This window comes from Neoarius graeffei, chromosome 26 (genome assembly GCF_027579695.1).
Source record: "Neoarius graeffei isolate fNeoGra1 chromosome 26, fNeoGra1.pri, whole genome shotgun sequence".
Classification (NCBI taxonomy): domain Eukaryota; kingdom Metazoa; phylum Chordata; class Actinopteri; order Siluriformes; family Ariidae; genus Neoarius; species Neoarius graeffei.
In genome coordinates, this window is record NC_083594.1 from 31,478,022 (window position 1) to 31,766,379 (window position 288,358).

The 288,358-nt window shown below is 44.0% G+C and overlaps 1 protein-coding gene and 1 long non-coding RNA gene across 2 annotated transcripts; both read right to left on the minus strand.

Annotated features, from left to right (window-relative positions):
• Positions 1-21,961: 21,961 nt before the first annotated feature.
• LOC132874203 (kazrin-like) lies at positions 21,962-197,239 on the minus strand. The gene is made up of 2 exons (XM_060910193.1): positions 196,648-197,239; positions 21,962-22,056 (listed from the first exon to the last, which is right to left on the minus strand). The coding sequence occupies exons 1-2, from the start codon at positions 196,805-196,807 to the stop codon at positions 21,962-21,964; spliced, it is 255 nt and encodes an 84-aa protein (XP_060766176.1). The 5' UTR covers positions 196,808-197,239.
• A 73,947-nt stretch (positions 197,240-271,186) lies between these two features.
• On the minus strand, positions 271,187-273,006 carry LOC132874465 (uncharacterized). Its single transcript, XR_009651666.1, has 3 exons — positions 272,875-273,006; positions 271,423-271,569; positions 271,187-271,310 (listed from the first exon to the last, which is right to left on the minus strand). It is a non-coding gene; the product is annotated as an uncharacterized LOC132874465 (long non-coding RNA).
• Between the last annotated feature and the right edge of the window lie 15,352 nt (positions 273,007-288,358).

Genomic DNA, 288,358 nt, shown 5'->3' on the forward strand with positions numbered 1-288,358 from the left:
CCTGATCTCTGTCCTGCCGTCCTCTGTGCTCCACCCACACCTAGGGAAAGCTACACATGTCAAAATAAAAGTACATGAAATAAAGTATAAATCAGGATAATCAAGGTAAAACACTGCTAGCGGTCATCTACACTGCTTGTACTCGGTGTAATATGTATACTGCTCCTACTTATTCAGGTGACATTGGGCATACCTAACAACCTGTGTTTTCTTTCCCTCCCCCCCACCCCAAATCTGTCCCTCTGAGTTACATGGAGTCAACAGGAAATCTTTTGGTGGAGAGGGTGGAGACCTCGACTGGCTATCGTAGCCTGCAGGGAATCGGCCGTCAGACATTCTGTCGCATGTCCCAGACCCGGTGAAATGTAACTGAATTGTCTTGGCCAGCCCTAAGGGTCCCATCTGCATCTCATCATTGCTGAGGAGTGTGCTCCCATCACCCAATCAAGCATCCAGCCAGAGCAGGTCATGATATATTTTTTACCATATTAACATGCCATTGTTGTGTGTTATGCCTGATGTAAAGACTCTCGTCTCTGCGAGCCTACCACACAGATTTAATACTTGTCATTTTTAGGGCATACCTAACAACCTGTGTTTTCTTTCTCTCTCTTCCCCCCCCCAATCTGTCCGTCTGAGTTACATGTTGATCCTGGGATTGAGATGCTGGCCTCTTCTGCCCCTCGGACCTGCTTGATCCATCCTGGTGCCCTGTGTCTGGTCGGAGTTTTATCGCACCGCTCCTGTGAAGGACGGCCCCATGAGGACAGTTGAGGGTTATACCTGTTAAACCTGTTAATATTATAGTCAGGCTGTCTGTTGTTGCCCAAATGAGGATGGGTTCCCTTTTGAGTCTGGTTCCTCTCGAGGTTTCTTCCTCATGTCGTCTGAGGGAGTTTTTCCTTGCCACCATCGCCACAGGCTTGCTCATTGGGGATAGATTAGGGATAAAATTAGCTCATGTTTTAAGTCGTTCAAATTCTGTAAAGCTGCTTTGCGACAATGTTTATTGTTAAAAGCGCTATACAAATAAACTTGATTTGATTTGATTTGTTAACCTGCTTGTGATCATTCTGTTCATAGGTTTCTGCAAGATTGTTGTTAATGCAGTGGGGTTGTAGCTTGTTGACTCAGTTGCCCTAGTCTGATTTCTTAACTCATGTCGATGAATGGCAGCATGTCTTATTTATATTCCATGGACAATTGGCTAATATTTACTTGTGCATCTCAAACAATTATTATCTCATGGAAAACATTTTCCATCAGTTATTTAAGAAACTTTATGAAATGAAAGAAAGAAAGAAAATTTAATATATTCTAGACTTGTTGCATGTAAACTAGTGTTTCAAGCTTTTTTCTATTTTAATAATTATGGCCTACAGTGAAAAAATAAAAAATAAAAACATTAGAACTTCTTTTCAAGTTTGAGGAAAACGGTATAAATACCATGCCTCTCTCAGTCTAGTTCAGTACACACAACCAATCATGGAGAAGACTGCTGACTTGACAGTTGTCCAGAAGACAATTAACACCCTTTACAAGGAGGGTAAGCCGCAGAAGGTCATTGTTGAAAAGTCTGGCTGGAAAAAAGTGCACAAGCAACAGGGAGGACTGCAGCCTTGAGAGGATTGGCAAGAAAAGCTGATTCAGGAACTTGGGAGAGCTTCACAAGGAATGGACTGAGGTTGGGGTCAGTGCATCAAGAGCCACCACACACAGATGACTTCAGGAAAGGGGCTGAAGCTGTCACATTCCTAATATCAAGCCACTACTGAACCAGAGACAACGTCAGAAGCATCTTACCTGGGCTAAGGAGAGAAAGTACTGGGCTGTTGTTTAGCGAGCCAAAGTCCTCTTTTCAGATGAAAGTACAACCCCGATTCCAAAAAAGTTGGGACAAAGTACAAATTGTAAATAAAAACGGAATGCAATGATGTGGAAGTTTCAAAATTCCATATTTTATTCAGAATAGAACATAGATGACATATCAAATGTTTAAATTGAGAAAATGTATCATTTAAAGAGAAAAATTAGGTGATTTTAAATTTCATGACAACAACACATCTCAAAAAAGTTGGGACAAGGCCATGTTTACCACTGTGAGACATCCCCTTTTCTCTTTACAACAGTTTGTAAACGTCTGGGGACTGAGGAGACAAGTTGCTCAAGTTTAGGGATAGGAATGTTAACCCATTCTTGTCTAATGTAGGATTCTAGTTGCTCAACTGTCTCAGGTCTTTTTTGTCGTATCTTCTGTTTTATGATGCGCCAAATGTTTTCTATGGGTAAAAGATCTGGACTGCAGCAGGCTGGCCAGTTCAGTACCGGGACCCTTCTTCTATGCAGCCATGATGCTGTAATTGATGCAGTATGAGATTTGGCATTGTCATGTTGGAAAATGCAAGGTCTTCCCTGAAAGAGACGTCATCTGGATGGGAGCATATGTTGCTCTAGAACCTGGATATACCTTTCAGCATTGATGGTGTCTTTCCAGATGTGTAAGCTGCCCATGCCACATGCACTAATGCAACCCCATACCATCAGAGATGCAGGCTTCTGAACTGAGCACTGATAACAACTTGGGTCGTCCTTCTCCTCTTTAGTCCGAATGACACAGCGTCCCTGATTTCCATAAAGAACTTCAAATTTTGATTCGTCTGACCACAGAACAGTTTTCCACTTTGCCACAGTCCATTTTAAATGAGCCTTGGCCCAGAGAAGACGTCTGCGCTTCTGGATCATGTTTCGATACGGCTTCTTCTTTGAACTAGAGAGTTTTAGCTGGCAACGGCGGATGGCACGGTGAATTGTGTTCACAGATAATGTTCTCTGGAAATATTCCTGAGCCCATTTTGTGATTTCCAATACAGAAGCATGCCTGTATGCGATGCAGTGCCGTCTAAGGGCCCGAAGATCATGGGCACCCAGTATGGTTTTCCGGCCTTGACCCTTACACACAGAGATTCTTCCAGATTCTCTGAATCTTTTGATGATATTATGCACTGGAGATGATGATATGTTCAAACTCTTTGCAATTTTGCACTGTCGAAGTCCTTTCTGATATTGCTCCACTATTTGTTGGCACAGAATTAGGGGGATTGGTGATCCTCTTCCCATCTTTACTTCTGAGAGCCGCTGCCACTCCAAGATGCTCTTTTTATACCCAGTCATGTTAATGACCTATTGCCAATTGACCTAATGAGTTGCAATTTGGTCCTCCAGCTGTTCCTTTTTTGTACCTTTAACTTTTCCAGCCTCTTATTGCCCCTGTCCCAACTTTTTTGAGATGTGTTGCTGTCATGAAATTTCAAATGAGCCAATATTTGGCATGAAATTTCAAAATGTCTCACTTTCGACATTTGATATGTTGTCTATGTTCTATTGTGAATACAATATCAGTTTTTGAGATTTGTAAATTATTGCATTCCGTTTTTATTTATAATTTGTACTTTGTCCCAACTTTTTTGGAATTGGGGTTGTAAATTTTGCATTTCATTTGGATGTCCTAGAGTCTGGACAAAGCGTGGAGAGGCACAGAATCCAAGGTGTTTGAAGTACAGTGTGAATTTCCGCTGTCTGTGATGATTTGGGGTGCCATGTTATCTGCTGGTGTTGGTCCACTGTGTTTTATCAAGTCCAAAGTCAACTCCAGCTACCTACCAGGAGATTTTAGAGCACTTCATGGTTTCATCTGCTGACAAGTTTTATGAAGATTTGAATTTCCTTTTCCAGCAGGTCTTGGCACCTGCCCACAGTGCCAAAACTACCACCAAATCGTTTGCTGACCATGATATTCCTGTGCTTGATTGGCCAGCCAACTCGCCTGACCTCAACCCCATACAGAGTCTATGGGGTATTGTCAAGAGGAAGATAAACACCTAACCCAAAGATACAAGGAAGCTGAAGGCCGCTATCAAAGCAGCCTGGGCTTCAATAAGACCACAGGCCAAAGTGCCACAAGCTGATCACCTCCATGCTACGCCACATTGATTCAGTAATTTGTGGTAAAGGAGCCCCAACCAAGTACTGAGTATATAAATTAACATACTTTTCAGAAGTTGGACATTTCTGTGTTGTAAATCCTTTTTTGAGTGATCTTAGAAAATATGCTAATAATTTGAGATACTGGATTTCTGATTTTCATGAGCTAAAAGCCATAATCAAAATAAAAAAAAGGCTTGAAATATTTTGCTTTACATGTAATGGATATAGAATATATGAAAGTTGTACTTTTTGAATTAAATTCTGAAGAAAAAAATGAACTTTTTTCCATGAAATTCTAATTGAGATGCACGAGTACATGTTCCGTCTAAAAAAAAAAAAAAAGCATTTCATTTTGCATCATGCAGACACATCGCAGACACAATAAATCAAAACAGTTTTTATTTCCATGTGTCCTCTCTTTCAAAGCTAGTTACAATGTATAATGCCCACAATTAGATCTGTTTGGTTGAAAATTGTGGTCATTGATGATTGATGCTGTGTCATATACTATGGAACAGAAAAGATGGTACTTATGCACCAGTTATTGCAAGTTTCAAATCAGAGCCTATAATATTCAGTGTGTGTCTTCACACAGTACAGCAGCAGTTGGCTTGCTTGTAGGAAGTGTTTATTCCTACTTCAAGATCAGAATCAGAATTACTTTATTAATCTCCGGAGGGAAATTCAAAAATTTCTCTGATATTGATTTCTCTGTGTTGCTCTAGCTGCTTTGTCACCTATTCACTGTTAAAGATACATCCATTATCCATAACTGCTTATCCTGTGCAGGGTTGCGGGCAAGCTGGAGACTATGGGAGAGAGGCACAGTACACCCTGGACAAGTTGCCAGATTATCACAGGGCTGACAGAGACAAACAACCATTCACACTCACATTCATACCTTAGGTCAATTTAGAGCCACCAATTAACCTAACCTGCATGCCTTTGGACTGTGGGGGAAATGGGAGCACCTGGAGGAAACCCACGCAGACATGGAGAGAACATGCAAACTCCACACAGAAAGGCCCCCGTCGGCCAACGGGCTCGAACCCAGAACCTTCTTGCTGTGAGGCGACAGTGCTAACCACCACACCACCGTGCCACCCCTGTTAAAGATACAGGTAAGCATAATATTTTTTTTCAATAAATCATCAAATAGTCAGCTCCAGAGGCCAGTCATAATGAAATGAAGTTTCATACAGCATGATGTATATTTCATTGCTACTGTATTGTCTTCATTTGGATGAGTAACCTCTGCACAAAAGGTCTTTTATAGACTATTCTAGTTTATAGGTTATTATTATTATTATTATTATTAACAGCAAGCTTACTAAAACAAGCAGAGTCTGACAGGCTGATAGAATTTAAGTGGGTATTATTATTTTATAGCTTATAACATAGGTCTGAAAGATTCACAAGTTGTAAATCTTTTGGAATTGCTCCAAAGTTAAGTAATGCAGTGCTGGATCTTTATTCCACTTAAAATTAGACTACAACATGGTTTAGTGTTGGTTTTCATCAAGGTCATTCCATCCCAACTCACCCAAAATTCAGAACTTTTGACCAGCTCATGTCATGGATTTTCTTGAAAAAAAATTAATGTACAAACTTTATTAAATTCATGGGACCTTGTAAGATCCTCTAGCTCAGTGGTTCTCAAATGGGGGTACTCGTACCCCTTGGGGTACTTGGAGGCACTCCAGGGGGTACGTGAGATTTAAAAACTATATATGGTTAATTTTTTTCTTTTTTTATCAGACATCTAGTTTTTAGGTTTGTTTACCTGACATGTTTCGACGTACAACTGTCGTCTTCCTCAGAGTGTCACCGGATGTTGTTAATGACGCATTTTATCAGCTGATGTTTCCGAAGGCGTGACCTTCCTGTCTGGTTTGACAGGTCGGTCACGCCTACTACTGTCTGTTCGTCCCCTGCAAGATGGCAGGGGCAGAAAAAGAAACTTAAAGCACTACTCAAACCGCTACTCGATGAAAATAAAATAGATAAACAGGCATACAATCATTTAGTACCCACAGCAAACGTCATCCCCAGGATTTACGGCACACCAAAGATACACAAACCAGGAACACCATTACGCCCCATAGTAGATAGCATTGGTTCAGTGACATACAACCTATCAAAAGCACTCACCGGAATAATCAAACCATTACTAGGACTCACAGACCAACACTGCAAAAACTCAAAACAACTGGCAGAAGAACTAAAAAAACATAAAAATGCAGCAAGACGAAGTTTTCATATCACACGACATCATATCTCTTTTCACCAGAACACCCACAGAAGCCACCATACAGGTAGTACAAGACAAATTAAAAACAGATAGGATGCTCAAGAAACGCACAAACCTCACAGTACAAGATACCACTCAGCTCCTTCAATTCATCACCACATCCACATATTTTCAGTTCAGGAATACAATATACAGACAAAAGGAAGGTTTTGCCATGGGAGACCCACTATCAGCCATCATGTGTGGCTTTTTCATGGAAGACCTGGAGCAAAAAGCACTCACTACAATACCAGCAGAATACAGGCCAACACTCTGGAAACGTCACGTGGATGACATACTGGAAAAAGTGAAGAGGGGATACACTCAACAACTTACCGACCATCTCAACACCATAGACAATATCGGTAATATAAAATTCACACATGAAGAGGAAACGGAGCAGTCAATAGCATTTTTGGATTTAAAAATACAACACACAGAAGATGGGGACATCAAAATAAAAGTACACAGAAAACCCACACACACTGACCAATATTTAAACTGGACTTCTGAACACCCCATAATGCACAAAATATCTGTAGTTAGAACATTGCATGAACACGCAGCAATAATTACAGATCCACAGGACAAAGAACAGGAGGAACAACATATACAACACGCACTGAAGGCATGTCAATATCCACAATGGGCAATATCCAAAGGGGAAGAACAGGTCAAGAACAATAAAACACAGAATAAAGAGAAAAAACAAACCAATAAACAATAACACAGGGGAGTAGTAACATTACCATACATCAGAGGAATAACGGAACGCATTCAAAGAGCAATGAGGAAATATAACATTAACACACCTGTCAAACCATACATAACACTCCGTCAGATCCTGGTTCATCCCAAAGACAGAATACATCCGGAAAACAGATGCAACACCATATATGAGATTCCATGCCAATTATGCAATAAAACTTACATCAGGGAGACAGGAAGGAGTTTCAACACAAGGAAAAATGAACATAAGAAAGAGTGCGAAAAGGAGACAGCTACAAGACAAACCCGAACAATAAAAGAAAAGGCACAACAGGAAAATTATAAGTCAGCCATAACAGATCACTGCAAAAGGGAAAATCATATTATGGACTGGGGGAATGCCAGAGTCATCCGCACAGAAGATAATAAACATCAGCGCTGGATCAGGGAGGCCATGGAGATCCGTAAGCGAAGTCCGAGGACCATCAACCGGGATGAGGGAGCATACATGCTCTCCCATACCTGGAGTGCCATCTTGCAGGGGACGAACAGACAGTAGTAGGCGTGACCGACCTATCAAACCAGACAGGAAGGTCACGCCTTCGGAAACATCAGCTGATAAAATGCGTCACCAACAACATCCGGTGACACTCTGAGGAAGACGACAGTTGTACGTCGAAACATGTCAGGTAAACAAACCTAAAAACTAGATGTCTGATAAAAAAAGAAAAAAAATTAACCATATTTAATATAAGACATAATGAACGTAATCGAAAGATTAAAAATTTTATATATATATATATATATATATATATATATATATATATATATATATATATATATATATATTTAAAAAGTAGCATCAATTCAAAAGTCATTATAAATATTTAATAAATATTTCAATAAAATATAAGTGCTATATAAGTTTATAAGCTGAATTTTATATTCAGTAGGCTATTTAGTTTCATTATTCTAAAAAATACATGAGTCTTCCCCATTCCAGGATGGTTTGACCCAACCTGGTACTACACGGCATCACCTGTCAATCACTGTCGCCTTGACAACACAAACAATGGAGTCGTGGTTAAAGCGCGGTAGCTGTGCTGCTGAGAACAGAGAGGGACAGGTGACGAAGAAGGTAAAATCACAGCCCCCAAAATTCCGACAGTACTCGGAAGATTATGTCCTAATGGGATTTATGTCCACAAGCTCCCATCCACCCATGGCATTGTGTTTTTTCTGCAGGGAGACATTAGCTAACAGTGGAATGAAGCCGGCACATCTCCAGCGCCATCTCCAGACAAAACACGCATCTCATGTTGGTAGGCCACCTGAGTTTTTTAAGAGGAAACTTTCAGAATTCAGGTTATCTCAAGACGCAATGCGGAAAGCCTCCACGACATCAGCCAAAGCCCTGGAGGCCTCTTATGCTATGTCTTTGCTCATAGCTAAAGCCAAGAAACCGTTCACTATAGGTGAAGAGCTGCTTCTTCCAGCTGCTGTTGTGCTGGCTGAGACGATGCTGGACAAAAACGCAGCGGAGAAATTCAAGACTGTGCCTTTGTCGAATGACTCCGTTTGCCGCAGAGTAGACAAAATGGGAACAGACATTGTCAAGCAAGTTGTAGCAAAACTTAGCAACTCTTTTTCCCTCCAGCTGGATGAGTCCACAGATGTCAGTGGAAATGCACAACTTGTAGCTTTTGTGAGATACGTCGATACTGACGACATTTGTGAGCACATACTATTTTGCAAAACTCTCGAAGGGGAAACAACAGGAGAGGATTTTTTAATGTTGTCAACACCTTCTTCTGTGAAAATGGCCTTAGCTGGAAATCTTGCAGCAGCATCTGCACGGATGCAGCAGCATCAATGAAGGGCAGCGCAAGAGGACTCATAGCATGCATGAAAAAGGAAAATCCCGATGTGAAGTGGACTCACTGTGTGATACACAGGGAGGCATTGGCATCCAAGAAAATGAGCCCTGAGTTACATGACATTTTAAATGACACCATCAAAGTGGTTAACTTTATCAAGTTGAGGCCACTTAATGCACGCCTTTTTCGCCGCCTTTGTGAAAATATGGGAGCTGAACACACACAGCTGCTGCTCCACACAGAAGTGCGCTTGCTTTCTTGAGGAAGAATACTCAACTGGTTGTTGGAATTATGACCCGAGGTAACCACCTTTCTGACTGACCACAAATCCCCTCATGCCACCTTATTCCAAGACACAGACTGGCTGGTAAAGCTGTGCTATCTGGCAGATATATTCAGCAAACTGAATGAACTGAATATGTCTCTACAAGGCAAAGACACCAGCATTTTAAATCTCTATGATAAGGTGGGCGGCTTCCTGAAGAAAGCAGAGCTGTGGAGAGGGGCCTGTGCGCAGGGAAATTTCACCTGCTTTCCTCAGGTGGATGATTTTCTCTCTGGTGAGGATGTGAACAGAGCTCCAGTCAAGTCCCTCATAGTGGGACATTTGGCCAACCTGATTCAAAATTTTCATTCCTACTTTTCTGACATAGAGGAGAAATCTGCACAGCTGGATTGGTTCAGAAACCCCTTTCTCTTGTCTGAAGCAAACAGAAGCAAGCTACCTATTGCTGATCAGGAAAAACTCTTGGAAGTGTCATCTGACCGTGGCCTCCAGATGAAGTTTGCCACATCCACACTCAAACAGTTTTAGGTGTATGTGAAGCAGGAGCACCCTGACCTGGGACAGAAAGCTTTGGAGCAGCTACTACCCTTTGCCTCCACATATTTATGTGAGGTCTCCTTCTCTGCAATGACTGTGATAAAAACAAAGCAGAGAAACAGACTGTGCCTGGAGAAGAGCTTGATCACAGCAGTTGCCTCCCTGCCACCAAGGCTGACCAGCTGGATAAGTCCACAGATGTCAGTGGAATTGTCACAGATTGCAGTGTTTTAGTCTCTCACTAAAACAATGCAATCATCAGTGCTGACAGTTTTTAAGTTTGACATGCCAGTCTTGTTTTGATCGTTAAAGAACATACAAGATTTCTTTTTTGTGAACATTTTCTGTGCACAAATATAGTAATGATTTTTTTGTGTTTATTTATCAACAATCGAGTTCATAAAATCAGTTTTAAACACATCTTTATTATAAACCTAAAAGAGGACACTTTAAGTTGATTATTTTGTGTGCACAAATCTTTATTTATAACAAAGTTAATTATTTCTTTTAAAAAAAATCTTAAGTTATTTTTATACATTTTCAATTCCAAAGAGTGGAGGATCATACAATATTTTGCAGTTACAAAGTTTAATAAAACAGACAGTGTTGACACAGTGTTTTACGTCTTTTTTTTTTTTTCAACTAAAAAATGCTTTACACTGGTTCGGGGGTACTTGGCTGAAAAGTATTTTACAAGGGGTACATCACTGAAAAAAGGTTGAGAACCACTGCTCTAGCTCTACTCCAAATACTTCTTAGTCATGATTTTTTGAAGGTGGGGCCTTTTCATCATTTTTGCAATTCTTTGTATGTGGATTCTAAGCTTCACCAATAACTTATTGTTCACTGGATTGGGTTTAAATTTATACTGAAAATCCAAGATACCCGACAGATAAATGTACATATGGGTCAGTGACAAAATAGGGTTTGTAATGAGCAAAATTCAAAAATGTCTTCATGAAGTATTTTAAATGCTTGCACCAGGTTTTCACAAGTGTCTAGTTTGTGTCTATGTTAGTTTAGTGGAAATTCAAATAGTATTTCTATATTTTTTCACAAAAACAAAGACAGATTCCCCTTAAAAATGTCAAGTCGCACAACGACAAGAAAAGGAGAAATATGAAATATTTATTCACAGATTTAATGTATGTAAATGTACATATCAAATCAGCTACTGAATGTGAATATGTCCCTTTGAATTAGATCAAATGAATTAATTTTGAAATGAAAATATTAAAGGTTTTTGCAATGTAAAAGCAGTAGAATTGCTGAAAACTCTTGCCATTTTCTAAATAACTTTGGACAATTGATGCATAAATTGTTAGAACAAGTGTCAGTGCATTGCAATTGGACATCACATTGCATAGGACATCTTGGTTCCCATGAATTTACATGTGAATTTTATCATTTTAATGAGAAATGTGGGTTACGCCAACTGACACATGCATGAGTCAATTGGTACAACCAGCACTTTCCATCAGACAAATGTTGTTTAACTGGCACAAACATCAAGCATAACAGTCAACAAGGCTCACTGAACTTGCTTTTTTTTAATTATTTTCAATTGATGAACAGAAACAATGACAAATATGTGTTTTCTAAACTCTCAGGTGGTGCATGTTTGAAAGTTTTTCCAGTCATCTGGGATGAGTTTTGAATGACGGGAATTCAAAGGTTCTGGCTCAGAGACTTTTTGCAGCACATCAGACTTAAAGTAGAATATTTTGTCAGGTGGATGAGGCCAGGTGAAGACATTCTTTTTACCTAGCTGTTGCATGCAGCTCACTTCCACTTCTTCACCCATCACCTGCCCTACATAAGGTTTATTGTCATATCTGACTAAGACAAACCTGCCAGTCAAACTTTGCTGACAGTTGCCAGATGTTGAAGGGAGCTCATCTACAAGGTGTCGGAAATCTGCTACATTTGGTGCATAGCACTTGCAGATCTCAGGTCTTGCACAGAAACAAGATATTTCCCTCCAGTGAATCACATATTGTTCTTCACATGTCACTTGATGGATTTTCAGTGTACCTTTAATGGCTGGAACACTTGTTGGAACTAATTCATCATAGTTTACAATTGAATCCTCTGCAATCCAAAAGTAGGTTATACTTGATGGTTGACTCTTCAGGAAGCTGTAGAGTTCCTCAGCTGTCTGCAGATCAGTGCCTCTTTGGACTGCTGTGTCTGCCATGTGCTTCACAGCTCCTCCCACCCCATCAGGAGCGCCTTTTCCGTGCGACTTCTCACTAAAGTTCCAAGTGACTTTTTTAAATCCACTCCTGAAAGGGACTGTACTGAGTAGGTAGAGGTTGGTTTTGTTCCTGTACTGAGTCACTGGGCCATCACTTATAAAGTGCAGAGTGGTGGGAGTAGTGGGGCACTTGCCTATGGCATCCTCAAGTACAGGGTCAAGGTGAGCCCACACAGCACGTTCATCATGGCGTGGGGGAAGGGCTTCAGTTACATTGCAATACTTATGCAACAATAGGCAGTAGATTAAGAAAGCAATTCCACATATCTTCTTACACCTATCACATTATTGGAGTTTCAACTCATTTCAAAGCTGTTACAGTTTGAAATGACATACATTATAAAAATAAAATACAGTAAATGATATGTATAAATATTGTTTTTTTAATGCTAGCTAGATTCTGAGCTCATACAAGCTTAGTCTGAACAAACTCATGTCAATACTATGGACAGCCTCAGACAAGCAATATAATGACTTTATCTAAACATGTATGGATGAAAAAAAGATATAAGAAGAGTAAAACAATGGTCACCCTTAACACTCAAACACTGGCCAACATAGCAGTTGGGTCACATTACATTTTTATGTCAGCAGTCAGCATCCAAACAGAGGAAGTGTAATGGTATAATGAACTGTCAGATTACACAACGTTGTAGTGATTGACAGGACAAAATTTAAATCCCACTTTACAGGCCTGCTGATGGACGCCTATGAAAGTTCATTAGCTTGATGCTGATATTTCAAACATGTTTTTAAAATGAATACCTATTTTTGACTGGAATTTTGAATTTTACATGTTTTACTAACGTTGTAGTATTTGACATGCAACTATAAACAAACCTGATCATGCTCAGAAAATGTCAAATTAAGCAGATTTCAAGAAAAGTTACAACCTTGTCATGTTTCAGATATGTTCATCAGGGATCCTTCTGTGTGATATAACTTCCTGTCACATGGTCTTATGACACAACTGAACAAAATGTCTCCTCAAATGTTTGTTGCTCAACATTGACAATTGAGGAACAAAAGTGACAGGGTAAAATACCCAAATTACTGACAAAATGTATGAAAATAATATTCAGTTTCTTTTAGTCATTGTTAAAGAAGACAAATGTAAGATTATGCCAAACTAGATTATAACATGTTTTATTTAGGATTTCACCTGTTTTGAGCAGGTTGAAATTTGTAGTTTAAAGATTTTAGCGTTGCACCACGTAGACATTTTTACCATTATACCATCATTATTTTATCAAAATTGATTAATTCCAAATAATTTATGGTAGGTTACCAAACAGATAATGTACTTAACTATATTGTGAGATGATTTTCACATTTTAACCCTTTTCTCCTAAGACAAATCATAGGAACGCAAAAAAAGTAGCGTCACGTCATTGACCCATATATACATGTAAATAGTTTTTGCTGATTGTTTACTGTAGTGAAATGAATGTCTCCATTAGTTTTCACTTTCTTGCAACCACAATTTGATTGTGTATTGGTATTACTATAGTTCCATCATGTCTAGAAGTTATTTGGTTTTGCATTAAAAAAATTGAGTCTCACAGATCTTGCTTCAGAGCTGAAAATCCTTTTTTTTTGCCAACTATTTTTATTGGTTTATCAATATTACAACTGACTGTACACAGTAATAAAATTTGTGCACATATGCTCATACAAACAGAACATTAATGCCTGGCCAAAGTTGGCAATGAAAGAACATGAACTTAAACATCAACTTAGGCCAGCTTTCAAGAAGTACACTTGTGTTAAACTTGGGTATACATACACACTGACAGATTTAGTACAGATTACAAATTAGAGACATATAACACAAACAAACAAAAATAACAATAAATAAAATAATTTAAAAGGTGGCTTTTGTGAAGGATATTATGGCCTACATATAGGAAGCTTTGCTTACAATGGAGGTACCGTAGAAAAGAGGTGGGTTTTTTACAGTGTTATCTACACTAATGTACAATACTCACATACTATGCAGGTGACACAAATATATAGATATAGATGTATGAAGTGGATTATAAAGTGGCAGAGGGGAACTGAATTGATTCCAGAAATTCAAGAAGAGGGTTCCATATCCTGTAAAATTTTGTGGTGGAGCCATGCAACATAGCCCTCATCTTCTCTAGCTTAGAATATGACAAAAGGTCTCTTACCCAGTGAAAGACTGTTGGTGGAGTGGAAGATTTCCATCTCAGTAAGATTAATCTCCTAGCTAATAGCAAATGCTATGAAGTCAGCCTTATATTTAGGCATCAGTAGGGTGGAGAGTAGCACTCCAAACAAAATAGTTACTGGAATAGGATCAAAAGGTAACTTGTTATAGTAGATAGAATATTGAAGATGTCAGTCCAATGGAGCACTTGCATGTGACGTCACAGCCGATCCAGATTGTGACAGACACCATCTTGTCGGTCAAACGCCATATTTCCGCCTTCTACTTCTACTTCTGCTTCTACTTCTGGTTCTACTTCTACCTTTTCTTCTGGAAAAACCTACTATATACAATTCTACTACAATGGCTGCGGCTACAAGCTCTCCCTACCTGTGCACGTTTTTTTATGTTTTTTGTGTGTATTTTTGCGTGTTGTTCGTCTGTACCGGACTTCAATATCCACTACAACCGTATGGACTTACTGGACATTGGTTTCCAGCAGAAAATGACGGTTTGTAGCGATTTCCATCACATGCACAACTTTCCGGACGAGAAAAAAAAAAATTCCGGACGAGATAGCGAGACCAGCGGGTTCTCCGTGGATTGTTATTGGAAGCAAAGCTAAGGAGGCGGCGCCGGGAGAGTAAGCAAAAGCGAGGCTGCAGAGCCGGCCTGTTGACTAAGCTCAGAAAACAGCCACTCAAACCTCCACTGCTAAGCCTCTACCTCTCCAACGCCAGGTAAACAAGACGGACGATTTGGAATTACAAATATTTTAAGTTCGTTTCTTAGACAAGGATATTTTTTAAGCTTGTTACCTCGTTAACAGTTTCGGCGAGAATCTCCCGCCTTCTTCAGAAACAGTTTCTTCAGGACTGTTTCTGAAGAAGGCGGGAGATTCTCGCCGAAACTGTTAACGAGGTAACAAGCTTAAAAAATATCCTTGTCTAAGAAACGAACTTAAAATATTTGTAATAGTTAGACATAATGAACATCCACTACGGATTTGGAATTACAGCTGGAATTACCTTATTCTATTCTATAATCGGCTGGTCAGTGCTATACTCAATACTTAAGTGACTTACCCGTCCAGTGAGGATCATTTTCTTGTTTACAAGATGCCACATCTGAGTCGCTGACAAATCCTGAATTTCTGTAAAGATAACTCTCCAGAGATTTATAAGCACGCAGTGCTTCACCACTGAACAGCGAGGGAAAGTTGATGAGGTAATTATACACGTCTGGGTATTCCGCTGGCAGTTCCATATCCACTGACACGGTCGTGAAAACTCCGTCAGGAAAGCCATAAGGGTCACTAATCTGTAAATCATTTATTTTAGACATATATCTAGTTATCTGTTCATTAGAAAAATGAGCCGTGTAGTCCGTCGGTTGAAATTGATCCATTCTGTACACGAGTGCAGCAATATTCAGCTGTGCTGTTGACCGACAAGATGGCGGCTGTGTACTTTCCAGTCACGTGACTGCAAGATCTCTATTGCTGTGGAGAGAGGAGCAAGACAAAAACATATGTATGTATTAAAGAGGCTGGGGCTTGCTGGCATCAGTCACAGAGTGGCCTTATGTGTGGGTATATCTTCGAGAGCTTCTCCTTACTCCAGTGCATATGGTGGAGAATCTTAAACTGTAGGAGGCTATGTTTGGCACAGAAAAAGGAAGAATGTACTCGATACAAGATTTTCTCCCAAAATGTCCTCATCAAGCGCCTCTCCAAGATCCCGGTCCCAGAGGCTCTTAATGGAAGATAAAGTATGGCAGTGCCGTAGTCAAGTCACTGAACGTCGAGTCTGAGTCCCCAGTGTTCAAGCCCGAGTCAAGTCCAAGTCATTAAAGAAAATTTCGAGTCGAGTCCACTATTGATCCAAGTCAAGTTCGAAAACAAGATTCCAACTGCACAATTTGATGGTGGCTGTTGCTGCCTTGTGAAACCATCTCTGCTACTGTGTTGGACTAATGTTACTGCTTGGCTACCCCATTTTAGTTAATAGGCTACAGATAAAAAGCTTGTTCATCGCTCAGCAAGCCCCCACTATCAGTAGGGCAAATAATATGAGTGAGGGTTAACACTAGCTAGTTCTCAACAATGCAATGAACATAGCGTGTCACTTACTTCTCTAGGTATAGTCTTGCCAAATGACAATTGAAGTTTGAGGTTGTCCCCATCGTCTCCTTGATAGTTCTTATACACATATGGAACACATAGCAGTGCTTTTTCCCCACTGCACAAGAAGTCAGTATAAGCAAAGCAGACAATCCTAGGGGCGTTCTCTCCAGGTATTTTAGCACCATTAATGTTAGTTTGTTCCTGAACATGATGTATGAACAGGTGAATGTGCATGCTCTTGCACAAAATTAGTATAAAATTTAATGTTGATGTAAATATCTTATGGCAAATAATTATGGTACATTACAAAAAATAAAGAAAAAATTCAAGTTCTCATCTCCAATTTACAAGTCTGAATGCATTTAATGCATGAGTCCAAGTCTGGGTCATCAGTGCTCAAGTCCAAGTCAAGTTACGAGTCCTTAAAATTAGGGCACGAGTCAGACTCAAGTCCAAGTCCTGGACTTGAGTACTACAAGCCTGAAGTATGGTTGTATTCAGGGCAAATTCTACTATACATACAGGACATAATGTCCTTTTCGCTATGAACTGGTTTTAGAAATATATCTACAGTGGTTGCTAGTTCAGAATGCTCGCCTGTCTGCCGCAGAACGGTAGGGGCCCTGGCGGTAAGCTGCGGTAAGGGTGCAGTTACAACTTGCAGCCATGGGGGCAGCATAACACTGAAGTAGGCTTTGTCAGTGGCTTCCTTGAGAGTGCATACTCCCAGCACACTGCAAAATTCTTCTGCCCCTTCCAACGAACGTTGTCAGTCACTACGTATACATGCAGAGCTACATAGTCGAGCTACTGGCAGTAATCGAGCTAAGCTCAGAACTGGAGTTCTCCAGATATCCAAGTATGCGCTGTAATAAATCGAATTATTGGATGGTGTAAGTCATACTCCAGGCTGCAGACCCCTTTAGTTGTAGGCTTTTTAATAAGATGTGTAGGTTACTAGCTAAGTAAAATGAATTCAAATAGGCTATATCCTGTCGACAACAGGAACACAAAGTTCGCAAGTTGCGGCGAGAATGTGTTAATCTGTAAATGCGGCGCCCATTGTACTGACATTTATCACATGACATAGACGATAGCCGATTACCTCTACTGCAAACTAATAATAAACACATTCTAAGGCAAACGAGTTGATCATTCTGCGCAAAGCCAGCCGCAAAAACGAACAGAGGTGCCAATTTCTCTCCTCTCCCTCCCTTTCCATTGGCGCAGCCGGCTTAAAAAAACATGTGTGCCCGCCATCTCTCCCTCTCCTTTCGTTGATAATCGGCGATTTGGTGATAGCAAATTACCTCTATTGCTAACTAATAACAGAGACAATTGAACGCATACGAGTTGATAATTGCACGCCACAAACTTGAGCAGATGCGCCAATTTCTCCTCTCACCTCCTTTCCTCCATGCAGCTGTTAAAAAAAATTGCAGTTGCACAGTTTGTTTGGCATGCCCCGTCACTTAATTTTTTGTACAGACACTGCCGTTGTTTTGTAGGTGAAGACAGTTCGTCTGGTTATGTTAGTTATTAATAAATATCCCAACTTAATTTATAACATTAATATTCTAGCGCACGCCGATTCAGCTGATAACGAGATCATTAAACTGCACAGTATTCTCGAGCACACTTCCAGGATTTAAGTTAGAGAGGTGAAGAAGTGGCTGCGCGTGATTTCGGTATTTAAAATAAATGTTGTTTGTATAAACGTAGTTCGGGAGGAAGCCCGCGGAGTGATTGACAGCTGTCATTACCTGCTCCCGCCTTCGCGGAGATTTAATCCCTCCTGCTCCTTTCACCTGTCATGCGCGAAGGCTTCTCGAATTGTCCCACCACCTCCATTTCACTAGAGCACCCAGCTGCAATTCCTCTATAGAGATCTTGCAGTCACGTGACCGGAAAGTACACAGACGCCATCTTGTCGGGCAACAACACCGCTGAATACTGCTGCACTCGTGTACAGAATGGATCGCTTTCAACCGACGGACTACACGGCTCATTTTTCTAATGCACAGATAATTAGATATATGTCTAAAATAAACGATCTACAGATTTGTGACCCTTATGGCTTTCCTGACGTAGTTTTCACGACGGTGTCAGTGGATCTTGAACTGCCGGAGGTGGAATACCCAGACGTGTATAATTACCTAATCAACTTTCCTTCGCTGTTCAGTGGTGAAGCACTGCGTGCTTATAAATCTCTGGAGAGTTATCTCTACAGAAATTCAGGATTTGTCAGCCCCCCTAAGATGTGGCATCTTGTAAAGAAGAAAAAAAAAACTATCGTCATTGGCCGGGTAAGTCACTTAACTGATGCTAGATATATCAGTAGTATCTAGCATAGCACTGACCAGCCGATTATGGTTGAATATTTTATATTATCAGTTAGATCAAGTATCAGTAGTCTATCACTATTACTGTATATATGGTAAACCTGCTTAATGAAATAAAAACGTATTTGTCCAGTTTAATTTCCTTAGTTTTTACCTTAATTAGCAATACTGATAAATCATAATTCTTAGAATTAAAGATGTGTGGGCATATATATTTATTTATAAGTCCTTATAAGGATTGATCCTTATATTTATAAGGATTTACTACTAAGACAGTGGTAAATTCTTATAAGTTCTTTACTGTTTTTTTTTCGTACCACACCGCTAAAGACCCAATCCACCCCCCCGCCCCAACCCTCTTTTCTCAGGCTCCCACTTCCCGGAATTTTTTTATTAGAGCAAGTCATAAACTTATGCTGCAAATAACCACATAGATATACTGAAATAAATACATGACGAACCTGAGATGAAATGGTCACTGCACAGGCGCCAGTGATCGCTCCTTCCAGTCGGTACCCATGCCTTGTTCTTGTTGTTTGGATCAGCCCGGCCGATAGCAGCAATCCATTTTGCGCGCCTGTCAGGGTCCCGTGGCAGCCTATGAAACTTTCTTCCTGTTTTCTGACCTCTCCTGTTGTGGCATTTATATGCCATGCAAGTATCCGGCATTGTGGCACGGTAATTTTTGAATATTTCGGCAAAAAAAAAATGAAAGTCAGCGTCGGAAAGGCGGCGGAAATATGGCGCTTGACCGCCAAGATGGCGTTTGTCTACAATCTGGAGCGGATGTGACGTCACATGCAAGTGCTCCATAGGGGGTGTGTGAAGCGGATCTCATCCCGTATGATCTCCGCTGAAAGCATCCAGGTACCGAGGCCAGCTGACATGCCAAACATGCTTACTGTACACCAAGCACTCAAGGGCGAACTAGTGAAACTTGATTTATAATTTACGCTATTTTACGCATCTAATGACAAAAGTTAAGATAGGCTACTAAACTGTTGGGACGAAGGCTGAGCATTTTTGCACAAGTGGAATTTAAACACATAGTCTAGTTATCATGCAGTGACGTTTCATTTAATTTCTCAGCATTCCAGCTTAATGCGCAGCAGAAATGATTCATCATAACCCCTGTCTGATTGGCCGCACTTGCCCTGACAGAACGCGCACTTGAAGGCAGTAGCCAACAGATAAGATCTGGGCAGACCAGGGGTTTGGGAGAGGGGGGGATACAAGAGTGTAGAAATGTTTCTGTGTGTGTGTGTGTGTGTGTGTGTGTGTGTGTGTGTGTGTGTGATGCCCCCTCCCCCAGCCTGGATAGCTTTGTAGACCTTGGTGAGTGATTGCTGCCTGGGTTACTGTACACTATTTCAGTTCTTAAACGTTTGAAACCTGGCTGACAGTGGCTTGCAGCGGATGGATTGATACGCAAGAATGTTTTACATTCAAAAATAGTAATGCACAGTGTATTAAATAAGTAGGGTGGATTGCCCTAATGTGGGGCATTTTTTTGTCACTTCAACTTTGGTGGACTATTACAATTTAAAGCCATAATCTCAGCGACCTTCATTCTACTCGGCTGCTGGATCACTTTTCATTCTCAGATATCTTTCTCTGCCTGCCAATGGGTTTGAGACCAGTGCAGGGCCATAGGAGCACCCTCCCCCCTCCCGACCATCCCCCCCCAGCAAATCGCACCGTGTGTGTGTGCGCGCGCGCACGCATATTGGGGGAGGGGTTGCAAAGTTCATTCACACGATTCAGCCCCCACCACACACACAAAAGAGGGTACTTCACGGCAACGACGTATCAAAAACAAACCGCTCTTTTATTTTCACACTCAACATCAAGCAAACAAAATGTGCACCAGGGCACAGGAAAACATAAAAACGAAGTCATACCAGATATGTCCAATACATACACACATTTGAAACACATTCCCCTTCCCAGAGTCAAAGTCGTAAAGTCCGCTGAAGCAGTGCGTGTCCCGAATCAGCGGCAATCAAGGGATGGATGAATGCGAGTCCACGTGCAGGCGTTCATTATTAGCGCTGCAGTCGCTGACAATTTGGCATGACAAAGATTTCCCTATGAAGGTGTTTGCGTGTGTTCATGTGTGTATGTGAGTGCGTGTCCATGTCTCCTGCGCTCCTTGTCAAAGTGCACAGAAAGCGCCAACCAACAAGTGTCCAGATTTTTTTTAAGTGTACAGAAGTTTTAAAAGCAATAATTTATTTATACATAAAGTGTTCAGTCCTTCGGAGGGTGTGTGTGTGTGTGTTTGTGTGTGTGTGTGTGTGTGTGTCCTTTCCGTCCTCAATCCCCCTCGCTGCGTCTGTTATCTCACTGAAGCCCCTGTACTGTGCGACTCGGCCCTTTGTTAGTCCCATAGGCCTATTGTGGCCCTTTTCCACTACCCTTTTTCAGCTCACTTCAGCTCGCTTCAGCTCACTTCAGCCTGACACGGCTCGCGTTTCGACTACCAAAAACCAGCACGACTCAGCTCGCTTCAGCCCTGCTTAGCCCCTAAAACTCGCACGGTTTTGGAGTGGGGCTGAAGCGAGCCAAACCGTGCCGAGTGAGGCTGGGGGCATGAGCAGACACTCCCCTGTGCACTGATTGGTGAGGAGGAGTGTCCTCACATGCCCACACACGCCCCGCGAGCGCGCTGGGATCTGTAAACACCGCAAACCCGGAAGGAGAAGAATTACGAATTACGAGAATTTCTGAAGCCTTATGCGCCTCGCCTCATCTATACGCTCTTGCCAGTATCTGTCCGCGTTGTCGGTGACAACATGCCACAGCACCAAGACCAGCAACACTAACGACTCCATGTCCTCCATGTTTATTGTTTACTATTCGGGTCGAGAGACTACCGCTTAAAAGCTCACTGATGTCACTGTTTGCGCTGCATAACGACATCACGTGACGTCCACCCACTTTCGCTAACTCCACCCAATGTGTCCACCCACTTCCAGCCAGCACGGTTCAGCGCGGTTGTAGTCGAAATGCAACTCCAACAGCCCCGCTCAGCCTGACTCAGCATGGCACGGCTCAGCCCGACTCAGCCGCGTTTGTAGTGGAAAAGCGGCATTAGTGTGCTGCCATGCAATGTTTCCTCTCACATACCAGTGGGCCCACCACGTAGAGCGATGATCTTGTCGATGACTGTGTCCAGGTGATCTATGTACAGTATGTGTATCTTGTATTAATTTCCTTCGGGATGAGTAAACATTTTAACTTTTGAAGCAGTATCTCTGTGTTGTTTTCTTGCCTTGAACTTCACAATGATGCACAAGGTAGACACAGTTTAAATAAGCTTACAGGAAAAAAACAACAACCCAACGAAGGACAAGGTTTCTTCATTCATCGTGACTTTTATTTAATTTATCTTGAGATGATTGTTTGTGGTCCGATCCACAGCCGCGTTGAACAATCGCGTGTCGGTGTCTGTGGCTGGCGTCAGAGGATGCTTTCCTGTAATCAAACAGATTGAATGCAAGTTTGGTTACTGTCAACCTCTAGCCTTTGGTATTAGTAATATCAGTATACAAGGCGACATCATTTGCCTTCATTAGTAGACAGGGAGTTTTCTGTGGGCATGAGTAGCTGTCTCGTGCGCAAGGCAGCTGACATCTCTCGACCACCTATTAAATATGAAAAAAGCCCGCCACGCAAAGAGTAGCCCAGCTGAGATGCCAGTCTACAAGTCAACCTAAAAAAAACTTCGTTTTCAAACTTCACAATGGGTATCTGAACTGTGTAACTTTGTAATAGGCTTACACATTATTTACGTCGGACATTCAGCCTAATTTAACTTTCCATAAACGTGCGTTGCGATGCACAATTGTCTCCCCCAAGCCTAAATGTTTTCACATTCCTTTGTTAACAGCCTCCTATAGATGGAAAGTGATTTACAGCTACCCTGCATCTATCTAACATGTTAAGTTTAATCGTTTCTTGTAAATTAACAAAAGTACATTTCATTATAGGGCCACCATAAACGCACCCAAATGTTTTATTCAGCACAACGTTTTGGACGTGTTGTCCTTCTCAAAGTACAGTGATCGAAACTTCGTGCTTTATAAAATGTTTGGGAGCTGTTATCAGTGTTGCGGAGTCTGTGTCTAATCATTTTAATAACTGTCAACCTAGCCTGGCAGCTGACATCTCCCGACCATCTATTAAATATGAAAAAAGCCTGCCACGCAAAAAGTATCCCAGCTGAGATGCCAGTCTACAGGTCAACCTAAAAAAAACCCCTTCGTTTTCAAACTTCACAATGCGAATGTAGGCCTATATCAAGTCGGTAACTGTGGTTTAATCAATTAATAAATCAATACTTACTGGAGAGCTCGGTTTGGTCGTGTCTGCACCAGCAAAAAACTCTGTAGCCTACGTCCGTTAATTTTTACAGCGCACTGGAAAAAATATGTTGTCAGGTATCATTCACAGTTGCCAGAAAAGAACCATAAATAACATCCCTCCGCCCCTTCCTCCACCACTGATTTCGCTACTGAGGTGGCATTCCAATGAAGTGCCAGAATATTTAAGGCATTCTTCTACTTTGTCATCCATTTGCCGACATTGTACATACCCCAGAGAAATGCCAGAAGAATCCAGAGGGGGGCCAGAGGATTTTGCTATCTGGGGCGAGTGCTCCCAAGTGCTACCTGGTGGTCGTTTGGGCACATTGCAGCTCAGTTCAAAACAGATGCGGTACGTACCGCGTCTATACCGCATGCTTGCCTCGTCAATGCGGGCATATTGAACATCTGTATTTGTGTATTTTCTGGTTTAAAAGGAAAGTTAGAAGTCTTGGCATGGACAAAGCTACGGATCTGCAGATACTGAAAAAAATTACTTTTATTCGAGGAAAATGTCTCTGTTAGTTGGTGAAATGAGGAAAAAGTTCCACCAATGTACATATTGCTGAAAAAAGTGATACCTGCTTGTGCCCATGCTGAGAAAGCCCTGTTCATTAGTGATGGAGGGAAAAAATTGAATCTGAATTGCATGCAGATTCTGAAGGTAGATTTAACGAGAATATTTTTAGGTAGTATATAGTCGGAATGTTTCCTGAAGAATATAAGAGTGCTGGGAGGAATGATGGTTTACAAGAGACTGATTCAATCTTCAGCCAGGCAGCAGTATCATTTGAATTGTCAACTTGTAACCAGTGATGTAACACACGTAGATTTGTAGCTCAGTAGTTGTCCTGAAAGTTGGGTAGTTCAAGTCCTCCTAGGGTCTTTGATTTTTCTAAGTATGTTTTACGAAGTCTTGGAGCCCATCCTTGCCAAAGAAACTCATGTATTACCCCATCTAATATACAGAAAATGATTTTGTTAAATAAACTGGTATACATTGAAAGAGATATGGAAATATGGGGAGAATGTTCATTTTAATTGAGTTAACATGTCCAGCTAGAGATAAAGGGAGTAGCGACCAGTGCTTTAAATCTTGTTTGGTTCTAATAAGGAGAGGCTCAAAGTTTGTCCTAAAGAGATTTTCAAAGGAATTTGTAACCTGGACACCTAGATATGTGAATTTATCAAGGACTATTTTAAATGGTAGTTTGTGTATTGGAGAGTTATAAGCCACTGTATTTAGAGGAAACCGCTCACTTTTGTAATAACTGAGTTTGTAGCCTGAGATTAATCCAAAGGTCTCCAGTGTGGATAACACGTGGCAGTGACGAGTTGAGGTTTGAGATAAAAAGAAGCAGCTCATCGGCATACAGTGAAACTTTTTGTTCAGCATCCCCTCTAAAGACTCCTGAGATCTGTGGATGGCAGTGTGAGGCTATGGAAAGGGTCTCAATGGCAATAACAAAGAGTAAAGGAGATAAAGGGCAGCCCTGTCTGGTACCATGCTGGAAAAGAAAGTAGGGGAGAGCGGGGTAAGATGAGCCAGGGGGTAAGATGAGCCACCCCCTGTTTCGAAGAAACAGTAAACAAATGTGACCATGTGACCACATTCAAAGGGGGCCGGGACCATTTACTTACACTTGTGGAGAGGAGCACCACATGTCAAACTAGGTGAGGGACATATTTATAAAAATGTGTTTTTGTGCTTTCTAAGTCAATTCCATGTTTGTCCACAGTGAAGATGATTTAGAGAAGACAAAAGTAGAATAATATTTAGACACATTAGGGTTAAGTTAGTGGCTTTCTAAGCTATGATATGAATGCTAATAAAAATAATTTTGATTAGCCTAATCCCCTTTATTAGCATTTTTCTACAAAATGGTGGCCATGGGGTAAGATGAGCCATTAGATGTGGGGCAAGTTGAGCCACTGGCTCAACTTACCCCATTGGTGGCTGAGCTTAGCCAATATGGATGACACTTAAGTTTTCACATTTACTGGTCATATATGACAACAACATATACATATATATATATATATATATATATATATATATATATATATATATGACATCAGATGAGGAAGACCAGTTGTTAGATGTGGGGGATTATGTTGTGGCAAAATACACGGGGAAGAAGAAAGTGCATTTCTTCATTGGCCAGATAATCAAATTGGATGTCTTTGAAATAGAGGCAAGATTTCTCAAAAGAAGCCGGTCATGCCATGGCTCTGCAAGAAAGCCAACCTTTGTCTTCAAAGAGAAAGATGAGGCTGTCCTGTCAAGACAGGATATTGTGAAAAAATTGCCCCGCCCCTTTACTGTTGGGGGGACAGCACGGAGGGAGAGGCAAATGGTGTTCCCTTGCCATTTGAACGCTTGGAACATTGAATAATGATGAAATGATTGAATGATTGATGGAATGATTGCTGCATGTTTTAGCAATGTTTTAACCTACTGAAAGAAATAAGATTCTTTTGGCACTGTTCTACTGTTTTAGTAATTTCTATAATATAGTATATCTCTCATTCCCTCTCTAACCATCCCTCTTTCTATCTATCTACGCATATCTCTCTCTCTATCCATCTATCTATCCCTCCCTATCCCATCTCGTTCTATCACCTCTCTCTTCATCTCCCCTTCTCTATGCAACGGCCCTATCCCCCACTTGATTGACTTGACTTGATTCATTGATTGCATTTCTAATAATAAAAGTTGTTTACTTTGTTAACCTAACATGTTTTGTGTTGGCTCAATTTACCCCACACAGTGGTTCATCTTACCCCGTGCATGGGGTAAGTTGAGCCACTTGACATTTTTTTTTCAAGAGGTAATATCACTCTAACCATAAGAGCTTATCAATTATGTTTTGCTCAGATAGTAACAGTACACTTTGAAATTTGGTATGGTGTGTAGACTGGAAGCAAAAATGGCTTTAACATGTAGTTATGATGAAAAATGTAAAAAGTGGCTCATCTTACCCCACTCTCCCCTACTCAGAATTTGCGTTATTGGTCCTAACAGGAGCTGAAGGAAGGGAATATAGAAGCTTCACCCATGAAATGAAGTTTTGTCCAAATCCAAACTTCTCTAAAGTATAGAAAAGGTACCCCCACTCCACCCAGTCAAAGGCTTTCTCTGCATCTAAAGAAATAACAGCTTCTGGACTGGTGGACAAAGAGGGGGCATATATAATGTTAAATAGAGGTCTGACATTGGAGAAGTGGTGCCTATTTTTAATGAATCCAGTTTGATCATTAGAAATGAATGTAGGAAGAATTGAACCTAAACACACTGCCAACACTTTAGCTAACAGTTTTGCATCTACATTGATCAATGAGATGGGTCTGTATGAACTGCAGTCAAGCGGATCTTTGTTCTTTTTTAATATCAAGGAGATTGATGTTTGTCGCAAAGATTGAGGTAAGCATTTGGATGTAAAAGACTCATTGAACATGTCAGATAAGAAAGGGGTTAGTTTATCTGAGAATTTTTTGTAAAATTTAACAGAACCATCTGGCCCAGGACATTTGCCACTCTGCATAGCACAAGCTGCTTTAGTGATCTCCTCTGTTGAGACTGGTTCTCTTAGATTGATGCTGAGGCTTTATCTACATTTGGTATAGGAAGACTATTAAAAAAGGAGTAAAAATCTGACAGCTGCCTGTGTTGCTCAGGGGTGTATAATTGACTGTAAAAGTTTTTAAACTGATCATTTATTTGCTGTGGGTCAGTTGTGGTGTCTGTGTTCGAATTTGTAAAATTTGGCGAGATGAGGATCTTTGGTGCAGCTGATGAGCTAGCAACTTGCTGGACTTATCACCTTGCTCATACTGAGCATATCTACATTTGAATAAAAGGTCTTTGGCTAGAGTGCTTGACAAGTTATTGAACTCCGCTTGCAATACAAGTCTGTTTTTGTATGTATTTGGAGAAGGAGAAGAGGCATAATTTTGATCAAGTTGTGAGATCTGAGTTGTTAAATTAGTTAATCTTTTGTCCCTCATCCTTTTTTCATAGCTTGAGTAGGAGGTTATTTATGAGGACATCATGGTGGTGTGACCGATGCTTGCGGCAGCCTCTGCTGACATTAGCAAAAGTTTTTCAGTGCTAGAAGTAGTTTCGTCCCTGCCCTGCAAAGCAGTTGGGCAAAAATATGTTTATAAGCGCATCTTTCTCCTGGACATTAGAAAGCACTGCGAGAACTGTGGACCGATAGTGCTAAACTGGCTTAGCAAGTTAGGACTGTTACGCTGAGGCTGCACAGAGGCGACCCTGGATTCGCCTGGAGCCACTGTGATAAGGAAGTACCATGACGGCACTGTGACAGATCACACAAGAGTGGGAAGTGAGGTGGCATTAATGCCAGGCTAAGGGTTAATCCCTGTAAACCAGCCGTTCCCTCAGTCCTATTGGCAAATGTTCACTCATTGGACACTAAAATGGATTACATCAGCCTGTGGAGATCGCTACGGCATGGAGTAAGAGACTGTTGTGTACTCATTTTCACAAAGACATAGTTGACAGAAACAATACTGGACTCTGGAATTGAGCTAGTGGGGCTAACAATCCACAGAGTGGACAGAGAGAGGTCAACATTGGGTAAGCTCCAAGATGGAGGTCTGGTTATTTACACAAACAATTCATGGTGCCGTGATGCCAGGGTGGTTTCCAGATCCTGTTCTCCTGATGTGGAGTTTATGGTTGTGAAATGCAGACCTTTTTACTTACCACATGAACTGACAGCAATCATGATTACTTCAGTACATGTTCCACCAAGTGCAGATGTAAAGCAGGCAATGGGAGAACTTTACAACATTCTCAGTCAGCTTCAGACAGCCCATCTGGATGCATTTCATATCGTTGTTGGGGACTTTAACAAGGCTAATCTTAAGTCTGTTCTACCTCACTTCCACCAGCATGTCACATGTGCAACAAGAGGGAAAAATACACTGGATCATTTATATGCAAACATCAAGAATGCATACACTGCAAGCCCCTTGCCTCACATTGGCAGCTCTGACCACCTGACTATCCTGTTGAAGCCTGCATACAGGCTCAGAGTGAGACAAGAGCCACCAGTAGTGAAGAACAGGGTGTGACCACAGGAGGCTATTCCATCTTTACAGGGTTGCTTTAAACGTACACAGTGGAGCATCTTTAAGGAGGCAGCAACATCCGGGGACTGTATAGACCTAGAGGAATATACAGACTGTGTTGGGATTTATGAATAAATACACTGCGTTACAAACCCTAGCTCAAAGGCAATGTAACATAAAAAAGGAATCCACATGCGGACAGAATTACGTTTGGTTCAATTTATTAAATAAGTATAATAAAGAAAAATGTAGGTGTAAGATCAGCAAATATGAGAGTGTATGCAAAGATGTCTAGGAGTGCCAAAACCAAAAACCAAAACGCCAAAGACACGAAAAGGGGAGGCCCCCGATAGACAGGAACGCTGCCATTTTATACCCCATCCAATCAGCACACCTGCAGTCCATTATCTGCAAAAAGAAACACAAGCAGACACAAGCAGCAGAGTAGGCGGGGCTATAATAAACATTAAGCAGAATGTCACACCCTCCCCCTTAAGACAGAGGCCCACTAATGGGACTCTGTAATAAATAACAAACAAAACACAAACAGAAGCGTTACAATATGGGCCTTACAAAATAACCACCATCACCAGATACTGTAGAAAAACCCCAGCCATCCCCAGGAAAAGATACAGCCACACAGCCAGACCCACTTCCTCCCTACCTACCACCCCTGAACTCCAGCAATTCCGGCGCCTGGAAAAGCAATTTAAGAAGGACAGGGAAGAAGGCAGGAAAGAGCGAGACATGGCTAACAAATGATCACACCTCCCCACCTGGGATGCGTGACAAGGCATCTGCCACTACATTAGCAACCCCACAAATGTGGTGTATAACCAAATTGTACGGCTGCAAAAACAAGGCCCACCTCACCAGGCGTTGGTTTGGGCTCTGCAAAGAATGCAAAAAAGTTAGTGGGTTGTGGTCAGAGTACACCACCACTGGATGAGACCCACCCCCCACATAGACATCAAAATACTGCAGAGCCCACACCAGTGCCAGGGCCTCCTTTTTAATGGTGGAATAACAAAGTTGGTGCTTGTTAAATTTCCGGGAAAAGTAGCTGACAGGCCTGTCAACACCCTGGTTGTCCTCCTGTAAGAGCACAGCCCCTGCCCCAACATGGCTCGCATCCACCTGCAATTTGAAAGGCTGATCAAGCCTTGGTGCAGCCAGCACAGGTGCAGTGCTCAACAGCATTTTCACCTGTTCAAATGCCTGTTGACAAAGAGGAGACCAGGTGAACATAGCTTTTTCTTTTAATAAGTCTGTAAGAGGAGCAACAACAGATGAAAAATTGGAGCAAAAACCCCTATAATACCCCACCATACCCAAGAAACGCCTCAACTCTTTCTTTGTGGTAGGATGTGGAAAAGAATCAATGGCCAACACTTTAGCCCGCACAGGCCTAACCTGCCCCTGCCCCACAACTTTCCCCAAATACACAACTACTGCCTGTGCAAACTCACACTTTGCCAGGTTTACTGTGAGCTTTGCCTCCACCAAACGGGCAAAAAGAGCACGAAGCCTGCTGACATGTTGTTCCCATGTGTCACCTGTCACGATGCAATCATCCAAATATACTGCACATCCGTCAAGACCAGAAATCACACGATTCATGAGCCTTTGAAAAGTAGCTGGTGCATTCCTAAGACCAAAGCTCATGACGTTATAAGAAAATAGGCCGGATGGGGTCACAAAAGCAGATATTTCTTGAGCATTAGATGTTAGTGGTACCTGATAATACCCCTTCAAGAGGTCTAATTTCGTGACAAAGCGAGCAGAACCAACAAGATCAACACAGTTGTCGACTCTGGGGAGTGGAAAGGAGTCAGGCTTGGTTACCAGATTTATCTTCCGATAATCGGTACAAAAACGGAAAGTACCGTCTGGTTTCCCTACCAGTAAGCACGGGGAAGCCCAGCTAGAATAAGATGGTTTTGCCAAACCATTATCCAAAAGATATTGAACCTCAGCGTCAAGAAACTTTCTTTTTTCGGGTGAAACACGATAAAAACGTTGTCTGATGGGCTTAATATCACCAACCAGTTCAATGTCATGTTGTGCCCAGTCGGTGCATGTAGGGGTGTCAGAAAACAGTGCAGGAAAAGACAAAATGACAGACTTTAATTCCTGTCGTTGTTCCAATGACATATGAGTCAACAGAGCATCTAGATCTTTCAACATTTCGGAATTTTTCAATCTGGGTAACAATACCGAGTCATCGGGAGCACCCTCGTCCTCCCCAGCTGCCACCTGAGGAGGCGTGCAATGCACCCCGTTTGTAGTCAACGCAGCAGACACTTCACCATCAGAAACCTCCAGCGTAAACCCTTGGCTGTAATAAGGTTTCAACATGTTGATGTGACAAAGTTGGGAGGATTTCTTTCGATCAGGTGTTGCAACCAAATAGTCCAGCTCTGTGACCTGTCGAACAACAGAATATGGACCAGCGAAACGAGCTTTAAAAGGCGAACCCGGTGACGGCAACTACGCCAAGACTTGGTCACCTGGGCTGAAAACTCGCTCTACTGCATCACGATCGAACAGTTTTTCATCTTGCCTTGCGCTTTAGACAAGTTTTTATTTGCCAATTCACAAGAGAGAAACAGCTTACGGCGAAACCCTTGGACATATTCGAGCAAATTCATTGGAGGCTCAGTTTCATTAACACAGTCTTTCAAAAGAGAAAGAGGACCACGAACTTTGTGTCCAAAAACTAAATCATTAGGACTAAAACCTGTGCTTTCTTGAGTGACCTCCCGAGCCGACAGCATAAGCCAGGGAAGGCCCTCCTCCCAGTCATGATTAAGCTCTAAGCAGTAAGCGCACAATAAAGACTTGAGAGTGGAGTGGAACCGCTCCAGCGCGCCTTGACTTTGTGGATGGTACGTGCTGCTCAAGCTATGTTTAACACGAAGCTGCTTTAACACCTGAGCAAACATGTTAGATGTGAAATTACTCCCTCTGTCGCTCTGAATGACTTTGGGAATACCAAATATAGAGATGAATTGTGACAGTGCTTTTACAATGGATCTGGTGGTAATTGATCTCAACGGGTAAGCTGCTGGGTATCGGGTAGACTGGCACATAACAGTCAACAAATACGCAGCACCACTTTTCAACGGAGGCAATGGGCCAACACAATCAACAATCAAACGTTCAAAAGGACGACCAACTGCAGGAATCGGATGGAGCGGTGCGGGCTTAATGCCCTGGTTTGGTTTGCCTGCTATTTGACAAACGTGACAGATCTTAATAAACGCGGCCACATCCTTCTTCATACCGTGCCAGTAAAAATGCTGCAATAAGCGGTTATAGGTCTTTCGGACACCAAAATGACCCGCTACATCCCCATGAGCAGTTTTTAGCACTACTGCCTTAAATGAATCAGGTATCACAACCTGTAAGATATCAACATCCAACTCACCACATTGAACCCATTTTCGCACCAGTACACCATCCACTACAAAGTAGCCCAGCTCTGCATTTTTCATGTTATCAGCTGGCAAAGCATTAGCAATTAATTCAGACAGATGCTCATCTTTACACTGAGCTGCAATCAATTAATCACGATTCAGACACTCTGGCAATACAGGCAACTTTTTAACCGTAGCAGTACGTGTATCGACTACTACACCCGATGACGTATCCAACAGTGCGCAACTTTTCGCCCTTGTTACGGCGCACGCACTGAAAACCTCAGGAAATTCAACAGCACAATCATTTTCCCCTGCCTCAACGGGAACAAAACAAACTACAGGAGGAGGTGGAACACTAGGCCAAACTCGTCCTCCAGCCAAGTTATTTCCTAGAATTATATCCACCCCATCTACAGGTAGCGATGGGCGGACAGCTACAATTGATTCGCCCTGCACCAAATCCGAGTGCAACACTAACCTGTGCAGAGGTACTGATAAGGTGTTCATACCAATTCCCCGAATCAAAACGAACTTTCTCGTGCTGGAACTACAAGAAAAGGGCAAAACAGATTCCTTAACAAACGTTTCAGAGGCCCCCGTATCACGTAAAATTCTCACAGATACTTTCTCTGAATCATTCGTAAGTGAAACAAACCCATTCATAAGAAACGGACCATAGCGGTCATCCACATGTTCCTTACGGCCATCTTCAACAGAAGGCAAAGCAGCAGCCAGCGCACCAGGTACCCCACAACCTGATACACCCGCAAAGCCAAGACCAGATGGAGCAACAGTTTTATCTGCAGGACAGACAGAATGAGTGACAGGTGCAGCACAACACACAATTTTAGGAGATGCGGGACGAGTTTGATTTTTCTTCTTGCCACGCAGGACAGGACATTTGTTTTTCCAATGCCCATTTTCTAAGCAATAATGGCATTGATTCTGAGAGTCCTTACTGCGAGCTAACTGATCCAACCTAAATGCAGGAGGGCCGCCAGTGCCACGCTGATAACGAGCTGGCCTATTGTCATCATAATTCTGCCCATACTCTTTTTGCCTTCTCCTATGGATCAGCATAAACTCATCCGCCAGTACAGCGGCATCTGCAGCAGTCTTTGCCTTCTGCTCAGTTATATACATAGCCACACGTTCAGGCACAATGTTTCTAAATTGCTCCAACACTACGAGCTCACACAACTGTTCAAACGTTTTTACCTCTTCGGCTGCCAACCATCTATTAAAGAAACTGGAAAGTTCTCTCACAACTTCTGTATGGGTTTGTCGATCACCTTTCTTCCAGCTCCTGAACCGTTGCCGGTACACCTCAGAATCCAAAGCAAAGGCACGCAACACCGCCTCTTTAACAGCGGCGTATTTTTTTCGATCAGCTGCAGAAAGAACTATGAAAGCTTCTTGGGCTTTCCCAGTAAACACACTCTGCAACAGCAGGGTGCGCTCCCCATCACTCCAGCCTCGCTCAACAGCAACATTCTCAAACAACGAGAAGAAAATGTCTGGGTCCTTCTCATTAAACTTTGGCAACAACTTTAACATTTTGAGACAGGTTCACCTCACCAGTTCTTCCCGTCTCACTATTTGGAGAAGTATTCATTCTCTCCACCAGCTTTTTCTCATGCTCAAACTTCTGCCATTACAACTCACTTGATCGCTCACTCTGCTGCAATCGCTCATATTCCAACTGTCTCTCTTTCTCACGTTCCAGCGCCTCTAAGCGCTTCTGCTCCATCTCTAATCGTTTCTGATCTGTCTGAATTTTTAACAATTCCTTTTGTTGCTCAAACGTCAGCGCGGCGCTACGCTGAGGAGAACCAGACTCCATTGGCGCTGACTGGCCCATTGGGCCTGCCCCATTCGCCGATTCTTCGGACAAAACGCCCATCTCTAACAATTTGTTCTTGACCAAATCCTTCAACTCAACTTTTCTGAGTGTTTTAGGCAACTCATCCAAACCATACTGGCCTGCAACATTACGTAATTCATCCTTTGTCATTTTATCCAAATCACTGCCAGACAACGCATCCATGATCAACTACAACGAATACAAACTTCACCAATACCAAGCGCAAGTGCCAACAACGACCGTATCAGTTACCAAAGCTACAATTTATACTATCCAAAAACAACAAATAACACCAACAACTTGTGGAGCCGTGCCGGTGCAGGTATCTCGCATACACAGGAGCTACAAACACACTAGAGCTGCCCCGCATCTACCTATAGGATAGAAAAGAGGCCCTACTTACTTTAAACTAGTCTTCATGTGCCCTCATACGATTGAACCGCAAGCAGTCCCCCCACGTTCAACACACCAGAACAACAAAATAACAAAGGCAAAAAAACAAACAGCGTTAGGCGCTCTTACCTACGGTGGGGGTTCACTTTAGCTCTGGCAGATCTAAACCCGCCCACTAATTCTCCCGTGCACACGGATACCGACAACCTGCCCTGACTCACACAACCAAAAGTAGCGGCCCAAAAAAGTGACCTCCCCTCTCTTTGGCAAAACAAAAATCAAACCAAAATCGTACTATTCAAATCAAAACTAAAGTCCGCGTATGGATCCCCCCCAAAAATTTTCTACAACTCCCGACACCCGTCGGCATAAATACAAATTACCAATTTCAAATTTGCAACAAAAATGTACTTAATCCAAAATAGACAAGTACATACTATGGGATTTAACTCCCGGACGAGCCCCCAATTTATGTTACAAACCTTAGCTCAAAGGCAATGTAACATAAAAAAGGAATCCACGCGCGGACAGAATTACGTTTGGTTCAATTTATTAAATAAGTATAATAAAGAAAAATGTAGGTGTAAGATCAGCAAATATGAGAGTGTATGCAAAGATGTCTAGGAGTGCCAAAACCAAAAACCAAAACGCCAAAGACACGAAAAGGGGAGGCCCCCGATAGACAGGAACGCTGCCATTTTATACCCCGTCCAATCAGCACACCTGCAGTCCATTATCTGCAAAAAGAAACACAAGCAGACACAAGCAGCAGAGTAGGCAGGGCTATAATAAACATTAAGCAGAACATCACAACTGTTGTCTGTTGTAAAATCTGTTAAGCTGCATCCAACCAATAAGCCTTGGCTAACTGGGGAGGTTCGCTCTTTGCTGAGGCTTCATGATGCTGCATTCAGGTCAGGTGACACTGAGGCATCCAAGGAGAAATCTGAAAAGAGGAATCAGAGGTGCCAAAAGAGCATATGGGATGAAACTGTCCAGTCATTTCAATGACAACAAGGACACAAGGCACTTATGTCAGGAATTTCAGACAGCTATAGGCTTTAAAACTACTGTATGGGCAATAGACAATAACCCCTCCCTGCCAGATATCCTCAATACCTTTTTCTCCTGGTTTGAGGTTACAGATAATAGAGTGGCACTAAGGCAGGCACTGCAGCTTACTGCGGACAGCGTAAAGAGGGTCTTTTCCAACATCAACCCTCGAAAGGCTGCTAGTCCAGATCACATCCCAGGTTGTGTGCTGAAGGACTGTGCAGAACAGTTGAAGGACGTCTTTACAGACACATTCAATATCTCGCTCAGCTAAACCAGGGTGCCTATCCCTTTCAAAAGTGCCACCATAATACCCCTGCCTAAGAAGACAAATCCAGCCTCCATAAATAACTACCACCCTGTGGCCTTGACCCCCATACAGTGGTGCTTGAAAGTTTGTGAGCCCTTTAGAATTTTCTATATTTCTGCATAAATATGACCTAAAACATCATCAGATTTTCACAGAAGTCTTAAAAGTATAAAAAGAGAACCCAGTTAAACAAATGAGACAAAAATATTATACTTGGTCATTTATTTAATGAGTAAAATGATACAATATTACATATCTATGAGTGGCAAAAGTATGTGAACCTCTAGGATTAGCAGTTAATTTGAAGGTGAAATTAGAGTCAGGTGTTTTCAATCAGTGGGATGACAATCAGGTGTGAGTGGGCACCCTGTTTTATTTAAAGAACAGGGATCTATCAAAGTCTGATCTTCACAGCACGTTTGTGGAAGTGTATCATGGCACGAAAAAAGGAGATTCCTGAGGACCTCAGAAAAAGTGTTGTTGATGCTCATCAGGCTGGAAAAGGTTACAAAACCATCTCTAAAGAGTTTGGACTCCACCAATCCACAGTCAGACAGATTGTGTACAAATGGAGGACATTCAAGACCATTGTTACCCTCCCCAGGAGTGGTCGACCAACAAAGATCACTCCAAGAGCAAGGTGTGTAATAGTCGACGAGGTCACAAAGGACCCCAGGGTAACTTCTAAGCAACTGAAGGCCTCTCTCACATTGGCTAATGTGAATGTTCATGAGTCCACCATCAGGAGAACACTGAACAGCAATGGTGTGCATGGGTTGCAAGGAGAAAGAGACTGCTCTCCAAAAGGAACGTTGCTGCTCATCTGCAGTTTGCTAAAGATCATGTGGACAAGCCAGAAGGCTATTGGAAAAATGTTTTTTGGATGGATGAGACCAAAATAAAACTTTTTGGTTGAAATGAGAAGCATTATGTTTGGAGAAAGGAAAACACTGCATTCTAGCATAAGAACCTTATCCCATCTGTGAAACATGGTGGTGATAGTATCATGGTTTGGGCCTGTTTTGCTGCATCTGGGCCAGGATGGCTTGCCATCATTGGTGGAACAATGAATTCTGAATTATACCAGCGAATTCTAAAGGAAAATGTCAGGACATCTGTCCGTGAACTGAATCTCAAGAGAAGGTGGGTCATGCAGCAAGACAACGATCCTGAGCACACAAGTCATTCTACCAAAGAATGGTTAAAGAAGAATAAAGTTAATGTTTTGGAATGGCCAAGTCAAAGTCCTGACCTTAATCCAATCGAAATGTTGTGGAAGGACCTGAAGCGAGCAGTTCATGTGAGGAAACCCACCAACATCCCAGAGTTGAAGCTGTTCTGTATGGAGGAATGGGCTGAAATTCCTCCAAGCCGGTGTGCAGGACTGATCAACAGTTACGGGAAACGTTTAGTTGCAGTTATTGCTGCACAAGGGGGTCACACCAGATACTGAAAGCAAAGGTTCACATACTTTCGCCACTCACAGATATGTAATATTGGATTGTTTTCCTCAATAAATAAATGACCAAGTATAATATTTTTGTCTCATTTGTTTAACTGGGTTCTCTTTATCTACTTTTAGGACTTGTGTGAAAATCTGATGATGTTTTAGGTCATATTTATGCAGAAATACAGAAAATTCTAAAGGGTTCACAAGCTTTCAAGCACCACTGTAGCTACTGTATGAAGTGCTTTGAGCAGCTTGTCATGAATCACGAAGTCATGCCTCCCAACCAACCTGGACCCATTGCAATTTGCTTACAGATCAAGCCAAGCTACGGAGGATGCCATCTCTGCCCTGCGCCACCTTACCCTGACTCATCTGGAAAATAAGAAGACTTATGCCAGGATCCTGCTGATCAACTTCAACTTGGCTTTTAACACAATATTGCTCACTGAAAATTTGCTGTTGCTGGGCGTGGATCCTGGCTTGTGCAGTTGGATCAAGGACTTTTTGACAGAGACACAGCAGACAGTCAGAGTGGGTAGCATTACATCTAAAACAACCACAGTAAGCACAGGATCACCACAAGGGTGTGTACTGAGTCTGCTACTGTTTATGCTGCTGGCGTATAACTGTTCCACTAGTTTCAACACCAACCACATCATAAAGTTCACCGATGACACTACATTTGTCAGCCTCATCACCAATGACGATATGTTGGCCTACAGAAAAGAGGGGGAGCAGCTGACAGCCTGGTGCACAAAACACAATCTTGCCCTCAACACCAATAAGATCAAGGAAATGGTAATTGACTTCAGGAGGACTGGTCACCGGCATCATCTCCCATTGACCATCAGTGGTTCTGAGGTGGAGAGAGTTCACAGCACCAAGTTCCTGGGGATCCAGCTGATGGATGAGCTGCCCTCCAAGGACAACACTACAGCTGTCATCAAGAGCGCCTTCACACCCTCTGCAAGCTGAAGCAGCCATGATCTTGTTGTTGCTACAGTTTTCCATTTCCATTTGAGAGTACACCATGCGCATTCTGGCTGCTGCTTTTCACCAGAGCTTTTTATTTTATTTTCTCTTGTTTTTCTTTTTTGTGTTTTTGTAGTTTGTTTGTTTTTGCTTGAATGTTTTGTCCGCCGGTTGTGGTGTAGCTCCGGACCCAGTTTTGGGCATTGGTTCCCTCCGGGCCTTGGTTTGCTGTGGGTGATGACTGTGCTCCTCATTATGGACTGCAGTGGGCTCATTGCTCATTTTGATATTGGAGTTGTCCAGTGCTCTGTGCGGCGATGCTTTTGTGCTTGGCGCAGTGTTCCAAGCGATGTTGCTTGGTGGCATCGCAGCAGCTGTGCAGGCAGTTTGGGACATGCTAGCACTCCTGTGTGGCAGTGCTTCTGTGCTCGCTTTGCAGGGTGTTCCAGGCAGTGTTGCCTGGTGGCAGCACGGCACCTGTGAGACTTGTTTTCATGCACCTTTTGGTGGGACTGTCGCTGCTACACCATTGGAATGACATCCTGACCTTTATTTGGTGGCCTTTTTCCCCCCTTTTTTCCTCTCCCTTTCTTTATAATTGTAAAGCAACCTTGGGTATTGAGAAAGGCGCTATATATGTTTAACTTAATAATAATAATAATTATTATTATTATTATTATTATTTTACAGAGGCACCATTGAGAGCATTCTCACCTACTGCATCTCTTCCTGGTTTGGCAATAGCACAGCAGAGGAGAGACAAACTGAACAGGATAGTGAAAACTGCTGAAAAAATCATGGGTGCCTCACTGCTGCAGCTGCAGGACATCTACATGGAGCGCTGCGTGTAGAGGGCAAACCGCATCATAAAGGATCCCACTCATCCCTTTCATGGCATATTCACACTCATGCAGTCCGGGAAAAGATACAGAAACATCAAATCAAGGACTACTCAGCTGTTAAACGTTTCTTTCCCACAGCAATCAGACTACTAAACCAGAGAACATGAACTGCATACAAGAGGCTGTTCCTCTAAAACCAAATATTTTATTAAACCACATTTTGTATTCTATTTTAGTATAGTCTAGTTTATCTATTTGTGCTTTTATTTATTAACTTTATTCTATTTTAGTATAATTTAGTTTATTTATACCTTCAGCAATGTCAGAGGAAGCTCTAGAAGTGCTTCCCCAAAGATAATTATTGGAGAAGCTAAATCTGCCACCATCACTAGACGAGGTCACCAGAGCCATCAGACAGACCTCTACAGGGAAGTCCCCTGGTGCAGACAGCATCCCTGCTGAGATAAGTATGGGGCACCTACATGACAAAGAAACTTAACCAACTGTTTGTTCTGATCTGGGACAAGGGAGCTGTACAAAAGATTTCAAATGGCCCTTTTCCACTACCCTTTTTCAGCTCGCTTCAGCTCACTTCAGCCTGACACGGCTCGCGTTTCGACTACCTCAAAGCAGCACGACTCAGCTCGCTTCAGCCCTGCTTAGCACCCAAAACTCGCACGGTTTTGGAGCAGGGCTGAAGTGAGCCAAACCGAGCCAAGTGGGGCTAGGGGCGTGAGGAAACACTCCCCTGTGCACTGATTGGTGAGGAGGAGTGTCCTCACATGCCCCGCGAGCACGCTGGGATCTGTAAACACCGTAAACCCGGAAGAAGAAGAATTACGAGAATTTCTGAAGCCTTATGCGCCTCGCCTCATCTATACGCTCTTGCCAGTATCTGTTGGCGTTGTCGGTGACAACAAGCCACAGCACCAAGACCAGCAACACTAACGACTCCATGTCCTCCATGTTTATTGTTTACTATCCGGGTCGTGAGACTACCGCTTAAAAGATCACTGATGTCACTGTTTGCGCCGCCTAACGACATCACGTGACGTCCACCCACTTTCGCTAACTCCACCCAATGTGTCCACCCACTTCCAGCCAGCACGGTTCAGCGCGGTTGTAGTCGAAATGCAACTCCAACAGCCCCACTCAGCTCGACTCAGCCCAACTCAGCACGGCACGGCTCAGCCCAACTCAGCCGCGTTTGTAGTGGAAAAGCGGCAAAAGACAACTCCATTGTATACCTTTACAAGCGTAAAGGTAATCAGACCATTTGTGACAACCACAAAGGCATATCTCTTCTTTCAATTGCAGGAAAGATACTGGCACGAGTTCTCCTAAAAAGGATGTTAGAGGAGCTCGTCAAGTCAGTATATCCAGAAACACAATGCAGTTTCAGGCTGGGATGAGGAACAGCAGACATGATTGTTATGGCAGCAGATCCTATATCTGTGTCATTCGGCTGAGCACTTGAAAAGAATGGACGCAAGCAAGCTGGGTTCTTAATAAACAAAAAATCTTTATCTAATAAAAATTGTTAACAAAAAGGTCTTCAAATACAATTTCCTTATTATAGAGTTACACAGCAAGCACGGTCAAAAAACTATATACATCCATGCTCAGCTAGAATCCTTCTGACTCTTTCCACCGTGGTTTCAGTTTGGAAGATGTGTCTTCCTTTATGCACGCAATCAAATTAAAAGTCCCAAATCTAAATGACTATTAAATTACTCTTAACTTACAGTAAACTTATCTTTCATGAAATAAATAACTAGAAATTACAAAATACTAAATATATGAATTCTAATATTCTTTTAAATTATATTCCTAAATATTCTCATGGCTCTAACACTCCGGCCCCTAATTGTATAGGCAGGATGCATAACAATTACAAACTACAAATAGAGCCATATATCTATCAATTCCACATTTCCTGTACTGTAAATGTCAATTACTCGATCAATCAAACTTCATATTATAAAGTCCATCAGCCGCCGGTCTTCCTGGACTCATTCAGCTTCCTGCAAAAGACAAAGCTTGTTAGTTGGTCTATCTAATAAGCTGGACTTGGTTTGAACTTGAACTCTTCAGACGGCTCCTCTTGAGTCTGGGTAAGTCTGCCGGATTCTTCCAGTCAGCCAGGTATTCCTTGGGGCAGAACTGTCCACGATGAGCACAAGGTCTCCTGGAGTGAAGTTTCTCTTCTTGGTATGCCACTTCTGTCGCTCCTGAAGCAACGGGAGGTATTCCTGGGTCCACCTTGACCAAAATACGTTGGCCATGTATTGTACTTGACTCCATCTTCTACGGGAGTAGACATCATCCCTGTTGAACACACCCGGCGGAAGAGCTGGTTGTTTCTCCAATAGCAGAAGATGATTTGGTGTCAAAATCTCTACGTCGCTAGGATCATCAGAGGCAGCAGTCAAGGGACGGTCATTGATAATTGCTTCAACTTCGCATAGCAGAGTGTGAAGGCCATCATCATCTAACACCTGCTGTCTCAACACAGAATTCAACACCTTTCTGACTGTGCGAATCTGTCGCTCCCATATTCCACCTTGGTGGGAGGCAGTTGGTGTGTTAAAAATCCAGGTGATACCTTTCTGCATCAGGTCATCTCTGATTTGAGAGTGAACAAGCTCTTCTAGAGCCTCTCTGAGTTCTCACTCGGCACCTATAAAATTTGTGCCATTATCAGAGTACATAGTAGTCACTTGACCCCTTCTACTGATAAATCGTCTGATGGTGTTGATACAGGATGAGGTATCTAAAGAGTGAGCCACCTCTATGTGGACTGCTCTAAGAGCGAGGCATGTGAACAGGACGCGATAGCGTTTCACCATACTGCGTGCCCTTCTGACCTCAAACGGTCCAAAATAGTCTACGCCTATATGTGGCAGATCACAGAATCCAGGGACACGTCTGCCTGGGGGCATTTTGAGTTATTGACAGATTCAGAAAGTACAGTTTCTAAGCTTTCCAATGATGCCTTCCATGTGGAGATCTGACAATATTTGAAGAATGTGTGGCCTTTTGAAAGTGTATACTTCTTAAAACAGAAAAGGGAGAAAATCGCCCTCAAAGTTTTCCATCTCAGCTACTCTGAGTGCAGGGCGGGCACATAATGGTGCTCATCTGCATGACATTAAGGAAAGCTCTACCCCCTACTAGCTAGCACGATACTACTTTCATGTAAACAAAGATCACCACGTCAATTTTCCTTCCATGCAAAGTATGCCCAACACAATTATGAAGTACAAAAATAAGTCCTAAAGTATACTTTAACGTTTTGTGGTTGAAAAATTACTCACACCGTAAGAAAGAAAGATAGCACGATGATGACACAACTAACACAACACTAGTTTCATGTAAAGCCTCGATCAGAACCGGCCGTACAGTACGTGCTCCTACGGCCGGTCTACATGCAAAAAACGCAAGAAACGCACAAGAGCACGCATGAAACGCACAAGAGCGCGCATGTGACGTGCTGATTTTCGAGCCACAGAGGTTCTTTGTCATGTCAAACAAACTCTACGGGCGCTTATGTTTTTTTTCAGGTTGCAAGACAAACTTACGGCCAACGCGCGTCTTTCTCCATGAACAAAAAAAAAAACCGCAGCGATTTGGGAAACGCCAAAAATCACACGGCCAAAAATCATACGTCCGGTTGTGACCTAGGCTTAACCAAACCACAACACTCTCCGTTACATGCAAAAATAACCACACAGCCTTAGATTAATAAACTTACCCCATCAGAAAGAGAAACGGCGCCTTGCACACATCAATGTCTCCGATGGAATGTAATCCTAGAACGGTCCGTGTATCATCCGATCATTCAAGTATTCCATTCAATCTGGAAAACGAGGTTGCGGGTTTTTTTGCTAGAAATGGTTATCTCTGATGTAAATACCGTGTGTCTGTTTGCTTTGCGGTGTTTCAGCTCCTCTGCGCTCTGTTTAGCTTGCTCATTCCATAGTGAAATCACACGCCTGTATGCAGCTAAGTAGCCATGCGCTCAGCCCATATCATACAGCTGATTCACGAAAAAAAAAAAAAGACTTAATTCATCATGTGAATGGCCCATATGGTAATTTACCCACACCCCCCAGCAGGCTACAGTCCTGAGAAAAACGAGACAATTTGTAACAAAAAATGTATGCTTTTCCAACAAAACAATCTACTATCTGAAATACTGATTGCATTCTTCAAGATCTCAACTTGCACATGATGGAAAAAAACAAAAATCACAAATTAAAAAAAAAAAATCTTCTTTTGCGATTATCTCGGATTCGTTTCGGCCCACATGTGTCCCTGGATTCGGTGAGGGGTCACATATGCGTAAAGGGAGGCTGGTCTGGGAGTACACGTTCCTCAAGTAAGTCTGCCATCTTCTGTTCTGCTGGCCTTGCATGCAGTTTCCTGCATGTAATGCATTGGGACATCACTGTCCGGGTCGCTCTGTTCAGTCCTGGAATCCAGTAACGCTGCCTGACCTTTGCATTTAGCTGACTTCTTCCACAGTGACCATTCTGATGGTGGATGTGCCGTAGAATCAGCTTTGCAATATGATGATCCTTGTGTAGCACAGCAGGGTTTCTAGATTCCTCTGGCATGGCGGACTTGTTCAACCGGCCACCCACTCTGATGACACCATCTAGCCGAACAGGATCCAATCTGTAGAGCGGACTAGACTTCGTAACTTGAGAATTCTGTTGGAGTGAGGCCAACTCCTCTGGAAACATCTCCCTTTGACTGTGGCGTATCAGCACAATTTCTGCATTCTCCAAATCCTGCACTGATAAAGCTTTCTTGTCCACTGACTGTCTCAATTTCCTCATTTCTTCTTCCACCTGTAGGTCTTGCTTTCTTTTAACTGTTTCTTTTACAGCAACAACAGTCACACATTCCTTTCTCTTCTTAGCGAAGTAGTGGAGCAAGTCTTTCAAGCGCAGCATCCATGCAACAGCCTTTTTCAGTCTATGCCAGTCCGAGTAGTATTCCACCAACATTGTCAGGCCTGTGCCTTTGGTTGTGCTGATGAGACTGACCAGGGTTGATTTGACTTCACTGTCATCTTCCACGGTGCTGAGTATGTCAGGTCTTGTAGGCCACTTACTTTCACTCTGACAAAGGAACTGTGGCCCATGAATCCAATGGTCGTTGTTGATGACTGAGGTAAACCTCATTCCTCTTGAAGCTACATCTGCGGGATTGAGTGAACTATTCACATATCTCCACTGTGATGGTGAAGTAGCTTCTCGAATGAACGTAACTCGATTGGCCACAAAGGTCTTGAAGCGTGATGCATCATTTTCTATGTACTTAAGTACAGTGAGGCTGTCTGTCCAGAAAATAGACTCTTCAAGTGTGGTCTCCATTTCCTGTCTCAACAGCTTGTCCACCTTCACTGCTATGACTGCGGCAGTCAGTTTCATTCTAGGGACTGTTACTTTCTTAAGAGGTGCCACCCTGGATTTCACCATAAGCAATGAGCAGACCTTCTGTCCATCCTCACTGGTAAGCACAATGTATGAAGCCATGCCGTAACCGCTCTCACTTGCATCTGAGAAGTTGTGTATCTGAGCCTTGAGAGTGGGACCGAAATCAGCTGGCTTGATACATCTGTCCACATGAAAGTTAGATAGCTCCTGCAGCTCAGAACGCCACTGGTGCCACCTTCACGATTGCTTCCCACCAATCTCCTCATCCCAGCTCAACTTCTGTTGGCAAAGCTCTCTCAAAATCAGCTTGGCTGGGAGGGTGAATGGAGCAACTAGACCAAGAGGGTCATAGACTGAATTGACTATTGAGAGTATCCCTCTTCTTGTGGTTGGTCTCTCTGGCATGTTAACTCTGAACGAGAAGGTGTCTGCATCCGTACACCAATGAACCCCTAAGGCTCTTTCTGTTGGCAGGGTGTCTTTGCTGAGGTCAAGGTCTTTCACCTCTGCGGCTCTCTCATTGGCTGGGATGCATGACAGAACTCGTCTGCTATTTGCTAACCCATTTTGTGAGGTTAAATCCACCACTTAAGCATAAAGCCTTCAGAGACTGTGCAAGTGCTATGGCCTGCTCTTCAGAGGCCACCGAGGTTAAACAGTCGTCCATGTAAAAATTCCTCTCAACTGTTTTCACAGCTTCAGCTGAGGTGTTGTTTCTTCCGTCTTCCACTGTCTTTCTCAACACAAAACAAGCACAGCTTGGGGAAGAAGTAGCCCCAAAAATGTGTACAGTCATTCTGTACTGCTCCAGAGGTCCACTCAAGTTTCCATCTGGCCACCAGAAGAAACGCAGGAAGTCAGAGTCCTTGGGCGGGACCCTGACCTGGTAAAACATTGCCTCTCTATCGGCCATCATCGCAACTGACTCCTCTCGAAACCTTGTCAACACGGCAATCAAGGTACTCGTGAGATCAAGCCCTTGTAGTAATTGGTTGTTCAAGGAGACTCCTTGATACGTAGCTGTGCAGTCGAAGACGACTCTAATATTCTTCTTTTTGGGGTGGTACACCCCCTGGTGTAGGATGTACCAGACCTCTCCTTCTTTGCCCTCATGATCTTCTGCAGGTACCTTTTCCGCATAGCCCTTAGCTATGATCTCATCCATGAAGCGCTTGTAGTCGGTGCAAAACTCTGGGTTCCTATTGAGCTTCCTCTTGAGGTTGATGGCTCTTTGTTTTGCATGACTGTGATTACTTGGCATCTTCACAGATCTGTCCTTAAAAGGAAGACTGATAGAGTAATGCCCATCAATGAGCTGGCAAGACTGTTCCACTTCTTTCATGAACCGTTGATCCTCCTGTGACATCTCTGTTCTGTCTTCACAGCTGCGCTCTGAGAAGTCAGCGTTGAATTGCTGGATTAACAGCTCTTCAATGTTTGCCACAGATATTCTATTTGCAGTAACGCTCTGCAATCCTTCATCTGTGTCTCGAAGGTGATCTCGTTTGATCGGACCATTGACAATCCAACCAATTGCTGTTCTTGCGGCGTATGGACCGTCATCTTGGCTATTGATGACTTGCCATGGCTGTATGGCTTTGTAAGCATTAGCGCCAATCAAGAGACCAATCTCGGCTTCAATACTTGGAAAGCATACCTCCTCCAGGTAGGACCACCTCTGGATGTCTTTCTGACGAGGTATGTCCTCTCTTTTCACAGGAATTTCAGGCTGTGTAAACACTGAAGGTAAGTCAATGTACTTGTTTTCCTCAAGTCCACAAATTTCCAAGTCTGACAGGATATGGCTATGGACAAGCTTCTCCTGTCCCATAGTTCGGAGCAAGATCTCCGTCTTCCTGCCTCTAAGGTTCAGCGTTGACATTACTGCCTCTGTGCAAAAGGTCGCCGAACTGCCTGGATCAATGAAGGCATAGGTCTCCATTGTCTTCGTACCCTTCTTGGAGTTCAATCGTACCGGAACTATGGCCAAAACGCCCTGACTGCTTCCGGCCCCAGTGTACCCACAGGTTTCCTGTTCTACAGCACTCGTGGACTGTGACTCAGATGTGCTGTTCTTGTTGTTCTTAGTCATTGCCATTTCATCCTTGTGCACAACATGTAGAACACTTGGATGTTTCTTTGAACATGTCTGGCAAGACAACTTCCTGGTGCAGTCCTTGCTCAAGTGGCCTGGCACTAGGCATCCAAAACAGAGTCCTTTAGACTTCAAGAACTCAATCTTGTCTGTGTGAGCTTGCTTCTTGAACCTTTCACAGTTTTCCATCACGTGGTTCTTTTCACAGAACACACACACGTCTCCGTCTTGAGTTTGCTCTGTTCTGGTTTTGCACTCTGGTTTGACTGTACTTTTTTCTGTTTGTGTGTCGATGCTTGTAACAAAACTGCTACTCTTTATGGTGTTTCCTTTGGCTTTCTTAACAGATGTGCCTTTTTCTTTTTGTCCGGCTGCAACACTGGTTCCTTGAAGATCGCCAAATAAAGGATGTATAACAATTTTGGCTTGTCTGTCTATGAAACTCACTAAGTCTCCAAACCTCTGTCTTTTTCCTTTGTATTCCATCATTTCATAAGCCACTTGTCTCCACTTCTCCCTCAACTTGTAAGGCAGTTTTGACAGTATAGCTCTCATGTTCATCAGGTTATCCATTTCTTCCATGTAGTCAACATCCTTCATGGTGTTTTTGCAGCCAATCAAAAAGCGAGCATATTCATTCAAGCCCTTTGCATCATCTGTCTTAATCTGTTGCCACTTCAAAGCTTTCTCAATGTATGCCATTGCTATCTTCAGCTCGTCTCCATATTGCTGATCAAGCAATAGCCTAGCTTCTTTGTAGCCCTTCTCTGGAGTCATGTGTTCACAGCTTCTCACTAGATCTTGCGGCTCTCCACTTGTATATTGTTCCAGAAAGAAGAGTTTGTCTCTAGCATTCTGTGTCTTACTGTCAAAAGCATTATCAAACACTCTGAGAAAAGATCTGTATGTAAGCGGATCACCAGAGAAGACAGGAATGTCCCTTTTGGGTAACAGAGACAGATCCTGCTCCTTAACCAACAGCTCCGTTATCATGTTTTGACATTGCATCACTTCATAAATTCTGTCACTTGAAGTCATGAGCTCCTGAGGCTTGTCAATTGAGGCTCCGGCTGTAGGTACATGGTGACAGGAAGGTGCAAGAGGTGCACGTTTCACATCTCTTGCAGTAATGTCAGGAATATTATCTTCCTCCTCTTCCTCACCAGCTATTGCCACGGCATGAGCTTCAGACACAGGTTGACTTCTAAGAACATGTGCAACGGATCCAGTCAGAGAAATATTCGACCCTTGTGCACGGCTGCATACATCTGCACTTGGCAACCTGGCTGTTACATAGTCATTCATGGCCTCACGAGGGCTTTCATGATCCACAAATACTTTCAGCTTAGCTGTAGAGGCTGCTATTGCAGTTTCCAACTCTAACTGCTCCATCTCTGCTTTTAAATGCGCCTCTTGTAGCTGTATGGCTTTCTTCTTTTTCAGTGACTCTGCTTGGGCTAAAAGCACTGCTCTTTTTGCTTCCTCTTTCATGCGCACCACAGAGCTAGTACAAGATGCAACTGAAGATGACCTATTCGAACCAGCTTTACCCTTGTTGCTTCGGTTGCACTGTGAAACCACTGAGACACTGTCATCTGGTGAAACACCATCATCCATTTCTTTGCTCCTTTGTTCCTTAATCCATCTTCCTGTGTCTAGGACAAATTCCCTAATGGCAGTTGCCCTTGGCTCATACCAGGTTAACTGATTTGAAGTTGCTTCATCAGTTGGTAACATCTGCACAACACTCTCATTGAACATGATTAACTCTTCATACAGCGTTACAAAGTGTGGCAGTATTTCTGATTCAACTCTACTAACATGCTCTTCATTATTTTTCATGTTGTCTATTTCTTTCATCTTGGCTGTAATCTGGGCCATTTTTGTTTTTCTGTGACTAATAAGCCTATGGAGCTTCTCTACCAAAGCCTTTTCTGTGTACTTGGGCTCCCTCGTCTGGCGGTGGGCAAGTAGTGCACCATCAGCTGCATTTAACAACTTTTCATCCGCCATCTTGAATCGTGTTCAGCAATGACTAAGCAACAATTCCAAACGAACCTTCAAACACTTATAAAAATCTTCTGTGATTCAATAAACTCAAAAAACGAACTTCTGTTGTCTTCTTCTATGTCTTCACACTTAAACCCAACTTGAATGAACTTCAAAACGATCCATTTAGGCATCTTAAGCATTAATTACTTTGGCAATGCTTCTCCTTTCCAGCTCCGTTTGCGTGGTTATCTTCTATCAGCAATTTCGACAGGAAAACTGTACTTACAAAGCACCAGCAATCTTGAGAATGGCTCCTTATTCTCACCATCAATCAGCTTCATCCTAATTCCAGTCCTTTTCCATAGCTGACTGTCCGTTCTTTCCACTTGAAGAAGTTTTTTGACTAATGTTATGGCAGCAGATCCAATATCTGTGTCATTCGGCTGAGCACTTGAAAAGAATGGATGCGAGCAAGCTGGGTTCTTAATAAACAAAAAATCTTTATCTAATAAAAATTGTTAACAAAAAGGTCTTCAAATACAATTTCCTTATTATAGAGTTACACAGCAAGCACGGTCAAAAAACTATATACATCCGTGCTTAGCTAGAATCCTTCTGACTCTTTCCACCGTGGTTTCAGTTTGGAAGATGCGTCTTCCTTTACGCACGCAATCAAATTAAAAGTCCCAAATCTAAATGACTATTAAATTACTCTTAACTTACAGTAAACTTATCCTTCATGAAATAAATAACTAGAAATGACAAAATATTAAATATATGAATTCTAATATTCTTTTAAATTATATTCCTAAATATTCTCATGGCTCTAACAATGATATTTGCCATAAGGCAGATTCAAGAGAAGTGCAGAGAGCAAAAAACATGGACTTCTACATGGTGTTCATTGGCCTGAATAAAGCATTCGACACAGCCAACCGTGATGGCCTTTGGACAATCCTACAAAAACTTGGTTGTCCAGAAAGGTTCGTAGCAATCATCCAGTCCTTTCACGAGGGTATGCTGGCAAGAATATAGGAGTCTGGACAGTCATCAGACCCATTCCCTGTTACCAGTGGCACAAAGCAAGGTTGTGTTCTTGCTCCAACCCTCTTCTCCATCGTGTTCTGTTTCATGCTGCTGGATGCTTTTCAGGGCTTAGACAAGGGTGTTTACATACAGTTTCAGTCAGATGTTGGCCTGTTCAACCTAAGATGCCTCCAGTCCAATACGAAGACAATGTCAATGCTGATCCGTGACCTGCTCTATGCAGATGATTGCGCCTTAGTTGCCCATACCTTGGAGGATATTCAGCTGATAACATCCAGACGTTGGAGCGGCTCTTCCTCAGCCTCCTCAGACCCCAGTTACAACATGCCCAGGACTGTCTGCAGTTTGCATACCAGGCAGGTGTTGGTGTGGAAGACACCATCCTATACCTGCTACACCGAGCCCACTCGCATCTGGATAAGGGAAATGGCACAGTGAGGATCCTCTTCTTGGACTTCTCGAGTGCCTTCAACACCATCCAGCCCCTATTGCTTCAGCACAAACTGAACAGGATGCGAGTGGACCCCTGCCTGGTCACCTGGATCTCCAGCTACCTCACTGACAGGCCGCAGTACGTCAGGCTGAAGGACATCACGTCTGACACTGTAATTAGCAGCACCGGAGCACCCCAGGGCATGGTGCTGGCTCCTCTTCTCTTCACCCTGTACACTGCGGACTTCTGCTACAACTCGGAGCTGTGTCACATTCAGAAGTTTGCCGATGACACAACCATCGTTGGGTGCATCAGTTACGACAGAGAGGAGTATAGGAGCCTGGTGAGGGACTTTGCTGTGTGGTGCAACAGGAACCATCTGCAGCTCAACACCTTGAAGACCAAGGAGCTGGTCATTGACTTTGGGAGGTCCAGACCAAGGTCACGACCAGTCCTGATCGAGGGAGTCGAGATGGAGGCTGTGGATTCCTACAAGTACCTTGGGCTGTGGCTGGACAGCAAGCTGGACTGGACTTGCAACACCAATCACTTATACAGGAAGGGACAAAGCAGGCTATACTTCCTTAGGAGGCTGCAGTCCTTTAACATCTGCAGGAAACTCCTGTGGATGTTCTATCAGTCTGTGGTCGCCAGTGTCCTGTTTTACACCGTGGTGTGCTGGGGGGGGGGCAGCACATCCAAGAAGGACACATCCAGGCTGGACAAACTGATCAGGCGGGCCGGCTCTGTGGTCAGCATGAAGCTGGACTCTCTGGTGATGGTGGCAGAGAAGAGGTCTATGGACAAACTATTGAACATCATGGACGATGCCAGTCACCCTCTGCACACCGTCATCAGCAACCAGAGGAGCCTGTTCAGTGACAGAATCCTCCTTCCCAAGTGCAGGACGAACAGACTCAAAAACTCCTTTGTCCCTCACGCCATCAGACTGTACAACTCCCCCAGAGAGGAGAGGAGGGGTAACAGGAGGACAGAGGATGGGAAGGAGCAGTAGCCCAGCCTGACAAAAAGCAATACCGGACAATGTGCAATATAATGTGCAATATAAAGTGCAATATCTTTCCTGCTTCCCCCCCCCCCCACACACACACACACACTTACCCTAACCCCACTTCTCCCCCCTTCCTCTCTTCCCCATATCTTATTCTTTTATATTTGTATATGTAAATACTTAATTTATTTTAATTTATCTAGAAGTTTTCTCTATTTCTTTTCTGTTTATCTGTAATGATGCTGCTGGAATCTTAATTTCCCTGAGGGAACCCTCCCAAAGGGATAAATAAAGTTTTATCTAATCTAATCTATCTAATCTAATCCATGTTCGCCTGTGTATCAGAGAGATTCGGCTTGACAACCAGTAATAAGAAAACTGAGGTCATGTACCAACCAGCTCCAGACAAGAGTTACACCAGTCTGGTCATCACCAACAATGCACCTCTCAAGTCTGCAGACAAGTTTTGTTATCTGGGCAGTATCCTGTCAAACTCTGCAACCATAGATGATATCACACAGTGGATTGCTAAAGCTAGCAGCTCATTTGGAATGCTAAGACGTAGACTGTGGGATGAGCATAATGTAAGGCTGTGTACAAAAATCAACACATATAAAAACAGTGGTTCTCACTTCGCTCTTGTATGGCTGCAAGAGGTGGACAACCTACCATCACCACATCAAACTTCTGGAGCAGTTTCACCAACACTGCCTGAGGTCCATCTGTGGCATTAAGTGGCAGGACAAGGTTTCTAATGTCGAGGTCCTAAAGCATTGTGGTGTCCCCAATGTGGAAAGCCAGATCATCAAGGCACAGCTTCGCTGGGTAGGACACATCTCCATAATGGCAGACACAAGAATACCTAAAGCGCCTCTCTTCAGTCAACTGAGCTGTGGAAAGAGATCAGTGGGCAGGCCAAGGTTGAGATACAAGGGCATGCTCAAACAACCTCAAGAGATGTGGAATCAACACTGATGCCTGGGAAAGCACTGCCAAAGTCCATGCGATATGGCACAGCACTTTCAGCGAGTGCATCCAGGTCTTTGAGGAGAGGTGAACTGGTCTACTTAATGAGAAGCATGCCAAGAGGAAGGCCACTAACACCACTACCAGCCCTTTGTACCAGTGCAGCATTTGTGACAGGGCTTGTGGCTCTAGGTTTGATCTCTTCATTCACAAAAAGAGTCATCATTAGTGTCGCCGGATACTCATGCATTGCCTTCGACGCGAGAATCCATCAAAAGTTTATTTATTAGTGCTCTTATTAACTTAAAAATGTTTACCCGTACCAGCTTTTTGCACTGAATTACTGACTGATGGATGTGTGAAACACTTTCATTTTTATGTGCAGCATAAAAATGACAATAAAGGAAATTTGAATTTGCCCTCTGATGTAAGCTTTGAATGTTTCCCATAGAGTAGAAGGACAAATGCCCTTGGTGTTGTTAGAGCCAGAATGAGCTATTATTATTCATGATAATGGTATGATACAATTATGAAATATTTAACTTGTGTTTTGCATTTATGATAGCTTGAAACAATAATATATTATGATTTTGATGTGTATTGTCTACTCTGAGCAATATGGAAGTGCATTTTGGACCCTCCCACTTCAGACAGGTGACTGCAGCATCTGATCTCTCAGGCCTAATTTAGTGTGGTATGCATATCCTCTCAGGGGGACTCAGGAACGCAAGGTATGCAGCCATTTTGACCATGGCAAGCGGTACTTCAAACTAATCAAGAAATCTGGGCCTACAATGCAACATCTTGCACCTCCATACTGCACGGTAGGAACAGTTCATGCTGAAATCAAGGTTCAATCCTCATTTTGAGATACAATAAACATCCTTTCATCAAACTAAACCCACGAATTCAAATCAGCTGTTCATTAAAAAAAATAAAATAAAAACCGCTTGAGCAGATCAGCCAAGGCTGTATTTTAGATCGCACTTACAATTGTCAAAAACCAGGCATGCATTGCCTGCTCATATGTTTAAGAAATGTTTCTGGAGTTGATCGCTGGAAATTACGCTGTGATCGCTTGTGTTCAAGACTGCTTACCAAGCTTTCAACTTTACTATCTTGGCCTACTTTGTGTTTGAATGAGAAATTTGCGCCGCTCATTGGAGGTGCTTTTGTGGAACACTGACATCATGTCATTGATAAGTTTAAGTTCTCTGTTGTCAGACAACAAATGAATGAAACGATGAATTTGCTTCCAATTCTCATTCATCTCTAGCTGCTTTATCCTGTTCTACAGGATCGCAGGCAAGCTGGAGCCTATCCCAGCTGACTACGGGCGAAAGGCGGGGTACACCCTGGACAAGTCGCCAGGTTATCACAGGGCTGACACATAGACACAGACAACCATTCACACTCACATTCACACCTACGGTCAATTTAGAGTCACCAGTTAACCTAACCTGCATGTCTTTGGACTGTGGGGGAAACCGGAGCACCCCGGAGGAAACCCACGCGGACACGGGGAGAACATGCAAACTCCGCACAGAAAGGCCCTCGCCGGCCACGGGGCTCGAACCCGGACCTTCTTGCTGTGAGGCGACAGTGCTAACCACTACACCACCGTGCCGCCCTGCTTCTGATTCTAATGGTATAAATTACTACGACATCTCAGTTGATGGTGTTTTGATTTAAGATAAAAGGCATGTGAAATGAGTGCATTGTTGGAGTTCTTTTTTGGAAACCAATACAAACAATAAAAATGCAGAAAGTGCAAAGTTTGGAGGGTGATATTGATGCTGCCCTCACTGAGAGGCTGAAACAATCTAGAAGTGCCAAAATGGGTGTCTTGACCACAAAGAAAAAAGAAATCACTGACTTAATGAAGGATGCATGTAATGTTGAAATGGTTAAAGCAAAAACAGAAAATGAGTTCAACAAAGCATACAAAGAACTGAATGAATTAAATAATTCTGTCAAAACTGTGTCAGAAGATGGTATTCAAAAGGATCAAAGTGAGTGGTATGTCCCCAAAATCACACCTATGGATGAGTTCAAACACAGTGTATCACAATAGATTGATTAAAATGAAAAGGTGACTGATAATGATGCCACAATGGGTACTGTGGTTACTGTGGACGATATTGCGCCCAAGGACAGCATTTCAAATGTGCAATCACGACACTCATCAAAGTCATCCAAATCATCTATAGGATCTCTTAAAATACAGCTGGAAAGTGAACAAGCTGAATTGACAGCTAAGGCTGAAAGGCTAACAAGGAAGCAAGAGCTTGAGAGGAGAGAAGCTGAGCTCAGAGCTGAGAAAGAGAAGCTTGAGCTGGAAACTCAAATGGCTGCAAAAACAGCAAAGTTAAGCATTTTAAAGGAATTTGAAATGTCTCAGATTGTGCCTGAAAAAATGGATGGAATGAATGAATACATGGGAACTGGATTGGCACAGTCATTTCAGCAGGAAAACGGTGATGAAAAGGATGGATTTGAAGACACTGAGATAACCCAGGTATTCACACAACCTGCAGTTATTTTGGACAGTACCACTGTGGAGGCTGTTCCTCATGCTATGTCAGAGACCATTCAAAAGGAACCTGAGGAAACAGTCAGTACGTTTACATGCACATCCAAATCGAGCTGCTGTCGGTAATCGAGCAAAGGGTCCCAGCAGGGGTGCCAGAGAAATCCAATCCTACATGCATACTGTGAAATCGAGCTATTGAGTGAGGTGCATTGTGCACCCGAGCCACAGGTGGCGCTACACGCCCCATCGTGTTGGTACACTTCCGGTTGTCGTCATGAAGAAGAGCTATTCAAGAGTATAAACAAAGGGACTACAGGCGGAAATTAGCATGTACTGCTATAACCTGGTACAGACATCTGTCCTTACCACAAGGATAATGTTTAATTTGTACACTGTCCCTTTTAAAAATAAACTCTAAACTCTAAGAAGAGTGTTTGTAGTTTGTATGTACGAACAGAAGTGTTCCTAATAAAGTGGGCGGCTAAGGTGAAGTGTCATGCCGACTGAGGCTGTTGTGTTTCCCGCTTGTGGACTCGTCACTTCCGGAAGGGGCAGTACTGAAGTAAGTAGCTTGACTACGTAGCTCGACAGGGTATACATGCACTAAGTAGCTCGGCAAAAATCGCATAATCTAGGTCGTGTAGCTCGATTCTGAGAAATCAAGTACGGTTCAATTTCAGCCGAGCTAAGGTGTTTACATGCCATTTAGAACTTCGATTTCAGACGAGCAACGGCAGAAATTCGATTTTCTCTATGTGCATGTAAACGCACTGAGTAACTCATCGAACTCTGACAGATGTAGTTGTGCACAGAAAGACAATACAACTTTGGGCATACCTAACAGCCTGTGTTTTCTCTCTCTTCTCTCCCCCCTTCCGCCCCAAATCTGTCCCTCTGAGTTACATGTCGGCCCTGGGATCGAGATGCTGACCTCTTCTGCTCCTCAGACCTGCCTGATCCATCCTGGTGCCCTGTGTCTGGTTGGAGTCTCATCGCATCACTCCTGTGGAGGGTGGGCCCATGTGGACAGTTGGGGGTCGCGCCTGGAGGACGCACTGGACTCTTTGCAGTGGTGCTTTTGTGGCTGGGGACTGCAGTTGACTTGCTGACTTTAGGACTGCAGTTGACTTGCTGACTTTGGGACTGCGGTTGTTGTGAATGGTTTTGCACTCGGGTTTCCATCAGTGGGGGGTTTATAGCATCAATGAAGCTGACTTTGTTAGGGCTGTTAATGTTATAGTCATGTTGTCTGTTGTTGCCCGGATGGGGATGGGTTCCCTTTTGAGTGTGGTTCCTCTAAAGGTTTCTTCCTCATGTCATCTGAGGGACTTTTTCCTTGCCACCGTCGCCACAGGCGTGCTCGTTGGGGATAGATTAGGGATAAAATTAGCTCATATTTTAAGTCGTTCAAATTCTGTAAAGCTGTACTAGTAGTAGTACACTATGTATATGTGTACACACAGATTATATATATATATATATATATATATATATATATATACACACATTTTATATATATTACCCAGATGCAGTCATTTGCACTGAAACTGGATAGCTGCTTCTGATGTAACCAGTTAACTAGTACACCATTTCTCTTTCTAACACAGAGCCATCAAATAAAAGTTTCTAATTCAAAAACAAACAAATAAATAAATAAATAAAATGAAAAAAAAATCCAAGGGTGCCACTGCTCTCTCTCTTTCTCTCTGTATATGTGTTCGCTGCTGTGGGCGGCGTGGTGGTGTAAGTGGTTAGCACGGTCACCTCACAGCAAGAAAGTTCTGGGTTTGAGCCCAGTGGGCCTTTCTGTGTGGAGTTTGCATGTTCTCCCCGTGTCTGTGTGTGTTTCCTCCAGGTGCTCCGGTTTGCCCCACAGTCCAAAGACATGCAGGTTTGGCTAACTGGTGGTTCTAAATTGACCGTAGGTGTGAATGGTTGTCTGTGCCTATGTGTCAACCCTGCGATGACCTTGCGACTTCTCCAGGGTGTACCCCGCCTCTCGCCCATAGTCAGCTGGGAAAGGCTCCAGCTTGCCTGCAACCCTACACAGGATAAGCAGCTACAGATAATGGATGGATGGATGGATGGATGGATGGATGGTTTCCTTTCCAGACACAGCCCTGAATAGACTGCCAATTGATGTAGATAAGTGAGTGAAGTTCTCTTATTATCAGTCTGTCATTTGATGGTTTTCTAAGGTTCAGAGTATCCTCTTGCTTGAGTAGTCCTCATCTCTTATTGAGCTGTGTATTTATTACTATTATATTGATTCTCTTGTGTGAATTCTCTCTCTCTCTCTCTCTCTCTCTTTTTTTTAAATTCTGTGCTTCTTGTTAACTTTACATATGTTGCATTTATAGCACTTGGCCCAGTGGGCTTATAGTGAGTAAGGCATGTTCTTAGGGAGGTTAGTGATGTACAGTATCCTTTGGGGGTAGGTGCGCACATCATGTTCATGGTGACACTTCAACAGTTTGTGTTTTGTTTGTCTGTCTGTCTGTCTGTCTAACTCTTTATTTTTATCTTCAATTTTTGTATGGGCCTTCTAATCTTTCATAAGGTATTTTCTGATTGTCTATAACGCACACACACACACACACACACACACACATATATATATATATATAATATTTTTTTTTTTTATATATATATAAAAATATCAGTGCCTTGAAAAAGTATTCATACCCCTTGAACTTTTTCACATTTTTCCACCTTACAACCACAAACTTAAAAGTTTTTTATTGAGATTTTTTGTGATAGACCAACACAAAGTAGCACATAATTGTGAAGTGAAATGAAAATGATAAATGGTCTTCAAAATTTTAAACAAATAAAAATCTGAAAAATGTGGTGTGCATTAGTATTCAGCCCCCTGTACTCTGATACCTCTAAATACAATCCAGTGCAATCAACTGCCTTCAGAAGTCATCTAATTAGTTAATAGAGTCCTACTGTGTGTAATTTACTCTCAGCATAAATACACTTGTTCTGTGAAGGCCTCAGTGGTTTGTTAGAGAACACTGAAGAACAAACAGCATCATGAAGGCCAAAGAACTCACCAGACAGGTCAGGGATAAAGTTCTGGAGAAGTTTAAAACAGGGTAAGGTTATAAAAAAATATCCCAAGCTCTGAACATCTCAAGAAGCAGTGTTCAATCCATTATTCAAAAATGGAAAAAGTATGGCACAACTGCAAACCTACAGTACCAAGACATGGCCGTTCACCTAAACTGACAGAGCGAGCAAGGAGAGCACTGGTCAGAGAAGCAGCCAAGAGGCTCATGATCACTCTGGAGAAGCTGCAGAAATCCACAGCTCAGGTGGGAGAATCTCTGCACAGAACAACTATAAGTCGTACACTCCACAAATCTGGCCTTTTTGGAAGAGTGGCAAGAAGAAAGACATCCTTGAAATACAGGCATAAGAAGTCTGTCTGTGAAGATTCTCAGTCATCCAGGTCATAGTAAACTGTGGGTGGTAAAAGAGAGCACCTGGACTTGCTTGAAGATTCTTGAAGACGTTTCACCTCTCATCCGAAAGGCTTCTTCAGTTCTGTCTGACTGGTAGGGAGTATCAGGTATTTATCCTCTCATGGATGAAAAGCTCATCTAAGGTGTCATAGGCCAAGTTTACATTAGACCGTATCGGTCTCGTTTTCTTCGCGGATGCACTGTCCGTTTACATTAAAACGCCTGGAAACGCCGGGAAACGGGAATCCGCCAGCGTCCACGTATTCAATCTAGATCGTATCTGGTCCGGTGCTGTGTAAACATTGAGATACGCGGATACGCTGTGCTGAGCTCTAGCTGGCGTCGTCATTGGACAACGTCACTGTGACATCCACCTTCCTGATTCGCTGGCGTTGGTCATGTGACGCGACTGCTGAAAAACGGCGCGGACTTCCGCCTTGTATCACCTTTCATTAAAGAGTATAAAAGTATGAAAATACTGCAAATACTGATGCAAATACTGCCCATTGTGTAGTTATGATTGTCTTTAGGCTTGCCATCCTTCCACTTGCAAGTGGTAAGTGACGCGCATACCCGATATGCACTGAGAGCACACACACAGCGGCTCAGTCCCGAATTACTGCTCGTGCACTTCACTCGCGCGCTCTGTGAGCTGCGCAGGGCCGGAGTGCGCACCCTCCAGAGGGCACTCGCTGTTCAGGGCGGAGTGATTTGGAGCGCAGGATGCCTGCGGAGCTGAGCGTATCCGTGTATTGGCGTTGCTGTGTGCAGGCGAATCGTGTATTGGTGTTGCTGTGTGCATGTTAATCGTTTTAAAAACGTTAATCTGATGATCCGCTGATACGGTCTAATGTAAACCCCACCATAGAGTCATCCTGTTGGTGTGGGTCACTGGGGGCTGGTTGTGAACGGCCTCGAGAGTCGTTAGGATGATCAATGGATTGCCCATTAGGGTGATCAATGGAATGCTGATTCTCTCTGTCCTCCTGTGAGTCACTGAAAACAGCTGGGTTTTGGTATGCATTCAGTTGTCTGGGAAGTGTGCCAAGGACTGCATTGTAGGTGGCTGATAAATGATGTCATAGCCCATGTTTACATTAGACCGTATCAGCGGATCATCAGATTAACGTTTTTAAAACGATTAGTGTGCACACAGCAACACCAATACACGATTCGCGTGCACATAGCAACGCCAATACACGGATACGCTCGGCTCCGCAGGCACCCTGCGCTCCAAATCACTCCGCCCTGAACAGCGAGTGCTCTCTGGAGGGTGTGCACTCCGGCCCTGCGCAGCTCACACAGCGCGCGAGTGAAGTGCACAAGCAGTGTTTTCAGGACTGAGCCGCTGTGTGTGTGATCCCAGCGCACATCACTTACCACTTGCAAGTGGAAGGATGGCAAGCCTAAAGACAATCATAACTACACAATGGGCAGTATTTGCATCAGTATTTGCAGTATTTTCATACTTTTATACTCTTTAATGAAAGGTGATACAAGGCGGAAGTCCGTGCCGTTTTTCAGCAGTCGCATCACATGACCAACGCCAGCGAATCAGGAAGGTGGATGTCACAGTGACGTTGTCCAATGAGACGCCAGCTAGAGCTCAGCACAGCGTATCCGCGTATCTCAATGTTTACACAGCACCGGATCAGACATGATCTAGATTGAATACGTGGACGCTGGCGGATTCCCGTTTCCCGGCGTTTCCAGGCGGTTTAATGTAAACGGACAGTGCATCTGCGAAGAAAACGAGACAGATACGGTCTAATGTAAACTTGGCCTTAGACCCCCACCTCTGTTCAGTGATGGCCGTTCCAGGTTGACAAAAATGGCTTCTTTAACTCCTCACTCATACCAACGATCCTCTCTGACTAAAATGCGTACGTTGCAATCCTGAAATGAGTGTCCTTTGTTGTTAAGATGAAGGTAGACAGCAGAGTCCTGGCCTGAGGAACTGGCTCTCCTGTGTTGAGCCATGCGCCTGTGAAGCGGTTGCTTTGTTTCACCAATATACGAGTCTGTGCATTCCTCACTGCACTGAATTGCATACACTACGTTGTCCTGTTTGTGTCTGGGTATTCAGTCCTTAGGGTGGACCAGTTTCTGCTTCAGGGTGTTACTGGGTCTGAAATGTACCGGAATGTTGTGTTTGTAGAAGATCCTCCTGAGTTTCTCAGATAGACCAGAAATGTAGGGAATGACAATGTTCTTGCGTTTGTTCCTATTATCCTCCTTGTCCATTCTGTTCCTTTTTCTGCTCTTGAGGAAAGACCAGTTGGGATACCCGCAGTTCTGAAGTGCTTTCTTGATGTGATTCTGCTCCTTCTCTTTTCCCTCTATCATTGTAGGGATGTTCTGAGCCCTGTGTTGCAAGGTCCTAATGACCCCCAATTTGTGTTCCAGTGGGTGGTGAGAGTCAAAGAGTAGGTACTGGTCTGTGTGTGTGGGTTTCCGGTAGACCTCGATGCTCAGGCTTCTGTCTTGTCTAATGTGTACATCACAATCCAAGAAAACTAGATTATTCCCACTGATGTCCTCCCGAGTGAAGTTGATGTTAATATCCACTGCATTGATGTGCTTAGAGAAGGCTTCCACCTCATGGGTTTTGATTTTAACCCAAGTGTCATCCACATATCTGAACCAGTGGCTGGGAGCAACTCCTGAAAAAGTGGTCAAAGCTTTATGTTCTACTTCCTCCATGTAAAGATTGGCCACAATAGGGGATACCAGTGAGCCCATGGCGCATCCATGTTTCTGTCTGTAGAAGCTTTCATTAAACTGGAAATTAGTGGTAGTCAGGCAGAGGTCAAGCAGGGTGCAAATCTGGTCCATGGTGAGGTTCGTTCTATCCAATAAGGTGCTGTCTCGAAGGAGTCGTTTTCTAACAGATTCAACAGCTTCTGTGGTGGGAATGCAGGTGAACAGAGAAGTGACATCGTAGGAAACCATGGTTTCATCTGAGTCTAGTTTGAGGTCTGCAACTTTAGTAGCAAAATCTTGGGAGTTTTTGATGTGATGTGGCGTATTCCCAATGAGAGGAGCCAGGATGGTGGCTAGGTGTTTGGCAATGTTGTAAGTAACAGAGTTTATACTGCTGATGATAGGTCTGAGTGGAGCTCCTTCCTTGTGAATCTTGGGGAGTCTGTATATGAGAGGAACGGCTTCCCCAGGGTACAATCTGTAGTACAGAGATCGGTTGATGGCTTGTTGCAGGCAGCTAACAACTTTCTTTTTGTAACAACTTGTGGGGTCCTGCTTCAAAGTTTCACAGGTGGTAGTGTCGCTGAGGAGACTGGTCATCCTGGAGTGGTAGTCCGCTGTGTTTAGCAACACTGTGCATCTCCCTTTGTCAGCAGGAAGGATGGTGATGTTCCGGTCTCTTTGAAGCAATGTAAGAGCCCTCCTTTCTTGGATGGTGAGGTTGGAGGGGGGTGCTTTCGCACTGGACAGAGCAGCTGATATCTTCAGCCTAAGCTGTTCTGCCTCTGTGTTGGTCAGATTGTTGTTTCTGATGGCTGACTCTGTGGCTGTGATGAGGTCTACCACTGGTATCTGCTCTGGTGAAACTGCAAAGTAACAGCACCTTATTGGTTTTAAACTTCTTGATGATTCCTCTGACTGTAAATATGGGCAGGTGTAGGCAAGTGACTATTTTCTTGTAGCCATTGCCTGACTTATGAAGGTCGACACACATTTGCCTTACTTGAATGGTGTGTTCTCGTCTTTCCCATGTTGAAGAGTGGATAAGAGAAATAGGCCTCTGTGTCACATCATATTTATACCCCAGGGAAACAGGATGAGATGAATTACTAATTAAAGGTTCCTAGATACTCTGATCAACTTTATAAACTACAGTAGAAATGACAGAAATGCTTCAATTACATTTATTTTCTCGGAATTCTTATGGGTGCCAATAATTGTGGAACAGGTGATTTTATGAAAAATAATTATTTCTTAGTCAGGGATTTTTTATTTTTTAATTCACTTGAGTTAAGGGTTAAATTTTTCTACAATTTTCAGTGTGAGATTATGCTTCTGCAATAAAAATTGAATTTAAGGCTTTTAACACATCTTAACCAGGGGTGCCAATAATTGTGGAGGGTGCTGTAAATAAGAAAAATAAAATAAAAAGAAGTTTCATGATAAATATAAATGAGGACCCACAAAGCCAAGAATATTTTCCCATCAAGTAAAAACCAGTTATGCTGAATAAGAATAAGCTTCCAACGGAGATTGCTGTGGAAAGAAATACACTAAACACAGGAATAGAAATAACAATTATTAGATGAGTGAAAATCAGCTCACATTAATCGAGCATAGCGCAAGTTCTGGCAGGCCACGAAGTCAAGCTCATCCCTCAATCCCAGCTACATCAGCTGACAGCTCAGCTGATTCCCTTCTACGCATTCTATTGGCATATCCCTCACAGAACACCTTATTTAAACTGCTTTAACCTGCCTAAAGCAAAGCAATTTCACACACCTCTCTGCATTTAACCCATCTGAAGCAGTGAACACACACATGCACACACGCGTGAGCAATGAGCACACACACACCCAGAGCAGTGGGCAGCCATGCTAACAGCGCCCAGGGAGCAGTTGGGAGTTAGGTGCCCTGCTCAAGGGCACCTCAGCCCAAGGCCGTCCCATATTAACCTAACCTGCACGTCTTTGGATTGTGGGGGAAACCGGAGCACCCGGAGGAAACCCACGCAGACATGGGGAGAACATGCAAACTCCACACAGAAAGGCCCTTGCCGGCCGCTGGGTTCGAACCCAGAACCTTATTGCTGTGAGGCGACCGTGCTAACCACTGTGCCACCCTACTTTTGTTGCTTCCTCTGCAAGCCATTTTGCAACCCACCTCCACCCAAACTCCTCCCCTTTTATGTTGTCTGACTTTAATTAATGTCATTTCTGCATCATTGATGCCCTGCTCACAACCCAGTCCAGGCCACCTTCTTCCATTGTTCCATGGTCCAGTTCTGATGCTCAAATGCCTATTGTAGGCACTTTCCTGGTAGATAGGAGTCAGCATGAGCACCCTGACCAGTCTGCAGCTACTCAGCCCATACAAAGCAAGCTGTGGCGCGATGTGCATTCTAACACCTTATCATCATAGCCAGTATTAACTTTTTCAGCAGTTATGCTGCAGGTGCTCTTCTGTGGTTCACTGATTGTCCAAGGAATTGGATCACTTTCTGATAGATGATAATCAGAGCATACCGGGAACACCCTCATGACCTACAATTTTGGAGATGTATTAACCCAGTCATCTAACCATTGCATTTGACCCTTGTCATTAGTGGGCCACGAAGCGCCATCTCGTGGGCTACAAAATTTTGCTCAAGTTTGAAGCCAAATACTAAATAGTTCAGGATGTTGTAGTGTCCCAAATCCGGTAGCGGGTTTGATGTACACCTTTCAAGTGGAATAAATACATTTGTGGGTAAATTAAGAAGAACAGGTCTTTATTATGGTCATGTTCCTGCTTTGCATTTAACACCCCCCTCTCCCACGCATGCGCACACATCCACAAACAAACAGCATGCATGCACAGTGGACAGAATAAATAAATCAATTTGTGGGTAAATTTCTGGATCTGTGATACCTGCTGGAAAAGAAGAGCAGGGAGGACTGAGAATTGAGCGGCTGTGGTTTGTTTACACTGGATACTAAAACTTCTAGCATCCTAGCAACCATTGCAAAGACGTGTACAAAGCCCAGAAATTCCTCCTTACCAGGGCAAAAATGATACAGGATTTATCTTGTAGTGTTTTGATCCCCAGATCTTTAGCCTAGCCACATATAAAAAGTTGTATGCCTCCATGCTCTTCCAGGTTCTCATTTGTTTGTCCATGTAGAATGATGTTTGCAGCACCAGGTAGTTTGAGATGTCAGGGAACTTAATGGATGGATGATTTTCCATCTCCTAATGAATTAATTAATAACTTTATTTAAACACAAGAAGTTGATCAGAAGATTTGGTGGGGTTGTGCATGTACAGATACAAATAATTACAAATACAAAAGACTAAAAATATACACAATCTATTGATTATCTGTTAATTATCTTCACGTTGTTAATTAATACTATGCATAACTATTGTCTTTGTATTTAGTTCTGGCTACAACAGGATCAAAATTTATTCTACTAATATCAAATTTAGCTAGTAAATTTTTCTTTCATAGGAAAAATCCTTCTTTGTTAACATGTAAGGATCTATCCTACTGAGTGGTTTCTATATCCACTTCTTTTGAGTGTACTTCTTGGTTTTAATAACTTGCTTGTTTGCTGTATAGAAACATGGCAATAAGTTAGTGTTAATTGATCAGATTCCACTTTTGGATCATTAATCCCTTTTGACTGAGAATGCCCTGCATGCATGTTTTTTATGTTGGGTTCTGGCACATCCATACAGTTTTAAAGGGATCAAGCTGAGGACCTCTACGTGGTGATCCTAGTAACGACTTAGGTCGGCTAATCTCAGCAACTCAATTTCCAGATCAAGGAAGCTATACATACTTGAAGTTATGACTAGCAGCAATATCAGTATCCTACGGTTGAATGCTGAAGGACTAACAAGAACCAAAAGTGACCTCATCCGCCACTTTGCAGATAAAAATAACAAAAGCATTATACTCCTGTAAGAGACCCATGCCATTGCAGAAGAGAACCTTAACATCGAAGGCTATAATACCATAGCCTTTATACCAAGCAAACATCATGGACTAGCAACATATGCACGCGAGGGTACCCATGTAACATCTATTCAAAGATCGCCAGAGGACAACCGCATACAGTGGATCTGTGTCACCATCAGAGATGTGTCTGTAGTAAATATATACAAGCCCCCGCTTGAAATATTCTGCATTTATCACCTCCCTTCGGTTACTTCTACAACTATTGCTTGCGGCGATTTCAACAGCAGAAACACCCTATGGGGCTACCTGGATACCAATACTAATGGAGACATGATTGCCCAATGGGCCGAAGCATCGGACCTCTACCTGCTCTACGACGCCAATGACGGCAAGTCATTTTTCTCTGGTCGACACAAGACCTGGACTAACCCCGATCTATGTTTTGTCTCAAACTCATTGGCGAGCTCATGTAAAAGATACTGGATAAATTTCCCGATCTGGGCACTGCCCAATTATAATCAGTACCGAAGTAGGGATGAAGGTCAATAGTCTTGGGAAAAAGAGATGGAATTTTCGTAAAGCAGATTGGAGTAAATTTACCTCGCTCGCCGACTTGCTATTCTCCGAGCTCCCAGACCCTCTCGACCAGCGTCAGAGATGTACAAGGCTTTCACATCCATGCTTAACTCAGCTGCTAAGGCCTTCATTCCCCAGGGCAGACGTAACAGCTATATCCCCTGCTGGGACAGTGAGTGTGAGGCAGCCTTCCAAGCCTATAATGCCGCTAGCATTGAGGAGAAACCATCCAAAAGCGACCACTTAATGCAGATCCTTGGAGAAAAGAGACAAGCACGCTGGGAGGAAAGGGTCATATCAATCGACTTTACCCACTCAAGCCGGAAGGCATGGAGTACGATCAACCGCCTTTCAGGACAAAGCAGCAAACCCAAGCCTTGCCTTGTTACAGCTAATTCTATCGCATCTGTGCTTGTGGAGAATGGGAAATGGAGAGACAAGAGCACCGAATCCAAGCATCACACCTACGAGGTTAACAGGGAAATAAGAGAAGCCACTGCATTGCACTGCAGAGAGGCCTGTCTCATCTGGCCTCTCTGGACCAGTGACTTTAGAACAACTCATAGATGCTATCCTGTGCCTGAAAAACGGCAAAGCTCCTGGAATAGACCTGGTCCACACAGAATTCCTCAAGCACTTGGGGTTCAACGCCCTTAACTGGCTACGCCTGTTCCTCTCAAACTGCCTGTCAACCTTGACCATCCCTGCTATCTGGCGCAAGGCCAATGTGGTTGCTATCCTCAAACCTAAGAAACCTGCTGAAGATCCCAAGAGCTACAGGCCAATCTCACTGCTTTGTATACCATACAAGCTGATGGAGAGGGTAATCCTGGCGCGCATCAACGACATTGTGGAAATAAATCTTCCACAAGCCCAGGCAGGTTTTCGTAAAGGCAGATCCACAACAGACCAAATAGTTCACCTTGTAAATGACATAGAAGGTGCCTTTCAGAAGAAAGAAAAAGTTGGAGTTGTATACATCGATCTAACAGCCGCCTACAACACCGTGTGGCATCGTGGCCTCTATCTGAAGCTCCTACAAATGATCCCTGACGTGAAGCTTGTGAAGTTCATTATGCTCATGCTCCAGAACCGATCCTTCTATGTCACCACCTCAAGCGGTGAGCGAAGCAGAAATCGCCAGCTCTGAAATGGCTTACCACAGGGATCCGTACTTGCTCCCATCCTCTTCAACATCTACACTGCGGACTACCCCGCCACCTCAGCAACTAAGTACCTATATGCGGACGACAGTGCAATTGCGGCCCAAGCAAAACATACGAGGAGATCCAGACCATCCTAGAGGCAGATTTATCTATTCTCTGCAGCTATTTTCTTCTTTGGCATCTGAAAGTAAGCGAGTCAAAGACTGTCTGTTCGATCTACCACCTGTTGACCCGACTTGCCAAAGCGGAGCTTGAAGTGAGAATGGAGGGCAAGAAGCTAAGATTAGACCCTGTACCTGTTTACCTGGGCATCACACTTGACCGCAGCTTAATATTTGGGCCTCACTTAAAGAACGTCGCCAACAAAACATCCAAGCGCGTCAACCTAATAAGGAAACTCTGTGGCCTAGAGTGGGGAGCCAGTTTTACGACATTGCGCACATCAGTCCTTGCACTTGTGTACTCTACTGCCGAATATGCTGCAGCAGCCTGGTCTCATAGTATCCACACCAAATCAGTTGATGTTGTCCTCAATGAAGCAATGCACATCATCTCTGGCACTCTGAAGACAACTCCAACAGAGATGCTACCCGTACTATCCGGAATTCATCCATCAAAAATAAGGCGCGACTTTCAGATCCTCAAACTCGCAGAGAAGGCAATTCAACCTGGCGGAAATAGCATCATCCCAGCACCACACGACACACTCCAACGGATCTCGAGGCAACATTTCGCCACTAGAGCTGCCAAGCTTATAAGATCTGGCCCTGCCTCCGACACATGGATGGAAAGGAGATGGAGCGATGAATGGAAGGACTTAAACACCAACCTGCACTCCTTCATCAGCACCCCTTCTCTAATACCACCTGGACATACCCTCCCACGGAAGGCATGGGTTCAGCTCAACCACATCCAAACAGGCTGGGGGAGGACCAAGTCCTTCCTGAAGATGACAGGAGCAAGCCCCTCAGACGCCTGCCAACATGGGGCTAGCCAGACGGTCTCACACATCATCAATGAGTGCCCGACCTTTGGCGCCCCACATGGCCATAGAGGCCTGGCATTGTTGGACTGAGACACGATCAACTGGCTGCTTAACGTAGCAATTCTTATATGATGGAAATTACACGATCGACGATGACGATAGTTTTAAATACAATACCTACAATTATAAGCAGTTTGTTTTTATTGCATTTATTTAATTCCTGGGCTCCCATCTGTGGCAGGGAGTGATGTTTCATCCCATTAATACACTTTACAATAGATTATTAGATTCTAATAGAATATATGAGCCAAAATAATTGATCTTTTTTAATGGGCCTTGACTCATTACAAGTATGAATAGGTAGGCCTCGAAGCAGAAAAGGTTGAGAACCCCTGCCCTAATCCATGCCATTTTCATTGCTGCCACCCTCCCTGCTTTAGCCATTCCATGCAGGCACGTGGAAGGGCAGGGAGGTGCTCTCCCTGCCTCAAGGTTTTCCACGTAGGCATGTGGAAGGGCAGGGAGTTCCCTTAATCCATGCCATTTCTGCTGCTGCCACCCTCCCTACTTTAGCTGTTCCATGCAGGCACATGGAAGGGCAAGGAGGTGCTCTCCCTGCTTCAAGGCTTTCCACGTAGGCACATGGAAGGGCAGGGAGGTCCCACTTTCCGACCTTAATCAATGTCATCTCTGTTGTCATTGATGCCTGCTCTGTTATGTACCCTATGGGGGGAGGGGTTGCTGCAGCTCCCCCTGCTTTAGCCTTTCCATGTAGGTACATGGTAGGGCAGGGAGGTATGCTCTCCTCCACATATGCATGTGGAAGGGCATGGAGATCCCAGAACAGAGCACCCCGCCAAATACAACTTGTTGCAAATATTGCAATGTAAATAAAGTTCCTTTGACAAAAGTAGTCCTGACAGAAATGCATTTAACAGAGCTCTAAGTTTTGTAAGAAATTTATTAAAACGGTAGATCTCTTGCTTAGTAAAGCTCCCTTCAGCCATATATAATTTTGTTTTTTCCATAGATTGTTCAACATCAGGAAAATATTCATCAACTTGAACAAGTCTGACGTTTTTAGTCTGCCTCAAAAAAGTTTTAATGTTCTCTACGCGGTACTCGTGACCTGTATAGCCGCTTTGACGAAGACTGCAGTTTAAGATACAATCAGAGAATTCACCCTCACTCTCTGCATCAGTAGAATTAACATCAATAATCAATTCGTTCTTTTTAGTCTTTTTATCAGATTCAGATTTTCCCCTTCCCCTCTTCTGACCTTTCGGAATTTTAAACGGATTTTCCTCCGTTTTATGACCTGACTGTCACCCCCACAACCTTCATCCAAGTTATCCAATACATTTCTATTCTGCGAATTATCAGTAATATCTTCCAAAGCCCCGGCCCCATTCTTCCCATCCCCTACTGTCTCCTCAGACACGGTGGCTGATCACTATCCCCCCCAGCCTCTTCACCATTTGTATGGTAGGTGCATTACCGCTGGTGGCCTGTCCCTCTCTGGCACCTTCATTTCGCTCATTTAGGCCATTAACATTGGCAGAATCACTGCGTTTTTCGGGACAGGCTCGCACTAGGTGACCCGTCAATCCACACCCAAAGCATCTCATTACGTTACTTGTAACATATATTGCATAATTAAAATCATCAACTTGAACATTCAAAATCAGATCCAGATCTTGTGCGTTATTATTCAAAACCATGTGTATATATCGCCTAAAGGACACCACATGCTTTAAAAGTGGGGACTTGGTAGAAATGGCAATCTTTTTGATTGAAGAAACTAGTTTACCATAAAGAGATAAAGACTGGACAAGAATGTCATCATTAATAAAAGGTGGAACATTTGAAAGGATTATTTTCTTAGATGGGGCAGACAATGGGAGTACCGAAGTAAAGATTCCATCAATCACTACCCCGCGCTCAACCATTAAATTAGCCAACTCAAGGAACAAAACAATTGCTTGATTCATATGAGCTGCAGACAAAATTTTGTCATGCCCAACAATTTCCCCTACGGCCAGGCTACACACTTCAATGCTGGCAGTAGAAGAGATCTTAATGGCATGCCACCGCGTGAGACAATCAAACTTCCTCATAGTGTTACCTGAGGCAGCCACACTCCCAACCCGGGAGCTGACGCTCCGATAAGAGCACAAAAAACACCCACCCCCAAAAAACTAGAACCCCTCTAAACCCAAAACACACAAACAAAAATGTTAGATTAGAAGGCAAAAAGATAGAAAGAAAGACAAATAGAGGAAAAGGCACAGCGGCCTCACTCAAACAGCGCTCACTCACAAATGCTCCAGCCTCCGCCCACTCACTCAGTCCATGCGCACACAGTGAGAGAGAGAGAGAGAGAGAGACAGAGAGAGGAAAAAAACAAATCAAGTTGACAAGGTGACACAGAAAGTAACTTTACTGACTTTACTGACTCACAGTTACAGGGTCTCTGGTTCAATCCTGAGTTTTGGTCTACGGTATGTCGGGTTTCCTGTGTTCTCCCGAAATGGGTTTTCTCTCACCTCACAAAAACATGCTAGTAAGTGGACTAGCAGCAAATCCAAATTGTCCTAGGTGTGTGTTGTCCTGCTATGGACTGGAGTCACCTACAGGGTGTATTACTGCCTTGCTCTGAATCCACCCTGACCAGAAAAAAAGAGGTTACTGAAGATAAAAGGATGAAAAAACCACAACTTGTTGCTATGACTAGCTTTGTACAGAAATTTTTCCAACTTCAAAACGATGAAAACAGAGGGTAATTCTGCCAGCATGTATTCCAGACATCTACATGTTCTCAGAACCCTGCTGCGAGAGCCATGTCTTCCTCATAATGTTCCTACTGAAACTCCTGATCTCAGCCTAGGCCATGTTTTCCAGACATGAGGCAGAACAGATGACACATCAGATGGAACTGTCCAAGGCAAGCACAGGAAATTGTTTCTCTCCTTGTATGCAAAGCTGCCCTATTTTCAGAGATTGACATATGGGCTTAATAGACACTGGGCTCCCACCAAGACACAGAAATAAGCCAAAGGATGTATAATGCCATTTCCTGTGTCAAAGCCCTGTTACTCTTGTCCTTAGAGAAAATATGGTCCATGTCACTCCTTATTGTGTTTGAGCAGGCAAGAATAGGGAGGCAAAAAAAACAGAAGCTCAGTGGGAAGTGAAGAGAGGAAAAGGACAGGAACTGTGACGTCAATGTGGAGTGGAAGCATACCTGTCAACTTTGAGATTTGAAAAAAAGGGATATTTCCCAGATTTTTAACTCAAAATAAGGGAAAATTTCGGAAAGTCATACCCTTCACCAAAAGTGGGTGTGTAGTTGAATGGGGGGCAATTTTCTATCTACAGTAGTATTTGTGATTTCCTGTACTCTGGTGCATGTTGGTGATAGCCAAGACCCAAACTCAATATGCTTATGGTTTATAGAGTGCATTTGTGAATAAACTATACATTTATTTTTATTTGCTTTCAGTGGTACCAGTTATTTCCCAAATTAAGGGCTAAAATACGTATCTTATGTTAAAATAAGAAAGGTCATTATATAACCAGTCAATAAATTCAATTCCATTGCAATTTATTATGGTTTTACCATAGTCATGGCCTCGGAACACTAGATAGATAGATAGATAGATAGATAGATAGATAGATAGATAGATAGATAGATAGATAGATAGATAGATAGAGTGATTGATAGAGTGATTGATAGAGTGATTGATAGAGTGATAAAGAGTAATATAAGATATTAAACCAAGAGTGATTTAAAATGGGTAAGTTTCAGATAGAAAATAAAATAGACAATGAGTGGATAAAACAGTTAATACACCAATTAGTTTACACTAGGCTATTTATGAGGTCTTAGCCAGGACATACTTAATGTAAACATGTGTAGCTTACCTTTGATTATTTGGGAGGCTTTCGTTTTCCCGATGGAAGAGTCTGGGAACATTCCAGCCACGCACTTGTTGAAATCATCAAAGAAAGAGAGGCTAATGTTTTTCTTAGCTATCAGCATCACCATCTTCACCTCAGACCTAATCAGTGTTGCCAGATACTGCTGACGTTTTCCAGCCCAAAATATGTTCAAAACCCACCAAAATGCACTTGAAACCGCCCAACTTGGGCGGGAAACCGCCCAATCTGGCAACACTGGACCTAATCACTTGTTCAGCCTCGCCTCCGGACGGAGTTCTGTAATTACTGATGCCTGAGAGGGCGGGGACGTGAAATCATGGCCCGACTTCCTGCTGTAAACTCCTGTCAGAGGCGCGTCATGAATTCTGGACCTACCGACTTTTTTATATTGTGAAAATACGGGACTTTTATATAATGTGAAAATACGGGATATTTTCGGGAAAATAAAAAAACGGGAAGACAGCGGGAAATAAGTCAAAATAAGGGATTTCCCAGGAAAAACGGGAGGGTTGACAGGTATGAGTGGAAGACAGAATCCAAGTGTCATGCCTAAGCAAGCATTCACTCTTTAGATAAAAGAATTATTGCTCCCAGCTGAAATCAAGTGCTCTGGAGATGACTACAGAAAAATATGTTCAAAGAAAGGGGAACTGAAGCATTTTACTCTTACAGTAACCATTTCTCCATCAGCTGAGTCCCTGTCTAGGGACTCTAATTATGTAACTTATGGTTTAGTTCTCTCTCTCTCTCTCTCTCTCTCTCTCTAATCAATCACCCTCATTGAGAGCATATTTATGGATGCTGCTCAACTGTGTGTGTTTGTGTGTTTTGTACAAATCCACAGCTAAATGTCACTGATTGCTGGTGTTGGGGAAAAGGCCATTTTCTGCTGAGTTCAGCATCATTATTGCCCCCATTACTGCTCCTGCCACCAACTGCAGGAACCACAACACCCGTGAGGAGCATGAAAGGTTGGAAGTCAAAGGTGGGGATTGATTGGGTAGCTAAAATCTGCGCATGAGCACTTCAATTCCATTCAGTGGAATGGAAAATTTTTCAAGATTTTTAGCAGAGCTCCCCACACCCGAAGCAGAGCTCCATATTTAAAAGAATATGGTAATGCATTGATCTGATTTCTGATTGCTTTCGCAACCGCACAATGTAACATATGAATGACGTATGTGTACTATCACAGTGAGTGCGTTTACATGCACATAGAGAAAATCGAATTTCTGCCGTTGCTCGACTGAAATCGAAGTTCTAAATGCCATGGATACACCTTAGCTAGGCTGAAATTGAACCGGACTTGATTTCTCAGAATCGAGCTACACGACCTAGATTATGCGATTTTTGCCGAGCTACTTAGTGCATGTATACCCTATCGAGCTACTTACTTCAGCACTGCCCCTTCCGGAAGTGACGAGTGACGAGACCACAAGCGGGAAACACGACAGCCTCAGTCGGCATGACAACAGTAGTAGCGAGCAGCAGAAGAGGTCAGGAGGAACAAACAAAGAAGAGAAAATGGCGAGCAGAAACGTGCACTTCTGGAGCAATGAGACAGAGTTCATGCTCATTCAGCTTAAGGAGCTGAATATATTAAAATTCATGGACAGGAGAAAAATGCGCAATGGAGAACACGGAACTGATAACTTTGTTTACACTCTTGAATAGCTCTTCTTCATGACGACAACTGGAAGTGTACCAACATGATGGGGCGTGTAGCGCCACCTGTGGCTCGGGTGCACAATGTACCTCACACAATAGCTCGATTTCCTTGTGTGCATGTAGGATTGGATTTCTCTGGCACCCCTGCTGGGACCCTTTGCTCAATTACCGACAGCAGCTCAATTTGGATGTGCATGTAAACGTACTGTGTGTGTACTTGATCATAAGTGCAAGGCAATGCATCTCAAATACTTGACTACCGGACAACAAAACTTGTATCTTTATTTACATAAGATCGATGGGTTTTTCATCCAGTGCTTATTCTTAATATGCTTCTCAAAACAATAACATGGGGTTATTTACGAACAGATTTCACATCACATCACATTATCTCTAGCCGCTTTATCCTTCTACAGGGTCGCAGGCAAGCTGGAGCCTATCCCAGCTGACTACGGGCGAAAGGCGGGGTACACCCTGGACAAGTCGCCAGGTCATCACAGGGCTGACACATAGACACAGACAACCATTCACACTCACATTCACACCTACGGTCAATTTAGAGTCACCAGTTAACCTAACCTGCATGTCTTTGGACTGTGGGGGGAAACCGGAGCACCCGGAGGAAACCCACGCGGACACGGGGAGAACATGCAAACTCCACACAGAAAGGCCCTCGCCGGCCCCGGGGCTCGAACCCAGGACCTTCTTGCTGTGAGGCGACAGCGCTAACCACTACACCACCGCGCCGCCCCACGAACAGATTTTACAGGAAATATTCACAAGTTTCAGATAAAATTAGTTAAAACCAGTTTTATAAGTTTATTACTTTGTTGGACAATTGACAGTTTCTGTCACATAAGGATGGTAGACAGGTGTAAGTGCAGGAAGTGTTTTGTTGAAAGCATGCTAGCAAACAGATCCAAAACATAGATAAAGGCAGAGTCGAAAACAGGTAGTGGTCAAGTGAGGCACAGACAGGATATCAGCGGTAATACAATACTCAAAGTCCAAAAACACAAACATGGTCAAAACCAGAAAAGTGATACAAAATACAAGGCTTGGTAAAGTCAGACGTGGGGTAGAGTGTATACCTCACAAAGCCTGTGTGTTACTGAGAGTTCTTATGTGTGTGCGCTGTGATTGCACTCTAGGAACAGGTGCATGGTAATTAGTCCCAATGGCACTGCACACATGCCAACACGTATGGACATGACCGATGTAACCAGACAACTGCACCATATCAAGTTTGATATGAGATCGTAACTATAAAGATGTAAAATGAAAGCACTGATTTACTGTTATCCACCAGGCACCCAACGGAGTCACACCATAATAAAAATGTCATAGTGTTTCTGGCATGCAGTGTCAAAGAAAGGAACTGCGACGTGTATCTCATTATTGAGATCACTATCACAAGATAATGCAGCAATTTATTGAGGTGAAATACACTACAAAATTTGATAGTTCATATGCTATATTTTTTATTCTATTCAGGTTGATTTTGTGTCCTTGCAAATATTTTGCTCATACACTCATCAAGAGCTCCGCTTTAAGGCAGTGCCTAAATATCTATATTTTCTTTTTTTGCAGTAATAAGGATAATCTTTTTGGGGTTGAAAAAATGGCAATAAAATTATGCATTCTACCAAAACACTTCTCAACTATCTTTTAAAAGATCTGAAACTGGTCCTATATTGTGAAAGTTTGTTTTGCATGATATAACTCATGAAGAGCTTAGGAATAAGATCATGAGTATACAGAGAAAGAAAATCCAGTGTGGAGCACATGATGCACTTCAGCAAGGGAAATGCTGCTATTAAATTAATCCTCCATAACCGCTGTCTCATTACAAACTGTGTGTATCTGGAGAGTGCTAAAAACCTTGTGAATCCACTCCAAAAAAAACTGAATTTGAGGAGAAAATTCCTTAATACTAGTGAAATTATCTTGTTGCATGGACAAATAATTTTACTTGACAAGACATCTTGGAATAAGTTGGTTACAATCTAGAACTAGGTTTAATAATAGAGTTGGTGTCTTGTTTCTTCTAATAGGAAATGCTAGATCGTTTCAATTATATTCAAGATATTCTAACTTAAGATATCATTTTTTGCAGTGTAGAAGAATACAAGACACCAACTCAGATTATTAAAACTAGTTCTAGATTGTCACCAACTTATTCCAAGATGTCTTATCAAGTAAAATTCTGTCCATGCAGCAAGATAATTTTACTAGTATTCAGGAAATTTCTCCTCAAATTCAATTTTCAGTTTTTTGCAGTGTCTGGTTATATTTGCATTTCTGTCACTAATCTTCTTCAGAACCTTTAATCTTGGCACTGGGGAGCCAGCGTGGACCTCTTAAACAATGGATTAATTATGCACAACAGTGCCAGAAGAGCTAACAGATATGGCTGAATAACATTGCTACATACACATTCCGTAACATTAGAACTCAGCTCGGCCACATACCCATATGAAAGATTTAATTTTGTTCCATTCAAGCTACCAAGATGGATGATTACAGGAGCAACATGGATAGAAAGTGCAGACTGGGGAATTATTTTGGACAGAGAGCCATCACAGGGATCAGAGGTCCCAAGTGCTTCCCATGTATTCCCAGAATACTTTCTCCAAATGTACCTCAGTCCAGTTTCTATTAGAGTCCCAAGAGAAGAGCTTGTGTATGTTTTCTGGGTAATTAGGCCACTCTTATGATGAAGTCCAGCTCAAGACTATTGCTGGGTTTCACGTGATGTCACATCTGCCTCATTGGTTATTCAAAACTTTAGCTGGTGGTCTACCAAAGTTCAGTTGACAAAGCGTTTGTACAAAGAAGGTGCATTGCTCGCATGAAAAATGCCTTATGCTTACATTGTTTGAGGTTGTTCGAATTGTTCAAGCTGTGAAACTGAAGTTTCTTCAGGGTTCCCCGTGAACTAATAAAGGGTGAACGAACGCAGGATTTCACAAAAAGGCATCGAGAAAGGTGGCTTTTGAACCTCTCACTGAAATCAAAGGGAGCCGAGTCAAAGAAGGCTCGAGTTTACAGTGATCACTTTGTGAAAGGTTTGTATATCCCTCTCAGCTATATCGTTAGTGTTTTCCAAGTACTTTTCTTGCTGTGTCGTTATTTTACAGTACTTTTTTTTAAGTCACGAAGCACTAAAGTCCCAGCTGTTTCTTTGTTTCCTCCTCACAAAGTCCATAATGAAAGTCGTAACAAAATTCTTACCCAGCCATACAGTTACAATGTGCCATGATTACTTGTCTGTTGTTTAACTAAGATCCAGGTCTTTAAAGGGGTTTCTGATGATCTTTGTGAATGATTTACCTGAGAGATAAGCATGAACACAAGTGAGAGTCACGCAAACTGTTTGTTTACACTTCGACTTGCAGCTCTCCATTGTAAAGACGTGAACAAAAAGCTTTAAAAAATTAAAAAATACTTACCCAGGCAAAAACAATACAGGATTAATTCGGCTTGTCTTGATACCGAGGTCCTTTACCCAGTCACATACAAAAAAGCTGTAAGCCTCCATAATCTTCCACGCTTTCATCTGTTTTGCGGTGTAGAAGGATGTCTGCAGCACCTGATAGTTCAAGATGTCGGGGAACTCGACTGAAGGGTAGTTTTCAAGATCGTATGACAAATCCTTCTTTCCCAGACTGCAGGGGTCTATTCCATTGCACATAGCAATCTTCTGAATATATCTAAAGCGAGCAGTGGCTTCTAGATTATGAGCATACTCTGATAAGTTACCACTAGTTGTTTGCACTACAGCAGCCATTTTAGACCATCAGCTATTTCACTTCTGGTAAAACCACTAAGGAAAGTCACGTGACTGAAACCCAGCAATTGTTTGGACACACAGGTCCATTCATGCTGCATTAACCACAAACAGGGTGTGGTTTGTGGCAGTCAGGCCATGGTGTGAGGATGGGTGGAGAGAGGATTTTTCCTGCACAGGAGGAGCCACCTGGAAGACTAGTAGTTCTCAGATAGGAAAGTATGGAATTTTTTTTAAGAGAGGATGGGGCAGGAGAGAACAAGGTCACTTTCAGTCTACTGTAATTCTGCTCATGTGGACTGCTAGAATTAATGAGGAATACTGAAGTCTATTTTTCACATCCATATTTGCATCAAATTGCTCAAAAGCCTAGAAGGGCTGTCAGAGATTATGGATCTCTGCCAAGGACAACAGTCAACTCTTCTATGATATGCAAATCTGCAACTGCAACCACTTTGTCGATCTTATTTCTGATTTCCACGATTCCTTGCACAGTCGATTGGCGAGACTTCCAGTTACGTCTTATTACAAGTGAAGTTAGTGGTTATGCTAAAGGTAGTAATGATTTGGTATGAAGGAAAATAATTTAAAAAAAAATCTAGGAGCACAATCATTTCAAAAGCTTAGATTGGATAATGATCATCTTCCTGCCTTCATTTAGTGAGGAATGAGAAGGACAATGTGAAGGCATGACCTCAGATAACCAACTGTAAGGTGTTTAGCCATTTTATTTATTCTGTTGCTTATAACATTTAAAAATGTATCAGTTTGTAGTGCGTACACACACACACAGTATGTAAATTTATTACATCAGTAGAGAAAATACAAGCACAATGCAAAAATATCTAAAATGTGGATATGCCTGGATAGATTTCCAAAATGATGAGGATTATGTGCTTACATGTGTATTCCAGGGTGGCACGGTGGTGCAGTGGTTCAGGTCAACTGGGGCCTTTCTGTGTGGAGTTTGCATGTTCTCCCTGTGCCTGCATGTTTTTTGTTTGTTTGTATTTTTCCTTTTCTTTCCGGGTGCACCCACAGGTGTGAAAATGAATAGTCGTCTGTTTCCCTGTTAACCTGTGATAGATTGGCGACCTGCTCAGGGTGTACCCAGCTTCTTGGCCAAAGTCAACTGGGATTATCTCTAGCTTTCCCCAAGGCCCTGATGGATAAGCAGTATAGATAATGGATGGAAGTGCATCCTGTGAATGTGGATTGTGATATGGAGTCATTGTATATCTACATTAGTTATGTTTTGTCCCTGTAGCTCTGATCTGCTCCAGGATTTAAGACTCTTCCTTGGCCCATGCTGTACCTTTCCAGCTTTCCACCAAATTTCATGGAACAGTCCTTAATTTTCTTTTGGGATAAAGTATCTATCCATCAGTACGTTCTATGCAATCCTGCTTAAAGCAAACAGACAAACAAAAACACTGAAAATATAACCTCCATGACAGAGATAATTATTATTATTAGGGCCCGAGCACCAAGGTGCAAAGCCCTATTGTTTTCATCCTTTCTTTTAGGGCCCAAGCACCGAGGTGCACTGTAGGTGCAAAGCCCTATTGTTTTTGCCCTGTTTTTTTTGCCCTCTGCTGTCCACCAGAGGCCACTGCACCGGAGGTGCAAGGCCCTATTGTATTCATAAGGATTCTTCTTTTTATTATTATAATTTTTCTTCTTCTTCTTCAACACTTTGCCATTTTGGAGGTGGTTCTCATGGGCAAAAACTCATGAAATTTGGTACACACATCAGTCATGCGCACCACTACTCAGCGATAGGGGCTTGACCCCAGGTGCCTCTGGGGGACATTCCTAGCGTCCCCATATGTCAATGTGAGACCTCCCCGTTATATAGTTTCACTTATCCATGTCAAATTTGGTAGGTGTGTGGAGTGCCCCAGACACAAAACTACAATATACATTGGATCAGTCATACTCAACAGGAAGTGAGATATTTTTGTTTTTGTGCATTTTGACATCTGTTACATTTTAATGTACTCCTCGTAGGAGGTTTGTTGGATTCATGCCATATTTGGTAGACCTCATGTCACAATGTTGCGGATGTAAAATTGCAAAGGGATTTGCAATATCTTGCAAGATGATGAAATGACAAACCAATAAATTTATACGTTACGCCACGCAAACAGGAAGTGTATCATAAATTCACCTTGCTTTGCCTGATACAGCTCAAACTTCATAGGTTATAGGATATCATGGTTCTGAAGATATCCATATGCCCAAAGTCACCCTCTGGTATAGCGCCACCATTTGGAACTGGACAGTAATGACTCCATTGCCAAAAAACTCAAACTCATGAAATTTGGTACACATATCAGTCCTGGCCACTGGTACTCATGGATAGAGGCTTGACCTCAGGTGTGTCTAGGGGACTCCACAACGGCCCCACATCATTGAGACTTCTGCCTGATATATAGTTTCACCTATCCGTGTCAAAATTGGTAGGTGTGTGGGGTGCCCCACAATGAACAAAGCTGAAATGTACATTGTTTTAGCCAATTGAATTGTGACAGGATTTGTGATATTTTGCATGATGTTGAAATAGCGAACCGGTCTTCCGGTTTAGCAAATGAGTGGATAGACGTTAAATCAGGAGCTCCCAGTGGATGAAGTGATAAAACATCGAAAAGCCAAAATTCAAACGCACAACCAGAGAGGGGATGAGTAATAAAAGGGAACAGTCCAAAAAAGAAACGGAGAAGAAGCAAAGAGAGCGAGAAAAAATGGGAGATAGAAAGGGAGACGATAGGTCAGATGCCGCTAACCATGACATGCTAGCTAGCATGAAGGCCGGCTTTGATAACATGTCCAAGCAGATTGGGACCAATAGTGAGGAAAACTGAAAAGAAATGAAGGACATTCGAGAGAGTATTCAAAATCTAGGAAGTATGTTGAGACAAGAACTAGCCACTTTTAAGGAGGAGATGGGCAACATGTTTGAGGCTATCGACAGGAGAATGGAAGCCCAGGGCAGAGATATTGCAGACATGCAAGAGCACGTGGTGGAGACCAAGGAGTGGAATGCAGATCTGAAGGGGATTCTCGCCACTTCCCTCAAGCAGCAAAGGCAGTTACAGGAGAAGGTAACTGACTTAGAAGGGAGATCGAGAAGGAATAATATTCGAGTTTGGGGAGTACCAGAGGGTGCAGAGAAGGATTTGGCATCCAAGTTTATAGAGCGCTTGATTCGCGAGGAGCTTAAACTCGGGGAAGATGCTAGTCTACAAATACAACGTGCTCACAGAGCATTGGCACCGAGACCCGCCCCAGACAAGAACCCCAGAGTGATCATTGTCAACTTCCTGCAGTACCAAATCAAGGAGGACATCCTCAAAAAGGCCTGGCAGACAAAAATCGAGATTGGGGGAAGGAGAGTGACGTTCGACCACGACTACTCAGCGGAGGTGGCTGCAAAGCGCCATAGCTATGCGGGACCAAAGAGAATTCTAAAGAGAGAAGGGATTAGGTTCCAGTCACCGCTAACGGCACTGAGAGTCCACTGGCAAGGAGGCGTCAAGACCTACGGCAGTCCACAAGAAGCTGCACGGGCGATGGAGGAGAAGGGAATGAAGGTAGATGGACTGATAGAGGAACAACTGACGCTGGAGCAGCAGCTTGAGTCCGCTTTCAAGTGGCGCAGAGTTGGGGACCAGGAGACCGACATCGCTGGGAGAGCAAGGAAGGAACTGAAATGGTTCACTTGGAAGAAATGAGAGGAGGCGAGAAGAAATTTTCTCTGTGGCTTATATCACGGAACAGGCACAAACTTTTTTGTATTTTCTATTTGGATTCTTATTATTTTTCCCAAAGACAATATTTGGTCCCTGGATGATTTCTGAAAGTTACGTAAGTAGCCTTTAGGCATATTTTATTTGGGCGAAGGATGAGGGGAATTATTAGATGCTAGCTGCTAAGTACTGTTACACATGCTATGAGAGACGAATCAAATGACTTAGCCCACACGTGTATATATTTGGTTTTTTTGGTTTGTTTGTTTGTTGTGGGGTTCTTTTTTGTTTGTTTGTTTTTCTTTTTGTTTTTTTAATGGGTTAGCCTACTTGTTTTACTGAATGGGGTATGCTATTCTATTTTATTTCATTCTTCATTAAGTGGGGAGGTTTGGACAGTGTGGGTAAAGATATATCCCTATGACTAACGTTTTGTTGGCTTTAAAAGAATCATAAGGACAAGGCCGGGAGTGATGGTTGGAATATGTTGGACATTTTTAGCGTGAATGGAGGACTTCAGTTTGGAGAGTTTTCCATCGCTAAGAGGGGCCCTCTTACAAGAGGATTTCCCCTCTCCTCACCAACAGGGGAAATGGGGAGAGATAAAGAACCCCAGTTTACCATGGGAGATCACTTTTTTGTTTACTGTTGTTCAGTTAGAACAGCTGTTGTTGATGTTTTTTTTTTGTGTCCATGTTTAGCTTATGGGTAATGAAAGTGCATTGGGGAACTGATGTATAATGCAGCATGAAGGTGTTAAAGTGGTATCACTGAATGTGAATGGGCTGAGTAGTTCAATTAAGAGGGCAAAGTTTATGGCCAAATTCAGAAAAGAAAAAATGCAGGTGGTGTTTCTGCAGGAGACACATTTGTCTACAGAGGAACATGAGAAACTAAAGAGATTTGGGTATAACAACACATTTTATAGCACTTACCACAAACAAAGTAATAGGAGAGGGGTAGCCATATTAATAACAAATTCAACCAAATTTGAACCTGAAAAAGAAATGTGTGATAGGGAGGGAAGGTACATAATGGTAAAGGGTAAATTAGAGGGACAGAGAGTGACACTGATCAATGTATATGCACCTCCAGATAGCAAGAAAACCTTCTTTGAATCATTATTTGACATCGTTAATGTAGAATTGGAGGGGATCTTAATATGTGGAGGGGATTTCAATATGGTGATGAATTACAATTTAGATACGACTAGTACAAAGAAGGATAGGACATGGCTTAGTAGATATATGAGTACGCAACTGGTTGATTTGGGAATAGTAGATGTTTGGAGAGACCTACATCCCTTGGAGAGAGACTACACACACTATTCAGACCCACACCAAATGTATTCAAGGTTGGACTATTTCTTCATGACAAAGGGAGATGTGCATAGGGTAGAGGACTGTAGGATAGGGGTAGCATATTTATCAGACCATAACGCAGTCTACCTGACAATAAACTTAAACAAGAGAAGGAGGACTACAGTGTGGAGGATGAATGTGGGGGTACTGAATGACAAAGACCTTGTCGAAAGGATGAAAATGAATATAAATAGGCAGGGCCGCTGACAGCTTTGGCTGGGCCCGGGACAAAATGCTCTGAAACTCGTGGATAGTCTACTATAATCACGCAATTGGGGTGCTCTTGAAGGAGCAGCGATGGACGGGGGATTTCGGGCAGGGCTGGGGGCGAACATAGTATATTGTGCGTGCATACTGTCCAGTGTGAAAAGCAGAGAAGAACACACCGCTCGAGAAACGGCGGGATATGATTGCGGGCTAATGTGAATATTCTTAGCTTCAATCAGATATATGAAACACAATGTTATTAAGCCGTTGTGGTTATGAAATGATTCAATGCCCTGTGCGTTTGATATGGTGTTCAGTGTGACTTGTTCTCCCCTCGTTTGTAACATGAATTGCGTGCTGCGCGTGCCTTGGTTGGGGTTACTTTACGGGGCTGCAAAAAAGTTGGCTGTGTCTTACCTGGCTCAGCTGCCCCGCCTTTGCTAGTACCTGCTGCATCATCCGAATCTTTTTTAAAATATTTATGCAGTGAGCCCCTGAGTCTCTTGGTTTCTTCCTCTCTTTTTCTCTTTTCTTTTCTATGCTCCTGACTTGTGCATGTTGGCAAATGGCACACACGCTGATTGTCGAAGCGCTATGATCGAACGATGTCGTTTTTTTCCCCTTAATCAAAGAGTCAGACCAAACCATTTTTGCATTAGGGGTGGTAGGGGTTCTTGACGCCTTTTTCAAAGACAATAAAGGCAAAAGATCTAGAAATCATTTATTGAATGCAAATATAGCACATTTCTCCCCCAAATCAACACATTTTGAAATGAAATAAAATAATCGCAACTTCATGAGAGCCCAGTTCTCGGCCCTCCCCATTCTTGGGCCCGGGACAACATACCCGTTTGTCCCCCCCTGTCAGCGGGCCTGTAAATAGGTATATAGCAGAAAACGATAATGGGGAAGTAGATCCAACCATTCTTTGGGATGCACTTAAGGCCGTTATTAGGGGGAATTTGATGGCACAGACAACGCTTCGCAAGAAATCCAGACTAGTGAACTACCAGACACAAATTGGTCACTTAAAGGATTTGGAGAGAAAACATAATGCCACAAGCGACCCAGAGGTACAGTACTTAGACAAGTGAAAGAAACAAAGAATAAAATTGATAATATATTACTGTCAGAAGTGGAAAAGAAGGCTAGATTTGTCAAACAAACCTATTATGAGGGAGGTCCCAAAGCAAGCAGATTACTGGCTAGACGTATAAGAAAACAACAAGCATTGAACACCATATACAAAATTAGAGACCCCCAGACTAATGACTTGCTTACTGAACCAGACGAAATAGAGTATTCAGGAAATATTATCAAAACTTATACACACAACCAGCAATGGCAGACGAACATGATATGAGAAACTTCCTGGTCAGGTTGGATCTACCATCAATAGGGGAAGAGCAGAATACATTATTGACTGCAGATATCACAGAGGAGGAAATGGAAAGGGCGTTCTCTAAGATGAAGAACAATAAATCTCCTGGCAGTGACGGATTCCCCTCAGAATTCTATAAAACCTTTAGACAAGAGTTGACCCCGGTACTGTTGGCCTCATTTAGACACACAATTAAAGAAGGGAAAATCCCTCCTTCATGGAGGGAGGCCATTATCACAATCATACCCAAAGAGGGTAAGAATAAAGAGCATTGTAGCAGCTATAGACCAATATCAGTACTAAATGTGGATTACAAGATGTACACCTCAATAATCTCCAAAAGATTTGAGACATTCATGACTGACATTATAGACGAAGACCAGACCGGCTTTATTACAGGAAGACAGACACAGGACAATATTAGGAGGATGATACACATTGTAGAAGAGACTCAACAAATGAAGAATAGTGCAATTTTAGTTAGTGTAGACGGAGAGAAAGCTTTTGACAGTGTCAATTGGACTTACTTATATAAGGTGTTAGAAAGATTTGGTTTCAATGAGGAATCTGTCCAGTGTATTAAGGCATTATATCAAGAACCGACTGCTAGGATTAAGGTGAATGGTAGTCTCACGGACCCCTTTTGTCTGGGAAGGTCTACTAGACAGGGGTGTAGTCTCTCTCCAACTCTCTTTGCAATATTTATAGAGCCATTGGCACAGGCGATTAGGCAGAACCAGGGCATCAAAGGGGTGGAGGTGAATGGTAGAGAACATAAGATAGGGTTGTTTGCAGATGATGTGGTAGCCTACTTGGAGCGACCCAGTGAGTCCTTCCCTGCACTGATGAATCTACTGGAGGAATATGGATATTACTCAGGATACAAACTTAATGTTACCAAAACACAAATCCTGGCTATAAACTATGCCCCTACACCAGAGTTAGAAGAGAAATACAAAATTAAGTGGAATTCAGAAACAATTAGATACCTGGGAGTGAACATCACAAAGGGAGTGGGGAAGTTATACGCTGCAAATTACATTCAGATTAACCAGGAACTCAGACGGGATATAGGACGATGGTCAATATTATAATTGGATCTTAGTTCAAGGATAGAAATAATTAAGATGAATGTATTACTGAGGCTACTGTACCTGTTTCAAACTCTGCCAGTAATGATACCACAGAAACAGTTTATGGAGTGGGATAGATGGATATCCAGGTTCATTTGGGGGGGTAGGAGGCCAAGGATTCAATATTGCACCATGCAGCTCCCCAAGGACAAAGGGGGCATGGCGGTACCGAATCTGCAAAACTACTTCTATGCTGCACAGCTTAGGGCTGTAACTTGTTGGTGTAATAGAGAATATGTAGCTAGATGGAAGGATATAGAAATGAAGGTACTGTAGAGGCTAGCCCAGTACAAATATTAATAACTGATAGGGAATTGTTTAAGAGCGAAGAGGGATTGTTGGACCCAATAACTAAATTCACATTGGGGATTTGGTACTTGGTAGTGAGAAAGTATGGACTACAGACTGAAGCAAAGATTCTGAGGTGGATAACCCATGACAAGAGATTCAAACCAGGAATTAGTGGTTGGGGCTTTGAGAGATGGGCACATAGAGGTATTACAGCAATATGCACACTAGTTGAGAGGGGGAAAATGCAGAGTTTTCAGGCTTTAAGGGAGAAATTTTATTTGGAAGCAAATGAACTTTTTTGATATTTTCAGGTGAGGGATTATTATTTAAAGGAAATAAAGTTAGAAGAACCCAAAGAACAGAATATGATTATTAAAATAATGATAAATGCATACGAAGGGACAAAATGTAGAGTAATCTCAGCTCTATACCAAGCTATAGGTGCCAGTGGGGGTAATTCAACTGTCTATATTAAAGAAAAATGGGAAAAAGAGCTTGGAATAGAAATAACAGAAGATGACTGGTATAAACCCCTCCTAGAACTGCCACCTTATTGTGGTGGAGGGGTTTGTGTGCTTGAATGATCCTAGGAGCTATGTTGTCGGGGGCATTATGCCCCTGTTAGGGTTTCCCAAGGCAGACAGGTCCTAGGTGACAGGCCAGACCAAGAGCAGTTCACCAAAAAACCCCTATGGAGAAAAAATCCAGGACCGTGACGTCGCCCGGTAGGACGCAGCCGGGGCCCCACCCTGGAGCCAGGCCCGGGGTTGGGGCTCGTATGCGAGTGCTTGGTGGCCGGGCCTTTGCCCATGGGGCCCGGCCGGGCTCAGCCTGAAGAGGTGACGTGGGCCCGACCTCCTGTGGGTTCACCACCCACAGAGGTAGCAGTAGGGGTTTGGTGCAGTGTGGATTGGGTGGCAGTCGAAGGCAGGGGCCTCGACGACCTGATCCCCGGACACAGCGGCTGGCTGTTGGGACATGGAATGTCACTTCGCTGGGGGGGAAGGAGCCTGAGCTTGTGCGGGAGGTTGAGAGGTACCGGCTAGAGATAGTCGGGCTCACCTCCACGCACAGCTTGGGCTCTGGAACCCAGCTCCTCGAGAGGGGCTGGACTTTCCACTTCTCTGGAGTCGCCCGTGGTGAGCGGCGGCGGGCTGGTGTGGGCTTCCTTATAGCTCCCCAGCTCAGCCGCCATGTGTTGGAGTTTACCCCAGTGAACGAGAGGGTCGCCTCTCTGCGCCTTCGGATTGGGGAGAGGGCTCTTGCTGTTGTTTGTGCCTACGGGCCAAATAGCAGTATACAGTATCCAGCCTTCTTGGAGTCCCTGGGAGAGGTACTGAGGGGTGCTCAGACTGGGGACTCCATTGTGCTACTGGGGGACTTCAATGCTCACGTGGGCGATGACAGTGACACCTGGAGGGGCGTGGTTGGGAGGAACGGCCTCCCCGATCTGAACCCAAGTGGTGTTTTGTTATTGGACTTCTGTGCTAGTCACAGTTTGTCCATAACGAACACCATGTTCGAGCATAGGGGTGTCCATAAGTGCACGTGGCACCAGGACACCTTAGGTCGGAGGTCGATGATCGACTTTGTAGTCGTGTCATCTGATCTCCGACCCTATGTCTTGGACACTCGGGTGAAGAGAGGGGCTGAGTTGTCAACTGATCACCACCTGGTGGTGAGTTGGATCCGCTGGCGGAGGAGGAAGCTGGACAGACCTGGCAGGCCCAAACGTATGGTGAGGGTCTGCTGGGAACGTCTGGCCGAGCACTCTGTTGGGGAGGTCTTTAACTCCCACCTCCGGGAGAGCTTTTCCCAGCTTCCGAGGGAGGCGGGGGACATTGAGTCTGAGTGGACCATGTTCTCTACCTCCATTGTGGATGCAGCTGTTCGGAGCTGTGGCCACAAGGTCTCCGGTGCCTGTCGTGGCGGCAATCCCCGAACCCGGTGGTGGACACCGGAAGTAAGGGATGCCGTCAAGCTGAAGAAGGAGTCCTATCGGGCCATGTTGACCTCCGGGACTCCTGAGGCAGCTGACGGGTATCGGCAGGCCAGGCGTGCTGCAGCTCGGGCAGTTGCGGAGGCAAAAACTTGGAACTGGGAGGAGTTCGGGGAGGCCATGGAGAAGGACTATCGGTCGGCCTCGAAGAAATTCTGGCAAACCGTCCGGCGCCTCAGGAGGGGGAAGCAGTACTCTGCCAACACTGTTTACAGTGCGGGTGGGGAGCTGTTGACCTCGACTGGGGACATTGTCGGGCGGTGGAAGGAATACTTTGAGGATCTCCTCAATCCCACCATCATGTCTTCCACTGAGGAGACTGAGGCTGATGACTCAGAGGTGGACTCGTCCATTACCCAAGCCGAAGTCACTGAGGTGGTTTGCAAGCTCCTCGGTGGCAAGGCACCGGGGGTGGATGAGATCCGCCCTGAGTATCTCAAGTCTCTGGATGTTGTGGGGGTGTCTTGGTTGACACGCCTCTGCAACATCGCGTGGCAGTCGGGGACAGTGCCTCTGGAGTGGCAGACTGGGGTGGTGGTCCCTCTTTTTAAGAAAGGGGACCGGAGAGTGTGCTCCAATTATAGGGGAATCACACTTCTCAGCCTCCCAGGGAAAGTTTACTCCAGGGTACTGGAGAGGAGAATTCGACCAATAGTCGAACCTCGGATCCAGGAGGAACAATGCGGTTTTCGTCCTGGTCGCGGAACACTGGACCAGCTCTATACCCTTCATAGGGTGCTCGAGGGTTCATGGGAGTTTGCCCAACCAGTCCACATGTGCTTTGTGGATCTGGAGAAGGCATTCGACCGTGTCCCCCGTGGTATTCTGTGGGGGGTGCTTCGGGAGTATGGGGTTCGGGGCTCTTTGCTAAGGGCTGTCCGGTCCCTGTACGAACGGAGCAGGAGTCTGGTTCGCATTGCCGGCAGTAAGTCAGACCTGTTCCCAGTGCATGTTGGACTCCGTCAGGGCTGCCCTTTGTCACCAGTTCTGTTCATAATTTTTATGGACAGAATTTCTAGGCGCAGCCAGGGGCCGGAAGGAATCCTGTTTGGGAACCACAGGATTTCATCTCTGCTTTTTGCGGATGATGTTGTCCTGTTGGCTTCTTCAAACCAGGACCTTCAGCATGCACTGGGGCGGTTTGCAGTCGAGTGTGAAGCGGCTGGGATGAGAATCAGCACCTCCAAGTCCGAGGCCATGGTTCTCGACTGGAAAAGGGTGGCTTGCCCTCTCCAGGTTGGTGGAGAAGTCCTGCCTCAAGTGGAGGAGTTTAAGTATCTCGGGATCTTGTTCACGAGTGAGGGAAGGATGGAGCGTGAGATCGACAGGCGGATCGGTGCAGCCTCCGCAGTGATGCGGTCGCTTTACCGGTCCGTCGTGGTGAAGAAGGAGCTGAGCCAAAAGACGAAGCTCTCAATTTACCGGTCGATCTACGTTCCGACTCTCACCTATGGTCATGAGCTTTGGGTAATGACAGAAAGAACAAGATCGCGGATACAAGCGGCTGAAATGAGTTTCCTTCGCAGGGTGGCTGGGCGCTCCCTTAGAGATAGGGTGAGAAGCACAGTCACTCGGGAGGAGCTCGGAGTAGAGCCGCTGCTCCTCCACATCGAGAGGAACCAGCTGAGGTGGCTCGGGCATCTTTTTCGGATGCCTCCTGGACGCCTCCCTGGGGAGGTGTTCCAGGCATGTCCCCCCGGGAGGAGGCCCCGGGGAAGACCCAGGACATGCTGGAGGGACTATGTCTCTCGGCTGGCCTGGGAACGCCTCGGTGTTCTTCCCGAGGAGCTGGCCGAGGTGTCTGGGGAAAGGGAAGTTTGGGCTTCCATGCTTAGACTGCTGCCTCCGCGACCCGGTCCTGGATAAGCGGAAGAAGACAAGACGAGACGAGACGAGACTGGTATAAAGTGTGCAAGGTTCAACACTCAGCCACTAGCTCCAGGGTATGGCGAGAATTTGGGTGGAAGAACATTATAAGGTTTTTCATAACACCAAAGATTAAGGGGAGATACACACCAGATCAGAAATCATGTTGGAGGTTGTGTGGTCAAGTGGAGGCAGACCATACACATGTATTTTGGAAATGTCAAAAGATGGAGGGATACTGGGAGGGAGTCTGGAGTGTGCTGAGGGAGATTCTGGGATATGAGATACCTAAGACTTGTTTGGTATTATATCTGGGGAACATCCCACAAGAGGGGGTACAAGGAGAAGATAAATACCTGGTGAAAGTATTATTGGTGGCTAGCAGGAAGGCAATTACAAGGGCCTGGTATAAGGTAGACCCCCCAACGAGAGATCAGTGGCTGAGCATTGTGGAGGAGATTTATGATATGGAGAGGTTCACACATACCATGAGAATGAGGGAGGAACAGTTTGAAAGGAAATGGGAGAAATGGAATTATTACAGAAGGGGTAAGGATGATACCACTAGAAATTATAGTCATGACAACTGAACAAGACAGAATTGTTGCATTGTGACTGAATGGGAGGACCTATAAGCTGTTAATGGAAGGGTTTTTTTTCATTCTTTGTTGTTTGTTTTTTGTGTATTATTGTATTTGAATGAAAAAATCCAATAAAACTTAAAGTTAAAAAAAAAAAGAAATAGCGAACCAATAAATTTATACATTACGCCATGCAAACAGGAAGTATGTCATAAATTCACCATGCAGTGCCTGATATGGCTAAAACTTCACAGGTTATAGGATATAATGGTTTTGATGACATCCACATTCCCAATTTGACACCCTCTGGTATTGTACCACCATATGGAACTGGACAGTAAAGAGTCCACTGCCTTAAAACTTTTTGACTCTTAAAATTTGGTACACACATCAATCCTGGCCACTGCTATACTCGGGGATAAAGGCTTGGCCCCAGGTGTGTCCGGGGGAGTCCATAACACCCCCATGTATCATTGAGACTCCTGCCCGATATATAGTTTCAGCTATTAGTGTCAAATTTGGTAGGTGCGTGGGGTGCCCAAAGATGAACAAAAAATTCAGGATTCATTCTATTAGCAATCCTCAAAAGAAAGGGAGTTATTTTTGGGTTTGTGCATTTTGACATCTGTTACATTTTGACATACTCCAAGGCAGTTTGGTGTGTTTATGCCATATTTGGTGTACATGATGTCAAGATGTTGCTGACTTTGAGTTGTAAAGGGATTTGCGATATCTTGCAAGATGTTGAAATGGGGAAACAAATTTATACGTTACACCACGCAAACAGGAAGTGTGTAATAAGTTCTCCATGCATTGCCTGATACGGCTCAAACTTCACAGGTTATAGGATTATGTTTCTGATGATATGCACATGCACAAAGTGACCCTCTGGTATAGCACCACCACTTGGACATGGACAGTAATGACTCTATTGCCGAAAAATTCATCACCAGTGGCGCATACATTAGATACCCAGGCTTTTGTTTCACATCTCAGATGCGTGTGCATTGTTTGTTGAGCAAATATGACAGGTCGCGGACCCGGAGGTGCGAGGGCCCCTCATCGCCGCTTGCAGCTATATTTAGGGCTTGAGCACCGAGGTGCAAAGCCCTATTGTTTTCATCTTGTTTTATTATTATTATTATTATTATTATTATTATTAATTTTTCTTTACTCCGCAGAAAAACTTGTTTTTGAGGCATTTGCGATGCTCCAACACTCTCAAATTTCGGCACACTGATCAAATGTGCATAAATGCATAAAGTTACATTGAGCAAGGGACTGGATGTGGTCCTGGAGCCCTATAGTGTCCCCGAGAACAAGTTATGGTTGAGATGAAGTTGCTCAGTTCGGCACGAGATTTGGTGTGATTGATAATCTTGTGATACAGGACAAAGTTCACTTAGTTATATTTGACTTTGCCCAACATGAAGTCAGCCATGTTGGATAGAATGTGGGATTTTGAAATTTTCCCGCGCTGTTTTGAGAGGCGGTTTGTTGGATTCATGCCATATTTGGTATCCATCGTGTCAAGATGTTGCTGATTTTATTTTGCTAAGGGATTTGCAATATCTTGCAAGATGTTGAAATGACAAACCAATAAATTTATGTTATGCCACATGAGCAGGAAGCATGTCAATGAATAAATATTCACCATGCATTGCCTGACATGGCTAAAAATTCACAGGTTATAGGATACGATGGTTGTGACGATATTCACATGCCCAATTTGACCCTCTGGTATAACGCCACCATTTGGACCTGGACAGTAATGATTCTATTGCCTAAAAACTTTTTTGACTCATGAAATTTGGTACTCAGATCAGTCTTAGCCACCGCTACTCAGGGATAGAGGCTTGACCCTGGGTGTGTCCACTGGACTCCATAGCGCCCCCATGTCATTGAGACTTCTGCCTGGTATATAGTTTCACCTATCAGTGTCAAAATTGGTCAGTGTGTGGGGTGCCCCAAGATGAACAAAACTGAAACGCACATTGTTTTAGTCAATTGACTTACAACAGGATTTTTGATATCTTGAATGATGTTGAAATGGTGAACCAATAAATTTATGTTTTGCCATGCAAACAGGAAGTGTCATAAATTCACCATGCATTGCCTGACAGAGCTAAAACCTGACAGGTTATAAGACATCAGGGTTCTGACGATATCCCCATGCCCCAAGTGAGCTTCTTGTGTAGCGCTACCATTTGGACCTGGACAGTAATGATTCCATTGCCAAAAAACTCTGACTCATGAAATTTGGTACACACATTTGGTAGGCAGTTTGTTGGATTCATGTCATATTTGGTATCAGTCATGTCAAGATGTTGCCGATTTTAAATTGCGAAGGGATTGGATCATATTCTTTTCGACCATATTCTTTTCAGCATATTTTTCCCTTATTATTATTTTTCTATAATTACAGATTTGACACTGTAGCTTTCCCTAGGTGTGGGTGGAGCACAGAGGACGGCAGGACAGAGATCAGGGTTGTAACTCGGCTTTATTGCCAACTTTTCAGTCTTAACCACTACGAGTTACTTTAGCAGACAGACACACACACACTCCGTGTCTGGTTCCAGGGAGAGCTTTTTTCTTCTGCTCTCGCTCTCCCTCCTCATATAGGGCGCAGCCACTGGGAAGACACACAAACAGGTTAATTGCTCTCAGGTGAAGTGATTCTGCCACTTACCTTCCCTGACTCCGCCCTCCTGTCACAGACCGGTGCTTGACCATGCCCCCGCTGCCACATACCCCCACCGCCCGACTCAGGCCGGGCAGCCGTCCGGCCCGCAGCCGACTCCCCCCCCCCCCCTTGACGGGAGAGGAAGTCCGCCACGACCATCTGCGCCCCCGGCCTGTGGACCACCTTGAAATTAAAGGGTTGGAGCGCCAGATACCAACGGGTGATCCGCGCGTTGGCATCTTTCATGCGGTGGAGCCACTGGAGGGGCGCGTGGTCCGAACAGAGGGTGAAAGAGCGCCCCAGCAGGTAGTACCGGAGGGCGAGGACCGCCCACTTGATCGCCAGGCACTCCTTTTCAATCGTGCTGTAGCGCTCCTCACGCACTGACAGCTTCCGGCTGATGTATAGGACCGGGCGATCCTCCCCCTCCACCTGCTGGGACAAAACGGCCCCCAGCCCTCTGTCCGACGCATCCGTCTGTAACATAAAAGGGAGAGAGAAGTCAGGGGAGTGTAAAAGTGGCCCCCCACACAGTGCAGCCTTTACCTCCGAGAAAGCCACTGGACCGGATCTGGCGCCCCCTTTTTAGTGAGGTCAGTCAGCGGGCTGGTGACGTCCGAATAATTAGGTATAAACCTACGATAGTAGCCAGCCAGCCCCAGGAACTGTCTCACCCCCTTTTTGGTCTTGGGCCTCGGGCAGGCCGCAATCGTTGCTGTCTTATTAATTTGGGGACGCACCTGCCCGTTGCCCAAGTGGAAGCCCAGATACCGTACTTCCACCCGCCCAATCGCACACTTCTTTGGGTTGGCCGTGAGTCCCGCCCGTCTCAGCGACCTAAGGATGGCCCTCAGGTGTTGCAGGTGCCGCTGCCAGTCGTTACTATAAACGATAATGTCGTCCAGGTAGGCGGCCGCATAGGTGGCGTGGGGCCGGAGGACCCGGTCCATCAGCCGCTGAAACGTAGCGGGCGCCCCAAACAGCCCAAACGGAAGTGTGACGAACTGGTGTAAGCCGAACGGTGTGGAAAAGGCCGTTTTCTCCCGGGATAATGGAGTCAAGGGGATCTGCCAATATCCCTTCGTTAAATCCAGTGTCGAGAAGAAGCGAGCCGTGCCTAGTCGATCGAGCAGCTCATCAATACGAGGCATTGGGTACGCGTCGAATTTAGACACCGCGTTGACTTTTCTATAGTCCACACAGAACCGGACCGAGCCGTCGGCCTTGGGAACCAAGACCACCGGGCTGCTCCAGTCACTGTGGGACTCCTCGACGATGCCCATTTCGAGCATGGCCTGAAGTTCTTCCCGAACCACCTTTTTTTTGTGTTCGGGTAGTCTATAAGGGCGGCTACGCACTACCACCCCCGGGGGTGTCTCTATGTGGTGTTCGATGAGGTTAGTGCGACCGTGCAGGGGCGAGAACACATCCGAAAACTCGGCCTGCAACTGGGCGACCTCCGTGAGTTGGGTCGGGGAGAGGTGGTCTCCACAGGGGACCGGAGAGGTACGTGATGCCAAATTCCCTTTTTGAACCTCCGGCCCCAGCTCCGCCTTCTCCGGAACTACCGACACCAACGCCACGGGGACCTCCTCGTTCCAGAGTTTGAGCAGATTGAGGTGGTAAATCTGTAGCGCCCCACTCCTGTCTGTTCGCCTCACCTCATAGTCGACGTCCCCGACTCGCCGTGTGACCTCAAAGGGTCCTTGCCACTTGGCGATTAATTTGGAGCTCGACGTGGGCAAGAGTACGAGTACTTTATCTCCTGGTGTGAACTCTCTAAGGCGCGTACCCTTGTTGTACAGGCGGGCTTGCCGTTCCTGGGCCTGCCGCAAATTCTCCTGAGTTAGGTGGGTGAGCGTGTGGAGTTTTGCGCGCAGGTCCATAATGTACTGAATTTCATTCTTACTTTGTGAAGGTCCCTCCTCCCAATTTTCCCGCAGCACGTCCAGGATGCCGCGCGGCTTACGCCCATATAATAATTCGAACGGGGAGAACCCCGTGGAGGCTTGAGGGACCTCTCGCACTGAGAACAGCAAGGGTTCGAGCCACTTATCCCAATTACGTGCGTCCTCACTTACGAATTTCTTAATGATATTTTTGAGGGTGCGGTTGAACCGTTCTACTAAACCGTCCGTTTGTGGGTGATATACACTGGTGCGGATCGGCTTAATCCCCAATAACCCATACAGTTCGCGTAGTGTTCGTGACATAAACGTAGTGCCTTGATCAGTCAGAATCTCTTTCGGGATTCCAACTCGGGAGATGACGCGGAAGAGTGCCTCTGCAATACTGCATGCTGAGATATTGCGCAGAGGCACTGTTTCCGGGTATCGCGTTGCATAGTCCACTAGAACTAATATAAAGCGGTACCCTCGTGCTGACCGATCTAATGGCCCGACGAGATCCATCCCAATTCTTTCAAACGGGGTCTCGATTAACGGTAGAGGGCGCAATGGCGCTTTTGGAATGGCCGCTGGATTTACTAACTGGCATTCGCGGCATGCCGTACACCACCTACGGACATCGCCGCGAATCCCCGGCCAATAGAATCGGGCCATTATTCGGGCTAGTGTTTTATCCTGCCCTAAGTGTCCAGCCATGGGATTAAAGTGAGCCGCCTGGAATACCAATTCCCGGCGGCTCTTTGGAATCAAAAGCTGCGTGACTCGCTCTTTAGTTTGAGTGTCCTGCGTCACTCGGTATAACCTATCCTTCATAATCGCGAAGTAGGGGAAGGACGGGGGTGGCGTTCGGCGGGAGCGTTTGACCATCGATTACTCTCACTTGGTCAAACGCATGCCGCAGAGTCTCGTCTCGCGACTGCTCTAATGGGAAATCCGCGAGGGATTCCCCAATAGAGAGAGGAGGAACCGGTGGCTCCTCACCCTGACGCGGAGATGACGTAGACGGCTCTGCGACAGCTGCTCCCGCCAAAACGACACCGGGACCTCCCCCTGTCAACTGGCAGGACCCACTCTCTACTAGGCGCGTCATTAAACCCCGAAATCCCGGCCAATCAGTCCCCAAAATTAACGAGTGGGTAAGGCGAGGATTAACCGCCGCCTTCACTATAAATTTTTCCCCTCTGAAAATAATGTGGACCGACACCAAAGGGTAGCTGTGAACATCCCCGTGCACACACAACACCTTCACCCCCTGTGCTCCCCCCAATGCCTCGTTTTGAACCAGGCTTTGGCGAATTGAGGTCTGATTACAACCAGAATCCACCAATGCCTGATATGTAGCCCCTTGGATACTCACCGGTATGCGATACGCTCCGGCCCGATCGAGGGCGGCCTCTGGCGCGTCGGGGATCCGAACCACCGCGCCCACTTCCATTGCTGTGCACTGCTGTTGAAGGTGGTCCGGTTCCCCGCAGCGCCAGCAAACCGGCCCGGGCTTCCCCTCTGCACCGGTGATCTGGGGCTCACTCACCTGAGGTGGGGGAGAGACAGACACAGAAGGGAGAAACGGGAGGGCACCGCGGGTGCGGCGGGCCAGCAGGGGTGGTGCCGGCCCCCGCCTCCGCGGTGGGGGAATGGGGCGAGGACGGGACACAGGAGGAGGGGGGAGAGAGAGAGAAAGAGAAGAGGAGTGAAGAGATGTCGACATCTGCTGTCCTGCCGCCGAGACAGCCGCCAGATGATCCTCCGCCAGCTCGACTGCCTGATCCAGCGACGCCAGGCGGTGGCACTGGACCCACTCCGCAGCTCCTGCTGGTAAGCGGGCGATGAACTGTTCCAGTACCACCTGATCGACGATTCCCTCGGCGTCGCGATCTTCGGCCCTCAGCCACCGCCAGCAGGCGTCCCGGAGCTGCTGGCCGAACGCGAACGGGCTGCCGACTTCCTCCATCCGCAGCGCGCGGAAGCGCTGGCGCTGCTGCTCCGGCGTGCGCCCCACACGCTGAAGGACAGCCCGGCGAAGGTCGGCGTAGGCCAGCCGGCGTTCGGCGGGGAGCTGTAGTGCAGCCAGCTGCGCCTCTCCCGTCAGGAGGGGGAGGAGGCGCGCCGCGCGCTGCTCCATCGGCCACCCCGAGGCTTCGGCGACCTGCTCGAATAACGTGAAGAAAGCCTCGGGGTCATCCTGTGGGCCCATCTTAGTTAAGGTGAGGGGAGACGGGCCCGCGGCCGGAGCGCTGGTGGGCCCCGCCGACGCGAGGAGACGCCGGAACGCCTTGCGATCTTCTTGCTGGGCCAGCACCAGGGCATCGAAGCACCGCTCTTGTTCCTTTCGGAGTGTGACGAGCGCCTGGTGCTGGCTTTGCTGAGCCGTGGCGAGGGCGTGGACCAGGTCGGTGAACGGGGAGGATTCCATGGGGCTGCTGGGTTGGTGCTCCATATCCCAGGTTTCGGCACCACTGTAGCTTTCCCTAGGTGTGGGTGGAGCACAGAGGACGGCAGGACAGAGATCAGGGTTGTAACTCGGCTTTATTGCCAACTTTTCAGTCTTAACCACTACGAGTTACTTTAGCAGACAGACACACACACACACACTCCGTGTCTGGTTCCAGGGAGAGCTTTTTTCTTCTGCTCTCGCTCTCCCTCCTCATATAGGGCGCAGCCACTGGGAAGACACACAAACAGGTTAATTGCTCTCAGGTGAAGTGATTCTGCCACTTACCTTCCCTGACTCCGCCCTCCTGTCACAGACCGGTGCTTGACCACGCCCCCGCTGCCACAGACACCTTGGAAATATTCGAAAACTCAGGAAATTCCATGCACTCATGAAAATCAGGCAAAAGTTTATTATTCTTAGATCATTTGCCTTGGGTGAGGCTAGAAGACATCATAGTGCTCCCTAACATTTTAGATTCAAATTTATATCTTTGGATGCTACAACATTCATCTGATGTTCATGAGTTTTGGAGGGAACACTGTCCTCACCAAGACAAACATATTTCCCAGTCTCCACCCAACAGGAAGTTGGCCATTGTCAAATTTGTAATTTCTTTTAACCTATTTTTTTACATACTCTTTCGCACTTCTCCTAGACAGTTCATCAGTTTTCCTTAAAGTTGGTAGGAATAAACTTCAGACACACACACACACACACACACTGATAAATTGCGATGGAATAGTAGATCTCTCAAATGAGGATGTAATGACGGCCAATGCTGGATGGAATATGGGATTTTGAAATTTTCCCACGTTGTTCTGAGGGGCTTATGATGGCTAAAAATGCATGGAACCTACCTCTGACATTTGTTGTGGGATATCTTTTGAGGTAATATTGTAAATTAGTGTAGGTCGGCCTCATCGGCTACATAGCGCCCTAATTTCAAAACTTTTTGCTTTGGTTGCCACACAGCTCATGCGATGTTCATGAGTTTTGGCAGGGCTGCCAACTTTTCGAAATTCCTTGGAGTGAGATTTTTTTTTGGGGGGGGGGGTCGACGGCAAAATTTTTCCGCACACCATGCAGTAAGTGGGAATTTTGTATTCAGTTTGATATTCACTTGTCCCCCTGCATTCTGGTGTTTTGTTTGTGGGTCGTCCAGCTGGAGATGGACAATGGGGGGGGGGGGTTGAGATTTTGGATTTAGTAGATGTTCCTGCATTCTGGTGGATTTTTGGAGTGGCCTGCTGTGCCATACCTACCTTCTTACACACCCTGACTTGCCAGGCCTTCAGCTTGTGGCCAACAAAAGCACCAAGTTTTGGCTTAAAAGCCCCCACACTAGAAAACTACAGATGACTGCCAATGTTCCTGTAGCCCTATAGACCTGTGTTTCAGATTTAAAAGCAAGTTCATGTTTGAAAATATTTCATCAGCTAAGCCTAAACACCTTCTGAATTGAAACTAAATGTTAAGTTTTTAATAACTGTTGCAAAAAATAAGATTGTCCCTCACTGACTATTCATTATGCATTTAAGGGCTTTCCCCACCACTGGGTTCAGCAGAAGATTGGCATGGGGAAAAATATTAACAGCAAAAGAACAAATAAAATGTTTAAACAGTAAGCAAAATGTGCATGTGCTACAAGAAACATTAAAATGATTAAGTTTGAACAGTATTGAAACACAAAAAGCTGAACCTTGGCCATAGGTGGGACTGTGCACACAAAGTTGGGCTTAAAAATTTTGGTCATACTTAAATAAGCTATATTAATATATTTCTTATTAATTTATTTCTTATCTATGTTTCTTATTAGTAATAGAGCATTCATCAGGGCCTGTTATCTGACAAATATTCTCTACTTGTCTTGCCCTCTTTGAAACCCTGTCTCCTCAGTAGGGGAGAGTGGGGTAAGATGAGCCACTTTTTACATTTTTCATCATAACTACATGTTAAAGCCATTTTTGCTTCCAGTCTACACACCATACCAAATTTCAAAGTGTACTGTTACTATCTGAGCAAAACATAATTGATAAGCTCTTATGGTTAGAGTGATATTACCTCTTGAAAAAAAAATGTCAAGTGGCTCAACTTACCCCATGCACGGGGTAAGATGAGCCACTGTGTGGGGTAAATTGAGCCAACACAAAACATGTTAGGTTAACAAAGTAAACAACTTTTATTATTAGAAATGCAATCAATGAATCAAGTCAAGTCAATCAAGTGGGGGATAGGGCCGTTGCATAGAGAAGGGGAGATGAAGATGATAGAACGAGATGGGATAGGGAGGGATAGATAGATGGATAGAGAGAGATATATGCGTAGATAGATAGAAAGAGGGATGGTTAGAGAGGGAATGAGAGATATACTATATTATAGAAATTACTAAAACAGTAGAACAGTGCCAAAAGAATCTTATTTCTTTCAGTAGGTTAAAACATTGCTAAAACATGCAGCAATCATTCCATCAATCATTCAATCATTTCATCATTATTCAATGTTCCAAGCGTTCAAATGGCAAGGGAACACCATTTGCCTCTCCCTCCGTGCTGTCCCCCCAACAGTAAAGGGGCGGGGCAATTTTTTCACAATATCCTGTCTTGACAGGACAGCCTCATCTTTCTCTTTGAAGACAAAGGTTGGCTTTCTTGCAGAGCCATGGCATGACCGGCTTCTTTTGAGAAATCTTGCCTCTATTTCGAAGACATCCAATTTGATTATCTGGCCAATGAAGAAATGCACTTTCTTCTTCCCCGTGTATTTTGCCACAACATAATCCCCCACATCTAACAACTGGTCTTCCTCATCTGATGTCATATATATATATATATATATATGTATATGTTGTTGTCATATATGACCAGTAAATGTGAAAACTTAAGTGTCATCCATATTGGGTAAGCTCAGCCACCAATGGGGTAAGTTGAGCCAGTGGCTCAACTTGCCCCACATCTAATGGCTCATCTTACCCCATGGCCACCATTTTGTAGAAAAATGCTAATAAAGGGGATTAGGCTAATCAAAATTATTTTTATTAGCATTCATATCATAGCTTAGAAAGCCACTAACTTAACCCTAATGTGTCTAAATATTATTCTACTTTTGTCTTCTCTAAATCATCTTCACTGTGGACAAACATGGAATTGACTTAGAAAGCACAAAAACACATTTTTATAAATATGTCCCTCACCTAGTTTGACATGTGGTGCTCCTCTCCACAAGTGTAAGTAAATGGTCCCGGCCCCCTTTGAATGTGGTCACATGGTCACATTTGTTTACTGTTTCTTAGAAACAGGGGGTGGCTCATCTTACCCCCTGGCTCATCTTACCCCGCTCTCCCCTATATTGTTCTCTGTCTTTTTTTAAAATTATTCACAAGTTCAAGTTCTTTGATATTACAGGTGACCATGCTTTATTTACTTTAACTGAGCAATTACATACATCATAAATAATTAAAAATAAATACCCTGTAAATAAACAATAGGTATGGTGGCTAATGGCTCTTCTTGCATTTGTAATATTATCTCTTACTTGCTTTATTTTACAACATTTCCAGTATGGCTTCAAATAAAGTCATAAAGTATGATAACATACAGTAAACAAACTAAAAATGCGCCTTAATAAACATGTGCTAAGGAGGTGCTCTCCCGTGCTGCTTGTTTGGGAAGATAGAGGCTGTGGCATGGCAGTTAGCATGCCTAATACACAGCTCTCGATATGGCATTAAATATTCTCACAACACTTATAGGCTAAAACGATTCAGAAACTTTATATAAGTTCATAATTACGCCAGTAACACCACACATTGGCGTGCATATGTACAAACCTGTCTGAGACACCCGTCTTCAACTCGGATACCTTCTTCTCCCTCCTCTTCCTCTAAATTGACGGTAGGCAATTATCCAACTTCCAGCGAGTGTAGCATCATTAGATGCGCCACCTACCATAGGGGAGTGTGTACAGAAGGGAACACCTCTCTGCCTCTTTAGCCGTGCGTAAGGCATAATTGATCAATTGCAAGTGGTTGGCGCGACGCAATGGGTAGCCTAGATCAGATGGATAAACTAGATTTTTTTCTAGCGTGAGAAATCAGAGGTATGGCGTGTGAGCGTGTGAAGACAATCAAATGCGTGTGTCTCACACTCATTGCGTGACAGTTGGCAGCCCAGGTTTTGAAGGAAACATTGTCCTCACTAAGGCAAATATATTTCCCCTTGGTTTCCATTAGCTCCACAGGAAGTTGGCCATTTTGGAATCTGTGATGTTTTAACCTACTTTTTTTACATACTTTTTCACACTTCTCCGACGCAGTTCATCAGTTTTCCTTGAATGTTGGGAGGTACAAACTTCAGATATATGGGATGATAAATTGCAAAGGAATAGTGGATAGCTCAAACAAGGACATAATGGCAGCCAATGTTGGATGGAATGTGGATATTGAAATTTTCCCACACTGTTTTGAAGGGCTTATGATGGCTTAAAAAAAGAAAGCATGGAACCTTCCTCTGACATTTGTTCTGGGATATCTTTTGAGATGATATTTTAAGTTAGCTTAATTTGGCCTCATGAGCTACATAGTGCGCCCTATTTCAAAATGGATTGCTTTGGTTGCCACACAGCTCATTCAATGTTCATGAGTTTTGGAGGGAACATTGTCCTCACTATGGCAGACGAGTTGGAGTGCGGAGAAAAAAAAAACATGCAGAAAACAATAGGCCTCGGGTCCAAGGGCCCTTCATTGTTACTAGCGGCTACATTTACTATTATTATTGTTGTTAATAATGAATTAATAATAATAAACAGAATCAAAAGCCTCATCTTCAGAGTTCAAAGAAAGAACATGTAATCTGTTCATTTTGACAGAAAATATTAAAACCACCAAACTAGCACAGCTTAAGGTGTTACACAAATTTTAAAATCTCGATGCAATCTTTTTTGTGGACATGTGTGATGGCAATATCATTTAAGAGGCCTGTGAACCTGTTAATTTCACAAATCTTTTGAGCAGAATGTACACTGTATGCCATTGTTATTGTATGTTCATATATTTTTTACAGTTTTTTGTGCATCTCACCATCTTTAGTCATTTTTATAATATATCAAATCAAGTCAAATCAAGTTTATTTGTACAGCGCTTTTAACAATAAACATTGTCGCAAAGCAGCTTTACAGAATTTGAACGACTTAAAACATGAGCTAATTTTATCCCTAATCTATCCCCAATGAGCAAGCCTGTGGCGACGGTGGCAAGGAAAAACTCCCTCAGACGACATGAGGAAGAAACCTCGAGAGGAACCAGACTCAAAAGGGAACCCATCCTCATTTGGGCAACAACAGACAGCCTGACTATAATATTAACAGTTTTAACAGGTATAACCCTCAACTGTCCTCATGGGGCCGTCCTTCACAGGAGTGGGGCGATAAAACTCCGACCAGACACAGGGCACCAGGATGGATCAAGCAGGTCCGAGGGGCAGAAGAGGCCAGCATCTCAATCCCAGGATCAATATGTAACTCAGAGGGACAGATGGGGGGCGGGGGGGAGAGAAAGAAAACACGTTGTTAGGTATGCCCTAAAAATGACAAGTATTAAATCTGTGTGGTAGGCTCACAGAGACGAGAGTCTTTACATCAGGCATGACGCACAATGGCATGTTAATATGGTAAAAAATATATCATGACCTGCTCTGGCTGGATGCTTGATTGGGTGATGGGAGCACACTCCTCAGCAATGATGAGATGCAGATGGGACCGTTAGGCCTGGCCAAGACAATTCAGTTACATTTAACTGGGTCTGGGACATGCGACAGAATGTCTGACGGCCGATTCCCTGCAGGCTACGATAGCCAGTCGAGGTCCCCACCGTCTCCACCAAAAGATTTCCTGTTGACTCCATGTAACTCAGAGGGACAGATTTGGGGTGGGGGGGGGGGGGGGAGAGAAAGAAAACACAGGTGGTTAGGTATGCCCAATGTCCCCTGAATAAGTAGGAACAGTATACATATTGCACCGAGTACAAGCAGGGACTCCGGCAACTAACTATGACAGCATAACTAAAAGGAGAGAGCCAGAAGGTAACACAGGCATGAGGGAGCCCCGGGACATAAAGCAGCCAGCCACTGCACCGTCAACAAACTCGAGTGAGCAAGCGAGTGGGGACTGACAGCATCCATACATCCCAGTTTACCAAAACACTCTATGTCTGAGGACCCTCCAGATCTACTCCTTTACCTCATAAACACCATTAACAAAAGGCTTGACTAAACAGATATGTTTTCAGCCTAGACTTAAATGCTGAGACTGTGTCTGATTCCCGAACATTACTTGGAAGGCTGTTCCATAACAGTGGGGCTTTGTAAGAAAAGGCTCTGCCCCCTGATGTAGCCTTCACTATACGAGGTACCAGCAGATAGCCTGCACCTTTTGATCTAAGTAGGCGTGGCGGGTCATAGAGGAGCAGAAGTTCACTCAGGTACTGTGGTGCGAGACCATTTAGTGCTTTAAAGGTCAATAGTAGTATTTTATAATCAATACGAAATTTGATTGGGAGCCAATGCAGTGTGGATAAGACAGGCGTGATGGGGTCATATTTTCTAGTTCTAGTAAGGACTCTTGCTGCGGCATTTTGAACTAACTGGAGCTTGTTTATGCACTTATTGGAACATCCAGACAGTAAGGCATTACAATAATCCAACCTGGAGGTAACGAAAGCATGGACTAGTTTTTCTGCATCATGCAATGACATTAAATTTCTTATCTTTGCAATATTTCTGAGATGAAAGAAAGCTATCCGGGTGATGTTATCAATGTGAGTTTCGAATGAAAGACTGGGGTCAATAATCACTCCGAGGTCTTTTACTGCTGCACGTGAAGAAACAGAAAGGCCATCCAGAGTTACTGTGTAATCAGAAAACTTACTTCTAGCTGTATGTGGTCCTAGCACAAGTACTTCAGTCTTGTCAGAGTTAAGCAGAAGGAAATTTATAAGCATCCAGTGTCTAATGTCCTTAACACATTCCTCAATTTTATTAAGCTGGTGTCTCTCATCGGGTTTTGCAGAAACATACAACTGTGTGTCATCAGCATAACAGTGGAAACTAATACAATGTTTACGAATAATATCGCCCAGAGGTAACATATATAGAGAAAAAAGCAGTGGACCCAAGACAGAACCTTGTGGAACACCAAACTTTACCTCGGTACGTCTAGAAATATCACCATTTATATCGACATACTGATAACGATCAGTTAGATAAGACCTGAGCCAGGAGAGGGCCATTCCCTTAACTCCCACAACATTTTCTAGTCTATCCAGAAGAATGGAATGATCAATGGTATCAAATGCTGCACTAAGGTCAAGCAACACAAGTAGCGAGACACAGCCCTGATCAGACGCCAACAGTAGGTCGTTTACTACTTTAACCAGTGCTGTCTCTGTGCTATGATGAGGTCTAAATCCTGACTGATACATTTCATGGATGTTATTCCTATGTAAATATGAGCATAACTGCTGTGCCACAGCTTTTTCAAGGATCTTGGAGATAAAGGGGAGGTTTGATATTGGCCGATAATTGGACAGCTGACAGGGATCAAGGTCAGGTTTTTTAATCAGGGGTTTGATAACTGCTAGTTTAAAGGATTTGGGTACATAGCCAATCGTAAGAGAAGAATTTATTATTTTTAGAAGCGGTTCAATTACTCCAGGCATTATCTGTTTGAATAGATGTGTCGGTAAGGGATCTAGTACGCAAGTTGAGGCTTTTGATGTAGAGATTAATGAGAGTAATTCAGTTTCTTTTAGGGGAGTAAAACATTCTAACTGATGATCTGATACAGTTATATTGTTAACTACAAGGTCACTTTCATTGTCTAACCTTAAATTAGTAGTTTGAATTTTTTGTCGGATATTCTCAATTTTGTCATTAAAAAAATTAATGAAGTCGTTGCTACTACATACTGCAGGTGTGCATGTGTTGATAGTGGACTTATTCCTGGTTAATTCTGCTACAGTATTAAATAGGAATCTAGGATTATTTTTGTTATCTTCTATTAGGGAGGAGAGATATGTTGATCTCGCAGCACTAAGAGCTTTTTTATACTTCAGGAAGCTCTCCTTCCACGCCAATTTGAACACTACCAATTTTGTTTGACGCCATTTACGTTCCAATTTTCGAGTGGTCTGTTTTAATGTGCGAGTGTCATCATTATACCAGGGTGCTAATTTTTTGTCTCTGACCATTTTCCTTTTTAGAGGAGCTACATTATCTAAAGTATGGCGGAATGTTGACTCTAAGCATTCAGTTGCCTGATCGAGTTCTGCAGGGGCTGACAGTGACCCAATCAAAGTTGACAGCTCTGGGAGATCATTTATAAAGCTCTGTGCAGTAGTTGACGTGAAAGTACGTTTAATACAGTAGCGTGGTGAGGTGCATATATTATTACTCAGACATATTTTGAATGAGATGAGACAATGATCTGAGATAACTTCAGACTGTGGAAGTATGACTATATTGTCTACGTTTAATCTGAATGTTAGTATTAGATCAAGGGTGTGACCACCATTATGGGTCGGTCCTATGACATTCTGCTTAATCCCGACTGAATCTAAGATGGACACAAACGCTGTTTTTAAAGGGTCTTCTGGGTTATCAAAGTGAATATTAAAATCTCCGACAACTAAAGCTTTGTCTAAGGAAATAACCAGATCTGAGATAAAATCTGCAAATTCAGAAAGAAACTCAGAATATGGCCCCGGGGGCCTGTAAATAATAAGCAATGGAATTAACTGGGTAGACTTATTTTTCGAGGCTACATACATTATATGAGTATGAAGAACTTCAAATGTATTAAATTTATAACCAGGTTTGTGTGTTACACCTAGATAATCGTTATAAATAACCGCGATATATGTATTATGTGTGGCAAGTTTCTTTGATATCCACAACTGCCACAGCTATCAAGTAGTTAAAACACAGACATATTTTATCTCCTTACTTTGCATGGGACATCATTAACACAGTTACACTTTGCAAGTCAGTCACCCTAACACACCCATTTGCCAATAAAATTCAAACCAGTAAAGCAAGGAAGCGGGCATTCAAATGCAGTAAGAATGTGTTTATGCTAGGAGCCTGTTCACTGATCTGCTCTGTTGTTTGCCCTACAGGCTCCCATAGCCAGCAGCTTCTACAGTGATGGCTGCCAGCCCACCAGTCTTTACCACCCTCTGTCCAGAGTGTCAGTTGATACAACACACACATTTTATATATATCATCACACACATACACAGACACATATGATACTACACAGTTGCTTAAAAGATATGAAGTTTATACATTCACCACTGAAAGATACATCATGAACGAGCGAAGCAAATGAGTGATAAATATTTCACTTGTTCGTTTCACTCACTCATGATAGACATTCACCACTCAAAGATAAACTTCATATGTTTGCGCAACCATGTAATGTATCCATATAAAGAATATGAACAAAAAAAAAGTTAATCAAAAGAATTTTAATTATGAACCAGTTCACCATTGACAATGCGCATCAGGTCAGTGGGAAAACACTGGGACATCATCAAAGTGAAGATATTGGGAAATCTGTCACTCAGATCCACAATGTATTTCATATGAAAAATACGAGTTTTTCCAACATGAAAAGATACACATCTTCAAGTCAATATGCAATTTTCTTTTTATTATATAGACACATGGCGGCACGGTGGTGTAGTGGTTAGCACTGTCCTCAGAGCAAGAAGGTTCTGGGTTCGAGCCTTTTCTGTGTGGAGTTTGTATGTTCTCCGTATGTCTGTGTGGGTTTCCTCCGGGTGCTCTGGTTTCCCCCACAGTCCAAAGACATGCAGGTTAGGCTAACTGGGAACTCTAAATTGACCGTAGGTGTGAATGTGAATGGTTGTTTGTGTCTGTGTGTCACCCGTGCAATGAGTTGGCAGCTTGTCCAGGGTGTACCCCGCCTCTTGCCCATAGTCAGCTGGGATAGGCTCCAGCTTGCCCATGACCCTGCACAGGATAAGCAGGATGGATATAGACACATTCGCAAACAAGAAAAAAAATGTGCAAATTTAGCAAAACAATTCATCGATTTCCTCACAAGTGACAAATATTTATGTCATGGTTTTGGTTCACCATGCCCCAGATGTAGCTCATATGACATACATGCATACAAACGCACCTCACTTTCCCCTCTGCCTACTTCACTTCCTTTCTCTCTCCTCACATTTTCCTCATCTTTTTTCCCTCTGACTCATTCTCTCTCCCCTTTTTTCTCCTGCTTTCCCTATGCGCATTATTTACATATATATATATATATATATATATATATATATATATATATATATACACACACACATTTTATATATATATATATATATATATATATATATATATATATATATATATATAATATACAACCCCGATTCCAAAAAAGTTGGGACAAAGTACAAATTGTAAATAAAAACGGAATGCAATGATGTGGAAGTTTCAAAATTCCATATTTTATTCAGAATAGAACATAGATGACATATCAAATGTTTAAACTGAGAAAATCTATCATTTAAAGAGAAAAATTAGGTGATTTTAAATTTAATGACAACACATCTCAAAAAAGTTGGAACAAGGCCATGTTTACTACTGTGAGACATCCCCTTTTCTCTTTACAACAGTCTGTAAACGTCTGGGGACTGAGGAGACAAGTTGCTCAAGTTTAGGGATAGGAATGTTAACCCATTCTTGTCTAATGTAGGATTCTAGTTGCTCAACTGTCTTAGGTCTTTTTTGTCGTATCTTCCGTTTTATGATGCGCCAAATGTTTTCTATGGGTGAAAGATCTGGACTGCAGGCTGGCTAGTTCAGTACCCGGACCCTTCTTCTATGCAGCCATGATGCTGTAATTGATGCAGTATGTGGTTTGGCATTGTCATGTTGGAAAATGCAAGGTCTTCCCTGAAAGAGACGTCGTCTGGATGGGAGCATATGTTGCTCTAGAACCTGGATATACCTTTCAGCATTGATGGTGTCTTTCCAGATGTGCAAGCTGCCCATGCCACATGCACTAATGCAACCCCATACCATCAGAGATGCAGGCTTCTGAACTGAGCACTGATAACAACTTGGGTCGTCCTTCTCCTCTTTAGTCCGAATGACACGGCGTCCCTGATTTCCATAAAGAACTTCAAATTTTGATTCGTCTGACCACAGAACAGTTTTCCACTTTGCCACAGTCCATTTTAAATAAGCCTTGGCCCCGAGAAGACGTCTGCGCTTCTGGATCATGTTTAGATACGGCTTCTTCTTTGAACTATAGAGTTTTAGCTGGCAACGGCGGATGGCACGGTGAATTGTGTTCACAGATAATGTTCTCTGGAAATATTCCTGAGCCTATTTTGTGATTTCCAATACAGAAGCATGCCTGTATGTGATGCAGTGCCATCTAAGGGCCCGAAGATCACCGGCACCCAGTATGGTTTTCCGGCCTTGACCCTTACGCACAGAGATTCTTCCAGATTCTCTGAATCTTTTGATGATATTATGCACTGTAGATGATGATATGTTCAAACACTTTGCAATTTTACACTGTCAAAGTCCTTTCTGATATTGCTCCACTATTTGTCGGTGCAGAATTAGGGGGATTGGTGATCCTCTTCCCATCTTTACTTCTGAGAGCCGCTGCCACTCCAAGATGCTCTTTTTATACCCAGTCATGTTAATGACCTATTGCCAATTGACCTAATGAGTTGCAATTTGGTCCTCCAGCTGTTCCTTTTTTGTACCTTTAACTTTTCCAGCCTCTTATTGCCCCTGTCCCAACTTTTTTGAGATGTGTTGCTGTCATGAAATTTCAAATGAGCCAGTATTTGGCATGAAATTTCAAAATGTCTCACTTTCGACATTTGATATGTTGTCTATGTTCTATTGTGAATACAATATCAGTTTTTGAGATTTGTAAATTATTGCATTCTGTTTTTATTTACAATTTGTACTTTGTCCCAACTTTTTTAGAATCAGGGTTGTATTAGGGATCAGCGAGTACATCATTACCTGTATCTGTTAACCATATGAATTATCTGTATCCGTACTCGGAGTGGGCGGTGCCTAACCCGGAAGTGGGCGGGGTTTAACCCGGGAGTGGGCGGGTTTTAACCCGGAAGTGGGTCTGGTTGTCTTGAAACAGGCGGGGCTTTAACCAGTATGTTATTTTAAGCATGCAGTTGATATGGGTTGATCAGAAATTGTTATATTTATTGCTGATTAGAAAACTATTTACAGGACAGCATCAGCATTGAGCTTCAGATCAATGGTTTTGATCACGATAGCAAACGAACTATTTACAGAACAAGTTTTGCAACAATGAATACAACACATGCGGTTGCAATTATGAAATGAAATGTAATGAACAAGAGTTTTCATACTCAACATAACTTTCTTTTTTTAACTTTTAATTTTTTATGATCAGTGTGATTTTTTTTTTTTTTTGGTTCTTTTTAATTTTTTTTATTTCTACACCAGGTGTGTGTGTGTGAGTAAGAGAGAGACAGAGAGAGAGATAGACGGGGGGGGGGGGGGGGCAGGGGCGGGGGGGACTGTGTTCTACGGATCAAATAGTCCGATGCGGTTTTTCAGATCTGCATTGACTTTCATGAAGACCAGTTGTTCCACATGGCTAGGGTCTAAGTTTGCATGCTGTGGACTGACCACATTTCCAGCTGTGCTAAAAACACGCTCAGACTGGACACTTGTAGGTGGACAACTGAGAAGCTGCAGTGCAAAGCCTGTAAGATTGGGCCAGCACTGAAGCTTGCCTGACCAGTATTTCACTGGGTCATCAGTAAGGCTGATGTCCCCATCTGCCAGGTAGGCCTCCACATCACCTGATGGTAAATGTGTCCTCATTGGAATAGCCGATTTCTTTTTCTGCAGGAAAGACAAGACTGAAGTGCTGCTGGTGGCAGGTGTCTCTTCTGTGTTTCTTGCAGGTGTAGCCACAGGGTCACAGAGCTCCATCCTGAGGAGTAATGTCCTCTTCAGTGCCTTCACATCAACATTATTTGGAAAACAGCTGACCTTCAAGGAGAGTGGCAAGCAGAAATGTGGAGTTTGCAAAAATTGGTTCAAAACGCCATTCTAGTTCTTTGCTCAGATTGGCTGCAAGTCTCCTTGCTGCTGTGCCTAACTTTTCCCTGGACTCAGCCACAACATCTTGGCCCAGCCCCACTGTGGCATCCTGATCATCACCAGCCATGAACTGATCAGATTCATCCTCAGATTCCTCACCAGCTGCAAGACCTCCCACATGCAGTGATCTGATGATGGAGCACAGGCCATGCAGGAGGGGGATGACCTCAGAGATGGAGGCGCTGTGTTTTGAGAGCGCCCGTGTGACCTCCTCAAAAGGACTAAGAACAGTGAGCATGTCTGATGCTAACCTCCACTCATTTGGATAGATGATTGTTGGAACTCTACCCATGTTAGACTCCTGTGTCATAATCTGCACAGCCCTGCGCTGCTCCACCAGCCGCTGGAGCATTTAGAACGTATAGTTCCACCTTGTTTTTATATCTGTTATGAGCGTGTGCTGGGGGAGGTTCAACTGTGTTTGCAGCTCATGTAGTCTGTTGCTAGCTTTGCTTGAGCAATGAACATGGCCAGATATGATCCTGGCTTTGGAGAGAAGGGATGCCACAACCCTGTCCTTCTCCAGTGCTTTGATCACCACCAAGTGAATAATAATAATAATAATAGTTTGGTTTTATATAGCGCCTTTCAAAATACCCAAGGTCGCTTAACAAGGTGTCAGTGTAGAAGTGTGTGTGTGGGTGCATATAAGTGTGTGCGTGTGTGCTTGTGGAAACTAGGAGCCAAAGGCCTCCATGAAGAGATGGGTTTTAAGGTGTTTTTTAAACGCTGCCAGTGAAGGAGCATTCTGGATGGTGTTGGGTAGCCTGTTCCATAGAGAAGGAGCAGCTGCATAGAATGCTCTATCGCTGGTGGCCTTAAGTCTGGTGCGGGGGATGACCAGCTGGCCCTTGGATGAGGACCGCAGGGATCTTGATGGGGAGTAGGGATGGAGGAGATCTTTGAGGTAATGGGGTCCCAGACCATGGAGAGACTTGTAAGTGAGGAGGAGGACTTTGTAGGAAATGCGAGATTTAATGGGCAGCCAGTGGAGCTGTTTGAGAATGGGGGTGATGTGCTGCCAGGGCCTGGTGCCTGTGAGAATCCTGGCAGCTGAATTCTGAACATATTGCAGTCGGTCTGTGATCTTATTCGGCAGACCAAGCAGGATGGCATTGCAATAGTCTAGGCGGGATGATATGAAAGCATGAATAAGAGTCTCTGTAACAGTGTTAGAGAGTGAGGGCCTGAGTCTGGAAATGTTGCGGAGGTGAAAGAAAGCAGATTTGGTGACATTTTTGATGTGGGACTGGAAAGACAGTGATGAATCCAAGATAACACCAAGGTTACGGACTTCATGAGATGGGATGAAGGAGCAGCCATCGATGTTCAGATGGAGATCCCCAACCTTCCTGAGCAGTGGCGCCGGTGCCACCACCATGAGCTCGGTTTTACTGCTGTTCAGTTTGAGGAGATTGTCGGTCATCCATGTTTTGATATCACGCAGACAGTGAGTGAGCGGTGTTGGGGGGAGCTGAGCAGAGGGTTTGGTGCAGATATATAGTTGTGTGTCATCAGCGTAACAGTGGAAGTTGAGACCATGGAAACGGATGATTTGTCCAAGGGGGAGCATGTAGATGGTGAAAAGAAGGGGGCCAAGCACCGAACCTTGCGGAACGCCGTGACTGATGGTTGCTGTAGTGGAGCGGGAGTCATTGAGTGTGATGAATTGTTTCCGGTTGGATAAGTATGAGTGGAACCAGAGGAGTACTGTGCCTGATAGTCCAGTGAACTCTGAGAGCCGCTTCAGGAGGATGGAGTGAGAGACTGTGTCAAAAGCTGCTGAGAGGTCCAGGAGAATGAGGATGGTGATGAGTCCATTGTCTGCAGCAGTGAGGAGGTCGTTGGTAATTTTGACAAGAGCAGTCTCTGTGCTGTGGTGGGCTCTGAAGCCGGATTGTAGTGGTTCAAAGAGCTCATGGTGGGACATATGCTGCTGAAGTTGGGCTGCCACTGCTCTTTCCAGGATTTTACAAAGGAAAGGAAGGTTGGAGATGGGACGATAGTTGTTGGGATCGTCAGGGTCCAGACCAGGCTTTTTCAAGGTGGGGATGACAGCAGCGGTTTTGAAGGTGGTGGGCACAACTCCAGACTGTAGGGATGTGTTAATGATGGTGGTCATGGTGTTGCAGAGGGTGGGAAGACATGATTTGACCAGGGTGGAGGGCATGGGGTCCAGGAGGCAGGATGATGCGTATGGGACATGCAACGGATGTGCCCATATTCAGTCAAAGCTTTCACCATGTTGGCTGCATTATCTGAAACAACAAACCGTATTGTGACAGACTGACCAACAGACTCTTCCCACTCTCTCATATTTTCCTTAAGGCAGCACAGAATGTTGTTTGATGTGTGCTCAATGTCCAGCACACCAACATTTAGCAGCTCTGCTTTCCTCTGTACTGAAGCTTCCCCTATATGTTCACACCAGTGCCCAGTAAGACAGAGATATGCATGTGCGTTGTGATTGCTGGTCCAGAGATCTGTAGTGAGGTTTATGACACTTCCTTCAGCTGCCTTAAGTGACTGGACCAACTCCCCTCTCATTGCCTCATACAGCTCAGGCACTACAGTTCGACTGAAATAGTGCCTCGATGGGATCTTATACTTGGGCTCTAAAAAGCCAACAAGTGTCTTGAAGCCTCTCCTCTCCACCACAGAGAAAGGTTCAAGATCAGTGCAGATCATTTTACCAATCAGCTCTGTAACTTGTTTTGACCGGGGATGGTTTGCTGAGAATGGCTGCTTTGCTGCAAATGCAGTGAGTACTGGCGAAGAGGAAGATGAATGTGAGCCCTTAGCATAGGGTGATCAGATTTCCCTAGTCTGAAACCGGGACACTTTTGCGCGCGACCATGCTCGTGCACGTACACCTTTTTTTTACGTAAACGTGACACTCAGAGAGGTGCTCTTATCATTTTGTTGAAGCTCACATTTATCAACATCTCACATGAAATAAAACAAACAGGCATTTTGTTATCTAGTAGCATAGTGGTATACAGATCAGTTAAATTATGGTCAGACAACAGATTTTGTAATGGCTGAGAATAGGCCAAGCTATGTCCATAGGCCAAATTTAAACTTTCACATGTTTGTGAGAACACCAAGAAGAATGCATATGCACATGTAGGCTATATCTCTAAAATTGTATGCACTATAGCATGAACTTAAAAAGTAGATATGTGACCTCAACATAGCCTAGGTCAGAATCAACCTTACTAACCATTCCCCACAACTGAATAAATAAAGCAAGATGTGTACAAAAGTGAACACTTTAATGGAAGGTGCAACAAGCTGTTCAACACAGCAATATGGCCAAACTGTCAGAATGGTATGTTGAACAGAAACAAAAAAGAGACAAGTGATTTGAGAATATATACTACGGAAGCCGCGAGAGGCCCTTCATATAATCGTGGCAGTTCTTGTGTATGGGCGGAGCACAGAAGACGGCAGGACAGAGCTCAGGTTGATGAACCGTTTTACTGTCACACTTTTCAGTCTTAACTTAGCTCGAAAACACAGACACACACACACAACAGGCGTCTGGTTCGGGGAAACTTCTCTGCTCTCTGCTCTCCCTCTTTAAATAGGGCGCGGTCACTGGGAAGACACACACAAACACAGGTTAATTGACGTCAGGTGTAGTGATTCTGCAACTTACCTTCCCTGGCTCCGCCCTCCTGTCACAGACCGGCGCTTGACCACGCCCCCGCTGCCACATACCCCCACCGCCCGACTCAGGCCGGGCAGCCGTCCGGCCTGCAGCCGACTCCCCCCCCCGACGGGAGAGGAAGTCCGCCAGGACCATCTGCGCCCCCGGCCTGTGGACCACCTTGAAATTAAAGGGTTGGAGTGCCAGATACCAACGGGTGAGCCGCGCGTTGGCATCCTTCATGCGGTGGAGCCACTGGAGGGGCGCGTGGTCCGAACAGAGGGTGAAAGGGCGCCCCAGCAGGTAGTACGGGAGGGCGAGGACCGCCCACTTGATGGCCAGACACTCTTTCTCTATGGTGCTGTAGCGCCCCTCACGCACCGACAGCTTCCTGCTGATGTACAGGATGGGGCGGTCCTCCCCCTCCACCTCCTGGGACAAAACCGCCCCCAGCCCTCTGTCCGACGCATCAGTCTGCAACATAAAGGGGAGAGAAAAGTCAGGGGAGTGTAAAAGTGGCCCCCCACACAGTGCAGCCTTTACCTCAGAAAAAGCCCGCTGGCATTGCTCCATCCACTGGACCGGATCTGGTGCCCCCTTTTAGTGAGATCAGTCAGCGGGCTGGTGACGTCCGAATAATTAGGTATAAACCTACGATAATAGCTAGCCAGCCCCAGGAACTGTCTCACCCCCTTTTTGGTCTTGGGCCTCGGACAGGCCGCAATTGCTGCGGTCTTGTTAATTTGGGGACGCACCTGCCCGTTGCCCAAGTGGAAGCCCAGATACCGTACTTCCACCCGCCCAATCGCACACTTCTTCGGGTTGGCTGTGAGGCCCGCTCGCCTCAGCGACCTAAGGACGGCCCTTAGATGTTCGAGGTGCCTCAGCCAGTCATTACTATAGACGATGATGTCGTCAAGATAGGCGGCCGCATAGGTGGCGTAGGGGCGGAGGACCCTGTCCATCAGCTGCTGAAACGTAGCAGGCGCCCCAAACAGCCCAAACGGAAGTGTGACAAATTGGTGTAAACCAAACGGTGTGGAAAAGGCCATTTTTTCTCGGGATAGTGGAGTCAAGGGGATCTGGCAATATCCCTTCGTCAAATCCAGTGTCGAATAAAAGCGAGCAGTGCCGAGTCAATCGAGCAACTCATCAATATGAGGCATTGGGTACGCGTCGAATTTAGACACCGCGTTGACTTTTCTATAGTCTACACAGAACCGGACCGACCGGTCAGCCTTGGGTACCAAGACCACCAGGCTGCTCCAGTCACTGTGGGACTCCTCGACGATGCCCATTTCGAGCATGGTCTCAAGTTCTTCCCAAACCACCTTTTTTTTGTGTTCGGGTAGCCTGTAAGGGCGGCTACGCACTACCACCCCTGGGGGCATCTCTATGTGGTGCTCTATGAGGTTAGTGCGACCGGGCAGGGGCGAGAACACATCCAAAAACTCGGTCTGCAACTGGGCGACCTCCGTGAGTTGGGTCGGGGAGAGGTGGTCTCCACAGGGGACCGGAGAGGTACATGATGCCAATACCCCTTTTTGAACCTCCGGTCCCAGCTCCGCCTTCTCCGGAACCACCGACACCAACGCCACGGGGAACTCCTCATTCCAGAGTTTAAGCAGATTGAGGTGGTAAATCTGTAGCGCCCCCCCGTCCATTCGCCTCACCTCGTAGTCGACGTCCCCGACTCGCCGTGTGACCTCAAAGGGTCCTTGGCACTTGGCGATCAATTTGGAGCTTGATGTGGGCAACAGTACGAGTACCTTATCTCCCGGTGTGAACTCCCTAAGGCGCGTACCCTTGTTGTACAGGCGGGCTTGCCGTTCTTGGGCCTGCCGCAAATTCTCTTGGGTTAGGTGAGTGAGCGTGTGAAGTTTTGCACGCAGGTCCATAACGTATTGAATTTCGTTCTTACTTTCTGAAGGTCCCTCCTCCCAATTTTCCTGCAGCACGTCTAGAATGCCGCGCGGCTTACGCCCATATAATAATTCGAATGGGGAGAACCCCATAAAGGCTTGGGGGACCTCTCGCACTGAAAACAACAAGGGCTCGAGCCACTTATCCCAATTACGTGCGTCCTCACTTACGAATTTTTTAATGATATTCTTGAGGGTGCGATTGAACCGTTCCACTAAACCGTCCGTTTGTGGGTGATACACGCTGGTGCGGATCGGCTTAATCCCCAATAACCCATACAGTTCGCGCAGTGTCCGTGACACAAATGTGGTGCCTTGATCAGTCAGAATCTCTTTTGGGATTCCAACTCGGGAGATAACGCGGAAAAGCGCCTCCGCAATACTGCGTGCTGAGATATTGCGCAGAGGCACTGCTTCCGGGTATCGCGTTGCATAGTCCACCAGAACTAATATAAAGCGGTACCCTCATGCTGACCAATCTAATGGCCCGACGAGATCCATCCCAATCCTTTCGAACGGGGTCTCGATTAATGGTAGAGGGCGCAAAGGCGCTTTTGGAATGGCCACTGGATTTACTAACTGGCATTCATGGCTGTTAGGACTGGGACTGTTTTGGCCTCTAGAGGCCGCTGTTATTTCCTTATCTTGTCATGTTTGTTTTGGCCTCTAGAGGCCGCCACTGTTCCTGTGTTTTGGTTTTGTGTTGATTGCCTGTTTGTCCTCATTAGTGTCACCTGTTTCCCATTTAGTTTTATGTATATATATACTCCCTCAGTTTGGTCCCTAGTCACGGAGTCTTTGTGCTACCTATGGTTTGTTTCCTCTTTCCCGTGTACCTTGCTTATGCGCTTGTATTTTTTGGTATTTTGTTTTCTTTGGATTTGTTCTACCCTTTTGGGTCTTCTGAGCATTTTGCCTTTTCTTTGTACTTTGTACTACCTTTTTGGATCTTCTGAGTGTTTTGCATTTGGCCTCTTCTTTTCTCATTTTTTGACTTTGAACCTTTGGATTATACTTTGTTTTTTGCCCTGGATTGTATATAGTGTATATATTTGTAAATAAACTGTTTTTTGATACTCTACTTTCGCCTCACGCCTCTGCAATTGAGTCATTCCCCTGGTGGCCTAGTGGGGGTTTGCTGGATCACTACACCAGCAATCCGGGTTCAATTCCCAGCAAAACCCTAACAGAAAGACTCTGTGCCTAGGGACCAAACTGAGTGTGTGTGTGTATATATATATATATATACACACACACACACAACTAAATGGGAAACAGGTGACACTAATGAGGACAAACAGGCAATCAAAACACAGGAACAGTGGTGGCCTCTAGAGGCCAAAACAAACATGACAAGATAAGGAAATAACAGTGGCCTCTAGAGGCCAAAACAGTCCCAGTCCTAACAGAGTTTCTGTTAGGGTTTTGCTGAGAATCGAGCCCGGATGGCTGGTGTAGTGATCCAGCAAACCCCCACTAGGCCACCAGGGGAATGACTCAAGTGCAGAGGCGTGAGGCGAAAGTAGAGTATCAAAAAACAGTTTATTTACAGTATATACACTATATATAATCCAGCACAAAAAACAAAAAGTATAATCCAAAGGTTCAAAGTCCAAAAAATGAGAAAAGAAGAGGCCAAATGCAAAACGCTCAGAAGATACAAAAAGGTAGTCCAAAGAAAAGAAAAGGCAAAATGCAAAACGCTCAGAAGATCCAAAAGGATAGAACAAATCCAAAGAAAACAAAATACCAAAAAATGCAAGCGCATAAGCAAGGTACACGGGAAAGAGGAAACAAACCATAGGTAGCACAAAGACTCCGTGACTAGGGACCAAACTGAGGGAGTATATATACACAAAACTAAATGGGAAACAGGTGACACTGAGGACAAACAGGCAATCAACACAAAACCAAAACACAGGAACAGTGGCAGCCTCTAGAGGCCAAAAGAAACATGCCAAGATAAGGAAATAACAGTGGCCTCTAGAGGCCAAAACAGTCCCAGTCCTAACAGCGGCACGCCGTACACCACATACGAACATCGCCGCGAATCCCCGGCCAATAGAATCGGGACATTATTCGGGCTAGTGTCTTATCCTGCCCTAAGTGTCCAGCCATGGGATTAAAGTGAGCCGCCTGGAATACTAATTCCCGGCGGCTCTTTGGAATTAAAAGTTGCGTGATTCGCTCTTTAGTTTGACTGTCCTGCGTCACTCGGTATAACCTATCCTTCATAATCGCGAAGTAGGGGAAGGACGGGGTGGCATTCGGCGGGAGCGTTTGACCATCGATTACTCTCACTTGGTCAAACACATGCCGCAGAGTCTCGTCTCGCGACTGCTCTAATGGGAAATCTGCGAGGGATTCCCCAACAGAGAGAGGAGGGGCCGGCGGCTCCTCACTCTGCCGCGGAGATGACGTAGACGGCTCTGCGACAGCTGCTCCTGCCAAAGAGACACCGGGACCCCCCCCTGCTAAATGGCAGGACCCACTCTTTACTAAGTGTGTCATTAAATCCCGAAATCCCGGCCAATCAGTCCCCAAAATTAAAGAGTGGGTAAGGCGAGGATTAACCGCTGCCTTCACTATAACTTTTTCCCCTCGGAAACAAATGTGGACTGACACCAAAGGGTAGCTGTGAACGTCCCCGTGCACACACAACACCTTCACCCCCTGTGCTCCCCCCAATGCCTCATTTTGAACCAGGCTTTAGTGAATTGAGGTCTGATTACAACCAGAATCCACCAACGCCTGATATGTATCCCCTTGAATACTCACCAGTATACTATACGCTCCGGCCCGATCGAGGGCGGCTTCTGGCACGTCGGGGATCCGAACCACTGCGCCCACCTCCATTGCCATGCACTGCTGTTGGAGGTGGCCCGGTTCCCCGCAGCACCAGCAAACCGGCCCGGGCTTCCTCTCTGCACTGGTGTTCGGGGGCTCACTCACCTGAGGGGGGGGAGAAACAGACACAGAAGGGAAAAACGGGAGGGCACCGCGGGTGCGGCGGGCCGGCTGGGGTGGTGCCGGCCCCCGCCTCCGCGGTGGGGGAATGGGGCGAGGACGGGACACAGGAGGAGGGGGAGAGAGAGAGAGAAGAGGAGAGAAGAGGCTGTCTGCTGTCCTGCTGCCGGAACAGCTGCCAAATGGTCCTCCGCCAGCTCGATGGCCTGATCCAGCGAAGCTGGGCGGTGGCACTGGACCCACTCTGCGGTTCCTGTGGGCAAGCGCGCGATGAACTGCTCCAGCACCACCTGATCAACGATCTCCTCGGCGTCGCGGTTGTTGGCCCTCAGCCACCGCCAGCATGCGTCCCGGAGTTGCTGACCAAACACGAACGGCCGGCCGACTTCCTCCAAGCGCAGAGCGCGGAAGCGCTGGCGATGCTGTTCGGGGGTGCACCCCACACGCTGGAGGATGGCCCGGCGAAGGTCCATGTAGGCCAGCTGGCGGTCGGCGGGGAGCTGTAGCACGGCCAGCTGCACCTCTCCTGTAAGCAGGGGGAGCAGGCGCGCCACGCGCTGATCCATTGGCCACCCCGAGGTCTCCGCGACTTGCTCAAAGAGCGTGATGAAAGCCTCGGGGTCATCCTGCGGGCCCATCTTTGTCAGGGTGAGGGGGGACGGGCCCGCGGTGGAAGCGTCGTTTGTCCCCACCGATGCGTCCAAGCACAGATATTGACTCGTATTACTCGTATAATACTCGTACACGGCAAAAGTGCTTTATCCATACCGGATACTCATTTCAGCCAAGTATCCGGCTCAACTCTAATATATATACACACACACAGCGGCATGCAAAAGTTTGGGCACCCTTGCTGAAAATGTCTGTTACTGTGAATAGTTAAGTGAGCAGAAGATGAACTGATCACCAAAAGGCAGAAAGGTAAAGATGACACATTTCAGCGTTTTATGCAAGATTTGTGTATTATTTTTGTTTTGTACAGTTGGAGAGTGAAAAAAGAAAAGGAACACCATGCGAAAGTTTGGGCACATTTGAGTTCTCAGGTAACTTTTACCAAGGTTCCAGACCTTGATTAGCTTATTGAGCTGAGGCTTGTTCAAATTCTTCATTAGGAAAGGTCAGATGATGCAGATGTCAAAGCTGTATAAATTCTCTGACTCCTCAAACTTGTCCCTAATATCAACAGCCATGGGCTCCTCTAAGCAACTCTCTTGCATTCTGAATAATAAAATAATTGGTGCTCACAAAGCAGGAGAAGGCTACAAGAACATAGCAAAGTGTTTTCAGGTAGCTGTTTCCTCAGATTGTAATGTTATTAAGAAATAGCAGTTAACAGAAACAGTGGAGATCAAGGTGAGGTCTGGAAGATGAAGAAAACTTTCTGAAAGAACTGCTCATTGGATTGCAAATAAAAACCCCTGTTTGACTGCAAAAGACCTTCAGAAAGATTTAGCAGACCCTGGAGTGGTGGTGCACTGTTCTACTATGCAGCGACACCTGAACAAATATGACCTTCATGGAAGAGTCATCAGAAAAAAAACGTTCCTGCATCCTAGCCACAAAATTCAGCATCTGAAGTTTGCAAATGAACATCTAAATAAGCCTGGTGCAATTTGGAAACAAGTCCTGTGGACTGATGAAATCAAAATATAACTTTTTGGCCACAATGTGCAAAGGTATGTTTGGAGAAAAAAGGGTGCCAAATTCCAGGAAAAGAACACCTCTCCAACTCTGAAGCATGGGTGTGGATCGATCATGCTTTGGGGTTGTGTTGCAGCCAGTGGCACAGGGCACATTTCATTGGTCGAGAGAAGCATGGATTCGAATAAATACCAGCAAATTCTGGAAGCAAACATCACACCATCTGTAAAAAAGTTGAAGTTAAAAAGAGGATAAGTCCTACAGTAAGACAATGATCCAAAACACACCTCAAAATCTACAATGGAATACCTCAAGAGGCACAAGCTGAAGGTTTTGCCATGGCCCTCGCAGTCCTCTGACCTAAACATCATTGAAAATCTGTGGATAGATCTCTTGTCGCACTCACTCCCATCCTCATGAAGTGCTTCGAACGGCTAGTCATGCGGCATATCAAGTCTGCCCTTCCCACCGCCCTGGACCCTTTCCAGTTTGCATATCAGTCCAACTGTTCGACCAATGACGCCATCTCCACTGCCCTCCACTCAGCCCTCACCCACCTGGAGACAAAAGACTCGTATGTCAGAATGCTGTTCATAGACTTTAGCTCAGCATTCAACACAATCATTCATCAGCAGCTCATTCATAAACTGGACCAGCTGGGACTCAACACCTCCCTGTGCAACTGGCTGCTGGACTTCCTGACGGGGAGACCACAGACTGTACGGGTCAGCAGCAACTCCTCCAGCACCATCACATTGAACACGGGGGCCCCCCAAGGATGTTTGCTAAGCCCCCTCCTCTTCACTCTGCTTACCCACGACTGCACACCAACATCCAACTCTAATCTCTTCATTAAGTTTGCGGATGACATGACTGTGGTGGGTCTCATCAACAATGGTGATGAGACAATCTACAGGAGTGAGGTGAGCCGCTTGGCCATGTGGTGCAAGGACAACAATCTCCGTCTGAACGTGGAAAAGACGAAGGAGATTGTTGTGGACTTCAGGAGAGAGCACACCCAGCATGCTCCACTATCTATCGACGGTGCTGCAGTGGAGAGGGTGAGCAGCACCAAGTTTCTGGGTGTACACATCTCTGAAGACCTGTCCTGGAGCAACAACACCGCATCACTGGCCAAAAAAGCCCAACAGCGTCTGTACTTCCTCCGCAAACTGAGGAGAGCAAGAGCCCCGGCCCCCATCATGCACACTTTCTACAGAGGCACCATTGAGAACATCCTGACCAGCTGCATCACCATGTGGTACGGCGCCTGCACCATGTCCTGCTGCAAGTCTCTGCAGTGCATCGTGAGAGCAGCTGAGAGGATCACTGGTGTCTCTCTCCCTTCTCTAATGGATATTTATAACTCCCGCCTCACCCGCAAAGCCATCAGGATTGCAGGTGACCCCACCCACCCATCTCACAGCCTCTTCAGTCTGCTGCCGTCGGGGAGGAGACTGCGGAGTCTCCAGGCCAAAACCAGCAGGCTCAAGAACAGTTTCTTTCACCAGGTGGTCAGGAGGCTCAACTCCCTCCCTGTTCTGCCCCTCCTCCCCCCTCTGCCCCCTGCCACAGATTCTACTCGCACACCCCCCTGCCCCCCTTCAGCATCTGACATGTCATCCTCACAGTTTCCCCCCCCCAAACACACACACACACACACACACATATACATACATCTCATCGTTCATTAACGCACTGAACTCAGGGACCGCACATCTCACTTTACCTCGCTCATTTGCACTATTCCGCACTACCTCACCTTAACAGCTGCTAGTTTGTTTATACTGCTTATTTCATGTTTACCTGCTATACCTCAAGTGCCCTTGACTGTTTGTTTATTTGCACCAATTTATGTGTGTGTGTATGTGTGTGTATATATATATATATATATATATATATATATATATATATATATATATATATATGTGTATATATGTATATATGTGTGTGTGTGTGTGTGTATGTATGTATATATGAGTGTTTAGTCTACGTCTAGTTCTTATCTAGTGTTTATACTGTTTATATTGTTTGAGTGTTTAGTCTGTCTAGTTCTTATCTAGTGTTTATACTGTTTATATTGTCTGAGTGTTTAGTCTATGTCTAGTTCTTACGGAAGCGTATTAGGGCCACTTGGAGAAAATATTTTTTTCTAAATTCCGAGATTAAAAGTTGGAAATTTCAAGAAAAAACTCGAAATTCTGAGATTAAAAGTCAGAATTTTCGAGAAAAAAAGTCGAAATTTTCGAGAAAAAAAGTCGAAATCTTCGAGAAAAAAAGTCGAAATTATGACATATAAAGAACGCATTCTCTAACTGCTGCCATGGCAACGAATGGCCACCGGAAAGGGAAGTCGTGGAAAGTAGCTGCCAACTGGCCTGGCCCTGAACATGTGAACTTAGCGACGTTGACTCTGAATGCAAGACACAAGGGATGCAGTTGAAAGGTAAGATTATCATTCTGTTCTGTTTGATGTTACATTGCATTGCGGATATGGTTAAGGGTACGTAATATTAATTAGGATCAGAAGTGACACTTACTACCATGCAGGCTGCATGCTACAACCACAAGGCGTACTGCTAGTTTAGAAACCTGGACATGACACTACCCTTAGTACTATCATGTCCGAGTGCTAAACGTTTGTGCGTACAGTGAAACGACACAATTGGTGTCCGTATAATGACTGCAGAAACCCATTTCATCTAGCTAGTATTGCTAATTTTATGCTAACGCCACTACAGTAGGCCTAAGCCTCGTCTGTAGAGCAGAAGGGTTTCCAAGTCACCTCTAATATTTCAGTCTAGAGACATCAAACATATAATTTGCCTCGGCAGGCTAGATGAATAATTCCACTTGTACCTACCTGAAGTGTCATGAGTCCAGGAGTTAAATTCCTATTAAACGTTTTCTGGTGAGATTAGCCCACTGAATTGTTTTCGTTTTGGATTAATTGGCTATGAAATTAGTTTAATCAAGGAAGATAACGTTAGCCTAAATCTGGGCTCAGCATGGGATGACTTTTGATGTTATCAGGGAAGCCTGTGGGGATAAGATGGAACAGGCATATCTGTCCATACAATGTGATAGTAAAATATTGTGATTTCTACAGAAAGTATCATATGTGAACGTTCTGTTATGACTTTTCTCAGTTTAACGCACTGATTTTCATATTTTCCTGTATGAAGTAGTGTTATCACACATGAAAATTAAATACATGATGTCAGAAGCACTTTGCAAATATTATCTGGTGCTACTCAAATTCTTCAGTGTTAGAATTTAATGCACTTGATCTGAGAATTTGTTACACATGGCATTACACAATAGTGCCTCGGCCTAAAAAAACGTCCCATCCCTAGCCCAGGGCCCCTACTACTGGGTCCTGGATAATGAATCCCACTTTGCCTCCCACTTCAACACCCCTGCTCCTGGTTTGTTTGTATTGTGCCCACCCAAATGAAACCATTTCAACCCCTCCATCTTAAATAATCAGGATACTGTTACTGAAACTGTAATACAGAATTTATATACTGAATATTATGTCTGATCTCTAGGAAGAAGTTGATGGGGTTGTATCAACTTGGAATGACCACAGAGTCCATCAAGTCCACAACTGTCGTTCACCTCATGGAGTCCCTCCATATTACATGCAGTCCCTCAGCTGTACGGAGGCAGAGACTATTTGCAGAATGTGGACCTGGAGAAAGTTGAAGTCTGCCTTGAAGAGTGTATGTTCAAAGACTTTCCATGTGATGAGGATGTGTTTCACATTTGTGTGGACCTAATGTCAGAGCATAATCTGTCATTAACAAATGTGTTTGAAACAGTTAACCTGCATCTCACACTCAGACAGCTGATAAACAATGATCTTGGTGTAAATCATTAATTTTATTGGACGCGGTCTTGTCACCTGTTGTAAGATGAGAGAGTACTGTATTCAAGCATCCCATAACATCCACAACAAGATACACATGATGTCAAGGTTGCCATGGTCGTGGACACCTCAACAGGCACAGGCCATTTCAGAGATGTCTTTTTGTTTTTTCCTTTGCCCATTTTATTCACAATTTGAAATATTGCAGTTTAACTGATTGCCAATTAAATTTTTTTTTTACTTGTAATACCTGCTTTAAAAGATGTAGCTTCTTATTTTCACATCAAATGTATTACCAGTTTTGTTCTACCATTCAACATTTGCAAGTATGAATAAAAATGCAAAATCCTAACAAGTTTTAACTGAATTATTTATTCAGATATTTAAAAGATCACAATACAAAGAATGCAAAACTATATAATTTCATTGGAACTGTAATGCCACCTTAAAATCTTTACAGAAGGAAGCCTTCAAAAGTAAGATTTTTTTTTTTGTAAACAGCAACTGTATGGAGTAAAACAGTGGTTGCCATGAGAAATGTAAACAAGTAGTCATACATTGGTAATTCCGACTAAAATCCATGACATCTCATCTGAAATTATTTATAAAGATAACTGGAATTTTCTGCTGATAATAACTCTTCCCAGGCACACAAAACAACAGTAGGCCTAATCCATTATTAGAAGGCATTTTGTTGTCCTTAAAGCACACAACAGGTATTCACAATTCCCTGCAGCATACCACTTAAAGTTTATGCCACTTAAAGTGTGTAAAGTAAACTCAAAATACAAAAAAAAAAAAAAGTGGTCAACAAGGCGGTGACACTAACATCTAGTGAATGCTGCTGAAAGTCAGTTAACTCAGTCAAAATCATCAAGCTTCCCGTCTGCATTTCTTCCACCTGGAAAAAACAACTGCACAGCTTTATCAATCAAGTCTGATTTTTTACTTTCCTTCTGAACACTCATTTTTTCTGGTTCCACCTCCTTTTTTGGTTCGTACCTGCACAAATTCCCCTTTCCTAAAATGCAACCATGCCAATTCAATTTTTCTCTCATTCTTCTGAGCATTTCTTGCTGTGGTTTGACACTCACTCTCAGACACATCTCATCTCATCTCATTATCTCTAGCCGCTTTATCCTTCTACAGGGTCGCAGGCAAGCTGGAGCCTATCCCAGCTGACTACGGGCGAAAGGCGGGGTACACCCTGGACAAGTCGCATGATCAGCTTTTTTTCCCTGCAATCTTTGCTTTAAGCCGCTCAAAGACCTTTGACTTGTGACTTCTGGGTTCTTTTTCCTTCCGTCTGCAGTATCCAAAAACAGCCAGTCGGTCACCATAGGAAGGCAGATATTCCCTTAGCTGGTCATCTGTCATTAGGTTTATGATGCTGGAATCAATCTACAATAAATATATACATTATGAATTCTCAGATCAAGTGCATTAAATTCTAACACTGAAGAATTTGAGTAGCACCAGATAATATTTGCAAAGTGCTTCTGACATCATGTATTTAATTTTCATGTGTGATAACACTACTTCATACAGGAAAATATGAAAATCAGTGCGTTAAACTGAGAAAAGTCATAACAGAACGTTCACATATGATACTTTCTGTAGAAATCACAATATTTTACTATCACATTGTATGGACAGATATGCCTGTTCCATCTTATCCCCACAGGCTTCCCTGATAACATCAAAAGTCATCCCATGCTGAGCCCAGATTTAGGCTAACGTTATCTTCCTTGATTAAACTAATTTCATAGCCAATTAATCCAAAACGAAAACAATTCAGTGGGCTAATCTCACCAGAAAACGTTTAATAGGAATTTAACTCCTGGACTCATGACACTTCAGGTAGGTACAAGTGGAATTATTCATCTAGCCTGCCGAGGCAAATTATATGTTTGATGTCTCTAGACTGAAATATTAGAGGTGACTTGGAAACCCTTCTGCTCTACAGACGAGGCTTAGGCCTACTGTAGTGGCGTTAGCATAAAATTAGCAATACTAGCTAGATGAAATGGGTTTCTGCAGTCATTATACGGACACCAATTGTGTCGTTTCACTGTACGCACAAACGTTTAGCACTCGGACATGATAGTACTAAGGGTAGTGTCATGTCCAGGTTTCTAAACTAGCAGTACGCCTTGTGGTTGTAGCATGCAGCCTGCATGGTAGTAAGTGTCACTTCTGATCCTAATTGATATTACGTACCCTTAACCATATCTGCAATGCAATGTAACATCAAACAGAACAGAATGATAATCTTACCTTTCAACTGCATCCCTTGTGTCTTGCATTCAGAGTCAACGTCGCTAAGTTCACATGTTCAGGGCCAGGCCGGTTGGCAGCCACTTTCCACGACTTCCCTTTCCGGTGGCCATTCGTTGCCATGGCAGCAGTTAGAGCATGCGTTCTTTGTATCTCGAAAATTTCGACTTTTTAATCTCGGAATTTAGAAAAAAATATTTTCTCCAAGTGGCCCTAATACGCTTCCGTAAGTTCTTATCTAGTGTTTATACTGTTTATATTTATACTGTTTATATTGTTTGTCTGAGTGTTTAGTCTATGTCTAGTTATTATCTAGAGTGTTTATACTGTTTATATCATTTGTTTGTTTTTTCAATTATTCTATTTTTATTTTTATTTATTGCATTGCCTGTTTGCATTGTGGGTCAGAGAGGACTGAAATTTCATCTGTGCTGTATGTCGAGCATGTATAGCATATTTGACAATAAAGTTGACTTGACTTGACTAAAAGAGCAGTGCGTGCAAGACAGCCCAGGAAACGTAGAAACTGGAAGCCTTTTGCAAGGACGAATGCGTGAAAATCCCCCAGGTAAGAACTGAAAGATTATTAACTGGCTACAAAAAGTGTTTACAAGCTGTGATACTTCCCAAAGGGGGTGTTACTAGGCACTAACCATGCAGGGTGCCCAAACTTTTGCTTTGGGCCCTTTTCCTTTTTTGTCATTTTGAAAATGTAAAAGATGAAAATAAAAAATTGTTTTTGCTTAAAATATAAAGGGAATGAGTCATCTTTAACTTTATGCCTTTTGGAGATAATTTCATCTTCAACTTGCTTAACTGTTCTCAGTAACAGCAATTTTGACCAGGGATGCCCAAACTTTTGCACTGTATACACACACACACACGCACACACACGGGTGCTGTGTGAGACGGTTGCCTCTCCAGTAGCTCTGTAGTTTTTAGCTCTTTAAACCTCTTTTTTTCCATCTTTTTTACTTTTCTGCTCTTCTTACAAAGACATAGTGTGTTTTACTTATCACTTGGATATTTTTAACTTTAACACACAACCAGGAGCCAGTTTTCTCACTTATTCAAGAGAGGAGCTGCTGGTCCTGAAAACAATGGGATGAGCCGGGATATGACACCCCATCCCGGCCGAGTTGAGGAGGGAACCCAGGGGCTGCAAAGCTGGAGCTAAGCTAAAGGCTAGGCTAGCGGACAACCGGCAGCACTACAAACCATCCATTCCTTCCGTTATCATGGGGAATGTGAACTCGCTGCCGAATAAAGTTGACGAGCTATCCGCACTGAACAACCAGCGGATTTATCGGGAGAGCAGCTTATTTATCTTTACAAAGACATGGCTAACACATCTTGTACCGGATGCTAACGTGGACCTGCGGGGATTCACTGCTGTGAGAGCCGACAGAGACACTAACATGTGGGAAAAGCAAAGGTGGGGGACTCATCATTTATGTTAACAACTGCTGGTGTAACCCAGGACATATCTCCATAAAGACAGTTTTATGTTGCCCGGACTTGGAGCTGCTAGCCATTAGCCTGTGGTCATATTATCTGCCAAGGGAGTTCAGTCACGTGATTACCATCTGTGTTTACATCCCTCTGAGGGCAGATGCAGCCGCTGCATGTGAGAGGATTCACTTCTGTCACAGTGTAGGTGTAATTAATGATTATGGATATGTAGATTGGTATCAAATGATCACTCTTTAATAATTACATGAAATCAGTCTCATTAAATTTGAAGGTTAATAGTTAAAATGAATCAATCCCATTGAATCGTTTAATTTGACTCATTTGAATTGAATCATACCATAGAATCAGTCTCATTTGAATCGTTTGAATGAATCATTAAATGAATCGAGTCAGTGAATCGAATCAGTGAATCATTTGGTGAATCATTTAGTGAATCGTTCAATGAATCATTTAGTGAATCATTCAAAGAATCAAGTGAAGAATCGTTTAAAATTTGATAATTCAAAGTTTATCACTTACCAAACTGCATCTAATTAATTATTCATACACCTTAAGAATTCTTTGAGGATGTGTGCGACTTCAGAGGTATTGGAAACAGGCAATGACACAATTTCAATAATGGAGTTTATTATAACAAGATAAAAAGGGAAATCAATAAAAAAAGTAAGTAAGAATTTAATAATTAAATGGCAACAGAATGAAATCTTTATAACAGAGTAGGTCTCTGTGTGTGTGTGTGTGTGTGTGTGTGTCCATTTGTGCCAGGACGGACCAGGGTGTCTTATCTGCAATCTTGGAGGAGGGGATCCTCAAAGTTTAGTGAGCACGTGTGTGTGTGTGTATAGCCCAGTGATTAACTAGGTATGCTAACTAGACAAAGAAAGGCTAGCTACACCATGTGCTTTCTTCAGGCCTAGTAAACTATGTGTGTCAAAAACCAGAAATTAATGGTTAAAATACATTCAAACAGTCATCTGTAGTTTATATGGCTTTAAATGTAAACAGGAGAATTGCTATCAAGGTTGAATTAAACTTAGAACTTAGGATATTTAATTCTAATCTGAGATCCAGAGGACCTCGTGTTGAGAACAAGGGAAAGGAGGAGGGGCTCTTCCTAAGCATGCAAAGACCCTTTCTAGAGGCAAAACATTCTGAAATCTTAATGAGGTCACAATATGAGTGAGTTAAATGAAAATCAGAATGTTAGGAGAGAGTGCAAGACTTATTGATTAACCAAATTAAAATCAATAGTACCAAATAATAGAAAATCAACAATACACAGTGTGCACACTTATTCCTGACTAACTTCACACTTAGTGAATTAATTACTAAGACTAATATTATTCTCCCAGTGCCTTTCTTACTGTAAAAAGTCTCGCCTTTGTCTGCAGAAATTCGAGGAGGAAGATTGCGCTTCGGTGAGAGAGGAGTCTCTGATGAATCAGATGTTCACTGGAGCTTGGAGAGGTTCTTTGGAGAAGCTTCGCAGTTGATAAGACGAAAAGTCTTTGTTCAACACCATGCACGGATTTAAAAGAAAGAAAAGAGAAAACTGCCTTTTGCTCGCAGCCGCGTACGCGTTAAAAGACAAGTAATACTTGCAAACCGGTTAATAACTCGCTTGAGTTGATGATCGCGTGTTTCTGAAATCTAACTTAATCAAAGTTAGATAAAGGAGGAAACGCGCGGTTCAGACGTCTGATGGTGAGTGTCTCTTCTTAGGTCCGTTCCGTTCGGGATCAGAACTTAGAGACAAAGAAAAATGAAGTTTTCCAAATCTCTTATGTGAAACCTGAGGAATGTGATGTCCATGATTCCACCCAGGCGTGACGTAGTCAACGCGGAAGTTGCCTGGGAGTTGTAGTTCTAACACAAGATGGCGGCATGATACCTACAACAGCAAGGCTGCAGACACAGCACCCTGAGGCATTTATCGTCACTTCTGGGGACTTTAATCACTTTGGACTCTACTTTGGCTGCTTTTTACCAGGCTGTGGATTGTCCAACAAGGAACAACACCACAGTTGACTTGCTGTATGCTAATGTGAGGGATGCATACAGAGTCACACCCCTCCCCCCACTAGGGAAGTCTGACCACAACCTGGTTCTTCTACAGCCGACGTACACCCCCCGGTCCAAAGGCAGCCTGCAACAATTAGCTCCATCAGGAGGTGGTCCCCTGAAATGGAAGATGCCCTCAGAGACTGCTATGACATCACGGACTGGGATGTGCTGCTTAGCCCACACTGTGAGGACAAAGAGGGGCTGACACACTGTCTGACAGATTACCTCAACTTCTGTGCAGACGTGGTCTCCCCCGCTAAGACTGTACGGTGTTACCCTAATAACAAGCCATGGGTAACACAGGCAGTCAAAGCTGTCCTCAACAGGAAGAAGGCCGCCTTCAGGAGCAGGGATAGGGAGGCAATGAAAGCAGCACAACAGGAGGTGAAACGCTGCATGAGGGAAGCTAAGGACAGCTACAGGAGAAAGGTGGAGCAGAAGCTGAACGAGAACAGCATGAGGGAGGTCTGGGAAGGTGTGAAAACCATCACAGGCCACAATACAAAGACCAGAGTCGTTGAGGGGACAGTGGAGAGGGCGAACGAGTTTAATGACTTCTTCAACCGGTTCAACCAGCCCACGTCCCCTCCACCCTCCCCCTCACTGCAGCCATCTCTCCTTCTTCCCTCAATACACCTCCCCCCAGTCATCACAGCATCCCCTTCCCCCCCTCCTCCCCCCATCTCAACACAGACTCCTCCATGCATTACTGCAGACCAGGTCAGAGGTCAACTGAGGAAGCTTCACCCCAGGAAAGCAGCAGGCCCGGATAAGGTGTGTCCCTGACTACTGAAGACCTGTGCTGCTGAACTGGGTGAACCACTCCAACACATCTTCAACCTCAGCCTGCAGCTGGGGAGAGTGCCCACCCTCTGGAAGACATCATGTATAGTTCCAGTTCCCAAAAAGAACTGGCCAAGCGAGCTGAACGACTTCCGACCGGTGGCACTAACTTCACATCTGATGAAGATGTTGGAGCTGCTCTTCCTCAGCCTCCTCAGACCCCAGGTACAACATGCCCAGGACTGTCTGCAGTTTGCGTACCGGGCAGGTGTTGGTATGGAAGACGCCATCCTATACCTGCTACACCGAGCCCACTCGCATCTGGATAAGGGAAATGGCACAGTGAGGATCCTCTTCTTGGACTTCTCGAGTGCCTTCAACACCATCCAGCCGCTTTTGCTTCAGGATAAACTGAACAGGATGCAAGTGGACCCCTGCCTGGTCACCCGGATCTCCAGCTACCTTACTGACAGGCCACAGTATGTCAGGCTGAAGGACATCACGTCTGACACTGTGATTAGCAGCACTGGAGCACCCCAGGGCATGGTGCTGGCCCCTCTTCTCTTCACCCTGTACACTGCGGACTTCTGCTACAACTCGGAGCTGTGTCACATTCAGAAGTTTGCCGATGACACAGCCATCGTTGGGTGCATCAGTGACGACAGAGAGGAGGAGTATAGGAGCCCGGTGAGGGACTTTGCTGTGTGGTGCAACAGGAACCATCTGCAGCTCTACACCTTGAAGACCAAGGAGCTGGTCATTGACTTTGGGAGGTCCAGACCAAGGTCACGACCAGTTCTGATCGAGGGAGTCGAGGTGGAGGCTGTGGATTCCTACAAGTACCTCGGGTTGTGGCTGGACAGCAAGCTGGACTGGACTTGCAACACCAATCACTTATACAGGAAGGGACAGAGCAGGCTATACTTCCTTAGGAAGCTGCAGTCCTTTAACATCTGCAGGAAACTCCTGTGGATGTTCTATCCGTCTGTGGTCGCCAGTGTCTTGTTTTGCACCGTGGTGTGCCGGGGAGGCAGCACGTCCAAGGATACATCTGGATGTGTCCTTCTTGGATGTGCTGCCCCCCCCCAGCACACCACGGTGTAAAACAGGACAAACTGGACAAACTGATCAGGCGGGCTGGCTCTGTGGTCGGCATGAAGCTGGACTCTCTGGTGACGGTGGCAGAGAAGAGGTCTATGGACAAACTACTGAACATCATGGACAATGCCAGTCACCCTCTGCACACCGTCATCAGCAACCAGAGGAGCCTGTTCAGTGACAGAATGCTCCTTCCCAAAGTGCAGGACGAACAGACTCAAAAACTCCTTTGTCCCTCATGCCATCAGACTGTACAACTCCTCTCGGGGGGGGTAACAGGAGGACAGAGGATGGGAAGGAGCAGTAGCCTAGCCTAACAATAAGCAATACCAGACAATGTGCAATATAATGTGCAATATAAAGTGCAATATTTCTTCTGCTGCCCCCTTCCCCCTCTGTTTTTCTCCTCCTCTCTCTCCCCCCTTCCTCTCTTCTCCTATATCTTATTATTTTTATATTTGTATATGTAAATACTTACAGTGGGGCAAAAAAGTATTTAGTCAGCCACCAATTGTGCAAGTTCTCCCACTTAAAAAGATGAGAGAGGCCTGTAATTTTCATCATAGGTACACTTCAACTATGAGAGACAGAATGGGGGGAAAGAATCCAGGAAATCACATTGTAGGATTTTTAATGAATTAATTGGTAAATTCCTCTGTAAAATAAGTATTAGGTCACTGTGGCAGCAGGGGCGTGGTCAAGCGCCGGTTTGTGATAGGAGGGCGGAGTCAGAGAAGGTAAGTGGCAGAATCACTACACCTGACTGCAATTGACCTGTGTTTGTCTGTGTCTTCCCAGTGACTGCGCCCTATTTAAGGAGGGAGAGCGAGAGCAGAAGGGCTCTCCCCGGAATCAGACACCGAGTGTGTGTGTCTGTAAACGCTAAAAACATAGTTGTCAACCTGAAAAGTGTGACAATAAAGCTGTGTGTCAACCCGATCTCTGTCCTGCCGTCCTCTGTGCTCCACTCATACATAGGGAACTGCCACAGTGGTGCCGAAACCCGGGAAAAGTGGAGTACCAGCCAAGCAGCCCCATGGAGTCCTCCCCGTTCGCCGACCTGGTCCACGCCCTCGCCACGGCCCAGCAAAGCCAGCACCAGGCGCTCGTCACCCTCCGGAAGGAGCAAGAGCGACGCTTCGAGGCCCTGGTGCTGGCCCAACAAGAAGATCGAGAGGCGTTCCGGCACCTCCTTGCGTCGGTGGGGTCCACCAGCGCTCCTACCGCAGGTCCATCTCCCCTCACCGTCACCAAGATGGGCCCGCAGGACGACCCCGAGGCATTCATCATGCTCTTCGAGCAGGTCGCTGAAGCCTCGGGATGGCCGATGGAGCAGCATGTGGCGCGCCTCCTCCCCCTGCTAACGGGAGAGGCAGAGCTGGCCGCGCTACAGTTCCCCGCCGACCGCCGGCTGGCCTACGCGGACCTCTGCCGGGCCGTCCTCCAGCACGTGGGGCGCACCCCAGAACAGCAGCGCCAGCGCTTCCGCGCGTTGCGCTTGGAGGAAGTCGGCCGGCCGTTCGCGTTTGGCCAGCAGCTCCGGGACGCCTGCTGGCGGTGGTTGAGGGCCGACAACCGCGACGCCGAGGGAATCATCAACCAGGTGGTGCTGGAACAGTTCATCGTTCGCTTGCCAGCAGGAACCGCGGAGTGGGTCCAGTGCCCAGTGGATCCAGTCGCTGGATCAAGCAGTCGAGCTGGCGGAGGACCATTTGGCGGCTGTCCCAGCGGCAGGACAGCAGACGGCATCTTCTCTTCTCTCCTCTTCTCTCTCTCTCCCCCTCCTCCTGTGTCCCGTCCTCGCCCCATTCCCCCACCGCGGAGGCGGGGGCCGGCACCTCCCCAGCTGGCCAGCCACACCCGCGGTGCCCTCCCGTTTCTCCCTTCTGTGTCTGTCTCTCCCCCACCTCAGGTGAGTGAGCCCCAGAACACCGGTACAGAGGGAAAGCCCGGGCCGGTCTGCTGGTGCTGCGGGGAGCCGGGCCACCTCCAACAGCCGTGCACGGCGATGGAGGTGGGCACGGTGGTTCGGATCCCCGACGCGCCAGAGGCCGCCCTCGATCGGGCCGGAGCGTATCGCATACCGGTGAGTATTCAAGGGGATACATATCAGGCGTTGGCGGATTCTGGTTGTAATCAGACCTCAATTCACTAAAGCCTGGTTCAAAATGAGGCATTGGGGGGAGCACAGGGGGTGAAGGTGTTGTGTGTGCACGGGGACGTTCACAGCTACCCTTTGGTGTCAGTCCACATTTTTTTCAGAGGGGGAAAAAGTTATAGTGAAGGCCGCGGTTAATCCTCACCTTACCCACTCTTTAATTTTGGGGACTGATTGGCCGGGATTTCGGGATTTAATGACGCACTTAGTAGAGAGTGGGTCCTGCCATTTAGCAGGGGGAGGTCCCGGTGGGAGCAGCTGTCACAGAGCCATCTACGTCATCCCCATGTCAGAGTGAGGAGCCCCCGGCTCCTCCTCTCGCTCTCGGGGAATCCCTCGCGGATTTCCCGTTACAGCAATCGCGAGACGAGACTCTGCGACATGCGTTTGACCAAGTGAGAGTAATCGATGGTCAAACACTCCCACCGAACGTCACCCCGTCCTTCCCCTATTTCTCTATTATGAAGGATAGATTATACCGAGTGACACAGGACACTCAGACGAAAGAGCGAATCATGCAACTTTTAATTCCAAAGAGCCGCCGGGAATTGGTATTCCAGGCGGCTCACTTTAATCCCATGGCTGGACACTTAGGGCAGGATAAGACACTAGCCCGAATAATGGCCCGGTTCTATTGGCCAGGGATTCACGGCGATGTTCGTAGGTGGTGTACGGCATGCCGCGAATGCCAGTTAGTAAATCCCGCGGCCATTCCAAAAGCGCCTTTGTGCCCGCTACCATTAATCGAGACCCCGTTTGAAAGGATTGGGATGGATCTCGTCGGGCCATTAGATCGGTCAGCATGAGGGTACCGCTTTATATTAGTTCTGGTGGACTATGTAACGCGATACCCGGAAGCAGTGCCTCTGCGCAATATCTCAGCACGCAGTATTGCGGAGGCGCTCTTCCGCGTTATCTCCCGAGTTGGAATCCTGAAAGAGATTCTCACTGATCAAGGCGCCACATTTATGTCACGGACACTGCGCGAACTGTATGGGTTATTGGGGATTAAGCCGATCCGCACCAGCGTGTATCACCCACAAACAGACAGTTTAGTGGAACGGTTCAATCGCACCCTCAAAAATATAATTAAAAAATTCGTAAGTGAGGACGCACGTAATTGGGATAAGTGGCTCAAACCCTTGTTGTTTTCAGTGCGAGAGGTTCCCCAAGCCTCCACGGGGTTCTCCCGGTTTGAATTATCATATGGGCGTAAGCCGCGCGGCATTCTAGACGTGCTGCAGGAAAATTGGGAGGAGGGACCTTCACAAAGTAAGAATGAAATTCAATACGTTATGGACCTGCACGCAAAACTCCACACGCTCACCCACCTAACCCAGGAGAATTTGCGGCAGGCCCAAGAACGGCAAGCCCGCCTGTACAACAAGGGTACGCGTCTTAGAGAGTTCACACCTGGAGATAAAGTACTCGTACTGTTGCCCACATCGAGCTCCAAATTGGTCGTCAAGTGGCAAGGACCCTTTGAGGTCACACGGCGAGTCGGGGACGTCGACTATGAGGTAAGGTGAACGGACAGGGGTGGGGCGCTACAGATTTACCACCTCAATCTGCTTAAACTCTGGAATGAGGAGGTCCCCGTGGCGTTGTTGTCGGTGGTTCCGGAGAAGGCGGAGCTGGGGCCGGAGGTTCAAAAAGGGGCATTGACATCACGTACCTCTCCGGTCCCCTGTGGAGACCACCTCTCCCCGACCCAAATCACGGAGGTCGTCCAGTTGCAGACTGAGTTTTTGGATGTGTTCTCGCCCCTGCCCGGTCGCACTAACCTCATAGAGCACCACATAGAGATGCCCCCGGGGGTAGTAGTGCGTAGCCGCCCTTACAGACTACCCGAACACAAAAAAAGGTGGTTCGGCAAGAACTTGAGACCATGCTCGAAATGGGCATCGTCGAGGAGTCCCACAGTGACTGGAGCAGCCCGGTGGTCTTGGTACCCAAGGCTGACGGGTCGGTCCGGTTCTGTGTGGACTACAGAAAAGTCAACGCAGTGTCTAAATTCAATGCGTACCCAATGCCTCATATTGATGAGTTGCTCGATCGACTCGGCACTGCTCACTTTTATTCGACACTGGATTTGACAAAAGGATATTGGCAGATCCCCTTGACTCCCCTATCCTGAGAAAAAACGGCCTTTTCCACACCGTTTGGTTTACACCAATTCGTCACCCTTCCGTTTGGGCTGTTTGGGGCACCCGCTATGTTTCAGCGGCTGATGGATAGGGTCCTCCGCCCCCACGCCACGTACGCGGCCGCGTATCTAGATGATATCATCATCTATAGTAATGACTGGCCGAGGCACCTTGAACATCTGAGGGCCGTCCTTAGGTCGCTGAGGTGAGCGGGGCTCACAGCCAACCCAAGGAAGTGTGCGATTGGGCGGGTGGAAGTACAGTATCTGGGCTTCCACTTGGGCAACGGGCAGGTGCGTCCCCAAATTAATAAGACGGCAGCGATTGCGGCCTGCCCGAGGCCCAAGACCAAAAAGGGGGTGAGGCAGTTTCTGGGGCTGGCTGGCTATTACGGTAGGTTTATACCTAATTATTCGGACGTCACCAGCCCGCTGACTGATCTCACTAAAAAGGGGGGCCCAGATCCGGTCCAGTGGACGGAGCAATGCCAGCGGGCTTTTTCAGAGGTAAAGGCTGCACTGTGTGGGGGGCCACTTCTACACTCCCCTGACTTTTCTCTCCCCTTTGTGTTGCAGACCGATGCGTCGGACAGAGGGCTGGGGGCAGTTTTGTCCCAGGAGGTGGAGGGGGAGGACCGCCCTGTCCTCTACATCAGTAGGAAGCTGTCAGTGCGTGAGGGGCGCTACAGCACCATTGAAAAGGAGTGTCTGGTGATCAAGTGGGCGGTCCTCGCCCTCCGTTACTACCTGCTGGGGCACCCGTTCACCCTCTGTTCGGACCACGCGCCCCTCCAGTGGCTCCACCGCATGAAAGATGCCAATGCGCGGATCACCCGTTGGTATCTGGCACTCCAACCCATTCAACTTTAAGGTGGTCTACAGGCCGGGGGCGCAGATGGTTATGGCGGACTTCCTCTCCCATCAAGGGGGGGGGGGGGGAGTCAGCTGCGGGCCGGACGGCCGGTGGGGGTATGTGGCAGCGGGGGCATGGTCAAGCACCGGTTTGTGACAGGAGGGCAGAGTCAGGGAAGGTAAGTGGCAGAATCACTACACCAGACTGCAATTAACCTGTGTTTGTCTGTGTCTTCCCAGCCCTATTTAAGGAGGGAGAGCGAGAGCAGAAGGGCTCTCCCCGGAATCAGACGCCGAGTGTGTGTGTCTGTAAACACTAAAAACATAGTTGTCAACCTGAAAAGTGTGACAATAAAGCTGTGTGTCAACCTGATCTCTGTCCTGCCGTCCTCTGTGCTCCACTCATACATAGGGAACTGCCACAATCACCTACAAACAAGCAAGATTTCTGGCTCTCACAGACCTGGAACAACTTCTTTAAGAGGCTCCTCTGTCCTCCACTCATTACCTGTATTAATGGCACCTGTTTGAACTCCTTATCAGTATAAAACACCTGTCCACAACCTCAAACAGTCACACTCCAAACTCCACTATGGCCAAGACCAAAGAGCTGTCAAAGGACACCAGAAACAAAATTGTAGACCTGCACCAGTCTGGGAAGACTGAATCTGCAATAGGTAAGCAGCTTGGTGTGAAGAAATCAACTGTGGGAGCAATTATTAGAAAATGGAAGACATGCAAGACCACTGATAATCTCCCTCGATCTGGGGTTCCACGCAAGATCTCACCCTGTGGGGTCAAAACGATCACAAGAACGGTGAGCAAAAATCCCAGAACCACACGGGGGGACCTAGTGAATGACCTGTAGAGAGCTGGGACCAAAGTAACAAAGGCTACCATCAGTAACACACTACGCTGCCAGGGACTCAAATCCTGCAGTACCAGACGTGTCCCCCTGCTTAAGCCAGTACATGTCCAGGCCCGTCTGAAGTTTGCCAGAGAGCATTTGGATGATCCAGAAGAGGATTGTGAGAATGTCATATGGTCAGAGGAAACCAAAATAGAACTTTTTGGTAAAAACTCAACTTGTCGTGTTTGGAGGAGAAAGAATGCTGAGTTGCATCCAAAGAACACCATACCTACTGTGAAGCATGGGGGTGGAAACATCATGCTTTGGGGCTGTTTTTTTGCAAAGGGACTAGGACGACTGATCCGTGTAAAGGAAAGAATGAATGGGGCCATGTATTGTGAGATTTTGAGTGAAAATCTCCTTCCATCAGCAAGGGCATTGAAGATGAAACGTGGCTGGGTCTTTCAGCATGACAATGATCCCAAACACACCACCCAAGCAATGAAGGAGTGGCTTCGTAAGAAGCATTTCAAGGTCCTGGAGTGGCCTAGCCAGTCTCCAGATCTCAACCCCATAGAAAATCTTTGGAGGGAGTTGAAAGTCTGTGTTGCCCAACAACAGCCCCAAAACATCACTGCTCTAGAGGAGATCTGCATGGAAGAATGGGCCAAAATACCAGCAACAGTGTGTGAAAACCTTGTGAAGACTTACAGAAAACGTTTGACCTCTGTCATTGCCAACAAAGAGTATATAACAAAGTATTGAGATGAACTTTTGTTATTGACCAAATACTTATTTTCCACCATAATTTGCAAATAAATTATTTAAAAATCAGACAATGTGATTTTCTGGATTTTTTTTTCTCATTTTGTCTCTCATAGTTGAGGTATACCTATGATGAAAATTACAGGCCTCTCTCATCTTTTTAAGTGGGAGAACTTGCACAATTGGTGACTGACTAAATACTTTTTTGTCCCACTGTAATTTAATTTATCTAGAAGTTTTTCTCCATTTATCTGAAATGATGCTGCTGGAATCTTAATTTCTCTGAGGGAACCCTCCCAAAGAGATCAATAAAGTTTTGTCTAATCTAATATATTAGGGTGTATGTGTGTGTGTGTATCCACTAGCAGCAATAAAGGGCCCTCACACTCGAGGCCAAGCCTCTATCCCTGAGTAGCAGTGGCCAGGAATGAGGTGTGTACCAAATTTCATGAGTCAGAGCTTTTCGGCAATGGAATCATTGTCCAGGTCCAAATGGTGGCGCTAAACCAGAGGGTCAAATTGGGTACGTGGATATCATCAGAACCCTGATGTCCAAGAACCTGTGAAGTTTTAGCTGCATCAGGCAATGCACAGTGAATTTATGACACACTGTGTGGTGTAACAAATTTATTGGTTTGCCATTTCAACATCTTGCAAGATATCGCAAATCCCTTCACAATTTAAAATCAGCAACATCTTGACATCAGGTACACCAAATATGGCATGAATCCAACAAACAACCTATTAAGAGTACATCAAAAAATTACACGTGTTTTGGCAATGGAGTCATTACTGCCCATGTCCAAATAGTGGCCCTATACCAGAGGGTGTCTTTTGGCATGTGGATAGCTTCTGAACCATGATACCCTATAACCTGTGACGTTTTAGCTACATCAGGCAATGCATGGTGAATTTATGACTCCCTTCCTGTTTGCGTGGCGTAACGTATACATTTATTGGTTTACCATTTCAACATCTTGCAACATATCAGAAATCCCTTCACAATTTTACATCTGCAACATCTTGCAATGATGTATACCAAATATGGCATGAATCCAACAAGCCACCTAGGAGGAGTTTGTTAAAACGTAACACGTGTCAAAACACACAAAACCAAAAATCTCACTTCCTGTTGAGTATGGCTGATGCAATGAATATTGCAAATTTGTTCATCTTGGGGCACTCCACTCACCTACCAAATTTGACATGGATGGGGGAAACTATATACCGGGCAGGAGTCTCAATGACATATAGGGGCGTTATGGAGTAGAGGTCTGCACTGGGATTGGGTCCCGCTGGGTCCCGCGGGACCCAACGTAAATCTCGCGGGAACGGGCGGTTTGCACTTAGCTGCAGGTGGGAATGGGTGGCCATAGTAAAACACTGCAGGATCGTAAACTAGCCTAGTGACAGCATGAGTCAAACAAGTGATGTAGAAAATAAACTGAAACAAGGATTGTACAGTACAAAAATGAAACAAGGAAAGTCTGATATCTGGCAAAATTTCTCAGTTGTGTGTGACGCAGATGGCAACGAACTTGACTATGTTCGTTGTGACAAATGCTCAAAAATCCTAATTTACAATGGACACAAATCCGGCACCTCTGGGTTGAGGCGTCACACCTGCTCTGTCCTCCCAGGTCAGAGTAAGCTGCATTTCAATCAAAAACAACTTCTCCCTGCACACATTAAACAGGAAACTACAGAGAAATGTGTGGAAGTGTGCTGTCTAGACATACGGCCATATGATTTGGTCGCTGGGAGAGGCTTTGTTGACATATTGCAACACTTTGTTAATGTTGCTGCTAAGTATGGCAAGTTTGACGTTAAAAATGTTTTACCTCATCCAACCACTGTATCCAGACATGTCGAGAGGCAAGCACAAGCACTGCAGGCATCAGTGGCAGCAGAAATAAAGCCCATCATCGAAACATATGGATGTGCCATCACAACCGATATGGACGGAGGATTACCATAAGTCTTCATTCATATCTGGCACCATTCATTATACAAACAATAACTTTGACCTCATTTCCAGGGTATTATTCGCAGCTCCCTTCAAGAGTGGCGTGTCAAAAACAGGGGAGAATATCAGGAGTCTGCTGTTCCAGAAACTCCGTGAATTTGGAATAGCTGCGTCACTACTATCTGGCCGTGTTGTGTTTGTTACTGACCGTGGAGCAAACATAGTCGCCGCCCTGCGTGGCTACACCAGGTTGAATTGCAACACGCGCATTCTGAATGTCACCCTATCAAGTGCATTTGCACCAGGTGTGTTGGCTGAAACTGAGCTGTCTGAACTGTTGACCAATGCAAAAAAGCTGGTGAAATATTTCAAGCATTCAGGTCTGCAAAACAGCTTGAAGAAATCCCTCAAGCAATCCATCGAGACCAGATGGAATTCAAATTACGATATTCTGGATTCCATACTGCAACAGCATGAGGAGATTTCAACATTACTGCTGAGCAATAACCAGTATGAAAGAATTGCGCAGATTAATGCAAACACTTTGAAAACAGTAGTTGCGTTTCTTAAGTTATTCAAGGATGCTACTAATGACTTAGAATCCAGCACCACTCCCAGCGCATCATTTCCACTGCCGTGGTCCGTGAGACTCATTGAACACTGTCAAGCAGCATCCTTCGAGCCCTTACTCTCTGAAGTCACCAATGTGTGTGCCTCACGTCTGGAAGAACTGATGGGCACCAGTGACACATCTGCATTCCCTCTCCACATGATCTACAGGATTACAATGCTCCTGACTCCTAAAATGCGACTGCTATGGATGCTGCCCCCAGATGCGAGAGACGAGGTGGTTAAAGATAGGTCTACTAGCCAAGACACAAAAACAGAAAATAGAACGCTTTAGGCCTAGTTGAATAACAGCATGAGACATTTTATTAATATATATTTAGGCTATATAGGCTATATATCGTAATAAATAATAGCATGAGCCATTTCAGAAATAGATTGCCTATATATTTGTAAATTAAATCCTATCCAAAGGTGCAAAGGAAATTATTCAGAAGATGCAGTTTGACCTGGTCACAGCCACAGCAGCAGAGGATGAGCCATCAGCCAGAAAACAACGCACAGCCACAGACCGATTCGCTGACTGGGAAGATGATGCGCCCTTTACTTCAGCGCCAAGTACGGTTGATGACGAAATTACTGATTATCTCAGCTCCAGGCTCTCTGATAACCCAGACCCAGACAGAGTGCTTGAATGGTGGAAGTTCAACAAAGAGCGCTTCCAAGCGCTCTCAAAGTTGGCACGTTTCATATTCTGTATCCCCGCATCGAGTGCGCCTTCAGAGCGGGCCTTTAGTGTCTGTGGGCATATCTTGGAAGAGAGACGCACGAGATTGGGACTGCAGTCGGTCAGCAATATTCTCTTCCTCCATAGCAATATTAGAAAGTGATTCAGTTTGTTAAATTCATTTCTTACCTTTGTTTATTTTATTTATTCATTTCATTTGAGCCATTCACAGCCATTGTTAATTAGGTGCTACATAAAGAGGCTGATGATGGTGGTGTTGAGAAGCCTATGCTGCCTAAGTTAGAATGTTTCTGTTCATAGCCTATTTTTTCGAACAAGATACCTGCAACATCTGCCAAATAATTTTCATGTTGTGTATTGGCCTATTTTATGCAAAGCAGGCTGTTTTTATGTGCCATGCGATGGTGCAAGGGTTTTGATAAAACTGAGTTATATTTAAACATATTGTGTGTTGCGTTTTCTGTGTTCTGATTAATGTTTCTTATTTATGCCTGTCGAAAAGAAACCTTAAACTCAATCACTGCGTGATTATAGGCTATAAAGGTAATTCCAAATAAAAAAATACAGAGAAGGAGAATAGAATATGAAACTGCCTTTATTTCATTTAAAAACTACACGAAAATAATGAAATAGGAGCGCTATTCCCGACCAGTGCGTCAAAAGCCACGCAGGCTGAAAACAAAACAAACAACCCCAATAATCTCTTTATTAATAGCCTATATTACGTTTTCTCCTGCGGGATGGGAGAAGACACAAAATCAATGCATCTCTATCAGTGTGCGAGAATAATTCTCATAGCTTCACGGGTTGCGGGCGGGAGTGGACATACACATCGCGGGAATGGGCGGGCACGTTGCACACACGTTGCGGTCGCGGGCAGTAATGGTCAGAAATTCAGCGGGAGCGGGCAGGAGCGGGATGAAGAAAACAGTCCCACGCAGTTCTCTATTATGGAGTCCCCCAGACACACCTGGGGTCAAGCCCTTATGGCTGAGTTTTGGTGCGCATGACTGATGTGTCTACCAAATTTCATGAGTTTTTGAATATTGACAACATGTCAAATCTGTATTTTTAAACTAGCTGGTGCTATCAAGAGGTAGTGAAGTCCAGATAGACTGATTTCTCATATCACCTGAAATTATATCAGAGGACAAATAAATCTGCAAAGTTTCATGAGTTTTAAGCCATCGTAAGCCCCTCAAAACAGTGCAGGAAAATTTCAAAATTTCACCCAGCATGACTGACTTCCTGTTGGGTGGAGTCAAATACAACCAAGTGAGCTTTGTCTTGTATCAGATGCGTATTGATCATACTAAATCTTGTGCCGATCCGAGCAACTTCATCTCAACCATAGCTTCTTCTGTCCATGTCCAAATGGTGGCACTATACCAGATGGTGTCTTTGGGCATGTCAACATCTTCAGAACCATGATATCCTATAACCTGTGAAGTTTGAGCCGTATCAGGTGAATTTATGACTCACTTCCTGTTTACGTGGCGTAACATATAAATTTATTGGTTTGCCATTTCAACATCTTGTGACATATCACAAATCCTTTTATAATTTAACATCAGGAACATCCTGACATGACGTCTACCAAATATAGCATGAATCCAAGAAACCGCCTAGGAGTTCATTAAAATGTAATACATGTCAAAATGCACAAAACCAAAAAAATCTCACTTCCTGTTCAGTATGGCTGATGCAATATACAGTGGTGCTTGAAAGTTTGTGAGCCCTTTAGAATTTTCTATGTTTCTGCATAAATATCACCGAAAACATCATCAGATTTTCACACAAGTCCTAAAAGTAGATAAAGAGAACCCAGTTAAACAAATGAGATAAAAATATTATCTTTGTTCATTTATTTATTGAGGAAAATGATCCAATATTACAAATCTGTGAGTGGCAAAAGTATGTGAACCTCTAAGATTAGCAGTTAATTTGAAGGTGAAATTAGAGTCAGGTGTTTTCAATCAGTAGGATGACAATCAGGTGTGAATGGGCACCCTGTTTTATTGAAAGAACAGGGATCCATCAAAGTCTGATCTTCACAACACATGTTTGTGGAAGTGTATCATGGCATGAACAAAGGAGATTTCTGAGGACCTCAGAAAAAGCATTGTTGATGCTCATCAGGCTGGAAAAGGTTACAAAACCATCTCTAAAGAGTTTGGACTCCACCAAACCACAGTCAGACAGATTGTGTACAAATGAAGGAAATTCAAGACCATTATTACCCTCCTCAGGAGTGGTCAACCAACAAAGATCACTCCAAGAGCAAGGTGTGTAATAGTCGGTGAGGTTACAAAGGACCCCAGGGTAACTTCTAAGCAACTGAAGGCCTCTCTCACATTGGTTAATGTTAATGTTCATGAGTCCACCATCAGGGGAACTCTAAACAATAATGGTGTGCATGGCAGGGTTGCAAGGAGAAAGCCACTGCTCTCCAAAAAGAACATTGCTGCTGGTCTGCAGTTTGCTAAAGATCACGTAGACAAGCCAGAAGGCTATTGGAAAAATGTTTTGTGGATGGATGAGACCAAAATAGAACTTTTTGGTTTAAATGAGAAGCGTTATGTTTGGAGAAAGGAAAACACTGCATTCCAGCATAAGAACCATATCCCATCTGTGAAACATGGTGGTGGAAGTATCATGGTTTGGACCCGTTTTGCTGCATCTGGGCCAAGACGGCTTTCTATCATTGATGGAACAATGAATTCTGAATTATACCAGCGAATTCTAAAGGAAAATGTCAGGACATCTGTCCATGAACTGAATCTCAAGAGAAGGTGAGTCATGCAGCAAGACAACGACCCTAAGCACAGAAGTCGTTCTACCAAAGAATGGTTAAAGAAGAATAAAGTTAATGTTTTGGAATGGCCAAGTCAAAGTCCTGACCTTAATCCAATTGAAATGTTGTGGAAGGACCTGAAGCGAGCAGTTCATGTGAGGAAACCCACCAACATCCTAGAGTTGAAGCTGTTCTGTACGGAAGAATGGGCTAAAATTCCTCCAAGCCGGTGTGCAGGACTGATCAACAGTTACCGGAAACGTTTAGTTGCAGTTATTACTGCACAAGGGGGTCACACCAGATACTGAAAGCAACGGTTCACATACTTTTTCCACTCACAAATATGTAATATTGGATCATTTTCCTCAAGAAATAAATGACCAAGTATAATATTTTTGTCTCATTTGTTTAACTGGGTTCTCTTATCTACTTTTAGGACTTGTGTGAAAATCAGATGATGTTTTAGGTCATATTTATGCAGAAATATAGAAAATTTTAAAGGGTTCACAAACTTTCAAGCACCACTGTATATGGAATTTTGTTCATCTTAGGGTAATCCACACAGCAACCAAATTTGACATGGATAGGTGAAACTATATACCGGGCAGGAGTCTCAATGACATACGGGGGCGCTATGGAGTCCCCCAGACACACCTGGGGTCAAGCCCCTATGGCTGAATAGTGGTGCACATGACTGAGGTGTACCAAATTTCATGAGTTTTCGAATATGTACAAGGTGTCAAATCTGTATTTTTGAACTAGGTGGTGCTATGGAGTTAATGAAGCCCACCTAGACTAATTTACCAAATCAACTCAAATTGTATCATAGGACAAATGTGTTTGCAAAGTTTCATGAGGTTTTAGTCATGGTAAGCCCCTCAAAACAGCACGGGAAAATTTTCAAAATCCCACATTCCATCCAGCATGGCTGACTTCCTGTTGGGCGGAGTCAAATAGAACCAAGTGAAAATTGTCCTCCATCACAAGAGTATCAATCACACCAAATTTCGTGCCAATCCGAGCAACTTCATCTCAACCATAGCCTGTTGTTGGGGGCACTAGAGAGCTCCAGGATGATGCCCAGTCCCTTGTTCAATATAACTTTGTGATTTTACGCACATTTGATCATTGTGCCAAAATTTGTGAGTTTTCAAGCATCACAAGTGCCTCAAAAATGAGTTTTCGTGCAGAGAAAAGAAAAAAATTAATAATAATAATAATAATAATAATAATAATAATAATAATAATGACAAAAACAATAGGGCTTTGCACCTATGGTGCAGGACATAGGCCTGCACCTTGGTGCTCTGGCCCTAAAAACAACATATTACCCCGTATATTTTGCAATCCCATGCTTTGACCACCCTACATATATGTTACACATGTATGTATATGGAAAGATATGTCTAAGCCATCTGACAAGAATCCCATTGTTAATTTTCATTCCAGTCATCAAGGAGATTAAAAATTCACAACAGATTATGAACTGAAACTAAATAAAGCTAAATCCAAGCATCAACATTATACGCTGCAGTTCTGTTATTGTGAATATAATGCAATCCTTTTTCGTAGCGTAAAAGCACTCAGAGACAGTGTTATGGGCCGATGACAATTTCCAGCCAATCAGCATCAATGAATTCTTGTACAGCATGGTGTAAGCCAGTCTGTTTACTACACACGTGAAGAAGCATGGCCGCTGACCGCCAAATGCATTGGTCGGTAGAGCGACAAAATAATCCAATATCTACTTGCTGTATGCACATTATAGATAGCTGCAATGAACCAACAACAATCTTGAAGGCCACATAGAATACCTTTAGGAAAACAGCAAAAGAATGGTTGGAAACTGGTGGAAAAAAGGCGACAATTGTCAACCTGGACGTTCAACTGGATCTGGAGTATGAGAAATGAGTAACTCTTGAGTCCGATTGGTTTCTTCACCTCTCAGTTGTAAAAGAGACGATGCCTTGGTTCTTTTCTTATGATTGAATTAACTATGCTAGATACCTACCGATGTATTGGTTGGAGATGATCAATCTCTCTAGTAGCCATCTTGAAGTCTATGAGTCTGTAACCAAATGTGGAGAGTGGACTGCACAGCGACAAAATCACGTGACCTCATCAGTAACTTGTAACCAAATAATCAAGCAGAGAGTAAATCGTGATTCAAAGACCAGAGGTGGCCTAAAAGGCATTACTTTTACAACGGGAGCTATACAGAGATGGATACTGGCACAACCAGAGAAAGCAGCCATTATTAGGATGTGTGAGGCAATGGCTAGTCTAACAAAGTATGAGATCATCAAAAGATCAATGAAAGCAGGACTAGACAGGATGAGGAAGCTATTTAGTCCATCCACATCCAAGATGGCGCCACGGACGGTTGCCTCGGTACTTCGCTCTCTCGTACATTCTATGTTTTTGTGTATTTGTTGTGTTTTTTGCGCTCCTTTGCTGGTCACATACTCCAGAGAAGAACTTATAAACATTGGAATAACCACCAGTAAAGTTTTTTCATCGGCTTTCATTGATCTGGAAAGTTTTCCAGAGCTACTTGTTGGAGGAGCAGCAGCTCTCTATGGATTACGCCGAGGACGCCGGAGACACCGGGGGAAGCGAGCCGGCGCGCTTGTCAGACTGAGGCAGCGGGGGTTTCGCACTGTGCTCCCATCTATTCACCTGGCTAACGTCCACTCTCTGGCCAATAAGATGGACGAACTGCTGCTCCTCAACACAATTAACACAGATTTTAACAGATCTGCTGCCTTGTGCATCACCGAAACCTGGCTCGGTGAGCACATCCCGGACACTTCTCTTCACCTGCCTGAATTTCACCTGCACTGAGCGGACCATGAAACGGAGCTCACGGGGAAAACAAGGGGAGGTGGAATCTGCTTTTACATTAACGAAGGTTGGTGTACTGATGTCACAGTTCTAAACAAATCATGCAGTCCTCATCTGGAGTCATTATTCATAAACTGAAAACCGTTTTATGCTCCACGAGAGTTTTCCTCGTTTATTCTGGTTGGAGTTTACATCCCCCCTCAGGCGTGTATTAATAAGGCGTTACAACACCTGGCTGACCAGATAAACAATGTGGAGAAAAAACACCCGGACTCTTTGCTCATTGTTTTGGGGGACTTTAACAGAGCAAACCTCAGCCACGAACTGCCAAAATATAAACAGCACATTAAGTGTCCCACCAGCGACTCTAACACTCTGGACTATTGTTACACTGTTTTAAAGGAGTCATACCACTCTGTCCCCCGTGCAGCCTTGGGACTATCTGATCACTGTATGGTTCATCTTATCCCGTCCTACAGGCAGAAGCTGAAAAGCTGCTAAGCCTGTAGTTAAGACGGTGAGGAGATGGTCCGATGAGGTCAAAGTGGAACTACAAGCCTGCTTTGACTGCACTGATTGGAGTGTTTTTGAGGCTGCAGCCTCAGACCTGCATGAACTGACTGATACTGTGACATCTTACATCAGTTTTTGTGAGGATGTGTGTGTGCCTACCAAAACCTTCCGCATATACAACAACAATAAACCCTGGTTCACTGCAAAACTCAGGCAACTTCGTCAGAACAAAGAAGAGGCCTACAAAAGTGGAGACAGAGTTCTGTATAATCAGACCAGAAACACACTGACAATGGAGGTGAAAGCAGCTAAGAGGAGCTATGCTGATAAGATTAAAAACAGCCTTTCAGCAAACGATCCAACGTCAGTGTGGAGAAGCCTGCAGAACATTACTAACTATAGGAGACCATCCACCAACACTGCAGTGAACCATCAACTGGCTGACGAGCTGAATGTGTTTTACTGCAGATTCGACACATTCACACCTCTCCCCCCTTCAGTCATTAAAGACCCATTTACACCCCCTGCCATTCTGCCACCCCCCACCTCTGACCCCCCACCAGCACTCAAGATCTGTGAAGAGGATGTCTGTCAGCTTTTCCGCAGACAGAAGATCAGGAAGGCACCTGGCCCAGATGGTGTGTCACCCTCTTGTCTGAAGGTCTGTGCTGACCAGCTGGCTCCCATCTTCACCCAGATCTTTAATAGATCCCTGGAGCTGTGTGAAGTCCCCTCATGCTTCAAACGCTCCACAATAATCCCGGTTCCTAAGAAAATGACTACAGGCCTGTTGCCCTCGCATCTGTAGTCATGAAGTCCTTCAAGAGACTGGTGTTGTCATATCTGAAGGAGATCACAGACCCCCTGCTGGACCCCCTGCAGTTTGCCTACTGAGCAAACAGGTCAGTGGATGATGCTATAAATATGGGTCTACACCACATCCTGCAACACCTTGACACTGCAGGGATGTACGCCAGGATCCTGTTCGTGGACTTCAGTTCGGCATTCAACACCATTGTTCCAGACATCCTCCACACCAAGCTCACCCAGCTCACTGTGCCCTCCTCCACCTGTCAGTGGATTACAAACTTCCTGACTGACAGGAAGCAGCAGGTGAGGATGGGGAGCATCATATCCAGCACTCAGACTATCAGCACTGGCGCCCCCCAAGGGTGTGAGCTCTCCCCACTGCTCTTCTCCCTTTATACCAACGACTGCACCTCAAGAGACCCGTCTGTTAAACTCCTGAAATTTGTGGACGATACAACGGTCATCAGCCTCATCCGAGATGGTGACGAGTCTGCATACAGACGGGAGGTTGAACGGCTGGTCTGTTGGTGCGGCCAGAACAATCTGGCTGAACATGCTCAAAACTGTGGAGATGACAGTGGACTTTAGGAGGAGCCCCCCCACTCTGCTGCCCATCACCATCACCAACAACACTGTGACTGCTGTGGAAAGCTTCAGGTTTCTGGGTTCCACAATCTCTCCAGACTTGAAGTGGGAGACCAACACAGTCACTATCATCAAAAAGGCTCAGCAGAGGTTGTACTTTCTGCACCAGCTCAGGAAGCTCAACCTGCCTAAGGAGCTGCTGACACAATTCTACTCTGCCATCATTCAGTCTGTTCTTTGCTCTTCCATCACTGTTTGGTTTGGATCGGTCACCAAACAGGAGAAGAACAGACTGCAACGGACAATTATTGGTGTCAACCTGCCCTCCATCCAAGACCTATACTTGTCCAGAGTCAGGAAATGGGCAGGTAACATCTCTGCGGACCCATTACACCCTGGTCACAAACTGTTTAAACTTCTCCCCTCAGGGAGGCAATATAGATCACTGTATACAAAAACAACCAGACACAAGAATAGTTTCTTCCCTCAGGCTGTCTCTGTGATGAACAGCTAAAATCCAGATTTATATATCAGTAATATCACTTGCAAAATATCTGCACACTCATACTGTCATTCTGTGCTCACTGTTACTTATATTATATTTATACTTATTTATATTTACTATTTCATCTTTGCACTATGCACCATATTGCACTGTGGCAGCGGGGGCGTGGTCAAGCGCAGGTCTGTGACCAGAGGGCGGAGTCAGGGAAGGTAAGTGGCAGAATCACTACACCTGATGTCAATTAACCTGTGTTTGTGTGTCTTCCCAGTGACCGCGCCCTATATAAAGAGAGAGAGAGCAGAGGAAGTGAGCTCTCTCCTGAACCAGACGACTTGTGTGTGTATGACTGGGAGACTATTTGTGTCTGAAAAGAACGAATAAACTCAGTTACGGAACTTCATCCCCTGCGAAGTCAGAGCACCTAGGGAGCTTGCAGCATCGCTGCAGTCCCCACACTGTCCTCGGTCAGTGTGCCTCATCGTGGTGCAGGGGTGAACTCAGGGCAACATGGAGTACGTCCACAATCCCTGAGGCTAATTGGTGCACGCGAAGCCCTTGGGCTAATCACCCATAGGTGGATTACAACTGATTATGAAAACCTCAACAAGAAAGTCTCCAACTGCCGGAGTAACCTGCGGAAAGAGACGTGTAAACCAAATAGATGACAACTCTGGAAGGGGACAGCCCATGACGTCTGAAAGACTGAATCTTCTGTCCCCCAAATACCGCACCAAGATTGCAACGTGGAATGTCAGAACCCTCTTTCAAACTGGAAAAATCCACCAAGTAGCAGCAGAAATGAAGAGATTAAAGATTGAAATAGTTGGATTTAGTGAAACAAGATGGCTTGGAAGCGGCAAAACTTCCCTGCAAAGTGGAGAAACCATCATATATTCAGGCTTCCCTGAGGAGCACCCAACACACGAGAGGGGAGTGGGAATCATCATGTCAAAGTCGAGCACACGCAGTCTGAAAGAATGGGAACCTATTTCAGAGAGGATCATTATGGCCAGGTTTGCATCCCGCTGCCAAGACATAACCATCATACAAGCATATGCCCCCATAAATGATGCAAGCGATGCTGACAAAGAACAGTTCTACCAACAGCTACAAGCCACCATGGCCAAGCGGAAAAAGAGAGACATTACCATCCTAATGGGCGACATGAATGCCAAAGTGGGACAAGGAAACAGCGGTAAGGAACAAGTGATGGGAAAGCATGGTGTCAGGACCATGAATCACAATGGAGAGCTCTTCACCGACTTCTGCTCCATTAACGACCTGGTGATAGGAGGAACCCTGTTCCCACACAAGGACAGCCACAAGGTAACCTGGCGATCACCCGATGCATCTGTAGAGAACCAGATAGACCACATCACCATATCCAGAAGATGGCGTGGAACGCTACAAGATTGCAGGGTAAAGAGAAGTGCGGATGTGGGCTCTGACCACCATCTACTACTGGCCACTTGCAAGATACGCCTCGCAGCATGTAAAAAGAAGGAACAGAAGATAACAAAGTACAACGTGGAGAGTCTAAAAATGCCAGAAATAAAACAGGAATTCAAGCTTACCTTAGCCAACCGCTTCGATATTCTCTGCTACGACTCAGATGAGGAAGAAGAGAGGGATGAAGGAATCGAAACAGAATGGGCCATCATTAAGGAAGCCTACACAAGCACATGCGAAGAGGTTCTAGGAAAGGTCAAGAGAGAGAAGGAGGCATGGATGAGCCAAGACACATGGGAGAAAGTGGAGGAAAGACGCAACATGAAAGCAAAGATCGACAACAGCAGAACCAGAAACCAAAAGGCCACCGCTCTGAAGCTCTAAAATAAAGCAGACCGGAGTGTAAAGAGAAGTTGCAAAAGAGACAAAAGGAAGTGGATCTCGGACATTGCCACTGAGGCGGAAGAGGCTGCTTCCAAACAAGACATGAAAACACTGTACAGAATCACGAAGACCCTAAATGGTAGAAAGAGACAAATCAATAAACCGGTTCAAGATAAAGACGGTAAACTGCTGGTTACTAAGGAACATCAGATGGAACACTGGAAGGAACACTTTGAAGACATTCTTAACAGACCACCTCCACTGGATCCACCGGAAATTGAAGCACATGAGGAAGAACTACAGATACGCACAGGACCTCCAAGCAAAGCAGAAATACGCAAGGCCATAGCATCACTAAAGAACGGCAAAGCGGCAGGACCTGATTTCATACCCGCAGAAGCATGGAAAGAGGCAGGTGAGCTGTCTGTCGAAGTCCTACATCCCCTCCTCAACAGAATTTGGCAGGAAGAGAAGATCCCCCTAGACTGGCAGAAAGGCACCATCATCAAGCTACCAAAGAAAGGAGATCTGACCCAGTGCAAGAACTGGCGCGGTATCATGCTCATCTCAGTCACCAGCAAGATTTTGTGTAGAGTTATCCTCAATCGGACAGCAAATGCCATGGAATACAAACTTAGAGACAACCAAGCAGGCTTCCAACCGAATAGATCGTGCAGCGACCAGATCGCAACTCTGAGGATAATAGTCGAGCAGTCCATTGAATTCAACTCACAACTTTATGCCGTTTTCATTGACTATGAAAAAGCATTTGATTCTGTTGATAGGACCACACTCTGGAACATCCTTGCCCACTACGGAATCCCAAGAAAGATCATCAACATGGTCAAGGTTTTCTACGCCAACTTCCAAGCCCAAGTGCTACACGAAGGAGATCTGACAGAGCCTTTCAGCATGACTACAGGAGTGAGACAGGGGTGCCTCCTGAGCTCACTGCTCTTCATAACTGCACTTGACTGGATCACGGGGGAAACTACAAAAGAAGGAAGGACAGGGATACAGTGGACGCTAATGGACATGCTGGACGACCTTGATTTTGCTGATGACCTTGTTCTCCTGAGCCACAGCATTAACCAAATGAGAGACAAGACAAAGAAGCTACAGCAGAACTCTAGCACAGTGGGACTCAGGCTAAGTGCAAAGAAAACCAAGGAAATGCGGGTTAGAACAACTGGGAGTGCTAAACCCATATGCTGTAGGGGAGAAGAACTAGAAACAGTGAGGGAATTTACTTACCTTGGGAGCGTCATTAGCAATGATGGAGGATCAACTAAGGATGTGGATGCCCGTGTAGGAAAGGCTAGAACTGCTTTTGCCCAATTAAAGCCAGTTTGGAGATCTAGAAGCCTCTCACTGAAGACCAAGCTCAGACTGTTCGAGACTAATGTGAAATCTATCCTGCTATATGGATGCGACACATGGGGCCTGACAAAACACAACATGAAGAAACTGCAAGTGTTTGTTAATGCAAGACTTTGGTATCTACTTGGAATCTGGTGGCCTAGAAAGATAACGAACCAAGAACTCCTTGAAATAACAGGCCAGGAACCTATTGAAATCACCATCAGAAGAAGAAAGTGGCACTGGATTGGACACACACTAAGAAAACCACCAACGTCCATAACAAGAACAGCCCTAGATTGGAACCCCCAGGGGAAGCGTCCAAGAGGCAGACCCCGCCTCTCCTGGAGAAGAGGTGTGAAGAAAGACCTTGACAAAGCTAACATAACCTGGCAAGAGACGAAGAAAATTGCAAAGAACCGGAAACGCTGGAGACTGCTCACTGAGGCCCTGTGCTCCCGAGAGGGTGAAGAGGACTAAGTCAAGTCAAGGAACTTCATTCTGGCCTGCCGTCTTTCTGTGCTCCTCCCCCTCCTACGAACTGCCACAGTGGTGCTGAAACCCGGGACGGAGCACAGGAAAAGAACAGCTCCATGGAGTCCTCCCCTTCGCAGACCTGGACCACGCCCTCGCCACGGCCCAGCAGAGCCAGCACCAGGCGCTAGTCACCCTCCGGAAGGAGCAAGAGCGCCGGTTCGAGGCCCTGGTGCTGGCGCAGCAGGAAGATCGACAGGCGTTCCGGCACCTCCTCGCGTCGGTGAGGTCCACCATCTCCACCGCCGCAGGCCCTTCTTCCCTCATCCTAACTAAGATGGGCCCGCAGGACGACCCCGAGGCCTTCCTCACGCTCTTCAAGCAGACAGCAGAGGCCTCGGGCTGGCCGGTAGAACAGCGCGCGGCGCACCTCCTCCCCCTGCAAACGGGCGAGGCGCAGCTGGCCGTGCTACAGCTCCTCGCCGGCCACCAGCTGGCCTACGCGGACCTTCACCGGGCCGTCCTCCAGCGGGTGGGGCGCACCCCCGAACAACAGCAACAGCGCTTCCGCGCTCTGCGTCTGGAGGAAGTCGGCCGGCCGTTCGTGTTTGGCCAGCAGCTCCGGGACGCCTGCTGGCAGTGGTTGAGGGCCGACAACCGCGACGCCAAGGGAATCCTCGATCAGGTGGTGCTGGAGCAGTTCATCGGCCGCCTGCCAGAGGGAACCGCGGAGTGGGTCCAGTGCCACCGCCCGGCGTCGCTGGATCAGGCCATCGAGTTGGCGGAGGACCATTTGGTGGCTGTTCTGACGGCAGAACAGCGGACATCCTCTTCTCTCCTCTCCTCTCTCTCTCTCCCCCTCTCTCCTCCTGTGTCTAGTCCTTGCCCCGTTCCCCCACTGCGGAGGCGGGGGCCGGCCCCACCCCAGCCGGCTCATCGCACCCGCGGTGCCCTCCCGTTTGACCCTTCTGTGTCTGTCTCTTCCCCCCTCACGTGAGTGGGCCCCAGGGTGCCGGTGCAGAGAGGAAGCCCGGGCCGGTTTGCCTGCGCTGCAGGGAGCCGGGCCACCTCCAACAGCAGTGTTCGGCAATGGAAGTGGGCACAGTGGTTCGGATCCCCCACGCGCCAGGAGCTGCCCTCGATCGGGCCAGAGCGTATTGCATACCGGTGAGTATTCAAGGGGATACATATCAGGCGTTGGTGGATTCTGGTTGTAATCAGACCTCAATTCACCAAAGCCTGGTGCAAGACGAGGCATTGGGGGGAGCACAGGGGGTGAAGGTGTGTGTGCACGGGGATGTTCACAGCTACCCTTTGGTGTCGGTCCACATTTTTCTCCGAGGGGAAAAATTTAGAGTAAAGGCGGCAGTTAATCCTCGCCTCACCCACTCTATAATTTTGGGGACTGATTGGCCAGGATTCGGGGAGTTGATGAGTCATTTAGTGAAGAGTGGGTCCTGCCGTAGTTTAGCAGGGAGAGGTCCCGGTGTCGCTTTGGCGGGAACAGCTGTCACAGAGCCGTCTACGTCATCTCTGCGTCAGAGTGAGGAGCCACAGGCTCCTCCTCCCTCTCTCGAGGATTCCCTCGCGGATTTCCCATTAGAGCAGTCGCGAGACGAGACTCTGCGGCATGCGTTTGACCAAGTGAGAGTAATCGATGGTCAAACGCTCCCGCCGAACGCCACCCCGTCCTTCCCCTATTTTTCTATTATGAAAGATAGATTATATCGAGTGACGCAGGACACTCATGCCCCTTTTCCACCAAAGCAGTTCCAGGGCTGGTTCGGGGCCAGTGCTTAGTTTGGAACCGGGTTTTCTGTTTCCACTGACAAAGAACTGGCTCTGGGGCCAGAAAAAACGGTTCCAGGCTAGCAGCAACTCTCTGCTGGGCCAAAGGAAAGAACCGCTCACGTCAGTGGGGGGGGGCGGAGTTGTTAAGACCAACAACAATAACAAGACCGCGAAAGATCGCCATTTTTAAGCGACGAGAAGCAGTAGCTGTACAAACGCGAAGTCATCCATTATTATTGTTGTTGTTGCCGCTGCTGCTTCTTCCGTGTTGTTTTTGCTTTGATATTCGCACCAAGGTTTATGTAAACGTAGCGCCGTAACTGATGCATACAGCGACGTAACTGACGTATACAGCGACGTAATGACGTATACAACGATGTAATGACGTGGCTCCACTTAGCACCGCGAGCTATGGAAAAGCAAACTGGTTCTCAGCTGGCTTGCAAGTTGAACGAGTTGTGAACCAGCACCAGCACTGGCCCCGAACCAGCCCTGGAACTGATTTGGTGGAAAAGGGGTATCAGACAAAAGAGCAAATCACACAGCTTTTGATTCCAAAAAGCCGCCGGGAATTGGTATTCCAGGTGGCTCACTTTAATCCCATGGCTGGACACTTAGGGCAGGATAAGACACTAGCCCGAATAATGGCCCGGTTCTATTGGCCAGGGATTCGCGGCGATGTCCGTAGGTGGTGTATGGCATGCCGTGAATGCCAGTTAGTAAATCCAGCGGCCATTCCAAAAGTGCCTTTGCGCCCTCTCCCATTAATCGAGACCCCATTCGAAAGAATTGGGATGGATCTCGTCGGGCCATTAGATTGGTCAACACGAGGGTACCGCTTTATATTAGTTCTGGTGGACTATGCAACGCGATACCCGGAAGCAGTGCCTCTCCGCAATATCTCAGCACGCAGTATTGCGGAGGCGCTGTTCCGCGTCATCTTCCGAGTTGGAATCCTGAAAGAGATTCTGACTGACCAAGGCACCTCGTTTATGTCACGGACACTGAACGAACTGTATAGGTTATTAGATATTAAGCCGATCCGCACCAGCGTGTATCACCCACAAACGGATGGTTTAGTTGAACGGTTCAATCGCAACCTCAAGAATATAATTAAAAAATTCGTAAGTGAGGACGCACATAATTGGGATCAGTGGCTCGAACCCTTGTTGTTTTCAGTGCGAGAGGTCCCACAAGCCTCCACGGGTTTCTCCCCGTTCAAATTATTATACGGGCGTAAGCCGCGCGGCATTCTAGTTGTGCTGCAAGAAAATTGGGAGGAGGGACCTTCACCAAGTAAAAATGAAATTCAATACATTATTGACCTGCGCGCAAAACTCCACACACTCACACACCTAACCCAGGAGAATTTGCGGCAGGCCCAAGAACGGCAAACCCACCTGTACGACAAGGGTACGCGCCTTAGGGAGTTCGCACTGGGAGATAAAGTACTCGTACTGTTGCCCACATTGAGCTCCAAATTGATCGCCAAGTGGCAAGGACCCTTTGAGGTCACACGGCGAGTCGGGGACGTCAACTACGAGGTGAGGCGAACGGACAGGGGTGGGGCGCTACAGATTTACCACCTCAATCTGCTCAAACTCTGGAATGAGGAGGTCCCCGTGGCGTTGGTGTCAGTGGTTCCGGAGAAGGCAGAGCTGGGGCCAGAGATTCAAAAGGGAGCATTAGCATCGCGTACCTCTCCAGTTCCCTGTGGAGACCACCTCTCCCCGACCCAACTCACGGAGGTCGCCCAGTTGCAGACCGAGTTTTCGGACGTGTTCTCGTCCCTGCCCAGCTGCACCGACCTCATAGAGCACCACATTGAGACGCCCCTGGGGGTGGTAGTGCGCAGCCGCCCTTACTGGCTACCTGAACACAAGAAAAAAGTGGTTCGGGAAGAACTCGAGGCCATGCTCGAAATGGCCATCGTCAAGGAGTCCCACAGTGACTGGAGCAGCCCGGTGGTCTTGGTACCCAAGGCCGACGGGTCAGTCCAGTTCTGTGTGGATTATAGAAAAGTCAACGCGGTGTCTAAATTCGACGCGTACCCAATGCCTCGTATTGACGAGTTGCTCGATCGACTAGGCACGGCTCGCTTTAACTCGACACTGGATTTAACAAAGGGTTATTGGCAGATCCCCTTGACTCCATTATCCTGAGAAAAAACGGCCTTTTTCACACCGTTCGGCTTACACCAGTTTGTCACACTTCCTTTTAGGCTGTTTGGGGCGCCTGCTACGTTTCAGTGGCTGATGGATAGGGTCCTCCGCCCCCACGCCACCTATGCGGCCACATACCTCAACGACATCATTATTTATAGTAATGACTGGCAGCGGCACTTACAACACCTGAGGGCCATCCTTAGGTCGCTGAGGCGAGCGGGTCTCGCAGCCAACCCAAAGAAGTGTGCAATTGGGCGGGTGGAAGTACGGTATCTGGGCTTCCACTTGGGCAACAGGCAGGTGCGTCCCCAAATTAACAAGACAGCAGCAATTGCGGCCTGCCCGAGGCCCAAGACCAAAAAGGGGGTGAGACAGTTCCTGGGGCTGGCTGGCTACTATCGTAGGTTTATACCTAATTATTCGGACGTCACCAGCCCGCTGACTGATCTCATTAAAAAGGGGGCACCAGATCCGGTCTAGTGGATGGAGCAATGCCAGCGGGCTTTCTCTGAGGTAAAGGCTGCACTGTGCAGGGGGCCACTGTTACACTCCCCTGACTTTTCTCTCCCTTTTATGTTAGACGGATGCGTCGGACAGAGGGCTGGGGGCCGTTTTATCCCAGGAGGTGGAGGGGGAGGACCGTCCAGTGCTGTACATCAGCAGAAAGCTGTCAGTATGCGAGGGGCGCTACAGCACGATCAAAAAGGAGTGCCTCACGATCAAGTGGGTGGTCCTCGCCCTCCGCTACTACCTGCTGGGACGCCCTTTCACCCTCTGTTTGGACCACGCGCCCCTCCAGTGGCTCCACCGCATGAAGGATGCCAACGCGCGGATCACCCGTTGGTATCTGGCATTCCAACCCTTTAACTTCAAGGTCATCCACAGGCCGGGGGCGCAGATGGTTGTGGTGGACGTTCTCTCCCGTTGGGGGGGGGGGGGGGAGTCGGTTGCAGGCCGGACGGCTGCCCGGCCTGAGTCGGGCGGTGGGGGTATGTGGCAGCGGGGGCGTGGTCAAGCGCAGGTCTGTGACCGGAGGGCGGAGTCAGGAAAGGTAAGTGGCAGAATCACTACAGCTGATGTCAATTAACCTGTGTTTGTGTGTCTTCCCAGTGACCGCGCCCTATATAAAGAGAGAGAGAGCAGAGGAAGTGAGCTCTCTCCTGAACCAGACGACTTGTGTGTGTGTGTATGATTGGGAGACTATCTGTGTCTAAAAAGAACGAATAAACTCAGTTATGGAACTTTATTCTGGCCTGCCGTCTTTCTGTGCTCCTCCCCCTTCCTACGAACTGCCACATGCACCAAAAGGGAAAATCCTTTCTGTGATGAACAGCTAAAATCCAGATTCATATATCAGTAATATCACTTGTAAAATATCTGTACGCTCATACCGTCATTCTGTGCACACTGTATACTTTATATTTATTTATCTATTTCATACTTGACTTACCTGGATTACTTTGCACTATGCACCTATTGCACCAATTTTTTTTGTTTGTTTTGTGTATACGCTTTTTATCTGTTTTGTACTATGAGAGCTAAGTGATACCGGAGTTAAATTCCTCATGTATGTCCACATACCTGGCAATAAAAATGATTCTGATTCTGACTACTCTAATAGAGAGCATGAGCAATCCATTCGATGAACCAGTGTTGTTTTTGGCAGCCATTTTTGACTTAGTTTTAGTCTTAGTCTTTTGGATGAAATGCTTATTAGTCACATTTTAGTCAATTCTATCCTTGATAGTTTTGGTCTAGTTTTAGTCGACGAAAACTAAAAGGGTTTTAGTCCAGTTTTAGTCATTCATTTTAGTCGAAAAAATAATTACTTTAAAACATTAAATTAGGCCAATACAGAGATAAGAAATTGTAATCGAGGTTGACAGGTTGTGCATAACATATTCTCTACATAAACGCTGTCTAGTGTGCATACTCTCTACATAAACGCTGTCTAGTGTGCATGCTCTCTACATAAACGCTGTCTAGTGTGCATGCTCTCTACATAAACGCTGTCTAGTGTGCATGCTCTCTACATAAACGCTGTCTAGTGTGCATGCTCTCTACATAAACGCTGTCTAGTGTGCATGCTCTCTACATAAAACGCTGCCTAGTGTGCATGCTCTCAACATAAACGCTGTCTAGTGTTCTAGTGTGCATGCTCTCTACATAAACGCTGTCTAGTGTGCATGCTCTCTACATAAACGCTGTCTAGTGTGCATGCTCTCTACATAAACGCTGTCTGGTGTGCATGCTCTCTACATAAACGCTGTCTAGTGTGCATGCTCTCTACATAAATGCTGTCTAGTGTGCATGCTCTCTACATAAACGCTGTCTAGTGTGCATGCTGTCTACATAAACGCTGTCTAGTGTGCATGCTGTCTACATAAACGCTGTCTAGTGTGCATGCTCTCTACATAAACGCTGTCTAGTGTGCATGCTCTCTACATAAACGCTGTCTAGTGTGTATGCTCTCTACATAAACGCTGTCTAGTGTGTATGTTCTCTGCATAAACACTGTCTAGTGTATATACTCCATTGTTCACGGACTCGTGTTTCTGCCTCGTTTAACATGTTGCAATGCGCTGATAGAGCATAAACATGTCATGATGAACACACAACTAGAAGATGACCACGCTGTCTGTTAATGTAAATATGATGGCTAAACATGCTGTTAACGTTAAGGGTAGCCAGGTGTGCTGCTGCCCATTTAGACATATTAAGGCACAGCAACAGGTCTGAAAAGCTACATTTCCCCCCATATGTTTCACAGTAACTCAAATATGGGTCAATATATGACAAAGCATTCAGTTGCTGTCCCACCAATAATCCCTGCAGGACAAGTTTTACTCATGACATGTTAATTGAATTTAAGTTAGTTTAACCTTTAGCATGAAGCTAGCGGTCCCATTCAATTTCGCCAGGTCACAGTGTTTTGGAAAACTTCATAGGAAATTCATCACAGACCGATTGTTGAGTGACATTAACCAAAGCTAACAAACGTATACATGATTTGTTAACAGGACTTCTTGTAACGTTAACTCACCGTTGCAGAAATAGCAGCATGGTGAGCCTTTAGATACCTCTTGAGGTTGGTCGTATTCTTGCCACATAGTTTATAGCCACAGCGTGTACCTCTGTCTCCCACTACAAGGCATTCCGTTTTATTTTCTGCTGGATTGTGTGTAAAGTATGTCCATAAATCATCGTGTCTTTTTCGCCCACCAAGCCCTTGTGCTGGCGTTGCCGATGGTCCATGAACTGTGTGTGGCTGCCCCAGTGTGCACTGTGCCCGGACATGCCTGGTGGTGGGCGTGACCAAACAAGGACAGGATGCAGGTGCATTGCTGATATTTTCAGCATTTGGCAGACAGGTTGCACGCACCGTTGGAGGAAACGCCATGCATTTTGATAGTCCTATAGCCAACCCACTAACATTTTTGTCTCGTCTCATCAACAAAAACAACAGATACGTCTCGTCATATTTTCGTGATCAAAGAGTTATGTTTAGCTCATCACTGTCTCGTTTTAGTCATGAAAAAAAGGTGCGTTAACAAAATCATTTCATCATCATCATCGTTAACAAAAACAACACTGCGATGAACACACTGGGTTGTTGTCTCTAAGGTCTTCAACCTAGAGAAAACAAAAGATGACCTGATTCACACTAAAGAGAAAGGTAACATTGCTATGGAGTCATATATGTCAGAAAGACTCATTGGAGGAGAAAAAGGCATTCACAACAATCAAGAGTCTGAAACTGAAGACATTCTGTGATCAAGTCAACGCAAAGCCATCAGCCAAATCTGGGAAGGTGGTGATTCTCAAAATGGTTAAAGTCTGTTTGAAAGGCTTCTTATCATCAGCCAGACTAGAGAAATAAAACTGCAAGAGATCTTGTATTATTCCCTGGGGACAGTTTCTTTACCTTTAGCGAGTGTTGATGGCTCTTTAGCAAAGACAACCAAGTCTGCTTTGCTTCATCCACTTGAGGAATCACTTGACTCCATCAGTACCAGAAGGGAGTGTGCTCATGATTGATGGAATGGCAACTATCCAGGCTGCATCATGTCTACCCCATATATTTCGTGACTTGCTGATCAAGTCCTAGTTAGCATCACATCACTGGCTTGGAAGTATGGGAGCACTAGAGCAGCCTTCATGACTGACACCTACAGTGGTGCATGAAAGTTTGTGAATCCTTGAGAATTTTCTATATTTCTGCATAAATATGACCTAAAACAACATCAGATTTTCACACAAGTCCTAAAAGTAGATAAAGAGAACCCAGTTAAACAAATGAGACAAAAAATATTATACTTGGTCATTTATTTCTTGAGGAAAATGATCCAATATTACATATCTGTGAGTGGCAAAAGTATGTGAACCTTTGCTTTCAGTATCTGGTGTGACCCCCTTGTGCAGCAATAACTGCAACTAAACGTTTCCGGTAACTGTTGTTCAGTCCTGCACACCAGCTTGGTGGAATTTTAGCCCATTCTTCTGTACAGAACAGCTTCAACTCTGGGATTTTGGTGGGTTTCCTCACATGAACTGCTCGCTTCAGGTCTTTCCACAACATTTCAATTGGATTAAGGTCAGGACTTTAACTTAGCCATTCCAAAACATTAACTTTATTCTTCTGTAACCATTCTTTGGTAGAATGACTTGTGTGCTTAGGGTCGTTGTCTTGCTGCCTGACCCACCTTCTCTTGAGATTCAGTTCATGGACAGATGTCCTGAAATTTTCCTTTAGAATTCGCTGGCAGAATTCATTGTTCCATCAATGATGGCAAGCTGTCCTGGCCCAGATGCAGCAAAACAGGCCCAAACCATGATACTACCACCCCTAACATGTTTCACAAATGGGATAAGGTTCTTATGCTGGAATGCAGTGTTTTCCTTTCTCCAAACATAACACTTCTCATTTAAACCAAAAAGTTCTATTTTGGTCTCATCCGTCCACAAAACATTTTTCCAATAGCCTTCTGGCTTGTCCATGTGATCTTTAGCAAACTGCAGATGAGCAGCAATGTTCTTTTTGGAGAGCAGTGGCTTTCTCCTTGCAACCCTGCCATGCACACCCCATTGTTGTTCAGTGTTCTCCTGATGGTGGACTCATGAACATTAACATTAGCCAATGTGAGAGAGGCCTTCAGTTGCTTAGAAGTTACACTGGGGTCCTTTGTGACCTCGCTGACTATTACACGCCTTGCTCTTGGAGTGATTTGTTGGTCGACCATTCTTGGGGAGGGTAACAATGGTGTTGAATTTCTTCCATTTATACACAATTTGTCTGACTGTGGATTGGTGGAGTCCAAACTCTTTAGAGATGGTTTTGTAGCCTTTTCCAGCCTGATGAGCATCAACAACACTTTTTCTGAGGTCCTCAGAAATCTCCTTTGTTCGTGTCATGATACACTTCCACAAACATGTGTTGTGAAGATCAGACTTTGATAGATCCCTGTTCTTTAAATAAAACAGGGTGCCGACTCACACCTGATTGTTATCCCATTGATTGAAAACACCTGACTCTAATTTCACTTTCAAATTAACTGCTAATCCTAGAGGTTCACATACTTTTGCCACTCACAGATATGTAATATTGGACCAAGTATAATATTTTTGTCTCATTTGTTTAACTGGGTTCTCTTTTATCTACTTTTAGGACTTGTGTGAAAATCTGATGTTGTTTTAGGTCATATTTATGCAGAAATATAGACAATTCTAAAGGGTTCACAAACTTTCAAGCACCACTGTATCCAAATATTAGCATAAAAAATGCTGAGAGGGAAAGAAGGACTGCCACAAGTTCTTGGGTAATCCAGCTTTACGGGAAAGATCAAAATATTCCAAAGAAATGGAAGAAATTTCTTGTGGATGGCAAAAACAAAGAAGCTTTGCTGAGTTTCCTGTTCAAATGTTGGAGTAATGCTCGCTACAACCAAGTTGCCATGAATTTCAGTCTCTTAATGGCACATGCTAGAACATGCTAATTAATAGTGGTTGATAGTGGTAATTCTACAAGAGAAGACATACCACAGTTACACTGTGATCATGAAGAAGCTGACACCACGCTAGTGTTACATACAAAGCATGCTACTGCTAATGGGCATCAAGACATCAGAAAGAGTCCTGACATGGATGTGGCTATAATTCTCCTCACACATCTACAAGCCATTGATGCTAATTTATACTTTCTAATAGGAGTCAAAAACCAAGTTAGAGTTCTTAATCTACAGGAAATAGAAGCCACTCTTTCTCCTGACAAATATAGAGCCCTTATTGGTCGTCACACCTTCGCTGGGTGTAACTCTGTTAGTGCATTTTATGGGAAAGAAAAGAAGGCTCTCTGTTACCATGGAAGAGGAGTAATTTGTTGAATAATTTTGTTCTCTTGGTGAGCATTTTGATGCATCTGAGGACCTGCTAGAGGAGTTCAAGAGGTTTATTTGCAAATTGTATAGATTGGAGCCAGTGGTGGAACAACTACACACAAGGCCCCGGGGCAAAACACCAATCAGCCCCCCCCCATGGTGAAATTGCAAACAAACAAATTAGAAGGTTTGCGGCATATAGGCCTACTCAGGCTATATCTAACAAAAAGCAGTTTTTAAGAACGTAGCCTTTGGACCTAGCCATGGCGAAATTGCAAACAAACAGAAGGCCTGCAGCATATAATCAGGCTATATTAGAACAGAACTTGCTCAGAGGTTTTTTTTTTTTATTACTATTATTTTATTTTTTAATAGGCCTACATAGCCTGTATTTTCCATTAATTTTTTTATTATGTTCCAAATAGACACTAAACAACAACAAAAAAATCCAGCAATCATGAATGATACACCCTCATTGTGTAAGCACGTCTTCAACTACAAAGCCGACACGGAAACCTGCGTTCGTCATTAAAAAGGCATTCGACGCGCCTTGCGCTCCGCAAAGTCACTGACTATTCGAGGGATGTTAAGCGCTCTTGCTCGCTCATTCTAAATTAATAAAATGGCCAATCCACAGAGTCTCTCTTGACCCATTGCACGCCTGAGATAATTTTTTATCAATTTTAATTTGGAGAAAGAGCGCTCTGCTGTCGCAACTGAGTCGGGGAGAGTGAGAAAAAGCAAGAAGGCCGTGCATACCTCACTAAATGTAGAAGTTACTGCTGGGTGATCTACTACCAGCAACCTGGTCAGGCTAAGCACAGATGTGTGTCTCGCTATCTGCTCCTTGAAACAAGCCCTAAATGACACTAGTTGACCAGGAAAGCTGGAGTCAATATCCCAACTATAGTGATCACACAGTTGACGGGCCACTCCATATAGCTCCTCGTCCTTGGCATGCTGGAGCGTATTTGGATGAATAGCCTCAAACTAGGGATGGCGAAAACTAAAAAAAATCTTGACTGACCACCGAGCCTCATTAGCTGGTTAAAGACGGTTAACCTATGAGTTTAAACAGGGATGCAAACTGCGCGCCTTTTGGCGGATGCCGCCTTTTTCATGGCTGAATCGTGCAGATCCGATTTTTTTTTAGGGGGGGCGTTGGAGTGTCTGAATAATTTCATCAGAGTAAATTCTGTATTAAAATTACTAAATAAGCAAATGCCGTTACAGTCCATGAAACATAGGAAGTATAAGTATGAGAAGAAAACAGTAAATCAGAAAGCTGCGCACGTTTTTGCGGAAGCTGCGCAAATGTGCACAGCTTTCTGATTTACTGTTTTCTTCTCATACTTCCTATGTTTCATGGACTGTAACGGCATTTACTTATTTAGTAATTTTAATACAGAATTTACTCTGATGAAATTATTCAGACACTCCAACACCCCCCCTAAAAAAAATTGGATCTGTACGATTCAGCCGTGAAAAAGGCAGCATCCACCAAAAGGCGCGCCGTTTGCATCCCTGTTTAAAATTCTAGAATTGGAATTATTAGAATCTATTCTAAATCTAACCGCGAGCATCCGCACATTCAGTCCCAGTCGCTGCCCTCCACTCACATTACCTTTTCTACAGCGCGAAACATTTAGTCAAATGTGGCACTGACGTCGAGGGGTTTGTATTGGAGCGGAGGACAAATGGCTCCAGCTTAGAGACAGTTTCAGTTGGCCATGATGGCGTTGAAAATAAAGTCAAGTGCTAGAAGAAGTACATAACATTCAGTGATGGGAATAACGGCGTTAAAATAAAGGCTGTTATAATGCCGGGTAATCTAATTAATTAGCTACAATCGTTATAACGCCGGTACCAATATCAACACGCCATTACTGCATGGTATTGAAGTTGCTCTGAAGCCGTCACCGACTTGGCTCTGTTAGGACTGGGACTGTTTTGGCCTCTAGAGGCTGCTGTTATTTCCTTATCTTGTCATGTTTGTTTTGGCCTCTAGAGGCCGCCACTGTTTCTGTGTTTTGTGTTTTTGTTTTGATAGCCATGTGCCTTTGTTTTTCCATGTGCCTTGTGCCCCGCCTAGTCCTCATTATTGTCACCTGTGTCCTATTTAGTTTGTGTATTTATACCCCCTCAGTTTGGTCCCTAGTCATGGAGTCTTTGTGCTGTTATGTTTAGCTCCAGTAACCTCTGTTCCGTGGTCCTCGCCTGTGTCTTTGTGGGTTTTGTACTTTGCTTTCTTTTGGACTTTTTGGACTTTGTGTTTACCATTTTTTGGATCTTCTGAGCATTTGAATTTTTTGCCTCTTCTTTTCTGGTTTTTGGCTCTTTGTTTTGACTTTGAACTTTTGGTTTTTTCCCGGTTATCTTCTGAGCATTTGGATTATACTTTTGTTTTTGCCTTGGATTGTAAATATTGTAAATAAACTGTTTTTTTCTACTCTACTTTCGCCTCACTCCTGCACTTGAATCATTCCCCTGGTGGTCTAGTGGGGGTTTGCTGGATCACTACACCAGTGACCCGGGGTCAATCCCCAGCAAAACCCTAACAGGCTCACAGACATAAAAGCTGCGTTTGTCACTCCCCCTCCAGACACCGCTGTCATTTCATTCTCTTCCCTTCCCTCCAAAAGTCAGCATCTGCGCCTTTAGTTTGTGTGGACAGATATGATCTGCAATAACATGCATTATTGGCTACAGACCGAAACATACTTTCAGAATGCACTGGCCAAAGCAGGACTAAACTCGATGTGCCTTCTAATAATAATTTAAAAAAAAAACAGAATAGTAATTTGTAAGCTAAAAAGCCTGTGTCTACACTTTTCTTTCGCCGAGTGGCAGCTGTCTTCAACTGGGGCGGGACATGACTGAATGGGTGTTTCTGATTTGTCAGCTGTCGTCCTTACACCGCATGGCATGCCCCAAGCGTTTACAACACAGAATTCCAGGTTCTCCGCTCCAAAATCGGCAGCTTCAAAACGATTGATTTTTTTTTTAACCGACAACCACAAAAAAATTAACCGGTTGACGTTGATTCGGTCAACCATCGGTCAAACGGTCATCGGTTAACATCCCTACCTCAAACAAATGAGTAGTCCGATTTAAACTGACAAACCTTTGTGACAGCTGCTGAATGATTACATCAAGGCATGCATAGAACACATTCACCCGAAAATAATGTTCTACATCGGAAAGCCAACTGTCTTCCCTAAGGTGATCAAAGTGGCGCTTCACTTTTTTCAACCTGGTGGCTACAAATTGTGTTTGACCGCCCCATTTCACAGCCAATGCCAGAGTGGAAGCCTTTGCCTCATCAAACTGTTCCCTGTACTCCTGTAGAGTTCATACAGCATTCTGCAATAATGCAGACGCTTTGAGGAGATCAATGGTCTTCTCCTGCAGTAACTTTGAGATGGCATTAGTGCACTCCAAAATCTTTGTCTGAAGGCTGATTAAAAATATGAACTGAAATTTAGTAAATGGCCTTTTTAAGTGCATCTGCCTCATCTCGTTCATTCATTTTCTTGCTTGTAAGCGAGAGCTTTAATGACGTCTCCATATCTGTACTTTAATGCAACAAGTGCATCGTAGCGGGAGGACCAGCAGGTTGGGCAGAGGCGTTTCAAGGTTATGTCCCTGCTCTCTGGGCTCAATAAGTCGCCAAGTAATGCCCATCTCTTACCACTATTGGCAACCACATCATAAAACTGTCTAATCTCTGGGATAGTTTTGACAGAATCATTCAGTACCAAATTCAGACAATGAGCCGCACAGTGCACGTACAAAGCAAGGGGCTCCCGTTCAGCTATTCTCACTTGAACACCAGAATAAATTCCGCTCATGTTCGCTGCACCGTCATAACCCTGTCCACGGTATCTGGAGAGATCTAAGCCATTCCCTTCAATGCAGCTAATAATTCGGCCCTCCAGTTCAGAAGCGGATGCGTTCACAGTTATCTCGAATCCAAGAAAAGCCTCAACTATCCTGATTTCACAGGGTTTTTTTGTATTTTATTTTTTTTAACCATGATAAGAATGTGTAGCAAAAATGAGAGATATATAGGTCAACTAGTCTTGTAGGTTTCAAGGAATTTCCAATGAAATCGCGTAAGGCACATTTATTGGGAGGGCCTGAATGCCAAAGGGTGGGGCCCTGTATGGCTAGGGGAGGGCCCAAGGACAATGGCCCCACCCACCCTTTAGCTCCGCCCCTGATTGGAGCTCTCGTCTGTATGAAGCAAGATACAATATATTCTGTGCATCACCCAAGTCCCTGGAACAGAGTCTGCCACCTACAAAGTATGCACTAAAGCAGCACACTCTGAGAGCAAACTATCAAGCTGACATATATAAGAGAGCGCTCAACCAGTGGATTTCAGCACCAACTCTTGCAGGAAGAGGTTGGAATGTCTTGAACAATGAGATCTCCATTTGCAGGATGACAAATGATCCAGCACCTAAAGATGTCCTTCCGCTCCTTCACTGTGGGTGTAAACCTGGGCAGTGCTCTACTAATTGTTGTTTTTGCAGGTCATCAAAACTTCCCTGTACTGATCTCTGTCAATGTGTACAAGTCAGTCAGATATGTATGCTGATGATTTTGAGTCTGATTCAGACAGCGATCATACTGACATGGAATAACCTTTCCTTCTGGTATGGGATGCCAACATTGTTGTTTCTCAGGCTATTTATATCAATATTATTGTGAATTCTCAGGCAGCATATCAATATTGCGATTAATTTGAAGAAAATATCTTCAGAGATGTTTGTACAATATAAAATGTAATATGTATATGTGTGCATAGTCCTGGTTATAGCATAATTTATATGACTAAATTCCCGAAGATTTATGGAAAAACTGTTTGAAATACAGTAGTGCTTGAAAGTTTGTGAACCCTTTAGAATTTTCTATATTCCTGCATAAATATGACCTAAAACATCATTGGATTTTTACACAAGTCTTAAAAGTAGATGAAGAGAGCCCAGTTAAACAAATGAGACAAAAATATTATACTTGGTCATTTATTTATTGAGGAAAATTATCCAAAATATTACATATCTGTGAGTGGCAAAAGTATGTGAACCTCTAGGATTAGCAGTTAATTTGAAGGTGAAATTAGAGTCAGGTGTTTTCAACCAATCAATGGGATGACAGTCAGTTGTGAGTCGGCACCCTGTTTTATTTAAAGAACAGGGATCTATCAAAGTCTGATCTTCACAACACATGTTTGTGGAAGTGCATCATGGCATGAACAAAGGAGATTTCTGAGGACCTCAGAAAAAGCGTTGTTGATTCTCATCAGGCTGGAAAAGGTTACAAAACCATCTCTAAAGAGTTTGGACTCCACCAATCCACAGTCAGACAAATTGTGTATAAATGAAGGAAATTCAAGACCATTGTTACCCTCCCCAAGAGTGGTTGCCCAACAAAGGTCACTCCAAGAGCAAGGCGTGTAATAATTGGCGAGGTCACAAAGGACCCCAGGGTAACTTCTAAGCAACTGAAGGCCTCTCTCACATTGGCTAATGTTAATGTTCATGAGTCCACCATCAGGAGAACACTGAACAACAATGGGGTGTGCATGGCAGGGTTGCAAGGAGAAAGTCACTGCTCTCCAAAAAGAACATTGCTGCTCATCTGCAGTTTGCTAAAGATCACATGGACAAGCCAGAAGACTATTGGAAAAAATGTTTTGTGGACGGATGAGACCAAAATAGAACTTTTTGGTTTAAATGAGAAGTGTTATGTTTGGAGAAAGGAAAACGCTGCATTCCAGCATAAGAACCTTATCCCATCTGTGAAACATGGTGGTGGTGGTAGTATCATGGTTTGGGCCTGTTTTGCTGCATCTGGGCCAGGACAGCTTGCCATCATTGATGGAACAATGAATTCTGAATTATACCAGTGAATTCTAAAGGAAAATGTCAGGACATCTGTCCATGAACTGAATCTCAAGAGAAGGTGGGTCATGCAGCAAGACAACAACCCTAAGCACACAACTCATTCTCCAAAAGAATGGTTAAAGAAGAATAAAGTTAATGTTTTGGAATGGCCGTCAAAGTCCTGACCTTAATCCAATCGAAATGTTGTGGAAGGACCTGAAGCGAGCAGTTCATGTGAGGAAACCCACCACAGAGTTGAAGCTGTTCTGTACAGAGGAATGGGCTAAAATTCCTCCAAGCCGGTGTGCAGGACTGATCAACAGTTACCAGAAACATTTACGCTACGTTCACACTGCAAGGCTTAATGCTCAATTCCAATTTTTTTGTGAAATCCGATTTTTTTGTGAGGTCGTTCACATTAACAAATATATGCGACTTGTATGTGATCTTCAGTATGAACGAAAAGCGACCTAAAAGTGTTCCGCATGCGCATTGCAGGATACGACGACGTCACGCAGTGAGCATGGCCAGTGTTTACGGAAGTAAAACCACCCGGTTGCGGTATGACCCATCCAATCTAGCTTGAATAGCTGTATTCCCCCAAATGGAAATCAGCTCCCTAACCTCTGCGTCCTTCCATTGAGAAGATTCAGAACCTTCACAGCCCGAGGCGTCCCTCGCATTGATGTCATGCGCAGGGGCGCAGATACGTTTTTGGAACTGGGGGGGACAAAAAACTGGGGGGGACAAAGCTGCCAGCAAACCAACCCCAAACCCCGATATGCCTGTCAAACTTGTTGTGGGTTACTATAGCAACCAAGCTCGAGCTCGCAACCTGTGCAGTCTGCGCAGCTCAACCAACCGAATATCAGTCTTTGTTTTATGTGAGTTGTTGCAACTATGTATACACTGCTGTGAACCTCAATAAACCGAATGGTAATTAGTCTTTTGATTTTTCCGTGAGGTTTGCCTTATGCAAAAAAAGACAGCATAGACGTTTTTTCCTCCCTATAAGTGGGGGGGACCGAGCGAGGTGAATTTAAATCTGGGTGGGACGAGTCCCACCGTCTATCTGCACCCGTGATTATGCGCCATGTTGTTGTAACTTTTTTTGAGAGACCCGCCGCCTACTTCAGTGCAGAATAGTGACGTTTGTGGCTTGTTGATGACGTGTAAGTTAGATGAATGCGACCTGGCGGTTCAGACTGAAGTCGCATATGAAAAGAGCAGATAGGAATCGGAATTAGGACCACATATCCAAACGGCCTGGGTCGGATTTGAAAAAATCGGATCTGTGTCGTTCATATTGTCAATAAAAGATCGGATACAGGTCACATATGGGCGAAAAGATCGGATTTGAGTCACTTCAGCCTGCAGTGTGAACATAGCCTTAGTTGCAGTTACTGCTGCACAAGGGGGTCACACCAAATACTGAAAGCAAAGGTTCACATACTTTTGCCATGCAGAGATATGTAATATTGGATCATTTTCCTCAATAAATGACCAAATATATTTTGTCTCATTTGTTTAACTGGGTTCTCTTTATCTACTTTTAGAACTTATGTGAAAATCTGATGTTTTAAGTCATATTTATGCAGAAATATAGAAAATTCTAAAGGGTTCACAAACGTTCAAGCACCACTGTACTTCTGCTTATTAATACTGGACAGGAATCACTGACCAAGGATCATCTTCAGATTGGTCCATTTGGTGCATAATAATTTAATAAAAATGATAACATTTAGACAGAATGCAGCAACCAATTTTTTTTTTTACAATATTTTTGCACGAAGCATTAGCTGATATCACAGCTCATGTATTTGTATTAAAAAGACTGCAGTCATGTGAAATAACTGGATTAAGCTATTGGCACCCCTGCATTTAATACTTTTACAACCTCTCTTTGCCAGTAGAACAACACTCACTACGTTTACATGCACATAGAGAGAATCGAATTTCTGCCGTTGCTCGACTGAAATCGAAGTTCAAAATGCCATGTATACACCTTAATTCGGCTGAAATTGAACCGAACTTGATTTCTCGGAATCGAGCTACACGACCTAGTTTATGCGATTTCTGCCGAGCTACTTTGTGCATGTATACCCTATCGAGCTACTTGTCGAGCTACTTCCGGAAGTGATGAGTGACGAGACCACAAGCGGGAAACACAACAGCCTCGGTCGGCATGACAACGAATCATGACAACGGCATGAATCTTTTCTTTTTGTGGCATTGTTTGCACTGTTAAAATTTAGCTCACTTACTGTATCACCAAATACATCTGTACAGCTGTTGCATAGCTGTGAATTGTGTACATAAACAAGTCATTGTATTTGTGTGTGTGTATATATATACACACACACACACACACACACACACACACACACACACACACGTCCAACATCTGAAGAATGTCAATAAAAACAAAACAATTGAACTTTGTGTGTTTATTAAGACAAGTTAAATTGTAAGCAAAAAAAAAAAATTTTTTTGTAAGCAAAAAATGGACTTTAGAAAAATATTATGGTGCAAAATAAGTTGTCTTACAAAACAGTGGTCTGCGCCGGACAGTTTGTAGCCATAGTCTGTTAGAGCAAGCCTAACAGCTTGAACACGGAACTGCTAGTGTTGCCAGATTGGGGGTTTTAAGTGCATTTTAGCGGATTTGAACATGTTTTGGGCTGGAAAACGTCAGCAGTATCTGGCAACACTATAGCTCTTCTTCATGACGACAACCGGAAGTGTACCAACACGATGGAGCGTGTAGCGCCACGTGTGGCTCGGGTGCACAATGCACCTTGCACAATAGCCCGATTTCACTTGTGCATGTAGGATTGGATTTCTCTGGCACCCTTGCTGGGACCCTTTGCTCGATTACCAACAGCAGCTCGATTTGGATGTGCATGTAAACGTAGTCACTGAGTTTTCTCCAATAACAGTTTAAGGTTGGCGAATACAGAGCAAGGCATCTGGGACCATTCCTCTTTACATTGTCTCTCCAGATCATCCAGAATCCTAAGCCTTCTTTTGTGCTCTCTCCTCTTCAGCTCACAGGTTTTCAACGGGGTTCAGATCTGGAGACTGAGATGGCCATGGCAGAAGCTCAATTCTGTGGTCAGCTAACCAATTTTGTGTTGGTTTGGACATGTGCTTTGGATCAATGTCCTGCTGATCCAATGACAAGCCAGTTTTATTTTCCTGGGAAAGGCAGCCAGATTGGGATTTAAAATGTCCTGGTATTTCATGGAGTCCATGATGCCATGTGCCCCAACAAGGTTTCCAGGGCCTTTGAAAGAAAAAAACACCCCAGAACTTCCACCATATTTTACAATTTGGAGAGGGTGTTCTTCATGAAAGCCATCCTTCTTTTTACACCACACCCACCTTGACTGTTTATTGCAAAAAAGCTCCATTTTTGTTCCATCAGACCATCGAACATGGCTCCAGTCAAAACTATAGTAGCATTTTGCAAATTGCAGGCCCTTATGTTTGTGGTTAACTGACAAAAAAAAAGGGGTTTCACTTGCATACCTTCCAAATAATCTGTTGATGTGGAGGTGACATCTGATGGTGGTTTTGGAGACTTGGATTGCCTAAGATTTTACTTTTTTAATGCCATTCACCAATGATCTTTAGGGATTTTCTTTTTTTGCCTCATTAATATAAGATACACTCCATCTCTTAGAAAATAGGCAATAGATGGAGATTGTCACTGGAAGAGTTTTATTTAAAAAACAACCCACTACACACACCCCACTAGCAAACATATCCAAATCAAGTCAAGTTTATTTGTACAGTGTTTTTAACAATAGACATTGTCACAAAACAGCTTTACAGAAAAGTAAAGACTTTAAACGTGAGCCAATTTTATCTCCAATTTATCCCCAGTGAGCAAGCCTGTAGCAAGGAAAATCTCCCTCAAATGGCACGAGGAAGAAACCGCGAAAGGAACCAGACTCAAAAGGGAACCCATCTTCATTTGGGTGATAAGATAGCATGATTAGAATTTGATTCTATAACAGTGTCCTATGTAGTCACAAAGTACAACTGTGTAACCAGGAAAATCATAGCTTGAACATGAAGTCTGTTTTGTTGAAGTTATAAAAACTGTTCATTGATAGAAACTTAAGTGCAAAACTGTTCATGACAACTGCAGTACTAAAGTTAGCAAGTCAACCGTAGTCCTCAGCCATAGATGCATTACTGTACGGTAAGTGTCCAGAGCCATGTTCCAAGTGTGACTTTCGACTGTCCGTATGGGGCCATCCTCCACAGGTGCAAGGTGAGGAGACGCCAGCCAAAAACATAAGGCATCAGGATGGATCAGGTGAGTCCAAGGAACAGAAGACGTCAGCTTCACTGGTATCTTAGGATTGACATGTAACCCAACAGAGAGGGACAGACAGAGGGAAGAGACGGGGAGGGGGATCCATACATCAAAACCCACTGCCTAAGGACCCACCAGATCTACACCTTTACCTCATAAACACCATTAACAAAAGGCTTAACTAAACAGATACGTTTTCAGCCTAGACTTACACTGAGACTATGTCGGAGTCCTGAACACTACGTGGAAGGCTGTTCCATAAGTGTGGGACTTTGCATCAGTGTCAGTAACCAAATCAGTGATCAAAAATTAGAGTTGAGAAACAGGCAATGGCTAAGTGAGGCACAGACAGGATATCAAAGGCGGAGAGAAAAGGCAAAACCCAAAATAATGTCAGAAACCAGAATATCACAGTGCTGCAAAAGGCTTGGAATTGTGAGGCACTAGGGTACATGTACGGTATTGAGGTATTTCACCTGACGTCACAGGGTCACGTGACGCCCCGGTGTCCGCCATTTTGAACGTCAAGCTACATACTAACACTGCAGACAGAGAGGGAGAACCAGCTTGAAAAAAAACGTGTTACAGACACCTAGAATACCGTAAAATACCAAATAATAGCCCGGGCGATTATTTGTCTCAATCACGTAAGAGACCCGGCGCGTATTAGAGACTAGGCGGCTATTTGGAACAGGCGATTAATTCCTTCTTCACAAATACCTTCCCCAAAATCTACCTCAAAACGGGGAAAAAAAATCATTCTCAGATAGGCCTACTTTTAACCAGTATAACTTACAGTTTGTTTAGAGTTAGATTACAGATAGCACGGTGCCGACTTCGGGGAATTTTGAAGACGCAGAATGCATCTTCGCATGGCACAGTCGGGGTGGATAAAGGATAAATCACACACCTTTTCCTGTTAATGACTAGTTAAGCGCATGCTTTACAAAATAATCAAGAAACCACACCATTGTCTGTGCGCAGCACTGTGATTTAATTACTCTGCAAAGTTATGGTCACTTGCTATCACCCTCACCCATGCAGCCTCCACCCTTTGCGCTTCGCGATGTCTGTCAATCTGAAATTGCATGGAGGGCGCGACGTTGAAGCAACATAATTAGGGTGCGAAGTGTCAAACCAAAGGGTTTTTTCTTATGCTGAAAAATAAGTGACCTGCAGTGGCTACATACTGTCATCTTGCATCACGTTTCTCTCCAAGACGTCTCCCTATTTGGCCGATATGAGCCTATTCCCCGAGTGAGTTGGTACGGTGGCTCGACCCCGAAGAAAACTTAAAGTTCGGATGAAAGTTAGTTGAATAGGTTACTGACTTGTAGGCCTACATGTTGCCTGCCTGACGCGTGCTTCTGCCCAACTTGCACGACAGATTACTTGTTGAAAAGGCCCCTTGGATTAGATTGGCCGCGAGCAGACTGAAATGCATGTTAGAACGCTCTCACCTTTTTTGTAAAGCGTCTTCCAGATCCGAATGGGTAAGGGCAAGTGAAATGGTATAAGGTCTTTAATAAAACTCAGTGTGTGCTTTGACGCATGCATTCGGCAATTTAGGTCGTTTAACAGAAGCAGCAGTCCAACCTTGGAAACCCGCAGTCCTCAATGTCACCACACACGCTGGCTTTCGTTGGGTATACCCAAAGGGGTGGCTAAGACATCTGTCAAAAGTTACGGAGTTGCATTCCTCAAGAAATATTACGGTAGACCAAGATTATAACATTGAAATGGCATGTTTATTATCACGTAACAAAATGTTGTAAACAGTATTATAGAAATAATTTCATTCATTCATTCATTCATTCATTCATATTGTTTCGGTAGAAAACTATGCAATGCAAAATCGTTTAAACACCAGAAAACCAGAAAAGTGCTGGGCCTCAAGATTCTAGATAGAACGTTCGGACGCTTTTTTTTTTTTTAGACCCCGGCGAGTATTCGGAACCGGCCTTTATTTGTCACAACACACGCGTACACCCGGCCGTTAAAGGGAACTCGGCGGTTAATTGGAACTCGGCTATTATTTGGTATTTTACGGTAGATTTATTTGTCAGTAAGCACTCTATAAATAACCATGGTGTTTGCTTGTTGTGCTGTGGGCTGCCACAACAGACAGGGACAGCGTGCTTTTACCGGTTTCTAGTGATGGGAATTTCGGCTCTTTTTCGGGAGCCGGCTCTTTTGGCTCTTCTTACTATAAGGAGCCGGCTCTTTCGGCTCCCAAACGGCTCCTGAGATTTTATTTTTGATTTAATTGCTGCAATTAACTAGTTAATTAATTACATTATTATTTATATTTTATCAACAGGATGTTTTCCATTTTATTTTTTAGTTTTTGTAGCCATTGTAAAGCTTTGTAAAGTATAGCAGTGTAACAATGTTCTAGCTACAGAAATAAAACTTACTTACCAATTAATAAATTATTTTCTCACAAACATAATGCAAAACTGTGTTATATTACCAATATAAAATACACAGCTGATTTTCCCCTCCTCAGGTGCCTCACAGACTCCTCTCCCCTGCGCTCCACAGCTTTAAGCATTACACCAATTTTCGTATTTTCGCAGCTGTGAATGACATCAACCCCCCCAACCAAAAAAAGTAGGCGTACACCATGCTACTTTTTTTCCTTTGAATGGTAATAGACAACACAAAGACGCAATCGGACAGCAACTTTTTTTGTGAAAGTCTCTCTCTCTGAGGCACCTAAGGACAAAAAATTAATTCGGCTCCCCAACTCGGCTCCCACCGAAGAGCCGGCTCCCATCGTTCACTTCAAAGAGCCGTCTCTTTGAACTGGATCGTTCGCGACCGACACATCACTACCGGTTTCCTACTGACCCAGACAAGAGGGCCAAATGGATTGCAGCTGTGAAGAGGCAGGATTGGGAGCCAACAGAGTACTCCAGACTTTGCAGTGATCATTTCATTTCAGGTTAGTTTATCAGTTAACGCAATTTTGATAAAATATATAGCAAAAAGTAAATGGGTCAGTGTTTGTTAACCCATCTGAGCAGTGAAACAAGGCAGTGTTAATTTGTCTAGGGTTGCATGTAGCAGACATCAGACATAAAACGCAATAACAGAGGCTAGAAAGAAACGGGAAACAGAAATAAATAAACAGGGCTCCATACCAAGGCTGGGTACAGTGTTTGTGATAAAAGACAGATCCAATTTAACACGAATCACAGCTTACTTTCTTGTTAAAATGTGCAAAGGTCTCCACCATCTCATACCGCCTTGCACTGAAGGACTTAAGCGTGCCGTCCAAAATGGCTGTGTCACGTGACTTGGTCACGTGGGTGAAATACCTCAATATGTTGCAAAGTCTGTGTGTAGCGAGTCCCCTTAAGTGTGCACTGTGATTATGCTCCAATCCAGAATAGATGCATGGCAATTAGTCCTAATGGCGCTGTGCGCATGTAGGGGAGTATTAGGCCCTGTCTACACGGCAACGGATTCAGGTGAATCGATACAATTGTTTATCGTTTAGGCCTGGCGTCCACACGGCACCGGCGTTTTGGGTGCCCCAAAACGAAATCTTTTGAGAACGGGTTCCAGAGTGGAAAGATCTGGCAACATTGCCGTTGCGAAGTCGTCTGGATGAGTAGAACGGATTTGTTTACGATGACATCGCAACCACGACTGTCAGTGCTTCACGCCAGGTAGAAGTGTAACGAACTCGATGCGAGTTGTCAACAAATCCTATAACTTGGTTCATGAAACGCGCTTACAAAATATTTTCACTGTGAATATTTATTGTGTAATGGTGCAAAGTGAGAGAGAGAGAGACTCTGCCCTTAGGGCAGAGTCAATCCCGCCAGCAAAAATAGGGAAAAAAAGGAGCGATCTCACCTCTTCAGATGTTGGTTTAAGTCCTACAATACATTCCTCAAAAAGGGTGTAGAAGAACAAATTATTCCATCAATGTGTAGCATTCAATTTATTCCTGTTGGTACAGTTAAACGCAGCACATGAATGAGGCATCTTTATTCTCCGCTTTGACCCATCCAATATGGCGGTGAGGATGACGTATGATTCTACGCCGCCTTTCGCATAGAATCATATATCATCCTCGCCGCCATATTGGATGGGTCAAAGCGGAGAATAAAGATGCCTCATTCATGTGCTGCGTTTAACTGTACCAACAGGTTTGCCGTCCAAATGAGATCACATGGGATTACCTTTCACAGGTGAGACTGGAAAAATACTTTTCATTGTATTTGGTCATTATAATGTAATTTTATGAACAGATTTTTCTGACTTTGTGGCTAATATGAAGTCTCGCGCAAAATAGTTTATGCGCATGCGTCCTTACTTCTTCTATTGTTCTGGTGTCTCCGAAGGGACCGTCTTACAGCACCCCTAGAGGTGTGGCATGTGTATTGCATCGTTTTCAGCAAGCGTTGCGTTGCCATATGGACCTGATATTTTACTGATCGTTGCCCATGTGGACGCGATATTTTTTTAAATAACATCTCGTTGCCGTTGTCGTGTGGATGTAGCCTTAGTTTGAGGTGCGAGCATGACACCGTCAAAGACAAACTTGATATCTTGGACTGTCTAAAGTGTGGAGAGAAAGCTACAAATTTGTTTCAAGAATATTGTATCCCCCCAAAACAACACACATTCTTTCAATTTCAACTTTTAAAGCAAAAGAGCTCTGAGATTTGCATAACTGCAATCAGCATCCTCCACAGGAGCTGAAAAGATGATGCAGCAAGCGAATAACAGCAAGTGTGACTTATTTCCTTTATTTCATAAATTTAAGTGAATTAAGCATAAATAAATAGATAAATAAATAAATACACACTTGGTCTTGTTTTACGCAACAGTAAGCATTTGGTGTGACAAGTGGGTCCATTTTAGCATTACAATCTTTTCAGAATAACAAAATATTTGGACACCCCCCCAAGACTTTGTTATAGTGGGGTTGCAGTGTATTTAAAATGTTCAAACTGAAACTTTGTTTTGTGTAAACATACACCCAGTCTGAATTTGATGCTTGCGACACGTTCCCAAAAAAAAGTTGAGACGAGGCATGTTCACCACTGTGTTACATCACCTTTTCTTTCAACAACACAGTAAGCATTTGGGAACTGCAGACACCAATTTTTGAACTTTTTAATGTGAAATTCGTTTCCATTCTTGCTTGAGCTACAACTTCAGTTGCTCAAAAGCCCAAGGTCTCCATTGTCATATTTTGTGTTTGAAAACGTGTGGCGCATTATGAATGGGAGGCAGGCAGGCCAGTTTAGCACCTGCACACTTGCTATGAAGCCACCCTGTTGTAACACATGCAGAATGTGGCTTGTTATTATCTTTCCTGAAAAAGACATCATTTGGATAGCAGCATATGTTACTTTTGTTTTGCATGGTAGAAGCAGTGACAAACTGTTTACCGACAATGAAGTATTCCCAAGCCCATGTAACTTATGTCCTTGATACAGTCATGTCAGTTTTTAAAATGCAGTGCCACCTGAGGGATCAGTCACATGCGTGCAGTGTTGAGTTTTGGCCTTGCCCCTTATGTACAGAGATTTATCAAAAGCTTCAGAGAACCCAAATATTATCTAGGTCAATAGTAAAATCCCTAAATACCTTGCAACTGTATGTTGAGAAATGTTGTTCTTAAACTGTAACTGATTGTCCAGGCAGTTTTTCACAAAGTGGAGAACCTTACCCCATCCTTGCTTGGGAAGGTCTGAGCCTTTCCAATTCCCAGTTAACTTGTGGAATGTTCCAAATAGATGTTTTGGGTTTTTTTTGGTTGGTTGGTTGGTTGGTTGGTATTCTCAAAAAATCCACAAGTTTCTCAGTCTTTTGTTGACCCTACCTAAACTTTGAATTTGATGCCTGCAACACACTTTAGAATGAATGTTTATTTTAAAAAAAAAATTTCACAGTTTGAACATTAAATACATTTTCCTTGTATTCAATTGAAACTGAAAAGGATTTGCAAACCATTGCATTCTGTTTTTATTTGTGTTTTACACAGTATTCCAACTTTTTTGGAATTAGGGTTGCAATTATTTAATGTAAATTAGCTAGAATCTCAGAATACTGTTTCACATTCGCTGGTTTAATTACACTGTGCCTCTGCAATAGCAGCTGATCATCCAGGGAATTATCAGATACAATATGAGATCATAAAAAGAATTTACAACAGCTTTATAAGCCATCTCAGTTTAGTGAAGCCTAAAAATATATGCAATTTAAAAGAATTCTGGCCTTTTTATCTGGGAAAATATATAGTGCATCTTTTGTGAGTGTGCGCAAATCACATTTCTATACAACTCCCTTCTGTAAAACAAACCATTATGCTACTGCATAGGAGTAAGACTCAAGTATGGTCAAATCATCATCATCATCATCATCATCATCATGACAACACCACAAACCTACATGAATGTACCTTCTGATTACATTATATTTCACTACCATTTTTAATGTTAACCCTCAATAAATCAAGTTGTTTATATTTATAATTAGAGCTGGTGAAGTCTTTAATCTCAAAATACTGTTAACCGTTTTGAGCTCTGAGCCCTTTCCTACACTAACAAATTTCCCTGTTAAATTACAATAAACCACTGGCAGTTACAGTTGCCAGCTTGGAACTTTTTCTAGTGTACAACAGTTTATTACTATTTAAAAAAAAGTGCTGTATAGAATACAAGTTTTACAGTACAATTGCTAGTATAGAAATGGCTGATCCAAGAGATGGCCTTACAACAAAAGGCTTTTATTAAAGTCACTGTCACACGCATTCAGTAACTGACAAAGTAATTAAATTTTTGCAAAATAAGCCATAAAAACCAATATCATTCCTACCCTGAATTCAGGGTCCTTTTTTCTTGAATTATGACGGGAGGGCAATATAGCATTATACCTATTAAAGCCATTGCATCAAAACACAGTTGTGGTCATAAGTTTAGTGACATGAATGTCATGGCAATATTTGGGCTTTCAGTAATTTCTTTGAACTTTTTTCTGTGGCAGAATGTACAGCATACATCTTTAATTTAAAAATTAATTAATTAATTAATTTAAAAAACTAGAATTTGGTGCACAAGTTAATTTTCTTTGGGTTTTCTGAAAATCAACACAGGGTTAAAAATTTACATATGCTCACTTAGATTATTAATTCAGAGGTGCTGAAACTTCCAAAATGTCTCTTATCTTGCCAAGGCCTCTTAACTTCCTGTTAGTGATCATGATTGACTACAGCTGGTTGCTTCTCGGTGCCTTCATAAATAGGGTTTGTTTATAGCACTCATTGGATTGACCAACACACAGTAAAATGGGAAAGTCCAAGGAGCTCAGTGCAGCTCTGAGAAAGAGGATCACAGATATGAGCAATTCCAGCGTTACGGACGCGACACTTGAACTCAAAATGGCAACAAATGACCCAGTGCATGTTTTATTGTCTCCCAGTATTTAAACAGGTGTTGCATATTTCAAGGCTGTACCATACTGGAGAAGTGATAGAACAAGAACAATTCCCATAGTACATCTAGGGCATGCCAGAAAACGCCAATAAAAGATGCGTTATGGATGTGACAGAAAAAGTATCACTTTTCTTGGGTGACTGTACATTTTTATCAAACTCTGTGAAATTGTAAACCTAATGTCGAAATGGAGATATCCGTTTGATAGAGGGGTCCAAGGTGAATATTAAAAAATCTTTGTTTAAAATATTTTGTATTTCATGCAGAGTTTCGGAAGGAAAAGTCAGCGTTATGGATGTGACGAAATTCCGTTATGGATGTGACGCGTCTGAAATAGACATGGCATATGTTTAGAAAATCAGCAATTTAACCACCATAACCCTTTGAAAAACTCTCTAAATATCAGCTAAAACTATCAAAGTTCTTAAATAATATTTAGGATGTCTATTGTTTTGCTGTTTTGTGGATTTTAGCATACATTTCTGTGGCTTGTGGCAATAATATAGAATTGTACATGATCAAAGTTGATTTTAGCTTGGGGTTTACATTATAAGAAAGAAAGACTGACGGTGACATATTAGGTTGGTTACAAATTGGTTCAACTTATTCACATCTGTAAAATACAGGCCTAGGTGAGATCTCTGGGAGTGGTTTTGATGTATTACATGTTGCTTTATTTTTGCATGGCGAGGTTGACATTTACATGGAATTGCCCATATACACAACTCCAGAACGTCTCTTGGAGCCATTTCTAAAACAACTGCAAATTCCAAGGTCAGTTCAAGCAATTGTATGCACATTATTGTGAGGTGTAGTCACTTTGCCAAGCCACTTTGCTTCAAGAAAACCCAAACTGTCACCCTCAGCTGAAAGGAAATTGGTTTGGATGGTCAGGAACAACCTGGGAACCACCATGGCACAGCCCTGCCATGAACTGGAAGCTGATGGGTCACTGTCTACAGTTCAGATCGCCATGGTTTAAGAGGCTGCTATCCAAGAAATAACCCCCTGCTCCAAAATTGACACCTTCAAGCTTAACTCAAGTTTGAAGCTGACCACAGAGACAAAGAAAAAGCCTTCTGGAGGAAAGCTGTATGGTCCGATGAGACAAAGGTTGAGTTGTTTGGCCACAATCACCACCATATATAGAGGGACACTGTACCAGCTGGTGGTGGTGGTAGGATCCTCATGCTCTGGGGCTGTTTTGCTGCCAGTAGAACTGGTTCATTGCACAAAGTGGATGGAATAATGAAGGAGGACTACCTTAATTCATCAGCATAAGCCATCAGAAACTTGAACACGACTTGGGAGTCAACAGGACAATGAACCCAAAACACACATCAGAGCTGGTTGTGGAGGATAAAGCAGGCTAATATTAACCTTAAAACAAATCCTGACTTCAACCTTATTGAAAAATATATGGACTGTGTTTATAAGTAGAGTCCATGCAAAAAATAAATACATTTTAACTGAACTCTACCAATTCTACTATGAAGAGTAATGAACTATCCAACCAGAATTCTGCCAGAAGCTTGTTCATGGTAAACAAAAATGTTTGGTCAAGGTGAATCTTGCAAAGAGACATTTTACCCAAATATTAGGTGTGCGGCATGTATATTTGACCCTGTGCTGATTTCAGGAAACCCAAAGAAATTTAAAACTTGTGCACCAAATTCTATTGTTTAATTTAAAAGGGGGGGGGGGGGGGGGGGACTGTACATTCTGCCACAGAAAAAGAATAGTTCAAAGAAATTACTGAAAGCCCAAATATTGCCATGACCTTCATAGCCAAGATGACATTCATGTCACTATATGTAAACTTGTCAACTCGATATAAACTTCTGGCCACAACTGTACATACAACTAACCAATTTCAAGTAATGCATTTTACAAGAATTTCACTCAATAACAATTAATGTCGGACATCTCAACAATCTGTATACAATTTGCATATCATACTGCATGTACCTTGCCTTCAGTATCGATCCTTCATGAGTTATTATAATGTTAAATCCAAACCTCAATCTGCACAGTTAAGACACCTGTACTGAACTAAACAGAACAATACTAAGGCCCACTTTACACGGGGACGGTCTGAAACAAAAACGCAAAAGTCCGTTTTCTTTCTCACTTTTTTCCGCGTCTACACGACCGTTTTCAAGGAGGAAATCGGTGACGCATAAATGTGTGGAATTCAACTGGATGTTGTAATAGAGTGTGCCGAGTGGATGGAGTAGTCAGTCAGAATGATGAGCAAAACAAGGAAAATTCTTGTACAAAAATAGTTTTCTTTTTATTCTTAAGCCGGCAGTTAACACAAACAGGACAAAAAAAAAAAAAAAAACACTGATGACAAAACCAAACAAACAAAAAAAAAAATTCTGGGACAAAATGCCCACGCAAGCTAGGCTACTCTGGCATTACTCACACAGAGCTCAAATCATGCCTCCTCTCCCTGCAGAGGCCATCTCCCGAATGAACAGTGCGGCGCATATTTAAAAGACTACGTCACAGTCTTAACACAATTAAAATCAATCAACACATCTAGACAGATTTTAACAGTTCTAAACATTTTCACTGCATGCATTACACTCCTACAACAATGTGCAGACCTTAAATATTACAATAAACACTTACGTAAGATTTTTAGACCATTTCTCTCCGCTCTAATGAGCTGCTTTCCCGCGCATCACGGAAGAAACCTTGAAAAGCGCTTTCAGACCTGCATTCTGGTTTGGTCCCGCACCCGGAAGACTACAGCAGGTAAATGGCTACAAACATTTCTGGCTGATCTTAGATAAACTCTAGCAGAAAAGGATTCAGATGTTAAACGTGCGCACTTAATGAATCTTTACACGCTATTGTTTATAGTGAAAACTAATAAATGCTTGCGCTGTTTAAACCTGTGTCGCGTCTTTTACTATGAACACGTACCAAACATTTCAGGTTTACATATCTAAAAGTTGTAACAAATGTACCCGTAACAAAACATACTTGTAAAGCCCCGATTACCAAACCCACAGCAAACATACAACACAGATTGTATTTGGAATGTCTTTGCAACTGTGGTTTAGTCCATTGCACTTGACCATTGAAACATGACCAGCGGGAGGAACCACTGTTTAAGTGACAGACGCACTGCGCTCTGTCACAGATGTGCATGCCAGGCGGTGCTGTGAAAGACCTCCGCTATGTCTGCACGCATGCACAACGTCTTCCGTCTTGTCTGATCTGCACATCTGCGCCGCGAAAACTTTGACTACTCTGGCTATGGTAAGTAAGAAAGTAAGTAAAAAAGTAAGAGCATACTATACCCGCCTCTGTTCATTAACGGTATATGTGCAGATTCGGTATAGATGTTCGAAGGACTCCTGGACGTTTATTAAAGCTGCCAGAGCAGCTTGAAGGTCCGTTGGATCGATGTAATCAGACATGCTCTTACTTTTTTACTTACTTTCTTACTTCCCGGGCTGGCATGTACAGTATATGACATATGTATGACGTAAACGCGTACCCGACGTGAGCAGATCCGAGCAGAGTTTCGCGTATTGGGTAGTTTAGACGGATATGCAACGGGGGCTGTTTTTAACTTATCCACTTTGGAAGGCGTTTTAAATTTTTTACGTTTTTCAGCCTCGGAAACGCCGTCCCCGTGTAGACGAAAGCCACTTCCGATAAAATATTTAGTCGTTTTTACTCGACAGCGTCCTCGTGTAAACGGGCCCTAAGACTTGTTACCTTAAAATGAGAGCATGAGTAATTGATTGCAACGTGGGCAATTCCTTTGTGAAAGTGAGGTCCTGTGTGGAGAAGTGTTGTGGGCTATATAAAGCCCTACTCAAAATCCATGAGTTTTTTTAAATAAGGGTGGCCAAATGGGAATTCATTGTTGCAGCCTTTTTCTGGACCAGCTTCCCTGTCTTGTTGGACACCACCTTCCCCTGGCTGGCCTTTGTTCCCCTCTTTGTTCTGCGTGACCAGCCGCTCAAAGCACTTCATGATGATGGAAGTCAGTGCTATGGGCTGATAGTCGTTATAGCTGGATGGGAGGGGCTTCTTTGGCACTGGTATTATGGTTGTAGCTTTGAAACACATGGGGACAACAGCTTGGTTCAGGGAGATGTTAAAGATGTCAGCGAGGATATTCTTGAGCTCCATGGCACAGTCCTTCAAAACATGACCAGGTATGTTGTCTGGTCCAGCTGCCTTACATGGGTTGATCCTGGAGAGGGTCCTCTCCACGCTGGCTGGAGCCAGACATACGGCCTGTTCATCCGGGGGAGGACTGGTCTTCTGTGCTGGTGTGTTTTGTGTTTCAAAAAGTGTCCAAAGAAGTCATTTAGGCAGTTTTGCAATGTGTTGTCACTCTCACAGGTCCATAGTGGGGGTTTGTAGTTTGAGTGTTTGAATGCCACACCAGAGAGACTGTGCATCTCTAGTGTTGCTGAAGTGTCCAGATATTTTATTGCTGTACTGATGTTTTGCCTCCCTGATGCTGCGGGACAGGTTGGCTCTGGCTGTTAGACCTGTGGTGTCACCAGCCCTAAAGGCTGTGTCCTGAGCCCGCAGGAGCCTGTGAACCTCTCCTGTCAGCCAAGGCTTCTGGTTAGCACGAACAGTGATGGTTTTGCAGTGAGTGACATCAGTGCATTTAGTGATGTATGCTGTGACAGCCTCTGTGTATTCCTCTATGTCTATGTGGTCATTATAAGTGGCGGCTTCTTTGAAAATGTCCCAGTGTGTAGTGCTTTTTTTTTTTTTTAAAAAACACACCCCACAGTCTTTCAAAGCATAGGAGGCCCCCTCTTGCCACACACATACCTCCTTTTGTGATGGTCTGATAGCTCTGTCTCTGGGTCTATATGCAGGTCTCAGCATGATGGTGATGTGATCAGAGACCTAGGTGGGGGAGGCCTTGTACGGGTAAGCTCCTTTGAGAGTTGTGTACACCAAGTCCTGCAAGTTGTCACCTTGTTAGAACGTCCACATGTAGTTTGGGCAGCAAAACCTTTAAATCTGTATGATTGAAGTCTCCTGCTGTGATGAGGAATCCATCTGGGTGCGCTGTCTGTTGTTCTCTGATAGCTTGGTAGAGTTCATTGAGTGCCTCGCTCCGATTGTTGGCATTAGCAGTGGGAGGGATGTAAACAGCGATGAGCAGACTCGATGTAAATTTCCTTGGTAGGTAGAAGGGTCGGCACTTGATAAACTCCGCCAGTGGAGAACAGTGTTTTTGTACAACAGTAGCATTCTGGCACCAAGCATCACTGATGTAAACACACTCCCCCGCTGAGGGTCTTGCCTCCTTCCATAAAGGCTCGGTCAGCGCAGTAGCATGTTAGCCCAGGTAGCTGGATAGCAGAGTCCGGGATGTTATTCAGCCAGGATTCCGTAAAGATGAAAACACAGCAATCCCTCACATCACGTAGTGCAGATCTCATGAGTTCTATGTGATCCATTTTGCTGTCTAGGGAGCGTACATTGGCCAGAATGAGGGATGGTATCGCAGGTCTGTGCGGGCTAGCATAGCCCGGATACCTCCACACTTGCCACGCTTCTGTTTTCCCTCACACCGCTTCCAGCACCTCCTCTCTAGGTGAGACACAGCAGACAAGTCCAGTGATGTAATAGTCCAGCAGAGAAGACCCAGGCCTTGAAGTTCCTCTGTGACTTTCTGGTCCAAGACGAGATGTTTGGTCATATTTCCTATAGCTAGAAGGCAGTGGCAACAATATCTTGTGACCGACATGGTCAGTGCACTACTTGCACATGTACAAAGCACACAGACAATAGACTAGAACACACACTTTTAGACGCTAAACGCAGAGAGAGAGGGGCTGCTGTGTCCATACGCACCGCCATCTTGACTACATAAGCATATAAATACTTTCCTTTTCTTGCAGTTTTCTTTAATTGTTGGTACTGCACCCTCTTTCAATACAGGCTTATAGCCAACACTCCTCAACAGATCAGAGGTCTCGTACAAGTCTTCAGTAAAGTGTGCAGAGCAGAGCAGAGACCACTTCGTAGGCACCCAACATGCCCGTGAACTTCACAAAATGCGTCCAAATCTTTGCAGTTTGAACATTCTTGGGCCATGAATGCAATGTAAATCCAGCTTCTGTCATGTTGCTACACCAGCCAGCAACACATCTACATGGCATGGCGATAAATTAGCTCAAAATGGAGGATCGGAGTTGCAGTCAGCTCTGTGTTTTAGTATAGCGGAAATGGCGATGAGACCGATAGACTTCCTGCTGTGACGTTACAGACGTCAAGGTCATTCACTCAGACCACTACCTATATAAAATTACTTTAATTGTAAAAATTACTATATTAGATTTATTGTTAATGCTTAAAACTATTCCTGTGCCATTCTTAAGGCCTCAGCTCTGCATATATGCTTTTAGTAGTTTGACTTTAGGCTTATGTAATTTTGGCAAATAAATTAAAACAAAAATGGCATAACAGTGTAACACTGCCTTCAATAAGATGGTAATTACCTTGTTAAGTAAACTGCAGGAGCAGAATGGATTATAGTCTGCAGTGTATGTAGGCCAGGAGGAAAGCACCAGGTGGTGCTCCATCCAGTTATGTGCTGCAGGCTAGTGAAAATCCTCTTCAAATTTTCCCCTTTTACTTCCGTCTTTCTGGAATAAAGATCACAAATCTATAACCTCTTGCACTTAGCTTTTAATTTCTTTACATTGACTAGGTGCTAAATATGATGGTGGGACCTGATGTAACATGATTCTGCTCAGATGAGTTATGTGCGTGCTCAAGACTGACCGGGAGGACCTGTAGGATACTGCAAGATTGCACAGCAGCTTGCTATTAATATTTTGCTCCTCAAAGGCATCAGCATTTGCAGTATGCAACTGTATTTATGAACAGTACATTACTGTACAAAACTTGTATGTTTGCAGCAATTTATATAATGTAAATATTTCCAGGAGCATATAAATAGCCCAAGTATTGGAAACTTTAACCACCCTGCATTGTCATTTACACACCCAAAAAAAAAAAGTTTACATACAGTGACATGAATGTCATCTTGGATATGAAGGTCATGGCAATATTTGGGCCTTCAGTAATTTTTTTAAACTGTTCTTTTTCTGTGGCAGAATGTACAGCATACATCTTTAACTTAAATAAATAAAACACCCCACCCCATTAGAATTTGGTGCACAAGTTCTAATTTTCTTTGGGTTTTCTGAAATCAACACAGGGTCAAAAATATACATATAACGCACCTAATATTTGGGTAAAATGTCTCTTCGCAAGATTCACCTTGACCAAACATTTTTGTTTATCATGAACAAGCTTCTGGCAGAATTCTGGTTGGATATTTCACGACTCTTCATGATAGAATTGGTAGAGTTCAATTAATTTTTTTTTTCTTGGCATGGACTACTTATAAGCATAGTGCATATATTTTCAATAGTGTTGAAGTCAGGATTTGTTTTAAGCTTAATGTTAGCCTGCTTTATCCTCCACAACCAGCTCTGATGCATGTTTTGGGTTCATTGTCCTGTTGTAACTCCCAAGTCATGTTCAAGTTTGATGGTTTATGCCGAAGAATTCTGAGGTAGTCCTTCATTATTCCATCCACTTTGTGCAATGAACCAGTTCCACTGGCAGCAAAACAGCCCCAGAGCATGAGGATCCTACCACCAGCTGGTACAGTGTCCCTCTGTACATTGTGGCCAAACAACTCAACCTTTGTCTCATCGGACCATACAGCTTTCCTCCAGAAGGCTTTTTCTTTGTCTATGTGGTCAGCTTCAAACTTGAGTTAAGCTTGAAGGTGTCAATTTTGGAGCAGGGGGTTATTTCTTGGATAGCAGCCTCTTAAACCATGGTGATCTGAACTGTTGACAGTGACCCATCAGCTTCCAGTTCATGGCAGGGCTGTGCCATGGTGGTTCCCAGGTTGTTCCTGACCATCCAAACCAATTTCTTTTCAGCTGAGGGTGACAGTTTGGGTTTTCTTGAAGCAAAATGGCTTGGCAAAGTGACTAGATCTCACAATAACTTGGATACAATTGTTTGAACTGATCTTGGAATTTGCAGTTGTTTAGAAATGGCTCCAAGAGACATTCTGGAGTTGTGCATATCTGCAATCTTCTTTCTCAGATCTGCACTGAGCTCCTTGGACTTTCCCTGTTTTACTGTGGGTTGGTCAATCCAAGGAGTGCTGTAAACGAACCCTTTTTATGAAGGTACAGAGAAGCTATGAGCTGTAGTCAATCATGATCACTAATGGGAAGTTAAGAGGCCTCAGCCTTGGCAAGATAAGACATTTTGGAAGTTTCAGCACCTCTGAATTAATAATCCAAGTGAGCATATGTAAATTATACATACAGGGTCAAAAATTTTGACCCCATGTTGATTTCAGAAAACCCAAAGAAAATGAAACCTTGTACACCAAATTCGTGTTTTTTAATTAAATAAATGTATGCTATACAATCATTCTGCCACAGAAAAAGAACAGTTCAAAGAAATTAATGAAAGCCCAAAATATTGCTTCTGACCGCAACTGTAATTTTTTTGTTAGTTTATATAAAAAAAAATACCTCTGCTAGCAGCGATAAAGGGCCCTTGCACTCGCACAAAAACAACTTACTTACTGTTGAGTATGGCTAATGCAACATATATTGCAATTTTGTTCTTCTAGGGGCACACTATACACCTATAAAATTTGACACGAATAAGTGAAACTATATACCAGGTAGAAGTCTCAATGTCATTTGGGGGGTGGAGTCCCACGGACAGACCTGGGGCCACGCCTCTATCCCTGAATAGTGGTGGCTAGGACTGATGGGTGTTCTAAATTTCAGGAGTTCAAGTTTTTCAGCAATGGAGTCATTACTGTCCAGGTCCAAATGGTGGCACTATAGAGGGTCACGTTGGTCATGTGGAGGTCATTAAAAACATCATGTCTGATAACATGTGAAGGTTTAGCCATATCAGGCAATGCATGGTAAATTTATGACACGTGTCCTGTTTGAATGGCAAGACAGGAATTTATTGGGTCTCCATTTCAGTATCATGCAAGATATTGCAAACCCCATCACAAATCAATTGGCTAAAAACAATGTACATTTAAATTTTGTTCATCTTGCGGCACACCACACACACCTACCAATTTTGACAAGGATAGGTGAAACTACATACAGGGCAGAAATCTCAATGACATGTGGGGGCCCCTATACAGTCCACTGGACATACCTAGCATCAAGCATCTATCCCTGAGTAGTGGTGGCCAGGACTGATGTGTGTACCAAATTTCATGAGTTTGAGTTTAGGCAATGGAGTCATTACTGTCCAGGTCCAAATGGTGGTGCTATACTAGAGGGTCTGGGCATGGGGATATCTTCAGAACCATGACATCCTCTAACCTGTGAAGTTTGAGCCTCGTCAGGCAATGCATCATGAATTTATCTTCACTTCCTGTTTGCATGGCATAGCGTATAAATGTATTGGTTCGCCATTTCAACAAATTGCAAGATATCGCAAATCCCTTCACAATTTCAAAAATCAGACATCTTGACATGACATATCCCAAAAATGGCATGAATCCAACAAGACAGAGGAAGAGTACGTCAAAATGTAACATGTCAAGACACACAAAACCAAAAATCTCGCTTCCTGCTGAGTATGGCTGATGCAATGTATAATGCAATTTTGTTTGTCTAGGAGCACTCCACACACCTACCAAATTTAACACTGATAGGTAAAACTATATGCCAAGGAGGAGTCTCAATTACATATGGGGCGCTATGGAGTCCCCTGGACACACCTGGGGTCAAGCCCCTATCGTTCAGTAGCGGTACACATGACTGACGTGTCGAGCAAATTTCACAAATATGTACAAGGTGTCAAACCCATATTTTTGAATTAGGGGGTGCTATGGAGTTAATGAAGCCCACCTTGACAAATATATCATATCACCTCAAACTGGATCACAGGACAAGTGCATGTGCAAAGTTCCATGAGTTTTAGCCATGGTAAGCCCCTCAAAATACAGGAAATTTTCAAAACCCCACATTCCATCTAGCATGGCTGACTTCCTGTTGGGCGAGATATTTATATATGCTAGTGGAGACAAGGGGCCCTCGTACACAAGAACATGCTGAAAACAATAGGGCAGTGTACCCGGGGCCAAACCTCTATCCCTGAATAGGCCAGGATTAACGTGTGTACCAAATTTCATGAGTCAGAGTTTTTTGGCAATGGAATCATGTCTGTCCAGGTTCAAATGGTGGCACTACACAAGAGGCTCACTTTGGGCATGGGGGATATCGTCAGAACCCGGATGTCTTATAGCCTGTGAGGTTTTAGCTCTAATCAGGCAATACATGGTGAATTTATGATACACTTCCTGTTTCCTTGGCGAAACATACAAATTTATTGGTTCACCATTTCAACATCTTGCAGGATATCGCAAATCCCTTTGCAACTTAAAGTCAGCAACATCTTGACATGACGTATACCAAATATGACATGGATCCAACAAACCGCCTAGGAAGAGTACATCAAAACGTAACATGTTTTGATAATGGAGTCATTACTGTTCATGTCCAAATGGTGGCACTATACCAGACAGCATCTTTGGGCATGTGGATATCTTCAGAACCATGATATCCTATAACCAGTTAAGTTTGAGCGGTATCTGGCAATGCATGGTGAATTTATGGCTCACTTCCTGTTTGCTTGGCGTAATGAAGAAATTTATTGGTTTGCCATTTCAACATATCACAAATCTCTTCACAATTTGACATCAGCAGCATCTTGATATAACATATACCAAATATGGCATGGATCCAACAAAACGCCTAGGAGGAGTTTGTTAAAATGTAAGATGTGTCAAAATGTACAAAACCAAAAATCTCACTTCCTGTTAACTATGGCTGATGCAATATATAGGCAATTTTGTTCATGTCAGGGCACTAGATACACTTACCAATCTATATACCAGGCAGGAATCTCCATGACATATGGGGGTGCTATGGAGTCCCCCAGACACACCTGGGGTCAAGCCCCTATGGCTGTTTTTCAGTGTGCATGATTGACGTGTCTACCAAGTTTCATGAGTTTTTGAATATGTAGTGAGTCATCTGTATTTTTGAACTAGGTGGCACTATGGAGTTAATGAAGCCCACCTAGATTAATTTACCATATCAACTCATTGTATCATAGGCCAAATATATGTGCAAAATTTCATGAGTTTTTATCCATCGCAAGCCCCTCAAAACAGCATGGGAAAATTTCAAAATCCTACATTCCATCCAACATGGCTGACTTGCTGTTGGGCAGAGTCAACTACAACTAATGCCCCTTTTCCACCAAATCAGTTCTAGGGCTGGTTCAGGGCCAGTGCTTAGTTTGGAATCGTGTTTTCTGTTTCCACTGACAAAGAACTGGCTCTGGGGCCAGAAAAACCGGTTCCAGGCTAGCACCAGCTCTTTACTTGGCCAGAGGAAAGAACCGCTTACGTCAGCCGGGGGGGGGGGGGGGGGGGGGGTGTTGTTAAAACCAACAACAATAGCAAGACCGCGAAATCCATTATTGTTGTTGTTGTTGCTTCTTCTTCTCCGTGTTGTTGTTGCTTCGATGTTCGCGCCAAGGTTTATGCAAACGCAGCTACGTAACTGATGTATACAGTGACGTAATGACATGGCTCCCCTTAGCACCCCGAGCTATGGAAAAGCAAACTGGTTCTCAGCTGGCTCACAAGTTGAACGAGTTGTGAACCAGCACCAGCACTGGCCCTGAACCAGCCCTGGAACTGATTTGGTGGAAAATGGGTCACACCTTTCAAAATCCGACATACCCTTTTCCACCAAATCAGTTCCAGGGCTGGTTTGGGGCCAGTGCTGGTGCTGGTTCACAACTCGTTCAACTTGCGAGCCAGCTGAGAACCAGTTTGCTTTTCCATAGCTCACAGTGCTAAGGGAAGCCACGTCATTGCGGCGCTGTATACGTCAGTTACGTCGTTGTATACGTCAGTTATGTCGCTGTATACGTCAGTTACGTCGCTACGTTTGCATAAACCTTGGCGCGAATATCGAAGCAAAAACACGGAAGGTCTTAACAACTCCCCCCCCGCTGATGTAAGCGGTTCTTTCCTCTGGCCCAGCAGAGAGTTGGTGCTAGCCTGGAACCGTTTTTTCTGGCCCCAGAGCCAGTTCTTTGTCAGTGGAAACAGAAAACCCGGTTCCAAACTAAGCACTGGCCCCGAACCAGCCCTGGAACTGATTTGGTGGAAAAGGGGCATAAGTGAACTTTGTCCTGTATCACAAGAGTGTTGCTCACACCAAATCTTGTGCCAATCCAAACAATTTCATCCTCAACCATAGCTTGTTCTTGGTGGTGCTAGAGCTCTGGGACCACGCCCAGTCCCTTGCTCAGTGTAACTATGATTTTACACACCTTTGATCAAAACAGTAGGGCTTTGCACATATGGTGCAGGCGATAGGCCTGCACCTCAGTGCTCGGGCCCTAATAATAAGATAAAGAAGCAACATTGTTACAGAAACAGTAGGGCTCTGCACCTCGGTGCTCAGGCCCTAATAAAACAAAAAAAAACTGAGTGAAAACAATAGGGCCTTGCATCTATGGTGCAGCAGCCTCTGGTGGACACCAGAGGCCTTGCACCTCTGGTAAGAAGAAGAGAGGGTCCCATATACGATTCGTACATTGGGGGAGTGCCTGTTAGAGAGCGCACTTGTCCTGGGCCATCGGCATAGTGAGGTAGGGTGGCCAGTTCCTTTCCTCGCCGCCTTTCTTCCCCCAGTGTTTCCACCAGGTCCCCATTCACTGCTGGGTGGACAGGGAGCGAGCCCCAGATCCCCGTCGAGCCGAGGCTCGAACCGGGGACCGTTCGCTTAGTGGTCAAGCGCTCTAACCACTTGGCCACTTCGCCTCCGCACCTCTGGTGCTTGGGCCCTAAACATGCCAAAAACAATAGGGCAGGGCTTTTCAAAGTGTGGGGCGCGCCTCCCCTAGGGGGCGCCAGAGTTCTTCAGGGGGGGCGCAACGTGAGGAAAAATAAACCAGAATAAGTTACTATTGCGGACATTTAGCAAACTTCAGCTAGCCTGTGCCAGAGACAAAATGGATCGATTTTTAGTACCTAAAGCTACAGTGATTGAGGAGACAGAGTCTGGGCCAAGCAAAAAAAGAAGGAAGTATGACCACGATTATTTAAAGTTTGGATTTTCATGGACTGGATCTGAAGATGCTCCACTGCCGCAGTGTGTTGTCTGCCAGGAGGTGCTAGCTAACGATGCTATGAGATGTTTAAAATGTGTAAAACAAGATGTTTAAAAAAAAAAAGCACAGATGTTTAAAATGTGTAAAAAAAAAAGATGTTTTAAAAAAGCACAGATGTTTAAAATGTGTAAAAAAAGATGTTTTAAAAAGCACAGATGTTTAAAATGTGTAAAAAAGAGGTTTTAAAAAGGCACAGATGTTTAAAATGTGTAAAAAAAAGATGTTTTAAAAAGCACAGATGTTTAAAATGTGTAAAAAAAAGGGGTTTTAAAAAACCACAGATGTTTAAAATGTGTAAAAAAAAGATGTTTTAAAAAGCACAGATGTTTAAAATGTGTAAAAAAGATGTTTTAATAAAACTCATGTTTTAAATGTGTAAAAAAAGATTTTTCAAAAAGCACAGATGTTTAAAATGTCTCATCTCATTATCTCTAGCCGCTTTATCCTGTTCTACAGGGTCACAGGCAAGCTGGAGCCTATCCCAGCTGACTACGGGCGAAAGGGTACACCCTGGACAAGTCGCCAGGTCATCACAGGGCTGACACATAGACACAGACAACCATTCACACTCACATTCACACCTACGGTCAATTTAGAGTCACCAGTTAACCTAACCTGCATGTCTTTGGACTGTGGGGGAAACCGGAGCACCCGGAGGAAACCCACACGGACACGGGGAGAACATGCAAACTCCGCACAGAAAGGCCCTCGCCGGCCACGGGGCTCGAACCCGGACCTTCTTGCTGTGAGGTGACAGCTCTAACCACTACACCACCGTGCCACCCTGTTTAAAATGTGTAAAAGAAAAAAATAAAAATGTGTACAACAACCATTTTTTTAAATACGAATGGAACATTAAGTATAGCAACAACAAAAATTGTAAGGGGGGGCGCTGTTGTTTATTTGCTCTCTGAGGGGGGGCTGACTCTCCCACACTTTGAAAACCCCTGCAATAGGGCTTTGCACCTATGGTGCAGGCCATAGACCTGCACCTCGGTGCTTGGGCCTTAATTAGAATATCAAAATATGTTAATAAGATATGCTACTTATGTCCTTGCATATCATCCAACATGGTGCATACGTCACATTTTTTTGTCACGTGGTTGCACATGAAGAAGAGTGTTAGATAGAATGGCCCTGCTGAGAGGAACACTGAGTCCAGGACAGGGAGTCTGGTTATTTGAACCGTGAGAGCAGTTCCCATGGACAGCCTAGGGCAGGAATACATATCTGATTATTTTTTGCACTCTTAAAATCATCAGCAATGACCTGTAACAGTTACCTGAATGCAACAAAGTATGAGGGAGTGTGTCCCATGTCAGAAGCATGCATAAGAAGAGCCATTACATTCAAGCCATGCTGAACACTCCCAGGGGCGCCGCCAGAAATTTTGGGCCCCATGAAAGATTAGAATTTTGGGCCCCTCAACTTTGCCCACCCTCGTCACAATTGCACTGTATATAGCAAACTGTATATGGCGCTCGCTCATTAAAAACTTCAATCCTAAAGCATTTATGGGTTGTATTGCTGCTTACCTCCTTCTCCAAAGGGGGGTTCAGTGGTTTGGTAGGGCGGAGGTCCCCCTGAGGCTGAATCTGTGCATATTTAGGGCACCTCATTAGTTATGAAACCAGTTATTAGCACTAGTTATTAGCACCAGCATAACGTAATATTTCATCTTGTTTATCACACAAGTCAGTTCAGTTATTAAAATGGAAAAAATGTCACTGTACAAACTGTAAAAGTGTTCTCTTGATAGGCTAATCCAACCACGTTCATACTGTTCATTTACCATTCGCTAATATTTTGAACACACATGTGAGCGATGGCTACCTTTCTTTGGGAAAAACTGAGTGACCAGTTGCCTGCCTCTCCGGTCCCTCTCAGCTTTCAGCTCCCTTTCTTTACGTTTTTGACAGCCACTCTTCATATTTAGCGATCATAGACTGTACGCACTCCACTGCTGGCTGGCTGGCTGCTGCACCGCGACACAGCAGCAAGTAGCGTTGCACTGATCAGCACACAGATTTAACGCATTGCGCTTCTACCAGAACTGGACCGTACCATTTCGCAAAAGGGGGAGGGTTAAATGACAATATGTTGAAGAACTCAAGAAATAGACAACCTTGTTCAATTAGCTCATTTTACCAGATGGAATATTGCATTGTTGTTATTTCAAAAGTCTTATTAAAATCATTAAAAGCATATTATCAGCCCCTTAAAGGGCCCCATGGCAGTGCTGGGCCCCTAGAATTGTTCTAACCTTGACCCCCCTGGCGGCGCCCATGAACACTCCAACACAATTTCAGAGCCACATTAATGAATGGATGTATTGGATAGAAAAAAGTTAAATGAAGACAGTTATTTAAAAATAAATCCAAACAGGAAAAGGGAGCGTACAACTTTAAAAAAAAAAAAGAGAGAGAGGCACGACTAATTACAAATCGCGTAGTTCTCATTTCTCAGTAGCCAGCCAAACACCCTGATTGACAGGTTAGTCATACAGCACCAAGATGCGCAGTGAAATAGACACATATCGAAACTACCGAGTTAGAACAAGAAACATATACGCGCATTGACTTATAACCACACAGATGTTAATATCGAAGGGTGCCCTAACCCTTAACATTGCCGATAGACCATACGCGCACAACCCCAGAAACTGAAATTTTACACACAAAAAAATAATTCAGAACTCGAGCACGGGTTTCTCATCCTCCTCTACATAATTACAGAACAGAACAACCCCCTTCCTCGCTCTACAAAGCACCACTGCATACAACGGTCATTCCACCAGGTGCTCATAAAACAGAATGAAGGTTTTGATTCCACACTTCAGTAACACTGTTACTGGAAAAATAGCACCACCTCTGGTCTTGAAACCAAAGATCCTAAACTTTTTGTCGCACATCTATTAGTTAACGCAATCTTACTGTGCTGACGATTGTTCTCGATCCAGGTATAACCGTTTGCTCCGAGCTCAGCAAGTCTGCGCCTGGTGGCCAAGAGCTCGGAGTGCAGGTTGGTCACCTCCTGGCCTACAGACTGGACCGTGCCATCGACGTGCTGCGCCAGCTGCTTATTGTCCTCCATCGTCTTCAAGATTTTATCCTGGGGAACAGCCAGTCCACACAAAGGAGCATGATGTCAAACGCAGCAGGAGAGACAACGTTCCCTCTCCTTCTCTCGCAGAAAGAAACAATTCCAACAAAAAGAAACTCCTTTTTCTTCTGTGCCCTTCTCTCATCGACTGAAGAGACTCGGCTTCTGCCTGTATTTGTGTGTGCTGCGTGAGCTGTCTACATAGAGTATGGAATTCCAAGAGAAGAAATGGCGTGAGCAGGAGTTCCTCCTCTCTTACGCAGCTGTTCCAGGAGAAGACCCGGTGAAGTAGAAGATGACTTGCTTGCTTTTAAAAGGAACATACCATGTGTTTCAGGACCGAAGGGAGGATGGGAGAGGAAGCAGCGTTCCTACAAAACTCAGCAAACTTAAAGCTGCTGATTGTAAATTCCCACAGTAATTTCTAATGAGTAAATAATCTGCTTGGAGGTTTGCGGAGGTGGGAGGAGCTTACCAAAAATCTTCAGCTGGAACATAAATACCCTGCGTCAAACAGCTGTCAGACTGGCTTCGTCTAATCCGTATTCCTTTTTATCACACACACACGGACCCCTCACCCGTTCTCCTCAGTGTTTATGCCTGGAACATCTTGCGACGCCTCCGCCCCCGCGCGTTTATAATATATAAAATATAATAGTTTGTATTATATGGACACGAGTGTTTTACTGAGAAATACACCACTCGTATTTTTCATACGAACTACGTAGGACATGCAGAACCAAAACCGTGACATAAATCCCTATGTCACTCGTGAGGAAATCAATTAATTGTTTTGATAAATTTGGGTACTTTTTGTTTATTAGCGTGTCTAGAATGAAAAGAAAATCACACGTTGGCTTGAAGATATGAAGTTTATCTTCTTGTGTTGAAAAACTCGCACTTTTCATACGAAATTCATTGCGGATCTGAGTGACATATTTAAATAATATTGGTTGGCGTCAAGTGGTATATCATATATATTCCATTCAGCTATACGCTTCCGTAGATTTAATGACATGTTGTTGAGTTAATATAAAGAAGTCTTAATCATAATTGAAATAAAGCAACTGACTTAATTACACCTTAAAAAGCGACTTTGTTTGGTTAATCCAACAAAAGAGTAATTACGTGAAAACTTTGTTATAACAATATCTTATCACGTTTTTACAATATATTTATCATGTAATAACATGATATCACGTGAAATTACGTTATCACGTAATTTCATGATACGAAATTGTCATGTTATAACATGAAATTATCACGTTATTTCATGATAAATTATCACGTTATTTCATGATGTTTTCATGTAATAACGTGAAAACACCTTATCAAGAAATAACGTGAAAGTACGTCATAGGCTAGGCTACTTCCATTAAAAGCAGACGTCCTAGCCTAGCCTACTGTATAACTTTGGTCGAGCAAAAACACTGAGCAAAAAAACATAGCTGAATCCTGAATGACTCAGTTTTGTATAAATAGGGGACTACATAGGCGGCAAAATGTAGTGTTTTTCCTGCCATGGAAGTGCACTTGTATACTGAGGAGGAAGCAATTTGCATTACAGCCGCAAATGAGGATTCAAAATGGCGCCTCGGCTCAGTTTTCCCTTCCTCCTCAGTATACAAGTGCACTTCCATGGCAGGAAAAACACTACATTTTGCCGTCTACTGTATGTAGTCCCCTATTTATACAAAACTGAGTCATTCAGGATTCAGCCATGTTTTTGCTCGGTGTTTTTGCTCGACCAAAGTTATACAGTAGGCTAGGCTAGGACGTTTGCTTTTAATGGAAGTAGCCTAGCCTATGACGCACTTTCACATTATTTCTTGATAAGGTGTTTTCACGTTCTTACATGAAAATATCATGAAATAACGTGATAAGTTCATGTTATAACATGATAATTTCGTATCATGAAATAACCTGATAATTTATCATGAAATTACGTGTTATTACATGATATTGTAAAAACGTGATAAGATATTGTTATAACAATAAAGTTTTTCCGCATGTCGGGGCCGCGGATGAGTTACTCTCCCTTGATCAACGAAGTCAGTGGGGAATTTGTGGTTATTATCCATACAAACAGCGCGAATCACAACTTAAATGAGTGCGGTTCAGTTTGACATTATTGTCAGTCCGTTAGATAAACATTTAATTTTATTAAAATCAAAAATTAATATTTAGAGCCTGTGGGCTACAAAAATAATAGTCATTAAAGTAGCCGGCTGGACTTAATTGTGTAGTCAGCTGTATGGCCGGCAGCCGGCGCTTGTGGAAAGCCCTGCATTCCGCGCAGAATATAGAATTGAATCAGCTCTGCGCATGCGCCGTGCGGCACAAAAAAATGGCAGCCACCATGAAGGAAGGAGATCCGGAGTTTTCAAACATTTGCTTAAGTGTGAAATCGCAAAATGGTATTCTAGCGAACAACAAAATAGTAAAGATTCAGAAAAACAAATCATTCAGTGATCATTTTAATATTGTAATTTCATCCGAACTAGGCCTAACGGTCGATTTAGAACTACAAAAAGTCCGTGTGTCAGACATTTTAAGTACCTTTGTAAAAGTTTTGCAAATGTTGCAGTCAGCATTTCAAATACTAACTTAAAGTTTTTGTACAAGTTTCAGTTGATTAAACTGTCATATTTTATTAAATGTGTCTGCTTTTGTAATAAAAAAGTACTGAAAGTAAAAGCAAACAGCATTGCGATTTCTTATCCATCCATAAAAAAAAAAAATCCCTCCCTCCCGACTGAAAATTTTTTTGCTCACCCGGTGGACAGGAAACGGATTTTTTTTAAGGATGGCCTGAGTGTGGTTACCTTTAGCTGTCAACTTTGTACATGCAATAACATAGATTCTGTGCAAAACTATTTCTGTCACATTAACGGCCACCTTAAAAGTCACGAGACAGTGCATTGTATGTTTGAGGGTTGTACCTTTCAGACAAATATTTATGGTACTTTTAAGTCACATAAAAACAGGAAGCACAATCTATATACTCTAAAAGATTTTAAAGTCGGCATTGTAAAAACAAGTCATTCAACCTTCAGCTGATGGCAGAGTAGATGATACAGACTCAGAAGTTGGTAACAGTATTGCGGATTCTGATTGGGATATTGAAGTTGACCCTGAACCACAGAATTTGCCAAAAATTATAGAGCTAAATTTTGCGTGCCTTCTACTGAAATTGGAACACTATTTCCATGTTCCAAGTGCAGCCATTGATGAACTGTTTACAGAATTGCATTATTTGATGAGCATTGCATGTGTGCCTTTATCAAATGGTGTCATTGAAGAGATCTTTGAGAATCACAACCTCAGTGTAGATCAGTTGGTCATTGAAGAACTGACTAACGCATTATCTTTTAACCCATTGTTAAAAGCTGTAGCAAAGAATGGGCCACTAGGTACTGCTTTCAGACGGGGATGGTATTATAGGGAGCACTTTGGCATTGTTGATCCAGTTGAATACATGCTTGAGTCTGAAACAAATAGGCCTAAGACTTTTCAGTATATGCCCATATTGAAATCGCTGCAACAGTTACTGAAACAGAAGGATGTACTCAATAAAGTAGTTGATGCTGGGTCACATTCAGTACATCAGGAGCAATATAGATCTGATTGAGATGGTCATCACTTTCTGAACAATCATTTTCTATCTTGTGAGGAAGTTAGAATCTCTTTGTGTCTTTATATAGATGATTTTGAAATCTGCAACCCATTCGGGACCTCACGAAAAAATCATAAACTCTGTTCAGTTTATTGGGTTTTAGGAAATCTGCCACCAGGTTCTCATTCTGCTCTCTCCTCTATTTACCTTGTGTTGTTATGTAAAAGTAATGATGTGAAGACCTTTGGCTATCAGAAAATATTCCAGCCCCTTTTACATGACCTTGTCACTTTAGAGCAGCAAGGGGTTTTCATCGACCATTTTGGAGCATTCATTAAAGGTACCGTCCAGTGTGTAGTTGCGGATAATCTTGGAGCTCATGGATTGGCTGGTTTTGTGGAAAGTTTCTCTGGGAAGTATATCTGTAGATTTTGTACTGCCACACACTCAGAGATTCAGTCAAAAGAGGTGAAAACTGGTGTATTTCATCTCAGGACTGAAGAGAGCCATTGTGTACATGTAACAAGAGCACTTGAAAGAGGAAAACCCTGTTGTGGTGTGAAAAATTCCTGTGTTTTAACTGATAGCCTTTCGTACTTTAAGGTTACCACAGGTTTTCCCCCTGATCTTGCCCATGATCTTTTCAAGGGCATAGTGCCTGTTGAACTAGCTGAGTGCTTCAGAGTTTTGATAAGTAAGAAGTATTTCTCCTTTGAAACTCTAAATCACAAGATTCAGACATTTCCATATAAATGGGGAGACCAGGTTAATCGACCTCATTTATTACCAAGTACTTTCCACACTAAAAATACAATCGGTGGCAACGCAAACGGCTCGAAATTCGCGGTGGTCCGGTCACCCGAGGCGACTTAATTTGTCATTTGGCGAGTAATTCCTGTCACTAGCCAGCCCGGCTGGCTAGTTGAAAATAAAAAAGATATATGAAGCGAAGATTCAGACACACCGTCAACTAAAGCCGCCACATATTAAGCGTGTGCCGTGTCTGTGTTAATCGATGTGTTTATCGGCAGGACGGTCAGGCTGTTGGTTTTTTCACTACTGCGCATGCATATAACAGACATCCCAAGTCTCCCGGAAGTTCCGGGAGTCTCCCGCATATTGATAGTGGTTCCCTGATGCCCGCAAATTGGATAATATCTCCCGGAATCTAGAGCAAGCAAGCAAGAGCGTGCACGCGAAACATTAAAGGAAAACTCCGGAGTGAAATGCTTTTTAGGTCTATTTTCGCATTATTGGGAGTGCATACGTTGGGTTGCTATCACAATCACGTCAATCGGATGTGTTTTGAGAAAATTAGTTTTTTGTGATTTCAACCGGAAAGCGCTAACACGGCAGTGGCCGGGGCATGTCTTTTTGCCGCTACAAAACGCTAGTTTTAAAACCATTGCAAAGCTCAAAATAACATGACAGTTCTGTGGAAGTGAGTGTAGGGTTCCTACAAACAAAACGAGTTGTCCCTGGCTCTGCATGTGCACGGATAGAGTGTGTTAGAAGAGTAAATAAAAATCCAGCGACCTTACCTGCAGTCAGTCTTCCTCAGACGCCATCTTGAGTGGACAGTCCGTAAAAGTTGAGTGCCGAGTGCAGAGCTCTGCACTCAAGTCCACTCAAGCTCTGCACTTGACTTTTACGGACTGTCCACTCAAGATGGCGTCTGAGGAAGACCGACTGCAGGTAAGGTCGCTGGATTTTTATTTACTCTTCTAACACACTCTATCCGTGCACATGCAGAGTCAAGGACAACTCGTTTTGTTTGTAGGAACCCTACACTCACTTCCACAGAACTGTCATGTTGTTTTGAGCTTTGAAATGGTTTTAAAACTAGCGTTTTGTAGCGGCAAAAAGACATGCCCCGGCCGCTGCCGTGTTAGCGCTTTCCGGTTGAAATCACAAAAAACTAATTTTCTCAAAACACATCTGATTGACGTGATTGTGATAGCAACCCAACGTATGCACTCCCAATAATGCGAAAATAAACCTAAAAAGCATTTCACTCCGGAGTTTTCCTTTAATGTCTGCATCGCGCATATGACGGAGTGCGCGAAAGAGACTGCGCGTGTGCCTGTTCATGAAGCGCATGCTAGACAAAGAGCATCCTGATTGGTTTACAGACATCCCAACCTGCAGACCCCCCGCTGATGGGGAAAAAAGTCCAATATATTATTATTTGTTGATATTATATTATGGTGCTCTGTGTTGTTCTCATTTATGTATTTAACAACAGTATCAAAATACTCCGGTTCTTGAAATAAATGCACATTAGTCATGAACAATGGTAACTACTCTCTTTTGTGTTATTTTTGACAGAAGTAAAATTCATACATGACCAAATTTTGGCTAGTTGATTTTCTGTTTGGCTAGTTACTTTGGAAGGTAACTAGTCCGGCTGGCTGGTGAAAAAAATATACAAATTTCGAGCCCTGGCACACGAGAATTGGTGTTTCTTGAGATTGATACCATTAATTATTGGAAATCTAGTACCAGAAGACGAACCAGCCTGGCAAATCATTCTAGATTTGAAGGATATTGTTGATTTGGTAGTGTGCCCCGTCCATACTGATGAGTCAATTGCATACTTGGAAAGTAAAATATCAGAACATCAATATAGGTACCATGAACTATTTCCAGAAAACAATCTGCTACCAAAGCATCACTTTTTTGAGCACTATCCAGTGATGATTCACCTCTTTGGTCCACTCGTGTGCTTACGGACAATGAGATTTGAAGCGAAGCATTCTTTTTTTAAGCAAGTTGTTAGGCATATGAACTGCTTTAAAAACATAACCCTGTCTCTTGCCAATAAACATCAGTTAATGATTGGCCATTACATGCATTCATCAAACGGTGAAAAATCCTCTCTGGAAGTTTCACGAGTTTCCACTGTCCCTGTTGAAATCCTGAAAGAGGATGTCGTACTTACCTTCACTCAGAAGTACCCTGATGCCTCTGTAGTTAATCTGACCTCAAATGTTTCTGTTGATGGCATAAATTACAGAAAGGGCATGATAATAGCACATGGGTCAGTTGGTGGCCTCTCAGATTTTGCAGAAATTGTGCAGATTTGTGTTCAAGAAAGTTTGGAATTCATTGTGAAAAAAAATACCCTCATGGTACAGAGAACACTACCGTGCCTTCCAATTGGATCCATCTCCATCAAATGTTTCTTTCATCGAGCTAAGTGAACTAGCAGATCGTTATCCCCTTTCTGACTACAAAATTGGAGTGTTCCACATGGTGACAGTGAAAAGATACATACTTCAGGTAATTAACAATATATCTTTAAACTTCAAACATATTGGACAACTGCTGCCAGCTTATGTCACCCTCTACTGTACTCTATAGGCTCAGTTAATTGGCACTAGTGACCTATCATCCTCACTACATTTTTCATTTGAGGTTTAGTTGATAGAAATTGACAAAAGAATTTTGGTAGGGCAATTGAATTTTCATATTCACACACTTATATTTAAATGTAAGTGTGTGATGTTTGCATATTGTGAAAAATATTGTGAGTTTGTCTAATAGTTTTGCGGTCCAGGTTTGGGCTAAATCTGTGTTTTTCTTTTAATACAGAGTAAGAGTTGGAGTGGACCTAAAATGACAGACTGTGTAAAGCTTCGGATTATCCTTGGAGAAAACAACTCTGAAAAATTGATCTTGCCGTCTGGAATACCAGAGTCTGTTGACGACCTTAAACTTGAGATTAAAAGACAATGTGCAGTCACAGAGGACTTCAGATTGCAGTATATGGACGTTGAATTTAATGAGTTTCTAAATCTGACCTCAACAGTGGATCTCAAACACTTGAGTACAGTCAAAGTGATCACAAATGCACAGACACAGTAGGCCTAACTACTGCAGTGACCCTTTCAAGTGCTCACGAAGATTGTGCTCCTCAGATGCCTAGAACTCTCTCTGAAGACTCTGTGTCCCTGTCTTCTGCGGACACAGATATACTGTCATCCCCGGAGTCGGCTTCATCAACTTCTTCAACCCCGTCTACCTTATCACTAAGAACTCAAGCCTGGCCAGCAAACTTCCCGATACCAGAGTTTACTTATGAAGCAGAGCTGCAATTGATGAAGGGCAATCAGGAATTTCTCAAGAATGGCACCTACCTCAGCCCAAGCCCAAAACTCAAGTCTGCCATTTTAGAAGCCTTGTCTACAGAAATCTTAAAGTTCAAAGTATATCCTATGAGTGCTGAGTTCGACACTGTTGCAGAGGCTTTAATTAAAAGGCACCCCTGTCTGAAAGAGCAAGGCTCTCTCTGCGGATTTTATGGATGGAAAATCAGTTTAAAATACAAAATGGCAAATTGTCACACAAGTTTAAGAAATGCAACCTCTGAATTGCTCATCAATTCCCTGAAGCGCAGACAAGGTGACATGTGTACAAGTCCAAACCAAGTTAAGAAACCCCGGAGAGCAGAAGTAAATTTCCTTCCAGACTATCCTGCTGGAGAAAATAAACAAAGCCTTGAGAATGAGAGGCAGGTGCTACTGTCTGAGGTTAACAAGAAGGACAACTATCAGGTCATTAAAGTAAAAATGGAAAGAACCTTTGCCCTTAGGAGGCATGAAATTGTGCATAACATGCCCTTTATTTCAGAGTTCAAAAGCAGATGGCCAGCACTCTTTTCTGATCGTGAGGTAAGTCTGAGTTAATTGTCCAGTTGTCAACATGACACACTGTAAGTAGGGATGTACAGAATCCAGATTTTGGGGTTTATGTATAGCCTAATGCTGGGTTGTGTTATAAGTTGTTGTTTTCTGCCTTCTCTCCCCATTCCTTATCTGTCCAGATATGTGCCGAGTTTACACGAATTACCACAATCCCACTGAAGTCGAAGTTCATGACAGAGCTCGACAGTATCTGCTCCAAGCTGTCCGCAGTTTGCTGCAAGAAAGGAGGAGTAGTGGGGCACAAAATCAAGGATATCATGGCTGCCGTTGAACAGGTTTGTTATTAGTTATGGGAAAGAGCACGCAGAGTTACTAATATACCTATTATTGAAACAAGATAAAAGTAACCCTAGGTAACATGTGATTCAGGGTACACAGAAACAAAATTCAACATGTTTTGTAAACTTTACCAAGTCTTTAATCATACCAGAGATATCTATGTAGAAATGTGGAGACTTTTTCCCCTAGATGTTTACATTCATGTGATCATCTTATTTGGTAGTGCCTCCCACTTCAAAAACCTGTGTTCCAATTTATGAGGTGCTTAACTTGCGCATGTGAATGAAGTAATATACAATCATATTTCCCTCTTACAGAATCAAACCCCTGCCACTAGGAGGGCTTGCAACATGAAGGCTCTAGTTGTGTATTTAAATGAAGATCCTGAGAAGCTTATCAAGGAATACCTGATAAGTGAAAGTGAATGTTATAGACTGTATAGAATTAGCAGACCGTATAGAACTGCATAGAATCAGTAGGTAGCAGTGATAATTTCAATTGTAAGATACTAATGCCAGTATCCATAAAATTCCAGAATGGATGACGTACAGAGAGCTAAGGGACTGGGTTCATTTTAATGATTTAGTTTTATAAAATTTGTATTTAAAATCATAGTTATTGTTTGCATAATCATGATCATATAGCCTCCTGGGCAAAAATAAGGTGAACAAGATTATAACGTTTTGTGATTACTTGTTTAAAAAATATTGGTGAAATATAGTGCTGATAAAAAGTTTGTGAACTGTTTGGAATGCCCTTGTTTTTTTGTGTTTAGTCATAAAATATGAATTTCATCTTCATCTAAGTCATTAATGTAGACAAACACGATGTGCTGAAGTTAATAGCACAAAAGAAATGGTTACATTTCATGTTGAAAATATCCATGAAACTAGCCTAGAAATCTAGACGTACCCTAGCGGTAGCAAATAGTTATGTTCAGCAAATACGTCTAGTGATGAGCCATAGGGACTTAGTAGGTCTTGTAATTGGTCCTACATCAGTGGTGTAGGACCACTCACAACACTCTGTGTGCAGAGAGTCCTTGGGCGGGCTTAGCCAAGAATTGCGGTCGTTTGAATCTGCTTTTGTCACCTTGTTCATTGCTCTGATTGGTCGTAGCACTATCCTATTGTGTGCAGAGGCAGTTTGACAGACAACTGCTGATTCTGCCCCTAGGACTGAGTTCGGTCTATCATTTGTGGCCAGACATTTTAATGTTAGTCTGGCTTGTCAGGCTACAATGAAACAGCAGATGCATACAAATGTAAGCGAACCTTTGGCATATTGTGTTCATCTTCACTAATGACTTGAATGAAGCTCAAATCACAATTTATGGCTGAATAATGCAAAAACTAGTAAATTGCAGGGTGTTAAAACTTTTGAGTAGCACTGTAAGTAAGTGTTTCACAATATTGTATGCATTGTCTGTAGCAAGTGTATGATTTTAGATGTTTTTTCTCTTCTTTCTTTCAATTGCTCAACCAAGCTGTCTTACAATGCACAGCTGTGATAAACTGTTTTGTTTTGCCCACGAGTGTAAATTTACACATTGTTTCACACATCATCTTATGACTCCTAAAATGTCTGTCTCTGATTCATGATATAGGATGTGAACTTTGACGATGCCCAGAGCCAAATGGAGAACACCACCATTGGGATCTATGTCATCACACATGAGGGTGCAGATGCCACTGAGCCACCTGAGGATGTTGGCATCATAGTGGAGGGGGTCACTGTCCTCAGTAACATTGAAGATGTCTCCAGCGCCACTGCTCTACTGTTTGGGGTCATTTATGTTTTGAACTTGAGCTACCCTTCCAACCTGAGGTACACTTTCGAATTTATTCAGAAGGTCCTGATGGGAATTGATAGTCGCTGCCTTTCGGACAAGGTCCAGGTACTGAAAAATAAACTTTTGGGTTAAGCAGTATTGTGAGATGTGTGGGCAAAGGTGGACTATGTTATGGACTGTTCAGTTGTCCTTAGACTCGAAGTCACTTGTTGTACCCCAACTGCCTTTCTGTGGAAACCTGTTCCTTCAGTATTATGAGATGTGTGGGGAGAGGTGGATTTATGGACTATTCAGTTGTCCTTAGACTCAGTCACTTGCTGTACCCCAACTGCCCTTCTGTGGAAAAATGTTGCTTTGCTTACTTACTAATTAGGTAATTGGCCTAGGTTTGGGAGGACAATAGGACAGATAGGACAGTTCCTATATGTTCTTAGCAGATCATTTACGGTTACGATGGTCAACTGTAGGTTCATGGAACTGAAAATTGTGTATTTCTGAACTGTTGTGTGTAAAGAAACTAAATATTCAGTTTAACTGAAATTGTTGAAATCAATATACACAGCTGAATAAATGCAGGTTTATTTTGAAAATGGTGTTTCCTTCTACAGCTTATTTACTTGGATTTACACAAGAATATTGTGTTTTGTGTGAATTTACATAACAATGTTATGTCAAGTGTGGTTCCACGCAACTGTTACTTTAAAGTAAATTAGCTTGACTGTGTTTTACTTATCTGTGAAAGGTTAATTGATTGAATAGAACAGTGTCAATTTGATTGAACATAACAGCGTTAATTTGATTCAACATAAGAGTATTTAATACAGATGAGCTAACCAAGTTACTTTGAATATACTCAACTCACTCTTGTATCATTTACTACATTTTATTGAGCTCATATTAAAGAATACAGTATCTTAGAAGCTATGCAACCAGGGTTCGTACGGTCATGAAAAACCTGGAAAAGTTTTGGAATTTTAAAATTAAATTTCCAGGCCCTGGAAAAGTTATGGAAAAAAGTATTTTGTTCAGAAGTTTTGGAAAAGTCATGGAAATCTATCTAGTGTTTCATCGATTATCTTTATAAAATTGATGTGCCGTAATAAAATGTAAATCGCCACGAGTTGTCTTGGAAATGTTGTCTAGCGCAGTCTGCGTAGCCTACTGGCTATAGTCTGGCTAACGCGACTGCAAAGCTCTACGAGCTGTTGGTCTGGCCAAGATATTAAGCCCAACCGTTTCCCAGAGCCCGTGGTTGGCCCGCCTCCCTGAAATGCCTCAGTTTGCTACTGGTCGAAGCCAGAAAAGGCTGTGATGAAGCTTAAACCAATCACATCACTTTTTCCTCTGACGTATGCGACGCGACGGGGCTAACTGGTAGATTAAACTCTTACCGAAGCCGGTTGGGAGCAAGGCGAAAACGTCCTTCCTTTCAATAAATACCTCCAGGGCTGCTCTTTGCTCCGTTTTCAATGAGAACTTCCCGTTGAATGCTTTCAATACAGCATCTATGCGTAATAGATGCGGAAGCGTGAATGAAGCACTTCCAGCATAGATTCTGTAAACAATCTATGGCTTCCGGTCGCAGTTCTACTACGTCAGTGCCTTGAACACGCCTCTACCCAGGGCCGTTGGAGATGCTCAAAGTTGATTGGTTCCTGATTTTTCGGGAGCTTGGAAGAGCTGTAGATAGCTTGCCTGGCTAGACTAAGCTCGCAACAGGCCCTCATGTTGCGTCATGCTTAGGATGGGTGGGCCCAGGCTATACTGGCTATGCCTGTTGACTGCCACACCCAGTGTTGCCAGATTGGGCGGTTTTCAAATTAGGCAGGTTTTAGTGCCTCCAGGCAGTTTTTGAGCATTTTTTGGGCTGGAAATCATCAGTCACATCTGGCAACCCTGGCCACACCCTCCTCGTAACGTGCGACGTGCTAGTAGTTGTAGCGTGCTAGGCGTGGTGCGTCAAGTTTGGGGATGCTGGGACCTCCCCTGCTCGAGCTATGAGCGTCCAAAGTCGGGCTGGAGCCCGGGATATAAACGAAACCTAAGCGGAGCGCCGCGGCGAATTACGTCCCGAGGCGCGGGGCTAGTGCGCCCTGCCCACGCTGGTTCTTTGGGGGGAGGGCAGAGGTCTCTGGCTGCCAAGTGTGGGGCAGCTAGGACCTCCCCTGCCCGAGCTACGGGCGTCCAAAGTCGGGCTGGAGCCCGGGATAGAAACGAAACCTAAGCGGAGCGCTGCAGCTCGCCTCAGGGCGAATTACGATGCTGGAGCCCTGGAGCTCTCGTTTGATGTTTGATTTTTTTTTTTTGCATGTACAGATGGTAAATAAGATATTGGATTGGATAATATCCTCAGTTTTATGACAAAGTACCAAAATGCTTGTAATGCACAAATTACAAAGTTATGGGGTTGGGCCTGGGCAGGGGGTGGGTTGCTGAGAGCATGGCCTATGGGTTTGGGACAGATGGACTGGATATTTGGGGAAACATGGACTGTGGGTGTGTACTTGCATATGTGATGTGAAGGGGCATGAGGTACAGTACTGTAGTCGTCTGTGTGTGTGAAGAAAGGGGGCAACAGTGTTGTGAATGGTGACGTGAAATAGGTATGTGTATGATGCGATTGTGCATGAGGGGGGCTGCTATGTAAACTAGTGTTGGGGGCTGTGCTATAAATGCGATGAGCAGTGATGAACCAGCGATGGTCATGGAAATTCAGTAAAAGGTTTTGGAAAAGTTATGGAAAAGTCATGGAAAAAAACTGGTGAAAAAGTGTAAGAACCCTGTGCAACACACTTTCGTGCAACCACTTGACATTTTTAATTAAATCCAATAGAACATTTTTTTGAGTGTAGCATGATATTGAACTCGTCTTCAACTCGTTCAATATCATGCTAGTTGAATGGAATATATCTGATATACCACAAAAAAAGCCAGCCAATATAATAATAATAATAATTACATACATACATACACACACTTCCATTTTTTTATGTCTGTTGGTATGTTTTCCTCTTTCTCTCAAAAGCCAACACTAGCAAGTTGGTGCTGTCAGTGCAGCAGTGAAGTAACCTTTCCAGCTGGTGTAGCGTTCATCAGTAATGTTAGCAAATGCTAATAAAGCAGTGAAGCCAGTGCTATCGAGAGCAAGTAGCACAGGCTAACAACCAAGAAACTAAGATTTCTGTCTCCAGACTCTTCTTCCATGCACGCTTGCCACAGTATTTTTCACTCATACTTAAGTATTCATTTCCCTATGTAATTTGTTTAGTTACTTTTAAAATCAACATTGACAACTACACACAATGGAGCAACCTGGTGCCATGCCACTAATCCCTTGCAAAATCCTTTGCCCTGTTGCTTTTTTGGTGTATCTGGCTAAGTTTTGGCTGAGCTGAAGTCCCAGCGCTAACAGTAACGGTTTGCCACTGACATACACACCCTCTTTTCCAGGTTTTTTATGTCCGTTGGTATGTTTTTCTCTTGTAAATATGCTATCTAAGTTTTGGTAGTCTTTTGGGTGTTCAGCTTCTCTTTCCTGGCGAACAAAGAAATGTTTCTGCGCATGCACAGCAGAAAACTTTCCCATTGAATATTTGCATCAGCTCCAACGTGTGATGTCATGTTGTCTTGACAACCGTGCAATATTGTAAACCATATTCTACGCTTATTGTTCATTGGGTAGAGTGACATAATACACGGAGGATAAGGGATATGCAAACAATATTGCATGCTATCAGATCAAATGAATGAAACCCGCTAGAAGGGAATATAATACATGTTTTTATTCCATCAAAAAACATGTCCTGTATATCTAATAATTTCTGATATTTCAGTCTGTTGGCCTCACTCCCAGTGTTTTCCCGCTGACTTATTGCATGTTGTGAAAATGGTGAACTGGTTCAAAATTAAAATTATTTTGATTAACTTGCATATTTTTTGTGGATGTGTGTATATAAAGAATATTATACAGTGATGCAATGATATGAAGTTTATCTTCTTGTGTTGAAAAATATTTCACTCATTCGCTTCTCTTACTCATGAAATATACATTCACCACTTGAAGATAAACTTCATATCTTAGTGCCACCATGTAATATCCTCAATATATATTATATACCATTCACAAAAAACGTACATAAAAACAAAAAAAAAGTTTTTGTTTCACAAACTGATGCAAAAGGAGCATAGGAAAACTAAGTTACACACAAAAATCAGTAAGGAATTGCATCTTAACCAAAATAGATTTGTGGTGGATTTTTACCCCACCCTCAAAAATCTAGAGGTTTGGGATGGGGGTGGACCCATGTCCCCTCAATGTTTACAATGTCCCCATTGGTCCCCACCATAACGTTCTCTGCGGAATGTTACCGGGACATTATTGACATTTGTAACACTTTTGGTCTCATTTGGTCCTTGTGCAACATTCGGAATGAGATATAACTAGAACTTCAGGGAACGTTCCGATTTGGTTCCTCAGATAATGTTCTTATTTGGTCTTTCAAAAACATTTTAAGAATGTCTCGTTTTTTGGTCCTACTTAACGTTATAATGGAGATGTTAAAGTGCATATTCTGGACCAATTTCGTTTTTTTTATATGAAAGTATGTCCCTTTACACACTCATCCAGAAGAGTAATTTTGTACAAGGCCATCTGTCTACAGCAGAAAAAAATAAAATAGCAAAACGCGTCTGGGAAAATCCCAAGGGAGTCTGGAGCCAGATTCATGACGTTACCTGCGGAAGCGCCAGCAGGCTGCGCGAGCTTACACAGTTTCAGTGCACAGCCTGTGTAGACCAAGCACTCCCATTTCTCTCTCATTGTCTGGTCTTTTGGAAAACGATGAGTACTAATCCCATCAAGATCGGTGTTGCTACACCCTCCTATGATACATCTGTTAACCATTTTAATAATTACGTGATAACGTTGAAGAAATTTGCCGAAAACCACCAGGATCAGAAGGATTCAGAAGGAGGCGTCCCGCACACAACGTCATGAAAATCAGTGTTTCCCGGGAAATCCAAATCCCAAGTTTTTTCAGAGGAAGACCAATTCGCCTCAAATGGCTTGATTTCAACTGAATTTTTCTGGTATTGCGCAAGGTTAAAAAAAAAAATTGCACAAAATGCAAAATGTGACAAATATTTGACCAAAGTTTAATATAAAATAGGAGAATTACAGTGAAACCTCATGTTACGACCACTTCAAAATTACAACAATCTCAAAATTACGAACAGTTTTTCACGATCCTGATTGCTTGCTTATATATTTCATTGGTCGCGGCCTTCAATAATGCGACCACCTCAATATTGCATATTACGACCATTAATTTCGGTCCCACCCGTCGAAAATCAATGTAATTAAACCTCGAAATTACGGACGCCCCCCCGTCGTGTCAAAACACTGGACACAAGAGCTTTCACGACATCCAGTTTACATCATGCCACAAAATTTTTTACGTCATGCCGCAAAATTAAGATCGACTTGTATGACAATGAGTAGAAAACGTAATGAGTTGTCTTTGAAAGAAAAAATTTATCTGATTAACGAAAGTGCGGGTAAAAGTCAGCGTCAGCTAGCAGAAAAGTTTGGAATTGACAAAACGCAGGTAATCTATGCAACAAGGTGTGAAGTGAGCTTTAGTCAATTGATTTAAATAGAAAAAGTTCAAGTTGTTAAAAGTGTCATAAGGCCACACCAATTTAATTAGTTGGTTCTCGGATTTTTTCAGGAAAAATATGAAGTGAGCAGGCGAAATAAAAATAAAATAAAAAAAATGCTCTGATGGTAAAATTAGCAGTGGAAATAGACCAAACAATACAGGCAAACCAGTAAACAGAATTTCAACATACCTGTCAAAGATTTTACGCTTCTGTTCGCTGAATATCCTAACAATCACAAACACAGGCTTTGTAGGTGTGGCAGCGGGGGCGTGGTCAAGTGCCGGTCTGTGACAGGAGGGCGGAGTCAGGGAAGGTAAGTGGCAGAATCACTACACCTGACGTCAATTAACCTGTGTTTGTGTGTCTTCCCAGTGACCGCGCCCTACTTAAGGAGGGAGAGCAAGAGCAGAGGGAGCTCTTCCCCCAACGAGACACCGATTGTGTGTGTGTCGGTGGATTTAAAATAGTTGTTCACTGAAAAGTGTGGCAAAAAAAATGCTGTGCCAACCTGAACTCTGTCCTGCCGTCTTCTGTGCTCCGCCCTTCTATGAGAACCGTTACAGTGGTGCTGAAACCCGGGATATCTGGAGCGCAGAAGCCGAACAGCAATATGGAGTCCTCCCCGTTCGCTGACTTGGTCCACGCCCTCGCCACGGCCCAGCAAAGCCAGCACCCTCCGTAAGGAGTAGGAACAGCGGTTCGAGGCCCTGGTATCGGCCCAGCAAGAGGATCGTCAGGCGTTCCGGCACCTCCTCGCGTCGGCGGGGTCTACCAATGCTCCCACCGCAGGGGCCCGTCCCCCCTCACCCCAACAAAGATGGGCCCGCAGGATGACCCCGAGGCATTCCTCACGCTCTTTGAGCAAGTCGCGGAGACGTCGGGGTGGCCGATGGATCAGCGCGCAGCGCGCCTCCTCCCCCTGCTAATGGGAGAGGCACAGCTGGCCACGCTACAGCTCCCTGCCGACCGCCGGCTGGCCTACGCGGACCTTCGCCGGGCCGTCCTCCAGCGTGTGGGGCGCTGAGCAGCAGCGTCAGCGCTTCCGCGCTTTGCGCTTTGAGGAAGTCGGCCGGCTGTTCACGTTTGGCCAGCAACTCCGGGACGCCTGCTGGCGGTGGTTGAGGGCCGACAACCGCGACGCCGAGGGGATCATCGACCAGGTGGTACTGGAACAATTCATTGTACACTTGCCAGCAGGAACTGCGGAGTGGGTCCAGTGCCACCGCCCGGCGTCACTGGATCAGGCCATCGAGCTGGCGGAGGACCATTTGGCGGCTGTCCCGGCGGCAGGACAGCAGACAGCCTCCTCTCTTCTCTCCTGTCCTCTCTCTCTCTCTCCCTCTCCTTCTGTGTCCCGTCCTCGCCCCATTCCCCCACCGCGGAGGCGGGGGCCGGCGCCACCCCAGCCGGCCCGCCGCACCCGCGGTGCCCTCCCGTTTCTCCCTTCTGTGTCTGTCTCTCCCCCCCCCTCAGGTGAGTGAGCCCCAGAACACCGGTGCGGAGAGGAAGCCCGGGCCGGTTTGCTGGCGCTGCGGGGAGCCGGGCCACCTCCAACAGCACTGCACAGTAATGGAGGTGGGCGTGGTGGTTCGGATTCCCGACGCGCCAGGAGCCGCCCTCAATTGGGCCGGAGCATATCGCATACCGGTGAGTATTCAAGGGGATACATATCAGGCGTTGGCGGATTCTGGTTGTAATCAAACCTCAATTCACCAAAGCCTGGTGCAAGACGAGGCATTGGGGGGAGCACAGGGGGTGAAGGTGTTGTGTGTGCACGGGGATGTTCACAGCTACCCTTTGGTGTCGGTCCACATTTTTTCCGAGGGGAAAAATTTATAGTAAAGGCGGCGGTTAATCCCCGCCTCACTAACTCGATAATTTTGGGGACTGATTGGCCGGGATTCGGGGAGTTGATGAGTCATTTAGTGAGGAGTGGGTCCTGCCATAGGTCAGCGGGGGGGGGCCCGGTGTCGCTTTGGCGAGAGCAGCTGTCACAGAGCCGTCTACGTCATCTCCGCGTCAGAGTGAGGAGCCACAGGCTCCTCTTCCCTCTCTCGGGGAATCCCTGGCGAATTTCCCGTTAGAGCAGTCGCGAGACGAGGTTCTGCGGCATGCGTCTGACCAAGTGAGAGTAATTGATGGTCAACCGCTCCCACCGAACACCACCCCGTCCTTCCCCTATTTTTCTATTGTGAAAGATAGATTATACCGAGTGACGCAGGACACTCAGATGAAAGAACAAATCACACAGCTTTTGATTCCAAAAAGGCGCCGGGAATTGGTATTCCAGGCGGCTCACTTTAATCCCATGGCTGGACACTTAGGGCAGGATAAGACACTAGCCTGAATAATGATCCGATTCTATTGGCCGGGGATTTGCGGCGATGTCCGTAGGTGGTGTACGGCGTGCCGCGAATGCCAGTTAATAAATCCAACAGCCATTCCAAAAGCGCCTTTGCGCCCTCTACCATTAATCGAGACCCCGTTCGAAAGAATTGGGATGGATCTCGTCGGGCCATTAGATTGCTCAGCACGAGGGTACCGCTTTATATTAGTTCTGGTGGACTATGCAATGCGATACCCGGAAGCAGTGCCTCTCCGCAATATCTCAGCACGCAGTATTGCAGAGGCACTCTTCCGCGTCATCTCCTGAGTTGGAATCCCGAAAGAGATTATGACTGATCAAGGCACCTTGTTTATGTCACGAACACTGAATGAACTGTATGGGTTATTAGGTATTAAGCCGATCCGCACCAGCGTGTATCACCCACAAACGGACGGTTTAGTTGAACGGTTCAATCGCACCCTCAAGAATATAATTAGAAAATTCGTAAGTGAGGACGCACATAACTAGGATAAATGGCTCGAACCCTTGCTGTTTTCAGTGCGAGAGGTCCCCCAAGCCTCCACGGGGTTCTCCCCATTTGAATTATTATATGGGCGTAAGCCGCACGGCATTTTAGATGCATTGCGAGAAAATTGGGAGGAGGGACCTTCACCAAGTAAAAATGAAATTCAATACATTATTGACCTGCGTGCAAAACTCCACACACTCACACACCTAACCCAGGAGAACTTGCGTCAGGCCCAAGAACGGCAAACCCGCCTGTATGACAAGGGTACGCGCCTTAGAGAGTTTGCACCGGGAGATAAAGTACTCGTACTGTTGCCCACATCGAGCTCCAAATTAGTCGCCAAGTGGCAAGGACCCTTTGAGGTCACACAGCGAGTCGGGGACGTCGACTATGAGGTGAGGCGAACGGACAGGGGTGGGGTGCTACAGATTTACCACCTCAATCTGCTCAAACTCTGGAATGAGGAGGTCCCCGTGGTGTTGGTGTCGGTGGTTCCGGAGAAGGCGGAGCTGGGGCCGGAGGTTCAAAAGGGAACATTAGCATCACGTACCTCTCCGGTCCCCTGTGGAGACCACCTCTCCCTGACCCAACTCGCGGAGGTTGCCCAGTTGCAGACCAAGTTTTCGGACATGTTCTCACCCCTGCCCGGCCGCAACAACCTCATAGAGCACCACATTGAGATGCCCCCAGGGGTGGTAGTGCGTAGCCGCCCTTACAGGCTACCCAAACACAAGAAAAAAGTGGTTCGGGAAGAACTCGAGGCCATGCTCGAAATGGGCATCGTCGAGGAGTCCCACAGTGACTGGAGCAGCCCGGTGGTCTTGGTACCCAAGGCCGACAGGTCGGTCCGGTTCTGTGTGGACTATCAAAAAGTCAATGCGGTGTCTAAATTTGACGCATACCCAATGCCTCGTATTGATGAGCTGCTCGATTGACTAGGCACGGCTCGCTTTTATTCGACACTGGATTTAACAAAGGGATATTGTCAGATCCCCTTGACTCCACTATCCCGAGAAAAAACGGCCTTTTCCACACCATTCGGCATACACCAATTTGTCACACTTCCTTTTGGGCTGTTTGGGGCGCCCACTACGTTTCAGCAGCTGATGGACAGGGTCCTCCGCCCCCACGCCACCTATGCGGCTGCCTACCTCGACGACATTATTGTCTATAATAATGACTGGCTGAGGCACCTCGAACATCTGAGGGCCGTCCTTAGGCTGCTGAGGCGAGCGGGTCTCACAGCCAACCCAAAGAATTGTGTGATTGGGCGGGTGGAAGTACGGTATCTGGGCTTCCACTTGGGCAACGGGCAGGTGCGTCCCCAAATTAACAAGACAGCAGCAATTGCGGCCTGCCCGAGGCCCAAGACCAAAAAGGGGGTGAGACAGTTCCTGGGGCTGGCTGGCTATTATCGTAGGTTTATACCTAATTATTCGGACGTCACCAGCCTGCTGACTGATCTGACTAAAAAGGGGGCACCAGATCCGGTCCAGTGGATGGAGCAATGCCAGCGGGCTTTTTCTGAGGTAAAGGCTGCACTGTGTGGGGGGCCATTTTTACATTCCCCTGACTTTTCTCTCCCCTTTATGTTACAGACGGATGCGTCGGACAGAGGGCTGGGGGCTGTTTTGTCCCAGGAGGTGGAAGGGGAGGACCGCCCAGTCTTGTACATCAGTAGGAAGCTGTCGGTGCGTGAGGGGCGCTACAGCACCATTGAAAAAGAGTGCTTGGTGATCAAGTGGGCGGTCCTCGCCCTCCGTTACTACCTGCTGGGACGCCCTTTCACCCTCTGTTCGGACCACGTGCCCCTCCAGTGGCTCCACCGCATGAAGGATGCCAACGCGCGGATCACCCGTTGATATCTGGCACTCCAACCCTTTAACTTTAAGGTGATCCACAGGCCGGGGGCGCAGATGGTTGTGGCGGACTTCCTCTCCCGTCGGGGGGGGGGGGGGGGGGTGGGGGTGGGGGGTGGTTGGGGAGTCGGCTGCAGGCCGGACAGCTGCCCGGCCTGAGTCGGGCGGTGGGGGTATGTGGCAGCGGGGGCGTGGTCAAGCGCCGGTCTGTGACAGGAGGGCGGAGTCAGGGAAGGTAAGTGGCAGAATCACTAGTCTGGCTAACGCAACTTCAAAGCTCTGCGAGCATTGGTCTGGCAAAGATATTAAGCCCAACCGTTTCCCAAAGCGCGTGGTTGACCAACCTCCCTGAAATGCCTCAGTTTGCTACTGGTTGAAGCCAGAAAAGGCTGTGACGAAGCTTAAACCAATCACATCACTCTTTCCTCTGACGTATGTGACGCGACGGAAACTGCTTGAGTAACAGGAAGAAGATAAATACCTCCAGGGCTGCTCTTTGCTCCGTTTTCAATGAGAACTTCCCATTGAATGCTTTCAATACAGCATCTACCGCTGTGTCAAAGGCTTGCCGCTGCTCCATGTTCATAATGTTTCTAGTGAATGAAGCGCTTCCGGCATAGATTCTGTAAACAATCTATGGCTTCCGGTCGCAGTTCTACTACGTCAGTGCCTTGAACACGCCTCTACCCAGGGCCGTTGGAGATGCTCAAAGTTGATTGGCTCCCGATTTTTCGGGAGCTTGGAAGAGCTGGAGACTAAGTTTGCAACAGGCCCCTGTGTTGCGTCACACTTAGGATGGGCGGGCCCAGGCTACAGAATCACTACACCTGATGTCAATTAACCTGTGTTTGTGTGTCTTCCCAGTGACTGCGCCCTACTTAAGGGGGGAGAGCGAGAGCAGAGGGAGCTCTTCCCCCAACGAGACGCCGATTGTGTGTGTGTGTCGGTGGATTTAAAATAGTTGTTCACTGAAAAGTGTGGCAAAAAAAATGCTGTGCCAACCTGAACTCTGTCCTGCCGTCTTCTGTGCTCCGCCCTTCTATGAGAACCGTTACAGTGGTGCTGAAACCCGGGATATCTGGAGCGCAGAAGCCGAACAGCAATATGGAGTCCTCCCCGTTCGCTGACTTGGTCCACGCCCTCGCCACGGCATCACGTGACCTCATGTCACGTGACCTTTTCTGTTGGCGGGAGTTTGATTTCGATTTTATATATTTTTTCATTTTGCATTTTTTTCAAGCGGCGATTCCGAGAACCAACTAATTAAATTGATGTGGCCTAATTATGAAAGAGTATTCAGAACGAGATTTCAATTTCTTGTTTCAATGACTTGTATAAGTTTGCTGTATGGTTTACATTTAAAAATGGTATGGTTTTAATTATGATTAATTCTATTACAACTTTATTCGTCTTGTCTCGTCTTCTTCCGCTTATCCGGGACGGGGTCGCGGAGGCAGCAGTCTAAGCATGGAAGCCCAAACTTCCCTTTCCCCAGACACCTCGGCCAGCTCCTCGGGAAGAACACCGAGGCGTTCCCAGGCCAGCCGAGACATAGTCCCTTCAGCGTGTCCTGGGTCTTCCCTGGGGACTCTTCCCGGGGGGGACATGCCTGGAACACCTCCCCAGGGAGGCGTCCAGGAGGCATCCGAAAAAGATGCCCAAGCCACCTCAGCTGATTCCTCTCGATGTGGAGGAGCAGCGGCTCTACTCCGAGCTCCTCCCAAGTGACTGTGCTTCTCACCCTATCTCTAAGGGAGCGCCCAGCCACCCTGCGAAGGAAACTCATTTCGGCCGCTTGTATCCGCGATCTTGTTCTTTCGGTCATTACCCAAAGCTCATGACCATAGGTGAGAGTCGGAACGTAGCTCGACTGGTAAATTGAGAGCTTCACCTTTTGGCTCAGCTCCTTCTTCACCACGACGGACCGGTAAAGCGATCGCATCACTGCGGAGGCTGCACCAATCCGCCTGTCGATCTCACGCTCCATCCTTCCCTCACTCATGAACAAGATCCCGAGATACTTAAACTCCTCCACTTGAGGCAGGACTTCTCCACCAATCTGGAGAGGGCAAGCCACCCTTTTCCGGTCAAGAACCATGGCCTCGGACTTGGAGGTGCTGATTCTCATCCCAGCCGCTTCACACTCGACTGCAAACCGCCCCAGTGCATGCTGAAGGTCCTGGTTTGAAAAAGCCAACAGGACAACATCATCCGCAAAAAGCAGAGATGAAATCCTGTGGTTCCCAAACAGGATTCCTTCCGGCCCCTGGCTGCACCTAGAAATTCTGTCCATAAAAATTATGAACAGAACCGGTGACAAAGGGCAGCCCTGCCAGAGTCCAACATGCACTGGGAACAGGTCTGACTTACTGCCGGCAATGCGAACCAGACTCCTGCTCCGTTCGTACAGGGACCGGACAGCCCTTAGCAAAGAGCCCCGAACCCCATACTCCCGAAGCACCCCCCACAGAATACCACGGGGGACACGGTCGAATGCCTTCTCCAGATCCACAAACCACATGTGGACTGGTTGGGCAAACTCCCATGAACCCTCGAGCACTCTATGAAGGGTATAGAGCTGGTCCAGTGTTCCGCGACCAGGACGAAAACCGCATTGTTCCTCCTGGATCCGAGGTTCGACTATTGGTCGAATTCTCCTCTCCAGTACCCTGGAGTAAACCTTCCCTGGGAGGCTGAGAAGTGTGATTCCCCTATAATTGGAGCACACTCTCCGGTCCCCTTTCTTAAAAAGAGGGACCACCACCCCAGTCTGCCACTCCAGAGGCACTGTCCCCGACCGCCACGCGATGTTGCAGAGGCGTGTCAACCAAGACAGCCCCACAACATCCAGAGACTTGAGATACTCAGGGCGGATCTCATCCACCCCTGTGCCTTGCCACCGAGGAGCTTGCAAACCACCTCAGTGACTTCAGCTTGGGTAATGGACGAGTCCACCTCTGAGTCATCAGCCTCAGTCTCCTCAGTGGAAGACATGACGGTGGGATTGAGGAGATCCTCAAAGTATTCCTTCCACCGCCCGATAATGTCCCCAGTCGAGGTCAACAGCTCCCCACCCGCACTGTAAAGAGTGCTGGCAGAGTACTGCTTCCCCCTCCTGAGGCGCCGGACGGTTTGCCAGAATTTCTTCGAGGCCGACCGATAGTCCTTCTCCATGACCTCCCCGAACTCCTCCCAGTTCTGAGTTTTTGCCTCCGCAACTGCCTGAGCTGCAGCACGCCTGGCCTGCCGATACCCGTCAGCTGCCTCAGGAGTCCCGGAGGTCAACATGGCTCGATAGGACTCCTTCTTCAGCTTGACGGCATCCCTTACTTCCGGTGTCCACCACCAGGTTCGGGGATTGCCGCCACGACAGGCACCGGAGACCTTGCGGCCACAGCTCCGAACAGCTGCGTCCACAATGGAGGTAGAGAACATGGTCCACTCAGACTCAATGTCCCCCGCCTCCCTCGGAAGCTGGGAAAAGCTCTCCCGGAGGTGGGAGTTAAAGACCTCCCCAACAGAGTGCTTGGCCAGACGTTCCCAGCAGACCCTCACCATACGTTTGGGCCTGCCAGGTCTGTCCAGCTTCCTCCTCCGCCAGCAGATCCAACTCACCACCAGGTGGTGATCAGTTGACAGCTCAGCCCCTCTCTTCACCCGAGTGTCCAAGACATAGGGCCGGAGATCAGATGAAACGACTACAAAGTCGATCATCGACCTCCGACCTAAGGTGTCCTGGTGCCACGTGCACTTATGGACACCCCTATGCTCGAACATGGTGTTCGTTATGGACAAACCGTGACTAGCACAGAAGGCCAATAACAAAACACCACTCGGGTTCAGATAGGGGAGGCCGTTCCTCCCAATCACGCCCCTCCAGGTGTCACTGTCGTCGCCCACGTGAGCATTGAAGTCCCCCAGTAGCACAATGGAGTCCCCAGTCTGAGCACCCCTCAGTACCTCTCCCAGGGACTCCAAGAAGGCCGGATACTCTATACTGCTATTTGGCCCATAGGCACAAACAACAGCAAGAGCCCTCTCCCCAATCCGAAGGCACAGAGAGGCGACCCTCTCGTTCACTGGGGTAAACTCCAACACATGGCGGCTGAGCTGGGGAGCTATAAGCAAGCCCACACCAGCCCGCCGCCGCTCACCACGGGCGACTCCAGAGAAGTGGAAAGTCCAGCCCCTCTCGAGGAGCTGGGTTCCAGAGCCCAAGCTGTGCGTGGAGGTGAGCCCGACTATCTCTAGCCGGTACCTCTCAACCTCCCGCACAAGCTCAGGCTCTTTCCCCCCCAGCGAAGTGACATTCCATGTCCCAACAGCCAGCTGCTGTGTCCGGGGATCAGGTCGTCGAAGCCCCTGCCTTCGACTGCCACCCAATCCACACTGCACCAATCCCCTACTGCTACCTCTGTGGGTGGTGAACCCACAGGAGGTCGGGCCCACATCACCTCTTCGGGCTGAGCCCAGCCGGGCCCCATGGGCAAAGGCCCGGCCACCAAGCGCTCGCATACGAGCCCCAACCCCGGGCCTGGCTCCAGGGTGGGGCCCCGGCTGCGTCATACCGGGCGACGTCACGGTCCTTGCTTTTTTCTCCATAGGGGTTTTTGGTGAACTGCTCTTGGTCTGGCCGGTCACCTAGGACCTGTCTGCCTTGGGAAACCCTGACAGGGGCATAATGCCCCCGACAACATAGCTCCTAGGATCATTCAAGCACACAAACCCCTCCACCACAATAAGGTGGCAGTTCTAGGAGGGGTACAACTTTATTAAAAAAATTATAAAATAAATACAACTTTATTAAAAGTTTAAATGAAAACTTAGTTATATTGTTTTTTACATGTTGTATTACATGTACATTTGTACTTGCTAGACACACAAACCACACACATGCTATACTTTTTAAATTTAGCTTGTTGATTTAATCATTTATCAATGAAATACAATAAACTAGTTCATAAATGTATTACATGTAATACAACAGTATTAAGAACATCATGCATGCACGTTGCTATGCAACAGCTCAGCAACTGTCAGTATATCTTGCCAACTCAATATTAAGACCACCTCAATATTAAGACCACTTCAACCTGGTCCCAATGGTGGTCTTAATATCGAGGTTTCACTGTACATTGATCTTGCTCCTGAATTTACCCGTGATATGCACTTTAAGGAGACTTTCCTCGGATGTTCATTCATTCATTCATTTTTTTAGTCTTGTGTGCGCACACACACACCTTGGTGTGTGCGGGTGTGGTGGAAGACAAGGCAGGCGGAATTTTAGCCGAGAACCAGGCTCGCGTTTATTCAACTCAACAAAAACAGGACAACACCACAAAGGACCTACTAATTTGACACCAATTGTATTTTGTGGCTTTAGAAAACATCCACGTTTCGATCTTGGCGAGTCCATTTTTATTGAGTCTCTTGTTAGATTATAATTGATGCACCTGCGTAATGAATACAGATTCTTCTAGAAGTCTTGCAGAATTGAATCGCGAGCGAGGTCCAGTTAAAAACTGGTCAGACGTAGAGACGGAACGGTAAGTTGACATTTATTTTCACAGTCCTCTAAAAATAACAAAAATTGCTTGACGATTTGGGTCAACTTAGGTATCACATTATTTAACCTTCTTTCTACCTTATTCACTGAACTCTGTTTTAATGTCCTTGATACTGTTCCTGTTATAACTGTATGACACTATGCTGTAATGTTAGCTAGTCTGTTAGCTTTCTAATTACTTGTTAATTAGCTAACTAATGTGTTATATGTGGATGCTAGATAAAGCTGATTAACGTGTTGAGCGACAGCTAGATGTGCCTGAATTTATGTAGCCTAATGACAAAGCGCATAAAATGTACAACCAAGATAACTCTACCTCAACCTTTAGCCCACTGTGCTCCAAAACATGGAGCTAAACTTGAGTAATCTGCATACCTCTTCCACTACTGGAGTTGAATACATGAATTCCAGTGGTGGAAGAGGTATGCAGATTACTCAAGTAAAAGTAACAACAACACACTGAAAAGACTCCACTACAAGTAAACATTCTGTATTCAAAACATTGTAAAAGTATGTAAGTACAACCCCAATTCCAAAAAAGTTGGGATGCTGTGTAAAATGTAAATAAAAACAGAATGCAATTATTTTCAAATCATTTTCAATCTGTATTCAACTGAATACAATACAAAAACAAGATAGTTAATGTTCAAACTAATAAACTTTGTTTTTAGTAAATATATGTAGCAGGAGCAGTTTTAACTTGTTCAAGTTATTGTAAAGTTTGTCAAAATATGAGATTTTCATTCCTCCTTGAGTATGTTTCCAAATATTTTGCTGATGTTTTATAAATAGAGGATATTACACAGTCGCGTAAAGATATGAAGTTTATCTTAGAGTGCTGAATGTATATTTCATGAGTGATCAAAGTGAATGAGTGAAATATTTTTCACCACAAGAAGATAAACTTGATATCTTCATGCCACTGTGTAATGCATGGCATTTACAATGCTCGAAAACTCACGAATTTTGGCACACTGATCAACTGTGCGTCAAACCACAAAGATACATTGAGCAAGGGACTGGGCATGGTCCCGGAGCTCTGTAGTCCCCCCGAGAACAAGCAGTGAAGTTGCTCAGATCAGCACAAGATTTGGTGTGACACCCTATGGTATAACGCCACCATTTGGACATGGGCAGTAATGACTCTATTGCCAAAACATTTTGATGTACTCTTCCTAGTCGATTTGTTGGATTGATGCCATATTTGGTTTACGTCATGTCAAGATGTTGCTGATTTTAAATTGAGAACGTATAGGGCTGTACTGTTTTCAGCACATTTTTCTTCTTTTTATTATTCTTTTTCTATAATTACAGATTTGACACCTTGGAAATATTCAAAAATTCAAGAAATTTTGTGCACTCTTGAAAATAGGGCAAAAGTTTATTATTCTTAGGTTATTTGTCTTGGAAGAGGCTAGAAGACATCATAGTGCCCCCTAAAATTTTGGATTAAAATTTATGGTGTGGACATGCATAATAGAGGGCATAATAAGGCTCAAACTTCACAGGTTATTGGATATCATGGTTCTGAAGATACTGTATCCACATGCCCAAAAACACCCTCTGGTATAGTGCCACCATTTGAATATGGACAGTAATGACTCCATTGCCAAAACACCTGTTATATTTTGATGTACTCTTCCTAGGCGGTTTGTTGGATTCATTCCATATTTGGCATACGTCATGTCAAGATGTTGCTGATTTTAAACTGCGAAGGGATTGGGCCGTATTGTTTTCGGCATGTTTTTCTTATTATTATTATTATTATTATTATTATTATTATTATTATTATTATTATTATCATCATCATCATCCATCCATTATCTGTAGCCGTATCCATCCATTATCTGTAGTTTTGTTGATGTTATAACTCTTCATTGTAAATGTGGGACCAGATTTAGCAGCAAAAATAAAGGAACCCGAAACAACACAATGTGGGAAAATAGAAGATATGGGGGACAGAAATCCAAGTACAATTTTTCTAACTGCAACTGATGAGGAAGAAATTATCCAAATTGTAAGAAAATGTAAAAACAAAACCTCTGCAGACTGGAATGTGTTAGGGTTTTGCTGGGAATCGAACCCGGGTCACTGGTGTAGTAATCCAGTAAACCCCCACTAGGCCACCAGGGGAATGACTCAAGTGCAGAGGAGTGAGGCGAAAGTAGAATAGAAAAAACAGTTTATTTACAATGTTCAAAAAGTCCAAGGCAAAAAAAGTATAATCCAAACGCTCAGAAGATAAACGGGAAAAAATAAAAAATCCAAAAGTTCAAAGTCAAATCAAAAGCCAAAAGTCAGAAAAGAAAAGGCAAAAATGCAAACGCTCAGAAGATCCAGAATGTAAAGTACATAGTCCAAAAGAAAGCAAAATACCAAAAAACACAAGGGCATAAGCAAGGTACACGGGACAGAGGTTACTAGCCATAAGCAGCACAAAGACTCCGTGACTAGAGGCCAAACTGAGGGAGTATAAATACACAAAGTAAATTGAACACAGGTGACGATAATGAGGACTAGGCGGGGCACAAGGCACATGAAAAACAAAAGCACAAGGCTGTCGAAAACAAACACAAAACACAGAAGCAGTGGCGGCCTCTAGAGGCCAAAACAAACATGACAAGATAAAAACATAACAGCGGCCTCTAGAGGCCAAGACAGTCCCCAGTCCTAACAGGACCCCCCCCTCAAGGAGCGTCTCCTGACGTACCCAGGGCGATCCGGATGGGCCGAATGGAAGTCCCGGCAAAGTTCTTTGTCTAACATGTCCCGAGCGGGGACCCAACAGTGCTCCTCAGGGCCATTGCCCTCCCAGTCCACAAGATATTGTAGCCTGCCGCAGACCCGGCGGGAGTCGAGCAGGCGGCGCACCGTGAACACAGTCTGACCCTGGAGGATGCAGGGAGGCAGGGGATTCCTAGGGGCATACGAGGACGACAGTACGGGCCGCAACAGGGATACAAGGAATGTGGGGTTGATCCTTAGAGTCCGAGGCAACTGGAGCCGGTAGGCAACGGGGTTCACCCTGCGCACAACCTTGAAGGGGCCAACATAGCGAGGAGCAAGCTTGCGGTTCTCCACCCGCAGCGGAAGGTCCTTGGCGGACAGCCAAACCCGCTGCCCAGGGCAGAAAATGTGGGCAGGCCTTCTATGGCAGTTGGCCTGCATCTGGTTGGCCCTGGAAGTCTGGATGAGGGTCCTCCTGACCTTGTTCCAGGTCTTGCAACACCGTCTCACATACTGGTTGACTGAGGGCACCCCAGCGTCCTCCTCCTGGTCCGGAAACAGAGGTGGCTGGAACCCGAATTGGCACTGGAACGGCGACAGCTTGGTGGCCGATGACTGCAGGGTGTTGTGGGCGTACTCTGCCCATGGCAGCCAGGTGCTCCATGATGTTGGGTTATCCATCACCAGGCCTCGCAGGGTGGTTTCCAGGTCCTGGTTGACCCTCTCAGTCTGGCCATTGGACTGGGGGTGGAACCCAGAGGAGAGGCTGGCAGTGGCCCCGATGAGTTTGCAGAACCCCCGCCACACTCGGGAGGAGAACTGGGGCCCCCAGTCTGAGACAATGTCCTGTGGGAGACCAAAGACTCGGAAGACATGAGTAAATATTAGTTTGGCAGTTTCGAGAGCAGAAGGGAGCTTGCACAGCGGTATGAAGCGGCAGGCCTTAGAGAATCTGTCGACTATGACCAAAATGACAGTATTACCTTGAGAGTCTGGAAGGCCCATGATGAAGTCGACTGCCACATGGGACCAGGGACGCCAGGGAATGGGCAGAGGATGCAGGAGGCCCTGGGGATGCTGTCATGAGTTCTTGCTTCTGGTGCACACATTACAGGACAGGACGAATGACCTTACTTCCTTCTCCATGCGTGGCCACCAGAAGCGTCTTTTCAAGAAGTCCAGGGTCCTCTGCGCTCCCGGGTGGGCGGTGAGAGGGGACGAATGACCCCACTGGAGAACCTTGGCCCGGGCTTGACGTGGGATGTACAAGAGGCCCGGTGGCCCTGTCCCAGGACCGGGGTCCTTGCGTTGAGCTCGTCGGACGGCCTCCTCAACACCCCAGCGAACAGGGGCCACAATCCGGGACACAGGGATAATAGGCCCAACTTCACTTTCCCTGTTGGTGGGCGAGAACAGCCTGGAAAGCACATCAGGTTTGGTGTTCTTAGAGCCTGGGCGGTACGATAGGGTGAAGTCGAATCGACTAAAAAACAAGGCCCACCTAGCCTGTCGTGGATTCAGTCTTTTGGCTTGCTGGAGGTACTCCAGGTTCTTGTGGTCCGTCCAAACCAGGAATGGATGTTGTGCTCCCTCCAGCTAGTGCCTCCACTCCTCAAGGGCCAGTTTAACTGCGAGCAGTTCCCGATCCCCCACATCATACCGGGACTCCGCAGGGCTCAGGCGGTGGGAGAAGTATGCGCAGGGGTGCAACCTTCCATCCGAGCATTGAGAGAGTACCGCGCCGACGCCACTGTCCGAGGCGTCCACCTCGACGATGAACGGTTGTGAAGTGTCCGGGAGGACCAGAATGGGTGCTGTGCAGAAGCGGTGCTTGAGGTCCTTGAACGCCTTCTCTGCCTGAGGAGACCAGATATAAGATCCACCAGTCTTTTTGGTGAGGTCCGATATGGGCGCTGCTACAGAACTGAAGTTCCTGACAAACTTGCGGTAGAAGTTAGCAAATCCTAAGAACCGCTGAACTTCTCTGATGGACTTGGGAGTGGGCCAGTCCCGGACGGCCAGGGTCTTGACTGGATCCATCTGGAGTTGTCCTGTCTGTACAATAAAACCCAGAAAGGAGACCTCGTGGACGTGAAACTCACACTTCTGGGCCTTAGCGAACAGATTGTTCTGTAGCAGCCTCTGGAGGACCTGGCGGACATGGTGGCGGTGCTTCTGCAAGGTCTTGGAAAATATTAGGATGTCGTCGAGGTAGACAAAAACGTACTGGTTGATCATATCCCTCAAGACATCGTTGATAAGGGCCTGAAAAACTGCTGGTGCATTGGTGAGTCCGAAGGGCATCACTTGGTACTCATATTGCCTTGACGGGTTGTTAAAGGCAGTCTTCCACTCATCTCCCTGTCGGATACGGATGAGGTGGTAAGCGTTCCGTAAGTCCAGCTTGGTGAAGATAGTGGCGCCTTGGAGCAGGTCGAACGCTGTGGACATCAGCGGAAGGGGGTAGCGGTTGCGCACAGTGATCTTGTTCAGGCCCCTGTAGTCAATACACGGTCGGAGCCCCCCATCCTTCTTACCGACAAAGAAGAAGCCGGCACCAGCAGGTGAGGTGGAGGGTCGAATGAATCCAGAGGCCAGGGCGTCCTTGATGTATTCCTCCATGGCCTTGCATTCTGGCTGAGAGAGGGAAAACAGTCTGCCCCGAGGAGGGGTAGTCCCAGGGAGCAAGGCAAGGCAAGTTTATTTATATAGCACATTTCATACACAGTGGCAGTTCAATGTGCTTTACAGAAGTAAAAGCAAAGCAGTAAACAATAGAGAATAAAATTACATAAAATAAATGGGAAAAATATAATAAGAATTAAACAATAGTAGAAATAAAATAATAAAATGAAGTAGAAGTTCAAATAGGGGGAGGAAAAAAAACAAAACAAAAAAAACAGCAGAATAAAATAGAATAAAAGTTAAGTAAAATTTGAAACATGCAGAAACTGTAAAAGTACAGATTATAAAAACATGTAATGAAGACAATATTAATTATTTAACAGAAAGCATCTGAAAACAGCTTGGTCTTTAACCTAGATTTGAAGCTGCCAACAGCAAGAGCATTTTTGATGTCCTCTGGGAGTTGGTTCCATAGCTGCACTGCATAGTAGCTAAAAGCTGCTTCACCATACTTTGTTTTAACAACAGGTTTTAATAGTAAATTTTTCTGTTGCGATCTGGTATATCTGATTGGGTTAGGCCGCTGCAACATATCAGAGAGGTAATTGGGCCCTGTACCATTTAGAGATTTGTACACCAGCAGCAATGCTTTAAAGTCAATTCTGTAGCTTACTGGAAGCCAGTGAAGGGACCTTAGAATTGGAGTAATGTGCTCTGTTCTTTTTGTTCGTGTGAGAACCCTAGCCGCTGCATTTTGCACCAGCTGAAGTCGTTTGATGGTCTTTTTTGGCAGGCCTGTGAAAAGGCCATTGCAGTAATCAACCCTACTAGAGATGATGGCATGTATCAGTTTTTCCAGATCATTTTTTGACATAAGTCCTCTTAGTTTGGAAATGTTTTTTAGGTGATAGAATGCCATTTTAGTGATTGCTTTCATGTGACTGTCAAAGTTTAGCTCGCTGTCAATGAAAACACCAAGATTTTTAACCATTTCTTTAGTTTTAATCCCTTTAGTGTCAAGAATACTGGTAATCCTGAGTCTTTCATCTTTTTTTCCAAATAGAATTACTTCTGTTTTATCTGAGTTCAGCTGAAGAAAATTTTGTGACATCCAGTTGTTGATTTGATCGATACACTGGTAGAGACATTCAAGGGGGGCATAATCATTAGGTGATAGAGCAAGATAAATTTGGGTGTCATCTGCATAGCAGTGATACAAAATTGAATTGTTACTGATAATTTGCCCAAGTGGGAGCATATAAAGGTTGAAAAGTAATGGTCCAAGAATCGACCCCTGGGGGACACCACAGGTCAAGGACATTGATGTTGAGGAACAATTTCCCATGGTAACAAAGAAGCTTCTATCTTTTAAGTATGAATTTAACCAATTGATAACTTTACCAGTCAATCCAACCCAGTGTTCAAGTCGATATAGCAGTATGTTGTGATCAACAGTATCAAAAGCTGCACTGAGGTCCAGTAATACCAGGACCGATGTTTTGCCTGCATCAGTATTAAGACGTATGTCATTTATAACTTTAATCAGCACTGTTTCAGTGCTATGATTGGCATGAAAACCTGACTGAAAATTATCAAAATGGCTGTTTGATATCAAGAAGGCAGTTAATTGATTGAAGACAATTTTTTCAAGGATTTTCCCGATGAATGGTAAATTTGATATTGGCCTGTAGTTATTTAATACTGAAGGATCCAGATTATTTTTTTAAGTAGGGGCTTTATAATCGATGGCACAGTCGTAGGCGCAGTGCGGAGGAAGAACGGCGGCCCTACTCTTGCTGAAGACTTCTTTAAGATCCCAGTACTCTATGGGAACTTGAGATAACTCGGTGAGATCAGGAGGCTCGGCAGGAGACACTGGAGAGCTAGAGAGCAGACAAGAAGCATAGCATGCAGGACCCCATTCCACAACCTGGCTTGTTACCCAGTCTATACGAGGGTTGTGGCGGGTAAGCCAAGGAAGGCCTAGGATAACTGGGAACTCTGGCGAATGAATAAGGTGCAGGGAAATTTCTTCTTTGTGACCTTGAGACTGGAGAAAGATTGGAGAAGTAACTTGGGTGACTCTTCCATCACCTAAAGCTTGGCCATCCAGGGCAGACACAGACAGCGGGACTTCAAGAGGTGCAGTAGGGACATTAATTCTTCGGGCGAAGTGGACATCCATAAAGTTTCCAGCTGCCCCGGAGTCTAACAAGGCCTGGCAAGAGTGGACGGACTCACCCCAGGAGATGGAGACCGGGATGTAGACTCCTTGGCCAGGGAGTTCGGGAGAGAGGGTAGGCCCCATCACAACCCTCCCTCGGCGGGACGGGGCGGTCCTTTTCCCGAGAGCTCGGGACATGATGCTCGGAAATGGCCAGGCTTGCCACAGTAGATGCAGCACTTGTCCCTCCTTCTGCGTTCCCTCTCAGATGCAGAAAGACGAGTACAGCCCACTTGCATGGGCTCCGGACAGTCACTGGAGGAGGTAGACGGGCTCCATGTTGAGGCAGTGAGGCCGGGGAGGCTCAGGACTTGGCGGTGCTCTCTAATCCTGTTGTCAAGACGAATGGCATGTGAGATCAGTGTTTCGAGGTCACTTGGGCATCCGATAGAGGCCAGACCGTCTTTGATGGGGTCAGACAGACCATGGTGGAAGGCTGAAACCAGGGCAGTCTCATTCCATCCACTGACTGCTGCGAGCGTCCGGAACGAGATGGCGTAGTCTGCAATGCTTCCTTCCTGCCGAATGGACATGAGCTTCCTGCATCTTTACTGATGTCTGCCTGATTGAAGACCCGAAGCATCTCCTCCGTAAACAGCTTGAAGTCAGAGCACTCGGGTCCCTGTCTCTGCCAGATGGCTGTTGCCCAAGCTCGTGCCTTATCAGCTAACAAGGTTATCACATATGCGATCTTGCGGCGATCCGTAGTGTAGGTGGAAGGCTGGAGCTCAAAGGTGAGTTGGCACTGGGTAAGGAACTGCCGGCACTCCCCGTGTTTGCCGCCATAACTCTGTGGTGCAGGAAGGCAGGGTTCGCGAGGTGACGGAGGCAGCGTGGCAGGAGGCACAGGAGCGGGAGCAGATGGTGGAGCAGGAGCCATGGGATGATCAGGAGGAGGCGATGCGGGCATAGGGGTCAGCTGTGCCAGGGCTTTCCCAATTTGCTGAAGCAGTACCTCGTGGCGAGCAAGGGCCTCACGTTGGCTTGCGAGTGTTCGTCCATGAGTGTCCATGGTCGCTCTGAAGCATGTCAAAGCTGCCATAATTCCCTGAAGGTTGGCTGGGTAGACAGTTGAAGCAGCCTCTGCTGAGTCGGTCATGACGGAGTCTTTCTGTTAGGGTTTTGCTGGGAATCGAACCCGGGTCGCTGGTGTAGTAATCCAGCAAACCCCCACTAGGGCACCAGGGGAATGACTCAAGTGCAGAGGAGTGAGGCGAAAGTAGAATAGAAAAAACAGTTTATTTACAATGTTCAAAAAGTCCAAGGCAAAAAAAAGTATAATCCAAACGCTCAGAAGATCTCATCTCATCTCATTATCTCTAGCCGCTTTATCCTGTTCTACAGGGTCGCAGGCAAGCTGGAGCCTATCCCAGCTGACTACGGGCGAAAGGCGGGGTACACCCTGGACAAGTCGCCAGGTCATCACAGGGCTGACACATAGACACAGACAACCATTCACACTCACGGTCAATTTAGAGTCACCAGTTAACCTAACCTGCATGTCTTTGGACTGTGGGGGAAACCGGAGCACCCGGAGGAAACCCACGCGGACAATATGCAAACTCCATACAGAAAGGCCCTCGCCGGCCACGGGGCTCGAACCCAGATCTTCTTGCTTTGAGGCAACAGCGCTAACCACTACACCACCGTGCCGCCCTCTGCTCAGAAGATAAACGGGAAAAAATAAAAATCCAAAAGTTCAAAGTCAAATCAAAAGCCAAAAGTCAGAAAAGAAAAGGCAAAAATGCAAACGCTCAGAAGATCCAGAATGTAAAGTACATAGTCCAAAAGAAAGCAAAATACCAAAAAACACAAGGGCATAAGCAAGGTACATGGGACAGAGGTTACTAGCCATAAGCAGCACAAAGACTCCGTGACTAGAGGCCAAACTGAGGGAGTATAAATACACAAAATAAATTGAACACAGGTGACGATAATGAGGACTAGGCGGGGCACAAGGCACATGAAAAACAAAAGCACAAGGCTGTCAAAAACAAACAGAAGCAGTGGCGGCCTCTAGAGGCCAAAACAAACATGACAAGATAAAAACATAACAGCGGCCTCTAGAGGCCAAGACAGTCCCCAGTCCTAACAGAATGATATAGACATGTTAACAATAAAGACAGTTATTGAGGGAATTGTGAAACCACTCACCCACATCTGCAATTTATCTTTTCAATCAGGTACATTTCCAGACAAAATGAAAATTGCAAAAGTGATACCATTGTTTAAAACCGGAGGTAGACACCATTTCACAAACTACAGGCCTGTTTCTTTACTCCCCCAATTCTCCAAAATACTCGAAAAACTTTTTTCAGATAGACTGGACAAATTCATTGAAAAGCACAACCTCCTTACAGACAGTCAATATGGATTCAGAACGGACAGATCAACATCGATGGCACTAATGGAACTAATAGAGGAAATCACAAAATGTATAGACAATAAAAAAATAGCAATTGGAGTATTTGTGGACCTAAAAAAAGCATTCGATACCATTGATCATAGTATATTATTAAGTAAACTAGAAAAGTGTGGTGTTAGGGGAGTTGGGTGGAGCTGGCTGTCGAGCTATCTAAGAAACAGGCAACAGTTTGTGCAGATAGGTGACCATAAATCTGATTTCATGAGCATTACATGCGGGGTACCACAGGGGTCAATATTAGGTCCAAAATTATTCATATTATATATCAATGACATATGTAGAATTTCGCAAGTACTGAAATTTTTGTTTGCAGATGACACTAATATTTTTTGTTCCGATGAGAATTTGCAGCAGACTTTAGAGACAATCACAACTGAAATAAATAAACTAAAACTATGGTTTGACAAAAATAAATTATCATTAAATCTAAGCAAAACAAAGATCATGTTGTTTGGGAGACACAAAATAGATTGTAATGTAGAATTGATAATAGACAATACTAAGATAGAAATGGTACAGGAAATTAAATTTCTTGGTGTGATTTTGGATCATAAAGTCTGCTGGAAACCTCATGTAGGATACATAAGAGCAAAACTGGCAAAGTGCTTGGCAATACTGTGGAAAACAAAACATTCTTAATTGTAAATCTTTGCATACTCTATATTACTCATTATTTTTGCCATATCTGACTTACTGTGTCGAAGTCTGGGGAAACTCCTACAAAACCACTCTGCAGCCAATATGTACAATACAGAAAAGAGCAATAAGGACAATAAATAAAACAGGATACAGAGATCACACAAACTCACTATTCATAAAATCACACATTGAAATTTATGGATCTGGTCAGATTCAGAACAGCACAAATAATGTACAAAGTGAGAAATAATCTATTGCCAAAAAATATACAAGGAATGTTTAGTGGGGGGGGGGGGGGATATAATCTAAGGGGAGACCTAAATTTTAAAAAGCCAAAGGTTCGAACAAATATGAAAAGCATGTGCGTGTCGAGCTGTGGGGTGACTTTATGGAACAGACTGGAGACAGAAATAAAACACAGTGCAAATATAAATCTGTATAAAAAAAGGTACAAAAAATTTTTTTAAACAAGTATATAGAAGAGGAAGTATGTTAATCGAGAATGATGAGGGATAAATAGAATAGGGTTGATTGTTATATTAGAACTAACTTAGTATATGGTATATATGGTATATATTTATTTATGGGGATAGTTTATATCTTCATATTTACAGGGATAGGTATATAGTAGATATTTATTTTTGTAATTATATATCTCATCTCATCTCATTATCTGTAGCCGCTTTATCCTGTTCTACAGGGTCGCAGGCAAGCTGGAGCCTATCCCAGCTGACTACGGGCGAGAGGCGGGGTACACCCTGGACAAGTCGCCAGGTCATCACAGGGCTGACACATAGACACAGACAACCATTCAGACTCACATTCACACCTACGGTCAATTTAGAGTCACCAGTTAACCTAACCTGCATGTCTTTGGACTGTGGGGGAAACCGGAGCACCCGGAGGAAACCCACGCGGACACGGGGAGAACATGCAAACTCCGCACAGAAAGGCCCTTGCCGGCCACGGGGCTCGAACCCGGACCTTCTTGCTGTGAGGTGACAGCGCTAAACACTACACCACCGTGCCGCCCTAATTATATATTTATATAGACATTTATGAAGTGTATATATGGTATATATATATATATATATATATATATATATATATATATATATATATATTTTTTTTTTTTTTTGTAATTATATATTTATATGGATATTTATGAAGTGTATATGTGGTATATAGTATATATTTTTTTTGTAATTATATATTTATATAGATATTTATGAAGTGTATATGTGGTATATAGTATATATATATTTTTTGTAATTATATATTTATATAGATATTTATGAAGTGTATATGTGGTATATATATATATATTTTTGTAATTATATGTTTATATAGATATTTATGTAGTGTATATATGGTATGTAGTATATATTTATTTTTGTAATTAAATATTTATATAGATATTTATGAAGTGTATATATATATGGTATGTAGTATATATTTTTGTAATAATATATTTATATAGATATTCATGAAGTGTATATATGGTATATATTTTTATAGGTGTATTAATGTAGTTTGGATTTCGGGGTAGTTAAAAAGGGGGTGGGAAATTAAAAAAGTATTGTACTTCTTCCCACTCCTTTTTCGAACAATGTGCGGTGTATTGTAATGTCTTAGCTCTTTGTTATTTTATTTAGTTATTTTTTTGTCACTTTCTCGTTGTCTTTCTTTTGTATATACAAATAGTTACATACATTTTTTTATACATGTTCGAAATAAAAATAAATTCATTCATAAATTCATTCATTAATGGAAACTTGAGTGCAAAACTGTTCATGACAACTGCAGTCCTAAAGTTAACAAGTCAACTGTAGTCCTCAGCCATAAAAGCATTACTGTGTCTAGAGCATCTTCCAAGTGTGACTTTCAACTGTCCATATGGGGCCATCCTCCACAGGAGCGACATGATGAGACTCCAACCAGACATAGGGCATAAGCATGGATCAGGCAGGTCCAAGGAGCAGAAGAGGTCAGCATCTCGATCTCAGGATTGACATGTAACTCAGAGGGATATATGGGGGGGGACAGGTTGTTAGGTATGCCCAATGTCACCTAACGAGTAAGAACAGGATACATTTTGCACTGAGTTTACATTTTGAGGATACATTTTGCAGGGACTCTGGCAAAACTAACTATGACAGCATAACTAAAAGGGAAGAGCCAGAAGGTAACACAGGCATGAGGGAGCCCCGGGACATAAAGCAGCCAGCCACTACATCATCAACAAACTCAAGTGAGCAAGCGAGTGGGGACTGACAGCATCCATACAGTACATCCCAGTTTACCAAAACACTCTATACCTGAGGACCCTCCAGATCTACTCCTTTACCTCATAAACACCTTTAACAAAAGGCTTGACTAAACAGATATGTTTCAGCCTAGACTTAAACGCTGAGACTGTGTCTGATTCCCGAACACTACTTGGAAGGCTGTTCCATAACTGTGGGGCTTTGTAAGAAAAGGCTCTGCCCCCCGATATAGCCTTCACTATACGAGGTACCAGCAGATAGCCTGCACCTTTTGATCTAAGTAGGCGTGGCGGGTCATAAAGGACCAGAAGTTCACTCAGGTACTGTGGTGCGAGACCATTCGGTGCTTTAAAGGTCAATAATAGTATTTTATAATCAATACAAAATTTGATTGGGAGCCAATGCAGTGTGGATAAGACAGGGGTGATGTGGTCATATTTTCTAGTTCTAGTAAGGACTCTTGCTGCTGCATTTTGAACTAACTGGAGCTTGTTTATGCACTTATTGGAACATCCAGACAGTAAGGCATTACAGTAATCCAACCTGGAGGTAACAGAAGCATGAACTATTTTTTCTGCGTCGTGTAGTGACATTAAATTTCTTATCTTGGCAATATTTCTGAGATGAACGGAAGCTATCTGAGTAATGTTATCGATGTGAGTTATGAATGAAAGACTGGGGTCAATAATCACCCGAGGTCTTTTAGTGCTGCACGTGAAGAAACATCCAGAGTTGGTACACCCTGGACAAGTTGTCGAGTTATCATAAGGATTATTATTATTATTATTACAGGGCTCCCGACTAACTTTTTGACCTAGGAGCACTGTGCTCCCAACCCCTAAAAATTGGGCGCACCAGTAAAAATCTAGGCGCACCATTATAAAAGGTTGGGAGCACAAGCAAATGTCTTTGCCGTATCAAGTATTACTCCTATTAATCAATGTTAACAACCTTCCATTAAGTATTTGTATAGATTATAAAAGAAAAAGCCCACATTGATAGGTGCAAAAGAATTGGCAATGTGTGGTATTTTAGGTGGTTCTTGGGGAAAAAGGACAAATCACACCATTTGTTACAACCAACTGCTTTATTCCAGACTTGAACCTGCAGTCATGTCCAGGCATAACACTGATGATGTCAAGTCAAATACACAGCCAGGCATACTGACCTGACAGAATATCCTATAGAGTGGTACACAGGCATACTGACCTGACAGAATAGCCTATAGAGTGGTACACAGGCATACTGACCTGACAGAATATCCTATAGAGTGGTACACAGGCATACTGACCTGACAGAACATCCTATAGAGTGGTACACAGGCATACTGACCTGACAGAACATCCTATAGAGTGGTACAGGGGCGCCGCTAGAAATCTTGGGCCCTATGAAAGATTACAATTTAGGCCCCCAGGTAAAATTTTCAAGCTCAAGCAACTGAATTTGAAGTCTGTTTTTGGCTGGCACTTCTACTTTACTATGCATGTGATCAGCTCCGTAGCAAGTTTAGGTGATACAATTATTTGGTATATGAACATTTTAAATGCAGAACTGTCAGAATTAGACTGAATAGACTGTTGCCTTAAAATGAAAATTCCATGATATATATGGAAGATATATATATATATATATATATATATATATATATATATATATATATATATATATATATATATATATTTTTTTTCTTTTATTAGCAACTATTATTAGGCCACTCAGTAGCCTATGGAGTTCATTCAATCCAAATGTTTGTGTTGAGAGAAATTGCATGCATCGCTGTATCAGTATGGATTTATAACATTCTGTATGCACATTATGGATACTCCAGAGCCCTCCAGCAAACATCATCAATAATCAGGATTACAAAATGTATTTCTTTGTTTCCTCCATTTATTGACTTATTGTATGTGATCAAATGTATGCCTTGATGAATAACTACACTAGTTTTTTGATACAATTACATAGTGCACTGCAAGAAATCCACTGTGTTTTTGGTTTCTTTTAGGCATCACACATTTATTAGAAAACACAGCAAATGTTCAAATATTCAAGTTAAATACTTAGCAACAGTATCAATAAATCCACACATGAACAATAGCAATGATATCTATGACCACAGCTAATGTGCAACATATTAAAGTTAAATACTTAACAATATCAACAAATCCACACATGAACAAACATCTAGACTTAATTATACAATAAAGATACCTATGAAAAAAGGTGATTTTTTTTTCACACACAGTGTGATATCCGGACTTCATAATTCATCACACCTGCTCCTGCTTAGCAACTTCTAGAATGTACAGCTCTGTTGCGCACATAGAAAAACTGCCAGCTGATCTAAGCTGCGCTAATAGCGGCGCTGTGCATACATGGAGCTACACATTTCACGTGTCCCGCTCCCAGAATCAGACTGTACCATTAGTAAAAAGGGTGGAGGGGTGAAATGACAATATCATAAATAATTCAAGAAAAATGTTATAGCAAATCATAGCCATGTATAATTTGCATATTATAACAGATGAAATGAAATATTTTATTTCAAAAACTTACACAAGGCAATACTATTAAAATAATATTAATATCCCTCACAGGCCCCCCCCGTCAGTGCTAGGCCCTTAGAATCGTCCTAACTTTCCCCCTCTAGCGGCGCCCCTGGAGTGGTACACAGGCATACTGACCTGACAGAACATCCTATAGAACACAAGTCAACTGTTGAAAAAAATAGATAAACAAAAAATGATAATAGCAGGCAGAGTCATGTGGAACTCTGCAATGGAGCACTTCAGCTTGTCTGAACAGAGACCACAGGGCCGCAGAAAATTCTGACCAATCATACACACGCTTACTAACCGTGTTTGTTTATCCTTATCAATCTGCTCCTTGATTCGCTGATTATGGTCAGCTGATCGTTTAGCAAGTTGATTCGCCAATCATGATCAGCTGACTCGCAGGATGCATTACATCATGGAAAATTTCTTGGAACAGCCGGCGCAGCACTAGTGCTACTTCCAGGTTTCGCGTAGCGGGCGAATGGCACGTGTCAGCCGGCTGGGGAGTTATAAAAATTTATTTGGTCGCTTGTTTCTGCCGGGGGTGGGCGGGGACTTGGTTTTCACGCTTCAGTCAGCCAGCCTGCGTGAAGCTTGTTTTTTTTCAGACAGCGGCTTTGTTCTGCAGCCATTATCTAGGTGCAGGCCTTAATTTTTGCTCATTTTTTTATTGGCGCACCGTGCGACCGTGATTTCAAATATAGTCACACCCTCAAAATTCTAGTCGCAAGTGCGACTAAACCAGTCGCACTCACGAGGCCTGTATTACCTGGCGACTTGTCCAGGGTGTGCCCTGCCTCTCGCCCATAGTCAGCTGGGATAGGCTCCAGCTTGCCCGTGACCCTGAACAGGATAAGCGGCTACAGACAATGGATGGATTATTATTATTATATTCATCTCATCTCATCTCATTATCTCTAGCCGCTTTATCCTGTTCTACAGGGTCGCAGGCAAGCTGGAGCCTATCCGCGAAAGGCAGGGTACACCCTGGACAAGTCGCCAGGTCATCACAGGGCTGACACATATGGCCCTTTTCCACTACCCTTTTTCAGCTCACTTCAGCTCGCTTCAGCTCACTTCAGCCCGACACGGCTCGCGTTTCGACTACCAAAGAACAGCACGACTCGGCTCGCTTCAGCCCTGCTTAGCCCCTAAAACTCGCACCATTTTGAAGTGGGGCTGAAGCGAGCCGAGTGAGGCTGGGGGCATGAGCAGACATTCCCCTGCGCACTGATTGGTGAGGAGGAGTGTCCTCACATGCCCACACACGCCCCGCGAGCACGCTGGGATCTGTAAACACCGCAAACCCGGAAGAAGAAGAATTACGAGAATTTCTGAAGCCTTATGCGCCTCGCCTCATCTATACGCTCTTGCCAGTATCTGTTGGCATTGTCAGTGACAACAAGCCACAGCACCAAGACCAGCAACACTAACGACTCCATGTCCTCCATGTTTATTATTTACTATCCGGGTCGTGAGACTACCGCTTAAAAGATCACTGATGTCACTGTTTGCGCTGCTTAACGACATCACGTGACGTCCACCCACTTTCGCTAACTCCACCCAATGTGTCCACCCACTTCCAGCCAGCACGGTTCAGCGCGGTTGTATTCGAAATGCAACTTCAATAGCCCCGCTCAGCTCGACTCAGCCCAACTCAGCCGCGTTTGTAGTGGAAAAGCGGCAATAGACACAGACAACCATTCACACTCACATTCACACCTACGGTCAATTTAGAGTCACCAGTTAACCTAACCTGCATGTCTTTGAACTGTGGGGGAAACCGGAGCACCCAGAGGAAACCCATGCGGACACGAGGAGAACATGCAAACTCCACACAGAAAGGCCCTCGCCGGCCACGGGGCTCGAACCCGGACCTTCTTGCTGTGAGGCGACAGTGCTAACCACTACACCACCGTGCCGCCCCTATTATTATATTAATAATAATTATAATATATTGTTTTCGGCATTTTTTTTCCTTATTATTATTATTTTTCTATAATTATAGATTTGACACCTTGGAAATATTCGAAAACTCAGGAAATTTTGTGCACTCGTGAAAACTGGGCAAAAGTTTATTATTATTAGGTTATTTGCCTTGGATGAGACTAGAAGACATAGCACCCCCTAACATTTTGGATTCAAATTTATAGCTTTAAATGTCAGAACGTTCATCCGATGTTCATGAGTTTTGGAAGGAACATAGTCCTCACTAAGACAAACATATTTCCCATTGGTTTGCATTAGCTCCGCCCAACAGGTAGTCGGCCATTTTGGAATTTGTGATGTTTTAACCTATTTTTTACATATTCTTTCACACTTCTCCTAGGCCATCGGTTTTCCTTAAAAGTTGGTAGGAATAAACTTCAGACACAAACGACAATAAATTATGAAGGAATAGCGGATATCTCAAACAAGGACGTAATGGCAGCTGATGTTGGATGGAATATGGGGTTTTGAAATTTTCCCACACTGTTCTGAGGGGCTTACGATGGCTAAAAATGCATGGAACCTACCACTGCCATTTGTTGTGGGATATCTTTTGAGGTAATATTGTAAATTAGCATAGATTGGCCTCATTAGCTACATAGAGCCCCCTATTTCAAAACATTTTGCTTTGGTTGCCACACAGTTCATGTGATATTCATAAGTTTTGGAGGGAACATTGTCCTCACTAAGGCAAACATATTTCCCATTGATTTGCATTAGCTCCACCTAACAGGAAGTCGGCTATTTTGGAATCTGTGGTGTTTTAACCTACTTTTTACATACTCTTTCGCACTTCTCCAAGCCAGTTTATAAGTTTTCCTTAAAAGTTGGTAGGAATAAACTTCAGACATACGGGATGATAAATTGCAAAGGAATAGTGGATAGCTCAAACGAGGACATAATGCCAGCCAATGTGGGATGGAATGTGGATATTGACATTTTCCTGTGCTGTTTTGAGGGGCTTATGATGGCTAAAAATGCATGAAACCTTCCTCTGACATTTGTTCTGGGATATCTTTTGAGATGATATTGTAAGTTAGCATAAATTGGCCTCATGAGCTAAATAGCACCACCTATTTCAAAATTTATTGCTTTGGTTGCCACACAGCTCATTCAGTGTTCATGAGTTTTGGAGGGAACATTGTTGTCACGATGGCAGACATATTTCCCATCCAATTATATTAGCACCGCTCAACAGGAAGTTGGCCATTTTGGAATTTGTGTTGTTTTTAACAATTTTTTTGCATACTTTTTTGCACTTCTCCTTGGCAGTTCCATCAGTTTTCCATGAAAGTCGGTTGGCATAAACTTCAGACATACGCAATGATAAATTGCGAAGGAATAGTGGATACCTCAAGCAAGAATGTTATGGCACCCAATGATAAATGGAATCTGGGACTTTCAAATTTTCCTGCATTTTTTGAGGGGATTACAGTGGCTGAAAACACATGGAACTTTACTCCAGCATTTGCCCTAGGATATCTTTTGAGTTGATATTGTAAATCAGCATAGGGTGGCCTCATGAGCTACATAGCACCTCCTGTATCAAAATTTATTGCTTAAATGATGTGACAGCGGGGCCATGGTCAAGCGTCAGTCTGTGAATGGAGGACGGAGTCAGGGAAGGTAAGTGGCGGAATCACTGCACCTGACGGGAATTAACCTGTGTTTGTGTGTCTTCCCCAGTGACCGCGCCCTATAAGAGGAGAGGGAGAGTGGAGGAAGGGAGCTTCTCCCCAACCTGGATACTTGGGTGCATGCGTGTGTAGTTTAAGCTGAAAAGCTAAATAAAGAGTCTTTGAGAACTCAGCTCTGGCCTGCCGTGCTTCTGTGCTCCACCCACCTAGAACACTTGTTACAGTGGTGCCGAAACCCGGGAAGGAGCGCAGGAGTGAACAGCCCCATGGAGTCCTCCCCCTTCAAGGACTTGATCCATGCCCTTGCCATGGCCCAACAGAGCCAGCACCAGGCGCTGGTCGCCCTCTGGAAAGAACAGGAGCAAAGGTTCGAGGCCCTGGTGTTGGCACAGCAGGAAGATCGCCAGGAGTTCCGGCACCTACTCACGTCGGCGGGGTCCACCGCCGCGGGCCCTCCCCACCTCACCCTTACGAAGATGGGCCCGCACGACGACCCTGAGGCCTTCCTCACTCTTTTTGAGCAGGCAGCAGAGGCATGGGGTTGGTCGGTGGAACAGCGCGTGGCGCGCCTCCTCCCCCTGCTCACGGGTGAGGCGCAGCTGGCCGTGCTACAGCTCCCCGCCGACAGCCAGCTGGTCTACGCAGACCTCCGCAGGGCCGTCCTCCAGTGCATGGGTCGCACTCCGGAGCAGCAGCGGCAGCGCTTCCGCACGCTGAGCCTGGAGGAGGTCGGCCGGCCGTTCGCGTTTGGCCAGCAACTCCGGGACGCCTGCCGCCAGTGGCTGAGGGCCAACAACCGCGACGCCGAGGAAATCATCGATCTGGTGGCACTGGAGCAGTTCGTCACTCGACTTCCAGAAGGGACCGCGGAGTGGGTCCAGTGCCATCGCCCGGCGTCACTGGATCAGGCCATTGAGCTGGCAGAGGACCATATGGCGGCCGCTCCAACGGCAGGACAGCCTGTCTCCCCCCTCCCCTCTCTCTCTCTCCCCTCCTGTTCCTCACCCCATTCCCCCACCGCGGAGGTGGGGGCCGGCTCCACCCCAGCCGGCCCGCCGCACCCGCGGTGTCCTACCGTTTCCTACTTCCGTGTCTGTGTCTTCCCCCCCTCAGGTGAGTGATATCCAGAACACCGTTGCAGAGACAGAGCCTGGGCCGGTGTGCTGGCGCTGCGGGGAGCCGGGGCACCTCCAGCATCAGTGCTTGGTGATGGAGGTGGGCGCGGTGGTCCGGATCCCCAACACGCCAGGAACCGCCCTCGATCGGGCCGGAGCGTATCGCGTACCGGTGAGTATCCAAGGGGATACGCATCAGGCTTTGGTGGACTCCGGCTGTAATCAGACCTCAATCCACCAAAGCCTGGTGCAAGACGAGGTATTGGGCAGAGCACAGTTGGTGAAGGTGTTGTGTGTGCACGGGGATGTTCACAACTACCCTTTAGTGTCAGTCCACATTCTGTTTCGAGGGGAGAAATTTAGAGTACAGGCAGCGGTTAATCCTCGCCTTACCCGCTCTATAATTTTGGGGACTGATTGGCCGGGATTTCAGGATTTAATGACTTAGTTAATCCTTAGATTAAGGATTTAGTGAAGAGTGGGTCCTGCCATAGTTCAGCGGGGGGAGGTCCCGGTGTGGCATTGGCAGGAGCAGCTGTCACAGAGCCGTCTACGTCGTCACCGTGTCAGAGTGAGGAGCAGCAGGCTCCTCCTCCCTCTCTCGGGGAATCCCTCGCAGATTTTCCCTTAGAGCAATCACAAGATGAGTCTCTGCAGCATGCGTTTGACCAAGTGAGAGTAATCGATGGTCAAACTCTCCAGCCAAACGCCACCCCATCCTTCCCCTATTTTTCCATTATTAAGGATAGGTTATACCGAGTGACGCAGGACACTCAGACTAAGGAACAAGTAACCCAACTTTTGATCCCAAAGAGCCGCCGGGAATTGGTATTCCAGGCGGCTCACTTTAATCCCATGGCTGGACACTTAGGGCAGGATAAGACATTAGCCTGAATAATGGCCCGGATCTATTGGCCAGGGATTCGCAGCGATGTCCGTAGGTGGTGTACGGCATGCCGCGAATGCCAGTTAGTAAATCCAGTGGCCATCCCAAAAGTGCCTTTGCGCCCTCTACCATTAATCGAGACCCCGTTCGAAAGAATTGGGATAGATCTCGTCGGGCCATTAGATCGGTCAACACGAGGGTATCACTTTATTTTAGTTCTGGTGGACTATGCAACGCAATATCTGGAAGCAGTGCCGCTCTGCAATATCTCCGCACGTAGTATTGCGGAAGCGCTCTTCCGCGTCATCTTCCAAGTCGGAATCCCCAAAGAGATTCTGACTGATCAAGGCACTGCATTTGTCACACACACTGTGCAAACTGTATGGGTTATTGGGAATCAAGCCGATCCGCACCAGCGTTTATCACCCACAAACGGACGGCTTAGTCGAATGGTTTAATCGCACCCTCAAAAACAATTAAAAAATTTGTAAGCGAGGACGCATGTAACTGGGATAAATGGCTCGAGCCCCTGCTTTTCGCAGTGCGAGAGGTCCCACAAGCCTCCACAGGGTTCTCCCCGTTCGAATTATTATATGGGCGTAAGCTGCGTGGCATCCTAGATGTGCTGTGGGAAAATTGGGAGGAGGGACCTTCCCCGAGCAAAAATGAAATTCAATACGTTATTGACCTGCGCGCAAAAAACTCCACACACTCACACACCTAACCCAGGAGAATTTGCGGCAGGCTCAAGAACGTCAAGTCCACCTGTACAACAGGGGCATGTGCCTTAGGGAATTCACACCGGGAGACAAAGTACTCATGTTATTGCCCATGTCGAGCTCTAAATTAATCGCCAGGTGGCAAGGACCCTTTGAGGTCACACGGCGAGTCTGGGACGTCAACTATGAGGTGAGGCAAACGGACAGGGGTGGGACGTTACAGGTATACCACCTCAATCTATTAAAACGTTGGAGCGAGGAGGTCCCCATGGCACTGGTGTTGGTGGTTCCAGAGAAGGCGGAGCTGGGGCCGGAGGTTCAAAAGGGAAAATCGGCATCACCCACTGCTCCGGTCCCCTGTGGAGCCCACCTCTCCCTGACCCAGCTCGCGGAGGTCGCCCGGTTGCAAACAGAATTTTCTGACGTGTTCTCGCCCCTGCCTGACCACACCCACCTCATAGAACACCACATTGAGACGTCCCCAAGGGTGGTAGTGCGCAGCCACCCTTGCAGACTGCCTGAACACAAGAAAAAGGTGGTTCAGGAAGAACTCAAGGCCATGCTTGAAATGGGCATCGTCGAGGAGTCCCACAGTGACTGGAGCAGTCCAGTGGTCTTGGTTCCCAAGGCCGACGGGTCGGTCCGGTTCTGTGTGGACTATAGAAAAGTCAACGCGGTGTCTAAATTTGATGCGTACCCAATGCCTCGTATTGACGAGTTGCTTGATTGACTAGGCACGGCTTGTTTTTATTCGACACTGGATTTGAAAAAGGAATATTGGCAGATCCCCTTGACTCCACTATCCTGTGAGAAAACAGCCTTTTCCACACCATTTGGCTTATACCAGTTCATCACACTTCGTTTGGGTTGTTTGGGGTGCCCGCTATGTTCCAGCGACTTATGGATAGGGTCCTCCGCCCCCACGCCACCTATGTGGCCGCATACCTAGATGACATTATTATTTATGGTAATGACTGGCCGCGGCACCTAAAACACCTGAGGGCCGTCCTGGGGTCGCTGAAGCGAGCGGGGCTCACAGCCAACCCGAAGAAATGTGCGATTGGGCAGGTGGAAGTACAGTATCTGGGCTTCCACTTGGGCAATGGGCAGGTGCGTCCCCAAATCAATAAGACAGCAGCGATTGTGGCCTGCCCAAGGCCCAAGACCAAAAAGGTGGTGAGACAGTTCCTGGGGCTGGCTGGCTACTATCGTAGGTTTATACCTAATTATTTGGACGTCACCAGCTCGCTGACTAATCTCACTAAAAAGGGGGTACCAGATCCAGTCCAGTGGACAGAGCAATGCCAGTGGGCTTTTTCTAAGGTAAAGGCTGCACTGTGTGGGGGGCCATTGTTACACTCCCCTGACTTTTCTCTCCCCTTTGTTTTACAGACGGACGCATCAGACAGAGGGCTGGGGGCGGTTCTGTCCCAGGAGGTGGAAGGGGAGGACCGTCCAGTGCTGTACATCAGCCACAAGCTGTCGGTGCGCGAGGGCAGGTACAGCACCATAGAGAAGGAATGCCTCACCATCAAGTGGGCGGTCCTCACCCTCCGCTACTATCTGCTGGGGCGCCCTTTCACCCTCTGGTCGGACCACGCACCCCTGCAGTGGCTCCACCGCATGAAGGATGCCAACGCGCAGATCACCCGTTGGTATCTGGCACTCCAGCCGTTTAAGTTCGAGGTAGTCCACAGGCCGGGGGCACAGATGGTTGTGGCAGACTTCCTCTCCTGTGGTGGGGGAGTTGGCTGCAAGCCGGACGGCTGCCCGGCCTGAGTCGGGCGGTGGGGGTATGTGGCAGCGGGGGCGTGGTCAAGCGTCGGTCTGTGAATGGAGGGCGGAATCACTGCACCTGATGGGAATTAACCTGTGTTTGTGTGTCTTCCCCAGTGACTGCGCCCTATAAGAGGAGAGGGAGAGCGGAGGAAGGGAGCTTCTCCCCAACCTGGATACTTGTGTGTGTGCGCGTGTGTGTAGTTTAAGCTGAAAAGCTAAATAAAGAGTCTTTGAGAACTCAGTTCTGGCCTGCCGTGCTTCTGTGCTCCACCCACCTAGAACACTTGTTACAAATGACTTTAAGCATGAGCTAATTTTATCCCTAATCTATCCCCAGTGAGCAAACCTGTGGCAACAGTGGTAAGAAAAAACTCCCTCAAACGAAATGAGGAAGAACCCTTGAGAAGAACCAGACTCAAAAGGGAACCCATCCTCATTTGGGTGATAACAGATAACATGATTATAACATTTTTAACGGTTTTAACATGAAGTCTGTTTTGTTGATGTTATAAATAGTGCTGTCAAAAATGTCGCGTTATTAACGCGTTAACTTGACTCAATTTTAACGGCGATAATTTTTTTATCGCGAGATTAACGCTCTGTGACATGATGCCATGCCCCGCACAGCCAGAGTCCTCTGCCCTCCCCCAAAGAGCCACGGTGCTCAGCTTAAGTTTCGTTTTCCCATCGGCGGCTCCAGCCCCACTTTGCAGTGGCTGTGACAAGACGTGTTATGCTCTGCAATAAAATAAAAAAAAAAACATTGGTACAACCAGTGTTCGAACTATGCCGATATTTTCGGGGGGGTCCCTTATTTTCCCTTGGGGGGTGCTTGCGCTTGTCTCAGAGCACGGCTCTCCATCGCGCGCTCACTTCGAATATGCAAATGCTTCCCGTTACACACGATTGCTATGTCAATAAACATCATTTTGCCAATATTTTAGAGACCCCCCAACATTTCCGAAATCATGTTTTCAAGGGATCTCATGTCTGTTTCAGGGGATCTCGGATCCCCCGTGTACCCCTGTAGTTCGAACGGTGAGCAAGCCCATTCACTTTTTTATGCTGATAAGAGAATTACAATGGTTTTTCATGTGACAAAAATGTGTGATTAAATTGCGATTAATCGCGAGTTAACTATGACAGTCGTGACATTAATCGCGATTAAATATTTTAATCGCTTGACAGCACTAAACTGTTCATTGATGGAAACTTGAGTGCAAAACTATTCATGACAACTGCAGTCCTAAAGTTAGCAAGTCAAGTGTAGTCCTCAGCCATAAAAGCATAGAAGTCAAGTGTCCAGAACCATCTTCCAAGTGCGACTTTCGAATGCCCATAGGGGGCCGTCCTCCACAGGAGCAATGTGATGAGACTCCAACCAGAAGTAGGGCATCAGGATGGATCAGGCAGGTCCAAGGAGCAGAAGACATCAGCATCTCGATCTCAGAATTGACATGGAAATCAGAGGGACAGACTGTGTGTGTGTGTGTGTGAGAGAGAGAGACAATCATCAAATAGTCAGACCTGTTTTATAAAGATATACGTTTTAAACTAGTATTACAGATATCTCACCTCATCTCATTATCTCTAGCTGCTTTATCCTTCTACAGGGTCGCAGGCAAGCTGGAGCCTATCCCAGCTGACTACGGGCGAAAGGCGGGGTACACCCTGGACAAGTCGCCAGGTCATCACAGGGCTGACACATAGACACAGACAACCATTCACACTCACATTCACACCTACGGTCAATTTAGAGTCACCAGTTAACCTAACCTGCATGTCTTTGGACTGTGGGGGAAACCGGAGCACCCGGAGGAAACCCACGCGGACACAGGGAGAACATGCAAACTCTGCACAGAAAGGCCCTCGCCGGCCACGGGGCTCGAACCCGGACCTTCTTGCTGTGAGGCGACAGCGCTAACCACTACACCACTGTGCCGCCCAGTATTACAGATATGATAAATATTTAGGAGGACATTTTAGTATAAAATGTTTTGTAATGTTGTGGACAGAACACAACTGTTTTGTTGCTGTGGGCAGAATACAGCAACTGTTATGGTCTGGTACTGGTTTAACAAGGATCCAGAAGCACAGTCTAACACCATGGTCCGTTGTCTCAATCACCAAGTAGTCAGACCTGTTTTGCATTTAACAAAGATATGTATTAAACAACAACCCCGATTCCAAAAAAGTTGGGACAAAGTACAAATTGTAAATAAAAACGGAATGCAATGATGTGGAAGTTTCAAAATTCCATATTTTATTCAGAATAGAACATAGATGACATATCAAATGTTTAAACTGAGAAAATGTATCATTTAAAGAGAAAAATTAGGTGATTTTAAATTTCAAGACAACACCACATCTCAAAAAAGTTGAGACAAGGCCATGTTTACCACTGTGAGACATCCCCTTTTCTCTTTACAACAGTCTGTAAATGTCTGGGGACTGAGGAGACAAGTTGCTCAAGTATAGGGATAGGAATGTTAACCTATTCTTATCTAATGTAGGATTCTAGTTGCTCAACTGTCTTAGGTCTTTTTTGTTGTATCTTCCGTTTTATGATGCAGCACATGTTTTCTATGGGTGAAAGATCTGGACTGCAGGCTGGCCAGTTCAGTACCTGGACCCTTCTTCTACGCAGCCATGATGCTGCAATTGATGCAGTATGTGGTTTGGCATTGTCATGTTGGAAAATGCAAGGTCTTCCCTGAAAGAGACATCGTCTGGATGGGAGCATATATTGCTCTAGAACCTGGATATACCTTTCAGCATTGATGGTGTCTTTCCAGATGTGTAAGCTGCCCATGCCACACGCACTAATGTAACCCCATACCATCAGAGATGCAGGCTTCTGAACTGAGCGCTGATAACAACTTGGGTCGTCCTTCTCCTCTTTAGTCCGAATGACACGGCGTCCCTGATTTCCATAAAAAACTTCAAATTTTGATTCGTCTGACCACAGAACAGTTTTCCACTTTGCCACAGTCCATTTTAAATGAGCCTTGGCCCCAGGGCTCAAAATTAACTTTTTTTCTTTGTGTCCCCCGGTGGTCCTGAATTCTGTGTTGTATTGTCCCGAATGGAAGCAATAGTGTCCCCATTTTTTTCCTCTCTGAAATAACCAGTGGTTAATATTATCATATGAAGTTACTATATTTGTAACTATGCGATTTTGAACCCTTTATATCATTTTTACAATAAGTCACAAAACACAAGTGACATGTCCTATACATCATCTACTTCAAAATTACAGTTATTGCATTTTCAGTTTATTAAACTTTGGCAATCTCACTGTATGAATAGATACCCATTTATTTAAAGGGGCCAACTAGCTCATTCAGAAAATGTTTCAACTCACTACATCTGCAGTACACTTTAGTTGAAAATAAGACCCCTTTTATGTTCATTTCATCTACTTATACCTTGAATATCTGTTGGCATATAAGGCCAACTTATCATTTTCACCATTACCGTTATCCATTTTTATGTAATATATCTGTTGCCCCATTCAGAGATGTTTTGAAAGCCATCAGCCATACCATCAATGGATGAAATGCCCTTGAGCAAGGTACCTACCCCAACATTGCTACAGGGACTGTAACACTGTAAAAAACTGTAAAGTCACTTTGGATAAAAGTGTCATATCATACAAGTGCAAAGAAAGCAATGTAATGCAAGTTTTTTTATTGTAACCTTTAGTCATAGAAATCATTTACATTATTTACAGTGACTTTTCTGATTTTGCAGTCACAGCGCAGCCACGTTTATAATGGCAGTCTATGGGGCTAAGCGCCTGTCCTCTCACTTTCAGGCTTCTCATGCAAAAACTCGTTTTTAACTCGCTCGAGTGACCTCAATTTTTACACTACAGACAAAAAAAATTACATCAACGTGTTCAGGAGAGCCTTGTGGCACTCAAAGTGAAAGAATTTTGTGAATATCTCCTTCCGTTTTCGTGTAAATCCCCGTTGTTTGGAGGGAGCACTCTGAGCAATTACTGCCCTTTCTGTGTCTCTCAGCGCAGCGCGTGGGTGGGGGAGGGGATGCTTGCTCTCTCACACACACACAGAAGGGACGGGCTGCTCCCTCTCAGAGAGACACAGGCTTGTCGCCTCAAGGCAAATTATTCATTCACAGAGTGCAGCTCAGGCCCTGCAATTGTGACTGCTACGCGCACTGCATCACTCTCACAACTTCCCCCATGTAGTATAGAACTTTTTTTCTAGATCTATTTTTTTCCATTGTCCCGGGATTGTCCCAGATATGATAATTTTGTGTCCCGATGACATTTTTTATGGTCCCCGGGACATCGAGACACCGTTAGTTTCGAGCGCTGCTTGGCCCAGAGAAGACGTCTGCACTTCTGGATCATGTGATATGGCTTCTTCTTTGAACTATAGAATTTTAGCTGGCAACGGCGGATGGCGCGGTGAATTGTGTTCACAGATAATGTTCTCTGGAAATATTCCTGAGCCCATTTTGTGATTTCCAATACAGAAGCATGCCTGTATGTGATGCCATGTCGTCTAAGGCCCCGAAGATCACGGGCACCCAGTATGGTTTTCCAGCCTTGACCCTTACGCACAGAGATTCTTCGAGATTCTCTGAATCTTTTGATATTATGCACTGTAGATGATATGTTCAAACTCTTTGCAATTTTACACTGTCAACTCCTTTCTGATATTGCTCCACTATTTGTCAGCGCAGAATTAGGGGGATTGGTGATCCTCTTCCCATCTTTACTTCTGAGAGCCACTGCCACTCCAAGATGCTCTTTTTATACCCAGTCTTGTTAATGACCTATTGCCAATTGACCTAATGAGCTGCAATTTGGTCCTCCAGCTGTTCCTTTTTTGTACCTTTAACTTTTCCAGCCTCTTATTGCCCCGTCCCAACTTTTTTGAGATGTGTTGCTGTCATGAAATTTCAAAATGTCTCACTTTCGACATTTGATATGTTGTCTATGTTCTATTGTGAATACAATATCAGTTTTTGAGACTTGTAAATTATTGCATTCCATTTTTATTTACAATTTGTACTTTGTCCCAACTTTTTTGGAATCGAGGTTGTACTACTACAGATATGAAACTAAATATTTAGGAAGATATTTATGTATACAGAGATGTTCAATATTTTGGGCAGAAAACTACTGTTTTGTTGCTGTGGGCAGAACACAACAACTGTTATGGTCTGGTGCTGGTTTAACAAGGATCCAGAAGCACAGTCTAACACTGGTCATGGTCTGTTGTCTCAATCACAAAAAAGCATTCAGATTGATTTTAGCTTTTACCAGAAATATTTTTTGAAAGTAGTACAGCACATGTTAACAAAAATGTCTATGATATTAAAGTATACACATTTATTATACAACTTTATTTAATGTATGTTTCTACAAAAGCACAATGAATTGCTTCATGTGCACTAAAATATAATGGAATGACTTGTATAATGGTAGTATATTTAGATGTTTTCTTCTTGTACACATGATCAATTAATGTTTCATTTTCAGAGGTAGGCTCTGTGACGCGCTGCACATACCCAAGTTTTGCCGTGAATGTTGACATTGTGTAACTCATCATGGTTCCAATCGCCAAGTAAAAAGATGTTGTCTGACCTATTACTTAATGTGTTGCATAGTTTGGTTATATAGGTTTTAAACAATGATAAGTGATATTGTGCTGGCCAGTAGCTTACAACTATGATCATATCAGGTTTCTTGAATTGGCATATAATGCTTTCTATGTTAACATTAATTGCAATATTTTGAACATTCCTAATGTTATTTTTACAATACATGCCTACACCACTGTGTTTTTGATGTTGAATGGAATTGAAGAAAGGGTTATCTGTATTATAAGCAAAACAACGTGGAGCACTGAAATTTGTACCCTTGAATGCAAGTAGATAACTCGCACACTTTTTCCTAATAACTTTTGTGGTAAACACAAATGAAATACTTTAGAAAAAAGTGTCCCCTTTTTTAGTTGCATTTGTCCAGTTTGTTGATTTTTTTTTTTCCAAAAAAAAAAAATCCTGAGCTTCTACAGAGACATGGTCAGGGCAACATGCAATTATCTGTTTGATGTTATGCTCTTCCACCTGTGTATTTGTTGGGAAAATGTATACAGCATCACTGGATTCTCCAGTTTCCCTACTTTTCAGCATGTTTAAAACATGAGCTGATAGTGGGAAACCTTTGTTACATGTGCATAATCTATTCAATATTTCAGCAAAACTGGTATCTTTCTGTCTAACAACAGTGTTCAATTCTGGCAATTTAAACACAGCATTCCATAAATCCAGTGGAGCATTTTGAATAAACAAAGGCTTTCCTCTTACTGGTGGCAGTTGGAAAAAATCTCCCACTGCAATCACATTAACCTTACCAAATAAATAGTAGTCGCCTGTTTGCTTTATTTGCCTAAGCCTACCATGTACATAGCCTAGTAAGTTGTGGTCTACCATGGAAATCTCATCAAGAATCACTATATGGAGATCGCTATATAGCATTCAAATGGTATTAATTTTCTCTTCAGTTTAAGGCATGTATGGCATTTTGACATCTGTCCCAACTGAAAATGTGCTATGGCTGGTCCTAGCTCCCAAATTAAAAGCAGCAATTCCAGTGGGTGCTGTTAATATAACTGACACTTTCTCTGGAGAACTTGCAACTTGAGATAATCTAGTTGCTTCATAATAAATAGCTCCAATTAAATGTGATTTCCCTGTTCCTGCACCTCCTGTAATAAACAAATGGAACAGCTTTGGGTTTTTGTTCCTGACTTTGTCTAAGCACCACTGCCTGACTTGATAGAAAATACAGTTAGGTCCATATATATTTGGACACTGACACATTTTTTGTTTTTTGTTTTTTACCTGTTTACTGAAACATATTCAAGTTATAGTTATATAATGGACATGGACAAAGTCCAGACTTTCAACTTTCATTTGAGGGTATCCACATTAAAATTGGATGAAGAGTTTAGGAGTTTCAGCTCCTTAACATGTGCCACCCTGTTTTTAAAGGGACTAAAAGTAATTGGACAATTGACTCAAAGGCTATTTCATGGGCAGGTGTGGGCAATTCCTTTGTTATGTCATTCTCAATTAAGCAGATAAAAGGCCTGGAGTTGATTTGAGGTGTGGTGCTTGCATTTGGAAGATTTTGCTGTGAAGAAAACATGCAGTCAAAGGAGCTCTCCATGCAGGTGAAACAAGCCATCCTTAAGCTGCGAAAACAGAAAAAACCCATCCGAGAAATTGCTACAATATTAGGAGTGGCAAAATCTACAATTTGGTACATCTTGAGAAAGAAAGAAAGCACTGGTGAACTCATCAATGCAAAAAGACCTGGGCGCCCACAGAAGACAACAGTGATGGATGATCGCAGAATAATTTCCATGGTGAAGAGAAACCCCTTCACAACAGCCAACCAAGTGAACAACACTCTCCAGGAGGTAGGTGTATTAATATCCAAATCTACCATAAAGAGAAGACTGCAGGAAAGTAAATACAGAGGGTTCACTGCACGGTGCAAGCCACTCATAAGCCTCAAGAATAAAAAGGCTAGATTGGACTTTGCTAAAAAAACATCTAAAAAAGCCAGCACAGTTCTGGAAGAACATTCTTTGAACAGATGAAACCAAGATTGATGGAATCTACCAGAATGATGGAAAGAAAAAAGTATGGTGAAGGCATGGTACAGCTCATGATCCAAAGCATGTCACATCATCTGTAAAACACGGTGGAGGCAATGTGATGGCTTGGGCATGCATGGTTGCCAGTGGCACTGGGTCACTAGTGTTTATTGATGATGTGACACAGGACAGAAGCAGCCGGATGAATTCTGAGGTATTCAGAGACATACTGTGTGCTCAAATCCAGCCAAATGCAGCCAAACTGATTGGTCGGCGGTTCATAATACAGATGGACAATGACCCAAAACATAAAGCCAAAGCAACCCAGGAGTTTATTAAAGCAAAGAAGTGGAATATTCTTGAATGGCCAAGTCAGTCACCTGATCTCAACCCAATTGAGCATGCATTTCACTATTGTTAAAGACTAAACTTCAGACAGAAAGGCCCACAAACAAACAGCAACTGAAAACCACTGAAGTAAAGGCCTGGCAGAGCATTAAAAAGGAGGAAACACAGCATCGGGTGATGTCCATGAGTTCAAGACTTCAGGCAGTCATTGCCAACAAAGGGTTTTCAACCAAGTATTAGAAATGAACATTTTATTTACAATTATTTAATTTGTCCAATTACTTTGGAGCCCCTGAAATTTAGGGATTGTGTTTAAAAAATGCTTTAGTTCCTCACATTTTTATGCAATCATTTTGTTCAACCCACTGAATTAAAGGTGAAAGTCTGAACTTCAACTGCATCTGAATTGTTTTGTTCAAAATTCATTGTGGTAATGTACAGAACCAAAATTAGAAAAATGTCTGTCCAAATATTTATGGACCCAACTGTATGTCTCTGTGTAGAGTTTAGAGATCTAAGTGGCTGCAGAACCTCTGATCTACACAATGCATTCAAACTAGGCTCAAAACGATTATTTCTGGCCTGTTGAATGCATAGATCAGGTATGCCATCAAAGTTTTCAGGTTCTCATTGATCTGTTTTTGGCATTCCAGCCACTCGGACTCCTGCTCAGGACACGTTTCACACCATACATCTTCAAGGTTGCATGGGCCCACTAAAACTTCTTCAACTTGACAGAGAATTTCATCTTTTTCAAATAAACGCTTATTTCCATCCACTATGGTTTTAATATCTAGAACAAGACCATTACTGACCAACTGGCCATGTTGATAAAAAGACTCGTAAGTGGGGTAATTAGGTGGTTTTAAGTCTGCATCACAATGATATAGTAAAAATAACTAGAAAATGCTTTGATAATGTTTCTCTGGATGTGACTCAACAGAAACCCGTGCATACCTAATTACTGCTGGATTTGAATTTGTTCTTTTCCTGATAAAACCTGAATTGTTTTTAAGTGCAATTCTATTTGAACATCTCTGTTCTACAAACTACACGATATTCCGATACAAACATGGCTATGCACATGTCTGAAAAAGGCTCACTATCTGGCCTAGCCTTATAACAATCTATATGACTAGTCATCCACATATCTTCACTAAGACTGTGAGACTGCTTTCTGCTGAAGCACTAACTGGTAAACTAAGATGAATGCAGTCATCACCTGTGGGGACAAACAAAACTTTTTGTGAAGTCCAGTGGCGGCTGGTAGTCTTTCAAACAGGGGAGGCTGGTCGGTTACGATATTTCCAGATTTTAAAAGAAAAAAAAAACATCAATTTTGCCCATACTCTTGCCTCTGATCTGGCTGATTGTTGGCAGGGTCACAAACTGTGAAATAACAGGTTCTTTTGCCCCATTAGCCTACTGTCCAATATACATGATGGTGGTGTTGGGGGGGGGGGGGGGTATATTTTAACATTTTATATTTTAAAATTGTGGCATGTTTAAAAATTGATTATTGAAAGCAGCTCTTTGTCAGGAACCTCAGCAGTAACAGCAGAGTGTTCTGGAATAGGTACAAGCACTGACCTTGGGGAGCCAAACAGAGCTGGGTGCCACACATTTCATTCAATGACACTCTTTATATTTTACTATTTTGACTGAGAAATGTTTTGACAATTTTGATAACCCTTCACTTTTAATCCAGGTCTGTAGTGTGAAATGTTCTCGGCTGTGTTTTTGTTTAAAAATGTTTTCCAAATTGTAGCTGTGTTTAATTCATATCCAGAGAAATATATATTCCAATATAATATACTCAGCATAAACATTTTAAATAGATTCTATGTTTTTGGTCCATCCATGACATATTACTAAAGTAGCCTATTTACTGTTGTTGATGTGGTCACTTGCTGTTAGCCAATTCACTTTCTCATACCAGGAGAGCTGAAAGGAACGAGTATTATTCCCTACCTTTTTCACCAAGTCAATTTGAGGCGTTGGTCTACCCTGCTCTTTAATTTTAATTTTTTCCTCAAAAGGAAGACTGGCAAATGGCTTCGCCAAAATTAAATCAGCAATGCTTGGCATCCGTGCGCAGCTTTCTTGCTAGCTGACTAGCCCCCTCAAGTTCAGTCACTCAAATAAACGAAATTTCTGGAACCAAGATAGCAAACTTGACAACACTATATTTACAATGAAAATATATACAAACTAAAAAAAGCTGGTAGAAACCGTATGTAATGAATGAAATCAAAATGTAAGCTGATCTCTTACAATACACCACTTGCGAATCCACATGGGACTGAACTGAAATTCACCGCTGCCTGTCTATAGTTGAAACAAGCTGTCAAAGAAAATATCCAGCCGCTTTCACCAATCACCAGTCTCCTCGCGGAAAGCTTTGCTATGTCCCTCCCACTGTAAGGCTCGGAGTCCATAGGCGGGCATTTTCGCAGTATTTGTCGAATAATCATCTTGCATTTTGATACTGAAAAACGCATAGCTCCCAAATGCCATTGAAGTCCACTGAGGCTGGGAGTCCGTGGGCGGGCGTTTTCGCAGTATTTGTCCAATAATCGTCTTGCATTTTGATATTGAAAAGCGCATAGCTCCCAAATGCCATTGAAGTCCACTGAGGCTGGGCTGCATCGCGCTGTCACGAGGGGGAAAAACTCACGCACACATTAGGCGAACGTTATAACAGAATGAGTTCGCACTGTAGTGGGTTGAGCACATATTTCTATGATTCTGGATCTGAAATAGCAATGTTATAACTTATAACATTGCTATTTCAGATCCAGAATTTTTAGAGGAGGCCGAGCCTCCCTCGTTGTCTTAGAGCAATTGCCCGTGGTGAAGTCTCTTAAATGCATGTTTGTTAACCTACTTACATCACGGTTGTATAAATATACACTAATTTTTGTAGCATCTTTTTTGCATCAACATTACCATGCTTTGTAGCCTCCCGATGAGCATTACTTAACAATAATACCATTTCATTTTCTGCTTTGGATATGTATGAAGTGATGTAAACAATGCATGTGTAGCAGAGTGGTAAGAATGTAACTATAGCGACTACACCACCTGGGGAATTGCGCCCCAGGAATTCTAACAAAAATATAACATTAGCACAATTAAGGACACAGGTACGTGCACATCGAAACAACCAGAGACGTGATTTCCAACAATACAAAAATTCTTTTTATTACAAACCAAAAATCATATACATCAATCTTTTTAATAAATTCTGGTACCAAAAAAACAAACATTAAAATTCACATTCTAAAAAGAACCATTCATAGGGTGCAGGGCTTAATGCCCTCTGCTACTAGGTAGTAGGGGAAGAACAGGGCCTTCGTTACTGCAATAAGAGGGGTACAATTAAGATAGGAAAAAGATACAAAACCACACCACAAATGAACACAACAAATAATAAATAATAAAAATCAAACCACAGCACACAAAATCAGGAAAAGCAAGTCACCAAACGTGCACAAAAGAAAAAGGACTGTGAGGAGGGGATTCCACCACCAAACTGCTTGGGCCCATCAGCAACCTGTCTACCACCCACACACTCACAATTGAAGAAAAATAACAATATTAGAATCTACTCCAGGGCACAAAGTTAGATATACAAACGTACAAATGGTTAATGTTTGGATGTTAACACCAGGGCTTTGAACCGGTTCAAGGAACGAAAACCGGGAACTTTTTCTATTTCACATGGAACAGAAACGAAACCAGAAGCTATTATTTTTTATGTTCCGGAACAGAAACGCTTATTAAAAATAATGGTAACCGGTTAATACCGGTTTTTATTTCGTTCCTCAAAGTTTCCGTAGCCTACAAATAAAAAAGCCATTATTTTCCTGCGCAAGTTTCTATGACCCGCTGGGGTTCACTTCCTGTGTGACGTTCGCTGACTGAATGGAGAGAGCGGGAAGGTGGACTACTATCACGTCTCCATTACTGAGCAACAACAATAATAACAATGGATGACTTCGCGTTTGTACAGCTGCTGCTTCTCGTCACTTAAAAATGGCGATCTTTCGCAGTCTTGTTATTGGTCTTAACAACTCCCCCCCCCCCCCCCCCCCCCCGACCCACTGACGTAAGCGGTTCTTTCCTCTGGCCCAGCAGAGTGCTAGTCTGGAACCGTTTTTTCTGGCCCCAGAGCCAGTTCTTTGTCAGTGGAAACAGAAAACCCGGTTCCAAACTAAGCACTGGCCCCGAACCAGCCCTGGAACTGCTTTGGTGGAAAAGGGGCATTTGTGTGGTGAATTTCAAGTGAAAGTGTGTTGAAAGTTGCACCTTTTTTGAGGAGTACAACCCACTGTGGGATAGTACCTTTTATGCATATTGAATTCAATTGAATAGGTAGTACAACCCAGAGTAGGAACCATGACTCTTTGGACAGTAGGTGCAGGGGTGGAGCGTATCTTTCCAGCCAATGGGTGTGAATGATCGGGGTGGCTTCCCCAAAATTATCATAGCACAAAGATCATTGTTAAATGGTAGATTGAGCAGCACAATGAACACACTCTCTCCAAGTTAAGATGCTTTTAGCGTTAAGAGGCTTTTGGGAAACCCACCACAAAATAGGTGGAACAGTGGCTGTTGTGTTTATGTACCAGCTTTCTAGGCCTGGATTAAGGGAAATGTGTGCATGCATTCTAAAAAATACTTGTCTTTTTCCCCTCAACCCAAATGCTGGGATGTGGTTATTGTGTCATTTTGTTTGTGTAACCCACTACTGGGTATGTACACGTCGATGATAGGCCAGTTTCTTAATATACAAGATTTGAGACTCTAGGCTCTGGAGAGAGAGAAAAACACAGTGCAAGTAAAAGACACCACACAGGGATATACGTTTTTTCTTTCTTTTAGTAGTAGAATTGAAAAGTATTTACAATAACCCAAAATAAAATTTGACTCTTTAGGAATAAAATAAAAAAAATAATAATTGTCCTTTGAAAAAGCTGGATAGTAGTCCTTTAACTAAATGTAGAAGACAGTTCAATGGAGTTCCTTTAAGTTGTGTCCTTTAAGTTGTTCTTCAAAAAAGAAAAAGAGTTCTTTCCAGGTAGGTTCAGTTCAAGGCGTTAATCCTTAGTTCAGTTTGTTAAGCGTAACAGTCAATAAGTCAAGTCAGTCATAGTCAGATGATGTGACACGTGCCGGCCACAATCCTACCAGATTTTGCCATAGGGAATGACAACAGGAATCACTCGAACGGGTGGCCCGCCATCAAATGAAGACATCAGATCTTCAGCGGAATTCGGATCCAACCCAAAAACTTGACCTGTGTAACCATACCCTTCATTAAGCTATGATATACACATCAGGCCAAATGTCAAATATACCTTCAAATATAATCAATTTAAACTTCAAGTAGTTGTACAACATTTAACTCAATCATCTCAAAGTAAAAGCTATGCAAACTGCATACACTTCTTTCATACTGAAAAGCATTGCATACTATTCAGTTAAATTACCATTATCAAGTAAACAGAATGAATACTATGAAATAAACAACACTGTACTGAAACCGCGGCAATTACACAAACATTACCAAGTACAGTGGCTTCTCATGAGGACACGTTCAGTCCTTTCACCTTTCACGCGCTTGGTGCGTGATCACAGCAAGTGAAAAACATTCAGCTCACTCCGAGCCATAAACTTACTCTTATCAACCAAAATGTACCCTCTCAGATTCCTCACAACAAATATTAACAAAACAAAATGCAATTCTCAAGTTTTTACCGAAGTATTAAGCAAATTAACAGCTGTTTCAACAGTAAGGGGAAAATAGACAAATTTCCTTACCGAGACAATTCAACAAAAGAAAAACTCGACGAAACGAAACTTCTGGTCATCAAAACATACATCAGGTCACGGAGCTGGTCGCTCGGTAAACAGAAAGGAACTTACACGTCCTAAACACTTATGGCCCTTTTCCACTACCCTTTTTCAGCTCACTTCAGCTCGCTTCAGCTCACTTCAGCCCGACACGGCTCGCGTTTCGACTACCAAAAACCAGCACGACTCAGCTCGTTTCAGCCCTGCTTAGCCCCTAAAACTCGCACCGTTTTGGAGTGGGGCTGAAGCGAGCCAAGCCGTGCCGAGTGAGGTTGGGGGCGTGAGCAGACACTCCCCTGTGCACTGATTGGTGAGGAGGAGTGTCCTCACATGCCCACACACGCCCCGCGAGCGCGCTGGGATCTGTAAACACCGCAAACCCGGAAGGAGAAGAATTACGAATTACGAGAATTTCTGAAGCCTTATGCGCCTCGCCTCATCTATACGCTCTTGCCAGTATCTGTTGGCGTTGTCGGTGACAACAAGCCACAGCACCAAGACCAGCAACACTAACGACTCCATGTCCTCCATGTTTATTGTTTACTATTCGGGTCGTGAGACTACCGCTTAAAAGCTCACTGAATCAGTGACATACAGAGCATCGTGGACGAGTTCGCGGAGCGCAAGGCTCGTCGTATGCCCTTCAAATAATGCGCGCAGTAGGCTATTGATGTTTTATTATGACCAGTGTTGGGCACGTTACTTTCAAAAAGTAATTAGTTATAGTTACTAGTTACTTTTCCCAAAAAGTAACTGAGTTAGTAACGGAGTTACTTTGTCATAAAAGTAACTAATTACCAGGGAAAGTAATTATTCCGTTACATTTTGTTCCCCCCCCCCAAAAAAAAAAAATCAAATTCAATTAGTGTAATCATAATAAAAGTGAATGTTAAATGTGTTTAATGACTGAAATGGACACTTAACAGAACCAGTTAGTAACATTATCTACACTATATTAATATTTTTGTGGGACAATGTGAGATAAGACATCTATCAAATGTAATATATTTTTGCAGTTATTCAAATTATGTTACTAATTACTGGCCACTGACGAGGACAAACGCTTTGTTCCTCGACATAATGTGCATTGCACGTAAACACTCTTGCCTTTTATTTCAAGTAATGAAAAGTAATGGCTGTATTTCCAGTGTGAAAGCGCAGTGCTGGGCTGACCGCTCGCCATCGCTGGGTCTTCCGATTGAAAGCGTGCGCAGTAGTGCAGTAGGCGTGGCCTACCTACATATGTTGTCCAAATCTACTCTGATTGGCTTACTGTGCCGTTGTCTCGTGTCTCCCCGCCCCACACTAAAGCAGAGGAAAGAAAGGCTGAACGAGCAGCGTGCCAGATGAGAACAGCTTTAATAAAGTAACGCATAGTATTTTATTGTAAGTAACGGGAACGGCGTTATAACGATGTAAAAAGTAATTAGTTAGATTACTCGTTACTAAAAAAAAGTAACGCCGTTAGTAACGCCGTTTATTCTAACGCCGTTATTCCCATCACTGATTATGACCCATGTACAGTATGTCACCTAATGTTTTTTTGTTTCTGAGTTACATGTTCGTTTGAAGGACTTAATGTACAAAATAACATAGTTGCACCCCGTAGTGTTGAAATTGGTAAACACAGTGCATTCAGTGAGGTTTGCACCGCCCTCCTTTTATTTCTGACTCTTCCTGTCACCGTTGCAACCTCTGAGCGCTCATTCGTATGCCCTTCAAATAATGTGTGCAGTATAGGCTATTGATGTTTTATTATGAGCCATGTACAGTATCCTAATGTTTTTTGTTTCTGAGTTACATGTTCGTTTGAAGGACTTGATGTACTAAATAACATAGTTGCACCCGGTAGTGTTGAAATTGGTAAACACCGCAGTTGCGGACATTTTGTAGCCTAAAATGATGTTATGATAAGCTTTAATAAAGGGCCCGGTCATTTGCCCCGCCCCCGCTCTGACTTGTTCCGCCACTGTCACTGATGTCACTGTTTGCGCTGCTTAACGACATCACGTGACGTCCACCCACTTTCGCTAACTCCACCCAATGTGTCCACCCACTTCCAGCCAGCACGGTTCAGCGCGGTTGTAGTCGAAATGCAACTCCAACAGCCCCGCTCAGCTCGACTCAGCACGGCACGGCTCAGCCGCGTTTGTAGTGGAAAAGCGGCATTAGAAATATTTTCTTTCCAAAGTTTCTAGCTCGCAGGTGGAGCAGAGAAAAACGGAGTCTCCAACTCTTTGGCTTCCCTCAGCTCGACGGACTGGAAACGGCTACGCAGTAAGCAGACTGCTTGCAATCAGCGTGTCAAAATAAAAGTACCCAATCATAATCGTCACAGTAAAAGTACTTGACATAACAGTACATGTAAACCATGTTTTTACAATAACAACCCATCATTCATGAATTGTATTATCAGAATTATCACTATTTATTATCCCATTTTACTATTTGTGCTATTTATGCTTTTTAGTCAACTATTTATCAACTATTTATTGTACCTTTACATTATGCATTTGTCACCTGGGTTACATTTGGTTATTGTAACTCATTCTGGGATGTTTTGTGTAATGAACTGCTGGGTTGTTTTTTTCACGCAGCATTTTTAGAGTGCTGAAGTACACTGTTCTATAGGCTTTCCTTATTGAGTTGTAGTTTATTATAATAAATTATTTTTTTCAACTTACATAGTGCCTTTCTTACACCTAAGGTTGCTTTACAATTAGGGGGAAAAAGTCCATCAAAAGAGGGTCAGGATGTAATTTCAGTGGTGTAGCTGGTCACAATTCCACCAAGTGCACGAAGGTATATCTCACACCACCTGCACAGTTGCCGCGACGCCACAGTGCAACACAGCCCAGAACACTGCGTCATGGATCTACAAAGTGAGCACAGAAGCACCACTGCACAGAACGTCCATAGTTCAGGTGTTTGCTCTTGGTGCATGTGGTTATGGCTCTGGCCTGATTGTGCTATAGCTCATGCTTATTTTGTTTGCAGCCAATAAAGAAAACACACACACACACACACACACACTAGATGTACATATACTCAAAATATTAATTTCATGTAATTCACTAGCTATAAATTAGTGGATTATAGATTTAATTTACCAGCAAACAAACACTCATATAGGGAACTGTGATATAGAGGTGCCTGTCATTTATGTTATAAATTGCTGAGAACTGCAGGGTGGTTGTGTGTGGAAGTGTGCATGTGTTTTGTTGATAAAAGCATATAGATGTGGTAAACGTAGTACAGTATACATTAATTCTCATACTGAGTTCACAAGAGGGTTGTAGTGAGAATTGACCGACTTAAAGGAACAGTCCACCGTACTTCCATAATGAAATATGCTCTTATCTGAATTGAGACGAGCTGCTCCGTACCTGTCCGAGCTTTGCGCGACCTCCCAGTCAGTCAGACGCAGTCAGACGCCCTGTCACTCCTGTTAGCAATGTAGCTAGGCTCAGCATGGCCAATGGTATTTTTTGGGGCTGTAGTTAGATGCGACCAAACTCTTCCGCGTTTTTCCTGTTTACATAGGTTTATATGACCAGTGATATGAAACAAGTTCAGTTACACAAATTGAAATGTAGCGATTTTCTATGCTATGGAAAGTCCGCACTATAATAACAGGTGTACTAACACCTTCTGCGCGCTTCGGCAGCGCATTGATACGGAGCTCAGATATCAATGCGCTGCCAAAGCGCGCAGAAGGTGTTAGTACCAGGGCTTTGAACCGGTTCAAGGAACGAAAACCGGGAACTTTTTCTATTTCACATGGAACAGAAACGAAACCAGAAACTTTATTTTTTATGTTCCGGAACAGAAACGCTTATTAAAAATAATGGTAACCGGTTAATACCGGTTTTTATTTCGTTCCTCAAAGTTTCCGTAGCCTACAAATAAAAAAGCCATTCTTCTCCTGCGCAAGTTTCTATGACCCGCTGGGGTTCACTTCCTGTGTGGCGTTCGCTGACTGAATGGAGAGAGCGGGAAGGTGGACTACTATCACGTCTCCATGTGATAAGTGAATTACTGAGCGTCTAAGCAAAGAAGAGCCTGAACGATGCAACCTCCCTATTGGCTGTTTGTAAAAATGTATCAGTTGTTGCCCTTCCCACGGGAATCATCGCGGGCTCGAGAGACGAGACCTGATGAGTTAGTTCGTTGGTAGCAGAACAAAATGTCTGGACACAAATCGGGTTTTCAGAAAAGGAAAGAAAATAAACGGAGGGTTGAAAATACAAAAAAGGAGGCAGAAAATGCAAAACGAGTTTTAAGGTAGGACAAATGGTTACTTTTCTGAGGCAGCCCACCGTGGCTGCAGGCTTTCAGTTGTGTCATTGAATGGTTACTTTTCTGAGGCAGCCCGCCGTGGCTGCCTGCAGGCTTATTTATTATAGCCCATTTAGATAAAATAGTTGATATAAAATGTTTATAGTTATGTGATGGTTGTCCTGATTTAGACTGGTGTTTTTTTTTGTTTTTTGGGGGGGGGTTGCGCGATGTTGCACGATGTTGCACCCAGGTCCAGATTAGGGCAGAACCGGCCCTGGCTACATTTCAGGTGTAGTTTGTTTTATGTATGTATGTACTTGCATAGATGTGTACTTAGTCTTCCAATATGGCGCCTAACAAAATCTCGCGGCGCGGTGACGTCATGCGGTAGCCCTCTATAGGGCCTGACTAGCCTTTGGTAACACACTAACCGGAAACGTTAAAATTCCGTTTCTGTTCGGAACGAACCAATAGGAAAAAAATTCTGGTTCAAAGCCCTGGTTAACACACAACACTTAACTTTAGCACCCACAGCACTTGGCGTGCCTGCTGTACTAGAAGGGCCGCCACTGCACCCAAAGTCCGGTGGTAAAGTACACACACAGCATACAACAACCACACTCCCATACACACAAACACACACACCAACAGGCACCAGTGCGTAGTGCCAATTAAACAAAGCTACTGGTGATAACAATCCACAATCAAGCAATATATGATGGTCACCCAGTAGCCTACAATACATATATACAGCACACAAACAACCTCCCTCGATTAGGTCGCAAGGGGGGATGCCAACTAAATAAAAAAAAAAAACCAAACAAAATATCAACAAAAAAAATTCAAACCAAGATAGAAACCGGGTGGAAACAAAGCAGCAGCGGAACCAACTAGGCAGCAATCAACTGGAGTGTCACGCCGTTTCCTGTCAGATGGAATGGTCTACAGAACACAAGGTAACATTAACGCACTAAAAAGTACTAAAAAAATAAATAAAACTACCCGCTAACCGGACTAAGATTAGGCCATCCGCTTTACTTAAGTGACAAAGTAAGCACAATGAGGAGGCACAGAACTATATACGCCCAAACACCATAGCAAAAAATAAAAATACATACCAAAGGGGCAGAGCCGCTCCGTCACACAGCCCAACAAAACACTGGCTAACACCAACGGTAAATGCGCGCTTCTGGGCTAGGCATGCCACGGCAGACTGCCCGGTGCTAAATTAGAGAAATACACAATGACGCGATGTTACTCTATGATTACCTCAAAGCGCAACTTTGTCCAAACATGATGAACGTGGAGCGAGGGCTTACCGTGAGAAAAGGCAATGCAGAAGTCAGATGTCCAGAGCCCTCGATGGCTAGACAAGGCGCCTCAAACCGCACAAGCGGCGCACACGATGTAAAGTTGAGATGAATGCACAAATGCAAGTAACAGAAGGGAAAGTTTGCTCAGCCCCAGCACACCATCTACCAGTCGCCCCAAACGCCAGCGAAAGTGGGAAACAAACGCCATCCCCAGCTGAAACTTGGCTACCCTAAATAGTATAGGGACCACCCCCCAATTAACATTTCCCATACCAATCCGCCAACGAGGAGTCAAAACTGGCCAACGGTTGCTCTGCTACACATGCATACACATCTACTATGTATTGAACATCCATATTAGCGTCCCATGCCTTCAATTAATTTTTATCATAGGGATTTACTCACAAGTCAGTCATCTATTGCTTTAGAACATTTTGGGCTTTTTTGCCTGCAATGTTATAAGCCAATTCAAATTTTTCTTGATCAATACCAATGCTGGTGAACAACTTTGCCACTGCATTAAATGGTATCGTATCACTAGATATTGCAGATTTTACTTTAGCCAAAATGTTCTTTGCCTCTTCTTGATTCAATGTAGGCCTAGGCTTATTATTTGCATTTTTGTTCTTATTACAAGTGCATAGACTTGAGGTGCAATTACAATTCTTGTTTAAATCATTGACTTTTGTTTTTCTACAAATAAACATTTTAATGCTAAGTGGTCATGGAAAATTGAAACGGCAGATGTTCCAACATGTTTTTGAATGCCTTCTGCTATGCATTTGAACTGTTGAAACAATTTTGTGTATTTCCTCATCATCTTCTGGCAGTTGACACGAAATATATTTATCTACAAATTTCACAACATCAGAATCTTCATCTCTATAATTTGGGGAGCGGTGTCCACCCAAAACATTGCATGAACGTGAGGACTACCCCTTTCTTGGAATTCAACATGATAGAAATAATCAACTACTCTACCAAAGGGTTGACTGGGTGATAAAATTACTTTCTGCAAAAACGTATGCCACCTAAAATTAAATATACGTGCTGCCATAACTGGATTTCGTCGGAAGACATCGCATTTTTCTGCCCAGGTTAAACTTTCTACACTATAAGGGCAATTCCATGTAAATGTCAACCTCACCATGCAAAAATAAAGCAACATGTAATACATCAAAACCACTCCCAGAGATATCACCTAGGCCTGTATTTTACAGATGTGAATAAGTTGAACCAATTTGTAACCAACCTAATATGTCACTGTCAGTCTTTCTTTCTTATAATGTAAAACCCAAGCTAAAATCAACTTTGATCATGTACAATTCTATATTATTGCCACAAGCCACAGAAATGTATGCTAAAATCCACAAAACAGCAAAACAATAGCCATCCTAGATATTATTTAAGAACTTTGATAGTTTTAGCTGATATTTAGAGAGTTTTTCAAAGGGTTATGGTGGTTAAATTGCTGATTTTCTAAACATATGCCATGTCTATTTCAGATGCGTCACATCCATAACGGAATTTCGTCACATCCATAACGCTGACTTTTTCTTCCTAGATTCTGCTTGAAATAGAAAATATTTTAAACAAAGGCTTTTTTAATTTTCAGCTAAGACTCCTTTATTAAATGCATGCCTGCATTTGGATATTATGTTTGCAATTTCACAGAGTTCGATGAATATGTGTAGTCACCCTGGAAATGGGGTATTTTTTCCGTCACATCCATAACGCATGTCTTTTTTGGCATTTTCTAGAGTTCTAAATGTACTATGGGAATTCTTTTTTTCCCATGACTTCTCCAATATGAGAGGTCTTAAAAATATACAACAAATTTTAAAATACTGGAAAGGAATAAAAATTAACTAGGTCAGTTGTTGCCATTTTGAGTCCAAATGTCACATCCATAACGCTGGAATTGCTCATAAACCCTATTGTCTTGTTGCATCATGCTGTTCAATAGATTTTCCCACCACATATCTGCTGATGAAAATGAACAAAAAAACATAGGAATTCCAAGTTGTCTCACTATAGTGAACAAATCTTTTTGCACCCCTGACCAATACACAGGTGTTCCTCTGATAGGTTGAAGAAACCTATAACTCTCATTGCATTTAATAAACTCTTTTAAAAACTATTTGTCTTTTAATATGATGATGCCCTTTATTGTCACTAGTCACATGTACCAGCGAAATTAGCCGTCAACCTGTCCGTACACATACAACATACAGTTGACATCGGGTAGACAGGACAGGAAGACAGGGATAAAGATAAAAAGGAAACACAACATGAGGAGAGATAAGGAAAAAAAGAACACCCCCCCCAACTATGCTCCTGTCAGGAGTACAGTGTGGGAACATTTAAAAACCTTTTGCACATAAGCACACAACAGCACAAGTACACTTTAAACACGGGACTTGAGGGGGGGAATCAGGGGTAGGGGGGGAGGTAATCCAGCGCAAGCAAGCAGCCGTCCGGTCCTGCAGCCATGACGGCACTGGTCACGCACCCGCTTGTCACACTGGGGGTAAAAATGGCGACCACAGAGAGTTAGAGAAGGAATGTGAGGGCGAGAGTGTCTCCTGGCAGTGACCTTCAGGGGGAAATGTTTCCCCAGCAACGGCCTAAACCAAGGCCAGTGCTGTCTTGGGGCGCTGAATGTCGATAAGATATGAATTGTTTGGTCTTTCCAGACGCAGTCTTTGCACGTCCACAAATTGATCTCCGAAAAACGTATTCCTTGCAAAGCTGAAAGCTGCTCCGAGATAACAACCATTTTGTGGTTAAAGTTCTGAATGTCCACAGTCCGAGTGCCAACAGCTTTGCCCACCACTCCAATCATATCGGGCAGCTTTGTGGGGCTTTGAACAGCTGTCACCGTTGTCTGATTTCCTCGATATACCAGGACAATGCCTAATCCAATCAGCAAAAGTCCTGTAATCATGGTTCTGAATAGGTAGATATCTTCAATGTCCTCCACAGAAAGAAATCGCCAGGCACACGACCCGCCACTTCTTCTCCCACGCGTCCATCGTGTAACCAGCCGCAAATGTTCCAGCAGGACAGACGGGTTCCCCCAAACCCAAATTCCTCGTCGAGAAAACTGTGTCAATTTCGTTAGGAGACCAGTTTATCAATTCCATGCTTTTTTTTTTTAGTTTAGAAAGTAATGCAGGAAGAGTCTCTTCAAAAAGTACATCAGACGAGACAAGACACAGAAGCACAAGCAGGGAAAAAAGGAGGGAGAGGGAGAGCAGAAAAATGCGACCGCCTTCCATGGAAGCACAGAGAAAAAAATACATCAGACGAAATCTCTTTTCTAGTCTCAGAATGGTGCCCTTTGCACATTGCTGTTGATATATTTGATGACACTTGTTCTACTTCATTCATATAGTGAACATATCTGCCATCTGCATTTAAAATACAATTGTTGAAATAACGTGACAATGTTAGCCTAATGTTTCTAAAATCATGATATGTTGGTCCACCCTTTGGAAATAAAGTTGGAAAACTTTTTGCTTCGCTCGTTTTGTCTTGCAGTAATTGAACAGGATTATTACCTTCTCCTGAAGCTATGTTTAGAATGTTGTCATATTGATCTAATGGTTCTTGCCCCAGGTTCCACTGGCTGATGACATGTATCCATATACATGCATTTGTCTATCATGTAATGTTTCATCAGCCTCAGTGTATGGCTGTTCTAATTCTTCAACTATGATATTTGTGTTATGTTGCTCAGCAACAGATGCTTGACTTCCAGAGCTATCGTTAATTAAAGTACATTGTTGAGAAATACACTTTTCTTTGTCTGTAGAATTTGATGCATGGCTAATATTTGCTTCATCCTCCTCATCTTCAGCTTAAAACTCATTTAACCAATTATCATTAAACTTTATATCAGCATAATATGGGTTATTCATTTTCAAATAAAGTAAAACCGCCTTTACACGGTCAGTGTTAACATATTTATATTCATAATGTCCTTTATAAGTTAACTTGCATTTTAACTTAACATGCAGCAAAGATCCTTCTATGTTAGATCTTGGTAAACCATTTGTTGTGTCAACAATATTTGACTGGTCCATGAACACTATTTTGTGATCCTTTTGGTAACACTAACAGCTTCATGAACGGAATATGTAAGGCTACCAAATGCTGTTCTAAACTATTAAGACAACTGAATTCATCTGGGGGGCGGCACAGTGGTGTAGTGGTTAGCGCTGTTGCCTCACAGCAAGAAGGTCTGGGTTTGAGCCCCATGGCCGGCGAGGACCTTTTTGTGTGGAGTTTGCATATTCTCCCTGTGTCCACGTGGGTTTCCTCCGGGTGCTCCGGTTTCCCCCACAGTCCAAAGACATGCAGGTTAGGTTAACTGGTGACTCTAAATTGACCGTAGGTGTAAATGGTTGTCTGTGTCTATGTCTTAGCCCTGTGATGACCTGGCGACTTGTCCAGGGTGTACCCCGCCTTTCGCCCGTAGTCAGCTGGGATAGGTTCCAGCTTGCCTGCCTGCGACCTTACCATCACAACTGTGACAAATCCACAGCTGACATCTACTTGTGTCCAACCATTTGCATGGAATATCACATGCGTCATCACATTTATGCAAATAATCTTCTGTGATTACCAGGGGCGTGTCTAGGATTTTTTTCTTGGGGGGGCCAAATAGGGTCACAATCTGTAGAGGGGTGGCATATTGTATTGTAGGGGTGTAACGATACACAAAAATCACGATTACCTCGGTTTTGGGGTCACGATTTGTTTCGGTACAGTATAGGAATAACATGTTAAACCATTTGCTTGCTCAGCACGTTGTTTATTAAACCAAAACTCTGTCACACATGATCACAGTAGCACAGTTTTTTATGCAATGATAATGAATTGCAAGTGTTGTGAGCTAATCCTGGGTCATCTATTAAATAATGCACCAAACTGCTTCATCCATATTTTTTGTACAAGTTTTCCTTAATCTTCAAGCAAAACTAGAAGTTAAATACCTGATGACTGGGACGATGTAGGGAGCAGAGAATGTGGAGCCTCGCCTGTGTCGCTGCCACTGCAACTTCCACATACAGACTCTTGTGGATCCTCATCTGAGTGGTTGTCTCCCTCACTGGGGAGAATCTCTGACCACACAAAGAAATATTCCATTAATGCATAAACATAAGGCATATATTTCAACTTGTTGTCTTATGGTTAAGTACACATTTAGCACTATTAATTTTATGATTTATTTACCTGCTGAATGCTGTCCTGAAGATGATGTCTTAGCCTCACTGTCTCCTGCAGCTGATCTTTTTTTCTTATTTACAATAAAGAAAGTCTCAATGTTTTGAGATCTCTTCATCGTTCCCGCTATTACTACCTTCTTTCCCTAGTCTGCCCCTGAGAAAATAAGTAAAGCCATAATGCTCAGTTAGGCATTTATCATGTTTGATAGGCCATTAGTGATCATACTGCTAATAATACAAATACATAGATACATAGTACATTAGTACAAGTACATATTGATTTTGTGTTCCATACTTTGAACACTCAAACATTTCTCTCTCTATAAGAAAACTACATCTCCCAAAATGCCTTGGGACCATCCCATAGGCCTACATTCAACGTTGGATGAAGACATTTTATATTGGACATTCATTTAACATTCAACATACAAGTGAGATCTGTCAGAAAAAATAACACTTGTTTTTTGTCAAACCAACTTTGAAACAGACAAATATCCTCATGTGCCACAATCCTCATGTGTCACATTTTTTCAGATGTAGGTCTATCACGTTTCTATTTTGAATATTTACTTAAATAAATGTCCAATATAAAACTGACTTTACCCAAGCCGACAATAAGCACGAAGTAGGAGGACAGGAAAGGATGCTCAGTTGGGGGAAGTATTTTCACAACATAGACACTGATGAGTGACTGATGTAGCCTATCAAGATTAAACAAACACAAATTCTCACGGCATGGCATTATTTTAAGTTCACAAGTTAGTTTTATGTCCCCATAACTTCGCCATTTTGTTAACTTTTTACTTAGGTTGACGGCTACAGTAGCCTACAGTTTAGATCACATGGCAATTTGATCGGAGCACATCTTTGCCCAGCAACACAACGCAGAGGATGCAAAGATGGAGATATGATGACATGAGATGGCAAACTACATGGTGCATACAACAATTTAGACAAAGACATTCAGCCTCAACGCGATGGGGTGATATTTTTTGACGAGGCTACTGTCTGCATGTGGGGCTGCATGTTTTTTTTTTTCCCTCGAGGGACGTAGCCTAGTTCAGGTGGCTGCTCAGGACACCGACCTGACTCAAGTCAAATCTATCAGGCTGTGTTAGAGGTGTGCCAAAGGGAAGTTTGTTTATGCGCGAAAAAGTTACTGTACTTAGATCCTCTTTGCACGAATTCATTCCTGGAGAAAAATGAGAATGAATGGGCTGAATTCGGTACTCGCACATGTGCGACCTTTCTATTTTCCTGCTCGAACCGTCTTTTTTGGGACCCATACACGAGTACATAACTGCACAGCTAAATGCTGATAACATACTGTCGAGCTAATGTTGCTAACGTTAGCTCCTTAACTTCAGCTACACAAACATTACCTAATCACCTGCGAAATTCCCAATACATTAAACACTAACATTCACACTTTTTTCACACTTTGGACATTCTCACTTACCTTAATTAATCTTTGTGTTTAACCACCGCAGTGGTGGTGTTCTCAGGAACCATACCAGCTTGATGAACATGAAAGAGGTCCAACTTCTTCTGTTGTGATTGGATGAAATTGACGTTCTTCCTGTGCGGCCAATAACCTATTCGCAAAAGCAGTTATACTGTTGCGTACAAAATAATTAAAAATAATATTGCCCAACATCAAAACACTTTTAAATTGTACTTTTATACATATGCGTGGAAAAATAAATTTTGCAATTAATTAAACCCTCCTTTTTTCTCCCTTACTGAGGTGGGGAGGGGGGGCCACTTAGGGTGGCCAACCAAAGTTCAGGGGTAGCCAATGCCACCCCTGGCCACCCCGGTGGCCACGCCCCTGGTGATTACACTGCTCAGCAACTGCATGCACCTCTGTTGTTCTCATGTATTTCTCTATTTTACAAACAGCGACTTGATGTTTAAAAAGCGACCTATGACAAACACAACACACACAGTCTGGGCCATTTTTGATTACATCTTTAAAATCTTTTAAAACCTGATTGAAACATTCACAATTTCTTTTTCACAATAGCATGCTTTTGTTTTACAGCTGCACGTACCAAACACCTAGCTTAAATCTTGGATTTGAATGGTACTTATCGCTAACACATTTGCATTTTTGTTTCCTGTATTTTTCATTGGCATAATACTTATTTGTTATACTTAAGAAGAGCTTGTCTAAATTGTGTGTTTGTATAATATTTATAGTGGCTTAATGCAAGAACCCCTTCCCTAAATGTTTTGTTGCTAGCATATTTCTCTGTGCTCAGTTTATGAACAAGTTGCCTAAATGTTTCATTGGTAGCATATTTCACTGTGCTTCGTTTATGAACACATTGTCTAAATGTTTCATTAGTAGCATATTTTTCTGTGCTTCTTTCACAAACACCTTATCTAAATGTTTCATTGGTAACATACAGTGGGGCAAAAAAGTATTTAGTCAGTCACCAGTTGTGCAAGTTCTCCCACTTAAAATGATGAGAGAGGGAGGCCTGTAATTTTCATCATAGGTACACTTCAACTATGAGAGACAAAATGAGAAAAAAAAATCCAGAAAATCACATTGTCTGATTTTTAAAGAATTTATTTGCAAATTATGGTGGAAAATAAGTATTTGGTCAATAACAAAAGTTCATCTCAATACTTTGTTATATACCCTTTGTTGGCAATGACAGAGGTCAAACGGTTTCTGTAAGTCTTCACAAGGTTTTCACACACTGTTGATGGTATTTTGGCCCATTCCTCCATGCAGATCTCCTCTAGAGCAGTGATGTTTTGGGGCTGTCGCTGGGCAACACGGACTTTCAACTCCCTCCAAAGATTTTCTATGGGGTTGAGATCTGGAGACTGGCTAGGCCACTCCAGGACCTTGAAATGCTTCTTACGAAGCCACTCCTTCGTTACCCAGGCGGTGTGTTTGGGATCATTGTCATGCTGAAAGACCCAGCCACGTTTCATCTTCAATGCCCTTGCTGATGGAAGGAGGTTTTCACCCAAAATCTCACGATACATGGCCCCATTTATTCTTTCCTTTACATGGATCAGTCGTCCTGGTCCCTTTGCAGAAAAACAGCCCCAAAGCATGATGTTTCCACCCCCATGCTTCACAGTAGGTATGGTGTTCTTTGGATGCAACTCTGGACTGCAGGATTTGAGTCCCTGGCGGCGTAGTGTGTTACTGATGGTAGCCTTTGTTACTTTGGTCCCAGCTCTCTGCAGGTCATTCACTAGGTTCCCCCGTGTGGTTCTGGGATTTTTGCTCACCGTTCTTGTGATTATTTTGACCCCACGCGGTGAGATCTTGCATGGAGCCCCAGATCGAGGGAGATTATCAGTGGTCTTATATGTCTTCTATTTTCTAATAATTGCTCCCACAGTTGATTTCTTCACACCAAGCTGCTTACCTATTGCAGATTCAGTCTTCCCAGCCTGGTGCAGGTCTACAATTTTGTTTCTGGTGTCCTTTGACAGCTCTTTGGTCTTGGCCATAGTGGAGTTTGGAGTGTGACTGTCTGAGGTTGTGGACAGGTATCTTTTATACTGATAACGAGTTCAAACAGGTGCCATTAATACAGGTAACAAGTGGAGGACAGAGGAGCCTCTTAAAGAAGTTGTTACAGGTCTGTGAGAGCCAGAAATCTTGCTTGTTGACCAAATACTTATTTTACCGAGGAATTTACCAATTAATTCATTAAAAATCCTACAATGTGATTTCCTGGATTCTTTCCCCCCATTCTGTCTCTCATAGTTGAAGTGTACCTATGATGAAAATTACAGGCCTCTCTCATCTTTTTAAGTGGGAGAACTTGCACAATTGGTGGCTGACTAAATACTTTTTTGCCCCACTGTATTTCTCTCTTCCTCTTTCACGAACACCTTGTCTAAAGGTTTCATTGGTAGCATATTTCTCAGTGCTTCGCTTATGAACACCTTCCCTAAATGCTTTATTGGTAGCATATTTCTCTATGCTATGTCTACGAACTAAGGTTTTAAACTCCTTATTTGTAGTATATGTGCTAATGCTGCATGCACGAAGTGCAAGCCTGTACATTTTATTTGTGGCAAATTTTGTTTACTAGGTGAATTTATAGCAAGTTTATAATTTTCATCTTTTGTATACTTTGCTTTAATATATGCTAACTTTCTTTTACAATATTGGTCACTTTTTCTATAATGATTTTGTTTGGCATTCTTGTACTTTTCCTGCATATATCCAGATACTTTAACACCACTGCACAACTTTTCAGCTGAATGAAATATATTTACTCTGAGTTTAGCTGTGTTTTTGTTATTAGCAGAAGAGTATTTTGTAACTTCCTTAGATTTAGAAAATGTTACATTTAAACACCTTCTCTTTCTGTCAAAATTTCCTTTATCGATATGTTTTCGTTTCAATGAATGTCTTTCTTTGGCCATTTTCTGACATTAACAAGACCTTAGCATCAGAAATATTGTTACCTATATTTTGTCTTTGCATAGGACAAGCCTTAATTAACTCCATATATTTTACACAGGGGGCACGGTGGTGTAGTGGTTAGCGCTGTCGCCTCACAGCAAGAAGGTCCAGGTTCGAGCCCCGTGGCCGGCGAGGGCCTTTCTGTGCGGAGTTTGCATGTTCTCCCTGTGTCCACGTGGGTTTCCTCCGGGTGCTCCGGTTTCCCCCACAGTCCAAAGACATGCAGGTTAGGTTAACTGGTGACTCTAAATTGACCGTAGGTGTGAATGTGAGTGTGAATGGTTGTTTGTGTCTATGTGTCAGCCCTGTGATGACCTGGCGACTTGTCCAGGGTGTACCCTGCCTTTCGCCCGTAGTCAGCTGGGATAGGCTCCAGCTTGCCTGCGACCCTGTAGAAGGATAAAGCAGCTAGAGATAATGAGATGAGATATTTTACACAGCTTATAGCAATGTTGTGTTTTGCAATGCTTTCCACAAACAACTGTCTCAGTGGTTTCCATTTTTATGTACCAAAAAGATGCCATCTTCTGAAACCCTTAAAGTCCTGCATCTAAATTTCAACCATTTATCACTACTATAAATGTAAATGTCTCCACCAAGAAAATCTGCAGTAGCTTGGATTTCAACTTCTGTTGCCCAACTACCAACAAAACTCATTCAAGACCTATTCAAATAATCCTCCAATGATGTGTACTCACATTGTATATCAGCACTATATAACATTTTATTAGCCTTCATGTTTTACTACAGCAAGCCTAAACCTTCAATGAAATACCTGATTATCACACAGCACTTGTGAGATGGATCTAAAAGAACAGTTTCCATCACCAGTTATACTTTCTGTTTTACAAGGGATACCTAAATCTCCATATTGCCCACACACCATACTACACTGCTTTTCTGACTTCAAATCTAACTTACTACATAACGTTTGTGCAACTTCTTGAGACAACACACTGAATTGGTACTTCAGACTAGGTAATTCTCTCATAAAGGAGACATCATGTCTGCCTTGAAATTGATCATTACTCTCAGAAGAATTTTGGGTGGTACTTCCCAAAAATACGTCGTCACCAGTGTTCCTCATTAAACCTTTCTTGCAAGTTGCATTTCAATTAGACATGACATGAAAAATGTGCACTCCTGTAATCTCAAAATCATTTGATTGAAGGAGAGTCAGTCTATGTAAAGCCCATCCATGTACAAGAGCAATAATGTCATCAAGCAAAGGAAAGAACAAAACAATGCTTCTTCCCTGGCTGTGTGTCCTACCATACTCACCTTGTGCATGTGAATCAATCACAGCATACCAATCATTCACACAAATTATAGCACATCTTTTCATCATAAGCCAAAAAGCACTTATCATGCAATGAAATTACTTTCTCTACAGTGGTGCTTGAAAGTTTGTGAACCCTTGAGAATTTTCTATATTTCTGCATGAATATAATCTAAAACAAAATCAGATTTTCACACAAGTCCTAAAAGTAGATCAAGAGTTAAACAAATGAGACAAAAAATATTATACTTGGCCATTTATTTATTGAGGAAAATGATACAATATTACATATCTCTGAGTGGCAAAAGTATGTGAACCTCTAGGATTAGCAGTTAATTTGAAGGTGAAATTAAAGTCAGGTGTTGTCCATCAATGGGATGACAATCAGGTGTGAATGGGCACCCTGTTTTATTTAAAGAACAGGGATCTATCAAAGTCTGAGCTTCACAACACGTTTGTGAAAGTGTATCATGGCACGAACAAAGGAGATTTCTGAGGACCTCAGAAAAAGTGTTGTTGATGCTCATCAGACTGAAAAAGGTTACAAAACCATCTCTAAAGAGTTTGGACTCCACCAATCCAGAGGAGAAAATTCAAGACCATTGTTACCCTCCCCAGTAGTGGTCAACCAACAAAGATCACTCCAAGAGCAAGGCATGTAATAGACGGTGAGGTCACAAAGGACCCCAGGGTAACTTCTAAGCAACTGAAGGCCTCTCTCACATTGGCTAATGTTAATGTTCATGAGTCCACCATCAGGAGAACACTGAACAACAATGGGGTGTGCATGGCAGGGTTGCAAGGAGAAAGCCTCTGCTCTCCAAAAAGAACATTGCTGCTCATCAGCAGTTTGCTAAAGATCACGTGGACAAGCCAGAAGGAAAAATGTTTTGTGGACGGATGAGACCAAAATAGAACTTTTTGGTTTAAATGAGAAGCATCATGCTTGGAGAAAGGAAAACACTGCATTCCAGCATTAACAAACCTTATCCAATCTGTGAAACATGGTGGTGGTAGTAGTATCATGGTTTGGGCCTGTTTTGCTGCATCTAGAATAGAATAGAATAGAATAGAATAGAATAGAATAGAATAGAATAGAATATCTTTATTGTCACTATACACATGTACAATGAGATTAAAAGCAACTCCAATAACAGTGCAAACAGTGTGTAGAGAGAAAAGAAAAAAAAGGAGAGGGTGTAAGGGGGGTAAGGTAAGGTGCACAGTCCTGAGGTGTATGTGTTGTATTTCACATTATGGAGTGAGGTATTGCACATTATAAAGTATTGCACAGAGAGAGTCACATTATAAAGTATTGCACATTATAAATTATTGCCAGGACAGCTGCCATCATTGACGGAACAATGAATTCTGAATTATACGAGTGAATTCTAAAGGAAAATGTCAAGACATCTGTCCATGAACTGAATCTCAAGAGAAGGTGGGTCATGCAGCAAGACAATGACCCTAAGCACACAAGTCGTTCTACCAAAGAATGGTTAAAGAAGAATAAAGTTAACGTTTTGGAATGGCCAAGTCAAAATCCTGACCTTAATCCAATCGAAATGTTGTGAAAGGACCTGAAGCGAGCAGTTCATGTGAGGAAACCCACCAACATCCCAGAATTGAAGCTATTCTGTACAGAGGGATGGGCTAAAATTCCTCCAAGCTGGTGTGCAGGACTGATCAACAGTTACCAGAAATGTTTAGTTGCAGTTATTGCTGCACAAGGGGGTCACACCAGATACTGAAAGCAAAGGTTCACATACTTTTGCCACTCACAGATATATAATATTGGATCATTTTCCTCAATAAATAAATGACCGGCGGCACGGTGGTGTAGTGGTTAGCGCTGTCGCCTCACAGCAAGAAGGTCCTGGGTTCGAGCCCCGGGGCCGGCGAGGGCCTTTCTGTGTGGAGTTTGCATGTTCTCCCCGTGTCCGCGTGGGTTTCCTCCGGGTGCTCCGGTTTCCCCCACAGTCCAAAGACATGCAGGTTAGGTTAACTGGTGACTCTAAATTGACCGTAGGTGTGAATGTGAGTGTGAATGGTTGTCTGTGTCTATGTGTCAGCCCTGTGATGACCTGGCGACTTGTCCAGGGTGTACCCCGCCTTTCGCCCGTAGTCAGCTGGGATAGGCTCCAGCTTGCCTGCGACCCTGTAGAAGGATAAAGCGGCTAGAGATAATGAGATGAGATGAAATAAATGACCAAATATAATATTTTTCTCATTTGTTTAACCGGGTTCTCTTTATCTACTTTTAGAACTTGTGTGAAAATCTGATGTTGTTTTAGGTCATATTTATGCAGAAATATAGAAAATTCTAAAAGTTTCACAAACTTTCATGCATCACTGTAGACCATCCATTAAAGTACAGTGGTGCTTGAAAGTTTGTGAACCCTTTAGAATTTTCTATATTTCTGCATAAATATGACCTAAAACATCATCAGATTTTCACACAAGTTCAAAAAGTAGATAAAGAGACCCCAGTTAAACAAATGAGACAAAAATATTATACTTGGTCACAGGGGCGCAGATAGGATTTTTGAACTGGGGGGGGACTGAGCTGTCAGCAAATGATTCCGTTTTGTGTAAATGCATATATATATATATATATATATATATATATATATATATATATATATATATACACACACACTGAAGCTTCAATATACATTAGAATTGTGAGTTTTCTAACTGAATGAACATTGGTAGACAAAGGCCTGCATATATGGCGGCACGGTGGTGTAGTGGTTAGCGCTGTCGCCTCACAGCAAGAAGGTCCTGGGTTCGAGCCCCGTGGCCGGTGAGGGCCTTTCTGTGTGGAGTTTGCATGTTCTCCCCGTGTCCGCGTGGGTTTCCTCCGGGTGCTCCGGTTTCCCCCACAGTCCAAAGACATGCAGGTTAGGTTAACTGGTGACTCTAAATTGACCGTAGGTGTGAATGGTTGTCTGTGTCTATGTGTCAGCCCTGTGATGACCTGGCGACTTGTCCAGGGTGTACCCCGCCTTTCGCCCATAGTCAGCTGGGATAGGCTCCAGCTTGCCTGCGACCCTGTAAAGGTCAGCTAGAGATAATGAGATTTTATATATATATATATATATATATATATACACACTGAAGCTTCAATATACATTAGAATTGTGAGTTTTCTAACTGAATGAATATTGGTAGACAAAGGCCTACCTGGTCAACACTAGCCATACACGATCAAATTGTTATTTGTCTGGTATGTTAATCACGCTCCAAAACTTCATGTCTTCTGCATGTTTACGAGCCATCCTCGGAGCCACACCAACACGTGCAGCCAGCTGTGAGAGCAGCGCGCAGGGACCGTCTACAAAGTGCAACACCGAAAAGAGACATTACAAAAAATATTCAATACGTAACTTCACTATGATACAGTGTAGTGTCACCAAACTCACTACACACTTCATTGATCCCCTACAGATTACACTACAACACTTATTTGGACAAATAATGAATTTGTCATAATTTCTGGGAATTTTAATGGGAAATTAATCAATAACTTCACTATGATACAGTGTAATGTCACCAAACTCACTACACACTCCATTGGTATCATAGTGAAGTTATTGAATATTTTTTGTAATGTCTCTTTTCGGTGTTGCACTTTGTAGACGGTCCCTGCGCGCTGCAATCACAGCCAGCTGCACGTCAACGCTTGGTGTGGCTCCGAGGATGGCTCGTTTTGATGAAAGTTAGGTTGTAGCTCGTTGTCTATCTTACTACGGTTGAAAATATGCGTGTTTTGTGTTTTAACAACGTTTCACTTAAGAGTTATTGATCCCGGAAGTTCGAATCTGCCAATATCTTTCCAACTTTACTGAACTGTATACAGAGCCTTTGGTCACGAAAATATAATGAAAGATACTCCAAAATATTTATTATATGTAGTAATCCTGTTATATTGTCACAAATTACAGATTGAATGAAGTATGAGCTATTATTCACATGTATTCTGTGTCCGAGTCGCATACATGTCAACCTATACGGAATGTCCGTATTTTATACGGATTTGATTCAATAAACGTAGTATACGGGCGTATACATAAAGTTATACGGATTCTTTAAAAAAAAGTCAATATTTATTTAGAGCTATAATCAATTCCCACGATGATAAAAGCGCGCATAACATTTACAAACGTACTGTACACCAGAAACAGCCAGTAAAGAGTCTTATGAAATCGCGCGTTATCTTGTGGTAGCGAGACTTCGTTCCACTTTTGATCATGCGCACACCGCATTGCGAGAATCCCGCCAACCGGGAAGTCATAGACATATAAACATAGACGCCGCCTTCTGCGTAGAATCATACGTCATCCTCGCCGCCATATTGGATGTGGCAAAGTGGAGATTCTTCACCTGTCTCTGGTATTGAGGTATTTCACTCATGTGACCAAGTCATGTGATGCTGCCATTTTGGACGTCACGGCTCGAATCAGTTTGAATGCGAGGAAGGCGACAAATGAAAAACATAAAAGAAAAAGGAGCGAGATACAGAAAACACCTTCACTATCCAGCGACGTAGGGCATTTACAGGGCGAGCAGAGGGAGAGGTATTTGCAAAAATTGAGGTTAGCAGGCTTAGAGAACGACGTTTACCTGCTTCCACCAGGATTGTTCACTGAGGTACGGAAGTACACGAAGCCCTCGTCTTTACCTGACTTCGGCCCACATGATCTGTATACCTATGTCGTTAAAAACCCATCGCCATACACAGGTATTGATCTGAAAGTGTATAAGAGTTTGGATGCCTACAAATATTTTGTGTCAGGCTGGGTAACATGCCTACATCAGCGGGTCGTCCCTGGAGCCGGTGGTCGCCATCTTATTACAGCTAAGGTTTGTTCACATTTTCATTTACTTTCAGTCCTCAGGATAAACAAAATGTTATTAAATGTCATTGAAATAACTTCTTAGTCTGTTGAGACATGGCCCGTTATAAATTTGCTGTTACCAGGCAATGACCAAGAACTGTATTATTAGGGTCGGTGTAGTTGTAGCAGTGTATTAGCAACTAGCTGTTAGCACTAGCTAATGTCAACAACACAGTAGCTAGTATGTTACTGTAGCAATATTTACGTTCAGTCATTTGGATGACTGTTAAAACCTTTCAGTCTCAAGTTTTTCCTTTACTGGATTTACTAGTTTACTGAGCTAGCGCGCTCGGCGGCCGAGCCGGGAGCCATCGCGCGCTCGGCGGCCGAGCCGGGAGCCATCGCGCGCTAGCTCAGTAAACTAGTAAATCCAGTAAAAGAAAAACTTGAGACTGAAAGGTTTTAACAGTCATCCAAATGACTGAACGTAAATATTGCTACAGTAACATACTAGCTTCTGTTGTTGACATTAGCTAGCTTGCCGTCCAAAATGGTGGACACCGGGGCGTCACGTGACCCTGTGACGTCAGGTGAAATACCTCAATAGCGTCTAGACAGTAGCCGAGAATAAAGATGCCTCATTCATGTGCTGCGTTTAACTGTACCAACAGGTTTACTGTCCAAACGAGATCACATGGGATTACCTTTCACAGGTGAGACTGGAAAAATACTTTTCATTGTATTTGGTCATTATAACGTAATTTTACGAACAGATTTTCCTGACTTTGTGGCTAATATGAAGTCTCGCGCATAATAGCCGCTCGGTGAAACCTGTCTCCAAACAACGAAGTATTTCCTTTGTAACTACGCTGATAACACTTTGTGTTTTTGTCAAACATTGGAGCTTTGTATTCATTCTGAAGGTTTATCGTTATTAATATTGAATAAAAAGTAACTGGGATATATCATTGTTAATTATCATTCAAATGTTAGGTAAATTATTTTAATTTGCATCTTATACGGATTTTATAAGGGAAATACGGATTTTGGAGGTTGGTTATACAGGTTTGATTGACCAAAGGTTGACATGTATGGAGTCGGAAATCTCGCCTTCTGCAGGCAAATCGTCCAGATACGGCTGAAAACGACAAGGCAAAGTGCCACCCACTGCTTCGTCTTCATGTAATCCGACATGTCCAGTGTCAACCTCAAAAAGGGCCTCAGTTTCTGAAGACTGGTCAGAAAATCGCTCTGTTTCGTCGGCCATAGCTGCATAGAAGGCCGAGAAGTCGTTCTGCATGTGACGTCAGGGCAAATATGGCGGCCACTGACAGCGGCTTGGTGCTTGGCCAGATTGACGCAACTGCGCACAAAGAGTTTCGTTCTGTTGGTGGTTAGTTCTATCATGAAAGTGATCAGTGGTGTTTGTAGTTTTATTACAGAAACCTATTTTAGAGCATAATTTTGCTGTCAGGTGCCGTTTAAGTTTTGCAAAATGAATAAAATTTGTGGGCGGCACGGTGGTGTAGTGGTTAGCACTGTCGCCTCACAGCAAGAAGGTCCGGGTTCGAGCCCCGTGGCCGGCGAGGGCCTTTCTGTGTGGGGTTTGCATGTTCTCCCCGTGTCCGCGTGGGTTTCCTCCGGGTGCTCCGGTTTCCCCCACAGTCCAAAGACATGCAGGTTAGGTTAACTGGTGACTCTAAATTGACCGTAGGTGTGAATGTGAGTGTGAATGGTTGTCTGTGTCTATGTGTCAGCCCTGTGATGACCTGGCGACTTGTCCAGGGTGTACCCCGCCTTTCGCCCGTAGTCAGCTGGGATAGGCTCCAGCTTGCCTGCGACCCTGTAGAACAGGATAAAGCGGCTAGAGATAATATGAGATGAGATAAAATTTGTCTCCTGATACAAGAACATTGTCCAGTTCTTTCGAACTCCATGTCATGACACTTCTCTTTTCATGCATTACCATAGCTGCTGATGAATTAACCACACATTGTCGACCACTATTCTCTCCAAATCTAGGATAGGGTGACCAGATTTCCCTAGTCTGAAACCGGGACACTTTTGCGCGCGACCATGCTCGTGCACACACACCTTTTTTTTTTACATAAATGTGACACTCAGAGAGGTGCTCTTATCATTTTGTTGAAGCTCACATTTATCAACATCTCACATGAAATAAAACAAACAGGCATTTTGTTATCTAGTAGCATAGTGGTATACAGATCAGTTAAATTATGGTCAGACAACAGATTTTGTAATGGCTGAGAATAGGCCAGGCTATGTCCATAGGCCAAATTTAAACTGATTTATTTCACCTGTTTGTGAGAACACCAAGAAGAATGCATATGCACATGTAGGCTATATCTCTAAAATTGTATGCACTATAGCATGAACTTAAAAAGTAGATATGTGACCTCAACATAGCCTAGGTCAGAATCAACCTTACTAACCATTCCCCACAACTGAATGAATAAAGCAAGATGTGTACAAAAGTGAAACCCTTTAATGGAAGGTGCAACAAGCTGTTCAACACAGCAATATGGCCAAACTGTCAGAATGGTATGTTAAACAGAAACAAAAAAGAGACAAGTGATTTGAGAATATATACTACGGAAGCCGAGAGAGGCCCTTCATATAATCTTTTTTTATTCACCTTGTTATCCCGAGATAACGACATAATTAATTCAGGATCTCGAGAAAACAACACAACTAATTTGAGATCTCGAGAAAACAAAACCGTTATTCCGTGATCTCGAGAAAACAAAACAATGATTTCATGATCTCGAGTAAACAGCTGAGAAATGGTTCATTCAGGTGCGCCAAGAGACTTGTGATATGCTGACTTTGGGGCTATTTCTCATTCTGTATAGACGCAACTTTGGTCATTAGAATGTCTGGAATAATCGATCACCTAATAAGGCAATATTTTGATCAGGGGTTACAGGGAGAGATTGCATTAAGTCTTTTAATAAGGGATCATTTCAAAATTAGTCCGCGGCACCTCCGCAGAAGACTGGCCCGGCTTCGTCTCTACCGACGGAGATACAGTGATCCAGCTGAGATCATGAAATAACGGTTTTGTTTTCTCGAGATCTCGAATTAGTTGTGGTGTTTTCTCGAGATCCTGAATTAATTATGTCATTATCTCAGGATAACAAGGTGAATAAAAAAAGATTATATGAAGGGCCTCTCGCGGCTTCCGTAAATATACACTCAAACAAAACAGCAATAAAGTAGGAGAGGGGCGACAGCCCGAGGAAAGCCCCCACAGGAGCGCACAGCATTTGTAGCATAGGCTACCCAACTCAGTACAAGAACAAAACACTTAGTGTGTGCAGTAGGCTTGGTGCGCATTGTTCTGCGCCTCTCGGAGGAAGGGGTAGGTGCCCTGTAAATCTTTGGAAAAGGTACATTTTCTTTTCGGCATAATTGCTGCGGCATTACTGCTGCTGGTTGCTAGACAAAGAACATTCGCGCCAGTTAATGTTTATTTTATTGTTGCATGGCAACACGTTCTGTTGTCTGGAATAATGTGGCTAAATAAATACCCATGCCACAGGGCCAGGGGGCAGTAACCAGGAAAGTTTGCGATTCCTGTCAATTCATCAAAATAGTAAATGCAGCCATTTCTCCGCTAATGATTCCCACGCTGCTCAGTCGCAAACGTCGTGAGTAGCGAAAACCGGGACATATCCGTGTCCCGACAGACTTTTGTCGGGACTCGGGACACACAACCCCAAATCGGGACTGTCCTGGTAAAACCGGGACATCTGGTCACTCTAATCTAGGATGACCCTGATGAAAAGACCCCTGAACACATTGCACACTATTAATCATCTTCTCCTGAATACATGCATCCAAGCCACTAGATATATCACCAAGTTTGTTTTTAACTGGTTGTTCTGTACTTTCAGTAGCATCAGTTGCCTTTCCAACCTTCACATTTGTCATTCTTGTCAGACTAACATAACAATCCTTTAATTCTGTCCCCTGTGGCATACCCAAATCATGTATAGACTTCACTGTAACAGTATAAGCTGAAAACATTTTTGCATTCAACTTGCAAAACAATGATGAAAAAAATTGCAATGTTTCAACTAAACTGCTAAAACACTGTAGAACACAAGTACCAAATTCACATGGGAAACCAAACGCATCACAAACATTAAAATTCAAAACCATGAAATATTCTTTGTGCTGAACAACTGCACCGTAGTATCTATCCATCTCTAAGAAACAAGAAGGTTGTTCAAGCAATGTCTCCTGCAGAGCACTGGAAAATTCAAAGTGAACCATGTATGGCTTTCCCAAAACAAACATTGTAAATACTTTCAAAAGCCTTGTATTGACCAGCCATGCTACATGAATGTTTCCTGTCCTCCAGTAATACCTTTGCTTGTCACAAATTTTATGTAGCACAGCAGATTTCCAGGTACACACATTTGACAACTCGTGTCTAATAAGACCTAGAACTGTACAAAATTCAGTTCTCTCATCATTTCTATCAACCAACCTGAAATGCTTAGTATCGGACACTAATCCTTTCACTAACTTAAAATCACAACACTACTTCACATCAGCCAACCTCATTCTGTATGACTTTTTCCAAGGCATGTGCAAATAAAAATCATGACCACAATCTGTATAATTACATTTTATAAACGGTGTTTATTGCCACAAATATTTCTAGGAGAAAGGGCACAATATCATTTACATGCAACATATATGAGCAGTTCACACTAAAAATTAGACAAGAGTAAAATACAGGTAGTCGTCGACTTACGACTGCGTTTGGTTACGACTGACCGGTCGTAAACCGATCTGGTCGTAAGTCGGCCTATGTTAAATGAACATAAGTATATTGTGATGTGTAATGATATTGTAATCATCTTAAAGTCATATTTTATCAACATTTTCTTATTTCATTACCTTGGCTCATTATTTGGTTTAAGTCAAACACTGCATACTACACTGCGTACAGTACAATTCGTTTAATATGTGCAAAACAAAAAATACGAAATACAGGTGTGAAAAATAGAAAACAGTTTAGTTTGAAACATACCAAAATACAAATGTAAAACATAGCAAAATACAAAACTTAGTGACCGCTGGCATCACTGGTGCTTGGCTGTGGGTCGTCTACGTCATCATCAGCTGTTGCAGCGCTCGGGCTGGCGGGAGGATTTGCTCGTTTCATAAACCAGGAGCGGGCGGCACGGTGGTGTAGTGGTTAGCACTGTCGCCTCACAGCAAGAAGGTCCTGGGTTCAAGCCCCGGGGCCGGCGAGGGCCTTTCTGTGTGGAGTTTGCATGTTCTCCCCGTGTCCGCGTGGGTTTCCTCCGGGTGCTCCGGTTTCCCCCACAGTCCAAAGACATGCAGGTTAGGTTAACTGGTGACTCTAAATTGACCATAGGTGTGAATGTGAGTGTGAATGGTTGTCTGTGTCTATGTGTCAGCCCTGTGATGACCTGGCGACTTGTCCAGGGTGTACCCCGCCTTTCGCCCGTAGTCAGCTGGGATAGGCTCCAGCTTGCCTGCGACCCTGTAGAAGGATAAAGCGGCTAGAGATAATGAGATGAGATGAGATAAACCAGGAGCTGGGGCGGAAACTGTATGACAGAGTGCGTGAGGGAGCGCAAGAGAGACTGTGCATGTGCCTGGAGCTGGGGCGGAAACTGTATGACGGAGTGCGCGAGAGAGACTGCGCATGTGCCTGGAGCTGGGGCGGAAACTGTTGCATGCGGTGAGAAGCGCTGCCGGGAGCTGGGGCGGAAACTGTCGCTAGCTCAGCTGGGAAACACTTGCCAGTCATAACCAGACGGTCGTAAAGTTGATCGGTCGTAAGTCGCATAGGTCGTAAGTCGATGACTACCTGTACTGTGTTTGTTTTTTTTTTGTTTTTTTTTTTATATACAGTACTCACATTTCACATCAAACTTTTTTTAAACACGTCATAATTCCGTATATGGATTTCTTACCTTTTATATGCTGCAGCTAGCAACAGTAGGCGATACCAAATAACACACGAACAATGTATAAGGTTATTGCCACCTCTTGAAGGTCCCAAGGGTACCCTAAACACAAACACACACACACGAAATAATTTAAGCACTATACATTTAACAGTTGTCTAAATTTTAAGAATAGGAACTTTCCGCTTCCCATATTATTACCACAATCTTCATTCCCAGATTGCAAAATCAGATTTGCCAATGCCGGACCACTGGTGGCTGGCCGCCGGTGGCGTGCCGCTTGTGGTCCGCTGTTGGATCACCATCACCTTAAATTTAACTTGTCTTGAATATTAATAAAAGGCTTGAAGCATTGTGACAATTAAAGAAGAAATATAACTGAATAACATTCTGCCACA

Bases quoted from the DNA above. Each gene is read 5' to 3' on its own strand.
- LOC132874203 (XM_060910193.1), bottom strand. From the start codon at position 196,807: ATGGAGGACAATAAGCAGCTGGCGCAGCACGTCGATGGCACGGTCCAG. The intron at 22,057-196,647 runs GTAAGATTGCGT...GTTTGATTACAG, and splicing joins CGAGAACAATCGTCAGCACA to GAAAGCATCCTCTGACGCCA.